Source organism: Saccopteryx leptura, chromosome 1, assembly GCF_036850995.1.
Source record: "Saccopteryx leptura isolate mSacLep1 chromosome 1, mSacLep1_pri_phased_curated, whole genome shotgun sequence".
In the NCBI taxonomy this organism is placed as follows: Eukaryota; Metazoa; Chordata; class Mammalia; order Chiroptera; family Emballonuridae; genus Saccopteryx; species Saccopteryx leptura.
Window position 1 is genome coordinate 174,345,989 of NC_089503.1, and position 263,321 is coordinate 174,609,309.

The 263,321-nt window shown below is 40.7% G+C and overlaps 1 protein-coding gene and 1 non-coding gene across 10 annotated transcripts; one reads left to right on the forward strand and one right to left on the reverse strand.

Moving 5' to 3' along the window:
- Positions 1-9,501: 9,501 nt before the first annotated feature.
- On the forward strand, positions 9,502-218,286 carry DISP1 (dispatched RND transporter family member 1). 9 transcript variants are annotated; one of them, XM_066380673.1, is made up of 10 exons: positions 9,502-9,719; positions 150,333-150,480; positions 155,318-155,409; positions 166,271-166,799; positions 195,771-195,800; positions 202,907-203,030; positions 204,066-204,193; positions 204,534-204,631; positions 207,048-207,145; positions 214,664-218,286. In XM_066380673.1, exons 4-10 carry the CDS (start codon positions 166,288-166,290, stop codon positions 218,270-218,272), a joined length of 4,599 nt encoding a protein of 1,532 aa, XP_066236770.1. In that variant the 5' UTR covers positions 9,502-9,719; positions 150,333-150,480; positions 155,318-155,409; positions 166,271-166,287; the 3' UTR covers positions 218,273-218,286. The 9 variants fall into 9 exon arrangements, with proteins under 9 accessions (XP_066236770.1, XP_066236778.1, XP_066236811.1 ...); XM_066380681.1 differs by lacking the exon at positions 155,318-155,409; XM_066380714.1 differs by lacking the exon at positions 155,318-155,409 and having other exon boundaries at positions 166,271-166,434.
- Positions 68,193-68,299, reverse strand: LOC136390210 (U6 spliceosomal RNA). The gene has a single exon (XR_010748642.1). It is a non-coding gene; the product is annotated as a U6 spliceosomal RNA (small nuclear RNA).
- Positions 218,287-263,321: the final 45,035 nt, after the last annotated feature.

Genomic DNA, 263,321 nt, shown 5'->3' on the forward strand with positions numbered 1-263,321 from the left:
GGCCTTAAACAAAACACTAGAGCACCTGGATATGATAGACATCTACAGGACATTTCATCCCAAAGTGACTGAGTATACTTTTTTCTCCAGTGTACATGGATCATTCTCAAGAATTGACCATATGTTGGGTCACAAAAACAACATCAGCAAATTCAGAAAAATCGAAGTTGTACCAAGCATATTTTCTGATCATAAAGCCTTGAAACTAGAATTCAACTGCAAAAAAGAGGAAAAAAATCCCACAAAAATGTTGAAACTAAACAACATACTTTTAAAAAATGAATGGGTCAAAGAAGAAATAAGTGCAGAGATCAAAAGATATATACAGACTAATTAAAATGACAATATGACATATCAGAATCTATGGGATGCAGCAAAAGCAGTGATAAGAGGGAAGTTCATATCACTTCAGGCATATATGAACAAACAAGAGAGAGCCCAAGTGAACCACTTAACTTCACACCTTAAGGAACTAGAAAAAGAAGAACAAAGACAACCCAAAACCAGCCGAAGAAAGGCGATAATAAAAATCAGAGCAGAAATAAATAAAATAGAAAACAGAAAAACTATAGAAAAAATTAATAGAACAAGGAGCTGGTTCTTTGAAAAGATCAACAAAATTGACAAACCCTTGGCAAGACTTACCAAGGAAAAAAGGAAGGAACTCATATAAACAAAATCCAAAATTAAAGAGGAGAAATCACCACAGACACCGTAGATATACAAAGAATTATTGTAGAATACTATGAAAAACTTTATGCCACTAAATTCAACAACCTAGAAGAAATGGATAAATTCCTAGAACAATACAACCTTCCTAGACTGAGTCAAGAAGAAGCAGAAAGCCTAAACAGACCTATTAGTAGAGAAGAAATAGAAAAAACCATTAAAAACCTCCCCAAAAATAAAAGTCCAGGCCCTGACGGCTTTACCAGCGAATTTTATCAAACATTCAAAGAAGACTTGGTTCCTATTCTACTGAAAGTCTTCCAAAAAATTGAAGAAGAAGCAATACTTCCAAACACATTTTTTGAGGCCAATATAACCCTCATACCAAAACCAGGCAAGGATGGCACAAAAAAATAAAACTACAGACTAATATCTCTAATGAATACAGATGCTAAAATACTAAACAAAATACTGGCAAATCGAATACAACAACATATTAAAAAAATAATACATCATGATCAAGTGGGATTCATCCTAGAATCTCAAGGATGGTTCTACATACGTAAAATGGTTAACGTAATACACCATATCAGCAAAACAAAGAACAAAAACCACATGATCTTATCAATAGATGCAGAAAAGGCTTTCGATAAAATACAACACAATTTTATGTTTAAGACTCTCAACAAAATGGGTATAGAAGGAAAATATCTCAACATGATAAAGGCCATATATGATAAACCATCCGCTAACATCATATTAAATGGCACTAAACGGAAGGCTTTCCCCCTTAAATCAGGAACAAGACAGGGTTTTCCACTCTCTCCACTCTTATTTAATGTGGTACTAGAGGTTCTAGCCAGAGCAATCAGACAAGACAAAGAAATAAAAGGCATCCATATCGGAAAAGAAGAAGTAAAGGTATCACTTTTTGCAGATGATATGATCCTATACATCGAAAACCCCAAAGAATCCACAAAAAGACTACTAGAAACAATAAGCCAATACAGTAAGGTTGCAGGATACAAAATTAACATACAGAAGTCAATAGCCTTTCTATATGCCAACAATGAAACAATTGAGAATGAACTCAAAAGAATAATCCCCTTCACGATTGCAACAAAAAAAATTAAAATACTTAATAAACATATAAAGAATGTAAAGAACTTAGATAATGAAAACTATAAACCATTGTTAAGGGAAATCGAAAAAAGATATAATGAGATGGAAGAATATACCTTGTTCTTGGTTAGGAAGAATAAATATAATCAAGATGGCCATATTACCGAAAGCAATATACAAATTTAATGCAATTCCCATCAAAATTCCAATGACATTTTTTAAAGAAATAGAGCAAAAAATCATCAGATTTATATGGAACTATAAAAAACCCCAAATAGCCAAAGCAATCCTAAAGAAAAAGAATGAAGCTGGGGGCATTACAATACCTGACTTCAAACTATAATATAGGGCCACAACAATCAAAACAGCATGGTATTGGCAGAAAAATAGACACTCAGACCAATGGAACAGAATAGAAAGTCCAGAAATAAAACCACATATATATAGTCAAATAATTTTTGATAAAGGGGCCAACAACACGCAATGGAGAAAAGAAAGCCTCTTCAATAAATGGTGCTGGGAAAACTGGAAAGCTACATGCAAAAGAATGAAACTGGACTACAGTTTGTCTCCCGTACTAAAATTAACTCAAAATGGATCAAAGATCTAAACATAAGACCTGAAACAATAAAGTACATAGAAGAAGACATAGGTACTCAACTCATGGACCCGGGTTTTAAAGAGCATTTTATGAATTTGACTTCAAAGGCAAGAGAAGTGAAGGCAAAAATTAACGAATGGGACTACATCAGACTAAGAAGTTTTTGCTCAGCAAGAGAAACTGATATAAAAATAAACAGAAAGCCAACCAAATGGGAAATGTTAGTTTCAAACAACAGCTCAGATAAGGGCCTAATATCCAAAATATACAAAGAACTCATAAAACTCAACAACAAACAAACAAACAAACAATCCAATAAAAAAATGGGAAGAGGACATGAACAGACACTTCTCCCAGGAAGAAATACAAATGGCCAACAGATATATGAAAAGATGCTCATCTTCTTTAGTTATTAGAGAAATGCAAATCAAAACTGCAATGAGATACCACCTCACACCTGTTAGATTAACTATTATTAACAAGACAGGTAATAGCAAATGTTGGAGAGGCTGTGGAGCAAAAGGAACCCTCATTCACTGTTGGTGGGAATGTAAAGTAGTACAACCATTATGGAGGAAAGTATGGTGGTTCCTCAAAAAACTGCAAATAGAACTACCTTATGACCCAGCAATCCCTCTACTGGGTATATACCCCCAAAACTCAGAAATATTGATTCGTAAAGACACATGCAGCCCCATGTTCATTGCAGCATTGTTCACAGTGGCCAGGACATGGAAACAACCAAAAAGCCCGTCAATAGATGACTGGATAAAGAAGATGTGGCACATAGACATTATGGAATACTACTCAGCCATAAGAAATGATGACATCGGATCATTTACAGCAAAATGGTGGGATCTTGATAACATGATACGAAGTGAAATAAGTAAATCAGAAAAAACCAGGAACTGCATTATTCCATACGTAGGTGGGACATAAAAGTGAAACTAAGAGACATTGATAAGAGTGTGGTGGTTACGGGGGGAGGGGGAGAGGGAGAGGAAAAGGGGAAGGGGGAGGGGCACGAAGAAAACTAGATAGAAGGTGACAGAGGACAATCTGACTTTGGGTGATGGGTATGCAACATAATTGAATGACAAGATAACCTGGACTTGTTATCTTTGAATATATGTATCCTGATTTATTGATGTCGCCCCATTAAAAAAATAAAATTATTTTAAAAAAAAAGACTAATAAGGACAGTATGGTGTCTTAGATATTACTGATCTCTCTTCCATGTAGTGAGAGGAGCTTCAGGAGGAACCGGAAGGAGGAGGGTTTACAAACAGCATTTGCAAGCTCCTTTGTGGTAAGGTGAGAAAGCAAGACGTGAGGGGGGGAGGGCATTGACCTGAGATGCTGAGAACCCAGGTTCAAAACCCCAAAGTCACTGGTTTGAGCATGGAATCATAAACATGACCTCATGGTCGCTGGCTTGAGCCCAAAGGTCATTGGCTTGAGCAAGGGGTCATTGGCTCCGCTGGAGCCCCTTGGTCAAGGCGCATATGAAAATACAATCAACGAACAACTAAGATGCTGCAACAAAAAATTGATGCTTCTCATCTCTCTCCCTTCCTGTCTGTCTGTCCCTGTTTTTCCCTCTCTCTCTCTCACTAAATCTATATATAGAACATGACTTAAAAAAAAAGAAAACTAAGAAAAATACTTCAACAGTAACTACAGTGAAGAGACTTGTCTCATTTGATAGCACTTGCTTAATCTGTTTGGATTGGAAATTTGCTGTATGAAAATTAGATCAGTTTCTCTAATTTAGTTTTACATACTTTCCATTTAGTTCTTAATAATACTCATCACAGATCTTTGATTTTCTGTTTTTTATTATAAAGTGTTAAGAAAATATACAAAAATGGATAGATTTTTATACAGTATATTGACAGTCCAATGTTCAATTCATACTTTTGTGGGAGAAAAGATATCTAAGGAATCTTTCCTTTAGGAATATTTAAATAATCTTGTTTGTGTGTAATAGGGTTGCCAGATTTTGCAAATCAAAGTACAGAATGCTGAGTTAAATTTGAATTTTAGATAAATAATCAATACTTTTTTGTTATGAGTATGTCCCATGCAATATCTGGGACATACTTATACTAAAATATAATCTGAGATTCAAATTTAACTGGACATTCTGCATTTTATCTGGAATCTCTGTGTGCAGGCTATTTTTCTGGACAGTGAGTATTTGTAATGTGGAGAAGGTGCATCTCCGGACAAAAATACAGACAAATCAGAAATAATTATCTCATCTATTCTGTCATGTCTACTCAAGGAAGTTATAACCAATCGGTACTGTATTGTTTGATTTTAAAAGTATTCAAGAGACTGCTATAAATATAGGAAGTCACTTCTTACTAACTAATCAGGGTTTTTTGTAGAAAAATCATATTCCTCTTTAAGGCATACATGCATTGTTTTTACAGGGAAAGTTTTGCCTCAATCTTCCCAGACGGTAGCTCATTTTCTTCTTAGGAAATAAGTTTGTATTATTGAGACTCAAAGCTAAAAATTCATTCTCTCACTTACCTAGTGGTGAGATTTTTTTCAAGTTAGGAGTAGAGCTGTGTGTCTATTTCAGTTACCAAACCATGGTATGAAATTTTTATTGAAAGATCTTGGTTTACTAGTTATGTTGGAATTTAGCAGGCAAAGCTTTCTTTGATAGGAGTGTTTCTGCTTAGTTTTGATTTTGTTGAGAACCCTGCAAAATGAGGCTTTTGAATCAATCAGAGATGTGGAATGCCCAATGTTCTTGCAGAAAGACAAACAAAGATCGGAGTTTAAAATTATTAACTTGCATACAAGTCCTTGGGAACACACGCAGCCAAACTTCCAGTTAATGGGTATCGTGCCAAGTTTGTGTGCTGCATTTCTCGTTTACATATGGAATTTCCATTGGGGTAGGTCTTAAAGAGGTCTGAAGTAGAAATATCTGATTGTAATACAATGTGTCCCTGTGGAAGTCATGTTTCATTTGGATTCCACAGGAGAAAAGAGGTGAATGAGGCCCTATTTTAGTTCTATTTATAAATATGTTTATTTCAAGAGGATTTGAATTCCTGTTGACAACAGTTTTATAGGATGTTCAAACCTATAAAATTAGACTAAAATTAAACTTAGGGGAGGGGGGAAATGGGAAGTTAGTGTTTAAAGGGTACAGAGTTTCAGTTTGGGAAGACGAGAAAACTCTTGAGAGAGAGGTGGTGATAATGGTTACACAACTTTATGAATACATTTAATACCACTGAAGGGGGCACTTAAAAGTGGCTAAAATGGTCAATTTTTTGTTTTTTATATTTGACTACAATAAAATATAATAAACCAAAATATCAAAAGTCATGTTTTTATTAGAAACATTTCTTTTAGGAAGGAAACACCACTCTAAATGTATTAAGAGTCATCTTCTACTTTAGTCTAAGGGGAACAGTTGAATCACGGAAGACTGAGAGCATCATATAAGATAACTCTACAGTAGAGTTGGGAATTAATAATTCTCAACTAGTTCACCTTAATTATCTCTCTCTCTCTCTCTTTTGTATTTTTTTTGAAGTGAGAAGTGGGGAGTCAGAGAGACAGACTCCCATATGCGCCTGACCAGGTTCCACCCAGCATGCCCACTGGAAGTGATGCTCTGCCCATCTGGAGCGTTGCTCTGTTACAACTGGAGCCATTCTAGTGCCTGAGGTGGAGGCCAGGGAGCCATCCTCAGCACCTGGGCCAACTTTGCTCCAATGGAGCCTTGGCTGTGGGAGGGAAAGAAAGAGATAGAGAGAAAGGAGGGGGGGAGTGGAGAAGCATATGGGTGCTTCTCCTGTGTGCCCTGGCTGGTAATCGAACCTGGGACTTCCACATGCCAGGCCGACACTCTACCACTAAGCCAACCAGCCAGGGCTAATTATCTCTTAATTCACAATATTTAATTAATATAATTTCCAGCAAACTGTTAATATTCCAGGGATTATGCTGTTATGACCGCCTCCAACTATAGACTAGTAATAGTTTATTTTGCCACAAGTCATTAAATTTTAGCACATGCAAAGGGAAGAAAGATAATGTTAGATATAACTGCTGATCATGTTGATGTTTATGTTGGTGAAAAGAATATATAAGGATACATATTGAAAAGAATAAATAAGCATAAATTGAAAGAAATAAATAAGGATAGGCTTGGCTGGGTAGCTCAGTCGGTTAGAGCATTGTTGCTATATGCTAAAGTGTGAGTTCAATCCCCAGTGAGGGCACATAAAAGAATCAACCAATAAATGCATAAATAAGTGAGACAAAAAAATCAATGTTTCTCCATCTCTCCCTTCCTCTCTTTCTACATCAATTAAAAAAATAAGGATAAGAAAACACCCATTTATGAATGAAAGAGGATATAAAAAGTGTAAATAAACTGTTTAAAGAACTAACCTTATTGCCTCTGTTAATTAACCCATCTAGCTGTGTGAGCCAGCTGGTGTGTACTGGACAAAAAATGTAGGAAATTTTCCCTTAAAATGTTCCCTCCTGGTTCAGAGTAACATGCCTATTACCTGTGATCACTCATAGGCATCTCCTGAATAGTTGTCATGGTCCTGTAGTCAAGCTGATGCCCTTATACAGATATGGGTAAACTCCAAAGGGTGGGGGTAGGTAGAAAACGGATGAGTAGTACACTTTTAAGTGCTTCACAGCAGCTGCCTCGGGGTATTGCATTCTCATCACCAGACTATCAGGTGACTGAATAGACTGGGAGAGAGGGGATTTTGAACTAGTCCTGTCTCTGGGACTGTTGAACTGTTTGACCTGAGGAAAACCACTATGTTTAGTTGGACTTTAGTTCCCTCTTCTGTATAATGAAGAATTGACTATACATGGTTTCCAAAGTCTCCCTCCAGACTTAGTACATGTTGATTGTACCATTTGCTCCACCCATAAAATTCCATAGTAACTGACAGTTTTTCTGAAGGGACTAGGTCTGGTGAGAGAAGGTGGCTCGTGCATTCTGGTGAGAGGAGATTTATGCTATAAAGTGAGCCAGCAATATTTCCTATGTCTTGTGAATTGTTGGCTTGGTGTTTCATTGCTAGGAATCTAAACCTACTGAAGACAACCCAAGTAAAATGGGAAATTTACTGGAAAGACACAGAATTTTCATAGAATTTAAGGATAGGAAGTTTAGTTGGTCCTCACAGGGTACTGGGAATCAAAAACTGGGAAAATGTGAGCTAAGATAACCACCTCTCAGTTAATTGTCTTCTCTTTTCCCTTCTTTCTCTCCTCCTAATTCCTTCTTTCTTCTTCCTCCTCTTCCCTTGGGTTCCTTCCCCCTTTTTTCCATTAGCTTTGAACATCTTTCTCATGGCTAACCCAATCTGAGGTTTACATGGGATTTCTATATCAACATGAAAAAGGGACAAGTTGAAGCTCTGTATGTGAACTCCAAAATCTATGCAGGAGAGACCTCTTAACCTGTTTGGATAGTGTCAATGTCTACTCCAGTAGGCTGTGACAATGAATATGAATCATTTGGCTCAGTGCCCATTTAGCAGGGACTCTGGGAGCAGATTATCTTAAACAAGGTTGTGATGTAAGTATGGTGTACTCCTTAAGATTATTGTGTTGTCAAAAATCAGAAGCCTTCCTTGGCTAGTCAAACAAAAAATGTGTTTTGGAAATACACAGGGATATCACCTGCAATCAAAGGCAACAGGACAGGTCCTGGATCCTTGGAAAATAGTGTCAGTACTTCTTAGAGCACTGCCATTTATATGATTTAGCTAATAGATATCTTCTCTTGATGTTTCCCTATGCCATATTTAAAATTCCTAGGGTTGGGTGGGGGGAGTCTAAGTAGCCAAGTTCAAGATGTGTCTGTTTCTGGATGACTGTTATACAGGGAACATGACAGTGTGACCAAATTGTCCAGTTTTCTCAGTTTAAGCATCAAAAATCCAGTTCCTGAGGTTCCCTTCAATCCTGGGCAAACCAGGATGGTTGGTCATCATAGAACATGATTACTTGTGCATATATGGTCTGTAAGGGATTTCCCTGTGTATTGGGGCCATTCCTAGAAAAAGTAATGAAGTTTCTGTCTCCTTGGCCCATTTCATGGTTCTCTGTGACTTCAGCTGGCATCTCAGTTGATTGGGGTGGTTTTCCCAATGGAACAACTTGAGGGCTATGAGCTTTGGCGACCCTACTTTTATAGTGTTGTAGTAGTCATCTGTTGCTTTTACATGTGGGTATAGCAGTTTGAAAATGCACCCTCAAAGGTAAAATGTTCTATCCATGATCTTTCAAGTTCTTATTTTTCCTTGATGACTACTAGGTCAGCCATCCAAGTCAACCCCATAATTCATATTTTGCATATTTCCCTAGAGAATCCCCACCTTCCTGTTGCATGGCATCTACAGTCCAGATTCCTTAGTCTAATGCACAACAGTCTTCATGAGCTGGCCCTGCCTCCTCTCCCTGTGCTTGCTCTTGCCTCTATAACCTCAGATGTTGCTAAATTAACTGGGTGCCCTCCAGCGCCCTGAGCAAGCTAAGCTCTTGCTCTCTGACAGCATGCCCTTCCCCTTCTTGTCTGACCTTTCACTCTTACTCATCATTTTCGTTTCGACTGAAGAGCATTATCACTTGAGAGTCTTTCTCGGCCCAATTCCCTACACTCCACCATTCCCAAGAGCACTGCGTAGTTCCTTTAATGCTTGATGTTTTCATTGCCCTTGTCTGTTCACTCATGGGTTTGTCACTGTAGACTGTTTGAATTATTCTATGCCTCAGTTCACTGCTCTGAGGGGTTTTCGTCTGTTTTGGTTTGTTAAAGGAGTGCTAGCATGGTAGGTGATGAAGCAGTATCACTTCACTTGTACTGCGTAGGGTTGTGATTAGCTTCTATCTTCACATCAACTTTCAACTAGATCGTGAGGGTGGAAGTCAGGGTATGAATCACCGTGCTCTTCCACGGCGTGAGCAGACAAGACGCCTGGTCAAGCGATTGCATGATCCCCTGGAAAGAGAAGAGAGACTTCAGTGTTCCGCAGGCAGGGAGCTGGCAGGGCGGGACTTCCGGTTCTAGTCACTAAAGCCTTCCGGCGTGAGGCGGAAGCCCGGCTCTGGTCCAGATCCGAGCCGGAGCGCTCGAGGCACTTGTGTCCTCAGTGGATGCTCATCCGCCCCGCTGCTGCGCCCGGCACCGCTGGACGGGGAGACCGGGTAGGGACGGGAGAGTCGGGATCCTCCGCACCGGTGGAAGGAGAATCGGGACCCCCGATTTCAGGGAGGGGACCATGATCGCGGACTGCGGAGAGCCCTAAGGGCAGAGGTAAGGAGCTAGGGAGGGAGGCACCGGGGACCCTAAGGCTGAAGAGGCTGGGGGACGGGGAGTTGCGGGCAACACTGGGTAGGGATTCATCTCGGAGGAGAGTCGTCCCGTGTGGCGGAGTGTCCTGGGACTTGGCTGATTGGGAGGGTAGCACGTGATGGCAAAGGTTGGCTTACAAGGGAAGGTTCCAGAGGAGGGGTCAGTCCTCTGAGGGTCGTTGATGAGAAGGACATCTTGACCTAACGGATCAGAAAGATGATCAGCTACCTATTGGATGCTGATCTCCTATTGCTTCCTTTTCAGTTAGTGCTGGCAGTGCATGCGTGTGTTGTGTGTGTGTGTGTGTGTGTGTGTGTGTGTGTGTGCGCGCGCGCGCTTGCGCTTGCGCTTGTGCTTCTGCTTCTGCTTCTCCATGTGGATTTCAGGAAAATATTTTACATTCCTCAGGAACCTGAACTCTTCCTCACTCAGGTTCCAACTTATGCTGCATGTATATATTTATTAAACAGATCTAGTTCTTTAAAGTTGTTTCATACAAGCAAGCCAACCAAAATTTTCCCTTTGGAGTCTTCTCTACCCTGCAGAGTTCGGGCTTATTTCCTTTGTCGTGGAATGAATTTTCAAGTGCATTAGGATTTATGGTGATAATTACATGGAAAGCCAGCTATCAACGTTTGCGTTTACGATTCATTGTTTTCCTGTCTAACTTTCAAACACAAAATATTAGACGTTATCCTGTTGGGTTTGGTTTTTGAGTTTAACCAGTAAGAGCAATTTAGATTAGGGTACAGTCAATTACTAAATTACAAGAGCTTTTCTTTTCTTTTTTAAGTGAGAGAAAGAGACAGACAGAGACAGACAGGAAGGGAGAAAGAAGAGAAGCATCAACCCGGTACTTGCGGCACCCTAGTTGTTCATTGATTGCTTTCTCATACCTGCCTTGATGGGGGGAAGAGGGGCCCTCCAGCGAGCCAGTGACCCCTTGCTCAAGCCACTGATTGCGCTCAAGCTAGCAACCTTGGGGCTTCAAGCTAGTAACCTTTGGGTTCAAGCCAGCGACCATTAGATCATGTTAATGATCCCACGCTGAAGCCAGCAACCCTGCGCTCAAGCTGGTGAGCCTGTGCTCAAGCCAGCTACCTCCATGCTTCAAACCTGGGTCCTCTGCACCACCACCTGGTCAGGCTAAATTACTAGGAACTTATGGTTACTTTTTATTTCTGCTACAAGGAAATAAATGTATTTGCCATTGGCAATATTTTGAAAAAAATATTGAAACCCAAGATTTGTTTTGATATACACATGAACATATTTAGTTTTCCTTAATGGCCAATGTATAATATATCAGTGGTCCCCAACCCCCGGGCCATGGACCGGTACTGGTCCGCAGAGAAAGAATAAATAACTTACATTATTTCCATTTTATTTATATTTAAGTCTGAACGATGCTTGTCTTGGTCACGTGATACATTTATCCGTCCCACCCTAAAGACCAGTCCGTGAAAATATTTTCTGACATTAAACCAGTCCATGGCCCAAAAAAGGTTGGGGACCACTGTAATATATGGGCTTGTTTTTAATCATTAGTGGAGCTAATTATAAATAGTTATTGTATAGTCTACTTGTGTTGATGCAGTGGATGAAGCATCAACCTGGAATGGTGAGGTTACCTGTTCAAAACCCTGGGCTTGCTGGGTCAAGGCACATATGAGAAGCAATGACCAGGAGTTGATATTTCTCAATCCTCCACAGCCCCCCTCTCCCTTCGCTCTAAAAATCAATAAAAAAATTAATAAGAAATAGTTACTGTATACATTGTATTTATGTTTTATTGGATGCAATTAATATGTACTTCCTAATCAGCATCATATAGTGTCTCACTTCAGTGTGATAAAGAAAAACTCTCCAGCCCTGGCCGGTTGGCTCAGTGGTAGAGCGTCGGCCTGGCGTGCAGAAGTCCCGGGTTCTATTCCCGTCCAGGGCACACAGGAGAGGCGCCCATCTGCTTCTCCACCCCTCCCCCTCTCCTTCCTCTCTGTCTCTTCCCCTCCAGCAGCCGAGGCTCCACTGGAGCAAAAGATGGCCAGGGCGCTGGGGATGGCTCCTTGGCCTCTGCCCCAGGCGCTAGAGTGGCTCTGGTCATGACAGAGCGAAGCCCTGGATGGGCAGGGCATCACTCCCTGGTGGGCGTGCCGGGTAGATCCCGGTCGGGCTCATGCGGGAGTCTGACTGCCTCCCCGTTTCCAGCTTCAGAAAAATACAAAAAAAAAAAAAAAAAGAAAAACTCTCCTAGCTTTAATTAAATGGTAAGTGAATAGTTTGTTGGCCACAAACTGAGCAAAGCAGCTAGGGGAACCATAACATTGTCATTGGTGGAGGGTGATATCTGATGATTCTTTTGCTTGTTTTCGGTGTTTCATGTTTCAAGTGTTAAATTTCATTATTTTTAAAAATTACTCTATTGGTACAAGTAATTTTTAGATCTGATTTGGTGCCCTGACTTTGCACTGATTCACATAAACTAAAACATTTTATATTTACTGGTGTCTTGGTGTCTTGCTAGCTTATAAATTCTTCTTTTCCCAGCTTTTTGATGTACAACTGACAAATGAGAATTGTATATATTTAACGCATAGAATGTGATGGTTTGATATACATATGAATTGTGAAATGATCACCACAATCAAGCTAATTAACAGATCACAACCTCACATTGCTACCATTTTATTTATCTTTGTGTGGTGAAAATACTTAAGATCTACTTTCTTCCAAATTTCAAATGTACAATATTATTAACTATAGCTTATAAACTCTTGAAAAAAGATCTGTGTTTGAGTTTGAGATTTATAATTTCCTTATGTTTAGTAGCATGGCTGATATTTATCAGTGGAAAGCAGTGTCTAAACAAACAATGCCTTAACATGTAAATGAGTATATTGAATAGTGTTCAAATTAGGAAATGAAAAGATGACATTGGTTTTTATAGTTATTGAATTAACTGCTATGTAGATATCTATATATTTCATTTCTATAATTTAATCTTAAGTCTTTCAATGAGAAAATATTGTTTTTCTGATAAGGTTTGTTCTGAGTTTTCCATATGTTGGTTTAAAAAAAAGGTAATCTTCCTCCTCTCCCTTGGTATTTGGGAGATAAAGCTCTATATATGAAGGTCTTTGGTCTAGTTCTTGGTAGAGGACCCGTTTCTCTTTGAAACACGAGAACCCTGCCTTTTGTGGCAAGTTTCTAGTTATATGTCTGAATGGTATGTTTGAAATTTGAGTGCCTTGTGTTCTGGATAATCTCTGGGATTTTTATTCTTTGTTCTATCTGTGGCATAAATTTCTTAGCTTTAAATTCTATGTGTTATTCCATAGGATTTAGATGTATTTTATAGTTTAACCAATTGTGGCAAATTTTTTTATTACGGTGCAGCAAATTACTAGTCATTCTTATAGATGCATTTCTGCTACAGCGAAAGATCTATATGTACATTGAAAGAACTATGAAAACAGTGATAACCAAAACTCTCTTCATATGTGCATACTTATACACTGTGTTTTCCTTACTTATCAGTTTGTAATATATGATGTAATTTGAACTTTTTTTTTTGGTTCTATAATGTCTTGTGATCAATTTTATAATATACAATTCATTCTCAGTTAGCTGCATACCCTGTTAGAAAGTTATTTCCTGTCATTTGTTATGAAAGGGAAATTTCTTAATAGCTGAGGAACACAGCTTTTGGATAGGGAGATACCAGGTGGAGTGTTGATCTCCTGCTGACTTGCAAGCATGGCCCTCAACAAGATGGGCTGAGACTCAGTGGACATTTCTTTTATTATTATTATTATTATTATTAATTATTATTATTATTATTAAAGAGAGAGGCAAAGAGACAAACTCCTGCAGGCATCTGGACCTGGATCCACCCCAACAAGCCCCCTACAGGACAATGCTCTGCCCTTCTGGGACCGTTGCTCTGTTACTCAGCAATCGAGCTATTTTAGCACCTAAGGTGAGGCCACGGAGCCATCCTCAGTGCCCAGGGCCAACTTGCTCTGAACCAATGACTCATGGCAGCAGGAGGAGAAAGAGAGAAAAAGATAGAGAGAGAAGGAAAGGGGGAGAGGTGGAGAAGTAGATAGTTGCTCCTCCTATGTACCCTGGTTGGGAATTGAACCCAGGACTTCTACATGCTGGGCGACGCTCTACTGCTGAGCCAACCAGCCAGGGCCTGGATCCCTTCTTTTAGTATCACTTTGTCCTGTTTCTTCTGCTAAGTTAGACCTTTCTCAAATAGTGACTAAGATGACCTTGGCCTCATAGGAATTAAGGGTGTCAGAGCAGCCCAAATAACTGTGGTCTTATTAGTACAGCCTTGTCCAACCTGCTGAGTCTAGCCCCATAACTCTTGGCTGATTATCCAGCCTCCAGGCAGGTGGTTATGGCTGTGAGCCACTTGTTTACATTATTGTTGTTTGAAAATTGTTTTAAAACTAAATTGTAATTGGTTGGATTATATAAATGAACTTGACTTAGGATTGTGTAGAGTAAGGCATCCCATGAAATCATATATGAACTTTTCTATGAAAATGCTATGATATACCTCATAGTTACAAATACTTTAGAAAAGACAATGATTGCCCTTAGTCTTTGTTACTAGGTTTTTAATATTTTAAGGAAAAGAAAAGCTACTGGATAAAAGACTTGGCAGAGGGGAGAGAAGCTAACCAGTTCCAGTGACATATTAGGGAATCATGGTCAGAGCTGTCTGCAGTGTTTGGAAGGAGTTTCTTAGCTCTTAGGTTTTTTAGAATTTTGAATGCTTGGTGATAAGGAAAATCAGAAAGACTTTTAGTTGGTATTATTATTGTTTTTTAAATACCAGACAGATGGCAGATGGTACAGTCCCTTATTGTCTGCAGGGTGCAGGGAGAGAAATCCCTTCCCCTCCATGAGAATGATATGGTGGAGGCTCTTAAAATTCATATGGTCATTAGGATCATGTAGAGAGGTTTGAGCCCAGGGTTGCAATGTGAATTTAAAAAATAACAAATATTGAGGTTTATTTTAGCACTTATCTCAGGTATGGAGATTGATGAAAACATCGCAAATATGAGAAGACCCAGCACTTTATATGAATGAACTTGTCTTAACTTAAGTGGAGGAGGGGCAGGCCCTAGAAATGATATATAGTCTACTTCCAGACTTTCCCATAAGAACTAATGACCAAGCAGGTAAGAAATATTGTGTCAACTCCTGAAATATTAAACCTAACTGTATTTCATAGAAATTGAGTAGAGTTGCAAAAATAAAAATAGTACAAGTCACCAGCCATATATTCTTTCTTTAGATTCACCTATTTTTAAGATTTTGCCCTATTTGCTTTGTTACTACAGACCACGCACACTCGTATGAAATACATTCTCATGATGAATTGCTAACTTTTTTTCTAAATAAACAGTTATTTATTGGCTCCAATTCGCTGAGTGCTCACTAGAAAGTACCTTGGGAGAGAATCTGATTCGACTCCAGAATTTTCATAGGAACTCCTGTTAGTCTGGTCCTGTCTTTGTACAACTGATTTTTAAACCGAAACACAGGACTTGACACTCCTGTGTTTCAGCAGTTCAGTATTTCAGCCTCTAGAGACATTTTGGTCTCAATTGTCTACTTGCTTATTTGCTATGCCTTTTGGCTTTGTCTTCTGCATTTGTAATACCTCCTAAAGTTTGTGTTGAGTAGGGGCTGGCTTTGGATTGATCATAGCTAAGTAGCTAATGCTCCTGTTAGGGCGTAAAGGCACATTGTCTACAGACTCTTTTATACAAAGATTTCTGCAGAAAAGTATGACAAGTGATAGTTCTCTGGACTTGGTGTTCTTATTACATGGGAGACCCAAGAATTACATATAGGCCTTTCCAAAGCTTATAGTGAGTTTTCTGTTCCTTGACACTCTTTTAGATCATGTCTCTGAAGAGTAGGAAAAAATTAATGGAATTAGGTTCTAATATACCTGCCTCTCTCCTAGCCCTCAAAATGAAATGTTACCACTTAAATCTAGAATATTTGAACACTTGGTTTATAGAAAACATCTGGGACCTGCCATTTCTTATGTTTATGATTTTGCTTTGGAGTTTGGTCTTTGAACTATAAAAAGGCTTAATAAAAAAGACCTGTAGAGAGAAATGATAATTTTTAAAGGTTTATTTTATTGTTTTTAAAGGGGGGGGGGAGAGAGAGACAAGAACATCATCGATCTGTTCCTATATGTGCCCTGAGTGGGGATTGAACCAGCAACCTCTGTACTTCAGGAGGATGCTCTAACCAACCAGCCTGTCTGGCCAGGGTTGAAATGATAATTAATGTTCTTGGAAACTAGGCTTGCCAATGGCCTTGGTCCATTATTATTATTATATAGATGTATAACTATACATAGATTATATATAAATAGATATAGATTGTATGTAGAAATTATTTCCATTTTTAGCCAGTGTCAAACCTTTAAACCCCAATCCATTAATTTTTATTTAGACACATTTTCAAAACTTTGGTTCAAATCTTAGTTCTTTATGTCCATATATATATTTTTTTAGTTTATAAAAGTACATCTGTTTACTAATTTTGCTAATTATGTTACAATGTCCAACTCTTTATCTCCCTGTGGTATAATCTGGTTTAGAGGCAGAAGATTTAAAATAACAAAAGCTTTTGTGTTGAGCAGCCTCTTTTTTTTTTAAAATTATTAATTTTAATGGGGTGACATTGATAAATCAGGGTACATATGTTCAGAGAAAACATCTCCAGGTTATTTTGACATTTGATTATGTTGCATTCCCATCACCCAAAGTCAAATTGTCTTCCATTACCTTCTATCTGCTTTTCTTTGTACCCCTTCCCTCCTCTCTCTTATCCCCCTCCACCCCATAACCACCACCCTCTGGTCCATGTCTCTGAGTCTCATTTTTATGTCCCACCTATGTATGGAATCATATAGTCCTTAGTTCTTTCTGATTTACTTATTTCACTCAGTATAATGTTATCAAGTTCCATCCATGTTGTTGTAAATGATCCGATGTCATCATTTCTTATGGCTGAGTAGTATTCCATAGTATAAATGTACCAAAGCTTTTTAATCCACTCGTCCACTGACAGACAGTTGGGCTGTTTCCAGATCTTCAATATTGTGAACAGTGCTGCCATAAACATGGGGGTGCATTTCTTCTTTTGAAACAGTGCTATGGTGTTCTTGGGGTATTTTCCTAAAAGTGGGATAGCTGGGTCAAAAGGCAGTTCGATTTTTAATTTTTTGAGGAATCTCCATATTGTTTTCCATAGTGGCTGCACCAGTCTGCATTCCCACCAGCAGTGCAGGAGGGTTCCCTTTTCTCCAAATCCTTACCAGCACTTATTCTGTGATGTTTTGTTGATGAGTGCCATTCTGACTGGTGTGAGGTGATATCTATCTCATTGTGGTTTTAATTTGCATTTCTCTAATGATTAGTGATGTTGAGCATTTTTACATATGCCTATTGGCCATCTGTATGTCCTCTTTGGAGAAGTGTCTATTCATTTCTTTTGCCCATTTTTTGATTGGATTGTTTGTCTTCCTGGTGTTGATTTTTACAAGTTCTTTATAAATTTTGGTTATTAACCCCTTATCAGACGTATTGTTGAATATGTTCTCCCATTGTGTAGTTTGTTTTTTTATTCTGTTCTTATTGTCTTTAGCTGTACAAAAGCTTTTTAGTTTGGTATAGTCCCATTTGTTTATCCTGTCTTTTATTTTACTTGACTGTGGAGATAAACCGGCAAATATATTGCTGTGATAGATGTCAGAGAGCTTACTACCTATGTTTTCTTCTAAGATGCTTATGGTTTCACGGCTTACATTTAAGTCTTTTATCCATTTTGAGTTTATTTTTGTGAATAGTGTAAGTTGGTGGTCTAGTTTCATTTTTTTGCAGGTAGATGTCCAATTTTCCCAACACCATTTGTTAAAGAGGCTGTCTTTACTCCATTGTATGCTCTTACCTCCTTTGTCAAATATCAGTTGTCCATAAAAGTGTGAGTTTATTTCTGGGTTCTCTGTTCTGTTCCATTGATCTAAATGCCTGTTTTTATGCCAGTACCAGGCTGTTTTGAGTACCATGGCCTTGTAATATAACTTTTTTTTTTTTTAACTACATGGGTTTATTTATACAGGCATTTTTTTTCAATATATACAGTAAATATATTTTCCCTTATGATTTTCTTTTTTTTTAAAATAAATTTTTATTAATGTTAATGGGATGACATTAATAAATCAGGGTACATATATTCAAAGAAAACATGTCTAGGTTATGTTGTCATTAAATTATGTTGCATACCCCTCACCCAGAGTCAGATTGTCCTCCATCACCCTCTATCTAGTTTTCTCTGTGCCCCTCCCCCTCCCCCTAACTCTCTCCCTCCTTCCATCCTGCGTCCTCCCTCCCCCCACCTCTGGTAACCACCACACTTTTGTCCATGTCTCTTAGTCTCGTTTTTATGTTCCACCAATGTATGGAATCATGTAGTTCTTGTTTTTTTTCTGATTTATTTATTTCACTCCGTATAATGTTATCAAGATCCCACCATTTTGCTGTAAATGATCTGATGTCATCATTTCTTATGGCTGAGTAGTATTCCATAGTGTATATGTGCCACATCTTCTTTATCCAGTCTTCTATTGAAGGGCTTTTTGGTTGTTTCCATGTCTTGGCCACTGTGAACAGTGCTGCAATGAACATGGGGCTACATGTGTCTTTACATATCAATGTTTCTGAGGTTTTGGGGTATATACCCAGGAGAGGGATTGCTGGGTCATAAGGTAGTTCTATTTGCAGTTTTTTGAGGAACCACCATACTTTCCTCCATAATGGTTGTACTACTTTACAGTCCCACCAACAGTGGATGAGAGTTCCCTTTTCTCCACAGCCTCTCCAACATTTGCTATTATCCATCTTGTTGATAATAGCTAATCTAACAAGGGTGAGGTGGTATCTCATTGTAGTTTTGATTTGCATTTCTCTAATAACTAATGAAGCTGAGCATCTTTTCATATATCTGTTGGCCATTTGTATTTCTTCCTGGGAGAAGTGTCTGTTCATGTCCTCTTCCCATTTTTTTATTGGATTGTTTGTTTTTTGTTGAGTTTTATGAGTTCTTTGTAAATTTTGGATATTAGGCCCTTATCTGAGCTGTTGTTTGAAAATAACATTTCCCATTTAGTTGGCTGTCTGTTTATTTTGATATCAGTTTCTCTTGCTGAGCTAAACCTTTTTATTCTGATGTAGTCCCATTCATTTATCTTTGCCTTCACTTCTCTCGCCATTGGAGTCAAGTTCATAAAATGTTCTTTAAAACCCAGGTCCATGAGTTTAGTACCTATGTCTTCTTCTATGTACTTAATTGTTTCAGGTCTTATGTTTAGGTCTTTGATCCATTTTGAATTAATTTTAGTACACGGGGACAAGCTGTAGTCGAGTTTCATTCTTTTGCATGTGGCTTTCCAGTTTTCCCAACACCATTTGTTGAAGAGGCTTTCTTTTCTCCATTGTGTGTTGTTGGCCCCTTTATCAAAGATTATTTGACCATATATATGTGGTTTTATTTCTGGGCTTTCTATTCTGTTCCATTGGTCTGAGTGTCTATTTTTCTGCCAATACCATGCTGTTTTGATTATCGTGGCCCTATAATATAGTTTAAAGTCAGGTATTGTAATGCCCCCAGCTTCATTCTTTTTCCTTAGGATTGCTTTGGCTATTCGGGGTTTTTTATAGTTCCATATAAATCTGATGATTTTTTGTTCCATTTCTTTAAAAAATGTCATAGGAATTTTGATGGGAATTGCATTAAATTATATATTGCTTTGGGTAATATGGCCATTTTAATTATAATTATTCTTCCTATCCAAGAACAAGGAATATTTTTCCATCTCATTGTGTCTTTTTCTATTTCTCTTAACAATGCCTTGTAGTTTTTGTTATATAGGGCCTTTACATTCTTTGTTATGTTTATTCCTAGGTATTTTATTTTTTTTGTTGCAATCGTGAAGGGGATTATTTTTTTGAGTTCGTTTTCTAATAATTCATTGTTGGCATATAGAAAGGCTATGGACTTTTGTATGTTAATTTTGTATCCTGCGACCTTACTGTATTGGTTTATTGTTTCTAGTAATCTTTTTGTGGAGTCCTTCGGATTTTCGATGTATAGGAACATATCATCTGCAAAAAGTGATACCTTTACTTCTTCTTTTCCGATATGGATGCCTTTTATTTCTTTGTTTTGTCTGATTGCTCTGGCCAGAACTTCTAGCACCACGTTAAATAAGAGTGGAGAGAGTGGACAACCCTGTCTTGTTCCTGATTTAAAGTGGAAAGTTCTCAGTTTTATGCCATTTAATATGATGTTGACTGATGGTTTATCATATATGGCCTTTATCATGTTGAGATATTTTCCTTCTATACCCATTTTGTTGAGAGTCTTAAACATAAAATTGTGTTGTATTTTATCAAAAGCCTTTTCTGCATCTATTGATAAGATCATGTGGTTTTTGTTCTTTGTTTTGTTGATATGGTGTATGACATTAACCGTTTTACATATGTTGAACCATCCTTGAGATTCTGGGATGAATCCCACTTGATCATGATGTATTATTTTTTTAATATGTTGTTGTATTCGATTTGCCAGTATTTTGTTTAGTATTTTAGCATCTGTATTCATTAGAGATATTGGTCTGTAGTTTTCTTTCTTTGTGCCATCCTTGCCAGGTTTCGGTATGAGGGTTATGTTGGCTTCATAAAATGTGTTTGGAAGTATTGCTTCTTCAATTTTTTGGAAGACTTTGAGTAGAATAGGAACCAAGTCTTCTTTGAATGTTTGATAGAATTCACTAGTATAACCATCTGGGCCTGGACTTTTATTTTTGGGGAGGTTTTTAATGGTTTTTTCTATTTCCTCCCTGCTGATTGGTCTGTTTAGGCTTTCTGCTTTTTCATGACTCAGTCTAGGAAGGTTGTATTGTTCTAGGAATTAATCCATTTCTTCTAGATTGTTGTATTTGGTGGCATATAGTTTTTCATAGCATTCTACAATAATTCTTTGTATATCTATGATGTCTGTGGTGATTTCTTCTCTCTCATTTTGGATTTTATTTATTTGAGTCCTGTGCCTTTTTTCCTTGGTGAGTCTTGCCAAGGGTTTGTCAATTTTGTTGATCTTTTTAAAGAACCAGCTCCTTGTTTTATTGATTTTTTCTATAGTTTTTCTCTTTTCTATTTCATTTATTTCTGCTCTGATTTTTATTATCTCCTTTCTTCGGCTGGTTTTGGGTTGTCTTTGTTCTTCTTTTTCTAGTTCCTTAAGGTGTGAAGTTAAGTGGTTAACTTGGGCTCTCTCTTGTTTGTTCATATAGGCCTGAAGTGATATGAACTTTCCTCTTATTACTGCTTTTGCTGCATCCCAGAGATTCTGATATGTCGTATTGTCATTTTCATTTGTCTGTATATATCTTTTGATCTCTGCGCTTATTTCTTCTTTGATCCATTCATTTTTTAGAAGTATGTTGTTTAGTTTCCACATTTTTATGGGTTTTTCCCCCTCTTTTTTGCAGTTGAATTCCAGTTTCAAGGCTTTATGATCAGAGAATATGCTTGGTACAATTTCAATTTTTCTAAATTTGCTGATATTGTCTTTGTGGCCCAACATATGGTCAATTCTTGAGAATGTTCCATGTACACTAGAGAAAAATGTATACTGTGTCACTTTGGGATGAAGTGTCCTGTAGATGTCTATCATATACAGGTGTTCTAGTATTTCGTTTAAGGCCAATATATCTTTATTGATTCTCTGTTTGGATGACCGATCTAGAGCCGTCAGTGGTGTATTGAGGTCTCCAAGTATGATTGTATTTTTGTCAGTTTTTGTTTTAAGGTCAATAGTAGCTGTCTTATATATTTTGGTGCTCCTTGGTTTGGTGCATATATATTAAGGATTGTTATGTCTTCTTGATTTAGTGTCCCCTTAATCATTATGAAATGACCATTTTTGTCTTTGAGTACTTTTTCTGTCTTGTAGTCAGCATTATTAGATATGAGTATTGCTACACCTGCTTTTTTTTGGGTGTTGTTTGCTTGGAGTATTGTTTTCCAGCCTTTCACTCTGAATTTGTTTTTATCCTTGTTGCTTAGATGTGTTTCTTGTAGGCAGCATACAGTTGGATTTTCTTTTTTAATCCATTCGGCTACTCTGTGTCTTTTTATTGGTAAGTTTAATCCATTTACATTTAGTGCAATTATTGACACTTGTGGGTTCCCTATTGCCATTTTATAAATTGCTTTCTGTTAGTTTTGTATCTTGTTTGATTCTTCTCTTTTGTTTTTCTATCATTTGTTTTTGTTTGTTTGTATTCCATACTTCTTTCCTCTGTTGCTAGCTTTTTTAAGTCAAGTGTTTTTGTGGTGGTTTTTTCAAGGGTGGTTACCATTAAGTAATGAAAAGGGTACCTACCATATTCATTGTAGTACCTATCTTATGAGTATTTCTGCGCTTCATCGTCCTTTGCTACTGTTAATCTCCATCCTCTCCCCCCCTTTTTTTCTTTTGTTGTCACAGTATAAATTTGGTTTTATTGTGTTCTTGGTGGAGCTGTTACTTGTGGTTTTGTTTTGTTTTGTTCTTTGAATCTGGTTGGAAAACCCCCTTTAGTATTTCCTGGAGTGGGGGCTTTCTGATGATAAATTCTCTCATCTTTTCTGTATTTGTGAATGTTTTTATATCTCCTTTGTAATTGAAGGATAGCTTTGATGGGTATAATATTCGTGGCTGAAAGTTCCTCTCTTTCAGGGCTTTAAATATTGGGGTCCACTCTCTTCTAGCTTGTAGAGTTTCTGCTGAGAAATCTGATGATAATCTAATAGGCCTTCCTTTATATGCTGTACTCTTCTTTTCCCTGGCTGCCTTGAGAATTTTTTCTTTGTCATTGGTTTGTGTCATCTTCATTATGATGTGCCTTGGCGTGGGTTTGTTTGGGTTATGAAAACTTGGTGTTCTGTTTGCTTCTTGAATTTGAGGCTTTAGTTCTTTCCACAGGCTTGGGAAGTTCTCGTTTTTTATTTGTTTGAGTATATTCTCCATTCCATTTTCTTTCTCTCCTCCCTCTGATATACCTATTATTCTTATGTTATTCTTTCTGATGGAGTCAGACAATTCCTGTAGGGCTTTCTCGTTTTTTATTATTTTTGAGTCTCTTTCTTCTTCTCTCTGTTGTGCCTCAAGTTGCTTGTCTTCTTTTTCACTAATCCTATCTTCTATCTGGGCTGTTCTATTAGCTAAGCTTGTTACCTCGTTTTTCAGCTCGTGAATTGAGTTTTTCATTTCTGTTTGATTTGTTTTTATAGTTTCAATTTCCTTGGTAATATATTCTTTGTGATCGTTGAGTTGTTTTCTGAGCTCCCTAAATTGCCTTTCTGTGTTTTCTTGTATATCTCTTGAGTATTTTTAGGATTTCTATTTTAAATTCTCTGTCATTGAGTTCCAAGGTTTCCAATATGATAAATCTTTTCTCCATAGGTTTTTCCACATCTATTTGTGTTACCTCTCTATCTTTTGTATCCATAATATTCGATTTCCTTTTTCTTATTGGCATCTGAGGGTGGTCTTGTTGATAGCACTAATTAGAATTAATAAAGAATAAAAAGTAAAAAAAAAAAAAGAAAAAAAAAAGGAAAAAAGAAAAACACCCCACAAAAGAAAACAGTAATAATTTATTATTTCCCCCTTTTTTCTTTCTTCTTTTCCCCACCTCTCCTCTCCTTAGGGAAATATCGTGATGACCTGTGAATTATATTATGGTAAATGGAACAAAAACTGCCTATAACAGAGGGCCTGATTTGGGGTGAAGAGTTTAAGGGACAAAAAAGGGAGTAGGGACCTACTAAATGCAAAAAAAAGGAGAAAATCTTAGACAAGTATAAAATAATTTGCTTGTAAGTGATGGTCGACTAAGAGATATAATGAGAGTGATATGAGGGAAACAGAAAAAGAGAGAAAAAAATAATAATTAGAGAAGAAGAAAAATAAAAATAATAAGTAAAAATCTGTTGTATTAAGTGGAGCAAAGACTAAATACAATGGAGACCTTGGGTTGGGAGGAATGCTAATGAGTTAAAAAGCAAAGTAAAATGTACCCAAAATGTCACAAAAACAAACAAACAAAAGAAAATAAAAAACAATAGCAAAATAAATAAATAAATAAATAAAACCAAAAAAAACTTGAGTCCCAATTAAATAATTTGTTTGTGGTTGAGGATTGAATGGGAGGAAAGGTAAAAGGAGAAAAGAAGAAATGAATAGAAAGGAAAAAATATGAAAAAGAGTAAAATGAAGGAAGAAAAGAAGGAAAAGAAAAAAAAAACAAAAGGGGAGAGATTGAGAGTTAAGGGTTTTGGAGTGTAACCCTAAAGGAGAGTAAGGATGAAGAAAAGAAATAAAATGTAACACTCATGGGTAGAGTAGTTCAAGAAAAGGGAAGCATAAGATGGGCAGAGAATGAAAGGACCGAGGTGGAGGGAATAGAAGTAATAATAATAAAGGCAATAAAATAGAAGAAACAAACAACAACAAAGAAAAAATAGTGGAACAAGTTATAAAGTCTGTGGATTTTTCTTGATTTTGAGAGGTTAACTTCTTCCTTTTTCTTTTCTCTCCCTCTTCCTTGTCGGTGACTCTGTACCCCAGGCTCTGCCCCTGTGTCACGCTTGGGTAGGGATTTGCAGTTGATGGGATTCTATGGCAATGTCATATAATTGGCTTTAGTCTCGTTGGTAGTCAAGGCTTGTTGGCGTTTGCAGGGTCCAACAATGAGAGAGTTTGCTTTCCCAGAGTCTCTCTCCTAGTCTCCCCTTCCTAAATTGGCAGCCTGGTGATCCAGCTATAAGGCTGCCATTGCTTCTGCCTGGGGAGTAAGAGGCTCAAAGAGCTGGGAAATCCCCACTCTATCCCCACTCAGCGCAAGGCTCTGGCAGTCAGAGCCTCCAGCGTAATCAGGCAGGGCTGGGAGTCAATTGTTGTCAATGTGACTGTTCAGCGCCTAGCATTCAGTTGGACCACTCAACCCAAGCTTTCCACACTTTGTAGCCTGTTTTGGCTGGGAAGAAGAGGCACTAGTCGCTGCTTGCTGTATAGATCTTAACATCTGCCAAGTCCCTCTTGTTAGCGTATATCCCTGAATATGAAGGCTCTGTCAATCAGAAGTTGCCCCCACCCCTTTAGCGAGAGGCACTAAAAAATATCACGCCTCTTGTCTTGGATCACTGAACTGAGAGAGATGTTATCAATTAGAGCCCCGTGGGTGCACAGATTTTGTGGGTTAAGCTAATTTCAGTGATTGGATCTGCAGCTGTGCTCCAGAAAGTATTTCAAGCTGCCCGTGCCCCTCCCCCAACGCTTGATTGTTAGCTTGAATGGCTGGGTGAGGTGCCCCGCCCACGGAGAGAATCTCCGGAGTAGGGAAGATAGCTTTGGCGTCCTTCCCACTTGCCTTGCTGCTGGTGGCTGGGGTGCACTGGGCACGGGGGAGAATGGGGCACTCTGGGTGTGCAGGCGAGTGGGGTGCTCTGGGCGTGTGGGCGAGTGGGATGTTCAGGGCATGCGAGCGAATGGGGTGCTTTGGGCATGCCGGTGGCTGGGGACTCTCACTCGCAATGCGCGGGGCCGCTGGGGACGCTCGCGGTGCAAGGGAGCTCGCTCTGCTACCGGACCGCGGCACGGGGCGCGGTTTCTCATGGCATGCCGGGGGCTGCTCGCAGCGCTCAGGCTGCTTCTCCCCGAGTGTGGGCAGACATTTGCACGTGTGGGTTGACTCACCACAGGCGTACTCCCTCCTCGGCTTGAATGAACGTCCGTGTGGTAGTTAGCTTCTTCCACACCCTCAGCTCCAACCTGTCTCTCAGATTCAAGTGATAACAGTCCTTTCGCTTTCAGTATGTGTGGAACTCCGGAATGCTCCGAGGATAACTTTTTCTGTTTCTAGTTGATAAATTTGTTGAGATTTTGGGGAGATCTGTCGGACGCGCTACTCACGGCGCCATTTCCGTGATGTCACTCTTGTAATATAACTTGATATCAGGAAGTGTGATACCTCCCATTTTATTCTTCCTTTTCAAGATTGCTGAGGCTATTCATGTTCTTTTTTGGTTCCATAAATGTTTTTGGAATATTTTTTCTATATATTTGAAGTATGTCATTGGTATTTTAATTGGTATTGCATTGAATTTATAGATTGCTTTGGGTAATATAGACATTTTAATGATGTTTATTCTTCCTAACCATGGGCACAGTATATGCTTCCACTTGTTTGAATCTTCCTTGATTTCTTTTATCAGTGTTTTATAATTTTCCAAGTACAAGTCTTTAATCTCCTTGGTTAAATTTACTCCTAGGTACTTTATTTTTTTGGTTGCAATAGTGAAGGGATTGTTTTCTTAACGTCTCTTTCTGACAGTTCATTATTGATGTATAAAAATGCCTCTGATATCTGAGTATTAATTTTATATCCTGCCACCTTGCTGAATTCATTTATCAAGTCCAGTAGTTTTCTGACTGAGACTATAGGGTTTTCTATGTACAATATCATATCATCTGCAAATAATGATAGTTTTACTTCTTCTTTTCCAATTTGGATGCCTTTTATTTCTTCTTGTCTGATTGCTGTGGCTAGGACCTCCAGAACTATGTTGAATAAGAGTGGTGAAAGGGGGCACCCCTGCCTTGTTCCTGATCTTAAGGGTATTGCTTTTAATTTTTGCCCATTGAGTATGATGTTGGCTGTGGGTTTCTCATAGATGGCCTTTATCATGTTGAGGTATGTTCCCTGTATTCCCACTTTGCTGAGAGTTTTGATCATGAATGGGTGCTGGACTTTATCAAATGCTTTTTCTGCATCTATTGAAATTATCATGTGGTTTTTCTTCTTTCTTTTGTTTATGTGATGAATCACATTGATTGATTTGCAAATATTGTACCAGCCTTGCCTCCCAAGAATAAATCCTACTTGATCATGGTGTATGATTTTTTCCATATATTGCTGGATCCGGTTTGCTAATATTTTGTTGAGGATTTTTGCATCTAAGTTTATCAGGGATATTGGCCTATAATTTTCTTTTTTTGTGTTGTCTTTGCCTGGTTTTGGAATCAGAATTATGCTCGCCTCATAAAAGGAGTTTGGAAGTCTTCCTTCCTCTTGAATTTTTTGAAATAGCTTGAGAAGGATAGGAGTTAGTTCTTCTTTGAATATTTGGTAGAATTCACTTGAGAAGCCATCAGGCCCAGGACTTTTCTTTGTTGGGAGTTTGATAACTGTTTCGATCTCATTTGTTGTAATTGGTCTGTTTAGGTTTTCTGATTCTTCCAGATTAATTTTTGGAAGATTATATATTTCAAGGAATTTGTCCATTTCATCTAGGTTGTCTAATTTTTTGGCATACAGTTCTTCATAGCATTTTCTTACAATATTTTGTATTTCTGTTGTGTCAGTTGTTATTTCTCCACTCTCTTTTCTAATTTTATTTATTTGAGTCTTCTCTCTTTTTTTCTTGGTGAGTCTGGTTAAAGGTTCATCGATCTTGTTTACCTTTTCAGAGTACCAGCTCCTGGTTTCATTGATCCTCTGTATTGTTTCTTTAGCCTCTATGTCATTTATTTCTGCTCTGATCTTTATTATTTCCTTCCTTCTACTACCTCTGGGCTTTCCTTGCTGTACTTTTTCTAGTACTTTTAGATGCAGGGTCAAGTTGTTTATTTGAGCTTTTTCTAGTTTCTTAAGGTATGCCTGTAATGCTATGAACTTCCCTCTCAGGACTGCTTTTGCCGTGTCCCATAAATTTTGAGTTGATGTATCATTTGTTTCTAGGAATTTTTTTTTATTTTTTCTTTGATCTTATTGTTAACCCATTCGTTATTTAATAACATGCTATTTAGTTTCCAAGTGTTTGAGTATTTTTCAGTTTTTCTGTTGTGGTTGATTTCTAGTTTCATGCCATTGTGATCAGAGAAAATGCTTGATGTGATTTCAATCTTCTTAAATTTGTTGAGCCCGCTTTTGTGCCCTAACATGTGGTCTATCCTAGAGAATGTACCATGAGCACTTCAAAAGAATGTATATTCTGCTGCTTTAGGGTGAAAGGTTCTGGAGATATCTATTAAATCAAGTTGATCTAGTGTGTCCTTTAAGTCTGCTGTTTCTTTGTTAATTTTCTTTCTTGAGGATCTATCTAGTGATGTTAGTGGGGTATTGAAATCCCCTTCTATTATAAGTATTGCTGTAGATCTCGCCCTTTATATCCATCAAAGTCTGCTTTATATATTTAGGTGCTCCTGTATTTGGTGCATAGATATTTATAATGGTTATATCTTCCTGTTGGATTGCTCCCTTTATCATTATGTAGTTACCTTCTTTATCTCTTACTATATAGCAGGGGTCCTCAAACTTTTTACACAGGGGGCCAGTTCACTGTCCCTCAGACCATTGGAGGGCTTCCACATACACTGCTCCTCTCACTGACCACCAGTGAAAGAGGTGCCCCTTCCTGAAGTGTGGTGGGGGCCAGATAAATGGCCTCAGGGGACTGCATGTGGCCCGCGGGCCGTAGTTTGGGGGTTCCTGCTATATAGTCTTTGTTTTAAAGTCCATTTTGTCTGATATAAGTATTGCTACCCCAGCTTTTTTTTCATTTCCATGAAATATTTTATTCAATCCTTTTACCTTCAGTCTATGTGCATCTTTCGTTTTAAGGTATGTCTCTTGTAGACAGCATATGTATGGGTCCTGTTTTCTTTTCCACGCAGCTACCCTATGTCTTTTGATCAGATCATGTAGTCCATTTACATTTAAGGTTATTATCGATATGTAGTTGTTTATTACCATTTTAATCTTTAAAGCTGTATTCCTCTTTTGCTATATTCTTTTTCTTCTTTGATCTGTTTATAACAGGCCCTTAGCATTTCTTGCAACATTGGTTTGGTTGTAATGAATTCCTTGAGTTTTTTTTTTTTTGTCTAGGAAGCTATTTATTTCTCCTTCAATTTTAAACAATAGCCTTGCTGGATAAAGTAGTGTTGGTTGTAGGCTCTTGTTCTGCATTACTTTGAATATTTCTTGCCATTTTCTTCTGGACTCAAGTGTTTCTGTTAAGAAGTCAGGTGTTATTTTTATGGGGGCTCCTTTGTAGGTGATAGCCTTTTTTTTCTCTAGCAGCTTTTAATATTTTCTCTTTATTACTTAACTTTGGTATTTTAATTATGATGTGTCTTGGTGTAGATTTCTTTGGGTTTCTCTTTAATGGAGTTCTCTGTGCTCTTGAACTTGTGAGAGTTTTTCCTGCATTAATTTAGGGAAGTTTTCAGCTATGATATAATTAAACAAAGTCTCTATCCCTTGTTTTTTCTCTTCTTCTTCAGGAACCCCTATGATGCACTGTTATTTCTCTTCTTGTTGTCACAGAGCTCTCTTAGAGTTTCCTCAGACTTTTTGAGTCTCTCTTTTTTTTTCTGCTCTGCTTCTGTGCCTTCGTTTATCTTGTCCTCTAACTCACTGATTCGATCCTCAGCTTCATCCATCCTGCTTTTAATTCCTTCCATTGTGGTCTTTATTTCAGATATTGTATTTGCCATTTCTGACTGATTCTTTTTTATTATTTCAATGTCCTTTTTTATATATGCTATGTCTTTATTTAGGTGTTCATAATAACCATCTATTGTTGTTCTAAGATCTTTCAGCATCCTAACAATCGTTATTTTAAACTCTGCATCCGGTAATTTGGGTATATCTGACTCATTCAGGTCCTTTTTCTGGGGATTTCTCTGTCTTCCCATTTTGTCTGTGTATAAGGAGGCTTTGGCCACTGGAATCCAATGGGTGTGGCCTTTGTGTTCCCTAGGTGTGGTCTATCTGCAGGCCCACCACTCCCTCTGCCACTGCTACCTAGGGCATTGGGGTATGGGCGTTGCCTGTGCCAGCCCACTGGGCTGTCACTGCGGTTTCCGCCTCTCCTCCACAGGAGGAATTATGATCACATGCCTGGGTCTACAAGCCTTGCCGACTTTGGTCTTTGCCTTGCCCCTGCGTGTGGGGTTATGTGCTGCACCCAGGGGCCGCAACCCTCGGCACCACAGACAGGGGTGAGCACCTTTGCTCAGCTGCCAGTGTCCACCTGTTTCCGGGCTTTCACCCCGCCCCTGCGGGAGGAACTGGCTCCTGCGTTGGTCCGTAAGCCTTGGTTCCGCAGGCTTGGGGAGGCTGCCCGCCCATGTGTCCTTGCTTAGCGGTGGGGCTCCCGCCCTTCCCCCACAGGTGGGGTTGCAGGTGGCCTGCAGCTGGGCCTGACCACTTTCACACATCCCCTCTGCCCCTGCCAGGCGAGACTGAGCTCAGACCTGGGCCTCAGTCATGGCCAGTCGGCTTCTGCCCTTGCCAAGGAAACCACACTTCTGTGTCTCCCCCCACTGCCCGCCCTCTGGTGAGCCCTCAGCCATGTGGGTGGGGGTGCTGCAGCTCAGACCCTAACACTCAATACTGTAGTCCCAAAAGCTCCATTCTTCTAAGTGGCTCTGCTCTGAGTGCTGCAGGAGAGCTTGTTTGGCTGGTGTCCTGCTTCCCTTTGCTGGTATTGCTGTTTCCAGGGGAAATATTCACTTCAGAATTGGTTAGTGACTCAGCCCAGGGTTAGCATGGCTGTCCCTCAAAATTTTTCTCCCTGTGCCTCCTAGATTACACTCTCTTCCTGCTGCTCCAGTCCTCTCCTCTCTCCTGTCTTGGGAGCCCCGGGTGGGTGGTTGTGAGAGGTTTTCTGTGCGGTCCTTTTAAGAAGAATACTGGGTCTGAGAAATCTGTCTCTTTCTCACGAACAGTATCCTGACTTGTTTTGCAGCTAAATACTGTCCATACGCCTCTTCTAGGCTCTGGGGCTACAGGCTGGGGCTTTGTTCCTGGGACTCAGGACCCTCCCCTCTCTGCTAAACTCACTTCCCACCACGCAAGTCTCTCCTGGCTGCCATTCGCTCCGGGGAGCTGGGCAGCCCTCTTCGTGTTTCCGCTTTTCCTACCAGTCTCAGTGTGGCTTCTTTGGTGTTCCTTGGTTAAAGAGTCCTCTTAGTTTAGTCCAAAGTTGGTTTTTCCAGATGATGGTTCTTAAAATTAAGTTGTAATCTACTTTGGTTCTGGGAGATGGAAGTTGGTATGTCTGCCTACTCCATCGCCATCTTTCCCAACCCTATATTCATTTTTTTTTTTTTTTTTTTGGTATTTTTCTGAAGTTGGAACAGGGAGGCAGTCAGACAGACTCCGGCATGCACCTGACCGGGATCCACCCAGCATGCCCACCAGGGGGCGATGCTCTGCCCATCTGGGGCATTGCTCTGTTGCAACCAGGGCCATTCTAGCGCCTGAGGGCAGAGGCCATGGAGCCATCCCCAGCGCTCAGACCAACTTTGCTCCAATGGAGCCTTGGCTGCGGGAGGGGAAGAGGGAGACAGAGAGGAAGGAGAGGGGGAGGGGTGGAGAAGCAGATGGGCACTTCTCCTGTGTGCCCTAGCTGGGAATTGAACCCGGGACTCCTGCACGCCAGACTGACGCTCTACCACTGAGCCAACCGGCCAGGGCCGACCTATGTTCATATTTTTTTTTATTGTATTTTTCTGAAGCTGGAAACGGGGAGAGACAGTCAGACAGACTCCTGCATGCGCTCAACCGGGATCCACCCGGCACGCCCACCAGGGGCAACGCTCTGCCCACCAGGGGGCGATGCTCTGCCCCTCCAGGGCGTTGCTCTGCCGCGACCAGAGCCACTCTAGTGCCTGGGGCAGAGGCCAAGGAGCCATCCCCAGCGCCTGGGCCATCTTTGCTCCAATGGAGCCTTGGCTGCGGGAGGGGAAGAGAGAGACAGAGAGGAAGGAGGGGTGGTGGAGAAGCAAATGGGCGCTTCTCCTATGTGCCCTGGCCGGGATATGTTCATATTTTTAAAGTTAATATTGTTTATAGCTAAGTCTAGCTTAGAAAAAAAATCTATTATTTGGTGAGATTAATTCTATATTTATTATGTAGTGAATGGGAAATTAGACATGCAATAATTGGGTTTTCAATCAGCTAGCAACGTACTCGTAGAAAGAGCCCTAAATCGAGTGTCAAGAAACCTGGTTCTAGAAATAGTTTTGCTGCTAATGGGCTTTGATTGGATGAGGTGTTGACCTCTCAGTCTCAGCAACTTCCTATGGAAAGGGGGCTGGATTCCATCAGTGTTCTTATTTCTCTATTTCCCCATTGTTTTTGGCAACAGCCCTTCTCTCAGCAGCTGCTTCATAGTTCCAATCTGTGGGAAGTCCTTTTCCTAGACCGAGAATGGCTAAATTATGGCCCCCAGGACCCTATTCCACTCTGATAGTCTACAGCTGTGCTATCTAGTGCAGTAGGTGCAATTCCTGTGTGGCTCTTTTAATTAAAATGAAATAAAAAAATTCAGTTCTTCAGTCACATCAAGCCACATTTCAGATGCTTCAGTGCCACACATGGTAGTGACTACCACATCAAGACAGTGAAGCTAGCAAACATTTCTGCCCTCTTGGAATGTTCTATTGGACACTGTTCTTTTGGATGCTCTTCTAGAACCTGCTCTGTATAAAGCAGGGGACAGATCTCAATAACATAATTCATGTGGAAAATGGAATCACTCAGGATGGAATATTTGTGTCTGGTGCTTAGTTACCTCACTCGGTAACACTGTTCATCACTGCCAGGTCCCTTCTCAGGAGGGACAAGTAATTGCAGAGACAGATACAATGTGCAGAAGGACTTAGAGCTCTCAAAGACTTGGTGTTCACAGTCATTTCTTGTATATTTTATACAACAGAGGAAAGGAGATATGGAAACTGAATCTACATTGTGAGATCTAGTATTTATCTGTATAATGCCTTCAGATAGCCAGTTCAAGTTGTGTTCAAACCCTTGAAATACATTACATTTGTTTTAAAAATGGCCAGGATTGTTGTCTGTATTAGGGAAATTTGGCCAGAAAGGTGTGATTTGTTTAAACCAGTGGTTCTTAGCCTGTTAGCTCCAACACTATTTTTATAACAATATTTTATTATTCCTCCTGTACAATCCTGAAATGAATTCATAGATATACTGAAACTTATAAACCTGATTGCAAAAAAATGAACATAAAATTTTCAGTACAATATAAAGGAGAAATAAAAACCAAGTCATTTATAATAATTTTTAAATAAGTGTGTGATCTGCACATAACAAATGGTCAACTTCTTGTACCTGTGTTTAGAATGACTGTCGGTGAGACACCTACAAATGCAGACTTAAGCAGGTAAGTTGTATATACACTGAATTATATTGCTTTTTTCTGGTGATTTTCTAAAATGGTGAATGACTTTGTAAAATTCTGAGAAAAGTTAGGTACCATCTTGCGTTGGGAAAATTTGGTGATTGTCTTGAGCATCATGTTAAGCATTCTGAGATAAAGGCCATCCTCAGTAGAAAAGAGTGTTATGATTGATTAGCCATGTCTGCCATAGGCGGAAGGGGGCGTGGCTACACATTTTATCTCTGAGATAGTTCAGTGGGTCTTCATGACCAACACCCCCATCCCAGAGCAGTTACGAAGTTTGTGGTTGTACAGTGATGGGTGTGTTTTTGTAGTTAGCATTTAGTGTTTGAGAACCAGGGTTTCTAAACAACCCACAGAGTTGTGGAAAGTCCCATACAATGGGGACATATCCTATGAGCAGCTTGGTGTCCTTCATTTAGAAACACTCTCTAGCTTGGAGAAGAGTCCAATTATGGAACCTGTTCTGAACAGAATGCTCACTGGTCTTAAACAGATACCAAATATCTGTTTGTCAGGGATATTATTATAGGTATCTGGGCATTGAGTGGGAGATTATACCATGTGACCTAGAGGGGCTTTTCCAGCTCTGTGATTTCATGAGTATAAGTCAGGGGTCAGCAGACTACAACCCACAGTCCAAATTCGGCCTGTTTTAGTAAATACAGTTTTATTAGAACACAGCTACATTAATTCCTTTATATATCGTTATTGGCTGCTGGGGCTACAGTGTCAGAGTTGGGTAGTTGCTGTGAAGACCTCACATCCTGCAAAGCCTAGACACTACTGGCCCTTTACAGAAAGTGTTTACAGGTACCTGGTATCAGTAGTACTTTTTGAATGGAAGCAGAGTGTGAGCTGATGTTCCTAAATATATGATTCTTATGTCCTTAGTTTTCTGTGTATACAACGATTCTAAAATCTTTTCTATGTCAGTGTAGCGCTGAAGACTAACCAGTTGATAGATCATTGATAAAACTTAGAGCTGGAGAGTTCTCAGATTGATTCTTCAGATGTCACTAAGTAAAGTAGTACAAAGGTGTAAAGTCTATATTGATTTTGTGTGTCTGGTTCCTCATTCTTTAAAATTGGGCTGATAGCATAACACTCCCATAGTGATATCATACTAACTGGTAGTTATGAAATACTTTGAAAGTCATGAATAAAAAATGTTGAATCTCAGAATCTTCTGAAATCTAAAAGTGAGATGATGGCATTGCTAATTTGTTGGCATTGTCTAATAAACACTAACTTACAAAATAACCTTCTGAGCACTTATTTAAAATACTTTAATACTTTAGAGAGGTTACAAGAAACAGACATCTGTTAATCCTTAAAAAAGAAAATACCAGTTTGAACCTCTCAGTGTGTTAGAGTATCAGTGTTCTCCAGAGAAAAAGAACCATTGTCATTTGTGTGTGTGTTTAAAAAGAGATCTATTTTAAGAACTTGGCTCATGAAATTGTGGAGATTGGCTAGCCCAAAATTTGTAGGGCAGGTCAGCACGCTTGGAAGGTCAGGTAGGAGTTTATGCTGCAGTCTGGAGGCGGAATTCCTTCTTAGGGAAACACAGGTTTTTGTTTTCACGGTCTACAGTTCATTTTAAGTGAGTCCCACATACGCAATTGAAGATAACCTCCTTTACTAAAGTCAACTTATTGTATTTATTAACCACATCTACAAAGTACCTTGACTGCAACACTGAGGTCAATGTTTGATTTAAAAAACTGGGTGCTGTAACCTAGCCAAGTTGACCCATAAAACTATCAAAGTTAGTATTTAAAACACATTTGGTATATTAACTAACCATGTATATAAAATATTGCATAGACAGTAGTAAATAAGAGAGTGTCTATATTTGCTGTCTTTAAGGGATTACTTATGTTTTCATTCGTGTGTAAAAGAATGAAAAAATGGATAATTTAATTAACCTTGTCAGCCTTTAAAACTTAAAAGCTATTATCTTTTTTGTGTTTTTTTTTAATATGTTGTATGTGTGTGTTTAAACTCAAGATGCCTTACATAGTTTAAAAATTATCGTTTTATTTTTATAAGTTAATGCTCTCTTGCTGACCTTTTTGCATAAAAATTTCTAGAGCTGGGGGATTAGTTTTAATCTTATTTACTCTAATTTTCATCATTTATGATTGAGAAACTGGTCCCAGAAAGGTGGAGTGAATTGCTCAGGTGATAACAGCAAGTAGATGAACCAGGATTAGAAACAAACTCCATTGCATCCAATTGAAAGGATGCACTTACTGCAGCGCTACTTCCAGTTAATTTTATTACTCCTGCTTTGTATGTGTATGTGTGTGGTTTTTGTTTCCCTTGGGAATATAACTGTAAAGACGGGATTGGAAAGGGGAGTGGAAGGTACAAGGTTGTGAAGTAACTTTCCTTTTTGAGGAAAACAAAATATTTCGACAAATGCCAACTCCAAAGTAGTTCAAGACATTTTTTGTGCTAATTGTATCTTAAGATATGACAGCATTTAAGGATGTAGACTCAGGTAATCAAATGACAAACTGTTTTAGTGTATGTGCTCAAGATGACTAGATATGAGGCAAAGAGCATCTTCTTTAACTTTCTAGTGTGATTATTTCTGAACCAGACCTGGAAACCATTTTACTTGGGTTCCAAAGGTTGATAGAATTTGCATTTGCCTCAGTGACTTGGTGTGTTTAGTTATCAGTTTAAAAGACCTCTGTGATGCTTAAAGAGCTTATTAGAGTCTTTCTGGAACACTTAGGTGGAAGAGAACCCCTCTGCACAATTTTGTAAGCTAGGTTGTAAATGGAAACTGAGAAATTTGTATATGTCTACATTTGCAAGAAAAAGGAGTTAAGAAAAGTTTGTAAGAGTCCGTTAAGGAAAAGAAATAAGTTTGAATGCTTTTTTTTAAGTAAACTCTAACTGCTTTTTTTTAAAAGATGCAATTAAATAGACATTAATATTTGAGTGATAATGATTTTCTATAGTTTGAGTATAAGGTAGAGCAGCTTCATATTTTTAGACCTCAGTGTTTCAAATTATAGAACATCTATTCCACAATCCTATAGTTTATAAATATTGGTGATCTGTAGTAGCATTTGATTTTAATTGAAGATATAATGGCAATTATTACCTCCCAAAAGCCAGAGTAAGAGTATTGGGAGTCAGTCATTAGTGTTTGTCCTGTAGTCCTTGGTACTCACTCTCCTGCTGTCTCTTCCTTTCCCTGCTAGTCTTTCCTCCACTGGATAAGATGCTGTCTCATCTCACAAGTGCCTCATGCATTCAAATACCCATTTCTCTTTCTTCTGTTATTAAACCTTTTCCCCCAAAATGAAATCTTTATTTCTCTCATAACTGGTAGCAAATCCATAATTATTCGATTAAGTCAATTCGATTAAGGTGTGGAATGACTGATAGACCTTGGGATTCTAAGATATATTATAGAAGTTATGTATGTTGTAAAGTGAAACTTGTAAAACTATACAGAAAACTTGTTGACCTAAAGAATTAGTAGAATTAGTAAGTGGCTTAATATACAGTGTGTCTGTAAAGTCATGGTGTACTTTTGACCAGTCACAGGAAAGCAACAAAAGATGATAGAAATGTGAAATCTGCACCAAATAAAAGGAAAACCCTCCCAGTTTCTGTAGGATGATGTGGCAGCATGTGCACATGTGCAGATGATGACGTAACACCGTGGATACAGCGGAGCAGCCCACGGCCATGCCAGTCGAGATGTGGACAGTACAGAGGAAAGTTCAGTGTGTTCTGTGGCTCACTAAATTCAAATCCGTCACCAAAGTGCAACGTGAATATCGGCACGTTTATAACGAAGCGCCACCACATAGGAATAACATTACTCAGTGGGATAAGCCGGCAGTTTGGTGGAGAAACCCCATTCTGGTAGGCCATCAGTCAGTGATGAGTCTGTAGAGGCTATACGGGATAGCTACCTAAGGAGCCCTAAAAAATCTCTGCGTGAGCCCACATCACACTGCACTGAATAGGTATGAAACTGGGAGAGTTTTCCTTTTATTTGGTGCAAATTTCACATTTCTATCGTCTTTTGTTGCTTTCCTGTGACCAGTCAAAAGTGCACCATGACTTGACGGACACATTGTATATAGATTGCTTGTTTACCTTGTTACTTTACACTTTCTTTTTTAGATTTTTTAAAAATTTATTGATTTTAGAGAAAGGGAGAGAAGGCAGGGGAGGAGCAGGAAGCATCAACTCATAGTAGTTGCTTCTCATATGTATCTTGACCAGGCAAGCCCAGGGTTTCAAACTGGCAACCTCAGTGTTCCAGGTAGTTGCTTTATCCACTGTGCCACCACAGGTCAGCCCCCCCCCCCTTTTTTTGTACTTCTAATTTCTAAGAGAACATGTTCCTTCCCTAGAGGATTTGAGAAGAGGAGAAAATAATGGGAAAGAAGGGACAGGACCTTTTTCTAGTTGACAGCAAATAGGCATGGCTACTTCTTGACCTCTCCTCCAGGTCCCTCCTCTATAATTTCACTACACGTTTTTATCTGTCTGTTTGTGTTTGTTTGCATACTCGTCTTATGAAATATAGCCCACCTCTTAGTTACAGGTTCCTATCTCCTGACTTGCTGTTAGCTACATACTCCTAATTGAGGTTGTCAAGTTATGTATTCTTCCATGAAGTCTAATATTTTACTGTTTCTCAGAACAGTAATAAATTCTATTGACAGGATGAATATTTTTCCATCAAGGAGTAAAAGTCACCACTAAATGTTTCTAAAAAATATCTCTAATAATACTGCTTTATTTATTGATCATATACTATGTGCCAGGCACTGCACTGGGCATTTTATATATATTATGTTCAGGCCTCGTGGCAACTCTTATATAAAGTATATATTTATATTTCCCTTTTATAGATGAGGAAACTAAAGCTTGCAGTGATTAAAAAATTTATCTAACTTTATGCTGCTTGTAAATGGTGGAGCTAATTCTAGAGCCTGTTTGCTCTTGATTATACACTGTTTTCCACTCTATTTCAGAAGCACCTTGCATGTTTTGGTATTTACACCTAAATTACTATTTTAGAGAGTGTGAACAGCATGGTGATTCTACTTTTTTGGAGGGAGATATATCTGCATACTCCTAGAGGTGTTCTGTGATCCACTTGTTCCACTTTAAACTTTTATGAAATGCAATCAGTTTATTACTGAATGTCTTTTTCCAGGTACCATATTTAATGGGGCAACTAAGGCAGCAGATGCTTATGATGTTTGCTGCACGGATAAAAAAAGTAACAAAGGGAGGTGGCAGTGGATGTAGGGACCCTTCACATAAAACTTCATTTCTTTTAGAATGTGAAGCGGAACTTTTCTCATATTACAGCTGCAGGGCAGGGCTAGGATCCAAGCTTTGATTAAAAGCACCCACACCCCTTTTTTCCTTCACTTGACAACCACGAGTTCTTTCCAGCTGAATAGGATAATGGAGAAGAATGATGAATGAATTTCCATCTGCCGAAAATATTTTTAAAGACAGTTTCATTCTTTTACACCTGGATAAAAGAGGCCGCTTTGAAATGAAGAGTAGATTATCAGCTACCAAATAGGTATAGTTACTAGATTCCCTGCTCTAGAAGCCCGTGTAGGTGATGCTGGTGGAGGCAGCTGCCATTCACAGCTCGGTCTGAAATACTTTCTCCCCGGGGAGGGGCTTGGGGCTGTAAGAATTCAAGCATTCTTAGAGTCTTTCCTTTTCATCTTCAACTTGTCAGTTTTAGATTGGGGTGTTACTTTCCCTGAGACTTCTTAGGTTATTGGGCTGTCAAGGTCAAATGCAAACCAAACTTTTAGCATGATCTGCAGTAGATCCTTCTATGAATTGGACCATGAGAGAACTAAGCTGTTTGGAGTAGCCTGCCCTCCTCCTCAGCTGCTTGGGCTGTGCGGGATGGGGTGTGGGGGTCACACTGAATTCCTGTGCTTCCAGAATAGTTCATGGCTCTTGATGCTATTTGACTTTATTATGGTTTTATTATGACTGCCTCTTAAGATCACTTCAGCAGCAGGATATTATAGAAAAATGTTGTTGGCCCCTTAATACTGTAACCTAGTTATTAGTTACTAGAAAGCCCGGTGGTCATACGAAATGACCGCTGTTCTAGATATTATAAATTGTAATTAAAATGATTTGTGCAAAGGTGTCTGCTAATTCAAACTGAATTACCCAGGGCAGGCGGCAAGGACGCCCCTTTGCTTACTGCCCCACGGGGTTTCCTCCTTCTACTTGCTTAATTGCTTAAAGTAGAGTGCAATGAAGGAAACCACTGGCGGTACATTTCTTAAGAGCCACCGCTAGCTCAATAAATAAAGGTGATTTAAATAATAAAATGTTAATTCACATGTCAAAGATCTCTTTGTACACAACATTTCTTGTGTAGATCTTTCCATCATTTTTAAGCTCTCCTTGCAGAGGACCATCAATTATTTTTAATTTTATGTCCGTTCTTTCACGAACTCTTGAACAGGCAACATAAAGTTGACCGTGTCCAAATGCGGGCTCAGGTAAAAAAAATGCCAACAGGCTTAAGCGTTTGGCCCTGAGATTTATTGATGGTCATAGCAAAGGCAAGTTTTACAGGAAATTGTCTACGTCTCAATTGAAATGGCAACCCTGTTTGAGATGGAGCCAAATCAATTCTTGGAATGACATGTATTTCACCTTTAGAGGAGCCAGTCAAAACTTAGCTATTATGACATTATTTTTCAATTGGAGAACCTCTAGTCTTGTACCATTGCAAAGACTCCTTCTGGTGTTAAGATTTCTTAACAGCATAATTGCTCCAATCTTTAACCTGAATTTGTGAGGTGGCATGCCAGAAGGCGGGACTATTTGAATGCCGTGGCAGCTTCACCCCATTGGCTAGTACAGTTACGCAAGCAACCAATAAGCTATCGGCGACAAACAGACACTTAAGCCGCATATAATAAAGATTAGAACTCTGGCTCAAGTGTTCAGATTAGTAGTCACCTCTATGCTTTAATACTTTTTATTTATTGATTTTAATTTTAATTTTTTGATTTTAGAGAGATGGGAGGGAAAGAGAGAGAGAGAGAAACATTATATGTTACTCCACTTATTTATGTGTTCATTGGTGGATTCTTGTATGTGCCTGACTAGGGATTAAATCCACAGCCCTGGTGTATCAAGATGACACCCTAACCAGCATGAGCTACTCACCCAGAGCATTTTAAATGAATTTTAATTTGTGTTAGTTTGGTATCAGACCCAGGTTATTGTATTTGCTGAATATTGGTGGGCATTAGGATTATCTACACCCATCAGTGAGTAACTAAAATATAATTTATTTAACTGCTGCTTAAGATGCTATTTGACACTTGTGCTACTGTGGTGTTATACAACACTCTTAGAAAGAGGATAATAATTACATGGCTGGCTAACACTTATTAACGATTTACCATGTGCCAATTATTGCGCTAAGTGCTGTACATCTGTTATATCTAATTTAATCCTCGCTGTAATCCTATGAAGGGTCATTATGCCAACTTCACAGATATAGAAACTAAGGTATATGGAGGCTAAAAGGCTTGTCCAAATGAACAATAATTGGAGTTGGGATTTGAATCCAAGCAATCTGACTTCAGGGCCAGAGCCCTCAACTACTCTGCTATACATCAAACTGCTGCCTTCTGTATTATACATAATACAGCTCTGTTTAAGATTTCCACTCATAAAATTCCCCCGTGTCATTTCCTATTAGAGTCTGTGTATACACGCAGGATTTTCCATTTCTATTCTAATAAAACTTTCATCTTTAGGTTTAGCACTTGCCAATTGGTTTCTTGCAAAACCTTTTCAGCTTTTAGCATTTTTATTCCAGGTAAGAGGATTGTGCCCATTTGCTGACACTTTGGCATCCTGGCTGGGGGTCATCAGATCTTTTACTGGTAGAAATGAACATTAAAAGCATTCTTTATTTTGGATTATATTCTAATTTGGGGAAGCAGAGTTGTCATTTGAACTTTATTTTAAACACATATGGAAATTAATTTCTATTTTATAAACTATGCAGGTGGGAAATTCTGGAATCAGCCTCTAAAATATCCACTCAGAATTTAAAATTGGCCATGGAGAATTAAAAAGAGGGCTGAAGGTAGGGGTAATCCATATGTGGGTTGTTCAATTAAAAGTTTTTCACCTCTTTTCTCCCTAGAGTTTACCTTATAACACTGTTATTGGCAAATAGCTGACTTTCTAAACTTCAACTGAACACTCTAAGTTTGGGAGCACAGTTTCTAAATCAGTGGTTCTCAACCTTTCTAATGCCGTGACCCCGCAATACAGTTCCTCATGTGTGGTGACCCCAAACCAAAAAATAATTTTGGTGGCTACTTCATAACTGTAATTTTGCTACAGTTATGATTTGGAATGTAAATACCTGATATGCAGTATGTATTCTCATTGCTACAAATCAAGCATAATTTAAACATAGTGATTAATCACAAAAACAATATTTAATTATATATTGAGAAATATTTATTACTAATGGACCTCCTTACCTAGTGTATTGGGGCTACCATTCTGTAAATAGCTGCTTAACTAATGGATCTGTTTTTTCCAGATTAGTGGCAAGTTTTCTATATAGAACAGTGTGAACTATGTCATAGTTTCTGCACAGCATGGTATCTTTCAGGGCTCTTTCACACTATAAAGCAGCGGTTTCTGTGGTGGAATCCACATCTCATTTACTTCAATGGGAGACCTGTGGATTCCGCAGAAGAGAGATCCCCTGTACAGCAGAAATGCAGTTCCGACACATTTCTTCCTCTCCTATTCAAGTCAATGGGAGGCCGCAGCAGATTCTGCTCAAATATAGAGCATGTTGCTTAATTTTTTCCACGCTAGAACTTTTCCTAGAGCAGAAAAATTCCAAAGGTGGCATCTGCCACCCCCAATAGACTTCTATAGGAGGCAGATCTTTTACACTGCAGAATCTGCACAGCAGATTCCTCAGTGTGAGGTCTCTTTCAGTCTATTGGGGGTGGCGGATTCCACCTTTGGAATTTTTCTGCTCTAGGAAAAGTTCTAGCGTGGAAAAAATTAAGCAACATGCTCTATATTTGAGCAGAATCTGCTGCGGCCTCCCATTGACTTGAATAGGAGAGGAAGAAATGTGTCGGAAACTGTCATTTCTCCGCCTCTTATTGAAATCAAAAGGAGGCTGCGGTGGATTGTGTGGTAACCCGAGATTCTCGGGAGCTCTCTTCCACAAAATCCTCCGCACTCCCAATGAAATCAATAGGAGGCGGATTCAATGCCGGAAACCGCTAATTTCAGCAGTTTCCTCATTCAGAATATGGGAAAATAGTGGGAGATATGGGAGATAATTATACATTGGGGAACAGTGTAAACTACATCTTATAGTGGTCTCTTATAGTATAAAACCGATGTAGTTCACACTGTGTAAATGTATGGTGCTTTGTGTAAGTGTAAGCTGCTTTGTGTACTGTGTAATGATCACACACAAAGCACCTTACACTTACACAGTATTGTGTGTATGGTGAGTGTACTGTTTTTACATTATTAACCTTTTTTATACCAGCAGGCTGTCTCGCAGGCTCTCTTGGCTCTCCGCCTCTTAGGCTTCTGTCCTCCGGCGCTTGCTGCACCCGCCCACTGATGACGTCAGCAAGCGCCGGACACACGTAATGCGCTGCTATGGACGAGCAGCCGTGCTGCTATGGACTGTGGAGCATCCCCCCCTTCCCCCCCCCTTAGGCCCCGGACCGATGATGCAATCACGTCTGCGCATGACCACAGGCATTCAGTTTGGAACGCATATCCATAACGGCGTGCGTTCAAGCTGAATAGCGCTGCTGCAGATGGTAGCGCAGCTTCTCAGTGGCTAAAGCCATCGGAAATATGTATTTTCTGATGGCTTTAGGCGACCCCTGTGTTTTGGTCATTCGACCCCCTCCGGGGTCGCGACCCAAGGGTTGAGAACTGCCGTTCTAAATCTATGAAATAATCTTCCCGCAGCAAGATTTTATTTTATTCGTACTTTGGGATTGCATCTTGTTCCTAATTTTGACAAGTTTGAACTAACTGAAGTGAATTACACATCTTTGAGGTGACTTAATTAATAGTCTTTTTATTCTGTAAAGTTTGAAGGTGGAGGGATAGGCAGCTATCTGATAAAGCAGCAAGCAGGGTTTCTTTATGTTATTTGAGTTTTAACCTTTGCATTTTGCCATGGAAGGTTGTTTATTAAGGACTAAAAAATCTTTTCAATTATATAAATGAAACAGCTAGAAGTAATAAGGAGAAAGAAGAAAAACCCCTGTGTACAAAGTATGTAAGGAAAATAGAATGTCCACGTGATAAGGAAAATATACAAGGTATGAAGGGTGTGTTTTTGTTAGGGCAAAAAGAAAATGATTTATCCTAAAGTAGACTGACTGGCTATTCCAGTATGGGAAAGAGGAACAGAGTAGGACAAAAACTGTGTGTGTGTGTGTATTATATACATAAAAGTTTGTAGATTTGAAGAAAAGGGATTTTAAGCATGGTCAAGCTGCTAAGATTGAATAGATCTATTTATAAGTTAGGGAGAAAAAGATGAGCCTTTTTCTAAGTGAGAAGTAGGGAGTCAGAGAGACAGACTCCCGCATGCACCCCAGCTGGATCCACCTGACAAAGCCCCCTACTAGATAATGCTCTGCCCATCTGGGGCTGTTGCTTCCTTGCTCAGCAACTGAGCTATTTTAGCACCTGAGGTGAGGCCATGGAGCCATCCTCAGCACCCTATGCCAACTTGCTCCAACTGAGCCATGGCTGCGGGAGGGGAAGAGAGAAAGAGAGAGAGAAGCAAGAGAGGGAGGGGTAAAGAAATAGGGATAAAGAGAGAAGCAAGAGAGGGAGGGGTAAAGAAATAGACCGGGAATCAAACCCAGGACGTCCATATGCCGGGCTGACACTCGACCACTGAGCCAATCAGACAGGGCCAAGATGAGCCTTAATACCAAAAGTATACGAATGCAAAACTAAAATGACAAGGATTGGTCTATGCTTATTAAGAAATTGTAAAAGGTTTTTCTTTATTGTTTAAGTCATCTGGCTGGGGAACCAACATTTTGTGTTGTATCAGAATGATTTACTGGACTTGATGTTATCTTTGTCACATCTTTGATTACTTAAGAAAACCAAATCTCGCGTCGGCCTAGCGTGCGGAGGACCCGGGTTCGATTCCCAGCCAGGGCACACAGGAGAAGCGCCCATTTGCTTCTCCACGCCTCCGCCACACTTTCCTCTCTGTCTCTCTCTTCCCCTTCCGCAGCCAGGGCTCCATTGGAGGAAGGATGGCCCGGGCGCTGGGGATGGCTCTGTGGCCTCTGCCTCAGGCGCTAGAGTGGCTCTGGTCGCAACATGGCGATGCCCAGGATGGGCAGAGCATCGCCCCCTGGTGGGCAGAGCGTCGCCCCTGGTGGGCGTGCCGGGTGGATCCCGGTCAGGCGCGTGCGGGAGTCTGTCTGACTGTCTCTCCCTGTTTCCAGCTTCAGAAAAATGGAAAAAAAAAAAAAAGAAAAAAAAAAAAGAAAACCAAATCTCAATACTAAAAGAGCTAAGGGTTTGTTCACAACTATGGTCACTTTGGTTAAATAGATACTGATTATTTTATAGTGAACTGTGATCCTGTTTAATCAAGTATTCAAACCTTGTGACATTTTTTGTAAACATTCCCTACTTAAATTCTAAATAAAGTCTTTTTTACTTAACTAACTTTGAGATTTCCTAGAGCGTTCCTGAAAAATCTCAAAGGATTTTGTGAAGGAGAGATGTTAAATGAATTAGGTTTATTTGATGTATTAAGTTGTGTGGGAAACATGTCAAACAAGGACTGATGATAAACCTTCTTTAGGTTATATTTGTTTGGATATATGTTATAGAAACATATAGACCAGGGGTTCCCAAACTACGGCCCCGCGGGCCACATGCGGCCCCCTGAGGCCATTTATCCGGCCCTTGCAGCACTTCCGGAAGGGGCACCTCTTTCATTGGTGGTCAGTGAGAGGAGTTCCCATTGAAATACTGGTCAGTTTGTTGATTTAAATTTACTTGTTCTTTATTTTAAATATTGTATTTGTTCCCGTTTTGTTTTTTACTTTAAAATAAGATATGTGCAGTGTGCATAGGGATTTGTTCATAGTTTTTTTTTATAGTCCAGCCCTCCAACGGTCTGAGGGACAGTGAACTGGCCCCCTGTGTAAAAAGTTTGGGGACCCCTGATATAGACAGTTGAAAGTTCATAGAAATTTGTCAGTACCCTTGGCATTCAGCATCATGTTATCAGTCACATGACAGTTATTATGTTAAAATATTGTATGTAACTGAAATAAATTTTCTTGTCAATTACATTATAACGACCCCATCAGATCTTTGATGGGTTGGTCATTTAAAAATCTTTTGTCGAGTGACGTCATGGAAATGGCGCCGTGAGCTGCGCGTCCGACAGCTCTCCCCTAAATCACAACAAATTTATCAACTAGAAACAGAAAAATCTATCCTCGGAGCATTCCGGAATTCCACACAAACTGATAGCAAAAGGACTGTTATCACTTGAATCTGAGAGACGAGGGTGTGGAGGAAGCTACCGCAGGGACGTTCATTCAAGCCGCGAGGAAGTGAGCCTGTGGTGAGTTAGCCCACACTCGGGAGCCGCGAGCCGCCGCGAGCCGCGGGGCGCGCGCCCGGTCCGGTTGCAGAGTGAGCACCGCTTACGTTCCCAGTGGCCCGCGCACTACGAGTGAGAGTCGCCAGCCACCGGTGCCCGGAGCACCCCATTCGCGCGTGTGCCCTGGGCATTCCACGCGTCCAGAGCGCCCTACTGGCCCGCACACCCAGGGGGCCCCATTATCCTGCACCTGGTGCGATCCAGCCGCCAGCGGCAGGGCGAGCGGGAGAGGCTTGGGAGATTCTTTCCGTGGGCGGGGCACCTCACCCAGCCATTCAAGCTAACAATCAAGCGTTGGGGGAGGGGCGCGCGCAGGCAGCCTAAAATACCTTCGGGAGCACAGCTGCGACCCAATCACTGAAATTAGCTTAACCCATGAAATCTGCGCACCCTCGGTTCCAATTGATAAGATCTCTCTCAGTTCAGCGATCCAAGACAAGAGGCGTGATATTTTTTAGTGCCTCTCGCTAAAGGGGCGGGGGCAACTTCTGATTGATAGAGCCTCCATATTCAGGGATAAACGCTAACAAGAAGGACTTGGCAGATAATAAGATCTATACTACACTAGTCGCAAGCAGAGACTAGTGCCTCTTCTTCCCAGCAAAAACAGGCTACAAAGTGTGGAAAGCCTGGGTTGAGAGGTCCAACTGAATGATAGGCGCTGAACAGTCACCTTGACAACAATTGACTCCCACCCCCACCTGATTACACTGGAGGCCCTGACTGCCAGAGCCTTTCCCAAAGCTTTGCACTGAGTGGGGATAGAGTGGGGATTTCCCAGCTCTTTGAGCCTCTTACTCCCCAGGCAGAAGCAGTTGCAGCCTTATAGCTGGATCACCAGGCTGCTAATTCAGAAAGGGGGGTCTAGGAGAGAGAATCCAGGAAAGCAAACTCTCTCATCATTGGACCCTGCAAACGCCAACAAGCCTTGACTACCAGCAAGACTAAAGCCAATTATATGACATTGCCATAGAATCCCATCAACTGCAAATCCCTACCTAAGTGTGACACAGGGGCAGAGCCTGGGGTACAGAGTCACCGACCAGGAAGAGGGAGAGAAAAGAAAAAGGAAGAAGTTAACCTCTCAAAATCAAGAAAAATCCACAGACTTTACAACTTGTTCCACTAATTCTTTTTTTGTTGTTGTTGTTTGTTTCTTCTATCTTATTGCCTTTATTTCCTCCACCTCGGTCCTTCTATTCTCTGCCCATCTTATGCTTCCCTTTTCTTGAACTACACTACCCATAAGTGTTACATTTTATTTCTCTTCTTCATCCTCACCCTCCTTTAAGGTTATACTCCAAAACACTTAACTCTCACTCTCTCCTCTTTTGTTTTTTTTTTTTTGTATTGCTTTATTTTGTTTTTTTTCTCTTCCTATTTTATTTCTTCCTTCGTTTTTCTCTTTTTCTAATTTTTTCCTTTCTATTCGTTTTTTCTTTTCTCATTTTACTTTCCTCCCATTTAATCCTCAATCACAAACAAATTAGTTAATTTGGGACTCAAGGCATTTTTTGGCTTTATTTTTCTTTTTTGATTTTGTTTTTATTTTTTTTCTTGTTTATTTATTTTTGTGACATTTTGGGTCCTCCCAACCCAAGGTCTCCATTGTATTTAGTCTTCGCTCCACTTAATACAACAGATTTTTACTTATTATTTTTATTTTTTTTCTTCTTTATTATTCTTTTTTGGTCCTTTTTTCTGGTTCCCTCTTATCCCTCTCATTATATCTCTTAGTTGACCATCACTTACAAGCAAATCATCTTATGCTTGTCTAAGATTTTCTTCCTTTATTTTTTTATTTTTATTTTTTGCATTTAGTAGGTCCCTACTCCCTTTTTTTGCCCCTTGAACTATTCACCCCAAATCAGGCCCTCCATTATAGGCACGATATTTCCCTGAGGAGGGGAGAGGAGGGAAAGAGAAGAAAGAAAAAAGGGGGAAATAATAAATTATTACTGTTTTTTTTTTGTGGGGTGTTTTACCTTTTTTTTTTTTTTTTTTTACTTTTTACTCTTTATTAATTCTAATTAGTGCTATCAACAAGACCACCCTCAGATGCCGATAAGAGAGAGGAAATCGAATATTATGGATACAAAAGAAAGAGAGGTAACACAAATAGATGTGGAAAAATCTATGGAGAAAAGATTTAACATATTGGAAGCCTTGGAGCTAAATGACAGAGAATTTAAAATAGAAATCTTAAAAATCCTCAGAGATATACAAGAAAACACAGAAAGGCAATATAGGGAGATCAGAAAACAACTCAATGAACACAAAGAATATATTACCAAGGAAATTGAAACTATAAAAACAAATCAAACAGAAATGAAAAACTCAATTCACGAGCTGAAAAACGAGGTAACAAGCTTAGCTAACAGAACAGCCCAGATTGAAGATAGGATTAGTGAAATAGAAGACAAACAACTTGAGGCACAACAGAGAGAAGAAGAAAGAGACTCAAAAATAATAAAAAACGAGAAAGCCCTACAGGAATTGTCTGACTCCATCAGAAAGAATAACATAAGAATAATAGGTATATCAGAGGGAGAAGAAAAAGAAAATGGAATGGAGAATATACTCAAACAAATAATAGACGAGAATTTCCCAAGCCTGTGGAAAGAACTAAAGCCTCAAATTCAAGAAGCAAACAGAACACCGAGTTTTCTTAACCCCAACAAACCCACTCCAAGGCACATCATAATAAAGATGACACAAACCAATGACAAAGAAAAAATTCTCAAGGCAGCTAGGGAAAAGAAGAGTACAACATATAAAGGAAGGCCTATTAGATTATCATCAGATTTCTCAGCAGAAACTCTACAAGCTAGAAGAGAGTGGACCCCAATATTTAAAGCCCTGAAAGAGAGGAACTTTCAGCCAAGAATACTATACCCATCAAAGCTATCCTTCAAGTATGAAGGAGATATAAAAACATTCACAAATACAGAAAAAATGAGAGAATTTATCAACAGAAAGCCCCCACTCCAGGAAATATTAAAGGGGGTTTTCCAACCAGATTCAAAGAACAAAAGAAAACAACACCACAAGTAACAGCTCCACCAAGAACACAATAAAACCAAACTTAAACTGTGACAACAAAGGAAAAAAAAGGGGGGAGAGGATGGAGATTAACAGTAGCAAAGGACGATGAAGTGCAGAAATACTTATAAGATAGGGTACTACAATGAATATGGTAGGTACCCTTTTCATTACTTAATGGTAACCACCCTTGAAAAAACCACCACAAAAACACTTGACTTAAAAAAGGTAGCAACAGAGGAAAGAAGTATGGAACACAAACAAACAAAAACAAATGATAGAAAAACAAAAGAGAAGAATCAAACTAGATACAAAACTAACAGAAAGCAATTTATAAAATGGCAGTAGGGAACCCACAAGTGTCAATAATTACACTAAATGTAAATGGATTAAACTTACCAATAAAAAGACACAGAGTAGCAGAATGGATTAAAAAAGAAAATCCAACTATATGCTGCCTACAAGAAACACATCTAAGCAACAAGGATAAAAACAAATTCAAAGTGAAAGGCTGGAAAACAATACTCCAAGCAAACAACACCCAAAAAAAAGCAGGTGTAGCAATACTCATATCTAATAATGCTGACTACAAGACAGAAAAAGTACTCAGAGACAAAAATGGTCATTTCATAATGATTAAGGGGAAGTTGAATCAAGAAGACATAACAATCCTTAATATATATGCACCAAACCAAGGAGCACCAAAATATATAAGACAGCTACTTATTGACCTTAAAACAAAAACTAACAAAAATACAATCATACTTGGAGACCTCAATACACCGCTGACGGCTCTAGATTGGTCATCCAAACAGAGAATCAACAAAGACATAGTGGCCTTAAACGAAATACTAGAACACCTGGATATGATAGACATCTACAGGACACTTCATCCCAAAGCGACACAGTATACATTTTTCTCTAGTGTACATGGAACATTCTCAAGAATTGACCATATGTTGGGCCACAAAGACAATATCAGCAAATTTAGAAAAATTGAAATTGTACCAAGCATATTTTCTGATCATAAAGCCTTGAAACTAGAATTCAACTGCAAAAAAGAGGGGGAAAACCCCACAAAAATGTGGAAACTAAACAACATACTTCTAAAAAATGAATGGGTCAAAGAAGAAATAAGCGCAGATCAAAAGATATATACAGACAAATGAAAATGACAATACGACATATCAGAATCTCTGGGATGCAGCAAAAGCAGTAATAAGAGGAAAGTTCATATCACTTCAGGCCTATATGAACAAACAAGAGAGAGCCGAAGTAAACCACTTAACTTCACACCTTAAGGAACTAGAAAAAGAAGAACAAAGACAACCCAAAACCAGCCGAAGAAAGGAGATAATAAAAATCAGAGCAGAAATAAATGAAATAGAGAACAGAAAAACTATAGAAAAAAATCAATAAAACAAGGAGCTGGTTCTTTGAAAAGATCAACAAAATTGACAAACCCTTGGCAAGACTCACCAAGGAAAAAAGGCACAGGACTCAAATAAACAAAATCCAAAATGAAAGAGGAGAGATCACCACAGACATCATAGATATACAAAGAATTATTGTAGAATACTATGAAAAATTATATGCCACCAAATACAACAATCTAGAAGAAATGGATAAATTCCTAGAACAATACAACCTTCCTAGACTGAGTCATGAAGAAGCAGAAAGCCTAAACAGACCAATCAGCAGGGAGGAAATAGAAAAAACTATTAAAAACCTCCCCAAAAATAAAAGTCCAGGCCCAGACGGTTATACTAGTGAATTCTATCAAACATTCAAAGAAGACTTGGTTCCTATTCTATTCAAAATCTTTCAAAAAATTGGAGAAGAAGCAATACTTCCAAACACATTTTATGAGGCCAACATAACCCTCATACCAAAACCTGGCAAGGATGGCACAAAGAAAGAAAACTACAGACCAATATCTCTAATGAATACAGATGCTAAAATACTAAACAAAATACTGGCAAACCGAATACAACAACATATTAAAAAAATAATACATCATGATCAAGTGGGATTCATCCCAGAATCTCAAGGATGGTTCAACATACGCAAAACGGTTAACGTAATACACCATATCAACAAAACAAAGAACAAAAACCACATGATCTTATCAATAGATGCAGAAAAGGCTTTTGATAAAATACAACACAATTTTATGTTTAAGACTCTCAACAAAATGGGTATAGAAGGAAAATATCTCAACATGATAAAGGCCATATATGATAAACCATCAGCCAACATCCTATTAAACGGCATAAAACTGAGGACTTTCTACCTTAAATCAGGAACAAGACAGGGTTGTCCACTCTCTCCACTCTTATTTAACGTGGTGCTAGAAGTTCTGGCCAGAGCAATCAGACAAGACAAAGAAATAAAAGGCATCCATATCGGAAAAGAAGAAGTAAAGGTATCACTTTTTGCTGATGATATGATCCTATACATCGAAAACCCGAAGGACTCCACAAAAAGATTATTAGAAACAATAAACCAATACAGTAAGGTCGCAGGATACAAAATTAACATACAAAAGTCCATAGCCTTTCTATATGCCAACAATGAAATACTAGAAAACGAATTCAAAAAAATAATCCCCTTCACGATTGCAACAAAAAAAATAAAATACCTAGGAATAAACATAACAAAGAATGTAAAGGACCTATATAATGAAAATTACAAAGCATTGTTAAGAGAAATCGAAAAAGATACAATGAGATGGAAAAATATTCCTTGTTCTTGGATAGGAAGAATAAATATAATCAAAATGGCCATATTACCCAAAGCAATATACAAATTTAATGCAATTCCCATCAAAATCCCTATGAGATTTTTTAAAGAAATGGAACAAAAAATCATCAGATTTATATGGAACTATAAAAAACCTCGAGTAGCCAAAACAATCCTAAGGAAAAAGAATGAAGCTGGGGGCATTACAATACCTGACTTTAAACTATATTATAGGGCCACGATAATCAAAACAGCATGGTATTGGCAGAAAAATAGACACTCAGACCAATGGAACAGAATAGAAAGTCCAGAAATAAAACCACATATATATGGTCAAATAATCTTTGATAAAGGGGCCAACAACACACAATGGAGAAAAGAAAGCCTCTTCAACAAATGGTGTTGGGAAAACTGGAAAGCCACATGCAAAAGAATGAAACTCGACTACAGCCTGTCCCCGTGTACTAAAATTAATTCAAAATGGATCAAAGACCTAAATATAAGACCTGAAACAATAAAGTACATAGAAGAAGACATAGGTACTAAAATCATGGACCTGGGTTTTAAAGAACATTTTATGAACTTGACTCCAATGGCAAGAGAAGTGAAGGCAAAGATAAATGAATGGGACTACATCAGAATAAAAAGTTTCTGCTCAGCAAGAGAAACTGATATCAAAATAAACAGACAGCCAACTAAATGGGAAATGATATTTTCAAACAACAGCTCAGATAAGGGCCTAATATCCAAAATTTACAAAGAACTCATAAAACTCAACAACAAACAAACAAACAATCCAATAAAAAAATGGGAAGAGGACATGAACAGACACTTCTCCCAGGAAGAGATACAAATGGCCAACAGATATATGAAAAGATGCTCAGCTTCATTAGTTATTAGAGAAATGCAAATCAAAACTACAATGAGATACCACCTCACTCCTGTTAGATTAGCTATTGTCAACAAGACGGGTAATAGCAAATGTTGGAGAGGCTGTGGAGCAAAAGGAACCCTCATTCACTGTTGGTGGGAATGTAAAGTAGTACAACCATTATGGAGGAAAGTATGGTGGTTCCTCAAAAAACTGCAAATAGAACTACCTTATGACCCAGCAATCCCTCTACTGGGTATATACCCCAAAACCTCAGAAACATTGATACGTGAAGACACATGTAGCCCCATGTTCATTGCAGCACTGTTCACAGTGGCCAAGACATGGAAACAACCAAAAAGCCCTTCAATAGAAGACTGGATAAAGAAGATGTGGCACATATACACTATGGAATACTACTCAGCCATAAGAAATGATGACATCAGATCATTTACAGCAAAATGGTGGGATCTTGATAACATTATAAGGAGTGAAATAAGTAAATCAGAAAAAAACAAGAACTACATGGTTCCATACATTGGTGGAACATAAAAATGAGACTAAGAGACATGGACAAGAGTGTGGTGGTTACCAAGGGTGGGGGAGGGAGGACATGGGAGGGAGGGAGGGAGAGAGTTAGGGGGAGGGGGAGGGGCACAGAGAACTAGATAGAGGGTGGCTGAGGACAGTCTGACTTTGGGCGAGGGGTATGCAACATAATTTAATGACAAAATAACCTAGACATGTTTTCTTTGAATATATGTACCCTGATTTATTAATGTCATCCCATTACCATTAATAAAAATTTATTATAAAAAAAAAAAAATCTTTTGTCATCTACAGAGTTGTTTTTACTCCTAATTCTTCTCTGAAAGTCACCCACAGGCAAGAATGCCCAATGAAGCCATCCCTGGAATAACCATCATCACTGAGACCATGCAGTGGACTGAGTAATTTTCTAAACTAATGAAGTTGATGGATTCCAACAAATGCTCCCCCAAGATCAAACAGAACAAGAATTATACAAACCGATGAGGATGTTTATAATTTTTAATGACTTTTTGGTTGAAACACGGCTGGTTCTTTAATGTTTTGTTTTTCTCTTTTCTCTTAAACTATCTGTAATTTATAGCAGTTTAGTAAAGTGCACCTTTGTGAACAAAGACGAAACAATTTTCTCTCTACTTGACTCCTCCAGAATTCAGAAACTCTGAGTATCTTTATTTTCATAACATTATAGTTATTTGCTTATGTCCAATAAGAATCGGTTTTCCTTGTAACAGGACATAATCAAAACCATTGGTTCTATTACCAAGGATTTGACTGGGATGTCCTATTTGAGAATGATGTATAAAATCAGATATGACTAGTTTTAAGGAACTAAGGTGGTCTTTATTGAGCTAACGCTTATAAAAAACTCTCTTGGAAAAAATAAGCCTGCCTGGTACTTGGCTTACAGTGTTCCTGAATAAGGAAGGTCATTTCCTGGGATACCCAGGCACCTTAAAATATTTTGGGAACCATAAAAGAGAGGAATTCAGCCAAATCTCTAGGTGCCAAAGGCAAAATCTGGTGTCAAGTTTCTGGCTTGGCTTCCTAGTCTCAGGAGGCTTTTAAAACTCTTAATTTGAGATTTTTTATCAAAAGTCCCAGTAAAGCAAACTTAAGAAGACTCTCTATGGTCAGTTCCTGTTCTTGCTGAACTTAGGTAAATAATCAGACCAAATTTAACAAGGTTAGACTAATTTTGCAAACAAATTAGTCTTCCCCTCCTTATCGTTGATAGAAATGGGGGTGCTATAAAAAGAAAAATCATGTTGCAGTAGGAAACTATAGTGCATGCACCCCTGTGGATCTTAAGTTCTCGTCCTGTCTGTGGTATTGAAGGCTTTGTTACCTACCTGTAAATTGGACTGAGTCCTGATTTCTTCTGGTTTCCTCCTACATCTAACAACCCTCTGAATGAACATTCCAGTTTTTCTCCCACTCCTTTGACTTGGAATCATTGAGAACTAAAAGCCCTGAATCACTGCAAGCTAAGGCAGGATACCTTTATTTACACTTTAGAGCAGGGGTCTCAAACTCGCGGCCCGCGGGCCACATGTGGCCCGCTGAACAATTTTGTGCGGTCCGCAGACTAATCCACGAAGTTCAAAATATTTTGGATAAAATTAAGTAAGACTAGGGGCCTACTTGTATTTTTCATTTCTCTAGCATCCTAGCTAGATATTAGCTTAGTTAACAGCAGTTGTGATGCGAACTACAGTTTCTGGTCGTTTTGTGACACTGAGTAAACTGCATGTACGATTGTGCTTGTTGTACTGATTTTTTTTTTGTTTTCAACTGCAGTGAGAAAAGTGTTGCATAACAGTTGCCTTTTGTAGACCTAGTGCGGCCCGCCAAAGGGCTGTGATCTTGCTCTGCGGCCCACATGCTGAGTTGAGTTTGAGACCCCTGCTTTAGAGAAATCACCACAGCAGATCGTATATGGGTACCCATCATGCCTGTTGCGTGGGCCACTCAGAAAGCTCGCCAGACCACCTGGTGGCCGCAGCAGACATTCAGACTGCAAACCAGGGAAATCTGTCGCATTGCTGCTGCCCTTCCCACTCCACCATCTAGAGATGCTTGGAGCTCAGCACCTGGAAATCTTAACTGACTGTTCTCTGGACTCAGAAACTGAGCTTATAGTTTGTTCTAACCACTGACCTTGTTGTTTGTTTGTTTCTTTAGAAATGCCCCTTGTTAACTGCCTGATTGCACACACCATACAGAGACCTAGCTTAGGTGGGCGTCTGCTCCCACTTGTCCCACCACCTCCTGAAATGAGACACAACTGCTGAAATGGACTGACCCAGTCCAGCACTGAGACTGGTTCGGTGGGTTTTGGGACAGGCTAGCAGCTCAGTTTCTGGACTGTGAAATTTCTTGGGGAATTTTCAGATGGGGGAATGACAAGGGTCAGGACATGCTACCTCCAAAGAACAGCACCTTGAATATTTTAAGCTGAAGGAATTTCAGAAATGGCAGGTGCAGGAAGGACCTTTTGACCTTCCCCTGAAGCAGGTTGAAGACGCTCCTGTGAGGAGTGCCTTCCCTGTGTCTAGGGAGAGGAGCCTCTTTGTCTCCAAAGGTGGAGGACGGAACCCACAGGCCTTGCTGAGTGTCCCCAGTTTCCTACTCTCGGCTCGTAATCCTTTTCTCTGATCCTATTTTCTTATGATTCTTTACTTTCATCAACCTAAATACACTCAGGTTTAACCATGTCTTTGGTCTTCATTTCCTTGGGAAGTCTCCTGTATCCCATAAAATTTATATTCAATAAATTTGTATGCTTTTCTCTTGTTAATCTGGCATTTGTTATAGAGGTCCTGCTGAGAACTTGGAAGGGTAGAAGGAAAAGATATTTTTCCTCCCCAAGAAGAAGCATCAAATAACTCCCCTCCAAAACTTGAAAACTCCCTTACTGGAGACTGCCCTCTGGAGGAAGAAGACATCTGCATCAGCTCTTCTAATGGGATATTAAGTGTTGTGTTATCATGTGTTTTATTAGGAGATAAACAGAGGCCAAGGGCCACTTGATCTGAGCATGGATTGCCATGGGTAAAGCTCAGGTAGAACCAAATACTCCTTACGGCAAGGCTGAAATTACCTTGAACATGTCCACACTCATTTCTATTGGAATTTTGCAAAGTTTGTGCCGAGGACTTCTTCAAGGGCTGTAATCCTCAGAGATGATAAACAGACTTTATCAGTTCCCTTTACATTTTAGGCTCAACAATAGTTTTTCCTTTTTTATTTAAAAAAAACCTGATTTGCGGAGTTTTCCTTATGTTTGTTTTAATTCATTCATAAGTGCAACATTATGCATTACCAAAAACAGTCTGTGACCTATTTTTTACTTATTCTTCTTATTTAGAGTAAACATTAGGCATCTAGAAGTGGAGAATTACTTTGAGGCAGTGTTTCCTGTATCCTTTCTTTTTTTATTTTATTTTTTTTATAAATAAATTTTTCATTTTAATGGGGTGACATCAATAAATCAGGGTACATACATTCAAAGAAAACATTTCCAGGTTATCTTGTCATTTAGTTCTGTTGCATATCCATCACCCGAAGAGAGATCGTCCTCCGCCACCCTCCATCCAGTTCTCTCTGTACCCCTCCCCCTCCCCCTCTCCCTCCTTCCCTCCCCCCACCCCCCGTAACCACCACACTCCTGTCCATGCCTCTTAGTCTCGCTTTTATGTCCCACCAATGTATGGAATCCTGCAGTTCCTGTTTTTTTCTGATTCGCTTATTTCACCCCCGCACAATGCTACCAAGACTCCACCATTCCGCTGTAAGTGATCCGATGTCAGCATTTCTCCTAGCTGAATAGTATACCATGGCGTATATGTGCCCCATCTTCTTCATCCAGTCCTCTATTTTTTTTTTTTTTACAGTGATTAAAAGCCTTTAAGCAAACTCTTGGCCAATACAGCAAGAATCCATAAAAGGGTAGTGTCCTTAACATGTTCACCAAGTCCAAGTTGGCCCCATCACCATGCCAAATCCCTGAAAAATGCAACCCAACCACAGTTCAGTCTGTTAGGAGCTGTCACAGGGAGCAGGAGTCCAGGAAAGTTCCCCACAGGAAAAGTCCACATGGTACTGGAATTGTTGTCACCATTCTATACTTTGCAGCTCATGTCAAAGTCCCAATGACTGCTGCTTCTAGCTGGTAATGATTCAGGTAGACTGGAAAAAGCCATTTGCAGCATGCGTGGATATGGAGCTTCTGTTCTCCTCTGCCTGGAGAGTTGAGACCAGTGCTTTTCCCTGGAGCTCTGTGACTGTGGCATGGTAAAGAGAACCTTGGGATACACTAAGCTGGGTGGCAAAGGTAAATTCATAATACAAGTTGGCAAAAGGAGGAAAGAGAGCTCTAAATTAGGAGTAGATCCCAGCCTGAAATATGAGTGGGGCATTGAGGTAGGAGGGATAAAGGAAACACTATATATTAAGCAAAGCAGCAGAAAATAGGACTATCAACACCCACAACAGAGATCTTTGAGGGAAGAATAAAAAACCTGACTATTCAGGCAAAACATAGTTAAGTGGCCCTTGTGCAAATGAGATCAGTTTACCTGCTTCTTGGAAGAAATACCTTAGGCTCGTCCACAGTGTCGTAGATGGGGCCGACGGCCCTGGGCACCTTCAGCCTTCAGTGGCAAACCCCAGCTTTCTGGGCAAGGTTAGGTCATAGGTGGCTGGAGCAGGGCTGGAAGAGACTGAACCCTCCCTTAGAGGAGGGAGGGGGAAGCCCACCTTCCAGTGTCCCTGTTTCCTCACATCAGAGGCGTGTAAGCCTGGCAGGCTTTAGCTCAATGACCTTCCTTTCCCACTATTGAAGCAGGACCCAGATGGTATCCTATGAGACCCCTTTGGGGCGTTGGAGCCTTTAAGGGTGTATCCTAAAAGCTGGTAGTTCCCCGGATCTCTATTGGGCTTTTTCTGCCTCTAGGTATCTTAAAAGCCATTCTCAGAAGATCTCGCTGAGGGGTTTGAGGATCCCCATCCGCCTATATAAATCTTTTCCATATATCTGGAGCTATTTGGAAAAAGACAAAACAGTGTTATTAGCTAGATCTAATAAAGAAGGTAGTAGTTTGCAGGCGAAAAAGATTTGGTCTCTCCTGTTCATCAGCATTCAAAATAAATGTAAATTTTTTTTTAAGTAAAAAGCATGCTATGGTAGACCCATCGGAGTCATTGGCCTGGTGTGCAGGATTCCCGGGTTCGATTCCTGGCCAGAGCACACAGGAGAAGCGCCCATCTACCTCTCCACCCCTCCCCCTCTCCCTCCTCTTCGTCTCTCTCCTCCCGCCTGCAGCCAAGGCTCCACCGGAGCACTAAGGATGGCCCCATGGCCTCTGCCTCAGTCGCTAGAATGGCTCCAGTTGTAACAGAGCAACACCTCAGATGGGCAGAGCATTCCCCCTGGTAGGCATGCCAGGTGGATCCCAGTCAGGCGCATGCAGGAGTCTGTCTGACTGCCTCCCCATCTCCATCCTCAGAAAAATACAAAAAATAAATAAATAAAAGAAAAAATACTACAAAAAAAAGGGGGGGGGGCATTCCCTTGTGCTAAAGCTCCAGGGAGCATGGAGTGAGCTTGAGTATGTCCTATGAAACATGGAGCTCTATGTTGACATATAAGTCTTTGAAGAAGGAGGAACTGCTGAAATAGTTTATCAGCATTTGTCCCTAAGACAGCAGTCTTTATAGTGGAAACACCATACGTAAATATTTGCTGTCTGTCTATAGATTAAGGGGGGAATATGGCAAATGCTGAAAAGCCATGATCTTTGTGCCCCTCCCCTCCCCCAACCCCCTCTCTCTCCTACCACCACCCTGTAACCCCAACACTGTTGGTCATGTCTCTGAGTCTCATCTTTATGTCCCACCTATGTATGGAATCATATAGTTCTTAGTTTTCTCTGATTTACTTCTTTCAGTCAGTATAATGTTATCAAGGCCCATCCATGTTGTTGTAAAAGATCCTATGTCATCATTTCTTATGGCTGAGTAGTATTCCATAGTATATATATACCAAAGCTTTTTAATCCACTCGTCCTCTGATGGACACTTGGGCTGTTTCCAGATCTTTGCTATTGTGAACAATGCTGCCATAAACATGGGGGTGCATTTCTTCTTTTGAAACAGTGCTATGGTGTTCTTGGGGTATATTCCTAACAGTGGCATAGCTGGGTCAAAAGGCAGTTCGATTTTTAATTTCTTGAGGAATCTCCTCCATACTGTTTTCCACAGTGGCTGCACCAGTCTGCATTCCCACCAGTAGTGCAGGAGGGTTCCCTTTTCTCCACATCCTCGCCAGCACTTATTCTGTGTTGTTTTATTGATGAGCGCCATTCTGACTGGTGTGAGGTGATATCTCATTGTGGTTTTAATTTGCATTTCTCTAATCATTAGTGATGTTGAACATTTTTTCATATGCCTGTTGGCCATCTGTGTGTCCTCTTTGGAGAAGTATCTATTCATTTCTTTTGCCCATTTTTGGATTGGATTGTTTGTCTTCCTGGTATTAAGTTTTACAAGTTCTTTATAAATTTTAGTTATTAACCCCTTATCAGACGCTATGTCAAATATATTTTCCCATTGTGTAGTTTGTCTTTTTATTCTGTTCTTATTGTGTTTAGCAGTGCAGAAGCTTTTTAGTTTGATAAAGTCCCATTTGTTTATCCTGTCTTTTATTTCACTTGCCTGTGGAGACAAATCAGCAAATATATTGCTGTGAGAGATGTCAGAGAGCTTACTGCCTATGTTTTCTTCTAAGATGCTTATGGTTTCATGGCTTACATTCAAGTCTTTTATCCATTTTGAGTTTATTTTTGTGAGTGGTGTAAGTTGGTGGTCTAGTTTCATTTTTTTGCAGGTAGCTGTCCAGTTTTCCCAACACCATTTGTTGAAGAGGCTGTCTTTACTCCATTGTATTGTCTTACCTCCTTTGTCAAATATCAGTTGTCCATAGAGCTGTGGGTTTATTTCTGGGTTCTCTGTTCTGTTCCATTGATCTATGTGCCTGTTCTTATGCCAGTACCATGCTGTTTTGAGTATAATGGCCTTATAATATAACTTGATATCTGGAAGTGTGTTACCTCCCACTTTTTTTCTTCCTTTTCAAGATTGCTGAGGCTATTCGTGTTCTCTTTTGGTTCCATATAAATTTTTGGAATATGTGTTCTATGTCTTTGAAGTAAGTCATTGGTATTTTAATTGGTATTGCATTGAATTTATAAATTGCTTTGGGTAATATAGACATTTTAATGATGTTTATTCTTCCTAACCATGAGCACGGTATATGCCTCCACTTGTTCCTATCTTCCCTGATTTCTTTTATCAATGTTTTATAATTTTCCGAGTACAAGTCTCTAATCTCCTTGGTTAGATTTATTCCTAGGTACTTTATTTTTTTGGTTGCAATGGTAAAGGGGATTGATTCCTTGATTTCTCTTTCTGACAGTTCATTATTAGTGTATAAAAATGCCTCTGATTTCTGAGTATTGATTTTATATACTGCCACTTTGCTGAATTCATTTATCAGGTCCAGTAGTTTTTTGACTGAGACTTTAGGGTTTTCTATATACAATATCATATCATCTGCAAATAATGATAGTTTTACTTCTTCTTTTCCAATTTGGATGCCTTTTATTTTTTCTTCTTGTCTGATTGCTGTGGCTAGGACTTACAGAACTATGTTGAATAAGAGTGGTGAAAGGAGGCACCCCTGCCTTGTTCCTGATCTTAAGGGGATTGCTTTTAATTTTTGCCCATTGAGTATGATGTTGGCTGTGGGTTTCTCATAGATGGCCTTTATCATGTTGAGGTATGTTCCCTGTATTCCCACTTTGCTGAGAGTTTTGATCATGAATGGGTGCTGGACTTTATCAAATGCTTTTTCTGCATCTATTGAAATTATCATGTGGTTTTTCTCCTTTCTTTTGTTTATGTGATGAATCACATTGATTGATTTGCAAATATTGTACCAGCCTTGCCTCCCAAGAATAAATCCTACTTGATCATGGTGTATGATTTTTTCCATATATTGCTGGATCCGGTTTGCTAATATTTTGTTGAGGATTTTTGCGTCTAAGTTTATCAGGGATATTGGCCTATAATTTTCTTTTTTTGTGTTGTCTTTGCCTGGTTTTAGAATCAGAATTATGCTCGCCTCATAAAAGGAGTTTGGAAGTCTTCCATCCTCTTGAATTTTTTGAAATAGCTTGAGAAGGATAGGAGTTAGTTCTTCTTTGAATATTTGGTAGAATTCACTTGTGAAGCCATCAGGCCAGGACTTTTCTTTTTTGGGAGTTTTTTGATAGCTGTTTCAATCTCATTTGTTGTAATTGGTCTGTTTAGGTTTTCTGATTCTTCCAGATTGATTTTTGGAAGATTATATGATTCAAGGAATTTGTCCATTTCATCTAGGTTGTCTAATTTTTTGGCATACAGTTCTTCATAGTATTTTCTTACAATATTTTGTATTTCTGTTGTGTCAGTTGTTATTTCTCCACTCTCGTTTCTAATTTTATTTATTTGAGTCCTCTCTCTTTTTTTCTTGGTGAGTCTCGTTAAAGGTTCCTCGATCTTGTTTACCTTTTCAAAGAACCAGCTCCTGGTTTCATTGATCCTCTGTATTGTTTCTTTAGCCTCTATGTCATTTATTTCTGCTCTGATCTTTATTATTTCCTTCCTTCTACTAGCTCTGGGCTTTACTTGCTGTTCTTTTTCTAGTTCTTTTAGATGCAGGGTTAAGTTGTTTGTTTGAGCTTTTTCTAGCTTCTTGAGGTATGCCTGTAATGCTATAAACTTCCCTCTTAGGACTGCTTTTGCTGTGTCCCATAAATTTTGAGTTGATGTATGCTCATTATTGTTTGTTTCTAGGAATTTTTAAATTTCTTCTTTGATCTCAATGTTAACCCATTCATTGTTTAATAACGTGCTATTTAGTTTCCAAGTGTTTGAATGTTTTTCAATTTTTCTATTGTGGTTGATTTCTAGTTTAATGCCATTGTGATCAGAGAAAGTGCTCGATATGATTTCAATCTTCTTAAATTTGTTGAGCCCGCTTTTGTGCCCTAACATGTGGTCTATTCTAGAGAATGTACCATGAGCGCTTGAAAAGAATGTATATTCTGCTGTTTTAGGGTGAAAGGTTCTGAAGATATCTATTAAATCGAGTTGATCTAATATGTTCTTTAAGTCTGCTGTTTCTTTGTTAATTTTCTTTCTTGAGGATCTATCTAATGACGTTAATGGGGTATTGAAATCCCCTACTATTATAGTATTGCTGTTGATCTTGCCCTTTAAGTTCATCAAAGTCTGCTTTATATATTTAGCTGCTCCTATATTAGGTGCGTAGATATTTATAATGGTTATATCTTCCTTTTGGATTGCTCCCTTTATCATTATGTAGTGACCTTCTTTATCTCTAACTATGGTCTTTGTTTTAAAGTCCATTTTGTCTGATATAAGTATTGCTACCCCAGCTTTTTTTTCATTTCCATTTGCATGAAATATTTTTTTCCATCCTTTTATCTTCAGTCTGTGTGCATCTTTTGATTTAAGGTGTGTCTCTTGTAGACAGCATATGTATGGGTCCTGTTTTCTTATCCATGTAGCTACCCTGTGTCTCTTGATTGGATCATTTAATCCATTAAGATTTAAGGTTATTACTGATATGTAATTGTTTATTGCCATTTTTTTTCTTTAAAACTGTATTTCTCTTTTGCTATATTCTTTTTTTCCTTTGATCTGTTTATAACAGGTCCCTTAGCATTTCTTGCAGCCTTGGTTTGGTTGCAGTGAAATCCTTGAGTTTTTGTCTGTAAAGCTTTTTATTTCTCCTTCAATTTTAAATGATAGCCTTGCTGGATAAAGTAGTCTTGGTTGTAGGTTCTTGTTCTGCATTACTTTGAATATTTCTTGCCATTCCCTTCTGGCCTCAAGTGTTTCTGCTGAGAAGTCAGGAGTCATCCTTATGGGGACTCCTTTGTAGGTGATAGTCTTTTTTTCTCTAGCAGCTTTTAATATTTTCTCTTTATCATTTAGCTTTGGTATTTTAATTATGATGTGTCTTGGTGTTGGTTTCTTTGGGTTTCTCCTTAATGGAGTTCTCTGTGCTTTCTGAACAAGTGAAATGTTTTCCTGCCTTAATTGGGGGAAGTTTTCTGCTATAATATGTTTGAACAAAGTCTCTATCCCTTGTTCTTTCTCTTCTTCTTCAGGAACCCCTATGATGTGGATGTTATTTCTCTTCATGTTGTCACAGAGCTCTCTTAGAGTTTCCTCAGACTTTTTGAGTCTCTTTTCTTTTTTCTTCTCTACTTCCGTGCCTTTATTTATTGTGTCCTCTAACTCACTGATTCGATTCTCTGCTTCATCCATCCTGCTTTTAATTCCTTCCATTGTATTCTTTATTTCAGATATTGTATTTGTCATTTCTGACTGATTCTTTTTTATTATTTCAATGTCCTTTTTTATATTTGTTATCTCTTTAGGTTTTCGTAATGGCCATCTATGGTTGTTCTAATATCTTTGAGCATCCTGACAATCGTTATTTTAAACTCTGCATCTGGTAATTTGGTTATATCTGATTCACTTAGGTCCTTTTGTGGGGATTTCTCTTGGTTTATTTGTGTTGTATTTCTCTGCCTCCACATTTTCTCTTCACGGGAGTGGCTGTGATCACGTGCTCAGGTGCAGAAGGGTTGGTGGCCTTGGCCTTTGCCCCGCCCCCGTGTGTGACATTATGCTTGGTCCTGAGGGCACTGGCGAGCACCTTTGCTCAGCTGCGGGTCTCCGCCTGTTTCTGAGCTTTCGCCCTGCCCTTGCAGGAGGATCCCGCTCAAGAAACCGCTGCTAGCCTTGGCTCTACCGCCGGGCAAGGCTGCGTGCCCATGCTCAGCTCCATAGTGGAACTCCACCCCTTCTGGGCTTTAGGATCCACCCCCGCGGGAGGAGCCGGCTACCAAGTCAGACTGCAAGCCTGGGTTGCTCGAGGCAGGGCAGGGCTGTGCTCCTCTGCTCTTGCTCCAGGGCTGGTCTCCACCCTTTCCGGGGTTCCCGCCCTTCTCCCAGAGGCTGGATTACAGGCTGCTGGCAGCTGAGCTTGACCGCTTTTGCACACCCCCTTCTCCCCAGCCGGGCAAGATTGAGCTCACACCTGAGCCCAGTGGTGGCCAGCCAGCCTCTGCCCCTGCCAGCAGAACCGCGCTTTTGTCTCCCGTTGCTGCCCGCTCTCTAGTGCGCCCTCAGCCGCGTGGGTGGGGGCATTGCAGCTCGGACCCTAAGACTCACTACTGTAGACCCGAAAGCTCCCTCCTTCTATGCGACTGTGCTCTGAATGCCACGGGGGAGCTTGTTTGGCTGCTCTCCTGCTTCCCTTTTCTGGTATTGCTGTTTCCGGGGAAAATATTCACTTCAGCTTTGGGGAGTGACTCGTCCCAGGGGTTAGGGTGGCTATCTCCCAAAATGTTTCTCCCTATGCCTCCTAGATTGCACTCTCTTCCTGTTACTGTGGTCCTCTCCTCTCTCCCCCCGTCCCCAGGAGCCCCAGGTGATTGTTTTTGAGAGAGATGTTCTGCACGGTCCCTTTAAGAAGGATCCTGGGTCTGAGAAATAAGACTCTCTCACAAACAGTATCCTGACTTGTTTCTAGCTAAATACTGTCCTTATGCCTCTTCTGGGCTCTGGGGCTGCAGGCTGGGGCTTTGTTCCTGGGGCTCAGGACCCTTTCCCCTCTGCTAAACTCACTTCCCGCCACGTGAGTCTCTCCCTGCTGCCCTTCGCTCGGAGGAGCTGGGCAGCCCTCTCCGCGTTTCCGCTTTTCCTACCAGTCTCTGTGTGGCTTCTTCAGTGTTCCTTGGTTGAAGAGTCCTCTTAGTTTAGTCCAAAGTTGGTTTTTCCAGATGATAGTTCATAAAATTAGTTTGTAATCCACTTTGGTTCTGGGAAGTAGATGCTGGTACATCCGCCTACTCCAGCGCCATCTTGTCTCTTCTATATCCTTTCTTTCATATGATCTTGTCATATGATTCCCTTCGCTCATTAGAGATACACTGTTAAAAATAACATTTTAATTGAAAAGGCGCTTAACTCATATATTTTGTAATGCGTTAAGGTTAATATTTTATCAAGCTATTGTTTCTGTAGCAGGCCATCTTAATTTAGTGGGCTTTGGCAGTGGTTTTCAGTTCGCTCTAATAAAGAGGATGAGTATCTGATGAAACAGTTGCTGACTTTGTGAGTGGCGATGTTGAGTAATGACTAAGTACATTCATTTGCACAGCCAATATAAACTGCAGACAGATTTCCCCTGCCTTCTCCTGAAGTGGGCCATGTGATTGGGTGTTTATCACTGACTCGAATATTTCAAGTCTCACCAACCACACAACTTGACCATGAAATCAAGCAGCTGTTTCAAAGGACTCTTTGCAAGTAGATTTTATTTTTCATTTCTGGGGTCACTGCCATGAAAAGAAGATTGTGCAATTTGTGTATGCATATTGGAACTCGCCCCCCCCCCTTGGCCTTCTTTAAAGAACATTCAGTGCAAAGATCTCTATAGGACTTTGGGTCAGTTGCCCCTGAATTGCCCGTCTGGCTGGCACAGTTGGCTTTGTGCTAAGGCTAATAGGCCATTACATTTAAAAAAATCAAATAGTGTGCATGTTATTTGCAACTGTCTTTTGGAGATGACAGTAAATCAGCATCTCTGAGATTGTAACTCTACTTTATTTAGAGCTGCTTACTCCTTTTGTTTTAGGGTTTAATGGGGCAGGAGAGTAGGCCCTAAAGAATGGTATCTGAGTTTGGGAAGAACCTACAAAGTCGCAAGGTTGGCACTATAACTGATGGGTCTTTTGGATCAAGATACCTGCGTGGTTTTCAACATATGGTTTCTGTTAAAATTGTTCTTGGACCTTTTCTTTTGCAAGATGTGTGTACATATTAGTTGTACAGAACCTTTAATAGGCTGACCTTTGGTTGTGCTAATGTGAAATGCTTCTCTGATGATTCTTCTCTTAAAAACTGGGTTGTTTCAACATTGAGAATTCCAGCGTTATTATCTGGCAAGAGCTACTCCATTTTAACTAAGTTTAGCTTTTGTGTGCCAAATGTGTGCACATGTGGAACTGTGGGTTTAAGTTAGGCAATGGTATTTTAAAAGTGGGGAGATTATTTCAGAGGCAATAAATTTATTTTTGGATAATAATTTATCTTAAATTAATTTAACAAATATATGCTAAATGTCCATGATGGATGTAGAACTGTGTTTGGTGCTGGAGAGAACTTGCAAACACCTGTAAGTTTTTATCCCTTATCCTTAAAGATCTTCCATCCTAGAATCACTGATGCAATGTTGTAGTGGTTCAGATGAAAGAGATATTATCACAGGACCGAGGACAGAACACTGTGGACATCACAATCTGGGGTGACGCTTGAAGAAAGGAGGCAAAGGTGTAGAGGAGGAAATGTCCAGTAGGGGGAGCCTGAGTGAAGGAGGGGAAGTTGCAGGCTGTGTTTGAGGCACCAGCTGGTAGGGGAAGATCAGATTGGGGCTGGGATTTGTAGGACATTGAGTGCTATCCTGAGGAGCCTCCACACTTTGTGAAACAGGGAGATCCATTCACTTATTAACCAACTGAGATGAATGGTGTGCCAGGGGCCAACTAGGTGGAGGGGTATAGTGGGTGAGACTCAGGCCCTGGAGACCCCACGCTGAGATCCCCATCAACTACTTGATGGCTTAGTGAACCTGTGCAAATTCTCCACTAATGGGTCCAGCGGTCCCCAAACTTTTTACACAGGGGGCCAGTTCACTGTCCCTCAGACTGTTGGAGGGCCACCACATACAGTGTTCCTCTCACTGACCACCAATGAAAGAGGTGCCCCTTCCGGAAGTGTGTGTGTGTGGGGGCAGATAAATGGCCTCAGGGGGCCGTATGCAGCCCTCAGGCTGTAGTTTGGGGATGCCTGGACTCTAGACTGATCAGTGATGATACATTTGTCTAATCACCAAATTCACTGGGGAACAAAATTTTTGTTGCATTCACAAAAACACTTGTTCTTACCTAATTCGAGTGTGCTGATCTCAAATCTGACATTAGTTTTTCTCTGTAAGCCACAGTTTATTTGCAATTCAAGATTTTAGGTTTTCATCTTATTGTAAAATTTTCAACATTTAGTTTAACATAATGAAGTAGAATGACTTTTTGGGCATCATCTTTGTGAAAATATAATTTATATAATGCAGTAAATACACTAATATACTAAAAGATATGATTGCATCAGAATTTTCTACAATTTCAAAATAGAACATATTAAAACACTTATTTTAATCATAAAATTTGCGCAAAACTTATTTAAGTTCTATTCAGGCAAACATTTGCGTTTGTAGCTCTTGCATTTGTGAACTTGTTGAGGAAAATCTCGTTTGATGCTCCAGCAGTAGTCTGCTCATCACTAACAGCTCCAAGATTTTTGGGATACTTATCAAGGTGACTGTTCAGGAAGTGAATCTTAACGCTCATGTTACATCCAATGTTGCGGAAAGCCAACAGCATCCTTTGAACCAGAAGTTCATAGTTTTCTGATCTTTGTTGCTATGGAAGTTCTTTGTAACTGCCACAAGAGACTGCCATGCTGCTTTCTCCTCCTTATTCATCTTTCTGGCAAATTATTCATCACATGTGAGGGTTCAAATTTGAGGTCCATCAAATACACCTGCTTTTATCTTCTTGAAAGACAAGGCAGGAAAAGCAGAAATAATATGCTGAAAGCATTCACTTTCTCTATTCAAAGCCTGAACAAACTGCTTCATTAAGCCAACTTTGATGTGAAGTGGGGGAAAAAATGATCCTGTCTCAATTAACTACAGGTTCATTCACAATATTTTGCATCCCAACTTCCAGAGCTTTACGTTTTGGCCACTCCTTCTGTGTCTAGTGTTTCTCCTGAGCTCAGCTGTCCCACAAACACAGAAAGCAAGGATACTTCGTGAAAACTCTCTGTTGTCCTAGCAGGAAATTTACCATTTTAAGAACCACACAAATGATCCAGTTATGCTCTTCATACTTCAGAAAGTTGAGGACAATTATTTTTTTATTTTTTTTTTTATGGAACGCTTCACGAATTTGTGTGTCATCCTTGCGCAGGGGCCATGCTAATCTTCTCTGTATCGTTCCAATTTTAGTATATGTGCTGCCGAAGCGAGCACTCGAGGACAATTTTTATGTCATTATAATCTTTTTGCAGATGAGTTAAATAACCAATTGGAACCACTGCATAAACATTACCGTTGTGTAGGAGAACACATTTCAGACTCTGTTTAGAGCTGTCAAGAAATAGCCACTATTCTGTTGGACTGTAAGTGATAACACTTAGCTGGCTGAGAAGACTACTGATATCATGACAGTAAACAAAGTGTTTGTCTTTGGAAAAAAAGTCCACAAAAATTTGTTCATGCTTCCTGAAATGGGGTACTTAGGCTGACCAGTGAAGTACATTCTTTTCTTGAAGCCTGAAGGCTAATAACTCAGCTGCTTTCTTTGATAGGCCCAAATCTCTTACTAAGTTATTCAATTCGGGTTGGCTAAACTGCGGAGGGGTTAATGACTGCTTGGCATCAGAAGAAGAACCTTCAGATTCTACAACCATTTCCTCATGCATCTTATCAAAATATACTTGATCACCATGTTCACTTTCTTCATCCTTAGAAGAAATAAAACCATTGAAAACTGGAACCGGGAGTGTCTCAGAGTGTGGGATAGGTCGTATGCTGAAAGAATATTAGGATATGCAATCATGTGCATTTTTTCTTGCCGATGCCCTTTGTATGGATCAGCAGAAATAAGTCACTGCTGCGGTCCTTAGGTTCACGCCAAACCATGGGAATACCTAAAGGCATTCCTTTGCGTTTTCCTTTTGTGCAGTCACAAAGCATTTCCTCACAATTATGACACACAGTATGAGGAGCCCAATTCTTGTCTTGATTGCCAAGAGGAACTTGAAAATAGGCAATATATGCACGTGTCACAAAATGATGAAATATTGCGCCTTTGACGTTGAAGTGTGTAACAGCCACATATATAACAGAAGGTGTCAGGACTATTCTTACATTTACGCCTACTTGAAGAAGCCATGATTCAATCTTAAAACAAAACGAGGGTGTTTTTATCAGATAATAATTTTTTACATTTAAAAACAACTACAATTATGTAAAAGTGATTTTGTAAAACATTAATTGCCTTGTGGTTATGTTCAATCCAAGAGTCATTGCTCTTTAACTCCAATTTAAAAAACCAATGCATGCCATTAATTGTAACAAAAAGAAATTAAAATTGCATAAAAACTAGAGCATGCACCAAAAATCGAATTTCAGATTTGGAATCAGTGATGCAGAAATATACAGAAACAGTTCTAAAACCTCATGCAGCAGAAAATGAAAAAAAAAATTGTTCCCCAGTGTTATTGATTTTTTATCAAATTTTCTAATATTTAAGTTCTTAATAAGAACTCTCATTTTTGGCCTGACCTGTGGTGGCGCAGTGGATAAAGCGTCGACCTGGAAATGCTGAGGTCGCTGGTTCGAGACCCTGGGCTTGCTTGGTCAAGGCACATAGGGGAGTTGATGCTTCCAGCTCCTCCCCCCTGTCTCTCTCTCTCTGTCTCTCTCTCCCTCTCTCTCTCCTCTCTAAAATGAATAAATAAAAAAAAACAAAAAAACTTTCATTTTTGGTTACTGATCAGAAACTAGATAGAAACTATTATTAACAAAATTTTAGTATTTTCCTTAGCAGTATTTTAGTTGAGAATCTTTTTTTTTTTTTTTTACAGAGACAGAGTGAGAGAGAGAGGGACAGATAGGGACAGACAGACAGGAACAGAGAGAGGTGAGAAGCATCAATCATTAGTTTTTCGGTGTGACACCTTAGTTGTTCATTGATTGCTTTCTCATATGTGCCTTGACCACGGGGCTCCAGCAGACCTTTAACCCCTTGCTGGAGCCAGTGACCTTGGGTCCAAGCTGGTGAGCTTTGCTCAAACCAGATGAGCCTGCGCTCAAGCTGGCGACCTCGGGGTCTCAAACCTGGGCCCTCTGCATCCCAGTCCAATGCCTATCCACTGCGCCACCGCCTGGTCAGGCCAGTTGAGAATCTTTTAAGTGAAGGATTGTTTTAGCCAGTTTTTGATTTCTTTTGGATACCGTTGAGTTAATTCTAAGTTAAATTGAAAATGGAATAAAAATGAGATAGATTTAACACTTTAAGTTTAAATTTAAATAAGTTAAAAATAAAACCCAAAAGGACTCCAAAGAAATGTCAGTTAACCAGAACAGTCTTGTACCCGTCCTGTGGCTGGGGGCATGGTGTGGGGGCATTAGAGTTCTGTGTATGACAATGCTTCCCACACCACACAGAGTGGGGAATGATTTTCACAAAGACAAGATGAATGATATTTATTTGTCTGGTCACAACTGTTGTTTCCTTGATCAGAAAATGGAGTTTGGACCCTGGCTGGTTGGCTCAGCAGTAGAGCATCAGCCCTTTGTGTGGAAATCCCAGGTTTGATTCCTGGCCATGGCACCCTTCCCCCTCTCCTTTTTCTCTATCTCTCTCTTCCCCTCCGGCAGCCAAGGCTCCATTGGAGCAAAATTGGCCCAGGCGCTGAGGATGGCTCCATGGCCTCCACCTCAGGTGCTAGAATAGCTCTGCTTGCAACGAGCAACCCCCCAGATGGGCTGAGCATCACCCCTAGCAGGCTTGCCAGGTGGATCCTGGTCCTGTGCATTTAGGACTCTGTCTCTTTGCCTCCCCACCTGCTTCTCACTTCAGAAAATACAAAAAGAAAAAAGAAAAGAAAATGGAGTTTGGAAAGCATGGTAGATACACAGAATTCACTTCCAGGGCCTGTTACAGATGGAGAGTGGGACAGATCCCTGATTCTGAGAGTAGACTTTGAATGGAGTGCTAAGGACAGTTGGTAACTCACAAGGACTGCCTCACAGGAACTCACATCAAGGTGGCGGAAGGGTTGATATTAAGTGGGTCCTGCAAGACTTCCTACTTTTAAAAATATATATATTTTATTGATTGATTTCAGAGAGAGAGAAGGGAGAGAGAAAGCTACAGAAACATTGATCTGTTCCTGTATGTGCCCTGATCGAAGATCGAACCAGCAACCTCTATGTGTTGGGATGATGTTCTAACCAATGGAGCCATCCAACCAGAGCCAGACTGCCTATGTTTTTGTTCAAGGATACTTCATGGGCTCTGTCTGATCTTGGCTTGATGTAATTTGCCATTTGGATATCCCTTGTCTACCCTCGAGTACCCTGCTGATTTCTTACCGTAAACTGCCGTTGGGTCTCTGACACTGTTGGGCAGTTTAGTTACATATTCAAACTGTTTGGTGAGACTTGTAATGGAGAGTGGGAAATGAGCTTGGCCTGAGGAAAAGGGACTAGGAAAGGCTCAGGGAGGCTGCTGTGCCTTGTTCTTTAGAATTTATGTCCCTTTCGTTGCTGACCACTTTCCCCATGTGACCACTGCTTTGCCATGACTGTGTGAAACTTCAATGTGATGTATGGGTTATGAAGCGTGCATTTCAGATGTTAGGAACTGAACTCTAAATTCACTTGACAGAAACCAGACTCATTTTTCTTCAGGGACCCTTGGTGCAGGAGAATCGGAGCCAGAAATTCTGGGCTGGAATCTTGGCTCCTCCCTTATTATTTGTGTCACTTTGAGCAAGAATGTTCTTAATCTGTTTTCTTTTCTAGTACAGGGAGGGATAGTTCTTCCTATTGTTGGTTCGTACAGTGAGACTTAAATAAGATGCTAAGAGAGCATTTTACAATATTCTAAAGAACTATTTAAATGTCAAGCATAACATCTTTGGAGGCAGGCCACATGTCACAATTACCCACATGCTAAGGAAGGCTCAGTTTTAAAGTCGTAAGTTGTGTGAGGGCAGAACCTTGTTTGCTGCCCCAACGTCATAGAACTGTGCTTATCTCATTTTCTTCATTTCTGAGTTTAAGAGCTGTTAATCTTTTTTTTTTTTTTTTTAAGATGAGAGGAGGGGAGGTAGTGAGACAGACTCCCGCATACACCCTGACGGGGATCCACCCAGCAACCCCATCAGGGGTGAATGCTCAAGTACTGAGGCTGATGTGCTCCAGTGGAACTATTCTCAGCGCCCCAGGGCCACGCTTGTACCAATTGAGCCACTGGCTGTGGGGGGGAAGAGGGAGAGAAGGGCAGGGGGAGAAGCAGATGGTTGCTTCTCCTGTGTGCTCTGACTGGGAATTGAACCCAGGATGTCTATATGCTGGCCCGATGTCTATCTACTGAGCCACCCACCAGGGCCAATCTTTTTTTTTTTTTTTTTGTCTATTCATCTGCTTTTCTCAGAAGTTTGATCATCCCTTCCCCACCTCAATAAATGGCATAGCAAAGCATAGCACGCTGTTCTGTGGCTGGACAGATATGTTAACTCTGGGGGCTAATCCCTGGAAGGAAAGAGGCAAGAGATTTAGCAGCGGGGTTCTCTTTGAGTTCTCTGTCAGCCTCAAATAAAAGGTAACAAGATAGCAGATGGGGATCTGGAGGACACAATGCTGAAAAGAAAGATGTTTGGGCAAAGGCTAGACAGACTCTCAGGAATTCAGGCTTAGAAACTGATGGAGAACCCAGCAGAGGAGTCTGGTGTGGGTCCAGGGAAAGCTAATGGAGCATATGAGGCCTTACCTCTGAGACATTCCATCCCAGCCCAGTAAGGTGCCCAAGCTGCCACACCTAGCATAGCATCCAGGCTGCACGCTTTCAAAATGCTATCCTGTTGATATTTCTTATGTATGTAAATCAGCATTCGTATACTGAGAGATGGTAGTTAAGACTTAAGATATTTTAAGACAATGTCTCTATGATTCTTTTTAGTAAGAGAAATATATCCTTCAAGTTAATTTTAAAAGTGAAGTGTTTGACTCTTGGTGCTGTTACACATGAGCTATGCAATATTGTGCAAGTTACTCAACCTCTTTTGACTATTCACTTTTTTATTAACTGCAAAATAAAATAGTACCTTGCAGAGTTGCTGGGATGAAAAATATATGTGTAAAGTACCTAGTGTAGGGCCTGGCACACAGTAAGGATCTAGTTAATGATGGGTATTAGTTTTTGATCTAGGCTTAATGTGTAACTGCTTGTATATCATTGACAATAAGTTATTTTTTAATTTTATTTTTTGTGATAGAGACAGAGCGAGAGACAGCGAGAGGGACAGATAGGGACAAACAGACAGGAAGAGAGAGAGATGAGAAGCATCAATTCTTCATCGTAGCTCCTTAGTTGTTCATTGATTGCTTTCTCATATGTACCTTGATGAAGAAGGGAGGCCTCCAGCTGAGCCAGTGACCCCTTGTTCAAGCCAGCGACCTTGGGTTCAAGCCAGTGATCTTGGGCTTCAAGCCAATGACCTTTGGGCTCAAGCCGGTGACCATGGGATCATGTCTATGATTCCATGCTCAGGCCAGTGACCCTGCGCTCAAGCCGGCTGAGCCTGTGCTCAAGCTGGCAACCTTGGGGTTTTGAACCTGGATCTTTTGGGTCCTAGTCCGACACTCTATCCATTGTGCCACCACCTGGTCAGGTGACAATAAGTTCTAGTGATATAATACGATCATTCCAAATATTGTCACTTTTTACCCCCCAAATATTGTCATTCTTGTGTATTTCAATATTTGTATATTAAAATTATGTTTTTTCATAGATTCCCGAGAGAGCAGATACCATATTCTGTTGTGCTATATGCAGTAACTCAAAAGGCATTTATCAGTTTGTCAGAAACAGCTTCATTGACAAAAAGATAATTTGAAATTTTGAATGGTTCACTTATTTTTTAAATTTATTTGGGTTATATTTGTATTCTTTTTTTTTTTTTTTTTACAGAGACAGAGAGAGAGATAGAGTCAGAGAGCGGGATAGATAGGGACAGACAGACAGGAATGGAGAGATGAGAAGCATCAATTATTAGTTTTTCGTTGCACATTGTGACACCTTAGTTGTTCATTGATTGCTTTCTCATATGTGCCTTGACCGTGGGCCTTCAGCAGACCGAGTAACCCCTTGCTCGAGCCAGTAACCTTGGGTCCAAGCTGGTGAGCTTTTTTGGTCAAACCAGATGAGCCCGCGCTCAAGCTGGTGACCTCGGGGTCTCGAACCTGGGTTCTCGGCATCCCAGTCTGACGCTCTATCCACTGTGCTACCACCTGGTCAGGCATATTTGTATTCTTGACACAAAAATTAATCATCTTCTCAAACTACACTGGAGTCAATTTTAGACTGTAGAATATACCAATTATATCATATTTACTCTGTACTGGAGTCGTCACCCTCCCCTCCCCCACACCTTCCCATCCCCCTCCCAATCCTCTCCCTCCATCTTTGATAATACAGACAAAAATGCTAACTATGCTCCAGGAGCTGTTTCTTCTCTTTTTTGAGAAATACAACTCCTAGTCCCACCCCAAGTGTTAGCTAACCCATGACCATCCAGCCACAGTGTATTTCCCAGCTACACGCACCTAAACAGAGCCCTGTGACTAAGTTTAGGACCCTGCAGTGGAAAAGGAAGAGATGTGGACAACTCTCTGGGTCATCTTTTTAAGACTAAGTAAGTCATTTGCCCTGATGACCTTGTTTTCTTTTTCTCTTTGACTGGACAATGACAAGAATTAAAGCAGCAGTCTTGGTTCCAGAGATGGACACTCAGTGATGAAGGTGACAGACCAACTAGAACTCTGGGCTCCCTGGACTAGAGCTGTAGATTCCCATTCTAAATTCCTCACTGACCTTTGAACTGTTATGTGAGAGAAAAATAAACTGCTATTTTATTTAAGCCCTTGTACATTTGTATTTCTTTGTTTATGCTGTTACAGTTTGTTGCATTCTACCTAGTGGCCTAAACAAAACACTACTCTAAAGTTGCGGGTTGCCTACTGAATGGGAGAAAATATTTGCAAATCATATACCTGATAAGGGGTTAATAACACAAATACAGTGATACCTCGGTTCTCGAACGCCTTGACTTTCGACCAAATCGGTATTTGACCAGGAAATTCGAGAAAATTTTGTCTTGGAATCCGAACAAATATTTGGAACTCGAACGTCCGAGATTAGCCGAGTTGAGCCGAATGGCGTTCATTCGGCCGAGCGCGCCTTGCCTGCGTCATCAGTGTGAGTCACGCTTTGTCACGCTTTGTGGAGAGAGAGAATCACGTTTTTGTGGAGAGAGTCACGCTTTGTGGTGAGAGTCACGCTTTGTGGTGAGAGTCACGCTTTGTGGTGAGACTCACGCTTTGTGGAGAGACTCACGCTTTGTGCATGCTTTGTACACTGAATTTAACCCTTAGACATGGGTCCAAAGAAAGCCAGAAGTGGTAATGCAGACAAAGGTAAGCGGAAAGCTGTGAGAACAACGATTGAGCTGAAAAAAGAAATCATTGCCAAATATGAACAGGGCACACGTGTTTCAGATCTGTCTGCTGAGTATGGCATGCCAAGATCTACTATCTCAACTTTCCTTAAGAATAAAGCTGTTATAAAGGCAGCCAATGTTGCCAAAGGTGTTACATTGTTAACAAAGCAAAGGCCTCAGATAATGGAGGAAATGGAGAAGCTGCTTCTTATTTTCATTAAAGAAAAAGAGTTAGCAGGTGACAGCATCAATGAAGTCGTTATTTGTGAGAAAGCACCAGTAAATAGGCATATTTTTGGGGCTTGGAACAAATTAATCCAGTTTCCATTATTTCCTATGGGTTTCATTGTTTCGGTTCTCGAACAATTTGGTTCTCGACCGTTCTCCCAGAACGAATTATGTTCGAGAACCGAGGTATCACTGTATATAAATTATGCATATAAGTCAATAGCAAAAAACAAACGGATTATAAAAGAGCCAGAGAAGCTTAATAGACATTTTTCCAAAGAAGACACACAGATGGCCCAAAGGTTTGGGAGGCTTAATGTCATGAATCACCAGGTAAATGTAAATCAAAACCAAATGATACATCACTTTACACCTGTTAAAATAGTTGTTATTCAAAAGACAGGAAATAACAAATGTTGGCGAGAATGTGGAGAAAAGGGAACACTTGTGCATTGTTGGTAGAAACGTAACTTGGTGCAGCTGCTATGAAAAACAGTCTGGCGGTTCCTCTAAAAATTAAAAATAGAACTACCTAGTGATCTAGTAGGAAAAGTTTCCCAAACTTCTAGACTTCACCATTTTTTGCCAGATTATGCCATCAGAAAAAATTAGTTGCATGTATTTACCTTTAAATTGATTTTTTTAAATTGTGGCAAGAGACACACATAACCATCTTAACCATTTTTAAAGAGCACACAGTTCAGTATTGTTAAGTTCATTCACACTGGGTACAACCAATCTCCAGAACTTTTTCATCCTGCCAGACTGAAATTCGACCCATTAGCCCATTAAACAATAACCCAAGTTCTCCTTCATCCAGCCACTGGCAATTACCATTTTCTTTTTCTATTAATTGGACTGCTCTAGAAACCTCATATAAATGGAATTACACAATTTTTGCCATTTTGTGGCTGGCTCATTTCACTTAGCATAATGTCTTCAAGGATTATCCATGTTGTATGTAGCATGTGTCAGAATTGCCTTTCTTTTTTAAGGTTGAATACTATTCCATTATATGTGCATACCATATTTTGTTTATCCATTCATCCACTGATGGACACTTAGGATGCAACCACCTTTTGGCTGTCATGAATAATGCTGCTAGGAACATAAGTGTCAATAAAATGATTCATCAGAAGTTCGTATCACCAGAATTATTCAATGATGCACATGAAAAGTTGGAAAAATACAACACGTCAAGCAAAATAAATGTTATCACTGGTTTTCTAATAAAGCATGCTACTTTCCATTCAGCAAAATAATAGAAAACAACCAAAAGCCCATTTTTTAATTTGAATTGTCACTAAGTACTATTTCTTTCACAATTACACTTAAAAGTCTGTCAGGTCAATTAAACCATAACTAATTTTGATATCTACAATATATATATAGTAGATATCAAAAAAAAATATATATATATATGTCAAGAATCTATTGTGTAGGAATTTCCAGAAATATTTTTCTTTAACAAATACTCTTGTAGTTTTATGGGAAAGCTTAAAATAATGCCTAATTTGCTTTTTGTAAATGATCCTAACAATATTATTGACTAGGACACCTTTTTAAGCTCCATATTTCAAAGAGAAAACATAACATACCTGTTTTTGACAAGCACTTAATCACGTAATCAATGAAAGCTACTTAAAGGTTTAAACTATCAAGAATGGGGATCTATTATTAAGTGTGGTACCATATTAAGAGAAAGCTTTTTCTATTTATTTATTTAATTAATTTAAAAAATTTACTGTGTTTACATAGATTCTAGTGTCTCCTCAAATACATCCTCCCCTCCCCCGTGTTCCCCAGTACATTCCCCTTGTCCCCCTCCCTGCAACACCCTCCCCCCTTTCCTCCAGGATTTGCTTTTCTGCTCTCATCCCATCCTATCACCCTATCATCCCCTTTCCCTCTGTCCCCTTTTCTTCTGGATCCTTTGATCCCGCCTCTGTCTCTATTCCCCTCCTCAGTTCATATTGTTCGTCGGATTCCTCATATGATATTTTTCTTTCTCTGCTTGGCTTATGTCACTTAACATAATAGTTTCCAGGTCCATTCATGTTGTCTTAAAAAGTAATATTTCCTTCTTTTTCATGGCCCCATAGTATTCCATTGTGTATATGTACCACTGCTTTTTAATCCACTTGTCCACTAACGGACACTTGGGCTGTTTCCAGATCTTGACTATTGTAAACAATGCTGCCATATACATGGGGGTGCATTTCTCCTTTTGAATCATTGATGTGGTGTTCTTGGGATATATTCCTAAAAGTGGGATAGCTGGGTCAAAAGGCAGTTCGATTTTTAATTTTTTGAGGAATCTCCATACTGTTTTCCACAGTGGCTACACCAGTCTGCATTCCCACCAGCAGTGCAGGAGGGTTCCCTTTTCTCCACATCCTGACCAGCACTTATTCTGTGTTGTTTTGTTAATGAGCTCCATTCTGATTGGTGTGAGGTGGTATCTCATTGAGGTTTTAATTTGCATTTCTCTAGTGATTAGTGATGTTGAGCATTTTTTCATATGCCTATTGACCATCTGTATGTCCTCTTTGGAGAAGTGTCTATTCATTTCTTTTGCCAATTGTTTGATTGGATTGTTTATCTTCCTGGTGTTGATTTTTACAAGTTCTTTATAAATTTTGGTTATTAACCCCTTACCAGACGTATTGTCGAATATGTCCTCCCATTGTGTGGTTTGCCTTTTTATTTTGTTCATATTGTCTTTAGCTGTGCAAAAGCTTTTTAGTTTGATCGAGTCCTATTTGTTTATCCTGTCCTTTATTTCACTTGCATATGGAGATAAATCAGCAAATATATTGCTGCGAGTGATGTTGGAAAGCTTATTGCTTATGTTTTCCTCTAGGATGCTTATGGTTTTATGAGTTACATTTAAGTCTTTTATCCATTTTGAGTTTATTTTTGTGAATCGTGTAAGTTGGTGGTCTAGTTTCATTTTTTTGCAGGTAGCTGTCCAATGTTCCCAACACCATTTGTTAAAGAGACTGTCTTTACTCCATTGTATGCTATTATCACGCTTGTCAAAAATCAATTGTTCATAAAGGTACGGGTTTATTTCTGGGTTCTCTGTTCTTTTCCATTGATCTGTATGCCTGTTCTTATGCCAGTACCAAGCTGTTTTGTGTACAATGGCCTTGTAGCATAACTTGATATCAGGAAGTGTGAAACCAAACACTTTATTCTTGTTTTTCAAGATTGTTGAGGCTATTAGTGTTCTTTTTTAGTCCCATATGAATTTTTGTAATATTTGTTCTATATCTTTGAGGTATGTCCTTGGTATTTTCATAGAAATTGCATTGACTTTATAAATTGAAAGCTTTTCTATTTAGGCAAAGGTACTCATGAAGTGAACCTAATACATATACACAAAGTATATGTCAGAGCACTTTCTTCATCTTCTAGTTAATGAGGTGTTATTATGTGTTCAGTTCTAAAACCTTAGATTACATGTCAGTTTCCACACCAAGTGGTACTACTGTGTTGCATTAGCTACGCTGCCTTACAGTCTGCTCCTTGTCAGAGAACTGCTCCATGATGCCTTGCGGGCTTGGTCCTCCATCACAGAATAATCTCTTCCTGTAAGAGGGTTCGAGATTATTTACTCTGTTGCCACTGGAGAAATATGGCATGTCCATATGTGCTATATGGGAAGACATCTGAGAGTCATCGTTTCATACACAGGCAAATTGCAAGACAATTTGCAGGGTTAGACTGGGAAGGTGAGTAAGAAAAAGGACTTCTCATTTTCATTTAATATCCCAAAGGAATTTTTCAAAAAAGATTTTATTTACTGATTTTTTGAGAGAGAGAGAGAGAGAGAGAGAGAGAAAAGGGGGGAGGGTGGGAAGCATCAACTCATAGTAGTTGCTTCTTGTATGTGCCTTGACTGGATAACCCTGGGGTTTCTAAACTGAGACCTCAGCATTCCAAGTTCATGTGCTATCTACTGTGCCACCACAGGCCAGGCAGGCCCAAATACATTTTTAAAGTAATAAAACTACTGTGTATGGAACTGTAATGATGGATGTATGATATTATGCATTTATCAAAATTCATAGAATTATACAAAGAAAGTATGAAAACTACGAACTTAAGTCAACAATAATATATCAACATGGGTTCACCAATTGTAACAAATGTATACACTAATGCAAGATATTAATAATAAGGGAGACTGGGGAGTTTAATAGGAGAATTCTCTGTACTTTCCACTCAGTTTTTCTGTAAACCTAAAATTGCCTTAAAAATAAGTCTATTACATGAAAAAGAAAAGAAGCCTGTAATGATTTATTTTCAAGTGACAAGTATAATATGTATCTCGTAATATAGAAAAACAAAATTTTAAGCTATTAAGAACTCAAAATGTTCTAATCACACAGTTAATTCAGATTTGGGAGTTGAAACCAATATATGCCATGTCATTTCAGGACTTTCATTTCAGTATCAGATATTCTGCCATTTAAAGTAGGTTAGCACCTGGAATATAAAAATGCACAGTAGATAGGTATTAAGAGGTGATTATAGGTGGGTTTTGCCTTACACTACTTTGTACACATGAGATACCCCACTAGAAGGAGCTATACTCTACATTGGTGTTTTTCTGCTGCTGGTCCATGGACCAGTCTGCCAAAAATTTTGTGAGTCTGCAAAAGAGTTAAGTACTCTGACGCTGTATGGAGATTATAAACCCAAGGACCTTAGTCAAATGTGCTTATGTTCAGGGTGGTTTGTACCTTAGTGGTTTCTGAAATAATTTTTCTATTTTCACTGGTCCCCAAGTGTAAAAAGGTTGAAACCACTGCTCCCCAACATTGTTGCTCACCATTTATTTTTTATTTTTGTATTTTTTTGTATTTTTCTGAAGCTGGAAACAGGGAGAGACAGTCAGACAGACTCCCGCATGCGCCTGATCGGGATCCACCTGGCACGCCCACCAGGGGCGACGCTCTGCCCCTCTGGGGCGTCGCTCTGCCACGACCAGAGCCACTCTAGTGCCTGGGGCAGAGGCCAAGGAGCCACCCCCAGCGCCCGGGCCATCTTTGCTCCAATGAAGCCTTGGCTGTGGGAGGGGAAGAGAGAGACAGAGAGGAAGGAGGGGGGGTGGAGAAGCAAATGGGCGCTTCTCCTATGTGCCCTGGCCGGGAATTGAACCTGGGTCCCCCGCATGCCAGGCCGACGCTCTACCACTGAGCCAACCGGCCAGGGCCGATCTCACCATTTTGTTATGCTGTCCCTCAGGTGCCTTCTTAGATGTTTATTCCCCAACCACACTCACCCATGAAATTTTTATTTATTTATTTATTTATTTATTTTAGAGAGGAGAGAGAGAGAAAGAGAAAGGGGGAAGGAGCACGAAGCATCAACTCCCATATGTGCCTTGACCAGACAAGTGCAGGGTTTTGAACCAGCGACCTCAGCATTCCAGGTCGATGCTTTATCCACTGAGCTACCACAGGTTAGGCTCACCCATGAAATTTTAACACCACCAATATACTCACTATTCCTTTGTATTAGGAATGTCACCCCCTATGTAGAGATCATTTCCTTATCTCTGTCGTGGGGATAATACCCCTAGCTGACAAGGATGTTAGAATAAAAAAGAATAACTCTCATAATGTGCTTCTTAGGATAGTGTCCAAAACCTTGTAAGCAATTAGTAAGTGGTACCAAGATAACTGTTGATGACAATAGGATTTTTCTTCTCTAATAATCATATGACGATAGAAGAAATGAACAGAAACTGTTCTGTTTCTTTTAAAAAGTGAGATATTTCTCTTTATAAAAGTCAAAAACACCTATTATCACTTGGCATATTGTTCTTTCTGGGAGCTGACTAAATAACATATATATATATACATATTTCATATATGTTATTATATTATACAGTGTGTCCGTAAAGTCATAGTGCACTTTTGACCTGTCACAGGAAAGCAACAAAAGACAATAGAAATGTGAAATCTGCACCAAATAAAAGGAAAACTCAGTTTCATACCTATTCAGTGCAGTTCCATGTGGGCTCACGCACAGATTTTTTAGGACTCCTTATGTAGCTATCCCGTATAGCCCCTACAGACTCGTCACTGACTGATGGCCTACCAGAATGGGGTTTCTCCACCAAACTGCCGGTTTCCTTCAACTGCTTATCCCACCGACTAATGTTATTCCTATGTGGTGGCGCTTCGTTATAAACGCGCCAATATTCACATTGCACTTTGGTCACAGATTCGAATTTAGCAAGCCACAGAATGCACTGAACTTTCCTCTGTACCGTCCACATCTTGACTGGCATGGCCGTGGGCTGCTCTGCTGTATATACGGTGTTACGTCATCATCTGCGCATGCGCACATGCTGCCACATCATCCTACAAAACTGGGAGGGTTTTCCTTTTATTTGGTGCAGATTTCACATTTCTATCGTCTTTTGTTGCTTTCCATGACTTTATGGACACACTGTATTAATGATATATATATATATATATATATATATATATATATATATATTATTCCTATTTTGCCACAAAATCTATTTGAATGAAGTAAATGAATGAATGAATCAAACAAAGAAATAAACCACTGAAATGACCTCACCCATTACTGATAACATCTCTAAACTACTGAAATATATATTGACCTCATATATGGTTGCTACCTATAGGAGGTGAGGAGTGAGAGAGGAGTTATATTATATCTTCTCTTTGAAATGGGGAGTTTGGAAAAAGTCTCAGTCAATGAAATTATAAGGATGTTTTATAAAAAGAAATTAGGCATTGTTTCAGGGAGAGGATTGTTTTAGTAATTATTGTCTGCTCTTTCAAGGATTATAGACTGGAAGCATTTACAAATTTCTGTACAAAAGTTTTCTTTTAAATACAATTTGACCATTCATTTGTATTGATTGAAGTTTTGTGGGCATGGTATATACTTGTAAGCTAGAGATTGTAAGTGGCCAAGTTAGAAAGGAGATACCTATGTCATAATACGAAGATTAGAAAGATTCAGCCTACCCACAACAGAAATTTGAGGTTGTAAGAGCAACTGTAGCCTTTGAGAAAGGAGGCAAATCGCATGCTGTTAGTTATGTTCATTTTTCTCAGAGCAAGTTATTTGAGAACACAAAACAGTATTAGTTTCTTTCAAGATTAGTGTCCAAAGCCAGGTGATTGTTTCCAACATTCTTCAATTAGCTACTGAGTTCTGAGACAAGGGGGAAGAACAATGTGATTAGATATGCTTGTCCATCTGTATCACCAGCCGTCAGCTTTTATTTGCAGTATGTTTAGAAGGGTTCTTAATAAAAGGATTACATTGCCCTGGTGTGTAGAGGTTGCCGATTTGATCCCCAGTCAGGGCACATACAGGAACAGCTTGATGTTCCTGTCTCTCTCTCTCTCTCTCTAAAATCAATCAATTAAAAAGAAGAAGAAGAAGAAAAGGAACCATCTGTTGTATTATTTATAAAGAGCTACAGCCAAAGAATTAAATACACACAGAATTAAATGTAAATATTGTCTTTTCAGGTGTTACTGTTTTAGAGAAAGTGTAACTACTTTTCTTTTTTTACCTTTCTGCTTTTACTCTTTCCCCAAATAACTAGTACTTTTACAAATACAGTGTCTGGCAAAACTTGCTTTATGTTAAAGATTAAAAATAGCCACCAATAGTGACCATATTCTAGACATATTAGTATTTTTCAAAGGATGTTCTGTGAGACTCAAGTTTTGGAAGAGATTTGCTGGAATATGGTTTTTTAATTTATGGTAATTATAAATTAAAGAATAATTGTATAAATACCGCCCCTTCCAAAATACACAGACTCATGTGTCAAATACACATGCTCTGAGGAGGTACAGTAAACATTTATATATTAATGACACTAAGAAGTCCTGTAGTAATAAAAACTGGTCTAGCTTTGTGTGTTTAGCTCAACATTCTCCATTATTTGAACTTAGAACCCTTGTCCCTTGTTAATACCAGTTGATTGTCTGATGCCCTTTGTACTCACAGACTACTCTCTGGAAAATAATGCCATGTAGTTCAACAGTGTAAACAGTGTAGTATTTTGATGAGGTTTCAAAATAATGGCCCATCAAAAGCAATCATTAATATTTTCAGAGTTAAATTTATTACTATTATTATTTTTATTCAGTGAGAGGAAGGGAGGCAGAGACTCCTACATGCACACTGACTGGGATCCACATGTGATGCTCTGCCCATCTGAGGCATTGCTCCATTGCTTAGTGACCAAGCTCTTAATGCCTGAGGTGGAGACCAGGGAGCCATCCTCAGTGCCCGGGGCCAACTCACTCCAATTGAGCCATGGCTGCAGGAGATGAAGAGAGAGAGAGGTGAGAGAGAAGAGAGAGAGAGAGAGAGAGAGAGAGAGGGAGAGGGAGAGAGAGAAGCGAAAGAGAGACAAGCGAAAGGGGGAGAAGTGGAGAAGCAGATGGTCACTTCTCCTTTATGCTCTGACTGGGAATCCAACCCAGGACAGCCACACACCAATCTGATGCTCTACAACTGAGCCAACCGGCGAGGACCTATTTTCAGAGTTAATAAATGGATTTTAAGGAATAGCATTTAGAAATTGTTAGAAACTGAAGGTACAATGACCCTTTCTTAAATTTATTATATACTATAATACTTTGCATTTATAGACATAGACATATTACTTAAAAATACATTTAATCTCTCTACTTGGTATATAATGAAATAATGATGAACTTCATTAATCCCAACTAATCGATGAAATTATGCAAATCCAAGATAACATTCAAAAGCCAGAATGGTTTTTAAAGAAATGCAGTTTTATCTCTGAAAATACTTCATTTAAAATTACACTAACAGAATAGTTCTAAGTGGAAGATTCTGGGTAGAAATTCTTTAAAGACTATATAACAGTGACTTGTAATTAGTTCAAGTACAAACAAATAGATACTTCTGAACTACTTGAGATTATTTGAAAACATTTCTTTAAAAAGTTTTAGCTTTTTATCACATGAATCTTATTTATATGATTTGCTTTCTAAGCCATTTCTGTATAGATTCATCTATTGCAAATTATTAATATGGCATGCCTCATAAAACCTTATTTAGAGAGCTCTGTCCTAATTGAGACTAGAATTAGACAAAAGCATAGGACAAATCTTCTCTACTGATGAAGATGAAAAAAGAAATCTCTTTTTAGCAGTGATAAAAATAACAAACAAGAACCAAAGACTTGACTGTTCCAGTTAAAAGGAGTGATTAATACTTGATAAACCAGGCCCTGGCCAGGTGGCTTTGTGGATAGAGCATTGTCCTAGAATGTTGAGGTTGTGGGTTCCATCCCAGGTCAGGGTACATACAAGAAGCAACCAATGAATGTACAACTAAATGAAACAACTAGGTGGAACAACAATTTGATGCCTCTCTCTCTCTCATCCCTTCCCTCTCTCTTCCTTTCTCCCTTTCTCTCTCTCTCTCAAATCAATGGAAAAATTAAAAACAAAACAAAAATATTAAAAAATAATGATAAATCAAGGAAAAGCATATGCTTGGTGAGTTCTGTAAGAGTCCAGATTGAAGGCCAAGATCACAATAGCAATAAAAATATGAGAAAAATGAAACAATGCTGGAGGAGATAGATGAGATTATTAGTGGTGGTTGTAGTAACCAAGATGGAGAGACATGGGCATGGTCTGAAAGCAGGTGCTACTCCACAGAAGAGGCAACACCAAAAGCAGAGAAGTAGTGTTACTGTCATGGTTGCCACTGAAGATACTGGTCTATTACACCTTGAGGTGTCGTGTTGGGTCTAGGAAAGACACCCCGGGAATTGAAGTTGTCCTTAAAGTGCTACCTTTTTACATGCTATGCATTCATCTCAGAATCTATCCCAGATAGCCCATTTTCTATTCTTTGTTTTTGTATCTTTAAAATAGCATGTACAACCTGACCTGTGGTGGCACAGTGGGATAAAGCATCGACCTGTAATACTTGAGGTCACCCGTTTGAATCCCTGGGCTTGCCTGGTCAAGGTACATATGGGGAGTTGATGATTCTTGCCCCTCCCCCCTTCTCTCTCTCTGTCTCTCCTCTCTAAAAATTGAATAAATTCTTAAAAAATTAATTAATTTAAAAAATTAAAAAAAAATAGCATGTACACATTTATTTCCTAAAATCTTGTCGTATCAGTGATTCTTCCCTGGCCTGGTATGTGGATACTTCCTTTGATACTTTATATTCTTTTGTGGCAGAAGAAAATACAGAAAAGCATAGGAGTATCACTCATTTTATAGGAGTGGAGAAATCAAGGTGAAGGTTAAGTGGCTTATACCAGGAATGAAGGGAAGGAGACTTTCAAGTGTCTTTTAGAAACTGGGAGCTTGGTATTTTTATAGGGAAAAAAATATGATGGCTAATTGAGCAGGGTTTCTGAATGACTTTTTTTAATGCTTGATTCTACACTTAAGTATATTAAATCTTTCAAGTAGTATCTATATCAGTACTGACTAATCTACCTTTTCTTATATAATGGATAGCTGATCCAGCCTTTCCTTTTAAGAAAATCCTTGATGTATTAGGTCGTTAAAACAAATTCTAACATTTGGTGTTCATTAGTGTTGTAACCGAAACAAAAACATTTTAATGGTTGATCCCAGAATATTTTGAAGTTAGTGTAACTTTGCTGGAAAGGTATTTAAGCTGCGGTATCAATTGCAAATAGGCCCTGAGCCAATTTTCAAAGCTGTTTCTCAGTAAGACGTTGAGTTTTTCAGAATGCAAAAAAGTACATTATGTGGCACTGTGACATTAGGCAAAGAAACAGAATGAAACAATTAAGATGGGTTTTGTATTGATAATTGTATTTCTAAGTGAGTAGTTTAAGATATTAGGAAACACAGTTGAGAATAACTCCCCCGCGTGTACAATAGTTGCTTTATTTTAATCATAGACGATGAAAGAGGGGTTTTGAATATAAAGAAGGATGGGAATATCTGGATGACAAAAATTCAAACTCAGTATTTAGGGTTTGTAGCTAATTGACTGGATGAAAAATGGGATGCTTTGGCTTTTTGACAGGACATTCCAAGAAAGCTGCTAACTATCGTTTATCTATTAAGGTCAAATAATGATTTTCTGCAATTTAGCGATTAAGAAGGCAAAATCACTAAGATCCCTGCTGCTTGTTTTTTGGCTGGGCCAAAGAATTTAGCAGAGTTTTGTTTTGTTTTTTTCAAAGAAGACTTGACTGGTAAATTCAAAAAGCAAGGCACAGTTAGGTATTACTCATGTTATATATGTGCATTCAAAATTGATTCTGCACTTCATTTGTCATCCTAAAGCAAAAAATATGAAAAGAAACGAATGACAGTAATTAGATTGATAGTAAATATGATCTAATGGTTCATATGTGTGTTTGACATTTAACCTTAAACACAGTTGTTTGCAAAAACAATAAAGATTAAAAAATAAATCTCAGGGTAAGTATGTTTTGTTCAGAGTTGTTTTAATTTGTATACTTTTTCAGTGCAAGATAGGAGACCTAAAAATTACATAAGTATTCTATTTTCAATACGTGTTCTTACAATACAAACATTTGCGGTGTTACTCACATTAACACAACAAACAATTTTTTTTTTTTGACAGAGACAGAGAGAGAGAATCAGAGAGGGGCAGACAGACAGGAAGGGAGAGAGATGAGAAGCATCAATTCTTCACTGTTGCACCTAAGTTGTTCACTGATTGCTTTCTCATATTGCCTTGATCATGGAGGGGGGGAGAGGGAGGGGGGCACTACAGCAGAGCAAGTGGCTTCTTGCTCAAGCCAGTGACCTTGGGCTTCAAGCTAGTAACCATAGGGTTATGTCTATGACCCCACGCTCAAGCCAGTGACCCCGCGCTCAAGCCAGCAACCTTGGGTTTTGAACCTGGGTCCTCCATGTCCCAGTCCGACACTATCCACTTTGCCACCCCCTGATCAGGCACAACAAACAATTCTTAATAGCCTTTTATGTTATTCTGGTTATTTGAACAATATGTTTAGGTTATTTTGAATGATTTTTATTACAACCATGAGTTGATTTATTTTGTGTATGTATTTGTGTGTTTTGGCTTTATCTGGATCTTAACTAGATAGTTTAATGACAATTCTAGCACAAGATTACTTTGAAGTCTTACTCTTTATTTTTTTACCCCTCTGTGACATACAACTTTAGGGGTAGAAACAGGTTTTAGACATAGTGTTTGGAAATGTATGAATCACTTGACATGCTTTAATATTCAGAATAATTTATGGTCAAATTGAATTTTCAGCAACTATTCAATGTCTTTGATTGAATATCTACTATTTTTACTTAAGTAAAATTAAATTTGTCAGGTTTAATTCATAGGATTATTTGAAGATATATTTTAAGTGTTGGTTACCTACCAGTTTAATTTTTAATTTGGGGAAAGTTCAATTAAAAGTAAAATTTTAATTTTTAGTCTATGATCTTGTTTTCTGTTTGTTTTGGTTTCTTATTTTGTTCTAGATCCACACTGTAGCATGTTGCTCATAGAATAAACTGTCATTAACTCCAAGTAGGTTCAAGTAATTTTTAAAATCCTCCTAGTAATACCTCTGTCATTTGCTGTTGTTTCTTGGCCCTGTCATTTTGGACGTGTGTTGTCTTCTGATTTTTGCTGACCGTGCTACCCAGGCATGAATGAGAGCTGTGAGTGTTCATCAGGAAGCAGAAAGGTAGGAGGCGGGGCGGGGGGTAGATTCATTCAGAAAGCATTTTCAATGATGTAAACTGCTATATGATGACTAATAGTATCAAAACATTTTTACGATGATGAAGTATAAGTAACAAGTATATCAATAGGAGAGCTTAAGGGCTAAGTGTCAGTTTCTGACACTGTTCAAAGAGCTGGAAGTCTGTAAAGCTATAGGAGGACATCAACTCTAATTTATTTTCTAATTATGCTAAATATCTGTTTCATGGGTAATAGCTGATCTCTAGACTAGAAAACTTTTTAGAATAGATGCTATGTGTACATGGTATAATAACAGAGTATTAGCTTCCACCCTTGCCCTTCAGCCCCAGTACCTCTCCTGGGAGGCAACAGTGGACACTTTTAAATATCATTCCAGCTACAGCCCTGGCCAGATAGTTTGGTTGGTTAGAGCATTGTCCTGATACACAGAGGTTGATGGTTTGATCCCTGGTCAGGGCACATACAGGAGTAGATCAATGTTTCTGTACTCTCTCTCTCTCTCTCAAATCAATAAATAAACTACAGGCATATATGTTATATATGCTTATATTTTATTTTATAGTATATTATTCAAATTAAGTTGTTGCAATTCTTGAATTTTGTGAATATACTACAATAAATTATTTTTTTTCAAATCTTGTTTAAAAAATTAAAAAATAATTCTGAAGGATGTTGAAGCAGGATGACTCTTATAAGGGAGACCAGGATATGCATCCACCCTTAGCACTGCCAAACAGAATTTCCAGAAGGCCAAATACCTTTACATTGAATTGTGCGGGGGGCTAGGGAAGTGTTGGAAACATTGTGTGACCTCTGTAGCCAGTGCTGAATGAACATTTTTGCATCTCTCAATTTTATTTTCTTATAAAATTAACTTTATTGAGAGGTAATTTGTGTATAATAAAATGTTTCCACTTAAAGTATATAATTTTAGGTGTTTGAAAAATCTATACAGCCAGGTAACCACCAGCACAGTCAAAATTCAGAACATTTCTGTGACCTTAAAGTTCCCTGTGCTTGGCTGGACACACCTTAGTCTCCCCTCCCCCTCCCAGCCCCAGGCCACCGCTCATCAGCTTCTGCCATTATATATTAGTTTTACCTGATCTTGAATTTAACACAAATGTTATCACACAGTATGTCCTCTATTTTGTCTGGCTTTTATTGCTCAACATAATGTTTCTGAGACTCATCCAAGTTGTATGTATGAATAGTTTGCTCCTTTTTATTGTTGAGTTGTATTCCATTGTGTGGATAGACCACAACACATTTATTTATTTTCTATTGATGTACATTTAGGTTGCTTCTAATTTTTTTTAAATTTTGGTTATTATGAATAAAGCACCTAAGAACATTTATGTATGTCTTTTTGTTGTAATATTTCTTCATATTTCTTGGGTTAATATTTAGGAGTGGAAATGCAGGATCGTAGAGTAAGGTTATGTTTAACTTTATGAGAAACTGTTCAGCAGTTCTCAGAATTGTGCTGTTTCACATTCCCACCAATATGTGAAAGTTCCCATTGCTCTAAGATAAACACACACATGATATCATTAGTCTTTTTAGTTTTAGCCATTGATGTGTAGTGGTATCTCATTTGGTTTGAATTTGTGTCTTTTCATGTTCTTATTGTCCATAAATGTAGCTTATTTTGTGAATGTCTATTCAAATCTTTTGCCCATTTTTAAATTGGGTTGTCTTATGATTGAATTTTAAGAGTTCTTTGTGTGTCTGGATACAAGTCCTTTGGTGGATATATGTATTGTGAATGTTTTTTCCAGTCTAATGCTTGCCTTTTCATGTTCTTTTCTTTTTCCATTGATTTTAGAGAGGGCAAGAAAGAGAAAAGGAAGAGAGATGGGGGAAAATGGGGGGAGAGAGAGAGAGCATGCAAAGTATCAACTTGTTGTTTCACTTAGTTCCATTTAGTTGTGCACTCATTGGTTGCTTCTTGTAGGTACTCCGACCAGAGGGTCAAACTCACGACCTCTGGTGCACCAGGTCAATGTTTTATCCACTCAGCCATCCAGCTAGGGCCTCCTTTTCATTTTCTCAGTGGTGTTGTTAGAGGGCATACATTTTTATTTTGATGTTTAGTTTATCAATTATTCTTACATTGTTTGTGCTTTTTGTACCTGTCTAAGAAATCTTTGCTCAGCCTAAGGTTTTAAAGATTTCCTTTTAGATTTGCTTTCAGAAATTTTATAGGTTTTACCTTTTACTGTTATGTCTGTAATCTATTTTAACTTTTGTGTATATGAACTATGGTGTGTGTGTGTGTGTGTGTGTGTGTGTGTGTGTGTGTGTGTGGTCAGTAGAAACCCACTGAAAATGTTTGTACATAGAGACAACTTTAGTGACAGGGTCAAGGTTGCAACCCAAGAGCAAAAGACAGTGAGAGTTGAGAATGATCCGAACTAGGACAGCAATCACGCATACGGAGAGAGCAGAGAAGAGGGTAGCTTGGATGGCATTTTAGAGACAGAATAAATTGGATGGGGAGTGAGCATGAATTGCATGAGGATTAAAGATGAGGCTAAGGCTGATGGTTCCAACAGTGTGGTCTGGGCCCGGGACTGAAATACAGGACAATGAAAATATTGACAGTGAACAGAGACGAGTTCTCTTTTCACACTATTGACTTATGTGATAGTAGGACATTTAGTTCTTGTCCCTATGCACACATGTTGGGGCACAGCCAGATTCTTAGTAAAAACATTTTTTTAATTAACCCATTGTAACCAGTTTTCTTTGTTTTTATATATAGTCTCCATTATGGTATTTTTTTATAGTTTAACAATATTAGAGTTTTGTAATGAAGCTACAATATATCTGCTTCTATGAAAGAATGATCTTCTTAAAAAAAAGATGCCACCAAAATGGTTTTCACCATATTTCTCTTCTGTTCCCATCACAGCGTAACCACTAATGAGGATTTTCTTTCATTTTCTGCCTAGCTATGCAGACATCTTATATCATACTTTTCATGTAAGGAAGATTGTATTATCCTTATTTATTTTGATGCTCAAATGATCTCATGCACGGCCAGTGAAAATTGGCTACTTCAGGCTGAGCCCTGTGTCCTTTTGACATGTGCCAGTGGTTGTTTGAGCACTTTCTCAAATTCTGTCACAGCAGGATAGTCTAAGCTCATCCTGTGCTTTTCCTGCCAAGCCCTGTGATCAGTCCTTTCTCCCAACGAGCTCTGTGTCTCTTTATTGGAGAAGGGTGTTTAGAAACAAAGACCTAGATGCTAGGTGTGTTCGTTGCTGCCCAGGCCTCATTGCTTTTAGGTCCTGTCAGCAGACAGAGCTGGGAAATTATATATAAATGTGTGTGTGTGTGTATATACACACATACATATCAATTCTCTCTATATAGAAAGATACATGTCTATATCCTTACTCATAGATATATAAAGATATATCAGAAATACAGATATGTATGCTATGTATAGATATACATGTGCATATATGTATATTTGTATGTGTGTACATATATATGTATGCATGTACACATATGTATATATGTATGTATGGTAGCTATAGATATATATCTATACTTATACATCATACATATTTATATTTACTTCTGTATCTACCTATATAAATAACTATTGGCCCTGGCCAGTAGCTCACTGGATAGAGCATTGGCCAGGCATATAATAGCTTGGTATTCGAGCATCGGCCCCAGATGGGGTTGCCGGGTAGATCCTGTTTGGGGTTCATGCGGGAGTCTGCCTCACTATCATTCCTTCTCTCACCTAATAAGTAAGTAAGTAAATAAATAAATATAATAAGTTTAGACCTGTACCTCCAATTGTAATCCAATATTGTAAAGATTTCTTTTTTTCCTAAGCTCTTCTCTTTCCATGTAAGGAAACCTGCCTCCCATTAACCTCAGTGTATTACTTATTTGCTCAATTACCTTGTATATAACAAACCTTCTGGCTCCAATTGACCATATTGCTGTTCCAGGACACACTGACACCCCTCTCCCCTGCAGCCTCTGCCCAGCCCAGAGGAAAGCAAAAAGGATGGAAAAGAAGGGAGAGGGAGGAAGGTCCAGCTAATGAATTTAGGCCGAATTATTCCATTGGGTGAAAAAAAATGAAGGGAGGAAGGTGCCATAATGAATTTTAAACTTGAGAATAGTCAATTTTGTCAGTATTACTTTAAAAAATTGTTTCTAGCTTTTATGTCACAAGCTAAGTTCATAAAAATATTTTTTGTATTGCTTATTATGTCTTTGTCTTATTTTTGACATTTTTAATTTTTAGTTCCTCTGAGATTCATTTGCCGTTATTTTAGCAGCTAATTATATTTTGTTTTTCCAAGTGGATTACCAGTTATTTCAACATTAACATTGACTAATCCATCTTTTCACTGCTGATTTAAAACGCTGTCTCCATTGGATCTTGTTTTATGTTGTTCTGTTTCCATATTCTTATGTTCCTTTCACCCGTTTGTCTCTTTCATTGTCTGCCTGATGGGGACCGTGTAATATTAGCTCATAGGATGATTGTGAGCATGAAATGAGAAATGCACATAAAATTATTAGTGCTAGCCATCTACTGTATTCAATGCATGCTATTAACCGTGGTTAAATTAGTCAAAAAGGAATCAAGTTTTAAAACAGTAGAGAGTAAATTGAAAAAAAAAAAAGGTAAAAAATCTAGTAAGAAGTACTGGCATCTCTTTTTTTTTCCATAAAAATGTAGAGCTCCTAATGTTTGTACTATGCTGATAGAATGGCAAGAACTGATATTCCTTATTTATATAGATAAGTTATATTAAGTAATGCAACCAAGATTAGATGAAGTTCAGTTATTTAGAATATTAGGTGTTCTAGATTACAGCCTCTTTAGTAGTAGAGATTATGCCTTATTTCATTGAACAAGTGTTTATTGAGCACCTTAATGTCCTGGGCTCTGAGCATGGACAAGACACAACGTCTACCTGGAACACTTGGGCAGCTCACTCTAATGGGGTGACAGCAAATAAAGAAAGAAATATAAATAATACAAAAAGTGCTTCTCACCAATGTGTTTAGTTATCTTCTATTGATATGGAAATATTTATATCCGAACCGTACATCATCCACTGAGACATTTTCCTAAACATGTGGATGGGATGATGAGAATATTTAAATAGTGTTTTTATGCTAGCTGTCTATGAACTGTCCTTCAAATTGCTCACTCGTCCCCCTATCCTCTACCCTCAAATCCTTATACAATACCAATCACAAAGAAGACAAAAGGCCACATTTTTGGAATGCTCCTTTTGTATATTTTCTGCTTTTAAAGTGTGTTCCATGTTTAATTGTGACTAGGGAATGCATATGTACTGCACATTAAGAAAATGATGGTAGTTTTAGTACCTTGTACTAATAGTGTTTTCTCTGAATGCTTCCTTCTAGTTCTGTGATTAAACTCGTAATTAATTTGTATTTTTATGAGATCAAATAAATGCATTTAAAAATTCAAGCATCTGCTCTAGATATGTTCCGCACCTGGGATGAGATAACTTGGACCATTCACATATTAAAGAGAAACACATTGTCAGGGGGCACCTCGGCTTTGAAGCACATGCTCTAGTTTTGCTTGGTAACCATGTGAAAAATACCAATTACTGAAACTCTGAGAAGAATGAAGTTATTTGTAAACCTAGTATTCATACCAAAAGGGCACACTAAATCAAAACCACACTGGGATGCAGTGGACCAGATATGTATAACATAAACCTTTCAAGATCAATGTAGCCCCCCCCCCCATATCCGTGATTTGGGAAGGCAGCTTTAACAAAACAGAATTGTGAAAAGTCACTAAAGGGAGACAGCTGGCAGCCAGTCTGACAAACACGTGTCATGCCACGAGGCCATGCCCCTTGGTGAGGAGTCAGCATCCGCATCAGCGGACTGTTATGGGCCGTATTTCTAGTACACTTTTGCTACAAATTCAAAGCATCTGAAGTCTTTTGACATGTGAAACTGTGGAATTTCTAGAAATGAAAAACATACGTAAAAGTACCGTTTCAGTTGGAATGAAAAGCACGACACAAGGTTATATGGCAGTTAAGCTGGAAAAAGAAAAAATCACGACCATTTCAGCTCTCGATGAGAATAATTTAGATACTGGTGCAGGGCCTGTAGAGGAAGATAGTGTGTCACTTTTATTAGTAGAAAACTCTTCAGGAGAAGTACAAATCTGAGGTCCAGAGATGCCGCTCAGAGTCAGAGAGACAGGGCTGAGAGCTCCCTCTAAAGACTCAGATGCTGGCTTTGGGATCAAACAGCAGGTCTTGTTTTAAATCCCAGCTTGGTCACTTACTAGTCTATTGAACAGTAGACATAGTCTTTCTGTGCCTCAGTTTCTTGAGCTGTGAGATGTATAAGATGGGTTTTATACACTTAAGAGGCACAAGCTTTAACTAAGTACTTGAAAAGTGCTTAGCATATCATGAGCACATAGGCAACACTTAGTAACTGCCGGCAGTGAAGGTCAATGTGAGCCCACATTTGTCCTCGTGCATTTTCCCTCTGCCTTTCTAGACTCCTCTGCTTACTCTGATTGTTCCCTTTTCTCTTTGGTTTTCTAATCTTCCCACTTCTATTTTTATTCCACTATCTCCTTTGTTCACTCTTTTCTCTCTCCTTTAACATTCTGTTTTCTCCCACTTTCCTGCACGTTTTTATTATCTTTTAAAAGTCTCAATTCCTATTATTTTGTTTGGAAGGCCCAGTGGTCATACTATCTTCTTCCCTTCATAGGCCTGTATCTCTGCCTCAGGGCCTCTCAACCTGGGATCTTTGAATGCCCTTCAGAGGCCTAAATAACCCCCGAAATTATACACAAAATTTTATGACGATGTAGTGTTTTCAAGGGAAATGTTCCATAGTTCTTTATCCAGTTTCAGAGACGTTCACACATTCTCCAATGTTAAGAGCCATGGTTCAATGGGATGTAACTCCGCCTCACAGATGACTTGTTGGGCCTCTTCGCCAGTTGCCTCATTGGTATTAGGGGACCTTTCTATACATGGGAACATGCTCACCACTCCACTGTTTATACCCAGAGAGCACATGGGATCTGTACCATTCCTATAAGGGAATTTATTTCCTAGGTAACTCATGAACTGTTGCATCATTGTGTTGTGCTTTAATATTTGCATACAATGGCTTTGTCTTTTCAAAGTTTTAGTGGTTTTGGAGAAAACAACATTATGCATTCCATAAACTTATTTCCCCCACTTCGAATCATCATGACAAATGACTAAGCTCAATTTAAAACAAAGTAGATAGTTCTCATTTTAATTTCTTTTCCATTTCTGTATGATACACCCAAGCCAACTTGGAATCAAAGCATTCAATATTTTAGAGACGAATTGGCTAGTGAAAAAAAAAAACAATGTATTTGGAATGAGTTATGAATTCGTTAGAAAGAAATTCCAGATTGACAGCATTTTGGGTTTCTTCTAAGCCTTTGAAGGCCAGCATGTCAACGATAACAAAACACTAATGTAGACTTCTGGTGTATTTTTTTCTACTTGGCCAAAGAGCCAAAGTTATTTTCTTAACTAAAATCGTCATTCACATGAGTCATCATGACAGCCTGAAAAATTTAAAACTCCTCTAGGAAAAGATACCCAAGCAACACATTCTTCACTCATCTTATCATGTGTAAAACTCTAGAGAAGAAAAATATTCCTTTGAAAAGAGCATTTCTTTCATCTCTACACTGATCATTCTGACCTCAAAAATAAAACGCCCACCACGTGATGATGTGGCTAGAAGTCAGCAGTCTGCAACTGGGAAGAGGGTCCTCACCAGAACCTGACCACTCTGGCACCCTCATCTCAGACTTCAGCCTCCAAACTGTGAGAAATAAATTTCTGTTTAAAAATCTATAAAAATAAATAAATTAATTAAAAAAAAAATAAAACACCCATTCCAGACCTGGATTCTACTGGGAGTAATCAAACCAAATTAGCAAACACAAAGCCCTCCTCTCTCACCATACAAACACACACACACTTGAAATATATATATATATTGGTAATTAATCCTGGCTTACTTAGTGTGTGGAGCTTAGCCAACACAGTGCCAGATACATATTTGTCAAAAATAAACAGCCTGGCTGGATAGCTCTGTTGGTTGGAGCATCGTCCTGATATGCAAAGGCTGTGGGTTCGATCCCCGGTCAGGGCACATACAGGAACAGGTCAATGTTTCTATTTCTCTCCCTTCTTCTCTCTCTTAGAAAGTCAACAAATAAATGAAAAAAACCCTCAGTGCCTAGCACAGAAAACATGGCACTTAAGGTCCTTGCCCTTGAGAAAAACGTATAAGTATACACACATATTAAATATACATACACATGTATATAATACATATACATATACATATATATTGTGTATGTTCATATACAAATAGTGGTAAGTACAGTAAAGAAATGAATAGGGCCTGAGGAAGAGTAAATTTTGCTTTAGCATGCCACCTACAACTATTTGGTGGAAAACAGAGCCCTTTTTTTTAATTTTTTTTTTATAAATTTTTATTAATGTTAATGGGATGACATTAATAATTCAGGGTACATATATTCAAAGAAAACATGTCTAGGTTATCTCGTCATTAAATTATGTTGCATACCCCTCGCCCAGAGTCAGATTGTCCTCCGTCACCCTCTATCTAGTTTTCTCTGTGCCCCTCCCCCTCCTCCTAACTCCCTCCCTCCCTCCTGCGTCCTCCCTCCCCCCACCCCTGGTAACCACCACACTCTTGTCCATGTCTCTTAGTCTCGTTTTTATGTTAAAACAGAGCCCTTTATGCAGTCTTGATTAATGTATTTTCTGTGTGTTAAATATGAAGCCGGCGGCAGCCCATGATCTGTGGCTGTTCCGAAAAGAAGAAGCTCTAGCCATCCAAAAGTTTTGTACCTTGAAATGTACCATGCGCCTGGAAATGAGAACCTGCAGATGAATGTGCAGGAGGTGCTAGTCGTGTTTCCCTGACCCAACGAGGCAGAATCCTAGAAGCTGATGCCCCAGAGTGCCTGTCTTAGAGATGGCTCGGGACACTGACCATGGGATACATTTTGGACATGGCCCATCTTGGATGACCCTTTTACTTTCCAGGTGATAGAATGGAGGGCTTCAGTGCCCTCGGTTAGCTGACTAGAGCAGCAGCCTGTGGTCGAGCCTAAATATCTGAGTCTGTGTTTTGCTATTTTATTTTATTGTATTCGGTTAATACTATGCTTACCCAGAAGACTGCTTTGAAACCTTAGTGTTAAGGAGATAAATGATGCTACATAGCTGCTTCCGATTATCCAGGTCTGGGTGAATAGGAGGGGCTTCTCTAGAGCACATGCAACTCTGTTTGTGTCCTGGGAAACTGAGGCAGTTAGGCCTAAAATACTTCCAAACTTGTCTAGGAAGCTTTTAGGCTCCCTTGGAGAACCCTCAGGGCCACCAGTGGGTGTAGCTTTTCAAAGAAGGGGTTCTCCACCCCCCCCTCCCTTTCCCTTAGCTGGAGCTACCAAAAGATTCAAAGCAAAACAAAGAACTAGAAAACAGCAAAAAATTTCTTGCTTCTGTGTCATAGAATCTTCCTGGGTGTTTCGGTACCAATCTGGAGGATTTCCTGGGGAAGGACAAGGAACCTGCTCAGGGCCTTTTCCCCTGGGCTCCCCTATTCTTTTCTCTTTCCATCATTTCTGCTCTGCCCTCTCTGTGTGGAGAGGAAAGTAGGGAAAAGAAATAGAACACAAGTTCCACACCGTGGGAATTACAGAAGACCTGCTAGCTACAACAGATTTAAGCAATTAGTTAATAGTCAAAAGCCCTGAAAGTTATGTTCTTAAATCTTCTAATCCAATGGGAAACTACATTATCCTCACTAAGAAGAATATATGGTAAATGCAAGTAACCAACACATTGAACTATTTAGAAAGCAACATATTTTAGCTTAATCATGAGTCTTAACCTTTGCAAGATTAGCACATGGAAATCGTTACTGTGAACCAGCAGATAGATCTGTGTCACCACACTTCCTAAGTCAAGGACTAAGTCTTCATCGTCCCCAGGCATTCTCATTTTCACCTTTAATCTCATTTGGTTGCTAAATCCTTTCCATGCTTAATGAAACACGTTTAAAGAGAAGACTACTTTAATCTTGCAGTGTGAAATGTTTCCTCCCTTTTATTTCAAAACATATTTTTCCTCCCTGCCTCTTGAAGATACTTTGACTGTTTCAAATTTTGTGTACTGTGAAGAGTACCAAAATATTGAAGCTCTTAAAGGTATGTGATTTGAAGGCTCCCTACCTAATGCGACTGGAATTTTTCTCCAATTATAGGAGAGGCAAACCATCACTCTCCAGTTTCAAAATAAAAGAACAACCAAACAAAAAACCCCCACCAACCCAGAATGCAGCTGCTTGCAAGAGAAGGTCTAAACTAACAGGACATTTAATGTTTTGAAAAATATGTCCTGGGGGAAGAATGACTTTTCTGTTCAAGAAGATATTAAATTATTTAGCTTGGCAGCTCCAAGATGTGAATATTTTGAGCCCCATTTTTTATTGAGTTCAAATGGAAAAATCCGAAAACTTGACACTGACGTGTAGCCCTTTATTAGATCTCATATATAAACCTTTGGTTGCAACTGCGTACACGTTGTTGTGCTCTGCCTAGGCATGGGCTACTTTCAGCGGATCAATGTTTCATTTTCAAAAGTCTTAGCAGATAGAGCCACAGCCCCAAATCCCTTCACTGAGATTCTTTCCGGCCTAGATGAAACTAATAGTTCCAGGCTGTGCGCTGTCATTCATTACTAATCCAGGTATGGCTGCTTACTGTTTTTAATTTTCTTTCTTGGAACTTAAAGGCTGTGTTTGCCTTTTTTCCCATGAGAAGCCAGTCATAATGGGCCTGAAATTCCAGCAACTAGAGATAGTGGGTCTTTTCATACCGACATAACTAGGCTTTGTTGCAAGGCCAGTAAAGATACAAGCTTGGTGATAGACATGGTACAGTGGGGGACAGGCATCTAATAGGGTATTAAGGAAAAATAAGGATGTAGTTGGGGTTTGCCCCGAGTTTAAAGTTGGTGTCATGGACAGCAGTTGTTTCATACCACAAGATCTTCATTGATGCCACTTGGCCAATTTGGGTCAGGATGTTGGAGTAGATGGACAATATGTTTTGATGTTGATTATAATTCTTGTTATAAAAATAATACAACAAGACTGGGATGTCCGCAAGGGTAGGAATCTGTTCTTCTCATCTTTGTCTGTTGCCTGAGAAGTAAGAGAATCTATACTGTTGACTGAAAGAGTGCATTTATCAATGCATGAACTAGAATGTTTTGTTTGTTTATAACTTCTCATACTTACAGAATTTCAAACTTAAAGAAGATTTACACAGTTAGTCCAAGGAAGTTCCACATATGTGTACTGTTTACTGAGATTTACCAATGGCTTACTAGGTTTTTAATTTTTTATATCAGCATAATGGTTTTCTGAATCATTGGAGGGTAAGTATCCCACTTAGTGCCCAGTTACCCCTAAACACTTCAGTAGGATTTCCTAAGGAGAGCATTCTCTTATAATAAAATATAGTACACTTATCAAAATCTGGAAACTTAACCTTGATATAATACTATTTTCTAGTTGATATACAAGTTTGTCCATTGTTTCAATAATATCTTTTGTAGCTATTTTTGTCTGTCCAATCCAGGATCACACATTCCCATGAATTTTTATGTCAAATTAGCCTCATTTAATCTGGAATAGTTCTTTGGTTCTCTTTATCTTTTTTGATTTTAACATATTTTGAAGAGTAGAGGCCAATTATTTTGTAGAAGAGCCCTCAATTTGAGTTTGCCCTATTGTTAGATTGTCTAGTTATTAGTTTGTTGTGATTAGATTGAGGTTTTGTAGTTTTAGAAAGAAAGCCATAGAAGGGAGGCTGTGTCCTTCTCAGTAGCTCATATCAGTAGGCACGTGGTATTATTTTGTACAGATAGCACTGTTTTTGCACTTGGTTAACTTATATCCACCAGGTTTCTCCTCTGTAAAATTACTATTTTTCTTTTGCAATTAATATGTAATTGGTGGGGTGATACTTTGAAACTGTAAATATCTTGTTTTCTCATCAAACTTTTACTCTAGCCCTGGCTGGTGATGCAGTGGATAGAGCATCATCCCGGAGTCCTGAGGGTGCCGGCTCCATCCTGGAGTCACTAGCTCGATCCTGCAGGAGTCAATTCTGCAGGAGTCGGCTTGACCCCAAGGTCACCAGTTTGAGCCCTGTCAGGGCACATATGAGAAGCAATCAATGGCACAACTAAATAGCACACTGAGTTGATGCTTCTCTCTCTCTCTCTCTTGCTCCCCCCCTCCCTCCTCCTCCTTCTCTTTCTCTCTCTCTTCCTCTCTAAAAAAAACAACTTTCACTCCATAGTTATAGCATCCATCATTCCATTCTTTGATTAGTTGGCATCATGCCCTAAGGAATAGCTTCCTTTTTTATTAACTTTATTTTTAATTTATTAGTTTGAACACAAAGATTCTTGTTTTGTTCAAGGAGTTATATTCCATTCTATCACTAATTATTTTGATTCTTGAATTATTTTAGATTTGTCCTGTGGAATCCTCTATAAACTGCTCCTCTGTCCTTTTGGTATGTTTTCATCATTCTTTGAGGATTTCTTTCTGGTGTAACAAGATGTTTTAGGTCCTTCCTTGTCCCAGCTCTGGACTCAGCCCTTTTCAAAAGTGCCCTGCTTCCTTTCAGTGGGGATGGTATTTTAAAGCCAAGATCTGGGTTTTTGTAGCTCATTGTTGCTACTGTGTTATTGGTTCTAGACTCTCTCAGGTCTCAGATCTCTCCAACTGAGCTAGGAAGTGTGTGTGTGTGTGTGTGTGTGTGTGTGTGTGTGTGTGTGTGTGTGTGTGTGTATCTAGGTCAATGTCTATATCTATGTCTAAATTAAAGTTCTGTATCTAAATTAAGAATTTATAGTAATTATTCCACTTTGAATCCAGCACCCCAGGACTCATTCCAGTCTTTCTCCATGTTTATAACTTCTGTCATGGCCTGACCTGTGGTGGTGCAGTGGATAAAGCCTCGACCTGGAATGCTGAGGTCCCCAGTTCAAATCCCTGGGCTTGCCTGGTCAAGGCACATACAAGAAGCAACTACAATGAGCTGATGCTTCCCCCCTTTCTCTCTTTCTCTCTCCTTTCTCTAAAATCAATAAATAAAATCTTAAAAAATAAATTTAAAAAATAACACCCGTCTCCAACAGTGAAAAACTTGGCTTTATGATACTGTTTTACTTCCCTCGTATCTTGTCCAAGCCTTGGCATTCAGTGATCAATACTAATGTTTTAAGGATTTAGAAGAATGAGTAAATAAAAACAGTCACAGTGTTATCTCTGTAAATATCCTTGCGGCTGTATCCAATACTTAGCCTGAGTTAGATGTTGAATAAAACTTTGTTGAACAAATGGCTCTCTTCCCTCCAATATCTTCATTTTTTACTCTCAAACTAGATGAAACATGACTCCATAGGAGTACTCTTGTTTTTCTCTTTTACCACTGAAAGCATGACTCCAGATAAATTATTCAATGAACAGGAAGTCTTTTTTGCAATACTAAGAAGTTATAAATAAAAACAATCACAATGTAAGAAAAATAGTTCCTTTGTTTCATTTAAAAAAAAAAACACCCTTGGATATGGGCAGCTCGTTAGAAAGGTTTCAGTGTTTCTAATTACAAAAATTGTAGCTCGCAGAGTTTCTCTGGGACATCTTTCACATTTGTCAGCTCTGGCGATGTGAAATATGTTCCTCAACTGAATTCTTTCCCTATACCCCTGCTGTCAAGGCAAAAAAGAATTTCCACTTCACTGCTGCTTATTATTAAGCTGCTATAAACAAGGATGCTTGAAGATAACTTAAGAGCCAGTAACTAGAAATTTCTGATAACCTTAAGACTTGTTGCCAAATTATATTATTAACTTTGTGAGTAATCTGGGTGAAAACAGTAGGGGTTCATTCACCTATACCCTCAAAGGTTATTGATTTACAATGCAGGACAGCCATTAATGAATGATGTTCCTTCTAGAAGTGGATTTTTTTCCTTAAACCTCAGGAAATGCGGTCTATTTTTCTCTCTGATGTAATTAAAACTAACAGCTTCTTGCTCATAAACTCTTAGTTCATCTCTAGAAACTTGCTTAAAAAATTACTCAATTCTTTTCTATTTTTGCTTTTTCTTTTACCAAAAGTATGTTAAATATAGCACATGCATTGTGACTTTCTAATATAGAATTCAAAGAAACAAGGTCTGTGACTAAACATAAAACAAAGCCTTAAGTTCAGTAAGACTTTTCCACAAAATTGGCTTGGGAGTTAATTTTTTTAAAGATGTTTTCCTTTAACATACCTTCTTTAATTTTTTATGGAAGCGTTTTTTTTTTTAAATTTCCCCCCATACTTATAAGGAGAGTTCCTGGGCTCTGCATCTTTCAAAGCACACGGAAAAATCAAGACATTTAAAGCATTTTAGTCTTGAAAGCCTTTCCTGTTTAAAGAAAACACTAAGCTTCACTTTAGATAAATCATCTTCTTTTCCATGATTAAATTTTTGAAAGCAAAATTCTGTGGCTTCATATCTTTTAAGTAGAGACATATAAAGCTAAAATCCCAAAATTGTCACTTAAATATACTTTGGGAGTGGTGATGTTGTCATAGCAGATTTCCTGCTGCCTGTTTTGTTTATTGTTCTAGCATCAGCCTAGTATTACTGATTTCACAGACAGACACCCACACGCGTGCATGCGCTCATAGTGAACTAGTAGAGGCAAATATACTACTAGCCACATTTCTAAATATGTCTCTGGTACTGTTAGCCAAAGTTGTATTTTGGTTTCTGTTTGAATTTTCACTGGAGGACCCCTGTTGGGTTTTTAGGGTAATGCGCTATCTTCTTTGAGGAGTACAGACATCTCAGGAGCATAACCCACAGGAGATGTAGTTATCCTTCATATATATATACTTATATATGCATGCATGTTTATATATAGTTGAAGGAGCATGGGGGAATAACTAGACTGTTAGCATTAATTATCTCATGGAATGGGATTTAGAAGAACTATTAACTCTTTCTTTTTCTAAGTTTTACTTTTTAATTGTTTTTATTGGGGTGACACTGATTAACATAATTATAGAAGTTTCAGGTGCTCAATTCTACACACATCTCTGTACACTGTATTGTGTGTTCACCCCCCCAAGTCAAGTCTCTGTTCGTCATGTTTACTCTCTCAGACCCTCCTCCACCTCGCCTGCCCCACCCCACCCTGGGCAACCAACTTTCTTCATTTATCATTATATTGTTTAATTTGTTATAGGAAGTATCTATCACTTTTGTTATTAAAGAGATGGAATAAATAGAAATTCAGATCTGTGGCTTTGTGTATTTATGGTTCTTTTTAAAGGAACCTAAAATAATGAAGTCAGTTAATAGAATTTTTCATAGAAGACAAATACAGATTATCTGGCTACCGAGTGGCTCAATTCTAGTCATTTCTAATACCTTCCAATTCCTCAGTTATAATATCCATACAGAAAGGAATATCTTAAAGGTAATTTTTAGATGTACTTTCCTTAGGATCAAATGTTTCAAATGCTCATCATCTTGCTTCACATAGTGTTAAGCATTTTTCATCTAATTTTATTTCAGAAATCTTTTGTATTTAGCAAGAAATGGATTAAACTGGTATATTCCCCAATGAAAGATGAATATTGTTTCCATGTGAAACCAAGGCTAATAAATTCTCCTAATGCCTTTGATTTAATTAAGACTCCAACCTTCCTTTTGCCAAGAAATGAACTGCTTGGTGTAATTAGTTTTCTTTTTAAAAAGGACCAAAATTAATTCTTTGCGTATTTGTGTGTGTCAGCGCCCTTGTAGTTTTCCAACAGCAGGGGCGCCTCAGGCCCTAAGGCAGGGGTCCCCAAACTTTTTACACAGGGAGCCAGTTCACTGTCCCTCAGACCGTTGGAGGGCCGGACTATAAAAAAAAACTATGAACAAATCCCCATGCACACTGCACATATCTTATTTTAAAGTAAAAAACCAAAACGGGAACAAATACAATATTTAAAATAAAGAACAAGTAAATTTAAATCAACAAACTGACCAGTATTTCAATGGCAACTATGCTCCTCTCACTGACCACCAATGAAAGAGGTGCCCCTTCCGGAAGTGCTGCGAGGGCCGGATAAATGGCCTCAGGGGGCCGCATGTGGCCCGCGGCCCAGGCTGTAGTTTGGGGACCCCTGCCCTAAGGGGTTTGTTTGAAGTCTCCCGCGGGCCGTAGTTTGGGGACCCCTGCCCTAAGGGGTTGTTTGTTTGAAGTCTCAGGTACTAATAAAAGAAAAATAGTTTTGAATGTAAATATTTACCGGGAGCCTCTTAATCATAGGTTTCATGTAGCACTAACAAAGTAGCTCCTCACATAAAATACAAAAATGAGTCCATTTAAAATGTAAGAAAAATGCCAGTTACAATCTGAGTGAAAAGGTATTATATATTTAAAATTCCCAGAATAGCATCAGACATAGAACAAATCTGGTTTTGTTTTTTTGTTTTTTTTTTGTTTTTGTTTTTGTTTTGAGCATGCAATATTTTTGCTTTATTCAGAATGGGAAGATTTCTAGCAGTCCCCACATAAATGTTACTTTCTATTTTATTGGTCAAAACTGGGACACAAGTCCATGCCTAAAGCAATTTTTAAATTGAATTTATTGGGGGTGAGATTGGGTGAAAAAGGTGAAGAGATTAAACTAAACAAAACAAATGAACAAACAAAAAACTCATAGACACAGATAACATGGTGATTACCAGAGGCAAAGGGGGTTGGGAGGTAGAGGAGGAAAAGGGGGGTGATAATGGTGCTAGAAGGAGACTAGAATAAATCTTTAATAAAATTTTAACTGCTATTCTTCTCTGATTTAGATATTCATTTTGTTTTATAAACATTGATTGTTTGCTCTGTGTATATGGAGAGAGGGATGTGGTTGATCTGTCATGATGGGGACAAAGGAAATAAGATTCAGCTCTGGAGTATGTATGTGATATATCTTTAATTTTTAATAAGTAAATTAGACCCTGGATGGTTGGCTCAGTCATAGATTGTCAGCCCAGTGTGTGGATGTCCTGGGTTTGATTCCTGGTCAGGGCACACAGGAGAAGTGACCATCTACCTCTCCCCCGCTTCTCCTCCCTCAACCATGGCTCCATGGGTTCAAGCACATCATCCCTGGTGCTGAGGATGTCTCCCTGGAGCCTTCGCCTCAGGTGCTAAAAATAGCTCGGATGCGAGCATGGCCCCAGATGGACAGAACATCATCCCATAGGGGGATTGCTGGGGGATCTTGGTCAGGGCGCATGTGGGAGTCTGTCTCTGTATCTCCCCTACTCTCACTTAAAAAAAATAAAATAAAATAAATTAAAAATGAAACGAGTACCAACACTTTGGTGAACAATTTTGCATTTTCTATGCACAGATAACTTCTTTCCAGCAATTTCACTTTCTAGTTAAATACACTGGTAAGATTCCTACACATGAGCAGGAGACATGTACAAATAAGTTAATCACGGCACTGTCTATAATTGTAACATAACCATCGAAAGGTTCCTTAAAAAGGAATAGGTAAATAATAAATTTTAATGTCTTCATGATGTGGAATAAAATTTAGAAGTTCAAAAGAATGACATAGAGCTGTCTGTGAATGTAAATCTAAATAGCATTGAGCAAAACGGCAACTTGCAGAATGATAGATATGAGTGCGTTTATATAAAGTTCAAAAACATGCATAACAGTACTACGTGTATTTCTTATGGACACATGTAGTAATATATAAGACATGCATGGGAATGGAAACCCCCATTTCAGGATACTGGTTACCTCTTCGGAGGGGAGAAAGGAAATAGGGTCTAGAACAGTGGCCCTCAACCTTTTTTGGGCCACGGACTGGTTTAATGTCAGAAAATACATATTTTCACGGACTGGCCTTTAGGGTGGGACGGATAAATGCACAAAATAAAATTATGCGACTGGCATAAAAACTGTGGTATTTTTAAATATAATTGTTGAACTTACGATATTTATTTGGGCTAAGTTAAAGGAGGAACAAACATGTCTTCATTATTCAGGCTGTATTTAAATTTGTTATTCTGACAACGTTTCATATCTGACATCAATATGTAATATGATAGGTTCAGGCTCGCTACCAATCATGAACCTACGACAATAAAAATAAACATGAATCCACTGTGTACTCGTATGCAACTTTATTAGAAGCGTCCTCTTAACATTGCACCAACAACATAACATAAGTAACATCCTCTCTGCCTCCAAACACTTTCCAGTCGCTATGGTAACGTTTAAACATGCCTTAGATACAACACAAAAAACAAAATAAATATAAAGTGCATGAAAAATACAACTCACCATTGTTATGAATATTGTAAGTTAAGGGTTATTATAATGTTAATATAGAATGAGAGATAGGAGCCTCTCTCTCAACAACCATAACGCTAAATCAGTGGGAGCCCTGAGCTTGTTTCTCTGCAACGAGATGGTCTCATCTAGGGGTAATGGGAGACAATGACACCCGAAGTGTGTTGCTTATGTCCAGTCTATTCCGTAATTTTGTTTTGGTTGCTGTCACTGCAGAAAAACCCGCTTCACACAAATAGGATGTTGGAAATGGCAACAAGGTTTTTAGTGCTTTTGTGGCGATCTCGGGGTATTCTGCCATGACCTTTAATCCAGAACACCGGCAGAGTTGTAGTCTCGAACATACTATTTTTAAGGCCGCCGTCAATTACAATCTCTAGTAGTTGATCCTCTTCTTGCATAGACACGCTGGATTCACCCGATTTGTTGGCAAATGGATCGTGGATCCATTCCTTGGCAATTCGTGGTTTTTTTATGGTTGGGAAGTAGCATTCAAACTCTTTTAAAAGCAAATACAGGTGATCGTGCACCAGCTGGGACAATGAAGGCTTGGGCTCAGTCTCTTCCAAAATTCCCACGAATGTTTGAAACATGTCAATATACCCCTGTTCACACGTCATCCCCACAAATCCAGTTTGGCTTTAAATGCGGCTACTTTATCTGCCAACTTGAAGACAGTTGTCATTTTCCCCTGAAGTGACCAATTGAGTTCATTGAGGAGGTTAAATATGTCGCACAAGTAAGCGAGTTTTGCGACCCATTCCTTGTCACTGAAATGTGCTGCTAGTGGAGACTTTTTTTCTGAGAGAAATCTCTGCAGCAGCTCTCGTAATTCAAACACTCTGGCCAGGGACCTCCTTCGGGATAACCATCTTATTTCTGTGTATAAGAGAAGGTATCTATGCTCCTCGTTCATTTCCTCACAAAGCTGCTCGAACAGACGCGAGTGAAGGGCGTGTGCTTTGATGTGGTTAATAACTTGAACGACATCATTCAATATGCTGTTAAGCTGTTAAATTCCGGTGGTATATTTTGGCTAGCCAGCATTTCCCTGTGAATGACACAATGTGTAGACTCGCATTCAGGTGCAACCTCCTTAATCCGAGTAGTTAAACCAGACATCCTTCCGGTCATGGCAGCAGCTCCATCTGTGCATATGCCGACACAAAAAGACCATTTCAGTTTTTCTGATATATAGTCAACCAGTGATTTAAATAGTTCTGCAGCTGTGGTTTTGGTTGGCAATGATAGTGCACATAACATATCCTCATGCACATCCTCTTGATAAAGATAACGCACATAAACAAGTAGCATTGCCTTGTTGTCAATATCTGTAGATTCGTCAACCTGGAGAGCCTACCACGGTGATTTATTAATCCTTTCCAACAATTGTGATTCAATGTCCTCTGCTATTTCCTCAATGCGCCGTGTGACGGTGGTAGCCAAAAGAGGCATCTGTGCTATCTTTTTAGCCGCAGCCTCTCCCAGAAGTTCACGACAAATGTCTTTAGTGGCTGGAAGGATCAATTCTTCACCAATGGTGAATGGCTTCTTAGCTTTAGCAATATGATTAGCCACCAAGTATCATGCTCTCAGTGCACTCGCATTTATTGATGTAGTGGCCACCAGTAATTGTCTCTGTCCTTCTTGTTCGTGCTTTTTTCTATTGAAATATTCAGAAGGCTTGTCTTTTAAAGTAGGGTGCTTGGTCTCCAAGTGGCGAAGCAGTTTTGAAGGCCTCATTGCCTTATTACTTAGCCGGTCGCCACATGTTACGCAGAGCGGCCTTCGTGCTCGAGAATCACCAGTTGCGATAAATCCATACTTCAAGTAGGACTCCTGGTATTGTCTGTTAAATGAAGCCTTCTTTTCTTTGAGGTTGTAGGTTCTTCTTCTGTCTCCTCACTGGCCCTTTTTCACTTCGCAAAAAAACTTTTGATGGAATTTTGTTTTTCACTCATTTTGCTAGTTTATGGGTTTAATTTTAGCAGCAATGTATCACGTGACCAAGACAAGCGTCAAGAGCAGGGGTCCCCAAACTATGGCCCGCGGGCTGCATGCGGCCCCCTGAGGCCATTTATCCGGCCCCCGCCGCACTTCCAGAAGGGGCACCTCTTTCATTGGTGGTCAGCGAGAGGAGCATAGTTCCCATTGAAATACTGGTCAGTTTGTTGATTTAAATTTACTTGTTCTTTATTTTAAATATTGTATTTGTTCCCATTTTGTTTTTTTACTTTAAAATAAGATATGTGCAGTGTGCATAGGGATTTGTTCATAGTTTTTTTTATAGTCTGGCCCTCCAATGGTCTGAGGGACAGTGAACTGGCCCCCTGTGAAAAAAGTTTGGGGACCCCTGGTCAAGAGTGAGTCTTAGATGGATGTAACAAAGAGAATCTGGTCATTTTTAAAAAATAAAACATCATTCAGACTTAAATATAAATAAAACGGAAATAATGTAAATTATTTATTCTTTCTCTGCGGACCAGTACTGGTCCATGGCCCGGGAGTTGGGGACCACTGGTCTAGAATGTTCCAATTGACTTGTGGAGTCCAGGGGACTCCACTTGACTGGTAATATATTATTTTTTAAAAAGGCAAGTAAGGCAAAATGTAAAGGTTTTTATAAAGCTGAAAAGCAAGTCCACGGATACTCATTATATGCCTCTTTTTTCTCTTATGTTTGCAATATTTCACATGCACACAAATTATGACAGGTACATGGAGATGTTGTAAAATCATTAAGGAGAGAAAGAATGTAGCTTCCAGAATCAGAGAGGCATGGCGTGTCCTCTCTCTGCTTCTTGCCTCTGTGGCCTTGAGCAAGTTACTTTACCTCTCTGAGCTTGTGACCTCATCTCTAAAATAGGGTAATGAGCTTGACCAGGTAGTGGCACAGTGGATAGAGTGTTGGACTGGGATGCGGGAGGACCCAAGTTCGAACCCCAAGGTTGGCATCTTGAGCTTGGGCTCATCTGATTTGAGCAAGGCTCACCAGCTTGAGCCAAAGTTGCTGGCTTGAGCAAGGGGTCACTCGGTCTGCTGTAGCTCCCTGGTCAAGGCACATATGAGAAAGCAATCAATGAACAACTAAGGTGCCACAACGAAGAATTGATGCTTCTCATCTCTCTCCCTTCCTGTCTATCTGTCCCTATCTGTCCCTCTCTTTGTCTCTGTCACAAATAAATAAATAAAATAAAATAGGGTAATGATGTTCCCATTCCCATTTATTGTGAGGAACAAAAAGCATGCCTAAAGTGCCTTTTATAGTTCTTGAGACTCAGAAGTGCCAGCACGGGATAAAATATGAGCAACAGACATTGTCCCTGTTCTTACATAACTTCAGAGTCTAGTGAGGGAGATAAACAATCACTCACCCAAACAAATGTAAATCACACCTGTAATCAGTCTTGGAATACAAGTGCAAGGCATTATGACACGTCCCTCTAATGGTGGCGGGGGTGTATTATGGACTGCATATTTGTGTTCCCCAAATTCACCTGTTGAAACCCTAATCCTCAGTGAAATTTAATTAACTTGACCCACGACCAGCTGAATAATGAGTGCTGAGGGAACACCAGAGACAGGGCGCCGAGAGGTATTTTGAGGTTTATTAGGTAACACTCCTGATGACAGGAGCGGCTGGCTGCCATAGCTGACAGTTTGCTATTAGATTGAAGTGTTCATGTATACAGAAATGTTTATTGAGCACCTACTATGTGTTGTTTTAAAATCATGTTGGAAAAGTCAGCAAAGCACCCAAACGTATCTTCAGACAAAGCTCCAGTGTCTGTATGAAGAGATTTAGCTTGCTCTGGTGGATAATATCTGCATTTCTTCCTTAAGGAGGATTAACTTAGTATAGGAGACAACTGAGCGTCATTGTGGCTGGCTGGGGGCCAGCTCTTTGAAGTCCTTACTCAAGAGAAAAACCCGGCCAATTCCAAAGGTATAGGAAGCTGGAGTGTACTTTGATGTCAGAACCGCTTTGGGCAACCATTTTATGTTGCGTCGCCTTTGAAGCAGGGTTACTCAAGGCAATCTTTGCTTACATAGGGCCAACCGTTTGACCTAGGGAGCCTAGAAAGAAAGAAAAAAACAACCCTTTGCCAAAAGGGACTTAAAAATAGCTACAAGTAATTTGAAAGATCACATTTTAGGAGAGTTTCCAGAGACATCAGTTGGAGTTAATCTGGTTTACCTAAAGGCAGGGGATTAGTTGTTCAAAATGATTCCTTATGGGAATTTGTAGGTTGATGGAAGGTATTGCTCTGAATTCTTAGAGCACAGGCATGTTTAACTGCAGACATTTCTGGGAAGGACCAGTTTATTGCTAAATGCACAACTATCCATAAACACAAAGTGTGTGGTTGAGGTATTTTTAAAAGCCAGCTATAAACGATTGGGGGTGGAGGTGGGGGTGGGGGTGGGGGGATAGTCACAGAAGCCAAAGAATCAGTTTCAGAGATAGCACGTTATCAGGTTTCTTCTGTGATGTCAGGTTAATGGGAAACTGGATGCTTAAAGCTGGTGTGTGTTACCCTCATACACCTTACATTGTTGCTTGTTAAGACAGGCACATTTTTGAAATATTTGTGTGAATACCTGAATTCCAAGCCCATATTTTCCTGGCTGCTTGTCATCCTCTGGATTGACTGTTCTGATCATAGCCAGAACATCTGGGCATTTCTCCGGCCGCTGACATTAAAAGAAGCTTGTCGAGGTGTCTTCTGCTCCCGTGACTCTTAAATTCACAGTTCAAAATACTTGTTGGTTTCAAGCATAATAGTTTCCTGAACTAGATAATTATTTATAAATATCATATTGTTGTTTTAAAATTTAATTCTTTTAATTTTTAAAATCTATTTATTCCCTTATATAAACTGAAAAACAAACAAAATGTGTCCCATTTCACACCCCCTGCCTGTGGCAACCACAAATCTGTTCTCTGTGTTAATTTGCTTGATTTATTTATTTATTTTAGAGTACCATACAAGAGAGATCATATGGTATTTGTCTCTCTCTGTCCAACTTCATTTAGTGCAGTGGTTGGCAAACTCATTAGTCAACAGAGCCAAATATCAAGAGTACAACGATTGAAATTTTGAGAGCTGAATTTTTTCAACTTAAACTATATAGGTAGATACATTCCTTATCGAGGTAGCGCCCGCACGTGGTATTTTGTGGAAGAGCCACACTCAAGGGGCCAAAGAGCTGCATGTGGCTCACGAGCTACGGTTTGCCAACCAGGGATTTAGTGTAATGTTTTAATGGTCCATCCATGTTGTCACAAATAGTAAGATTTTATTATTTTTTATGGCTGAATAATACTCCATTTTATGAATATGTGTGTGTGTACATACATACCTCGATTTTTTTATCCATTCACCCATCAATGGACATTTAGGTTGTTTCCATTTCTGACTCTTGTAAATAATGCTGCATCGAACATGGGGATGCCTATTTCTTTTTTAGTTAGTATTTTCATTTTCTTGGATAAATACCCAGAAGTGCATTTGCTGGACCATATGGTAATTCAATTATTAGTTTTTGTGTGTGTGTGTGTTTTTTACAGAGACAGAGAGAGAGTCAGAGAGAGGGATAGATAGGGACAGACAGACAGTAATGGAGAGAGATGAGAAGCATCAATCATCAGTTTTTCGTTGCGACACCTTAGTTGTTTATTGATTGCTTTCTCATATGTGCCTTGACCATGGGGCTACAGCAGACTGAGTAACCCCTTGCTCGAGCCAGCGACCTTTGGTCCAAACTGGTGAGCTTTGCTCAAACCAGATGAACTCGCACTCAAGCTGGCAACCTCAGGGTCTCGAACCTGGGTCCTCCGCATCCCACTCCGACACTGTGCCACCGCCTGGTCAGGCCAATTATTAGTTTTTCAAGCAACCTCTATAATGTTTTTCATAGTGGCTGCATCAATTTACATTCCCATTAGCAGTACAAAAGAATTCCCCTTTCTCCACATCCTTGTTAATACTTAATATCTCTTTGATAATAGCCATTTTAACAGGTGTGAGGTGACACCTGTGATTTTTTTTTTTACATTTCCTTGATAATTAGTGATGTTGAGCATATTTTCATAGGTTGGCCATCTGTAGTTATTCTTCAGATTATTTATTTTTTTGCTGTTGAGTTGAATGAATTCTTTATATACTTTGGATATTAGCCCCTTATCAGATATATGATTTACAAATAATAGGTTGTTTTTTTCATTTTGTTGATGGTTTTCTTTGCTTTATTATTAATAAATATCACATTAGGTTTTGTTTTTTGTTATTTTTATATTCAAAATAATGGTATCTTTAAGAATAGAAGGAGAGTTTTTGTTCTAATGTAGCAGGTTGGAATGGGATTAGAATTCATAATAACAGAGAACTGATGCTGCTGACCTATCACCATCTGATTGTTTCAGTCACTAATGTGAGTCACTAATCATAGGTTCACACTGGGACTCTCCTGGGTCCTTGGCTGCAAATCTCTGAAGTAATGACCATGAAACTTTAAGCAGTTCACCGTTTTGGGTGGATTTGCAAAGTGGATGTTAGGAGCAAGCTGACATTTCATCCCAGTTGCTTCATTTAAGATAATTTCTAGGAGATGGTTTAGCTTTATATAGATCTACCCAAAATAGTCCTAACATGGACCTCTTTGAATTTCCGCCATTCACTTCTAAGTGACAGGTGTGCAATGGAGAGAAAGGCTCTCTAGTCATTTTTTTATTTTAGATATACTAGCCACTTATATATAATAAGCATCCCACATGAAACATAGGCTGGTTACTACCTGGACATGAATGAGACGGAGCAGATCCCCACATACATTTATACACGTTTATATTGAACAAACTAAAATGTGAGACTTTGGAGCTACTACACGTGTTGGACAAGCTAATCTTAACAAGTAAAGACTTTAAAAAGTAAAAATTTTAGTGGTATTTTTATTGAATGAAAAGAGTTAAAAGTTCTAGAGTGTCGGCCTGGCGTGCAGGAGTCCTGGATTTGATTCCTGGCCAGGTCACACAGGAAAAGCACCCATCTGCTTCTCCACCCCCCCTCCTTCCTCTCTCTCTCTTCCCCTCCTGCAGCCAAGGCTCCATTGGAGCAAGGTTGGCCCAGGTGCTGAGGATGGCTCCATGGCCTCTGCCTCAGGCGCTAGAATGGCTCTGGTTGCAACAGAGCAACGCCCCAGATGGGCAGAGCATCGCCCCCCTGGTGGGCATGCTGGGTGGATCCCGGTTGAGCGCATGCGGTAGTCTGTCTGACTGCCTCCCGGTTTCCAGCTTCAGAAAAATACAAAAAAAAAAAAGTTCTACTTTTGGTTAATTTTATTTTTTTGGAGCAAGAGAATGCTACAGGTGAGTCGGTATAAAAAATGATAAAATAAGAATGTTCAACATAATAAGAGTCTGTTTTAAATTTTGGGTTTCTCAGTGTTTTTGTTTTTCTTTTATCAGAATGCATTCTGATAACAAAATAAATTCTGCTGCACAAGAGAGGTAACAGACAAACCAGAAAGTGTTTGAATAATTCTTATTTATTTCCACAAACTGGGAGAGGATAACTAAATCTTCCTAAACATCAACAGTGTGAATTTTTATTAGAACTAGGACAACTTCGAGGTTTCTTTTGTTATTGTTATTTTTGTGACAGCTTTAACTAGTGTTCAGTTTCCTGTGTTTGTTTTTTTTCCTGTTTGAAAAACCTTTACGAGATTTCTTATTTAGAAATTTAGACTTGTTTTTAACTCAAAACATTTAAGATCAGTACTTTTTTCTGAGATGCTAATTCATTAAAAATATATTTCATACTTTGAGTAGTGTAGGTTGTGTATTTCTGATTATAGTATAGTTTGGGAAAGTGTGGTGGCATCTACTCCCCAGTCAAGAATTTATTTTCCCAGTCAAGAATTTTTAAGTTAGGAATGAGGGAAGAAAATACCCTTAAAGTCAAAGTCAGCTAGTATTAAACAAATTGATGTTTAATCTCTTGAAAGCCAGGGTTTTGTTTGGTATCTAGTTACCTCATATGTCTTATCTTTGAACTGATTGATGATCGGGAATGTTTTCCCCAAATAGATGCTTTTCTGCAGTTCCTAAAGGAACTCATTCTAGAGACTTTCTGATTAAAGGTGAAGGAATGCCAACGACAGCACTTGGGATCTCATCGCATTTGTGATTCTGTTTTGCATCCAAATGTAAGCTTTTTGTTGGTTTATCATTTCTCCCATGTGACTACTTTTCTCCTAGTCACAGCCATATATTATTACAACTATGTGAAATATCTATGCTTTGGGGAGAAAGCGACCAGAAAGGGAGAAAAAGGAAAATACCTGGTATGTTAAAGACATGGGTTAATGGGTGAAGATAATGTTTAAAAAATTTCCTGATGTTGCTTTGTCCGGATAGCTCAGTTGGTTAGAGCATTGTCCTGAAATGCGAAGGTTGCTGGTTTGATCCCTCCCTGGTCAGGGCACATACAAAAATAAGTCAGTGTTTCTGTCTGTCTGTCCCTCTCTCACCGCTCCCCTTCCCTCTCTCTAAAATAAATAAATAAAACTTTTGAAAAACTTCTTGGTGTTACTGTTACTACTTTAGCAATAACGAACAGTCAAAACAAAACAATTTTCATTTTTGACAACCTTGAAAGAAACTTTTTTGAGGCCTTTTTCATTTTGCTGGTACAGAGCAGGAACCTTCAGAGGAAAGTAATGAAAAGTTGTGTTATCTTTGTTGAAGTCATTCTGAGATCATCCTAGCTGAAAGCGGTTGCTTTTTCAGTACTTTAACTGGTAGAAAAATCAGTGGGGTTGGGGAAGGGAGGTAAACATACCAATAGAAGTGTTTCCATGTGGGATTTGCTTCCTTTTCCAGATCCCAAATGATGGAGAAACAGGGAAAACAGGGAAAGTACTTTAACTTGCCTGCATTCAAGTTTAGCAATCAAGGCAGAGATCGCTGATTTGCAGCAATCCATGGATAGCAAGCCCAGAGCCAGAGCAGGAAACATTGACATGGAGTCGCTGGTTCAGATGGATTATTGCTGGAAACCTGGATGGGAGCATGTGGGAGAGACTGCTTCACAATCTGTCTTGCCTGGGGCTATTGCCATATGTTAGGGTGTATTCCCTAGCCCTGTCTACTGCTAATAGTGATTTATTCTTGCAAAAAAAAAAAAAAAAAAGCATTAATAAATTTATTCACATAGTATACTTTGTATGGTTCCAAGGAGTGGTGTTTCAAGAAATAACAAGTTTTGACAGCAGAATGAATTCTTAAATTGGGGATTTGGACATGGATTCTGTGTAATGCTATTAATCTTGCTAGGAGATCTAAATGTTACATTACTTGAATACTACCTAATAATGTTCACTCATGGTTTGCAGTTTTTGATATTTGCTGCAGATTACAATTATTTGTACCTACCATATTTATCTATTTATATTTTTCTTAAGTGAGTAGCGGGGAGGCAGATCCCGCATGCGCCCAACTGGGATCCACCCAGCATGCCCACTGGGGGGCAATGCTCTGCCCATCTGGGGTGTTGCTGTTACAACTGGAGCCATTCTAGCGCCTGAGGAGGAGGCCTTGGAGCCATCCTTCAGAGCCTGGGGCAACTTTGCTTCAATGGAGCCTTGACTGTGGGAGGGGAAGAGAGACAGAGCAACAGAAAGAAAGGAGAGGGGGAAGGGTAGAGAAGCAGATGGGCGCTTGTGTGCCCTGGCCAGGAATCAAACCTGGGACCTTCATATGCCAGGCCAATGCTCTACCACTGAGCCACCTGGTCAGGGCCTGTACCTACTTTTTTAAAAATAAAGATTTTACTTATTGGTTTTTAGAGAGAAGATATATATAGAGAGAAAGGCAGGGAGTGGAGCAGGAAACATCAACTCATAGTAGTTGCTTCTTGTGAGTGCCTTGACGTAGCAAGCCCAGGATTTTTGAATCAGTGAGGGCCCTCTTCCTGTTGGAAGAATTCTCCTTGTATACTCATATGGCAGAAGGGGCTAGGGATCTCTCTGGTGCTTATATATAAGGGCACTAATCCCATTCATGAGAGCTCCACCCACATGATTTAGCCCCTCCTTTTAACGTCATCAGATTGGACATTAGTATCTAACACAAATTTTGGGGAGACAAACATTAAGATCATAGTAATTTCTTAGGACAAAAAAAAATTACTCAAAAGATGAAATAATGTTATGATAAATTGGACTTCAAAATAATAATACATTTTTTCTCTTCAAAAGATACTATTTAAAAGCAAGACACCAAATAGGACAAAATATTTGTAACAATGTCTGACAAAGGACTGTTAAAGAACTTTTACTACACAATGATAAGATAAACAATTTTTAAAAATATGGGCAAAGACATTTCCATTATTTAAAGCCTATAATGTGATACCACTTACAACTGCCAGAATGACTAAAAATTATACTGCTCACAAAAATTAGGGGATATTTAAAAATGAATATGAAGCAATAAAATATCCCCAAATTTTTTTGAGCAGTATAAAAAACAGAATGACAAGTGTTGGCAAGAAAGCAGAACAAGTGGATTATTACTAATGAAAGTGTAAAATCGTGTCAAGTTTCCTAGTAAACATCCATTTATTGAATACTTTACAATCCAACAATTCTATTCCTATATATACTGCTCACAAAAATTAAGGGATCACAGGGTAAGTGCAGATAGATAGATACTCCAGTATTTTCAGCCCTTTGTATAGTGCATTTTCACCAATGAAATAAAAGCTGGATTTGCATCTCATCTGCATAACCAACTTTCTTTGATTTGTTGTTGGCTTTTCTGATGTTCTTGTTTTTTTTTGGCTTTTTTTTATAATAATTTTATTTTTTTAATGGGGTGACATCAATAAATCAGGATACATATATTCAAAGATAACAAGTCCAGGTTATCTTGTCGTTCAATTATGTTGCATACCCATCACCCAAAGTCAGATTGTCCTCTGTCACCTTCTATCTTGTTTTCTTTGTGCCCCTCCCCCTCCCCCTTTCCCTCTCCCATTCCCCCCTCCCCCCCATAACCACCACACTCTTTTATCAATGTCTCTTAGTTTCACTTTTATGTCCCACCTACGTATGGAATAATGCAGTTCCTGGTTTTTTCTGATTTACTTATTTTGCTTCGTATCATGTTATCAAGATCCCACCATTTTGCTGTAAATGTTCCGATGTCATCATTTCTTATGGCTGAGTAGTATTCCATAGTGTATATGTGCCACATCTTCTTTATCCAGTCATCTATTGACGGGATTTTTGGTTGTTTCCATGTCCTGGCCACTGTGAACAATGCTGCAATAAACATGGGGCTGCATGTGTCTTTACATATCAATGTTTCTGAGTTTTTGGGGTATATACCCAGTAGAGGGATTGCTGGGTCATAAGGTAGTTCTATTTTCAGTTTTTTGAGGAACCACCATACTTTCTTCCATAATGGTTGTACTACTTTACATTCCCACCAACAGTGTATGAGGTTCCTTTTTCTCCACAGCTTCTCCAACATTTGTTATTACCTGTCTTGCTAATAATAGCTAATCTAACAGGTGTGAGGTGGTATCTCATTGCCGTTTTGATTTGCATTTCTCTAATAGCTAAAGAAGATGAGCATCTTTTCATATATCTGTTGGCCATTTGTATTTCTTCCTGGGAGAAGTGTCTGTTCATATCCTCTTCCCATTTTTTTATTGGATTGTTTGTTTGTTTGTTGTTGAGTTTTATGAGTTCTTTGTATATTTTGGATATTAGGCCCTTATCTGAGCTGTTGTTTGAAAATATCATTTCCCATTTAGTTGGCTTTCTGTTTATTTTGTTATCAGTTTCTCTTGCTGAGCAAAAACTTCTTAGTCTGATGTAGTCCCATTCATTAATTTTTGCCTTCACTTCTCTTGCCTTTGGAGTCAAATTCATAAAATGCTCTTTAAAACCCAGGTCCATGAGTTGAGTACCTATGTCTTCTTCTATGTACTTAATTGTTTCAGGTCTTATGTTTAGATCTTTGATCCATTTTGAGTTAATTTTTGTACAGGGGGAGAGACTGTAGTCCAGTTTCATTCTTTTGCATGTGGCTTTCCAGTTTTCCCAGCACCATTTATTGAAGAGGCTTTCTTTTCTCCATTGTGTGTTGTTGGCCCCTTTATCAAAAATTATTTGACTATATATATGTGGTTTTATTTCTGGACTTTCTATTCTGTTCCATTGGTCTGAGTGTCTATTTTTCTGCCAATACCATGCTGTTTTGATTGTCGTGGCCCTATAATATAGTTTGAAGTCAGGTATTGTAATGCCCCCAGCTTCATTCTTTTTCTTTAGGATTGCTTTGGCTATTCGGGGTTTTTTATAGTTCCATATAAATCTGATGATTTTTTTCTCTATTTCTTTAAAAAATGTCATTGGAATTTTGATGGGAATTGCATTAAATTTGTATATTGCTTTGGGTAATATAGCCATCTTGATTATATTTATTCCTCCTAGCCAAGAACAAGGTATATTCTTCCATCTCATTATATCTTTTTTGATTTCCCTTAACAATGGTTTATAGTTTTCATTATATAAGTCCTTTACATTCTTTGTTATGTTTATTCCTAAGTATTTTGTTTTTTTTGTTGCAATCGTGAAGGGGATTATTCTTTTGAGTTCGTTCTCAATTGTTTCATTGTCTTTGATTTGTTGTTGGCTTTTCTGGTGTTCTTGTTTAATGAAAAAAAAATCAAATGCTTTTTTTATCACTTCATATTTATTTTGAAATATCCCCTAATTTTTGTGAGCAGTATATACAATGGAAACAACCTAAATATCCATCTGTAAGAGAATGGATAAACAAATTGTGGTGTAGTCATTCAATGTAGTATTTACTCAGCAATAAAAATGAGTGAAAGACTGATACACCCAATAAAAATGAGAAAGACTGATACAACTGTGGATGAATCTCACAGACATGTTGATTAATAGAGACTCAGCACAAAAGAATACATGTTATATGGTTCCATTTACAAAGTTCTGGAACAGACAAAAGTAATCTGTAAATATGATAGAAATTAGATCAGCAGTTATGTGGAGTGGAGTACAGTAGGGAGATTGTCTACAAGGGGTACAAGAAAACCTTATATGGTGGTGGAAAGAGTCTCTATCTTGACTGGGATGCATCCACCCATTAGTCAAAACTCATTGAACTGTAAGGTTGAAATCTGTACATTTTATTGTGTGTAAATTACACTTTGATAAAGTTTAAAAATAAAAACATGATGAAAATTTAAAACTAATTAAAATGTTGTTAGTATCTAGTTTTGTATATTTTTTTAAAAAAGCATTTGCCAGTTAAATTTATGGGGAGTTGTTCTATATTTCTAGGGTGGTTTATTAAATTTTCTAGGAGGCAATTCAGTGAACCTGTCATGAATAATTTAATTTTGCACTTAATAGTCTGGTTAAATCCAGAAATAATGAGGTAGGCCTCATTCCCTCAGGGAAACATTTCTTAAAATCTACAGCTTTCACTTTCACTTGAGTGTTTTATATTTTTAAAATAAGTACCAGTTTTATTATATTTACATTTCTGTATTTTCAGAGGCTCAATTACTTGGTGTCTTAATTAACTTACACGTGACTTAAAAAACACGACTGTGTTCATTTTGGATTTACTTTCAAAAAAACATTCCATATCTAATCTGAATCGTAAGAATGTATCTTCTTCCATGCAAGTCTTAAATCTTCACAGTGAGTAGTGCATTTTTCCTCTCATTTTTTTCCTTCTGGTTTGTGTCTTGATGTCTCGCAGATGAATTGTTGCCTTCTGATTTTCACTAGCCATGTTCTTTGAGAAAAACCATAAGCTTTCTTTAAATCTTATTTGCAAATTCTGGTCACTTTCTCAGCGATTATCACTTAGAGTATATGGAAGAAATTTAACTGCAGGGATATAAACATTATTTTGAGTGGGAAAAGTCTGCAATAGCTGATGTCTTATACAAAGTTTAAGCCGGTATCAGAATGTCTTTAACAGAGGTGGGCAGGAGAATTTTTTTTTTTAAAGATGAGGTCATGTAGCAGGCCATGGGGGAAGGGAACACAATTATTGAAGTATCAACTTTGTTTTTTGTGGCCTAGAGTATTCTTGAAAGAGCAAAAGTGATTCTGTTGAAAAACAAATAGAAACTCTTAGCTAATTTGTTCCTCTTTGAAACACTTCTTGCTGAATTTTTAGTTTAATAATAATAAGAATATTCTTTTTTCAATTAAAGAAATACCTAATGGTTTAAAATATTTTTAAATGTGGTGGGATTGTTTCCATTTTTTAATAGATAATGTGGTTAGGGCCTTTAATGCTTGGTTCTGTTACATGAGTTTTCATTCTCTTGTCTCTCCTGTATAGCTGAGCTGAGCTTTTTAACTAAGAGGAATTAAATGATCTAGTTAATATTTGGGCCCTGATCTGGTTTATCTAAGCATACGACTAACATTGAGTAAAACTTTTGTGATGTTTAATCTTTAATGTTTTTGGAGAAAATACTTAAATATCTTTTTAGAAAACAAATTGTAGATCCCAGCTGGTTAGCTCAATCAGTAGAGCATCATCCCAAAACACCAAGGTTGCGAGTTTGATCCCCAGTCAGGGCACACATGGGAAGTGACCAATGAGTACACAACTAAATGGAACAACAAATGAATGCTTCTCTCTCCCTCCCTCCCTCCCTCCCTCCCTCCCTCCCTCCCTCCCTCCCTTCCTTTTTCTTTCTTCCTTCCTTTCTTCTTTCCTTCCTCCCTCCCTCTCACTCTTTCTCTCTCTCTTTTCCCCTTCCTCTCTAGATCTCTCTGAGATCAATCAATTTAAAAAAAAGAAAAGAAATTGTAAATACATTTACAAGTTGCTTCCATTTGAAATAACATTTATATGAATACAGTCCTTTGCTTTTTTGAGTTGATTCCTACAACAAGGCCATGAGAAAACCAAAGTTCACAAAAATTGTGTTTAATCTAGTCTTTCCATAGCATGTCAGTGTGCTATGTTCCTAAAATTTGCAATCTGTTGGTTTTCTGGGTGGGGGGGCAAATCAAGAAAATAAGAGTCTGAGATTCTAATGCTCTCAAAATGTTTGAAGCAGTTTTAAAAGTTATTTGCTTAGAGTATCTGTCTGCGAAAGTTAGAACATGCCTTCTGAGTGAATGAATTATCATTTGAGATTTCCAAGGTGGTGAATGGTTAAAAGTTATGAAATAATATGGGATTGAATCCCAACTTTTATGTGGATCAAGTATTCAAAATGAAATCTTTATTGTAATTATGTCCTCATTGCAATGCATGATGGTCATATTTTACATTGTCTATTTAAAGGAATAAGATAATTTAACTGGAGCAAGAGGAAATTTAATGTTGAGCAAGTACTATATAGAGCTGTCTGTTGCCTTAATACAGTTTTACAAAAAATAATTGTTCGTTTTTAGCACCCCAAAAGGTTTCTGACTTGCAGAGTTCAAATAATTTTACTAAAAAGTTAAATCAAAGTTATATTTGTATATGCTATATAATTAGGTAAAATAGTAAGAATAATTAAAGCAAGTAATATTCAGGTAGTTCAGTTCTTATAATCCTAACAGGAAATGTGTGTAACATTTCCTCATTAACTGTTAGAATTGGGATTGGTAGCCTGACCTGTGGTGGCGCAGTGAATAAAGCGTTGACCTGGAAATGCTGAGGTCGCCGGTTCGAAACCCTGGGCTTGCCTGGTCAAGGCACATATGGGAGTTGATGCTTCCAGCTCCTCCCCCCTTCTCTTTCTCTGTCTCTCTCTCCTCTGTCTCTCTCCTCTCTAAAAATGAATAAATAAAATTAAAAAAAAAAAAAAGAATTGGGATTGGTGGTACAGTGGTTACGAGCCTGGGCTCTTGACTGAGCAGGTACCTAGGTTTAAATGTAATTTTGGCAGTTTTCTCATGGTGTAACTTGGGACAACTTTTGTAAGCCTTTGTTTTCCAGTTGATACAATAACAATAATCATTGCATTTGCCTCTTTGTGTAAGAATGAACACTAAATGAAGTGATACATGTGAAGCATTATCTACGTCATACATGCACAAGCACATAATACAGTTAGTTTGGATCGTCAAGTATCAGTCAGCAGATGAGAGCCAGGAGAGAGAAAAGCCAATTAATTGGTGGTGGCTTTTGCTTCCCCACACTTCAGTTGTTGGTTTTCAGTGCTTCTGTTTTCTTTCTTCTATGGGACTTCCTACTAAGCAACCAAGTTATCAGAATATAGAAACGTGAGGTCCCTCAACAAATGTGCTCTCTTGATAATATACAATATATATAATTGGATAGTCTGAAACACTGAAACTTGGCTCTAGTTATGCTTTAAATTAAAGCAGCAACAACCAAAATAACCCAGAACATTAAAAAAAAACTATAGTTTTCTAGAGCAGTTTTAAGTTTACAGCGAAAGTGAAAGGAAGGTACAGAGATTTCCCATATACCCTGGGACACCGCACATGCACAGCCTTCCTTCCCCACCACCAACTTTCAGTACAGTCGATGAGCCTACACTTACCATCATCACCACCCCAGCTCCGTAGGTTATGTTACGGTTCACTCTCCTGTTACATGTGCCGCGGTTTGGACAAATGTAGAATGACCTGTATCCACCATTCCAGCATCATACAGAGTGTTTTCACTGCCCTGACATCCTCTGTGCTCCACCTGTGTATCCTCCCTACCCCCTGGGCTCCTTCTGTGCAACCACAGGGCTTTTTACTGTCTCCATAGTGTCACCTTTTCATATTGGCTTCTTTCACTTAGTAATATGTATTTAAAGTTCCTTCACATCTTTTCATGATAGCTTATTTCTTTGCAGTGCCAAATAATATTACATTGTCTGCGTGTTCTAAAGTTTATTTATCCATCTATCTACTACAAGACATCTTGGTTCTTTCCAGAACATACTTTTGAGGCAGAATAATAACTCACCTGAAAAAATAAAATAGGTCAATATGAAAGTACTGAACTATGATCTCAGTTGATTACAGTATGATCCCAATTAAGTTCACTGTGATCTCACCATAAATAAACTATGACCTCAACTAATATTACATGAACAGAGTGATGAATGAGAGCTAAAATTTGGTGCTTTGTCTGGAAATCTGGTCAGTAGTTCAAGGGAGATATAGGAGCAAAGGGGATTTATATTTGATTCTGTCTAATTGTTATTTTTAAATGGGGAAAAGAAGAGCATATTTGTAAACTGACGGGAATGATCCATTTGGCAGAACTGGTGGGATTTTGTGAGAAGAATTGTTTGACAGTGTTCTTCAGTAGGTGAGATGGAATGGTCTCTAAGTGACGAGTGTAGTGGTTAGCCTTACAAGTGAGGACAGTTTATTTCTAGAAACAAGCTCGATAGCAGAAAACGAATCTGTGTACAGACACTGGTATATAATAAGTAGCTGTGATGGGGACTAGTTGTGGAAATTCTTGTTCTGATTGCTTGTGTATTTTCCATGAAATAGACACCCAGGTCATTAGCCCAGCATGAGGATGGAGAAGGATTTGTCAGAAGTTGAAGAGTTAGAAAAAGGTATGGAATAGTCATTTAAAAGAAAAAAGAGAAAATACTAACAGTCACTAGAGACAAAAGTAGGTCTCCAACCAAGAATGAAAATTAAAACTGGCAGCAGACTTACCACATGCCACAAGACTGTGGAATAATATCTTCAAAGTACTGAGGGAAATAGTTGAAGAGTAAGAGTGGAAAGAAGACGTTTTGGAACCTGCAGAACTGAGGATGTATGCTAGTATAGATTCTTGCAGAAAGAACTACAAAAGCATGTGCTTCCCCTAGAAGACAATTGAACCCAGATACAAAGTGTGAGATGTAAGAATCAAGATAATCAAAGAAATGGATAAATATTTTGCTATATTAAATAAGCATTCACTGTAAAAAGTAAATATTGAAATGTAAAGTTATATATTTAAATATATCTACTAATATAATAATGGGAAGAATTTGAAATACGTGCTTTAAGACAATACATTGCTTAAGTCATTGTGTTCTTCCCCTTAAGATGGTGAGAAAACCAATTGTTTAAGTGCCTTTGTGAATACTGTGACTTTATACTAAACTGGAAGATAGCAGAGATTTACTTTTCTATTTGTTTGCCGAAGGAGAAAATTTAGAAAGTCACAGAGGTAGAAATAAGTGAGTCATGGCTGCGAGAACTCGGGAAGCAAGTTACAGAAACAAAGGAAGGGCCCTTGGGCTTAGAAGAAAGGCAAAGGGAACACACCTGGGGGTAAGAGTGGGGAAAAGGCATTGGCATGCTTGGGGAATGGGGAGCATGCCCTGGGTCTCTTGCCTTATGGGTTTTTAAAATGAAGAATTTTAGGGGAGGCCTTAGGGGAGGATCTCAACAGAATATCCATTAGCTTTCCAGGTGTGTCCTTTCAAGGTCATGGTCTCTACCTGGAAAGACTGCTGTACCAGGCTGTTTTTCCAAGGGTTTTATTGACTTCCATTCCAAAATCGATCTTAATTTCTTAAAGCTTTCTGGTGACATCCAGAGTCTAGGCATGTCTACTTTTTTTATTTTTTATTTTTTTGCATTTTTCTGAAGTGAGAAGCAGGGAGGCAGAGAGACCAGACTCTCTCATGTACCTGACTGAGATCTACCTGGCAAGCCCACTAGGAGGCAATGCTCTGCCCATCTGGCGTGTTGCTCCATTGCAACCAGAACCATTCTAGCACCTGAGGCAGAGGCCATGGAGCAATCCTCAGTGCCCAGGCCAACTTTGCTCCAATGAAGCCTTGGCTGTGGGACTTCCACACAATACCAAGACCTAGGCATGTCTCTCTTAAACATGACATTCCTGTCAATGTCTTGATACCAGAGACATTTGACATTACCTTCCATATATACTAAACATTATTACTTTAAATCTTTGACTTATCAGATCCCAAAGACATTCCCAGGCTCTGAGATGTTTGCTCAGAAGCTAAGGAGGAGATCTCCTGTGTGTTAATGTCTTGTGTTTGGACGGTCCTTCAGTGAATGAACAAACACTGAATACTTTTTTATTACCCTTGTCTACTTCAGTGTTTGAATTTAGATCTAATAAAACCTAGTGTATAAGCTGTATACAAGTACAATTCAGACCCCTTTTATAGAAAAGAAAGAAAATTAGTCTGCTTATTCCTTTCCCTAATCAGGCAGGATGAGGCTACTAGGTGTTGACAACAGCTGAAAAACATTCTCATGTCTTTTATATAAAGATTTAGACATCTTTAGAAATCACTTGGAACATAGAAGGTATTTGATTACTTGCCATTGTGAGGTTTTTAATCTATTTTATTCTTTTAAAACTAAAAAGTAATCTCCAAGACTTAAGTCTGAGTTATTTGTTGCATAGAAAATGTATTGGTGTGAGCTTCCTAAACCTCTGCTCTTAAGTGCTAATCCGCCTTCGATCTATTACGTCATAAGTCATTACTAAGCCATTTGCTCTGAACTGTACCATAGATGCTAATTATATACTAACAGATTTGTAGACTTTTGCAATATCATTTAGCACATTACTATTATTGATATTCAAAAGAGGCCAAAAGTTTATTTCTGAAATCTTTTCTCTAATGTACTTTATACTAAATTTAGAAAGGATAATTTATCTTTAGGTTATTCAGGGACTTGTGTTCTGCCTAATAAAATGATTTCCAATCATTTGATTATGCTATTGGAATATTTTACCTTTCTAAGCTATATTTTACTATGTTACTAGAAAAACATAAAATACAGTCATGCTGCAAGTTATGTGTGCTGGTAAATGCAAGTCATATAATTTATTTTGAGACTGATTTTATTGGCTTTTTAGATGAATATTTTATTATTAATATATCTTAAAATAAAAAAGGAATTAAGAAGTTACCATAAACCGTTTTTAGGAACAAGTTGGTGCATAAAAATGCAAAAATAAGATGGATTATGACATATTAAGTGTTCTGTTGGGTTAACATTTTATTTTACAAGTAGTTAAATAATTGAAGAAATATTTCTTCCCTTCAGTGTTGATACTAAATCAAGCTAGTCTGAGATACATATTCGTAATGCTCAGAATGGAAAGTATACACCTGTGGTAGAAGACTATGTCATGGTAAATATGTTTATACAGCTGTGTGCTAATGTTAGTTATTACGGAGTACATTTACGGAATCATGTAATGAGCCTCATTTTCAAACAACCATTAACTTTGGCTTAGAAATGGCTAATTAAAGAATAACTTCATTTTTCAAATGCAGACTGTATAAACAATATATAGCATCAGCCCAGCTATCTGCAAACTCCAAATGCATAAATTTGATCATAAGTATATGTTGGCTAATTTCAGAGGAAATGTGAGACTTCTTGTGAGATTATTTCTTATTTATAATTTATGCTTTCACTGCATATAATGCCTACTCTTAGGAGCAGGTTTAGTTTCCATTAAAATTTATTGCACTTACATGGACTCTTCTGTCATGCTTTAATAAAATTATAAAATTACTTAATTGGGTCTGTGTGAAAGCTTCCTTTATCATTAATAATTCCATTTATTCCATGGGGTTATTAGTTTTGGATAACTTGTATGACTTCATTCAGACTTGTACTAGAATATGAGTAAATATTATTTAAAAATTAACTAAGCATGAGAAAAAGCACATTTTTACAAAGTACTTATAGGACTTTTGAGGATTTAAAAAATATTTGATTCAAAGGTGTAAAATGTTATCACTAAACATAGATTGCTGTGGTGTTTATCTGTAAATATATTTTATTTGAAAAATTTCTCAGTTAATGAGTGGTTTCATCTCTTTCTTTAAACTTTTGAGCACCTATTGTATATTCCGTTAAACCCCTGAAATACCAAGGTAGGAGGGTTATTTCCTGTCCTCAAATATTTTTGTTTTCTTCTATGTGGAGAGAATATCAAGCATCAACCTGAATTGCTAGCAATTACTTTTTTTTTTTTTTTTTTTTTGTATTTTTCTGAAGCTGGAAACAGGGAGAGACAGTCAGACAGACTCCCGCATGCGCCCGACCGGGATCCACCAGGGGCGACACTCTGCCCACCGGGGGGCGATGCTCTGCCCCTCTGGGGTGTCGCTCTGTTGCGACCAGAGCCACTCCAGCGCCTGGGGCAGAGGCCAAGGAGCCATCCCCAGTGCCCGGGCCATCTTTGCTCCAATGGAGCCTTGGCTGCGGGAGGGGAAGAGAGAGACAGAGAGGAAGGAGGGGGTGGGGGTGGAGAAGCAAATGGGCGCTTCTCCTATGTGCCCTGGCCGGGAATCGCACCTGGGTCCCCCTCACGCCAGGCCGACGCTCTACCGCTGAGCCAACCGGCCAGGGCTGCTAGCAATTACTTTTTAAAAACCAGCTGCATGATAGAAAGATAATGCAAATCTATTCTACATATACATTGTGGTATCTTTATTATACCCTTAACTCTTTTTAGAACTCTCTATAATGGACAGTAAGTTTTATATGTGGCCTGGGAAAGAGACAATAGCGATTCTCTACATCTCCATTTCTCCTCCTGGAAAAACCAGTTCCACATGCTTGGGGGGGGGGGGTCAGTCATTGTTTTTGCTTGTTGAATCTCATTTCTAAGATGAATACAGAGTCATGGGGTGTTTGGAGTTGATTTGAGGTTAATTATGGAAGGTTTTGACCTCAGTCTTTTTCATAGCATTAACACGATGACTAACATATTACAAGTACTTCACAAATATTTATTGAATTAATGGATGAATACATAACGATTAATAAAATAGTGGCCATTTGTTGGCAGATAGGAAGGAGTGCCTTTTAGCAGTGAGAGAGAACTGAAGTGGTAAGAACTGTGAACAGATTTGCTTGTTTGGCCAAGAGATGAGGTCCAAATAAATGAGGAATCTAGCAAAGTGGCTTATGTATTAAACTGAGGAGTTTTAGCTTTAGTATGAGAGCCCTAAATTGTTACTAACTTTCTGGTCTCAGGAGGCTTAATTCAATGAGCTTTGTAGGATATAGGAAAAGGGAAAAGAAGCTAGAACAGTGGTCCTCAAAGTGTGGTTCCCCAAACTAGCAGTTTGTACATCATCTGGAAGCTTATTAGAAATGCAAATACCAGGGCTCTACCCCAGAACTACTGAATCAAGAATCTCCTGCTGAGGAATGGGGAGGACCCAGCCACCTGTTTAAAGGGGTCTTCCACGGATTCTGATATCAGCAGGCTCACTAGACAATACGTGGAAGATAAGGGGTTCTTTAAAAGAGATGCCCACTAAAGTCATGTTAAACTGTAAATGAATGACTGAAAGGTTTGATAATTTTAGGACAGCTGTGCAGAAATTATTAATCATTGAATGTACAGAAATAGAGTTGTTTGTACTTTGGTGGAGTAACTTCAGGCTCTTTGCTTTGTAGATGGTAAACACCCTGGCTATATAGCTCAGTTTGGTTAGAATAGTGATTTTCAACTGCTGGTCCACCAACCCATGCTGGTCTTCCAGAAATTTTGTGCCAGTCTGCAAATGAGTTAACCACCCTGATATTGTATGAAGATTATAGAGTCTATTGAAAATCACGGGATTAGAGCATCGTCCCAATATGCTGAGGTTGCAGGTTCGATCTCTCATCAGGGCAAATCCAATAATCAACCAATGATAGCATGAATGAGTAGAACAACAAATTGATAGTTCTGTCTCTGTCTCTTTCCCTCCCTTTCTCTCTAAAAAATTTTTAAAAAGAAATTGACCAGGAGAAAACGACTTTACTTAAAGAAATGACATGAAACCTATAATGGATATCTCATTTGCAACATAGATGCCAAAGATGGTGAAATGATAACTTCAAAGTGGTGAGAAAAAATAGTGCATACATAGAATTTTATAGCTTTGCTCGACTATTATTCCAGGATGAGAGCAAAATTATGAAAATTTCAAATATATAAAATAAGAGTGCTTATTACCATTTACATAACCTTCACAAAATAAATACTAAAAAAAAAAAAAAATGCACTCTACAAGAACAAACATTGTCCTAGAGGGAAATTGTAGGAGAAATTGGAAATTAATACTGAAATGGATTAAATATGTCAGAGAAGTATAGGAGTCAGTCACTTCTTGTCTTTGAGAATGTGTGAATATGGTATGTGAGACAATAGCATTAGTTTAATTACTCCAAGTACAAAAGTACAAGTTCTAAGACACTGCAAATATCCTACACAGTGTTGAAGCTAGTTGTTTGGTGATCAAAAGAGAATGATCTCTGAGCCAGAGTAGTCTAAGAAGAGAAAAGTTAATTTAGCTGTACCTTGAAGAAATAGGTTGATTCAGCTTTGCCAATCTCATAGGAGCAGTGTGAGCAAATTACATGTATGTGATAAAGTTCAAGACGCATTTTGAAGGTAGTTTGGCCAGACTTGAGGTTTTACAGAAGCGAGTGAATGTGGAGGTTGTTTTGAACCTTTTGGAACTCTGTAGGCATGGGGTATCTCTGTATTGAGAGAAATGGGATAGTATCCTTTTTTAGAAGGCTGTTTTTGTTGGCAAACTCTTGTCATTTGTCTTCTATAAATGAGCAATATACATTTCTTTAAAGAGTAATTGATTTAGGGATTCTTTTTCTTTTTTTTTTTTCTTTTCTTTTTGTAAAATTCTTTGTTCTTGGTTGTGTTTTCTTTTTTTCCTGATGATTATTTACATAATTTGAAAGGTTTCATCTCCTTGTGTTATTTTAACTAATGGTGAAAATCTATTTTTCACTTTGTCTCTTAGTTGATCTTTGAATAAAAGCTGATTAGGTATTAGTATAAAGTAAGGGCAGTGGTGGGATTCAGCGGTTCACACTGGTTTGGCAGAACCAATACCTAATTTTTGAGTTTGGCAAAACAGTTGTTAAAATGGCACTTGTAATCAGGATTTTCTCTAAGGTGGGCATCTGGGCAGCCACGCAATGTAGAGGTCACAAATTTACATTCTTCACTCCTTTTTAATGTTCATCTGTGCAACAGCGTACTCTAATTGCCTGTAGTAATGTTCATTTCGTCCATATATGAAAACAATTGCAAATGAGGACACTAATCAAGAGCAATATGGAAATATCTTAAATAACAGTTTTATTTTTTTCAGGTATTATTTAATATTTTTTCATTAATAGTTTAAAACTTTCTTATAATCTAGTTTTGTGTACCTCTTTTATTCTTATTTAAGTATTAAATACATGAAATCACAAATTACCTTTTGGTAGATTGTTTTTTTATACTTAAAATGGTCATTGGGGCAGAGAACCAGTTAAATTATTTGAATTCCACCACTGAGTAAGGGTATCATAGTATCGACAACATATTCTCTAAACCCAAGTTTCCACTTTGAATTTCTAGGAGACAAAGGTATCCTTGCAACAAAGGGACTGGGAGAACTTGGGTTTACTTTGCTTCAAGGGGGAAAAAAATACTGTGTAGGGCAAGGGTGAAGGAACTTGTAAAAGGAGGAGTGCCAGTATCTGGTGTCTTTTTATCTCTTTTACAGATAGATTATTCCAGTGAGAGCTTAGGGTAGTGGGTGCCCACACCTAAGAGTAGCAAGCAATGGATTCATAGGCTAGAGGAAGCCGATTTATCTCTGGGATTTCCAACAGTCCCTTGTTTCTCATAAGTCCTTACTAATGTGCTTTAACCAAGTTCCTGTGTCCAGAACTATAACGGATGCTGTGGGGTTATAATAAAAAACTAAGTTGGAACCCCAGGAACTACCTTGTCCAAGAGTGCTTAATCATACTTTTGCAATACTCTAGGTATGCGTGGTGTTGCAACAGTCTCCATTTCTTTTTCTCCCAATAAGTTGTTTTAGAAACCAAGATGACTACTCTGTTAGATTACCGCATAAACCACCTAAATTTTCTTCTTTCTTACCTATTTTGGTGTGATTTTGTCCTCTCCCTTTTGTTTCCTCTTCACCCTGCCCAGACTTCTTTAGTTTCTATTTTGCTTCTTTTCTTCCCCCTTATTTGATCTGTATGCCTTACATGTATCAAAATGATATTATGGCTGTTTTCCCTTTCCCATATTCCTTTTAACATCTGCCTATCACTTCCTTTTTCTCATTCTCTTCTCTTTTATCCCTGTTTGCCTTCGTTTCCTCTACGTTGAACTCTTTTTTTTTTTTCCTACAAGGGATTTCTTAAAGTTAATTATAGGGGGGGGTTGATTCATGATTCATCAAATTGTTCCTTTTAACTTGGATGTATTCTCTGGGCTTCTTGGACAGCAGAAACATAAAAGCCAATCACACTATATTCATAAGCTCTGGTAAACTTTTGTTGAACTTACTTGATTATTTTAGGTTTCACTAAAGAATGTGAGCTAGAAAAATAGCAGAGTGATAGGCACGTGCTTTCATGTCTGGGCGCTGACATATGAGGTAGTGGGAACAGGAACGGAGCAGAGCCGCCATATGCAGCAATGTGACCTTGAGATGCGGAACAATTTGCAGGACTCAACCTGAGCGACTGTATTTTTACAGCAGGAATGTTAAAAAAAAAAGTACTTAAAAAAACTTTTAACTGTACTTTAAAGTTTTGGAACAAAGTAAAAAATAGTGATAGGAACTTAGTACATGAAAAAGATTTATTTTGATGTTGTGAAAGTATCGCCTTCATCCTGTTTTTTGGTTATTGGTAGTCACTTGTATTCTATCTCTATTTTTTTTTATTGATTTCAGAGAGAGAGACAGAAACACCGATTTGTTTCTGTATGTACCCTGACTGGGGATCAAACCAGCAACCTCTGCATATCAGAACAATGCTCTAACCAGTTGAGCCATCTGGCCAGGGCTATGTGTATTCTCTTAAATGGTTTACCTATGAAATCTTTAGAAAGGAAATATAAAATGAAGACTGAATCATTTTATAAAATATTAAAGAATTAAGCAAATAAGTTAATGGACTAAGTTTATTTTTGTGGGTAAAATAGTTTTCACAGATCAAAATATTAGCTTATGTGTGTAAATAGAGTGGGGATGTTACTGTTAGATGCATATTATTGAAAATATAAACTTCCAAGTTACTTTATTTGAAAGGAAATGGGTTCATAACATATTAAATCACTCAATTTATATTCTTTTGTTTAGCAAGATGTTCCCCTTAAAAGCTTCCTTTTTCTCTTTTAATATTTAGCTTTTAGTCTTAAAAATAATAGTCACAAGATATTAGCATTTGAACCTCCAGCAAAAGAATAGATCAAAAATAAAATAGGAACCTCTTAGTGGCATTTATCTTTAGGATAAAAATTTGAGATTTAAATAACCTTTTTTTCTGTATAATTGGAATATTCCAGAGCTAAGTGGGTTAGATTGCTCCCAAATTTTTTCTTGAAAGTGGGAATAGTCCATTTCTTTAAAAACATTTTTTAAAAATTGGTTGGTTCTACTTGTATAAATAATGCTATTCTATGTTTCTTTTCCCTGAGCTAGTATAGGCTTACCCCGATGCCAGCAAGCCGAAGGAATCATTAAAATCTTTGGCTGTTATAAAATTCCTTGCTCCTCTATTTGGTTAGTCTTGATCAAAGGGACTAAGATTTAAAATTTTTAAAAGGTACCTTTAAAAAATAAAAACTCTTTTAGGGGAGACTTGTGCAACTCCACCGTTGAATTTTCCGAGTATAGCACCAGAATCCAGAATCCCGCCTATCACCAGATACAAATTTAATTGCCTTTCAAAATATAGTATACCAATGGGATATTAGTTTTATGCTTTGAAGTTAGGAATCAGAAAAAAAAAACTTTCTTGTGACCTGGTGAGGTCTGCACATTATTATTAATTTGGATTCAAGGGTTTTTTGTGTGTGTGTATGTGTTTTTTTACCAGCTCAAGGGGCTGTGCCCTCAGGGACATGTTATCATGGACACCAGGATCTTATGTTTTTTTTCTACCTTCTCTCCTACCCTGCCTTGTTTTCACTTGCCCTCTTGAGAAAGGTATAGAGTTATTTGTCACTACAAATAAGATGATAAATACTGTCCCCATCTTTGTAGATAGGCTGAGAGATCTCGTGTAATTTAGTCTTTGACAGTGGCAAAGATTTATGTAAGTAGGTTAAGAACATAGTAGCAAAGTACCATCTTTTTTCTCCCAGCTTTGGAAAACCCAAGCTCAGCTGTAGCTGTTCCGGACACTGTCATTGGGTACCAGTTGTCCATGTGTCAGTATCAACAGTAACCACTGTGGCAAATAGAATCACAGGTTAGAAAAAGCAGTTATTACCAAAAGGTATGCTTCTTTAATCTGTGTCAAAGGTACATTTTTGGCTTTATGCAAAATCAGGGATTATTTTAGAGGCTTGTGACAGTTCTGCTTTTTTCTATATACGAGTTCAGAGCTTGATCCCTGATGATGGGTTTGACTTCCTGCAAAGCCAGCAGGGTGTGGATGCATGTTATTGCTAAGGCATTCCACTCGCTCAGCAGGGGAAGGAATGAACACTGCATTGCTTAATATCCCATAGGGATGGCAAAGGGGAGTGCATCATGTTCCTTTGCTGTGACTGAAGTTTGTGCCATCTGTGTACTATGCAAGGGAATGTGACTTGAGGATATTAAGTAGAGTACATAGGAATTCCAGGTCATTGACTGAGATGCCCAGGAAAGCAAAGACTTTTGGGTGACTAAACAAAGCAGATGCTTTAACTTAGGAACAGAACAAAGTAGTTTCCTTTCTCCAATTCTGTTTTTTCATCTCTTATTCTCCTGTAGTATCAGGCACTTTCCGGGGCAGACCTTGGCAGCGTCTAAATACTGGATATTACTAATAGCATTGTGATACACATCTCTTTTTGGTTTCCTTTGAAGACAGAGGTTGTCTTGGTGATATCCTGTTGTTAATGTAACTTGGAATATTGAGTCTGTGACCTGCTTAATAAATAATTGTGTAAGCTTATTTTGTTGTCCTGGCTTTGGATTCAAAGTTACCAAATGCCCATCTTTTGCCAAAGCTGTGCTTGAACCATTGCTTGTTAGGCATTAGTCATGGTAATCTTCATTATACAATTTTTTTGTTATATAGGAATAGAAATGTTTAAATTCAGTTTAAATATTTCTCCCTATATTTTTGCGATCTTAAGTCATTTGAGTTCCTGGGAACAGGTTAACAAAGTAGGTTGTGGATTTTCCTTCTCTAAAGACGTTAAAAGCTAAGGATACCTCTAAAGGCTGGGGCAGGTTTTCTCTAGCCCCTGGTATAGCATTCTGAGTCTTTTGGGAATGCCAAAATCTAGTAGCATACATGTAGTACATGCATGGTGGCTTGGTATGGGTCTCGGGACAGCTGCCTTGTCATATCAGTTCCCAGCCTTGGAGCTGAAGTGTCTACCAGTCCATAGCCAGGAGGTCCGTCCTGGCTGCCAGCCCAGAAAGGTCTACCATTCAGAGATGGTAATAACCAACTAGAACTTGCTTAGGCTTTCAGCATCGGGGTTTGAGGTAAATGTGCCGAAGGTGCCTTGTAGTTGGGAGGCGTGATTATGGAGCATTGCAGTCATTGTGATGATTTTTGTGACCATGTATTTGAAGTGGCATTTGCTGAGCTTTGTGACATGCTGTCTTTAAAGATGTTAAGATAGCCTTTACCTTCCATGCCCTAATCTTAGTTTCTAATATACCCCATTTATAAGTATATTCTCTCAGCCACACCTATGGCTTCAGTCTAGGTTGGGATATTTTTAAAATATTTTTGAGAAGCCTAAGTCAAGTAGTCTTACTTAGCCTAAGTCAAGTTAGGTCTTACAGTCTTAAATTCTGATATAAATATCCTTATTCCTTTCCCATTTGTTATTTCATTATTTATCTCTTAACAGCCATCTCACAGAATTTTATTTCATATAAACAACTTTCTGAAGTCAGACATAGCATGAATTTCATACCTTTGAACTGCTTGAACTTCTGAATAATAAGTATGTTTTCAATGTATGAAATAACTCCCGCCACATTTGAACTATATACTACCTAACCCTAATAATGCCATCTGTCTTAGAGTTTGGGTAATTTAAGGTTCTTTCCTTGCCAAAAATAATATGACCACATATTTAAAAAAGTATAAACAAATAAAATCAGATTAGAATATTCATTTACTTTCTTCCATATAACTTCATTTACTATCAAAGAATGTGATGTATCCCAGTATTATTTTATCTAAACCTTTAGTGATGGTGACATGTGTTTGTATGCAAGTGACACATGTATTTTCCTGTGAAGACTGACTTTTGGGAAATTAACTTGCAGTTACTTTTATTTCATGACATAAAGAAAGGGCAACTTTCTCCATAAATATTGGAAGTCTGACTTACAGAAAGTTTCAGTTTATTGGCCATAATCCCTCTGAACATAGGCATGCCACATTTATCTAGATTTGTTTAAGGTTTGGTAACAATGCAACTGAAGGTGTTAAAATAATGCTTTAATTAGGTTAGAGCTAAGGCACAATGTTCTACATGTTAGGAGTGGAGCTCATGCCGGGAGTTATCTGTTGTAAAAGTAAAACATCTTGTTTTGAAATCCTAGATTGCAAACCAAAAATATTTTGGAAACTCTCCAGAGCCCATGGGTGTATTATGTTTTGCTTTTAAATCTTCATGCCTCACAAGATCATATTCTTAGATGATCTACAATCTGGTTTTGTTATGGCTAAAATGATCCAACTTGTTTTTGATATAAAACTATCAAATCTGAGCCTCCTCTCTACACTAAAACCTAACACATTCTTTATATAATACTTTGTGTGGGAGAAAGGCTCTCATGTAGCAAGCTGTTGACGTTGCTCATGTCAAGACAGAATGTTCACTGGAATTCCAGTGTGAGACCTATATCATAAACTAACCTGCTTGAGTTATTTGTGCATTTGAAGAAGTTTCCTTTCAATAGTAATTTTCAGTTCAGTTAAAGAGGACTCAAGTTTTGGTCTACTTTTTGTATTGCCTAGTGAGATTTATTTTTTTTGTTAAAACAAACAAAAAAAAGACTACCTCTTGTCTGAAAATTACTAATCTCTGTGTTTTTTCCTTTAGTATATACCCCTGCTTTTGATCTTCATTAAAATTTTTGGTGTGTATAGATTAATAATAAGTAAAGTTCATTCTGGATGACTGAAATGCTTTCTGGATTATGGTTGACCCTTGAAAAACACGGATTGGAATGGTGCGGGTCCACTTATATGTGGATTTTTAAAAATAAATATATACAGTACTAGATATGTATTTTCTCTTAAGGGTGTTTAAAAATTGTTTTTTGCTTATTGATCTTAGAGAGAAAGGAAGGGGGCGGAGAGAAACATCAGTTTGCTGTTCGTTGGTTGCTTCCTGTGCCCTGAGCAGGCTGAACCTCAGCCTGGCGCACTGGGACGGAGCTCCGGCCAACTGAGCCACAGTTTTCCTTCTTATGATTTTTAAAAATAACATTTTATTTTCTCTAGCTTACTTTATTATAAGAACACAGTTATGTAATACATCTAACAGACAAAATATATGCTAATCCACACTGTTTTCAGTATTCTGATCAGCTGTAGCCTATTAGTAGTTAACTTTTGGGGGAATTAAAAGTTATGTGTGGATTTTCAATGGCACAGAAGTTGGCACCCTTAACCCCTGCATTGCTTAAGGCTCAACTATGTTGATAGTTTTTAATCAAAATCAAGCACAGGATGGCAATAAATAAAAGTGAAGTTTCCCAAATTCACCTATTTCCAAGATACTTTATTGCAGAAATCATAATTGCTATAATAAAATCAATTGGCAATTAAGAAGAAAGTCTATTAAATTTAATGGCTCACTGTAGGGAAACCTCTTTTGTTTTCATTGTTTAAAAACATTTCTGCTAACGCCAAGGACAATGCTACCTTCGAAAAAAAACAAAAAGAAATTTTAAAAACTGCCCAAGAGTAGCTCACTTATTAGCTTCTGGAGTGACCTCTACTGGTTTGGAGAAAAGTGAGAAAAGGCGATAGCTGACATCTCTTATGACTTAGCAGCAGTCTAATATTCAGAATTTAAAAGCAGAGAATAGTGTAGCTTTGCAGTCATACTTAAAATATATTGAATTTTGGCTGCTGTTTCTTTCCCACAACCATGCAGCAGTCCTTGGAGCCCATATAAATCAGCAGGAAAATAGGATTTTATATACTGAATTTTATTTGGATCACATTCCAATGCTACATTTATTCTGTTTAACAAAGGACATATGCAATTATAACGAATTATAAAACAGCATTTTTTAAAGTTGATATTTGTCAAGTACCTGCCAGGTTCTAGATCTTCCTGAGGGGGTATAAAAATGATAATAATAGAGCTTGTGTGGTCAAGTGTAGATTAAGAGAGTAAGATAGGTATACAGATGCCCAGGATGAAAAATTAATACGTGCTAGGGGCCGTAAGGCAGATTTCAGGGTCATTTGACTTAGAATCAGATGAAAGAATTTTTGGCTTGGGGAAGGTTTCACAGAAGATACGTTACTTGTCATATGTTGTAAAGAGTAGATGGAATTGTGGCTGTTGGAAACGTGAACAGAGGCCATTGCAGGTAGAAGGAATAGCATAAGTGTGGAGGGGTGTATACACACACTTATTGGAGAAAAGCATGTTGTTTGGCAAAGGCACTGAGCAGGAGGAAGGGGAAGGCCCAGACACCAGAAGTTTTTGCATGCCAACTCAGGTGTTGAAACTTCCTTTGGTAAGGTATTGGAGCACAGCTTGATGATGTGATGTTATGTTGATGTGTCTGGAATCTCTATGTTGCTTAGATTGGAAATGTCGGAGACCATAGATTAGGTCCCACCATTAGGCTGTTGCAGTGATCTTAGGGAAGGTAGCACTTAGAACATGGGAGAAGGAATGGAAATGAGAGGATGGGAACATGTGACAATGGCTGGTCTGGAAAGCAGATGAACCAGGGTCGGTGGGGGAATAAAGGTCAAAAATGACTGTCATTCTAGATCGTGTGTCCAGTAAATAAATGTTTAAGTGAAGACTTGGGGCTTAAGTGACAAAGAGTAAATAAAAAGAAGAAAATCAAGAATTTATTTGAAACCCTGGCTGGGTAGCTCAGTTGGCTGGACCATCGTCCTGATGCACCAGGGTTGTGGGTTTGATCCCCGGCCAGGGTACATATGGGAATCAACTGGTGGGCACATGAATGAGTGGAACAGCAAGTTGATGGTTCTCTCTCTCTTTCCCTCCCTTTCTCTCTAAAGTCAATAGAAAATTTAAAAATAATAATAAAGATCCTTGTTATAAAAAAAAAGGAGTTACATGAGGATGATAGGATTATTTCTATTTTAGATTACTGAGTCTGAGCTGCTGGCGGGACATATATATTGAAATGTCCTTAGAGAGCTGAAGGGTCCAAAGATTTGCCCTCTGCAGCTGCCTGTTTGGGATATTGATTTAAGCTGTTTATTGAGATGACTCGGAGCCTTCCACCCTTCCCCCTTTTTCTGCTTAAGAGATTCAGACAGAGAAACCTGCTTCAGGAAGGCGATCTTAGGATGGATGCTGCCTCAGCCTCATTTGAATTAAGCATGGTAAACAAGAGGGTATCAGGCAGGGACCTGTTGGCTGAATACCTCCTGTGTCCCATTGTTTCTGAGTCACCTAGCAAGAATTTACCTGCCATGATGTTTCCCTCTTTGTTAACTACCTATAAATTGCCATTCTCACTCCTTAGATCTAACACCCCATCATGCCACCCATTGTGCCTCACTGTCTTCAGAATTTTTGGAATTTTCATGCCTATGTGGAGTCCCTGTACACATGGATTAGTACTTTCATTCTCTCTCTGTTCATTTGATTATTAGCCTAGCCAGAAATTAGAAGGCGGGAGGAAAAGTATTAATTATTTTTAATCCTCGCTGAGCAAATGTTGCAGAAATGGGACTTAGAAGAAAGTTGAATGTGATGACATAGGGAGGAAACATGGTAGGAAAGGACAAGGGACAACAGCCTTGGATATTAGTGCCTGAGATTTAGAAGAGGATAATTTAGAGGATCTGCCAGGAAAACAGGATAGAGGTTAAGAGGCAGAGAATTTTTCAACTTATGGAAACAGCAAGGAGAAAAGAGTACTATATGCCAGTGATGTTGGGAAATGAAGAGATGTGAAGAACGTGAGTATTGAGAAAGGACCATTGAGTTGCGTTTTGAAGGACAGTTTTATTGGTGGGTAAGATTGTAAGAGAACGGAGAGGAGATAAGGCTTGAGTATTGGGTGATGGAAGGAAAGGGAAAGGTAGACCAGTAGCCTGAGCACTAGTGGGCCATGGGAAGGATCCCTTTTTTAGGTTGGGGAAATGAAACTTTTTTTGTGTCAGTAAAGAAGGAGCTGGCAAAGGGGAAAAGGTGAATATGGACTTGGGGAGGGAGAATGGGATGGAGCAAGGAGACCTAATCTCGAAGGCGCTTCCCAATCAGACTTGTTGCAGAAATGGAAATACCCTCTACTCCCTGTCCACGCCTGCAGCCGGTGAGCTGTTGAGCACGTGCAAGGCAGCTGGTGCAGCTGGAGGCTCAACATTCCATTTTAATTTAAATGGCACTCATTACATGGCTAGTGGCTGTCTTTTTGGGTAACACAGACCTGTGTAAGTATACAGTTAATTTAGGAAGGAGGGTTGGAGATTGTGAGAGATAAGGGCTGAGTTCCAGGAAAAGTTTTAGGGAGAGATGCTAATATTGGAAAGAACACATGGTCCCATAGTTTCATTATTTTCCAAAAAATAGGTGGCATTATTTGTGGAGAAGGGTAAGGTAAGGAGCATGAGAAAGATTTTCAGGAGCCACTGTGGGGATTTCTGGTGAGAATCTATGACAGACGACCTGAATCTCAGCAGCCTTCAGAACCCTCAGAAGTGAGGCCACGCATTTGGTTCAACTCTTCACTTTCCTGTCTGGTGACTTTTTTCAGTAGCATTCCCAAACGTGGAGGGAGAGAAAGAAGAAGAGGAGCAGGAGAGCATGTTGAGGGGAAATCTTTGGAAGGTGGGAGCCATGGAAGGCTAGAAAAGTGAATAAATGCTGAGCACAGTTTCTGCATGAATTAAGTACAAACTAAGTGAGATTGAAAGGCTGTGGTAAGGGCTGGAAGTCACTATAGGGGAAGAGCAGATTCTATAGATGTCAGACTGTGGAAAATAAGCAAGATCATTTGTAAGAATTGTAGATTTTGGCCCTGGCTGGGTAGTTCAGTTGGTTAGAGCATCATCCTGATACGCCAAGGTTGGGGGTTCAATCCCTAGTCAGGACACATACAAGAATCAACCATTGAATGCATAAGTAAGTGGGACAACACATGGATGGTTTTTGCTCTTTCTCTTCTCTTTCTAAAACCAATCAATAAAATTTTTAATAGATTTTGAAGGTAATGTTTTCAACACGAAATGCAATTTAAAAAGAAGCATGGGAGATGACGTCAGAGTAATGGCGGGGTAGGAAGCGATACCGATAATCTCCCCCAAAACTCAACAAGATCTTCAACCAGAAACAGAAAAACCTATACTTGGAGCTTCCAGATGCTTCGCAATACACCCAAAGGTATGATTGAGTGAAAAATTGGCTAAATATATAACCAAACCCCGAAGGAAATAGGGAGTAAGAAATGCTCCGCCTTCCTCACTAACCTAAACAGGGCGGCTTTCTCTGGTAACTGTGAATATAGAAACTGAGGCGGGCAAAGGGGGTGAATACAAACAGCCGAACCAGGCTGTGGCACGGAGATCCAAGCCGAGGAAAATCTGATCCTGTGGCAACCCGGGCAATACAAGCTAACACTCGCGCCAAACCCAAACAAAGAAAGACAAGCGGCGCGGCCATTTTACCCGGTCTCCTGGTTGGTGCGCAGTTAGTGGGCGAGAGATTTCTTCCTAGGCCCCGGGAGTCAGTGCCCGTGTTGCCCCACGGAGAGGCAGGGTCAGAGGCCTTTCTGTGGGCCGAGGGCAGAGTCTCTGGGCAGCCCCAGCGCCCTGGGAAAGCCACGCACGGGAGGGAGTGAGAACTGGTTCCAATGGTGGAGATTTTCCTTGCCGAGGGTGTTTCACTCAGAGGGAAAGCGGCCAGCCTCATATCCTGGTTTGCGCGCGCAGATAGGGAGTGAGCGATTCCTCCGAGTGCCTCGGCAGTGCACGCCCGTGTCGTCGCACAGAGGAGCAGAGTCAGGGGCCTTTGTGTGGGCCAAAGCGGAATCTCGGGCCGCCCCAGCGCCTTGCAAAAGCCGCGCACGGGGACGGAGCGAGACTCAATTCCAACGCTGCAACTTTTCCCTGCGGTCGGGGGTTTCACTCAGAGCGTGAGACTGCTGGCCGGATATCCTGGTCTGCGCGCGCAGCCAGTGAGTGAGAGTTTTCTCCAAGCGCCCCAGAAGTGGGCACCCGCTTGTGTTACCGGACAGAGTGGCAGAGCCAGAGGTCTGTGAGTGGGTGGAAAGCCCGCCTGATTATGCTAGCAGCTCTGACTGACTGAGCCTTACCCAGAGCCCTGTGCTGAGTGGAAATAGAGTGGGGAGTTGCCAGCTCTTTGAGCCTCTTACTATCCAGGCAGAGGCAGCAGCAACCCCATAGCTGGATTATCAGGCTACTAATTGAGGAAGGAAAGACTAGGAGAAAGGCTCCAGGAACACGGACTCTCTCACTGTCGGAGCCTATAAATGCTAATAGCCTCGACTGCCAACGAGACTAAAGCACAATACATGACATTGCCATAGAGACTTATCAACTGCAAACCTCCACCTGAGCGTGGCAAAGGGGCAAAACCCGGGGTACAGAGTCACCGAACAGGAAGAGGGAGAGAAAAGAAAAAGCAAGAAGATAACCTCTCAAAATCAAGAATAATCTGCAGACTTTATAACCTATCCCATTTTATTATATTTGTTCGTTTGTTTCTCTTATCTTCATTCTTGATACTTTTTTTTTTTTCCTCCTCCAATTTGGCCGATTAACTCTCTACCGGTCTTACTCTCTCCTCTCCTTGAACTACACTACCCATAAGTGTTACATCTCCCATTATCTTTTCTCTTCTCTTCCTTTCTCTCTATGAGGGTTGCACTCCAAAACCCTTAACTCTCTCTCTCTCTCTCTCCTTTCTTTTTTCTTCTTTTAGTGGTTCCCTCTTTTTTTTTTTCTCTCTCTCTCTTTCTTTTCTCCCTCTATATTAGTTTCTTCCTTTTTCCTTTACATCTCCTCTCATTCAAACCTCAATAACAAACAAATTATCTTATCTGGGACTCAAACTTATGTTTGTGGCATTTTGGGGGGTTTTTACTTCACCTTTTTAACTCACTAGCAGTGCTCCCATCCCTGGCTCTCCATATTATCTAGTTCTTGTTCCACTAAATACAATAGTAATTTTTTAATTTGTCCCCCCATTTTTCCGTTTTCCTCTTAATCCTCTCATCATAACTCTTAGACAACCAACACCTAAAAGCAAATCATTTTATTCTTGACCCAAATTTTTTCCTTATTTGCTTTTTGTGGGTCCATATGCTCTTTTTTTTCTTTTTTCTTTCTTTTTTTTTTTTTTTTTTGCCCCTTTATTACTTTTCCCCAATTCAGGCCCTCCATCACAGGCATTGTTTGTTATAATTCACAGTCCACCACAAAATTTTCTCAAGAAAGAGGGGAGAGGAGAGGAGAGGAAAAAAGGAGGGGGGGAATAATTTCCTTTTTTTTTTTTTTTTTTTAAATTTTTATTTTATTTTATTTTTCTTTATTTCATTATTAATTTTTTTTTTAAAAAAACAACTCTTTTCGATTTTTTTAATTATTTTTTTAAACTTTTTATTCTTTATTAAATCTCATTAATACTATCAACAAAACCACCCTCAGATGCCATTAAGGAAGAGAAAATCGAATATCATGGATACAAAAGAAAGAGAGGTAACACAGCTAGATGAGGAAAAATCTATGGAGAAAAAATTTAATATATTGGAAACCTTGGAGCTAAATGACAGAGAATTCAAGATAGAAATCCTAAAAATCCTCCGAGATATACAAGAAAACACAGAAAGGCAATTTAGGGAGCTCAGAAAACAACTCAATGAACACAAAGAATATATGTCCAAGGAAATTGAAACTATACAAACAAATCAAACAGAGATGAAAAACTCAATTCACGAGCTGAAAAACGAAGTAACAAGCTTAGCTAATAGAACAGGTCAGATAGAAGAGAGGATTAGTGAAATAGAAGACAAGCAACTTGAGGCACAACAGAGAGAAGAAGAAAGAGACTCAAAAATTAAAAAAAATGAGATAGCCCTACAAGAATTATCTGACTCCATCAAAAAGAATAACATAAGAATAATAGGTATATCAGAGGGAGAAGAGAGAGAAAATGGAATGGAGAACATACTCAAACAAATAATAGATGAGAACTTCCCAAGCCTGTGGAAAGAACTAAAGCCTCAAGTTCAAGAAGCAAACAGAACTCCAAGTTTTCTTAACCCCAACAAACCTACTCCAAGGCATATCATAATGAAATTGACACAAACCAACAGCAAAGAAAAAATTCTCAAGGCAGCCAGGGAAAAGAAGAATACAACATATAAAGGAAGGCCCATTAGATTATCATCAGATTTCTCAGCAGAAACTCTACAAGCTAGAAGAGAGTGGACCCCAATATTTAAAGTCCTGAAAGAGAGGAACTTTCAGCCACGAATACTATACCCATCAAAGCTATCCTTCAAATATGAAGGAGAAATAAAAACATTCACAGATACAGAAAAGATGAGGGAATTTATCATCAGAAAACCCCCACTCCAGGAATTACTAAAGGGGGTTCTCCAATCAGATACAAAGAACAAAAAAAAACAGAGCCACAAGTAAAAGCTCCAAGAAGAACACAATAAAACCAAATTTAAATTGTGACAACAACAAAAAGAAAGGGGGGGAGAAGATGGAGATTAACAGTAGCAAAGGACGATGGAGTGCAAAAGTACTCACAAAATAGTTCGCTACAATGAACAGGGTAGGGACCCTTTTCATTACTCAAAGGTAACCACCATTGAAAAAACCACCACAGAAGCACATGAGATAAAAAAGATAGCAACAGAGGAAAGATGTATGGAATACAACCAAATAAAAACAAAAGATAGAAAAACAAAAGAGAAGGATCAAACAAGACACAAAACTAACAGAAAGCAAGATATAAAATGGCAATAGGGAACTCACAAGTATCAATAATTACACTAAATGTAAACGGATTAAACTCACCAATAAAAAGGCACAGAGTAGCAGAATGGATTAAAAAAGAAAATCCAACTGTATGCTGCCTACAGGAAACTCATCTAAGTAACAAGGATAAAAACAAATTCAAAGTGAAAGGCTGGAAAACAATACTCCAAGCAAATAACATCCAAAAAAAAGCAGGTGTAGCAATACTCATATCGGATAATGCTGACTACAAGACAGGAAAAGTACTCAGAGACAAAAATGGCCATTTCATAATGGCTAAGGGGACACTGAATCAAGAAGACATAACAATTCTTAATATATATGCACCAAACCAAGGAGCACCAAAATATATAAGACAGCTACTTATTGATCTTAAAAAGAAGCATGAATTGTCTGTCGGGAGAGAGGAATTTACAAGACTGATGGAGATATTTCCAAAGGGATGGAAAGGAATCCCAGCATCCCATAATTATTTTGTTTTTGCTCCAGTTTGCTTACCATATAGTCGGTCTCCTCTCCAAACTCGTTAACTCAATGTTGAATATATCATCTTTTCTTAGTCCAAATTGGAATTGTAAAAATGGCATTTATTTTATCTGTTTGCAGAGATAGCCAAATTAATAAAAACTGAATTCCGAGTCAGGAGGGACCTGTGAGATCATCTCATCTAATGCAACAGTTTTGTAACTAAATGGCTATAACCTCTGGATTAAGGGACTAGTTCAAGGTTACAGCACTCGTAAGTGGCATGAGAGTGGGCTTCAGGGGTCCATGGATTCTCGAGCAGCATCATGTTCTGGGCCAAAGTCTTTACTGCATACCCAACAATTTGTATTCCAGAAACAATGACGTCCCACATAGAAGAACATCACCTGCAAAGCTTGCCTATGATTACTTTCTCTAAACTTGTACTTTCAAAGGGCTAAACTACTGACTTGACCATACTGAGAGGATCATCTTGCCGAGTTTTAAGGGACTCTCCTGTCTTTCTTAGACCACAGTTTACTCATTCATAACTGTTTTGACACTTGATACACAACACATAAAGATTAATAGGTGGGACTTCTAAATGTTAATACATATAGCAAAACCTCAAGTTACATTTTGGACTAAATTCAGATGTGAAAGAGTTTGTTAATCAGCAGGTGGGTTTTTTGTTTTATTTCATTTCAGATTTTGAAAAGTACCAAGTGTTGTATCTCTCCTGCTAGGTCTTGTCACTCTTTTTCGCTCCCTTATTTTCTTTCTAATAACAAAGAAAGAGATACCACCTGACCTGTGGTGGCACAGTGGATTAAAGTATAGATCTGGCACGCTGAGGTTGCCTGTTCAAAACCCTGGGCTTGCCGGTCAAGGCACATATTGGAGTTGATGCTTTCTGCTCCTCCCTTGCTCTTCTCTCTCTCTCTTTTTCTCCTCTCTAAAATGAATAAAAGAAAGAAAGAAAAAAGAAAGGAAGGAAGGGGGGGGAGGGACCTAAATAATGTGATCTAAGAAAAAAGGGGATATTGTTTTTGGAGAACATTAGAACTTTGATAAAGTCACTGGCATCTTCCTTTTCACTCTAAATATTATATTGAGAAATACACTGAAGTGATTGGAAATAATCCTATTATTTATAAAATAATAATGTGTTTCATGTGACAATACCTAAAGTGCACTTTAAATTGTCTATTTTTACACAAACCCAACAGTTTTAAATAATTTGATGAAATGTACAAACCAGTAACCTATCCGAAAAGGTCAATTAGAATTTGCAGAGTTTCTGAGTTGGAGAATTTAGGTCTTTGGTTTCTGGGATACCTGCACTCACTTAGGGGGTTTCTCAAAGTCATTTGTGGGATCAACAGCTCCAGAACCTTGGTGTGTGTGGCTTCCTGGCAAGGACAAACACAATGAAATGAGATTAGCTGCTTTAATAAACCAAACCAAAGTGGTATTCAAATCACCAAAGAATGTTAAATACCTTTGCTTTCATTTTAATTCTCTAATTTCTTTTCGGGACTATTTTAGGTATTATAGCATTTGGCATTCAGACGGCATGACATCAGCATACCCTAGGATTTTAGGGGCTGAATCTTTTCATATATTTACTTGACTAAATGCATCTCCTTTCCCCTCCCTCTCTCTTTCTGTTGTTTATTCTCTAAGATCATCTCTTTTCTACCCTCTATGAGCTCATACATTGTCTTTTTAATACATGGGTTCTCAAAGTGTGGGTCTCCAACCAGTGGCACAGGAACCACCTGGGGACTTCCGGGAAAGCGTGTTCCTCAGGTCCCACCCCGGGCCCTCGGCATCAGAATTTCTGGGGACAACACCCACTTGTCTGCCTTCTAGTGGGTCTCCTAGGAGATTCTGATGCACACTCAAGTTTGAGAACTATCGGTCCAATAGCTAGAAATTTACACCTTCATTTTTTTATTGAGACAGATATGTCCCACATACTATAAAATTCACCATTTTAAAGTGAACAATTCAGTGGAGTTTTTGTGTATTCACAACCATAAAGCAGTCATTCCCCGTCTTCTCTTCCCACCTCCCACCCCTAGTCCCTGGCAACTACTCATACCTTTTGTCTCTGTGGATTTGAATATTCTGGATATTTTGTATAAATAGAATCATACAATATGTGACCCTTTGTGTCTGCCTTTCACTTAGCGTACCATTGTCAAGGTCATCCATGTTGTGGAACATATTGGTGGTTCGTTTTTTCATGGCTGAATCGTATACCATTGTATGGGTAGGCACATTTGGTTTATTCATTCTTCTATTGATGGACATTTGAGTTGTTTCCTTGGCTGTTTTGAATAATGCTGCCATAAACATCTGTGTATACAGTATTTTATGAACATATGTTTTCAATTCTCTTGGGTGTATCCAGTTGATTCTCTTTATTTGTGGTAGTTATGTTTCATAAAGCCTGAGTTGGTAAGGACTGAGTCGTTGCTTCACAGGGAAATACAGGATTAGGTTACTTTGAGTTTCTGGTTACATTTTTGACAACCAGTCAATACATGACCTTGTGTTGTGTGTGGCTCTGTGTAACACATGCCTTTCTCCATAAGGCATATCACAGCCTTCTTATGCTTAGGAAGACTAGAAAGCACCACACATCACACTTTGGGGTCATTTTAAACAGTGAAATTACCAACAAAAAGCACATAATGTGGGGGGAAAGTGTCAGTAAATAAGATGGAGAAAAGAGCACTTATTTACAGTCTAAGAGCCGAAACAGGAAGACAGAGTCACCTGTTCATCCTCACCTGGGCACGTACGCGTGGGAGGATTCAAAGTGCACCACTCTGTGCACGGGCACGTCTGATGACTGCGAAAGCACCGAGAGGATTATTTTGGGGTTATGAGTACATTTGAGCAAATTTGCAACTATAGAATGCACAAGTAATGAAGATCAGCTGTACCTAGGAGTGAAATTGCTGTGTCACACGGTAACTGTATGTTTCACTTTTTGAGGAATTACTAGATGTTTTCTGTACATGCCCACCAATGGTGTAGGAGTGTTCCAATCTCTCCACATACTTGCCAAAACGTGTTCTTTTCTTTCCTTTTCTCTTCCGGTTTAGCTATCATAGTGGATGTGAAGTGGTATCTCATTGTGGCTTTTTTTTTTTTTTGCTTAAAAATTTTTTTTTATTGATTGATTTTAGAGAGAGAGGGAAACATTGATTTGTTGTTGCACTTACTTCTGCATTCATTGGTTGATTCTTGTATGTGCCCTGACTAGGGATCGAACCTGCAACCTTGGTGTATAAGAACGGTGCTCCAACCAACTGAGCTACCCAGCCAGGGCCTCACTGTGGTTTCAACTTGCATTTCCTTAATGATTAATGCTGTTGAGCATCTTTTCATGAGCATATTAGCCATTTATATATTTTCTTTAGCAAAATATTTATTTCAAAACTTTGATTTATTTTACTAGATTGAACTATTGGTCTTTTTACTATTGAATTGTAACTTCATATATACATATTATGGATGCTAGCTATCTTCTTAGATATATGATTTGCAAATATTTTCCCATTCTGTGAGTTGTCTTTTCACTTTCTTAATGTTCTTTGATGTACATGAGCTTTTTATTTTAACGAAGTTCAATTTTATCTACTTTTTTTTCTTTGATTGTTTGTGCTTTTGGTATTATTTTCTTTAATTCTAAAAGTGCTATCTTTATACGATTAATCAGTACAGCCTGTTAAAGAGTTGTTTACATGTTTTTATTAAAGAAGTCACAAAGAGTTAGATTTCTTGGTTTCAGTAAATTATCGCTTAATTGCCAACTGATGTCATATGTAAATTTAGAGCATTTGTTTGCAGGTATTTACAAGGTTTTTTATGTTGTGGTTGTGGCAGCATGCAGGCCACACATTTGTGACACATCAAGTGTCACATTCGTTTAGCAAACTGCTGTTTTTGTTTGGGAAAACTGAAGAGAAGCACTTATAACTTTTAAACAATACTTTCCTCATTAATAAAGAAGATTCTCCCTCTTTGGGAAACTAGGCATTTTCTGCCCTAAAAAGGGGGGGAGGTTCTCAAAAGCCATTTGTGAAAGTACACAAGAATCCCCGGAACTTGGAAATAAACACAGATTGGTGTTTATTTGTGTTAGGTTAAATGCAGTAGTAGCCCCTCATGTCAGAAAACCGAATTTGTGACACTTAAGTTAGTCTAAGAAAGCAAATAATATCAGCTAACATGGCTTTAATCTACTAAGTAACTTTAAATCCAAAAGATCAAAGGAACTTATAACTAAAAACAGTCTTTGGTGCAATTTCTCTGTAGAAGCAGGAAGAGGCTAGAAATTACATGTCACCTTCATATCCTGGCTTGCTGACCTTGTGCTCAGATCATAGTCCCTCTGTGTGCCAGCTGTTACCATTATTAAGACCTTGCCCCTAGGGGTTAAGTACGAGAAAAACTCCTGCCCTATCGCAGAGCAAACACTGCAAGTCCCAGCCCCTAACATGCCTAACTCAAAGCAATCTGCATGTTCTTGTCATTCAGTCTGTCTTGCCGCTCTGGGGAGCCACTCCTGCCGACTGCTGGTTGCCTTCTGTTGTTGGGCTGTGTTCTGCAGCCTGTTAGGACTTTTGCTGTTGGGATTGTTTGCTGACCCAGCTGAGCCAGGGAGTTTTCTTCTTTCAACATTAAGGTAATACCTTTGCTCGTGCTTCTGTCTGGATATGCGAATTTGTTATTTGGGGAGAATTTTGTTCTGTGCTGCTAGATAAATTTAAAATTCCACCTCATAACTTTTTTTATTTTTAGTGTAAGCTTGGAACGGCTTCTCTATGCATTAAAACCTGATGTTTATTTGACTGGTAGTGTAGTATAAGAAGGTAAGGCAAGCTGTTTCTTAGGACGGTTTATTAAAATAGGCTTTCTTTATGAAGTTGGAAGGAAACCTCAGATTTAAAGCAGTTTGCATTTTTTCCTGCTTTGAGGTTTTTCTTTAACCACTATCTAAATCAGAGAATTTTACAAATGTGTGTTTCTTTTATTGCCAATTGGCAGCAAACGAGATGCAGAATTGTAGGGAACACTTGAATCACTTTTGTGAATCAAATATTGTAAGAAAGTAGTAAAATATCAAATTTCATGAAGATAACAACTGGGGAACTAAGCTTCCAAAGCAAATTTTATTCTTATTAGTGTTCATTTTGAATACTCCCCTTGGTATCCAACTTCTAGTTGTATTTGGGTTGATTAAATGTCTCAGGATAGACTGTGTGCATTTCATTGTAACAATGGTAACTACAGTATAATTGCATTTCCTACTTAAAGTAGAAGTCAGACTATACTTGCCATGTTTACTTTTGCTTAAAATGAGAGTGGATGATTTATCTGTGACTGGTAGAAAATTTCAAACTAGTTTAACTGGTGAAATATTTGTGTATCTGACAGTAATATGTACATTTTCAAAAACTAGACAAACATTTCATAAAACTGAGGTATTTCATGCAAATTGTTGCTTGACCATAATGACTTTCTTCAGTGAAAATGCAAGAAACAGAGAACATGTCACAAAATTTGCTAAAATTGTATTTGACAGATATTCCTATTGAAAGAAAAAGAATGAAATACATTTTGTTGTGTTTTTTTTTTCCCACAAGAGGGGTATTGTAGATGATAGTATTTATGATTTTAAAAACTGCCAGTTCCCTTTGATGGCTAGGAAGCTACCAAACTATCTAAATAAGCTCTAAACTTGTATTTCACTTATAGACAGTGGGTTCACTATTTCCCATGGTTTTAGTGTCTGCTGACACATTTCTGCTTTTTAAAATACTCAAGCAGTCTTTTTATTTATTTTAAAATTTTGCATTTCTAAAAAACTATCTTAGACTGCTTTTATTGCCAAAATCTTGAATAGTAGATTATTTTATTGGATGGTACTTCATTTGTAACTTTCTGATTCAGTATAGAAAAATAAGGCAGAGTATTATTTAGTTTCCCTTGCTTCATATAGCTTACATTATTAGACATGAATTACAAAGCTGTGAGCAGGAGCTATTTACGACTGATTATGAAAACAATGTGTAATATTTAAGAATCTGAAATGATTGCCTTATAAAGCAGTTTAGAAAATACATGTGACTGGGTGGAAAAGGTGAAGGGATTAAGCAAGGGAAAGAAAGATCCTAGACACAGACAACAGTGTGGTGATTAAGGGAGGGAAAGGGGGTGGGGGGAGGAAGAAGAGGTGAATGGGGGGATAAATGGCGATGGAAGAAGACTTGGCTTTGGGCGGTGCAGTGTGCAGATGCTGTGTTACATAACAGGACACCTGAAAGCTACGTAATGTTATTAACCAATGTCACTCCAATAAAGTCAACTGGAGAGAAAAAAAGATTCAGCCAATATTTTAATCTAATCCCTATCAGCTTTATAATTTATACAGAGCCAATCAATCAACCCTTTTGGCAACTGTGGGGGATTCTGCTTTTCAGTGTTTTCTGTGTACCAGTTCCTCACCTTTCATTCTAACTGCTTTGCTCTCTGGGGCTGGGTCAGAACACTCTCATTGTACAACTCTTCTCTTATAACAGTATGGGTGATGGAGAGTCTTGGCCCATGGACTATATGAACAGTTCCTATTTCTTTTTAATTGTACTTTCTGATCATATTTTTACCCAGGAAATAGATAAATGAACTGCTTAGCCTGTCAGCCTTTTGGAAAAACAGAAAACAAAGCAAGTGTAGTAAGTTAGAAAAGCGAGACTTGGAAAAGATGGCGTCTTTGTTCTATCTTAACTCCTATTCTTTTATCATTTTAACCTCTATTAAACAGGTCCGCTTATTATAGACACACATATTACATTGCAAGAAAATTATTCACAGGGAACACTGTAGGTGCTTATTATATACTTACTAAATAAGGACGTTCACCTAGTGAACAGAAAAATGTGATCTAGTTACCTTTGCGAGCGAAACAGGAATTCCACACAAATCGTAAATACAATTTCCATTCATCTAATCTGTACAAAAAAGCAAATAGCAGGAATCCCAAGCATTTATCATGCTAATTTAAGAAATAGAATAAGATTTCTGAAGGGTTCTTAACTACCAGGCTCATACTAAGTTAGTTTACTGACTCAATGCAAGTAAGAAAAAGAGTCAAAATTTGATGTGTTCCTAAGCTTAAAATCTCAGAGTCCTCTAAAGTAAGAGGATGTTTCTAATTGTGTTGCATACAGAAACTTTGAGAGCCATTTCCCAAGTGGCTCAGTAGACTGAAGGATACCCTTGAGATGCTATCTGGTGGGTCCTGCAGGGAAGACCCTATCTGGGAAGCTGCCCTGGGAAATCTGACTTGCTCTTTCTCAGACTTCCCCAAACAGCAGGGAGTGGAGCCTGGTGGTATCAGATACTTAACATTTGTGGGAAAAGCTGACATAATACCAAATGTAGCATTAAAAAAAATTCCCTCCCATTTAAGTCAAATGACTTTCAAGTCCTTTATGGTGAATGATCTCAATTTTTGACTTTATGGAAGACAAACATTTTCTCATAGTCTTTTGCCTCTCAGGATGTGGAAAGAGAATTTTCTTAACTTGATTGACCTAAGTGATGTTCTTTTTTGTTTTTGTTTTTCCTTTGAGCTGCTAAGTGTTGAGATTTTGAAATGTGTGAAGTATTAAATATGCATGGTGACTTTAGGCATACTTGTGATCTGTTCACCACCATTAGTTAAGCTTAGTAATATGATCCTGTTTCTGAGGAGGAGCAGTGGTGATACCCATAAGGTTGCTCTCTTGTAAACTTGCCTCGTTTGCGATTTGAGTTGCGCCAAAATAGTTTGAGATGAAATACGATGGGCCTGACGATAGACCTATCACATCTTGAAGGGCCTGTTTATTACCAAAGCAGCTTGTAATTCTTCTTTGGCAGGAATGGGAGGCGGGATAGCAGGTCTGGTGTCTGGAGACTGTCTGATCCCAGAGTTGGAACATTTAAGATGCTTGAAATGCAATCCAACATCTTTTTCTTTTATGTCTTGCTGTGTGTGTGTGTGTGTGTGTGTGTGTGTGTGTGTGTGTGTGTGTGTGTGTGCGCGCGCGCGCGCATGCATGCACAAAATTTTAGGAAACATGCTTTTCTAATAGAGGGCCTTAGGACTTCGTATTTTTGGAAATTGGCAGGGGTAGAGGATATAATTTTTCTTTAGGGTTAAATAAACTCATTAGGCAAATTGGCTATATCCTAAACTTTATTCAAATGATTGATATGTAATTGAGGCTATGTGACAGCTTGTTTATAGTTCTACAACATTGTTCCACATGGATTCTGCACTGTTGTCTCTCAAATTTAAGTCTTATTAAGGGTTTCTCTTTGCTGCACCATTGTCCCCACTGTTATAACTTCAAAAGTACTGGAGATGAAACCTCTTCATTATAATCAGAAAAACAAAAACAAAAAGTGAAGATAATCCAAATACTACAAAGCATATCAAACATGAAACAATACCAGGTTCAATTTTTCAAAATACACAGCAATAGTCTTCATTTCAAACAATAATTTTTAGAAGGTGAATATTTTGAGTGGCAGTTGTTTGCTCTAATGAATTGATCAGCATTCATTTTGCAAACTATAAATCATTGGTTCTCAACTCTAGCTGCACATCATCTGGGGAGCATTTTTTTAAAAATGGTAATGCTCACACCCATTACAATATGAATTAAATTATTATCCCAGGGGCAAGGCTGTGTGTCTGTAATTATTTATTTATTTATTACTGGCATGATTATAATGTGGAAAGAACTGAGACTGCTGTGATAGACTTGTAACTTTGTGAATATTTATTATGTTGACTGCGTTTCCTTCTAGATTTGCAGCAGATTGTAAATTAATGTCTTGGCTGGTTCTTGGGTTCATTAACAACTCATCAGAGGGCTTTCTAGAATTATTTTGAATGACTATTGATAGACATTTTTTATTGTAATAAACTCCTCTAGTTTTATTTTGTATATTCTTTTAAAAATGTTTTTTATTGATTGATTTCAGAGAGAAGGTGAGAGAGAGATAGAAACATCAATCTGTTTTCATATGTGCCCTGTCTAGGGCTCGAACTGGCAACCTTTATTTATCAGGACGATGCTCTAACCAACCCAGCTACCTGACCAGGGTTGTATATTCTTAATTATACAAATGAACATGAGTCTCCAGACTTAGGATTCAGTAGAAATTAGTTCAGCTTAATAGGATGCCTAGAACAGAATAGTGTAAGTAGAATTTAAGTTCATCTGAAATAGAAACTCAAAGAAATAAGAAGCCTCCCCAACCCCTTCTCTCTCTCCATCAAGAACGCTGATGTTTATGGGTGTAGGTCTTATAAGTGTATGGAGAAGTGGTGAAGAATATCATTATCTGTGGAATGATAAAGGAAGATAGTGATAGTGTTTATGCTAAAAAGAGGTGTTCTTATCTCAGACTGTAAAAGATAAGCTTTATTTATATATTTTTTTATTTATATTTTTCTCCCCACATAGACCTGTTACCAGAAGCACATTGGACAGAAAATCAATGAGAAATGAGATTCATATTTCCACAGCCCTGAAATGCCTATTGCACAGGCCCACAGGTATAACAGTCTCTGCTTTGATGACCTAAGGCATGGTTGGCAGGAAGAATGCTTCCTAAAATCAGGGTCTTCAGATTTGCTATGGCCCATACCTTCCTAAGGTTATTTAACATTTTTTTTTAATTTTTAATTTTCTTCCTCCTTCTCCAAGTGAGAGGAGAGGATATGATAGAGAGACAGACTCCTGCATGCACCCCAACCAGAGTCCACCCAGCAACCTCTGCCTGGGGCTGATGCTTTGCTTATCTGGGGCCATGCTCACAACTGAGCTATTTTTAGTGCCCGAGGTGAAGGCTTCACAGAGCCATCCTCAGCACCCAGGCTGATGTGCTTGAACCAATCGAGCCATGGCTGTGGGAAAGGAAGGAGAGGAGGAGTGGGGAAGCAGATGGTCACTCCTGTGTGCCCTGACCCAGACTCAAACCCAGGACAACCACAGCCCGGGCCGACGCTCTACCACTGAGCCACTGGCCAGGGCCAACTTTTGTTTTTGATGTTGTTGCAGATCTGGGTGGGGACACTTTATCTGTCAATTTTGATTTTTTTATGTCTCATTAAGTTCCTTCTAAATATTATGAACATTTTTTTGTAATAATGAAACATGAAACATTTACAGTTTATCTTTATTGATGCCTTTATCAATATGTATCTTATATTAAATGAGGTTATATAAAAGCATTAGGTATATTTCTATTTTCAAAGATGTTATAAGTTTAACCTACCTTCTTGATAATTAAATTTAATAGGAAAACAGTAAGTTTTCATTGTAAAAGAATAGTAATTGTTATTTTCTAAAATATTTTTTGCTTTTTCATGGTGTGATAGAAAGCATACTAATACCTAGAAGGTTCTTATGAAATGTATAACCGCGTCTTTGGGAAAATGGCTTCTAATGCATTGTGATTTATGCTTAAAAGCATTAGTAACCATAATACCTTATTTTTGTGTAGTTCTTTGTAACATATAAAATGTTTATAGGTGATTAAGTAAAGATATTTATGTGTTCTTATTGAAGGAGAGTTTAATGTAGAAAGTTCATGAACTCGAAGAAAAATAAGAAAACTTAATGTGTCTCAGAAGAGGAGAAGATATTTATTTACCATCGTTCTTTTCAGTTCCTCAAAAGTGCCTAATTCTTTGATTAAAGATACAGATTTGTTGTTGGGTCACAATTACATCATTTCGGAATAGTCTAAATGCTACAGGACTGTGAAGGCCCATCCATTGCCTTGCTTTTCTGATCTGCATAATGTGACAATTGGGTGGATGACACCTCTTCTTAATTCAGTGAAATGTCTCTCTCTTAAATGCTGGATTGCATCTTTTAAAACTATAATGGGAAATCTTGAATTCAGAGGCTATTTTTCACATGGATCTTTAGAGTGAATTTTATATCAGTAGCCTCTCATAGTCCAATAAAAACTAGTTGAACTTGGCAATGCCATGGAAGCATCTTGAGGTCGTGGAACAGCCTCACTTTTCGAGACATAACTGGTCTGAGATAGAAATGCAATCGTGTGATTTGGATAAATTATACTTTAATATTTTGGACCCTTGGTTTACTCTATAGTGGTTTCACAATATCTTCATAGAGGTATTATAAATAAAGTGTTTCTCAGAGTGAGATATTTAAAAAAGCATTTTTAGTAGTTCTTGGACGGCGAAAATATTCCTCGAGACAAAACCTGGTTGATGTCCTTTTAGCAGGTGTCTTTAATAGCCCCATGACAGAAAATGCCTAAAATACAATTCTTTGTCAGTTTCCCTGATGCACATAGAGAAGCTATTTATTCTCTGGCTATGGCACTAAGTGTTAATAAGTCAGCTTAGTACCAGTGATCAGAAATGAGATAATCATTTTAGGCTAAGCATCAAGCAGTTTAAGAGGAACTGTTTTATATTAAAATGGGTTTGGTAAATAGCGGGCATCATACTCCCCAGACTGCATGTGAACAAAAAACTTCAGGTATCTTTATAGCCCCATCTTCTACCATGTACAACCACCTGAGAGAAAAAAATCATCTCATCCAGTTAACTGGGCCAGCTGCTTCCATCTATGTATGTATTACACTAAAATGATTTAAGATTTCATTGGTTGTTTTCCTATGCACACAACAGTTTGAGTCATAAAATAAGTCAGGATTGAACCTGGTTATCATTTAGAACCTCTGTTGTTAAAATCTGTTACTTTTCTCTGTTGTAATCTGAAAATGGGCCTCTTTTCTCCATCACGTGTTGTCCTCCCGCCCCCTTTGTTTCATCCATTCTGCTTTAATTGTGTGTCATTCTGCCATGACTTAGGCCTGATTTCCTTGTTGCCTTGCTGCCTAGTTTGTGGTTGAGCCTTGTGTTCCAGGGACCAGCAGCGTGGCCATGCTGTTGGCAGCTTGTCACCCCCTCTCTAGGTGGATTATATGAGAATCTGCATTTTAACAATGCCCCAAGTGGTCCTTAATGTTTGAGAAGTACTGGGTTAGTGTGTTCTGTCTTATCTGGTGAAATTGTACTATTGGGAGCATTGCTCTATGAAAAAGCTGACTGGCTACAACCCCTTTTTGGGGGTCCAGTCTTGCCATTTATTAAGTCGGGTGCTATGAACCTGATGAAGCAAAGGGTTACTGCAGAATACATCATCTGAGCTTATAAATGTGGTTTAGCAGAAAGCTCTCCAAACCTTGGCATCAGACTTTCTAGCCTTACCATTTCAGACTGTGTCTCAGGTGTTTTGTTGCAAAATGGAACGGTAATGCCTGCCACACCTGTTTTTCTGAGAGCCATTAGGAGGATCAACTCTAGAGAGCTCACGCATGTAAAAGTGTTCGGAAATACCAAAGAGGTGTACCATTGTGACTGTTGATGGGGATGAAGTTCCTTCGGGCTAGATGAGCCCTGTGTTGTTAAGGACAGTGATGGCTTTGCTACATGGTTACTGTAGTAATTGGAACAGGTCTGTGTAGCCTCTTCAACATTGCATTTAGATTTTAACTTGACAGTTTTCTGGCCACACCAGTTCTGACTTGCAATTTCAAGTAGTCACAATGAGGTTTTCATAACACTCTTTGTTAGATGTTGAGTTACCTAAACAGTTTGCATCCTTTGGGAAAATTGTGTGTCACTAGCATATTTTGGTATGGAATATGTTGACAAAATTTCCATAATTCAAACAGACCCTACTAGGATTATATGACAGCATTTTCAGTGAGATACTACTTTTTATCTTCAAAGCTTGGGAATTTCCTTATATCTTAGAGTTGCTAAGTTTCCTGAGTCCCAAACGAGAGCTGGCTGGATGTACTGTATTTTTTGCTCCATAAGACACACTTGACCATGAGACACACCTACGGTTTTAAGGAGAAAAATAAGAAAAAAATATTCTGAACCAAATGGTGTGTGAAAATATTTAATAAAACACTGTATTTTTCGCTCCATAAGATGCACGGGAATTTCCCCCTCCACTTTTTTTTGGGGGGGGGGAGTGTGGCTTATGGAGAGAAAAATATGATAATTGTTTGACCCTTCTTTTTTTTTTTTTTTTTTTTTTTTTTTTGGTTTTTTTTTTTTTTTTTAATAATAAATTTTTATTAATGGTAATGGGATGACATTAATAAATCAGGGTACATATATTCAAAGAAAACATGTCTAGGTTATTTTGTCATTAAATTATGTTGCAAACCCCTCGCCCAAAGTCAGACTGTCCTCCGCTACCCTCTATCTAGTTCTCTGTGCCCCTCCCCCTCCCCCTAACTCTCTCCCTCCCTCCCTCCCATGTCCTCCCTCCCCCCACCCTTGGTAACCACCACACTCTTGTCCATGTCTCTTAGTCTCATTTTTATGTTCCACCAATGTATGGAACCATGTAGTTCTTGTTTTTTTCTGATTTACTTATTTCACTCCTTATAATGTTATCAAGATCCCACCATTTTGCTGTAAATGATCTGATGTCATCATTTCTTATGGCTGAGTAGTATTCCATAGTGTATATGTGCCACATCTTCTTTATCTAGTCTTCTATTGAAGGGCTTTTTGGTTGTTTCCATGTCTTGGCCACTGTGAACAGTGCTGCAATGAACATGGGGCTACATGTGTCTTCACGTATCAATGTTTCTGAGGTTTTGGGGTATATACCCAGTAGAGGGATTGCTGGGTCATAAGGTAGTTCTATTTGCAGTTTTTTGAGGAACCACCATACTTTCCTCCATAATGGTTGTACTACTTTACATTCCCACCAACAGTGAATGAGGGTTCCTTTTTCTCCACAGCCTCTCCAACATTTGCTATTACCCGTCTTGTTGATAATAGCTAATCTAACAGGAGTGAGGTGGTATCTCATTGTAGTTTTGATTTGCATTTCTCTAATAACTAATGAAGCTGAGCATCTTTTCATATATCTGTTGGCCATTTGTATCTCTTCCTGGGAGAAGTGTCTGTTCATGTCCTCTTCCCATTTTTTTATTGGATTGTTTGTTTGTTTGTTGTTGAGTTTTATGAGTTCTTTGTAAATTTTGGAAATTAGGCCCTTATCTGAGCTGTTGTTTGAAAATATCATTTCCCATTTAGTTGGCTGTCTGTTTATTTTGATATCAGTTTCTCTTGCTGAGCAGAAACTTTTTATTCTGATGTAGTCCCATTCATTTATCTTTGCCTTCACTTCTCTTGCCATTGGAGTCAAGTTCATAAAATGTTCTTTAAAACCCAGGTCCATGAGTTTAGTACCTATGTCTTCTTCTATGTACTTTATTGTTTCAGGTCTTATATTTAGGTCTTTGATCCATTTTGAATTAATTTTAGTACACAGGGACAGGCTGTAGTCGAGTTTCATTCTTTTGCATGTGGCTTTCCAGTTTTCCCAACACCATTTGTTGAAGACGCTTTCTTTTCTTCATTGTGTGTTGTTGGCCCCTTTATCAAAGATTATTTGACCATATATATGTGGTTTTATTTCTGGGCTTTCTATTCTGTTCCATTGGTCTGAGTGTCTATTTTTCTGCCAATACCATGCTGTTTTGATTATCGTGGCCCTATAATATAGTTTAAAGTCAGGTATTGTAATGCCCCCAGCTTCATTCTTTTTCCTTAGGATTGTTTTTGCTATTCGGGGTTTTTTATAGTTCCATATAAATCTGATGATTTTTTGTTCCATTTCTTTAAAAAATCTCATAGGGATTTTGATGGGAATTGCATTAAATTTGTATATTGCTTTGGGTAATATGGCCATTTTGATTATTGACCCTTCTAATCACATGAACTCTGATGACTTTTCTCTGTACAATTCAATGTGATTGAAATGTGTCATGTTTCTTCTCTGTGGTGTCTGCTTAATGCTTACGGAATGGAACTGGTCATGGGTATTTTGGTTTATGGATAGATAGCTTTGGTCCAACAAATTATAATTATGTTTCCAAAAATTTGGAAGCTATAAGATATATTTTTGCATATATATTTATTTTTCTGAATAGTTTGTATTTATCTTTTCTTTCTCCTTAGCCCCTTTTTCATTTCCTGCTTTCTCCAACTATATGATATATTGTGTAGGGTGTTATTGTAAGAGAGTGGATATATCGCAGAAGATAAACAATTTAAAATGCAGCCAGTGAATAGGTGTGTCTAGTTATCCTTTAAGCTAAAAAATAAGTTTGTTTCTGTTTTTATATATTAATACTAATTACCTTTTGATCATTTTCAGTTACTGTGTTAGAAACTTTATATGGTGTTTTATTAAAATCCTGTGTAGAAGATACATTTATAGTAAAAGTTGCAAGTGATACAGACAGTAAATTCAAAAGCCTTCTCCACCCTTCCAAATGGTCCAGTCCAACTCTCCCGCAGGAAACAATGTTCTTAGGTCCTTCTAGACATTCTCTGTGACTGTACTAACCATATATGTGTATCTCCCTGGCATTTTTCACAAAATGGTTTATACACAAAGATGTGCTTTGGACTCCTTGCCATAGCAGTAACCCTGATCCAACCAATTATTTTTTTGTTGTACAGACTACCCAATGTAAGGATATGATGGAACTTAGTTCTCCTGTTGAGAATTTAGATTGTTTCTGGTTTTCACTGGTACAAACAGTGATGCAGTAGACAACTTTATCCGTGCATTTATCTTTACACATTGTCAAAGTATGCCCAAAGGATAAATGCCTAGTAGAACTGTTGATAATTCTCCCACTATAGATACATAGCCCTTTATAGTTTTCAGAACATGTTTACACTCTAACAGTAATCCTAGGAGGTGGACATTGATCATTATCCTGATTTATACATGTGAAGAACTGAAACTCAAAGGAAAAAAAAAGACTTGAATTTTATAATATAATCAAAAGATGGGCCATGGCCAAAGTACTGCGTGAGCTCTCAGGACATGAAAACGCTAGTACAAAAGGTGAGGCAGAGAGAGCAAGATGAGTGGCTCTGAATGTATCGTTATTGGCATATTATATTCATGAACAACAGGAAATACACTAAAGTACCTGGCGGAGGGCCCCATCACACCTCCGCCAGCATCTCAAGAATAGCTTTCTCTGCCAGCCCCTGCGTATTATGGCCCTGGGGAAACAGCGATTTCGACATAGCTCTCTTTTGAAGTTGTTCATTATATTTGATCCAAAACTGAACTTAAACTTCCACCATAAACACTGCGATCACTGCATTGATAATCACATGGCATTACATTTACTACAATAGTTCCTTTTTAGGATGTTGACTTTTCCTCTAGCTCATCTCCTTTCCTGTTCTAGCCTTAGGCTCGGATCTCATTTTTCCCCCCTACTTATACCAGTTTTGAAGAGGTAAGATCTTTCTTTGGGTCAACTCCTGACTTCAGACTGAAACTTCTTTCTTCTCCTGGTCACATGAATTCTGTACACAAATATACCCACTGAATTTATGAATCCATAGATATTTCTTAGAACAATTATTCTTTCTGGCTTTGTTTTTTATTATTTTTTCTTACTTAGAGAATTATAAGTAAGAAATATTATGAATAACTTATTTATAAAATCGATTTGATTTTTCTCATTTTTATGATTAAAGACACAATTTAGAAAGCTCATGTGACTTACTTCAACTACAAGCCAAAGTCAGAGTTCAAATTATTCTTTACTATCCACTAGTTCCTTCTCCATTGCAAGAAGTCTCCAAGTTACGAAACAGGTTTTGTTCCAGAAATTCATTTGTAAGTCAGCCATTTGGCATTTGAACCAAATTTTACCACAGTGGGGGGAAAATGTTATAAATGGTGATTAAATCCCTTGGCTGGCCTGCAAAAATCTATTTAACTCTTATGTAACTACAAAATGATGCATTTGTAATAAAAAGGAAGAGGGAATGGTAGATATAATTCTGGTTACAAAGAAAAATTATTTTTTCCTGAGAAAAAGCATATTCAGTTAAAAGACAGGGAAACAAATGAAATGGACAAGAGTCCAGAGGGTGTTTCAGGGCACCTGGAAGGGTGTTAGGTTGATTACACTCTGTTGTAAGCCCAGTTTCACTTTAAAACTTTGAGGATTTTGTTGTTAGATACTTCTCACTAGCATAATTCACCCTACAGCTGTGGTTAATAAAGTCAATAGGATAGATTGATTAAATTATTAAAACAAACAAAAAAGGACTCTCTGAGTTATTAACCAACCTGGCTGATAGAACCAAACCATCAAACCAGAAAAAGTCTTCCTTCTCTCTCCTGATGGAGAAGTGAAAGGTTATTGCTTTTCCCATTTGTTCCTGCAGATCCCATCACCTGGGGTAGCTTGGCTTAGGTCAGGAGAGAGGGCTTAGGAGTGAGCCATGGGTGAGGTGAGAGAAGTCACGTGCCTTCAGTAACTCATTGGAGAGTTTGGACAATGAGGGTTCCTGCATCCGGGAAAAGGCTGCATTCACCTCATCTAGCCTTTGCTTCTTACATTATCGAGACTGCAAACATCCTAAATTTCAGTTAACTTTTAAAGAAGTCTAGTGCCTTTTAAGACGGCTTTTATGTCTGTTTTATTGTTTTTTCAGAGCATTTGAATACAGCTTTTTTTCTTTTGTTGACAACAAAAGGGAGGAAATATTCTTTAGTAAATGAAAGCTTAAGTGAGCAGATCTGCTGAGATGGCGCATTAAGAAAGTGATGGAAGAAAAGAGTTTGTGTCTCCTGGGTCAGATAAGGGTTCTTATCTGCTCCCCACCCTGACTTCCTACTAGTTGTCTAATATAATACATTTACCTACCATTGCTTTGCTTTGGGTATGTTATTTGCATGTTTTATAAAACATAAATATATATATATATATATATATATATATATATATATATTATTTTTTTTTTGTATTTTTCTGAAGTTAGAAACGGGGAGGCAGTCAGACAGACTCCCGCATGTGCCCGACCGGGATCCACCTGGCATGCCCACCTGGGGGTGATGCTCTGCCCATCTGGGGCATTGCTCTGTTGCAACCAGAGCCATTCTAGCGCCTGAGGCAGAGGCCATAGAGCCATCCTCAGCGCCCAGGCCAACTTTGCTCCAATGGAGCCTTGGCTGCGGGAGGGGAAGAGAGAGACAGAAAGGAAGGAGAGAGGGAGGAGTGGAGAAGCAGATGGGCGCTTCTCCTGTGTGCCCTGGCCGGGAATCGAACCCGGGACTCCTGCATGCCAGGCTGACGCTCTACCACTGAGCCAACCGGCCAAGACCTATAAAACTATATATTTATAGTATATATTTATACCCAGAAGTGAGTCAGTGAAGGAGAGAGCAACTGTATTCATTACAATTCAAAATCCTTCTCAGTAGTCATTATCAAAGGCAGCAGGAACTGGCAGACCTTCGAAAGTGGTAACACCCGCTTGATTTGATACAGGTTTTGATATTTACCAATGCTTTGTCTTTTCACTAAAACAATTTGTAAAATTTCATTTGATATTTATATAACAGAATGTGTGTGTGTGTTTGAGGAACTTTATCTAAAAGATAAATTAAAAAATGCTACATTTTATTCCAATGGTACTCATTCATCCCAAGTGTAATGAGTATCTTCCCTGTGTGAGGATTCAAGTGGAAACTTCTGCATCATTCTGGCATGTTCTGCTCAGAAGTGCCCTGTGTTACGTAGTTTTTATATCTGGTGGAAACATGCGTGTGCTCAGGCTGGAAAGAATGATGTCTTTGGTACCTGTGCATCTGCTGGAAGTGGGGGAGGCTGGAGAGAGGTGTCTCCGGAAGCTGTTTTGTCTTAGAAGAATGCCATGTGAAAAGGGTTAGGGAGCCCAATGGTGCATTTCTTTTTTTCCTTGTTGACTTCCAAGTAAGGTTAAGTAGATCAATAATGGCACCGGATGACCCATTTATTTAACTGCAGATTTCCAGATTTTGTGTGTATGTTGGTCAGAGGATGGTGAGTGGGTGAGGGAAGAGGGAGGAGGTTGTCTGTTTTTGCTTTTGTTTGTTGAGTGGGCAGAAACATCCTACTGGTGATTTGAGCATTAATTTTTATTATTATTATTATTTTATTCACATTGAAGGCCTAGGCCCTTTGGTGAAGGAAAAAATTAAGAACAAAAATCTCATTTGAAGCAAATTCCATCAATGCTATTATTGTTCTCACCGGCAAGCAACACATACTCTCTGCACTTGACTTGGAGGGGGGTAGGGGGCGGCGAACACACAACACAGCAAAGAGAAGATGTGTTGTAGAATCGGGCACCTGAAACCTGTACAATTATATTAACCAAAGTCACCCCAATTAATTTAATTTAAAAAACAGTAAGTTACTGGCAACTTATATAAAATGTTTGTTCATTTTTTTAGCATTATATTGATTGGTTTAGGGCAGTGGTCGGCTAATGCATTAGTCAATAGAGCCAAATATCAACAGTACGATTGAAATTTCTTTTGAGAGCCAAATTTTTTAAACTGTATAGGTAGGTACATTCTTTATTGAGGTAGTGCCTGCACGTGCTATTTTGTGGAAGAGCCGCGCTCAAGGGGCCAAAGAGCCACATGTGGCTCACTAGCCACAGTTTGCTGGCCAGGGGTAGGGGATAAAACTTTTGTGTCTGATATCTTGGTTGCCACAATTCTTTGCGTAGCTGATTAGGTTTTTTTTTTTTTTTTTTTTTTCTCTTCTTTTGTTTGTTCTTATTCTGGGACCTGAGTGACATTGAGGAATATCATATTTTCTTGACATTTTTCTAAGACAGAAGACATTCTTAAGATTATTCACATTATTTCCACTTACACAGATTATTGCCCTCAGCATGGCCTTTCATACTGCCCATTATTCATATGTTGAGCACCCCAAGCTTGATCTTGTTGAAAGGTTGAAAGATGGTATTGGTATTCTCTCTCTCTTCTTCATCCTCCCCACATACCCGGCAATGTTCCAATTCTTTTTTCTTTTTTTTTTAATTTATTGATTGAGACAGCAAGAGAGAGAGACAGAGAGAAACATTAATTTGTTGTTTCACTTATTTATGCATTCATTGATTGATTCTATTATGTGCCCTGACCGGGGATCAAATCCACAACCTTGGCATATTGGGATGATACTCTAAACAGATGAGCTGTGTAGCCAGGTCCATGTTCTGATTCATAACTGACACCTGCGTCTCCGGGACAGAGAGAGAAGAAAGGCATTGGGATTGGGCATGGGGTCGTCAGTGAGGGTAGGAGAGGGCTCCGGGTACAAGCTGTAGCTGGAGGAAAGATAGGAAGGCTGAGGTGTTGGCTGGCTCTGATGCACCAGCCAGCCTCGGGAGTTGGCTCACAGCTCCTGCAAGAACCTTGTTTTCAAAGAGCTGTTTTTAAGTATCTTTCCTGCTGTTTTCCTGGATTTGCCTGCCTGACCATAACTGGATGCGTTTATGCCACTGTCTTCCTTAGGACCAAGAGACTAGAGCATGGCTCTGAGCAATGGGAACAACGATTTTGTCGTTCTGAGTAATGGCAGTATTGCAGCCAGTGCCACCAACCCCGGTCCCCTCCCCGCCAGCAACGGAGACTTCACAGCACAACAGCTCACACCCAAAGAGGCGCAAACAGCAAAAGTGAGTCCCAATGGCTGCCTGCAAGCGAACGGCACGGCTAAGTCACCCTTCCTGCCTCTAGACAACCAAAGAACGACTCAGATGCTACCCCCGTGCTGCCAGCCTTGTCCATACCATCATCCGCTACCTAGCCATAGCAGTCACCCAGAGTGCCACCCCGAGGCTGGCTCTGCACCCCCTTCAGCCCTGGCCATGTGCTGCATGCAGCCCCACTCAGAGTATTCCACGTCGCTGTGTCCGCACCATGCACCCATGTATCAGGCCACATGCTGCCTTCAGCCCTCTCCATCCTTCTGTCTGCACCCCCCGTGGCCTGACCATTTCCAGCACCAGCCCGTGCAGCAGCAGCACATCGCCAGCATCAGGTGAGTGGTCCCAAACTTCTGCTAGCTGCTCGCATGCCGAATCCCCCTGCTTGTATTGATGTCCCCAGAAGGAGAGGAGAACGTGGCAGAGAAAGAAAGCCAATGAAAGTGCATGTTTTGAGGACTGTGCAAAGCCTACTAAAATGCAAATGAAATAATATTATATCTGTTTTATCCAAAGACTTAATCAATTCAATCCTCCCTCCCTTTTCCCTGTCTGCTAGGCTAGCAGTCCCTGCGAGGACTTGCTATAAAGTTCAGCAAAATGTTTTATTAGTAGTAATTTCTGTTATTAAACATGATGAGGCTGCCTAAACAGGAGTCTTTTTATTTTCTGTTATTAATAGCAATCAACCTTTGTGGGGGGAAAAAAAGTACAAACGGATGTTTCCTTACAGCTATACTCACGGTTTCTTCTGTTCATGGGGTGTGAGTGACTGTGTCATACAGAGCAGTGGTCCCCAACCCCCAGGCCGCAGACCAGCACTGGTCCGTGGGCCATTTGGTATCAGTCCACAGAGAAAGAATAAATAACTTACATTATTTTCGTTTTATTTATATTTAAGTCTGAATGATGTTTTATTTTTAAAAAATGACCAGATTCCCTCTGTTACATCTGTCTAAGACTCACTCTTGACGCTTGTCTCAGTCACATGATACATTTATCCATCCCACCCTAAAGTCCGGTCCATGAAAATATTTTCTGACATTAAACTGGTCCATGGCCCCAAAAATGTTGGGGACCACTGATATAGAGATCAGACAACAGCAACAATTCCTTTCATAGCAGACGTAAACATGTGGCATAGGACTTCAAAACATATTTTTTGTCAAGTATTTGCAGATTATCTACACTAACTTCAAAAGAAAGGAAGAGAACGATGGGGAAAGGGGCAGGAGGTTGGGGGAAGTCTTCTGCTGTGTGTTTCTCCATTTTCTGAACACATTTCCATGTCTGATGTGAGAGTCTCTCAGTTACAGAACTGTGGGAAGAGCAGGCACCAAAGTCATTTCTTAGGTTTGACTTGACAGCCTGGTGTCACATGACCAGTTTTAGACTCAACTTAAAATTAACTGTGTAAGTAGCCAATTTTGAAATTATATGGTCATAATATTGATGTTTATGAGTCATAAATTATATGGTTGCAGAGTGTGAGCTGAAGATAGATCAACATTTTGAAGCTGATCTCGCCTTCAAAAAACTTCATGAAATATTAAAATTATGGGCAAGTGGTTAGTTCTTCCAGCACGGTAGGCGTGTCAGTATTTTCAAGACTTTGGCTTAGCATTTCTCCAAGAACTGAATTTAAAGCAATGAGTGTCTTGTGTACCTACAACTTTAAACAGAATAGCATTAAAAAAACAGCTGATAAAATGCATATTTGTCCACCACAAAAATTTGTAGAAGAACCTAGAATATTATGTCAGAAATTTTTCACATTTAATATTTTAATCTTGAATTTGAGCCCTCTGGTTAACTATTTGTGATGAGCATAGAATCTTTCAAAGATGGCTGCAAAGGGATGCTTTGTACCCAGTCGTGGGCATTCCCTATTTTACTGTGAAGTATGTGCTTCCAGAATCACTTTCCAATTTTCTATTTGTATTGATTTATATAATCAACATACCTACTTTATTGTGAAGTGTGTGCTTCTAGAATCACTTTCCAATTTTTTATGTATATTGATTTATATAATCAACAATCTACTGAAATATGTGTATAGCCCAGGAGATGTCATTCTAAATAAGCAGAGACATATTTTTGCCTTTAGAGAGCTATAAGCTAGTAGGAAGGGAGACAGAAAAGTAAACAGACAGCTACAGTATTGTGATAAGTGCTACCAAGAAGAGCCACACCAGGCTGAAGATGAAGGGAAGTGACAGGTGGAGAGGGGGTTACCTAGCAGAGAGCGGGAACAGGTTGTGCAAAGATACACAAAGCAGTGTGAGCCCGGTCCAGCGCCAGTCAGCATGGCCTGACCCTAGAGAAGACGGGAGCAGTGAAGAGGAGAAGTATGCTTGGACCTGACCCTGAAGGGCATCATCAGTCACATTAAGGAGATCGCTAAACTTTATCCTGGAACCAGTGGGGAGGCATTATGGATTTTTGCGTATGCATGGTTTTTTTTATTATAGAAAAATATATAACAAAATTTATCATTTAACTATTTTTAAGTGTACAGTTCAGCAGCATTAAGTACGTTCACACTGACGGGCAATTATCCCCACCATCGGTCTCCAGAACATTCTTCATCTTCCCAAACTGAAACTCTGTACCCACTAAACAACAACTCCCCATTTACCCCAACCCCAGCCCCTGCCACCACCAGTGTACCATATCACCATGAATTTCACCATGAATTTAGCTACTCTAGGTGCCTCATATAAGTGGAATCATGCAGTATTTGCCCTTTTGTGAATGGCTGATTTCACTTGGCAAGGTTCATTCGAGGTTTATTCAAGTCATAGAACATGTCAGAATTCCCTCCCTTTTTAAGGCTGAATGAGACCCCGTTGTACGTGTGTGTATATACCACACTGTGTCAATGCATTCATTAGTCTGTGGACAGTTGGGTTTCCTCCCCTTGTGGCTATTGTGAATGATGCCACTGTGAACATGGGTATACCAGTACCTGTTTGAGTTCCTGCTTTCACTTCTTTCAGGTGTCTACCCAGAACTACAATGGTGGCATCATATGGTAATTTTATGGATTACCTTTTTGGGGAACCACCAAACTGTTTCCATTACTGCTGTATGGTTTTATATTCCCACCAACAGTGCACATCCTTGCTAACACTTGTTGGTTAGCGTGTCTTTTTTTTTTTTTAAATAACAGTGATATTAATGGCTGTGACATTACAGATTTTTAAGCAAAAAAGAAAGCATGTCAGAGTCGCATTTTAGAGAGGCCCATAATCTGCATTGTGGAGAGTAGACTGGACCGAATCAGGACTACTGGGAGAGAGGAAGCCCTTTAGAAAGCTTGTTGCAGTAACTCAGGTGTGAAATGATGGCAACGTGAACCAGGATGTGGCAATAATTTCATGCCAGAGAGAGTTACAAGGTGGAATCTACTAGCTCTGGTGAACAATTAGCTATTGGAGGTGGGGGGAGAAGAGTCACAACTGATTGTTTCCTGGCTGAGCTGCTGGGTAGGTACATGGTCATGGCAATCACTAAAATGGGGAAGATGGGAGACGAGCTCTAAGCTGGCCGGGCCACAGTGTTGAGCTCCTTTGTGGGCACTAGCAGTGAAGTAGTTGTACCCTATGAGCTTTCTTGAAAGAATGAGGATGCTGGGTAGCACATGACAATGCCATTAGGATAACAATAATGTTGGAGGTTATTTTAGAATGAAAACTGAGGCACTGAGACTCAGCCTTGCGTGTACTGACTTGCAAAATTGTGCTACAGGCAAGCGCAGGGCTAGGAACTGTTTCTCTTTCTCAAACCAGTAAGATCCATAGCAGCACACATGGACGTGGGTATAGCTGCTGGGGCCAGAGCAGTTTGGGATAGCCCACGTAGATGTCATTGCTAAGGAATTCTGAAAATGAGGGTGTCATAGGACGCCTCCCTGCCTTTTGTTAGTTCCTCTACCCAACACTTCTCGGAAAGTTAATTAGAACAAAGGGACTAGAAGCTGATCTCTACCAGGAACTTTAGCTAAGTTTCCTTTTCGTTTCTTTTTGTGATTTACCACATGTTGCTTTTTTATCGACAATCCCAATAAGGAAGTATTATTCAATTAACGTTTAAGAGACACTCCTGACTTGGTAAAGGTATACAGTGTGCATGTTGCCTTAGGAGCCCTTGAAGGTGGACGGCCTTCAAGCACAGCTGTGTATAGATTCTAAGTGCTTTCAACTGCTTTGCTTTGTGCCTCTACCACAAGTGAACCTAGATGGTTGGTATTTTGTTTGTTTGTTTTTTTAAGTTTTTGTTTGCAAAGCACTTAAACCGTAGAGACTGATTTAAAGAGTCTAATAGAAAGTGTAATTTTATCCCAGCTCATTTGCCTCTCGTGTGCATGTTCCCATCTCCTTTTCCCGCCTCTGTGATACAGTCGTTCGCTTTCATCTCTACCTGAATCTTCTGTAAGGACCCTGTCTGAAAGAGGCATGTTGGCAATAACCTCTGTGTTTTGCATTTTAAAATTTCTAGTGATCTTCTGGGTTGATAGGAATGAAGATCACATTTAATATACCCTGTTTCAATTGCACTTGTCACCGAATAATAAGTAGTTTAAATAGATTTTGTTTTAAGGCCACTGGCTTTCTCATTTGTAGCATCCCATCCTCAGACCCATGACCAGCCATTCATCAACATGACTGATTAGGACACTAAGGAATTCAAACTAGCTGAAAGCAGTGTTTCCCCACCATGAGACAGGGACCCCGCCCACAAGTCCTAAATCAAGCTGATCACGAGACTCACCTGGAAGGTTAAAAAAAATAAGTATAAGAAATTTCTTTTGCAATAGAAACAGGAGCACAGAGATGAGAAGGATTCCTGTAGATGAATGAAGGAGGTCACGGACAGGCTGACCGAGAAGAGAGGACTTGAATAACCCTTGAGGATGACCAAGACGTGGTAAAGGACAGGAGGAAGCAGAACTTGGAAGGTGGGGAGAAGTTGTAAGGTTTAAGGAAAGGAAAGAGAACTGGACAGCCAGAGCAAAGGCATCATTTGGACGGTCACAAGAGATGATAGCTTTCCCCGCCCTCCATCCTGAGCCCAGCCGAGCTGTCAGGAAGGCTGGAAGGGGTCAGCCCTGCTCTTTATCCTGCAGAGATCTGGACAATGTCTCTCAGGAGCCAGTCACGTTCCATGTGTGCTGGTTGAAGCAAACTACTCATTTGGGATCTCCTTATTGCCACAGTAAATGCAAAGGGTAATGGTTTATGACGATTAATAAGGAGTTCTGCATCCAAAAATAGCATACAAAATTTCTAATCCAAACTATGCTTACTTTTTAATTTGGTGTTGCAAAGAAATGTGCTTGATTGTACCAGAGAACTTCATAAATGACACTTGGCAATGCCACAGACTCATTATCATGGTAGGGAACTTGTGATAGTTTTGGGCACCTGCCAGATGCATTTTTATTTCCCTGAAGGTGATTTTGTAGACAGATGGTCAGTGTGAAAGTTCCCTGTGGCACCCTGGAGGAATTACAGCTATACAGAGTGAAGAAGGCTTGGCACGGAGTGTCCGTGCAACCCCAGCATTAGCTCAGCCCTTTAAAGGTTAAGTCAACATTGCCCCCGCCTCCCCATACATTGTGACTGTATAATTTTTTTGTAATGTATGTTTCCTTTCTCCTTTGGTTCTTTTATTAATTTTCCAATTTCTGACTCACTTTCCTCAGGGGTTTCCTCCCCCATTCCCCCATTTTCCTTAGGACATTACTTTCTGGGAAGGGAACTCTTTAGAAATAAGGATTCTTGTCTTATGTTAAAAGATACAGAAACTACCACTTGATTTCTTGTTCTTTTGTATATGTTGTATCCTAATATCTAGGGGTAAAGTGATAGCTTTGAGCCTCATTTTCCAAAACATCATACTGTTGCTACACTTGGTCTTCATGGTCCACTGTTCCCCAGATCCTGAGCCCTGGTGTTTGTGTTATTGTAGTTAGCTAGAAAATTTGAACCAAAGATCACTTTGAACACTTCATTAGTAGTATAGCATAAACCTAGGCACTGATATAGATCCCAGGGTTCCCAATTTGCCCAAATCACCAGACTTAACCCAAATGGCTTTTCTGAGATGTTAGAGCAATGAAGGGAGAAATTCAAGGTTAGTTACTCATTTAGCAAGTATTTAATGAGTACTTACTACATGTTAAGTGCTAGGGACAGAGTTATAAACTGCAATCTTGGTCACCAACTTCAAAGATGTGGCAATAATGTGAAGAAGTAAGAGCCAGCATGGGCCTTCCATAGGTAGATTATTTTTTGATCAACAAATATTGACTGATTAGCAACTGTTCCCTGGAGTATAGAAGTTAAAAATCAATGCTTTTGCAGGGGCACAGATGGGTTATCTACTAATACAAGAAGAGAGCCAGACATTTCCCTCTTTTCCTTTTTTATTTTTATTTTTTAGCAGAGACGGGGGGGGGGGGGCGGATAGACAGGAATGGAGAGAGATGAGAAGCATCAGTCATCAGTTTCTCGTTGTGGCACTTTAGTTGTTCATTGATTGCTTTCTCATATGTGCCTTGACTATGGGGCTACAACAGATCAAGTAACCTCTTGCTCAAGCCAGCGACCTTGGGTCCAAGCTGGTGAGCTTTGCTCAAACCAGATGAGCCCGTGCTCAAGCTGGTGACCTCGGGGTCTTGAACCTGGGTCCTCCACATTTCAGTCCGACGCTCTATCCACTGCACCACCGCCTGGTCAGGCCCTCTTTTCCTTTCTTAGCACTGAAAGGTTACTAAGAGCTAAACAATCACCTGTCTTTATTTATTGATATAAATTGTAACCTGTCCAGGACTGTGCAACAGGTGTCTTTTGCAAGAAGAAATGGTCCAACTGCATTCTTCAGACTTGTGCTGTCCCACAGTGTCCAACAAAATTAAAAATTTAGTTCCTTATTCAAACTAGGCACATTTTAAGTGCTCGATAGCCACGCAGGACTGGTGGCCTCCATGATGGACAGCACAGATATAGGACACTTCCATCATTCCAGGAAGTTTTGCTGGACAGAGCTGTCTTTATTGGCTGTTATAACAACCTCCATGGCAAATGGAACACAGATGATATGCAGTAACAGCAGTATTTGACAGTGAACACCATTTTTTATCAACATAACTGTAGTTAATTGGGGTCTGATTGCTTGTGTTTTGTGTAACATATAACAAAGAAACTTGAAGCCCTACATTATAAAGAACTGTAGAAGGTAGGCAAGAACCTTCAACAAGAGGCCACAGCAAATCGCACAAAACCACGGCCACATCACTATCTATATCAATCTGAAGGCAAAGTATCTGCTGATTTAATTTGTAGTTGCCTGGGCTTTTTGGGAGCAAACCTGAAACAGCAATGCAAAAATAACGAGTTTCTCAAAGGCAGACAAGAACAGCTAGCCTCCAGGAGCAGTTGCGGGTGTGCTAGGACACCCTCACCTTTCTTAATCCTGTCTTCACGACACCAGCTCCTGAGAGCCTGGTTTCGGAGGACTTACCTTGCCTTGGAACCTGGGCTCGGCCCTTTGCTTGCTTTGTAGTCTGGGGTAGATGTTCCAGTTCTCTCAGCCTTGGTTTCTGTGTCTGTAAAAATGGGAGTAACAGTGGCTGTTTTGCACACGGCACAGTGCCCAGAACACACCAACTGTCTCTTTTCTCTTCTTTGTCCCTTTCATTTTTCTCTTTTTTGTTGTTGTTGCTGTTCTTTGCTGCCATTGCTCATTCTGGTGTTTTGGAAGCCAAGCTCTTCCCAACTCCTGATTTAAGTAAGTACGGCTTTCCATTCCTAATTACCAAGTGCACAGTTCACCCCATCAGCCTCCAGGAAAGAACAAGTGGAAAAGGTCCCCAAGTTGCCTCCCGGAAGAGGAAACAGGGCCTGCTGGGAATAAATGGGCTTCTCCAGCCTCCACGACTCACAGCTTTTCTGCTTTCTACTAATTATATAATCTTATTATGATAGTTAATTTTAGAGGTCTGGTAAGATTAAATCTTGATTTCACTAAAACTAAGGTTTATTTTTACTTTCCTTAAAGTACTCCAAATTAACCTTTTTAAAACAGGATAATGTTTGTAAAATTTAAAATGTTCCAAGCTTGCTTGCCAAAGTAATTGAGTTTGGCAGGGAGATGGAGCGAAGGCCTATTTTATTAGTAGGACTTCTTTGACTTTTTTATGTTCTAAATGAACAGATTTTTTTGAGTGTGCTATGCCCCATAGAATGCACTGCACAGCCTGTAATACATTTCAGAATATGAGCCTTGGTCATCTTTTATTTTAACAATAAATGTTGAGAATCAATGCCCTTTTTATTTTATAAAATTAATTCACCTAATGTTTTGCAATGAAGTAATATGTTCTTTACCTCCTATTTCCATATTATTGCTAGTGTTTTGCAAGGACTAGAGTCTAGCGAAGAATAAAAATGAAATGGTTCAGATTTTCTCTTTTTTCATGTTGGTTAAAAATAAAGTTCAAAAAAGTAAAATATTTGGCAAACAATGAAACTTAAGAGATATTGTTCTGGGTCAGCTTCGTCTCTAATTCCAGGAAAAAAGCAATTATTTACTGTATCATCTTTCCAAACTTAAGTGGATTGTTAAGTGTAATTTAAAAGAATTTATGTGAACATTTCTAGGAGAATTTTGATTGATGTACTATTTTGTGTTCTTTTCAGCAAAATTGATTCTACAAAATTATATCTTTTTTTTTTTAAATATACAAACCAGATAATCAACTAATTGCTTGGTATTTTGGAGTTTGAACTACAGCCTGTCTACTGGGGCACATTTTTTTTTTTTTTTCATTTTTCTGAAGCTGGAAACAGGGATAGACAGTCAGACAGACTCCCGCATGCGCCCGACCGGGATCCACCCGGCACGCCCACCAGGGGGCGATGCTCTGCCCACCAGGGGGCGATGTTCTGCCCATCCTGGGCGTCGCCATGTTGCGACCAGAGCCACTCTAGCGCCTGAGGAAGCGGCCACAGAGCCATCCCCAGCGCCCGGGCCATCTTTGCTCCAATGGAGCCTTGGCTGCAGGAGGGGAAGAGAGAGACAGAGAGGAAAGCGTGGCGGAGGGGTGGAGAAGCAAATGGGCGCTTCTCCTGTGTGCCCTGGCCGGGAATCGAACCCGGGTCCTCCGCACGCTAGGCCGACGCTCTACCGCTTGGGGCACATTTGAAATGCATTTATTTGTTGAATGAATGATTACCAAAAAAACAAAAACCCTTCAGGATTTTTTGGTGTGTGTTGGGGGGAGGGCGATTCACAAAGCTTAAAATTTTTAGAAAACCTCATGAAGTTAGACTGGTCACTACCATGAAGCAGCTTATAGTCTAGTCAGAGAGGAATGATGGCAACAAAAGTAACCACACTCTCTGAGGACCAAAGTCAGAGTTTAGAAGGTTATGTGAATCCCAGAGGGAGACGGAGTCATAGGAGAGCTTAGAGAAGATGTCATGGGAGATGGGAGGTTCTTTCAAAAAACAAAGGGAGTCCAACTGCCTGAAGTATGGGGACAGGAGGCTTGGGGAACATGAGAGTGGGAACAAGTGGGAGGCAGCCTGGCAAGCAGCGTCTTTTGGAGAAGGAACCAGAGGAGGTCTCACAGGGCATTGCGCCCATTGGGTTCATGTCATTTGACCTTTGAAGATCAATCTGCTACAGTTAGTCAAAGAAGACTGCTCCCCTAGAAACAGTGGGTTCCAAATTTGTGTTTTCATTCATTCATTTATTAAGAATCTAATTAAGTATCTAAGTACTTTATATGCAAGAATTATACAGTTCTCTAACATCTTCAATTCTTGGATCCTTCTCTAGGCTTGTTGAACCACTTTTACTTGTGTCCATCTTCAGGGTGGTCTAGCAAGGTGTCGGGCATTTAGTGACCACTCGAAAATTAATTGTTGAACGACCAGGAGAAATAATTGAGCATCAGCCATGTCCTCCTTCTGCAGAGCTTGATTTTCTGATGTTCTAATTTAATAATGAAAATCAGGCACCACTGGTCCTATGTAGTGAGAGATTTGCCAAACAGCAGGGGAAGGTTCCAAGGGCTTTGTTTCCTCCGACAGCTGTTTTATTCTTGTTGTTGGAGTTTATTTTGGAGATATCCCATCCTGTCCTTTAAGTATCCCCCCCCCCCTCTTGCCAAATACATGTTTCTGAATTTTTAAAAAATTATAGCCTTCCTCACGAAGAAGGAAGAAAAGCTAGAGGCGCAGTTCACTATCACAGTTCCTAAGCTGTTTTTTCTATCCGATTCTGGGGTTCCTTTGAGCAATCCTGGGCTAGTCAGCCCCAAAGAACCAAATAACCACCGTTCTGTTTGCTCAGTTCTGGCCACCTCCAGGATATTTTCCAATCTAGGATAAGTGGCTTTATAAGCAATCAGCAAATTATAGAACTGGCAGATGAAACAGATTCCTGAGTAAGAGTCTGGGCTTATCTTGGTTCACATGTACTTTGTGAATTTAGAAGGTAGAGTCAAATGAGAGGCACCAAGACCAGATGTGATGCCTTCTACTGCGTGAGTCTGCTGAGTTGTTAAATCAGTTTGTTTTCTCCACTGGAGTGGTATGGGACTCTGTTGGTTACCAAAGCGTTTGAGATTGAAGTGTGATGGTTTCTACAAGAATGCGAGCAATTTACTGTTCCTCAGCACTGTTTTGTGCTAGAAGGAAGTAGCACGGGTGGACAGTTAGCACTTTCATTCCTTCAGATCCTATTTCTGCGCCTGTGGTCACTTGGGCTCTGCCCACCACCCCCTTCCTAACACACTGCTCCCTTTATGTCACTGTCCTCCCTGCTCGGAATCTCCTATGTCCCATGGCTTCTCCAAACTCCTGGACCTGGCACTGAAAGTCCTTTAAGGCAGTGGTCCCCAACCCCCAGGCCGTGGACCGGTACCGGTCCACAGAGAAAGAATAAATAACTTACATTATTTCCATTTTATTTATATTTAAGTCTGAACGATGTTTTATTTTTTTTAAATGACCAGATTCCCTCTGTTACATCCATCTAAGCCTCACTCTTGACGCTTGTCTTGTAAGTTCAACAATTATATTTAAAAATACCACAGTTTTTACGCCCATCGCATAATTTTATTTTGTGCATTTATCTGTCCCACCCTAAAGGCCAGTCTGTGAAAATATTTTCTGACATTAAACCAGTCCGTGGCCCAAAAAAGGTTGGGGACCACTGCTTTAAGGGATGGTGTGTGTCTTGGGGAAGGAAGGGTGTTCAGGAGAAGGGATCTTCTAGCCCTGGGTAGGAACAAGGTCAAGATCACAGTGACTAACATTGCGGTAACACATTTCTTTCCTATGCATTTTGGAAGTTTAAACAAATCTGATCAGTGACTGTGTCTTCACTTCCACTTACATTTAATGGACAGTAGGACTGAGTTAATTTTTTTGGTCGCGGCCAACACTAAATATTCTGGGTCTTTGTTTTTCCGGGATGAGCGTGGGACTTCGTTTCTTAGCTGCCAACCATTGACTGGTCTACCATGTTGGCCACCAGAAACTGAAATTACTTCATTGTAAAACTGTTCCAAGGAGAGATTTAATTAAATGTATTATCTGGTTGTCATAATGTCCCCTTTAATGCAGAGTTAAACGTTACATTAAGCTTTAAGTTATATGCATTTTTTTTTCTTTTTACTTCCTTAACCTGACCTCCTTCTCCCAAAGCTTAAAATTCTAGTGCTTGGTATTTTGGCTTGAGAATTTTAGATTTCACTCCAGCCTTCCATGCTCTCAAGTTAGTTAAGTTTAATGAGATTTTTCTGGCTTTTTTGGGATCTCTTATTAGTGGTTATTCGTCTTATTAAGAGGAGTATAATCCCTCCTCTCATTTAGCACGTTTTGTACAGGGCTCACTCACAGCAACAGCCTGGCACCAGAAGGCTCGAGTTTAAGGGCAAGTACTCTATAGCTGAGCCTGCCTCTCAAATGTCACACGGGGCTGCCTGCTCTCCAGCCTCCAACCAGACCAGCCGGGTGAATTTCATGGGCTGAGGAAGAACGCTTGGAGGAAGAACGCTTTGTTTTAATCCAAGCTACTTTTCAGCCATTTCAAACTATTTTTAATTAACCAGTTGTCCTTTTCAGGAGTCTAATTGCTTTAAACTGTTTCTTTAAAGAAAAAGGTACTCTTAGCCGCCTATTTGGGGGTGTGCATGCACAGGACCAGAGCCATGTGGTGTTTTGACCTTTGGTGCTGCCCCTCCTTTCTCCCCCTTGTAAGTTGCAGAGACGAAATATGTTTGAAAATGAATTTCCCATGACCTGATTCCTTCACCTCACTGACCAGCAGAATGGCTAGCTGCCCTTTAACTAGCAGTCTTGGAACACTATCACTTTAAGAAGAAATAACTAATAGTAGAGGGGAAGTGCTGCCCCTCCCCCACTCTTGCCTGTTTTGAATAACACAATTCCTTTCTTGTTTACTGAAATAACTGGGGGGGGGGGGGACGGGGGGACGGGACACAGCATCTTTTTTTTTTTTTTTTAAGTGCCTGCTTCTTAGGACCAGGCTCTACTAACAACTAACAAGAGAAAAAGTAATTTTTTAAAAAACTTAAATTGGAGCTCAAGTCTTATTTGTTCCAGCTTTATGGGGTTTTGAGTCTAAGTGGGACAGACAGCGACTTACATACATTATATGCAAAACATTTTTCTTTCGAAGTCGGGTATTTTTCTTTTGCCCACACATTTGGTTCAGTTGGTGTGAGCTGTATAAATATGTGTGAAATGCACACTTTTATCATTGGGCCCTGTGGTCTTTTATCACATCCTTGCAGTGTTCCTACAGTCTCTAGGGGAGATGTTGCACATTATTTAACAGCTAGATTGGGGGTGAGCTTAAGTAGCTGCTCGGGAGCTACTGACCGCGGGAGCGAGCTATCAGTACATGGATGTGAAGGACAGCGCTGTGAACGTGTTCCTTGCACGAGCCAAAAATGACGAGGACAGCCTAAGGCAAGTCATCTGTGCTTCTGATGCTGTGATTAGTAATACGCTTGCACAGGGCTTACTCCATACCAAGCACTCAGTAATTGTTTCCTGAACTACTGCAAAAACGTTAAAAAAGAAGTTTTAGCCAAGAAAAGACTAATTCATCTTTTATGTTGGAACAGCACAGAGATGTGCGCCTAAGAGGAAGGGCTTCAAAATCAGACAGAGCAGGACCAGATTCTAGGCTCTCCTGCTTATTATTAACCATTTGATTTAACTTTTTCAAATGATAGTTTCTTCACTCAGTAAATGATGAATTCCTTGGATTACATTAGAGACAGTGTGTAAAATATAGCACTGTCTGTTGTATAGTAAGGACTCAATAAAATCATTAATGCTGTGTTATACCGTATTTCCCCGTGGATAAGACGCTCCCATGTAAAGACCCACCTTAATTTTGGGGCCCGAAATTTGAAAAAAGAATGTGTTATATAAGGTTATTGAACTTGTTTTATTCATCAAAAAATTCATACAATTCCTCATCACTGTCAAAACTTCCATCCATTAGCTGGTCCTCATCTGTGTCTGATGACAAATCACTGTCTTCATATATTGCCTCATCCTCAGTTCCATCTATGGCATTTGAAATGCCACAACCACTGTATAAGAAGCACCCACTTTTTAGACCCCATATTTTTCGAAAAAGGGTGCATCTTATACATAAGGAAATACGGTAAATTGGAGACTTTAATGGCATAATGTCCATTCTCTTCACCAAAGATATAAGTACAAGGCAAACCGAGTTCCATTTCATAATTTTAAAACATTTTTACACTTGGAGACTATTAATATTTTGGAATATTTTAGGATATTTTTAGTAATGATACAACAGCATTAAAATTTTAGGTTATTTTGTTACTTTAAAAAAATCATGTGCTAGCAGAATAGGAAATAATTTACCCTCTCTCAAGTGTTAAAAATTAATTTCAGATCTTCATTTTCTGCCTGTATCTTTCACTATAACGATGTCTCTGTATTCACAAGAGCATGGAGGACATCTTCATGTAAATAAATGTTCTGCCCAAATACCAGAGGAGAGCACGTTGTAATCCTGCAACTAAAGCATGTGCATGCCTGACCAGGAGGTGGCGCAGTGGATAAAGTGTTGGACTGGGACACGGAGGACCCAGGTTTGAAACCCCGAGGTCACTGGCTTGAGTGCAGGCTCGCCAGCTTGAGCATGGGATCATAGACATGACCCCATGGTCGCTGGCTTAAGCCCAAAGGTCGCTGGCTTGAGCAAGGGGTCGCTCTCTCAGTTGCAACCCTCCCCCATCAAGGAACATATAAGAAAGCAATCAATGAACAACTAAGGCAGTGGTTCTCACACTTTTTGAAGTCGGGGCACATTTAAAATTCTACAAATAATTGTAGGCACACTATATACAAATTTCTGAGAAATATAATTAAGTCAAATATTAAAGAAAATATATATAAAGTCCAAGCGTGTTGCCTTTATGGTAATTAAATGAAATAAATATGACAAAATTAAATTTATTCTGACATTAAAAAACATTTTTATGTTATTTTTGAGTTATGCTTTTTAGAATTTGTAAAAAAGGTTAAAAAATGACAAAAAGGTTTTGTTTTTATATATAGATAGATACATTCTTAAGATTTAGTAAATTCGGCAGGTCCCAGCGTGAATGTGTTAAGTTTTTCATTCTTGTGTTTATGAGAAACATGAGCCTGATGTGTCCTAGCAATTTCTTCAATGTTTGGGTATATATTTGAAAGGCAAACTCTCATTTCCTCGTCAATACATTGAAGAATTCCTCTCTTTTTACTCTTAATTGTGTTGAGCACAGAAAACCCCCACCATACATATCATCTTAACTTTACACCAAAGGATAGAAGAAACTTGCCTCCAGTCTTCCCAGGGAACATGGGGGGTAGTGTACACAATCCAGCACCACAGCTTAACAGCCTTTTGCAACCTAATCAGGCAAGTGAGGTGGGGGATTGGGCAGACTGTCAGCTTATAGCCAATTCCCCACACCTCTGTCCCCGAAAAATCTAAACTCCAAAAACTTTGTTGTCTTTTTGTCCCAAACAGGCACATATTTCTCTGGAATACCATAGGGCACACCTGGAAATTTTTGGGGTGCACCAGTGCGTCCTGGCGCACACTTTGAGAACCATTGAACTAAGGAGACTAAGGAGCCCCAACAAAGAATTGATGCTTCTCATCTCTCTCCTTCCTATCTATCTGTCCCTCTCTCTGTTTCTCTGTCTCTGTCACACACAAAAAAGCATGTGCACCTTTGTTAATTACACTTAAGTTAGCATAACCACTTACTGCTGAGTCAGGTAAGATCTTGAACTTTGGAAAAAACTAAAATATAAAGCAGAACAATATGGACTTTTAAATAATCTATTCAAAAATAACATAACGATAGGTAACAGTGCCAAGAGTTGCTTTGCTATTGATCTATGATGTTCTGTTGCTCACCAAAGGCCCTTTTTGGGTAATCTAAGATATCTACCTCATTTGCACAGATATTTCTAAAACTGAAAAGACGAATTAACACTCATCTAAGAGTCACCTGTAATGCCGAATCCAGGCAGGTCCACATTGGATTCAGGCAGACAGTCGAAGAACTGCGGAGCCGGAAAAGCGTTGGACCATTCCGTTTAATAAAGCCTCACAGCAGCAAACAAGCACACAGGCAGGGGAAACTGCCTCTCAGGCAAACAAACAGCAAAATGACCCCTCACAGTGGCGGGTCAACTCCCTCGAGCTCAAGCACCCTTAGCCTTAAATAGGCCATGCACTTGTGCCTCTGCCACGTCCTCACACAATAATCCGGCAAAATGCTTGCAGCTGGTAACCCCGTGAGCAAGTCTAACATAGCTGCTCCACATCACCCATTTAAAGTGTTACCAGTACTTTGTTTTTATCTGTTTTCCTAAGCTTGAGCTAACTTGAATTTTAACCAGCTAAGGTTCTGCTTAAACTTAAGGTGATTCTCTAGGCAAAACTACTTTATCAAGCCTGATTATTGGTTACCTCTGGGGGTAGGATATGATTATTGATTAGAAAGGGGTACAAGTGAGCTTGTGGGCAGCCAGGAAATGTCTTCCATCTTGATCTGCTCAGTGGTTACATGGATATTTACATCTACAAAACTCAACAAGCTGAAAACGTCAATGTTGTGCCTCTTACTCTACAAAGAGTTGGTGAAATAGGAATAGTTTAAAAGAATGACATAAGGCAGTGGTCCCCAACCTTTTTTGGGCCACGGACCAGTTTAATGTCAGAAAATATTTTCACGGACCGGCCTTTAGGGTGGGACGGATAAATGTATCACGTGACCGAGACAAGCGTCAAGAGTGAGTCTTAGACGGATGTAACAGGGAATCTGGTCATTTTTTAAAAATAAAACATCGTTCAGACTTAAATGTAAATAAAACAGAAATAATGTCAGTTATTTATTCTTTCTCTGCGGACCTGTACCAAATGGCCCACGGACCGGTGCTGGTCTGCAGCCCGGGGGGTTGAGGACCACCGACATAAGGGATTAAAGAATCTCTCCCTTTTAATTCTTTCAACCTTCTTGGCCAGTCCATGTGCACTTGGAAGGCAGGGACGATATTTTATTAATTTTTATATTTCTGGTTATGTAGTGGGAGGGGAGTTGGAGGCAGGAGGAAGGCTAAGGGCTGATATACTCCCCTCCTCCTAGGAGAGTTTCTTAATAAACCCAACTCCACTCGGACCTGCCACGGTGATGTTTATATTGATATGTTTATATATGTTTTCCTTGATTTGAAGATAGCTGAGTTGCATTTTTCCCCAGAATTTAAGAAGTAGAAGCATTTTGTGACATGATCACATGTGGGCATGTATCCTAGCTTTTTTGCCTTCCCCTTGTATCCCTGTCAGCCTCTCTTCCTATGTTGGTACTTAAGAAGAGACACTGTGTCTTGACTTCTTCCTGCTCAACAAGCACGGGGTGAACTGGAATGTTCAGGATGGAGACAAGATGAGGAAGGAATGATTTAATGATTCCTTTATTAAATAGGAAATAAATGGCTGTCCTTAGGCAGCCTTCCTTAGGGGAAAGCACATCTTTTCTGTCCCTCTGCCAAAGGTTTTTTTTTTCATAGAAGTAAGCGAAGATTATAAAAAGATTTAAGTTTTCCATATGGAAGAGCCAGGTTTAGGGCCAGGAAGAAAATGGAGAGGTGTTTTTAACATTTATGACAAGACTGAGTCCTGGGATTCTACGTGTGTAAGCCTTTTCCTCCAAAATACCTCAATATAAGTGAGAGTCTGGGAAAACTTACTGTGCTGAGTAACTTAGAATTGAATGTGAGTTTACTTTGTGAGAAACAGTCCACGCACCAGGAAAGCATGGGGGGAGTGTCGGCTGCGATACTACTGCCCTTGAGGGGCATGCAGTTGTTCTATGAGGTTGTTCTGAATAGGCTGAGAGGCTTTTTGAAACTTCCTTTAGGATTTTTGTTCTAGACTGTAATTTTACCATGTGCATGTCTTCAGAGAATGAACGTTCTCATATTTGATGTTGGGGATCCATTTAATAATCTCTTCTGATCTTTCATTAACTGGAATTGTTTTCAAGTAACAGATGCAAGAATAACCCTCTACACCCATTAGTTTTCTAAAGGGAATTAGGATCTCCTACGTAGTCTGTCGTAGGTCTTGCCTATCTAGAAGTCAAAATAACTGAAACAGTGTGATTCTGTGAGAGGAGCTGGAAAACTGGGTTCACTAGGACAGACGAAACAGACCCCAGGAGGTGTGAAACCTTAATGAATGAGTCCCCTTGATGACTCTGTGGGCTCCATTCTCAAAATGCAACCAGACTAACATTCTTATCTTCTGATGAGGCAGGAAATCATAGGCAACCCCATGCAGTAAGTAGGGTGGCAGAAAGTGGGTCTCCATAGTCCCAGTCCTCCCAGTCATCCTTCCCCAGCCTGGCTAGCAAAATAGGCACCAACTAACAGAGAGATATCTGTTCCCACTGTTGTAGTCCCTGAAGGACCAGTCAGTCTCAGAATCCACACTTGTCCCCATTGATAACTAAACTAAAGGGAGGAGCTATGACTGGATGGTGTCCAACCGCAGCCTGTACCAGGATGGTTTGCATCGTTCAGCCAGACCGTGGAAATTAGTGTCTTTTGCTTAGAGACATCTACTTTTCCTATTTTTTTAATGAGGTCTGTTGAAAGCTATAAAACATCACAATTGTGGCAAATACTTTTTTCCCTAGTTTGTGAAATGTTTTTAACATGACTTTGTTGGACATGCATTTTAAATTTCTTTTGTAAATTTCTATGACTTTTACAATTAAAGAGCCATCTTGATCCAGACATCAGGGTTTTTCCCCAGTTTCACTTACTTATGACTTTGAGATGCTTAGTAATCATCTTCTGTGAAGCCCTGTTTTGAGGAGAAAAATAGAGTTCAAAAATTCATTTTCATAAAATACAAGGCATCTAATACTGTGACAGTGATGAGTGGATTGTGGTGCAGCTGGGAGACTGAAAGAAATATATTAGTGTGAGCACAGTTGTGTGTATATAGAATAAGGAATGGTAAAGAGAACAGAACATTATACAGCCACGAACAATCGTGTTTTCAGAAGATTTTAATTACGTGGGAAAACACTTATCCAAATGGATAATACTTTAGACATTAAGTATGATCCTAATTGTGCATATTTAATGTGTATATTTAGGCAAAAAGGGTAAAAGGAAATAAATCAAAAAGAATTATAGAAATTAGATCTATGTAGTGAGACTTAGGGTATTTTTTTATTTTCTTTATAATTTTCAGCATTTTTAAGCTAAAAAATGAATATGTGTTAGAATCAGGAAACAAAACCAACACTAAAACAAAATTGATCTCATTAAGGCTTGACTCCTCCTTTAAACATTAAAGTTCATGTCTTAGAATGGGCAAAATATTAAGCAGAAAGGACTATTGTTTTAAAAATGGGAAACTCAGGAAAGAGGCTTCTGGAAATTGAAAGATAACTCTTTAACTTGAGCCCTCTCTCCTGTTTGCTCTTCTGGTAAAACCCCCAAGGTTGGTGGACGAGATCATTCCTGAGCACTTCTTACCACAAGTCTTTGGTAACCGGGCACCATTTCCTATAGTGTTCCCCCGCCTTTGACACCTGCTGGTACAGATGTGTTCTTGGCATCACAGTGCATCAGTCTGCCTGTTCATCTAGGTAACAGGGAATTCTGCCCCCTCCTCCCACCAAGCACTTTCTCATTAAGCCATTTATCAGTCCATGTGAAACGCCTCGCTCTCTAGCTGTTCACATAAAGAGCCAGCATTATTTCCAAAGCATTTTAAGACACTGGTTCTCACCTCCCTTGCAGGAGGACTACTTTTATCAATTATTCATACGAATGAATTCAACATAGAATTTTAATTAGGAGAACCTGGCTTTTTAGCTTTTACAATGGCAGAGTGTTAAAATTCTGATGTGGTGACTTAAGTGACGTGTAATTCCACAGAAGACAGTAGAATTTCACAGCAGGGAAAGACCTTAGAAATAATTTAATCCAACTCTCTTTATTCTACAGATGAGGATTGAAGTCAGAGAGGTTAAAACCCAAGATGACCACCCATTTAGTATTAGGTCTTCTTGCTTCTCACTGTGGTCTTTTTAATACAGTCTCCCTAGGATAAGTTTTTAAACTCTGTGTTGTATTTGGACATCATTGGCATATATCATTGGTATTGGGTTGCACAGAATCCATGCCCTAATGGAGTGAATATATTGAATTTAAGGTTTTAGCTGAGCTGTCCTAGTACCAGAGTGTCAAGAGGACCCCAGTACAGCTTGGGAACATGTGGTCCCATCCTAGTGAGGTTGTCTTCATTTTTTCTTCAGAAATTTCTCAGTTGTCCTCAGTCTCATTGCTTTAAGCTTAGTTGATTTTTTTTTAATCCTCATACTTTTGGCTGAGAAGGAAACTCATCATTTTATAAAATCTGTGTTCAAGTTTTGCTTTGGTCTTTATTTATTAAAGCTTTAGACAGTTATTTGAGTTCCTTAAATTTAATTTTTAAGCTAAAGGGTGAAATGAGAAAATGTAGGTAAGGAAGAAAAATCAATTCACTGTATTGTTCTGAAAAATGTAACTATTCTCCTGGCTGGTCCAAGGAAGATATCACAACAGCTGCCAGGTATTGGTTACACTGTTGGAATTCATTTTGCTACAGTGGATTTTTATTATTTTTTAATCCCCCCCCCCCAGGATTTTTTTAAATAGCAGGTGTGACTCTTAACCTTCCAAACTGAAACTTGTACAATACTGAGTAATTTTGGAGGGCAAAATAATCTAAAATATGTGGGAAATGAATCTAAGAAAGATGAATAATCTTCCCTTGTAAATTTGAGCTCAAATAATAGCTCTAACTTACACTGAACACAATTTAGACATGTTGCACTAAAAATTGAGGACCAGCAAATGTTGGAGGAGAAGCTAATTGGCAAGTTTATGAATTATGATTGTTTATACTTTTGTAATGTAATACCTTCTATTGATTTTAGAGAGAGAGAGAGGAAGGAAGAGAACTTCAATTTGTTGTTCCACTTATTTATGCATTCATTGGTTGACTCTTGTATGTGCCCTTACTGGGGATCAAACCTGCAACCTTGGTTTATCAGGGTGATGCTCTATCCAACTGAGCCACCCGGCCAGGGTGATTGTTTATACATTTGATCTCTGGCCTAATTGATGAAGGCCTTGTCTTATTAATAAAATAGATACACTTATTTTCAGAATTGTGCAAATTTATCTTCACTGAGGTTATAATTAATATGTAAACTTCTTTATATGATTTGTACAGTTTGTAATGAAAATGCAAACCACTGGATTATTTTACAGGTAAGAGCCATAAAATTTTAAAAGTGGAGAAATGTGTTTCTTTCTTATTTTAATAAAATGAATGAAATATATTTGTTGATTCTACTTTGTTCGTCCAAGTTCAAGGGCTACACTTTGGACTGCTCTGTCCCAATATTACTTCCCTATTCCCCATTCACTTAATGTTTGTATTACAACTTTAAATTCTGGTTATCTTCTTGTATCTCCCTGAGGTCATGTCCTCTTGGCAGATTGTCCCAGGCAGTGGTTGCGGCTCTGACCATGTAGGCTCTCCTCCAAGACCTACTAAACCAGCCCCTGAGGAGGGGCCTGGAAATCCCTGTTTTTAATAAGCTACCCAGGTGATTCCAATGCTGATCAAGTTACCTGGTTTCTCCTGAACTGTGAAGTAAATATTTGGTTGAGCAGAATGTACTATAGGTTCTGTAGTAAGTGTATTTTTTAAGTTCTTTGAAAACTTAGGATCTGTGTATGATATTATTTTTTTTCCTCTAGTTTGGTTTCCCATTCTCCTCAAATTCACAGTAAGAGTTTTCAAATTATATTCAATATATTCCAGCCACGTACACATAAATGAATACATAAGCAATTTCCCTTTTAAAAAAAATCTTTCATTTCTTAATTTTACAACTAATTCATGGACACATTCTCATAAAAAAGTACCCACAAAGATATAAAACTCACTTTTGATTTCTTTTCCTGTGGCTATCGATTTGCTATATTCCCTTCTGAATGTCTAAAATACATTTACATATTTGGTATTTGGTATTTCCCATAAACAGTATGAATTGTTCTGAAACGTCTCATTTTGTCTGGGCATTCTTTTCATATCAGGTCGTGTGTGTGCGTGTTTATGTATTCATTCCATTTAGCATTCCATACATAGTATGGAGAACCAACATTAATTTCAGCATCCTTCTATTAATAGAGGGACCTTTTTCCCTGTTGTAGACCTCAGTGAACATCCTTGCATGTGCCCTCCTGTGAACATGTACCACATGCTCTTGAATAAGTTCTTCCTACTCTCCCTGCCTTTCGATTTTGAGTTTACGAGCAACACCTCCTTGCCTGCACCTGGTTTTCAGGTTGTGGCAAATCAGCATGGGATCCAGTCAGGAAATTTGCATTCTAGATCTCACTCTCTGTCGACTTACTCTGTGATGGATCTTAGATCTTTTTCTCCTTCATTGCATGAAGGTGTAAGATTGGATGACTTTTAGGGTTTTTCACATAAAATTCTAACAATCTCTTATTCAATGAAGCAGTTTGCATTATGCCGTTCATTTATTATATTCAGCCAGTTGCAAATGCCATTGGAGTCTTGTAAATGAATCTTCATTTCACAGTGCTCTGAGTAAGGGGGGCATTATGCTTTATTCTACATTAGTCTTCTGTGTTACCTCTTAAACTGATACTTGAATGCCATTTCTACATCAACTAATAGTAATGGTGGTGGTAGGCAGTAACACTTTTTTTCTTTTAAATAATGTTCAATGGTTTACAGAAACCTGTTATTCATACTAGCTCATTTTAGGTATTACCTATTTCTCACAAATCCTGAGAAGTTTGCATTCTAGACATACTCTACCAGGGGTCCCCAAACTTTTTACACAGAGGGCCAGTTCACTGTCCCTCAGACCGTTGGAGGGCCGCCACATACAGTGCTCCTCTCACTGACCACCAATGAAAGAGGTGGCCTTTCCAGAAGTGCGGTGGGGGGCCGGATAAATGGCCTTAGGGGGCTGCATGTGGCCCTCGGGCCGTAGTTTGGGGACACCTGCAGACCATTCAACTGTTTCAGAGCTCAGATGTCCTCATATCTTTAGATTCAGAAATTTTACTATTTTCCTCAAGAAAGTCTCTACACACTCAACTATTTATTTAATACGTGCTAAATGTCCTTTTTTTTAATCCTAGATTTTTTTTTTAACATTTAAAAAGTGTTTGATATTTATTGGATGATCTTTAAACATTAGTCCTCCACTCCCAACCTTTTCCTCCTGCCTCCTAGGTGATCTTATATTTTGTATAGTCATTGGGACTCTACTCAAATGAACAGTTTTAGACATCGACATGACCAATCCTGGCAGTTGGCATCCCCTTGAGCATTCAGGAAATGCATTGTGCAAGCAGTCTTGGTTCTTGTTATTCTTCAAATCACTTGACAAGACCATAACCATTTAGCTCTGGTGCATGAAAGATGAATTAGAGGCCAGGCTTCACATGTCGACAGGGTTTCTGTTTCATCCTCACGGTAGAACCCAAGTGTGCCAGGGATGATTCATGGAAACACTTCACGGTGAAGAATGGTGGTGTTTTTGTTGGGGATCTTGTGAAGAATGCTCATCAAAGTGTGGGTTCTTTATTTTCAGATACTCTCTTCATAAGGTACCAACCAGCACTGAACAGAAGATATTCCTTGCAGAATACTTATGAAAATGCAACATGGCGCAAGCCAGTGGGATGACTGAGACAAAAATGTGCCGCCTGAGGCACTGTTTGACTTCATCTTGGTTACTGCCATCAAGTGCGAAGTGTATCTCCATCGTAGGACTGTAGTTGTTCAGAACTATACAAAGCTGTTTTTTTCCAGAGCGTTGATTTCTGTAAGTGCTAGGAAGAGCTCTTTGGGATTGGTGAAAGCTGATACTGTTTCTCTGTGAGTTGTGGTATTAATCCTACAGCAATGTCAACAATAGAGTTCTCTAGACAGGTTTCATGTTTTTTAGCATTCCCATTTTCCTCACTCTGCCATCTCCTGCTCTCCTCAGAAAATACTAAAAGAGAAATGGTAAAGGAAACAGACCATTTATAGCTTTTCCATTTTTTTCTGTTTCTTGTTAACTTTTCCCCTCTTATACTACTACCTTTTTTTCTATTACCCTTAAAAAAATTTCCCTTGCCTCTGTTTCTGCCCCAGTACCCCATCCTGATCATCCTGCTCGTCCCTCTCGCCTTCCCTCCTTCCGAGAACGTTCCAGTCTCATGAGCAGTCCCCTTGGCCTGTGCGTGCACACATGCCGCAGCTCACTGGTCACTAGGTAGTGGGGACCAGTGTTCTCACTTGCTGTTACAGTTCTGAAGCGTGAAGTGCCAGGGGCCATTTATTACTAATTATGAATACTCATGTTTTTAAGTGCTTTTTAAATTTTTTTTAGAGCAGAGTTGAGCTTGGCCTTATAACAATGTCACTTCACCCACTTTCATTATAGAAATGCTTTCTTGAGTGGGAGAGAAAAAGTGACACTCCACCTAGTCTTCTGGGACTTGGGCACAACCCAAGCTTATCTACGCCCCAGCCTGTGGGATGTGTCCTGGAACATGCCAATGTCATCTGCCTTGGGGTTTTTTCTCATCAGAAAAAAAGGCTGAAAACCAAACTAAAGCACAGGCAATGGTTCCCAGCTAAGGTTATTATTGTTTGTTTTTTTTGCTGTGTTTTGACCATATGGAATTAAAAGGTAAAAAAGACTCTGGAAAAGCCTTGTTTCTTGCTATAATAGAAGTCAGATGTGTTTGTATATTTTTACTAATTGTTATTTATCAACATAAGTCAGAAGTTAGTGTGAAAACTCATCCTGCAGGTTTTACTAGATAGATAGTACAGTGTGTCCATAAAGTTATGGTGCACTTTTGACCGGTCACAGGAAAGCAACAAAAGATGATAGAAATGTGAAATCTGCACCAAATAAAAGGAAAACCCTCCCAGTTTCTGTAGGATGATGTGGCAGCATGTGCACATGCGCAGATGATGACGGTAACACCGTGTATACAGCGGAGCAGCCCACGGCCATGCCATTTGAGATGTGGATGGTACAGAGGAAAGTTCAGTATGTTCTGTGGCTCGCTAAATTCAAATCCGTGACCAAAGTGCAACATGAATGTCGGCGCGTTTATAACGAAGCGCCACCACATAGGAATAACATTAGTCGGTGGGATAAGCAGTTGAAGGAAACCGGCAGTTTGGTGGAGAAACCCCATTCTAGTAGGCCATCAGTCAGTGACGAGTCTGTAGAGGCTATACGGGATAGCTACCTAAGGAGCCCTAAAAAATCTGTGCGTGAGCCCACATCACACTGCACTGAATAGATATGAAACTGGGAGAGTTTTCCTTTTATTTGGTGCAGATTTCACATTTCTATCGTCTTTTGTTGCTTTCCTTTGACTGGTCAAAGTGCACCATGACTTTACGGACACACTGTATTTTAAAAGTAGCAAATCAGAAAGATTTCACACATGCAAGAAGAAGACTACTTCTGGTGAAGGAAGGTATGGAGTGGATTCTCTACCTGCCTCCTTTCTCAGATATTTTCTGGTAAGATGGTAAATCAGAGAGTTCTTGTCTTACCTGTAGTTGTGGTTTGGGTGTTTCAAACATCTGTTGGTCATGTCCATTAGTGTAAAAACTTCAAAGGGATCTCATGTTTTTCAGGAGGTATCTTTGTGGTAGCCTCAATTTTTCTTTTTCAATTGATGTTGACAATCTCTACTTACAGTCTCAAGTTTAACGTAAAATGAAGTCTTTACTCAAGCAGAAAGAATGTGATGACTCTACAGTTGTTTCTGTCTTTAGGGAGTAAACTAGTTACAGATCCATGAATTTCTCAGTAAAAAAAGTTAGAGGGAGTAAGTAGGAAGAGAATATTTACATCTGTTACAACCCAAAATGTGTATAAGAAAATATCATTTCTCTGCAATGGCTTAGTATGATCAATCCCAGTGGCTCTGAGGATCACTTGATTTATTATTATTTTTAAAATTTATTGAATGATTTTAGAGAGAGAGGAAGGGAGAGAGAGAAAGACAGAGACAGAAACGACCTGTTCTTGCATGGGGATCGAACCGGCAACCTTTGTGTATTGGGACGATGCTCTCTCTAACCAACGGAGCTATCTGGCCAGGGCCTGAGTATCACTTTAGACCTAACGACAGCAAAATGTATTAATGTATGGAAATTCCAGAGGTGGTTTTGAGAATGTAACTTGAAAACTAGGAGTGAAAAATCAAGGTTTTGTGTACTAGTCATTTGCTTCTTTGCTCATTGCCTTACTCCTATTGCTCTGTAAAAATGAATTTTCTCCCACAGATCATTAATAGCTTTATCATTGGTGTTCAGATAGCATATTCTTTAAAAATCAATGGATGGCATGGTAATAAATGCCCAACTCTGTGAAAGTCCTTAAAACCACTAACTTGCACACTGAAAATGGGTTATTATACGGTCTGTGAATTATATCTCAATAAAACTGTCATATTTTTTAAAAAGCAATATGTAATTATATTTCAAAATATTATGGGGTGTGTTATTTTTTGGCAGATTTTCCTAAAAAATTAAATGTCCTTTGTGACTTCTTCTGTAGTGAGCCTTTGTAGTAAAAGCCCCTTTTGTTCACAACTTGGGGGTGTCACTGGTCACTCCTTCCCTCTGAGTCGGGTGGCCCAGCCGACCGCCTGCTGGAGGGTAGAGACTGTGCCCCACCCCCTCCACACGCTTCCACTCCTAGCAACTGACAGGTGTGCATACCAGCTGGGCTTATTTTTGTAACTGTGTCACTTAATTAAATTTATGAAATAATCCATTGATGTATACATTCTAAAAGAAAGAGTTATTTAAAAATATATAAAATTATAGGCTTTGGAAAGACTAGCTAAGGATAAATTGCTATGAACACACTGATACTGGATTAGGCATGAGAGAGACTGTTATAAAAGATTTGGGGGGAAAAATCATCAAAATTGGGATGTGTATTGTAGGCAGTATACTCGGGACACTGGCAGTACCCTAAGTTCTCCCAGCGACTGGAATTCAGAGACCAGGCAGTGTGGTGTGGTTTGTATAAGAAAGATTGGCAGCAGAGAATGCATTTATGTTACAGTTAGATATTTAAGGAATGTGTATGGCACTTTTTTTTAAAGAATGTTTCCCTTGAATAAAGCTTTCTGATTCATTATAAAATTAGTGGTTCATGCAGCATTGAATAAGAGGTCCTCTACTATCGAATTTAGAGACACAAACAAAAGTTTACAAAATGTAGTCAAGTGGTGGAGGACTTTAGAATTGACAGATGAGACTGGGCTGAAGTTACAAAGCATGTGTGTGTGTGTGTGTGTGTGTGTGTGTGTGTGCGCGCGCGCGTGTGTCAGAGAGAGAAACAGAAAACTAAATTTACCTATGTAGATATTTATGTTCCCATATTTTTGCTATCCAGTGACTGCTGGCTTCAACACTGTTGGCCTGAGGAAAGTAACAAAAGATGCTCATTCATTAATCCAACAAATTCTGATCTGACATTCACAAAGGACCATACATTAGCCTAGGTTATAGAGGTGGGAAAACGATCAAGATATGGTCCCTCCTTATGGCTTTACTAACTTTTAGAAATGAATTCTCCTTACAATGCATATATAAAAAGAGTGCACTTTTGGTGTTCTTTCATAATACAGTGAATATTCAGTCCCATACTTGTTCAAGAAAAGATATTGTTTTCCTGTGTGACAGATGAAAGCTTTGTGATTATCCCTATGTTGTTTGTTTTACAGACAGAAACACACAAAACAGAGCAGTAAATTAGGCATCAAGAGATAATAAGCCTCTTTCTACAGCTCTGCTTGCTCTTAAGATCCTGAATGACCAAAAGCAGACTAAGGCCCATCTCAAAAATGGATCTGGGAAGGAGTTGGAATCTATATTTTGTAAGATTCTTTCCACTGTTTAACGATCTCTGAGCTTGTCCCTTCTGGATTTTAATATTATTAATGGACTTTTAAGTCTCTAATGAGGACTTATAAGTAAAACATGAAATTTAGAATGTATGCTTTTTTTATATAGACAGATTAATACAAAGTACATTCTGGGATGTGAGCTCCGTGATGTTTGGGACTCTGTTGGCTATCCCAGGAGTTATATAAAAAAAACCTTTTTTTAAAGAATGAATACGTATATCATGGAATTCTTGGAAGAGTAAGTGCTTTAAGTAGAAAGATTAGAAGACAAATATTTGCATATTGTTTCGATTTGTTTTCTCGAAACTGAGACACACTGGGTGGGAGATTTCAGGGTAGGAGATTGTATACAGGTAGGTAATTTATTTATTCAGCAAATATTTCAGTAACATCTCTCTAGCAGTGTAATGGCACAAACCTTTTGTTCTCATGACCCCTTTACACTCTCAAAACTTACTAGGGATCCAGAGGTTTCTCTTTATATGGGTTGTGTCTGAAATGTACTATGTTGGAATTGAAACTGAAATTCAAAATTTTTAATTTGTTAACTCACTCAAAAATAGTAACAAGCCCTTCACATATTAACCTCAATAACATTGGATGAAAAAGAATATCTTTTCAAAAACAGAAACAAATAAGTGAGATGATTAGCATGTTTCACATTTTTGCAGTTCCCGTTAGTGTGGGGCTTAGACAGCAAGACTCTCATACTGTTTCTACACTCAGCCTATTGCAATATACTGTCTGCTTAGAATATATGACATTGCATAGAAAACCATAAAGTAAAAGTATTAATGTATATAGGAAATCCAGCCTTACACAAGGATGGAATCAGCCCATGGGGAGGGCCTCAGAAGCCCCCCGGGGTCTTCAGCTCGTGCTGTGAAAACACTGTACCTGGGACCAGTGAAACAGGAATGGTGGATTCTGTTTCTTCACCAAATATTTATTAACTCCTTACCATGTGCCAGTCAATTGGGGGGTGGGGGGAGGGTTAATCTGGTTGGAAAAAAAGAGTTTGAAGGTTGAGACTGAGTTGGATGTGGGGTTTTTTTCCAATGACTTATCTACTCTATGGACAGTGATGGGGTACAAAGGACAAGAGGGAACAATGACACAGTGTGGGGAAGAGCTGATTGGCATGCATGTTGATGCTCGTTAAAATGGTTGTGGAGTCAGATCTAAGACATTGATCTAAGAAAGATGGAGGAGCGGTTCTCCCATCTCAGAGAAGGAATAGAATATTTCTAGTGCAAGAAGATATCAGTGTCATTTTTTTTTATAGGTGTTGGAGGATCCTTGATAAGTAAGAAACAGCTTAGACTGGAGACAGGGCTGTGGATTCTTGTAAGAGAGAGGAGTAGTGCATCTGTAGCTGCAGATTTGGAGAGTGTTGCACAGTGTGACTGATCCCATTAGGAGCGTGTGCAGGTGCTACCTGCTGACCAGCCATGCCAGCACTCACCCACCCAGCAGACAAGATGGACAACACTCATTGTTAAATACATGTGTGCTTAAAATCTTGCGTGTCTTTTTTTTTTAACCCTTTCAGGATTCTTCTAAATGGAGACATAAGTAGAACGTTGACTGCATGTATTAAGCCTTTAGTTTTTGGTGCTTTGTTTCTGATGGTTTTTTCCCTTTGCTTTTTTCCAGACCATCGAGACCTTTCAAGTTACCAAAAAGGTAAAGTCACCTGGGTCATCTTATTAAATAACAATCTTAACGTGCATGCCTTTCCCCTTCTGGTATTTTCTCCACATTGTGCTGTAGTTGCCGTCTTCCTCTTTCATATTTTTAAGAAGGAATGATCAATTTTCCCTGAGGAATCCTATATCTCCAAAAGTGGTTTTAATCTCCAGGTGGATTTATAGCCTTGGAATTATCTTTGAGTTTATTCATTTGCATTTGCCGAATGAGTCCGTGTTTCTTTCTGCAGCGGACTGGCTTGTCCATGTCCTCCTTGTTGAGAAGGGAGAGAAAATTCTGCCAACCCCCATGGCTTGAATTCATGGCACTTTTTCCCAATTCAGTTGGCTGTGTTTTTTGCTAAAAATTCTGTTATCATGTATGTGGAAATTTTTAAAATTTACCTTTTCAGTGGAAGAGTAAAATTTTAAGTGGATAAGAGTTTCGGGGGGAGGGGGGGAGAATTATAATGATCTTATCACGTGTCCTTGTTTATTGTGGTTCCAGGTATAGTATTATTATACCTTAAGAAACTCTTAAGTGATCTTTGAAATGTAGTTGCTGCCCTGGCTGGTTGGCTCAGCAGTAGAGCGTCCGCCTGGTCTCGGTACGGTGTGTGGAAGTCCCGGGTTCAATTCCTAGTCAGGGCACACCGGAGAAGCACCCATCTGCTTCTCCACCCTTTCCCTTCTTCTTTCTCTCTGTCTCTCTCTTCCCCTCCTGCAGCCAAGGCTCCATGGGAAAGTTGGCCCAGGTGCAGAGGATGGCTCCATGGCCTCCGCCTCAGGTGCTAGAATGGCTCCAGTGCAACGAAGAAATGCCTCAGATGGGCAGAGCATCACCCCCTGGTGGGCGTGCTGGGTGAATCTCGGTTGGGTGCATGCGGGAGTCTATCTCTCCGCCTCCCCGCTTCTCACTTCAGAAAAATACAAAAAAAAAAATGCACTTGCTAATGCAGCTTAGCTGTGGTAACTCTGAAGCCTGCCTTGGGAGAATTATCTATCCTGTCTTTGGACTAACATTACAACATAAATTTCAATATGAGTAAATTCCCCTTCCCATTTAAAAAATATTTATTATTTTTATAATTTGAATAAAATATACGTGGCATAAAATTTAGTAGTTTAACCATTTTTTTAAGTGTACAGTTCCGTGTCATTAAGTACAGTCACATAATTATGCAGCCCTCACCACCATCCATCTCTAGAACTTTTTTCATCTTGCAAAACTGTAATCTCAGACCCATTAAACAATAACTGTTGACCCTCCCTCTGTCCATCCCCTGGCAACCAGCGCTCTACTTTCCATCTCTATAAATTTGATTCTCTAATACCTCGTGCAAGTGGAATCATCTAGTATTTTGTATGATTTTGTGACATTAGTGCTGATTTTACTCAGCATGATGTCCTCAAGGTTCACCGATGTTGTAGCAGGTGTCAGAATTCCCTTCCTTTTTAAAGCTGAATGATATTCTATACATATACTACCTTGTGTTTTTTTACTTCTACCAAAAAAGAAACAAAGAAAAGGGAGAGATTATGTTAGTAAATATGGCATATTAAGAAATTAATTTGCATTTTTTTAGAAGTAAGAGTTCTTTCTCAAATGACTTTTTTGGAAAAAGAAACTTTTTTTCTTTTTCCAAAAAAAACTTGCATTTTGGAAAAATTTGTACATAGTTTTTCTGTTATTAGATGGCATTTTTTTTAATCCCAATTTCTTTTCAATATTTATCCATATAAATGCAACTTCTTCCAGAAAGCCTTTTCTGGTTCCCATTTTCCAACCTAGGTGTTGAAGGAAGTAATCTCTTTGTTGAAGTCACAAAACATTTTATCCCTCTAAATACAGTCTCCTGTTTCCTGGCTTTGCAGGCGCTTGTGTGCCTGTCTGATTTTCTGTATTAGGCTCTTAGTTCGTGAGGACGAGACCCATGTCTGCCCATTTTGTGTTCTCCAAAGTCCCAGCATCCTTATTCTGCAGATCTAATTGTTGAATGACTTTATTGCTTCAAGAAAGAAAGAGTTTTGTATCTCCTGGTTTCTTTTGTGAAATTTCATAAGTTTCAGTCATTCCTCCCCGTAAATTGATAGTGCCACCGGACTTGCAGATAAAAATCCGTAACTCCTGGTTCATTTGAAAGAAAATTGATCCATTTCAAATAAAGTAGGAGCAATGTTATAACTGGGACACTTGCGATTACTAACATTCTGAAATGCTTGGCTTTTTTTTTTTTTTTTTTTTTGTATTTTTCTGAAGCTGGAAACGGGGAGAGACAGTCAGACAGACTCCCGCATGCGCCCGACCGGGATCCACCCGGCACGCCCACTAGGGGCGACGCTCTGCCCCTCAGGGGCGTCGCTCTGCCGAGACCAGAGCCACTCTAGCGTCTGGGGCAGAGGCCAGGGAGCCATCCCCAGCGCCCGGGCCATCTTTGCTCCAATGGAGCCTCAGCTGCCGGAGGGCAAGAGAGAGACAGAGAGGAAGGAGAGGGGGAGGGGTGGAGAAGCAGATGGGCGCTTCTCCTATGTGCCCTGGCCGGGAATCGAACCCGGGTCCCCCTCACGCCAGGCCAACGCTCTACCGCTGAGCCAACCGGCCAGGGCCCTGAAATGCTTGGCTTTAAAGGACTAGAGGAGTAAGGAAGAGCTGTTGAGGGAAATGGAAAGGGAGGAACCGAAGATGAAGTTTTTAGGAAGAAAGGGGTCGCTAAGGTGGTAAATATTGCTCAGGTCAAGAAAGATGAAAACCAAGACTAGTTAATTGATTCTGGCAGTTTCAGAAGTCAGGACAGCAGAAAGCCGGCCAGAGGGGGTTAAGGATCAGGTTGGGAGAAGAAGGCTTCCTGAAGTCCAGGGCATTTAACACTGTCGCATGGCTGTCTGCTCAGAAGGGAAGGAGAGAAAGAAGAGTGTTTCTAGAAAGGCCTCAAAGGGCAAAGAGAAAAATCTTTGTCAGCTAAGAAACTGTACTATAGAGGGCCTTACTGTAATACAAATAGCCCATTTAAAAGAGGCCCGCATGTGATGTCCCTTGAGCATAAATTCACCCTGTAAGACACTTGGTTTATCTACTTTAACAGTTATTTCTGATCTGGTTTCAATATAAATGCAATGAATTGATGAGTAGGTATCTGACGACTCCCCCATTGGCTGCCCATGACAACGCCCACATGGTAGTAACCGCCTGGACCAGGGGCCAGGCAGGAGCCCCTGGCTCAGGTCCGCGGTTTGCCCATGGACACATCTCGTTCCCTCTACCCCTTTTGTTTCTTCATTCTGTAAAGGGCAGGGAGTCCTTCAGATCTGTGTACTATCTGAGACTTCACCTGTCGGGACAACAACGTGAACTTGTATATAGCAGTGCTCTGGGTGTAGCCACTGGTACCCCAGGAGGGCATTGGGGAAAACAGTCACCTAGCCATTCGTTTGAAAATGACTGCTTGCTGTAGCCCAGGTGTTACAGAGGTGGACTGAATTTACAATTACAGCTGTGTTGTCTGAGGACTTCCAAAATTAGAACAGGCAGATGAAAGATGAGTATGTATGATCTGCAGAACATTTTGCAGTAAAAGGAATGGCCCTTTTGAAAATTCATCTAATGGCTATGTGGTCAACTTTCCAAAGAAAATAATGTTCAAGTACTTTATTCTTTAAACTTTGTTAGAATATATATCTTGAACCCAGGCTCACCTGGAATGGAATTAGCGGTGGGGTTTTATAAGCCATTTTAATTTCCTTTCCATCCCCAATTTTCTTGCTTTACTAGATTTTTTTTTTTTTTTTTTTGTATTTTTCTGAAGCTGGAAACGAGGAGGCAGACAGACTCCTGCATGCGCCCGACTGGGATCCACCCGGCACACCCACTAGGGGGCGATGTTCTGCCCATCCAGGGCATCGCTCTGCTACGACCAGAGCCATTCTAGCACCTGGGGCAGAGGCCATGGAACCATCCCCAGTGCCCGGGCCATCTTTTGCTCCAATTGAGCCTCAGCTGCGGGAGGGGAAGAGAGAGACAGAGAGGAAGGAGAGGGAGAGGGGTGGAGAAGCAGATGGGCGCTTCTCCTGTGTGCCCTGGCCAGGAATCGAACCCGGGACTTCCGCACACCAGGCCGACGCTCTACCACTGAACCAACCGGCCAGGGCCTTATCTTAATATTACAACCATTGTCTGAGTTTCATATTGTGAATGGAACTTCTGTGTCCCACATGGCACCCCTAGCTATACGATTGATGTCTTAGCAGAGATAACGGGAAGAGCAGAAACGCCCTCAGCGATCTTGTGGTATTTGGACCAGTTGGGGCTTTCCCCCATGCTGCTTTTCTGATTTCACTTCTTCAGTGTGAACAGTCTTCTTAGGCAGGGCTAGCCTATGAAGCATCTGTGTGAGGAGGTGGGGATGTACTATAGCGAGGATAAACGTGTGGGGAAGAATTGTGCTGAAATTGCCAACACTGTCAAGTCTCCATATATAGTCAATGCACATAGAACGTATATAGCAGTGCTGTAAAATCAAATCCACATGTTTTCAAAGGGAAGAAAAGCAATGATTGCAGCAGGTTTTTAAGGTGGCCATGCACATGTGTGCATATTTTTCAAGAACGCAAAACAACAAGTCATGATATGGGTACATTAAATCATGGCACGAAAACTAAGCGAATTGGGACCCACTGCCCTCTGTTGAGAGCATGTTTGTAGGTTAAAATTTAAAAAAAGAGTAATTTTGGGTTCATTTGAAAGAAAATCGATCCATTTAAAATAAAGTATAATGAGTAGTTGTATAAGCCTGGGGCCATTTTCATTTCCCAGGGCTGATATTTTAATGGTCTAAAATGTAAAGGACTCTTTTTAAGTCTGAAGCAATGAAGAGAAATTCTCAAGTGTACTGTTGACAAAGGATTTGATTGCTTCAAAACCAGTTGCTTTCATCTTAGTTTGCATTTGGTGGAGGAGGAAATAAAGTCTAAAGAATTATAAGCGTGGGTATGTTCTAGAAATTTGAAAAGCTTCTGACCACTTGGTATTTACATTTGAACAATCACAATCAGTAGATTGTGGTTTATATGTCTTCAATGCATTCAGAATCATTCTCAAAAGGTTATTGCATCTTACCTAGCATAATTTGTCCTTGATGAGTTTTTAAATCCAGAATTTATAGTCTAGCAAATAATATTCAGACTCAAAAGTCCTATGGATCTAGGTGGTTTTGCTAGAGAAATTAACTATTAGTGTAGCTTTGGAATTTAATTTTAAAATGTGAATTTGGGGAAGTATACATTTGTGGCATGCCAACTTATTCCCGAAGTCTTTGTTTCTTTTGTGTTTGAAACAAGAGATGGTACCATAGTGATGAAGAGGCCAGATTGCAGAACCAGACCATCTGGATTCCCAGTTTGAGACTTTTTGTTAATTGAGATGTAATCGAGATAACATTATATTAGTTTTAGGTGCGTAACATAAATGAATTAACGTTGTATGTATTGCAAAAACAATTATTGCAATAAATTTAGCTAACATCTATTGCCACACAAATTCTTTTCTTGTAATGCAAACTTTTAAGATTACTATGTTAGCAACTATACAAGACAAACTATAGTCACCATCCTGTGCATTGCATCCCCATGACTTACTGATTTTATGGCTGGGCTGGCTTTGTGACTTTGAACAAGTAATCTTACCTGTCTGTGCCTCAATTTCATCTCATAAAGTTGTTGGGAGAATCCAATGAACTCCTTGTAAGTGCAAGCTATCATGCTTTATTTTTCTAAGATTACTTTTAAAAGAACAACAATGAAAAATGCCTGTGCAAGTGCTCTCTTGAAGCATAATTATGTCATGTTTTAATTTCCTTACTAAAATTTAATTTGAAGGAAATATCCCTACTAAGCCAGATCTGTGCAGTTGCGAGATTAGAATATAAACATCAACAATCTATTCTTAGAGACATGTAGTAGCTTTTTTCAGAATGGTATTTAGAGCCACCGGCTTTATTTAAACTGCTAACATCTAGCGTCACGTTGAAGAAATCACTCACAAATATATGAGTAAGAAACTGATTTCAAATGAGGCAGAAATAGCCATTACAGCAGCCAAATGAGCTAACATTGATGGGAATTTGAGCGTAATTGTCCACAAGTTAAACGTTTCTTTTTTACTGTAATAAAACTTGGCAAGATAGAGTTTGAATTTCAGAAAATGTTCAATGTAGTCAAGTTCTATTGAGCACTAGGTTCATATCAAGATCTGGAAGTGTCAAGATAGTAAGGCACAGTCCAGGATCTAGCGGAAGGGACACAGAGATGGGTCTTTGAGTCAGAGGTGGTGAACGAGGGTATGGGAAGGGTGTCTAGGGAAAATGGCTTGAGGGTGGGATTTGGTAACAGGGGTTTCCGAGGTGTATGTAGTAAGAGACTAAAGCCAGGCTGTAGTGTTTGGACAGTGAAGGGAAAGGTAGATATGAGTGCTTGTTCATCTAATCAAGAGATAGTTATCGAGCATCTTTTAAAAAAATATTGTTCTAGGCTCTGATACTGCACTAAATAAAGACATACAACAGAAATCTCTGCCTCATGGAATGCACAGTCTAATGGATATGTTCATTATAATTTTAGCTCGAAGGAAAGTTACAGGTTTATGAGACTTTTTGGTTTGGTTCAGTTATTCTTAGGATTTACGCTACATCAGCGTGTTTGTAGGCTCAGTTCTCTTTCCAGCACTTACAGAGTAAAAGTATGGAGACGGGAATAAACCAGACAACCAAACTTCTGGAGGAAATGACCAAGAGTTCAAATCCTCTGTTAGAAACAGGTTCTTTCCACTTAGGAAGTATAGATTTTAGAGTCTCTCTTTCCCAGGCACAGATGTGGCTATAACATGTTATTTGTCAAAAACAGTCAGTATCTGACTGTCAAAAGCCTCTGGTACATGACCATTGCTACTTTATCACAGAAATGAGAGGATAATGATCATGTAATTTCCTACTGCAATTTTTTATTAATAAATGTCTGTGCTGGGTCAGTACAGTATTGCACAAATTGCTCTCTTAGGTAACCAGAACTCTGTTGCATCTAAGAGGCCTTTGTGATTTTTCTCTGCCCCTGCAGTTACGCAGCCCTGATCGCCGACTGGCCCGTGGTGGTCTTGGGCATGTGCACGGTGTTCATCGTGGTTTGTGCCTTGGTTGGAGTATTAGTGCCGGAGCTCCCTGACTTCTCTAACCCACTGCTGGTAAGGGGGACCGAGCCAGGAGAATTTGTTTATTTTCTTGAGACCTAAAACCATCTCCAGACAATTATGTTTCTACAAACTGCAGTGTGCTATTCAGGACCCCATATGTTAAGAAACCATCACAGCCTGACCTGTGGTGGCGCAGTGGATAAAGTGTCGACCTGGAAATGCTGAGGTCGCCAGTTCGAAACCCAGGGCTTGCCTGGTCAAGGCACATATGAGAGTTGATGCTTCCTGCTCCTCCCCCCTTCTCTCTCTCTGTCTCTCTCTCCTCTCTCTCCCTCTCTGTCTCTCTCCTCTCTAAAAATGAATAAATAAAATTAAAAAAATAAAAGAAACCATCACAGGCCATTAGTGAGTATACAATTATCTTTCTGCATTCAGAGCTCTGTATTCTCAGGTTCTTAAAAGTTCAAAAAAATGTGCTCACCATGAGAAATCTGGAAATTTTGCTTCTTGGTCCTTATGTTTAAGCTAAAAAGCAAGACATTAGAGAATCTTCACAGTATTAAATTTTTTCATAAAGTCTTTAAACTGTCTCTTTTTTCCCCTCAAAGAAGTTAGAAGAATTTTAGTATCACTAAGAGATAACAGAGTCTGTTTTTAAGCAAATGTTCCTCTGGAGTGGAATAATAGGGAAATATGAGCAAGGATAATGACATATTCTTTGTAAAACATTGTAATATGTACAATATAATTTACTTTGACCATACTATTTTATAACCTAAAAGTATTTACTAAATGCTTAGGTATAAATTTGAAAGAGAAGCTTCAAATAAGTTTTTTTTTCCTTCTTTCTTAAAACATGTAACCCCCCAAAGGATCAAAATATTTTTTTGTCAGAGTAAATAGGTGATCATTATCATATGAAGTCATCCTGTTTTAATGTCTGTCACATCTGGAGTAGCTGTGAGGCGCATCTGTATTTTCGGTTGAAAGCTGTTCATCACCTTGACATTGCTTTCCCAAACTGCTATAACCACCCTTAGCCTGAAATGAAGTACACTAATGGGAATTTGTAATTTTTTGCCTTAGGGTTTTGAACCAAGAGGGACTACAATAGGTCAGAGATTGGTCACGTGGAATAACATGGTGAAAAATACAGGATACAAAGCAACGTTAGCCAATTATCCCTTTAAATATGCAGATGAGCAAGCCAAAAGGTAATCATTTATTCACTTCCAGACAAAAACATTGCTGAATGAATCCCATTTTTAAACACTGCCTGAGCAAAAAGATTCAATGTCAAATGTGTGGCTCAAAATCTTATTTAAATTGTCATTGTTTAGAAAGATGTTGTTGTATTAGGATGAAAAAAAATGAGGGTTTAGGGGCTTTTATTTTTCATATTTGAGACAATTAATATTGGTTGCTTAGAATAATCCTCTCAACTTAATTTCAAGTGCTAAATAGGCCATGACTTTGAGGATGTACTGTTATGGGCATGCTTATTGGTGTTGAAATGGCTAGTGCTCTATTGAAGATCAACCTATTCTGTTTCAGCCATCGGGATGACAGATGGTCAGATGACCACTATGAAAGAGAAAAAAGAGAAGTTGACTGGAACTTCCACAAAGACAGCTTTTTCTGCGATGTTCCAAGTGAGTGGCATTCGTAGATGATCAAACCCCTCAGCAGGTCCCTAGCCCTCTGGAGATGGAACATGATGAATATCTGGACTGACAGAAGTGTGTGGCCAGCCACACAGCTCCACTGTTTCTGTCTTTACTTAAAGAGATTTCAACCTAATTTACTTGTCATTTTACTTCTCTGGGTCAGTCAACCACTAATCTGAATTTATGTACCCGTAACAAGAATGAATGAGAAAGAAATGACTGAGTTATATTCAGTTTTAAGGAAGATAGGAATCTAATAACATTTTGACCTGGCCCAAAATTTCAAGTCACTTTTTCAAATTCCTCTGACTAGTTAAGTATTTAAGCTCAAGTAACAAGTACATATTTCAGGATTGAACCCTGAAATGATCTACTGTGTGACCAAAAATATATTCACTAAATTGTGATTCATTCAAAAAGCATCTATTGACAGCCTTCTCTGTGCCTGCCTTGTTGTTAGGCATTAGAGATAGATGAACAAATCAAGTCCCAGAAGTCCAAAGTTTGAATGCCGCGGGGCCTAGGCCATGATATGAATGAGTGAAGCTAGCAGGCAGGAAGTGATGGTGGTTGTGGGCAACTACAGAGCGCCTCCAAGAAGAAATAAATTGCTACTTTGCAGCAGAATGTGTCCTTGAAGTAATGAGAGCCCAGATATTGTAAGAACTCTCCTGAGGTCAGGAATCCAGATTTTAATGTTGATAGCAAATCCACTAAAAATCTGCTATAGCCTAGAGTTGGGCTAATCGAGGAAATATATATAAGTATGGAAGTCACTAAGTAGCCCTAGATTAGGACTGAGCAATTGTAGATTATTAGTTTCTGCCAGTGAATGGTAACATTAAAGCTCTTTTGATTTTAGCATTTTGGGTTTTTTTGGTTGTTGTTGCTACTGAAAATCTCTCCAAAATGTGTCTATTCCTGGCTTATCAGATCACTAGAAGACCTGATTGGCTCTCCGATGTTTCTAGATCTCACCAAACCTCTGGGTCTTTAATTTGAACACTATTTCACTATATAGGAAGAGAGAGAGAGAAAGTAGGAGATTAGGAAGAATTTTGTACTGATCCCAGGAAGCAAGACAAGTTTCTTGTTCTGTCTCTTATTGGAAAAGTTCGGCTCTGGTTAGTTCTGTGTTCTGGCTAGTTTATTTCTCTCCAGGTGTTACTATATATTGCTTAACCAGCATTTATCTAGTAACTAATATCTTAACCAGGAAGACCATTAGCAAATTCATGAAATATAGTCTTGTTTATATTTCAGTGATCAACACTAAATATTTGTCTCATTAAGTAGTAGGTTTTGCCCTGATAAAGCCATTTCTGACTCTACTAGTATAAAATGTTCCACAAGGCTTATTTTAATCTGTAAAATCAATCAACCTAAGATAACAGCCATTTGATGAAGACGAGAATTTACTAACGAAACCTTCATAATCGGGAACAAAGTTTATGTAATAAAGCTTTATTCACAAATTTGCAAGTTGATTTTCTTTGTTACCATGATTAGGCATTTTAGATCACATAAAACTATATTATATATTTATATATGTTAATATATATATGAATATATATATATTTATATATATTTTTTTTACTTGGTTCAGCTTTTTTATCGTGGCCAAGGAAGCAGAAACAGTACTTACCGCGCACCTTTTTTTCATGATCTCCTTTAATTCTTACAACTATTTGAGGCAGGTGTTGCTGTCTCCATTTTACCAATGAGGAGTCAAGGCTCAGAGAAGTTGTCGGTTGACACGACCTGGTTACACCCAGTTCTAACCCCAAAGCCCATGTCCTTTCCAGAACCTTATTCATAAATATATTTTACATTAATATGATTTTCAAAATAGTTTTTCTAGTCTTGTATAGCAGAGAGAGCCGTGTACTCAGCCAGAACGTGGAAGGTGTCTGTGATCTAGGCCAGCAATCTGTACTTAGTTGACTGTGTTTAGTGCTTTTAAATTGATCACCTATCATCTTTCCTCTGTAACTAGCTGCCAAAGAGAACATCCTTCTAATCCATTCTCAATACTCCCCAGAGTCAGTCTTTGATTTCATATACCATTATCGTGATATGCTCTGAAATTAAGAGGGAGGCATTCAATTAACTGCCTGCTGAAAGTTCCTATGGACTGTTTTTCCTAATGATAGTCTGGTCCCAAATACATTTGTTATGTCACTCCTATGATTTTTAAGATGTAGGGAATAGACAAAGGCTTTGAGTGAAGACAGTATATATTTTTTTACGACTTCTCCTGGAATTTGTCAAAGGAGAGACTCCCCCGCTGCTAATGAATGGTCCATATGGTTTCCCGATTTGAAGTGCTTCTAAATGCCAAGTCTTATGAAAAACGTGACTCATTTATAACCCTCTGTCTTTCCTTTCTTCCTACCACCAGGTGACCGGTATTCCCGAGTCGTGTTTACGTCAGCTGGAGGGGAGACATTATGGAACTTACCCGCAATTAAGTCAATGTGCAGTGTAGATAACTCAAGGGTACGTAGAGGGAAACTAAAACACGTTTAGCACAAATAAGGTGATGTTTTGCAACTCCTCTTGCAGCTGAGCCGGGTGTCTGACAGATGACAGTGCTTCGGTAGCTTGCCTGCCGAGGAGTACGCGCCAGCAGCCCAGCTCTGCACCGCTTTCTCAGATCGCAGGATCAGAGTGTCTCTGTCTCCCTCCCTTTAACAGACCATCTTCCTTTAATAAAGCACTTGTTTTTCTTTCGCTCTCCTGTTCTTTGTCCAGGACAGTCTCTCATATGCTTTCACAGTGGATTTCCTTTCAGGATAATAGCGGAGGCTTTTTCTATTTTTTCTTCTTTTGTCATATTTTCTTCCCTAATCTGCTTTCATTGTTCACTACGCTTCCCCCGAGGCAACTGTCAGTATCATCTTAATTACCCAGTCAAATGCCTGCCTTCTCAGCAATCAGTGGGTCAACTGGGCCTGTGACCTCAAAGGAAAATTTAGGGCACGAGCTGGGGAAAGGGACATCAAAGGACACAAAGACAGTATCTATGTAAATGGCTGGAGTAATCCAATCCAGTTTGTCCCGGACTCTTAAGTACCTTGCTGCTCGTGAAGATGGAAAGTGGCAGGAGGACAGCACTTCCTATCTTCATCTTCTCTACTTCCTGTCTTCATCTTCTCTGGAGCCCAAGAGACGTCAGCCCAGAACCTGCAAAGGCAGCCCTGGGGCTGGGGGGAGCTGTCAGTTTCCTGAGTTCCCAGGTGGTTTCTCCAGGTAGAGACTGCTGTCTAGTGTCACTAATGGACCTGACCAAGCACAGTAATCTGGCAGAAAAGGAGCTCATTGTATTCCTGGCATACCTCTGAGATGCAAAATCACTGTTTAGTTGAAAATATAATCACATGCAATGCTAAGAGCTAGGCTGACACTCAGTCACCTGTTCTAGCAACAGCCTTTCTTAATGGACTACAGGACAGGAAGGACTGTTTGAGGTCACCCAGACCAGCAGTCTTCATTGTGCAGATGGATATAAGTCCCTTCTGAGAATGAACTGGCTTACCCAGGTTAGTTAGTGATCTCCCTACTTCTTCATTCTGAGAGGCAGTTTACACATTGATACAATTTCCCCCTTGATTGACCCTATCAGGATTTTCTGCAAGTGCCGTTTCTCAGTCCCTTTCCAAATAGACCAGCGATTTTCTCCTGGTGTGCCCCAGGTATTTTTTTTTTTTAAGATTTATTTATCAGTTTTACACAGAGAGGAGGGCGGTGGTGGAGTGAGAAGTATCAATTCATAGTTGCTTCACTTTAGCTGTTCATTGATTGCTTTTCGTATGTGCCTTGACTGGGCAAGCCCAGGGTTTCGAACCAGCAACCTCAGCATTCCAGTTTGATGCTCTATCCACTGTGCCACCCCAGGTCAGGTGCCCTAGGCATTTTTAAGACAAGCAATATCTGACTATTTATATTTAGTTAGCCGCAGTGACCTCTTTTCCCTTAGATTGTCAAATAAAAAAATGACAACAGCCATCTAGTATGAATGAATCAAAATTAGTACATATTTTTGTCAGATCAGCAAAAAAAAAATTTTTCTTGGTGTATCACAGAATGTTAGTAATTAGTGTATGTGTGCCATGAGATGATAAAGGTTGCAAATCACTGAAATAGACCCAAGACACAAACCATCTATAAACAGTCAACAGCTTCTTCCTCAATGGTCAGTTTTTATTTGCTCTATTTTCTTCTCTTTCATGGCAATCAGCTCATTATTTGGAAGCTGTGCACATTCTAGTTCCCTGTCATGAGCTACCAACCTTCTCATGAAGGAAGATAACTGTAGAGCAGTAGATATGCAGAGTATTTGCTACGTGTAAGTAAGACTGTGAGCACCATATTTTATATTGCTCACACTGCGCCTGTGACCTTGGAATTCGTAACACCTGCGTAAGCAGGTTACTGGATAATCAGACCTTGGCTGAGAACAGTTCATTAACTTTCATGCCTCCCAGGTCTCTTTAGCCTTCCTTCACAGTTGATCTTTACACCTTCCCTCCCCTGAAGACTCTGGAGTGACTGAATTCACACAATTGATTGATACCCTATGTTTATTGAGTGTTGCTATCTGTAAGGAAGTGTTCTAAACACCTGAATGAATTATTTCATTACTCACTGAATCACTGTTCAACCGCAAAATGGTGTTATGAATTAAGGACTATTATTTTGCCCGTTTTATAGATGAGGGAATTTCACATGAGTGGGAAGTGGCGAATGTAGAATTCGAACCCAGCCAAGCCTAACTCCAGCCTGCGCCTTTACCCACTGTGCGTATGCTCCCAGAATGCAGAAATAATACCCATTTTTGCTTAGTTTTACTATAGATGCCATTTCCCCACTTAAGTGACCCTCAAAGAGTCCTCATGGCCTACACTAAGTATCTTTTTTTTTTTTTGTATTTTTCTGAAGTTGGAAACGGGGAGGCAGTCAGACTCCCGCATGCGCCCAACCGGGATCCACCCGGCACATCCAGGAGGGGGCAATGCTCTGCCCATCTGGGGCGTCGCTCTGTTGCAACCAGAGCCACTCTAGCGCCCGAAGCAGAGGCCACAGAGCCACCCTCAGTGCCCGGGGCCAACTTTGCTCCAATGGAGCCTTGGCTGCGGAAGGGGAAGAGAGAAACAGAGAGGAAGGAGAGGGGAAGGGGTGGAGAAGCAGATGGGCGCCTCTCCTGTGTGCCCTGGCCGGGAATCGAACCCAGGACTCCTGCACACCAGGCCGATGCTCTACCACTGAGCCAACTGGCCAGGGCACTAAGTATCTTTTTTTATAAAAGATTGTATTTATTGATTTGAGAGAAAGAGAAAGTCAGGGAATGGGGAAGGAGCAGGAAGCATCAACTCATGGTAATTGCTTCCCGTATGTGTCTTGACCCGGTAAGCCTGGGGTTTCGAACGGGCAACCTTAGCATTCCATGTTGATGCTTTATCCACTGTACCACTGCAGGCCCAGCTAATAAGTATTATTTTTAAAGAGTTAGCAGTTTATTCTGTGATGGACTCAAAGACTCAAGCCAGGAAGCAGTACTGTGCCTTTGTAGCTTTCATTAGTGAAAGCAACATACTGTTTCATATAGAACCTCCTACTCAATAGATAGCTTACAAAAAGGCATACACAGAACAGATATGAAAAATAAGCTGAATGCATTGCATGATGGGAAATAATGGGAGGAAAATCATGAAGCTAAGGATGCGATGTAACACACCCTGGAATCCTGTATACTTGCTGGTCGTGATTGGCAAACTTGTCTGTATCCTCCCTGACAGCCAAAACAAAAAGGAATTAAACATCAGTGACAAAAGTCATAAATAGGGTAACCAAGTTGTTTCTTTAGGAGAAGCCCAGCTAACAGGAGAGAACCGTTCTTCACAGGCTGCTTCATTTAAAAAGCCTGATGTTGCCCTGGCCGGTTGGCTCAGCGGTAGAGCGTCGGCCTGGCATGCGGGGGACCCGGGTTCGATTCCCGGCCAGGGCACATAGGAAAAACGCCCATTTGCTTCTCCACCCCCTCCCCCTCCTTCCTCTCTGTCTCTCTCTTCCCCTCCCACAGCCAAGGCTCCATTGGAGCAAGGATGGCCCGGGCGCTGGGGATAGCTCCTTGGCCTCTGCCCCAGGCGCTAGAGTGGCTCTGGTCGTGGCAGAGCGATGCCCCGGAGGGGCAGAGCGTCGCCCCTGGTGGGCGTGCCGGGTAGATCCCGGTCGGGCGCATGCGGGAGTCTGTCTGACTGTCTCTCCCTGTTTCCAGCTTCAGAATTAAAAGAAAAAAAAAAAGATAAAAAGCCTGATGTTGTATAAAAGGGTTTGGAAGAGGACCCTGTTTTCTAGGGTCACTTCTGTGGACAGCTGGAACCCCCGGAAGCTTAGAGGACCCAGAAATACCTTTCCTAATTCTTGTTTTAAGAAAGACTATGGAACTCTTGCCTTTTCTTTTCTCCCTCAGTCCCTTAAACTTTTCATACAAAAGATGCTTCGTCACATGGGGAAGGGGAGTCCAGCAGTTACTAGAACCTGGTATTAGGGGTTAATTTTCTTCCTTTTAGTTTTTTTCTCAGCCTCTTAAAATATCTCCAACTTCTCCAACTTAGCCACTAGTTTTAAAAGTTAAGATATTATTTTAAACTGCTGGTTTCTTCTTTTTCTCTCCTCTTCCCTTACCCTCTATTTTAGGCCAACTCCACCCCTGCGCCTATCTAACTAGGAAGTATACAGAGACATGTTATAACCCCACAAGCAGCACTACTTTCTGAAATGTCCAATTTGTGAGTGCCTAGAATGAAGAATTCTATTGCTCACGAGACTTCCAAGAAATTGCGCTAACTCCATTCTTGTTTTTGTAAACGTCAAAGAATTTGAAATCGTTCCTATGAATTCCTTTTCCCAAAACATGGCAAAAATGTAGTTGCTTCCTGCACGAAGATATACCAATCTCTGAAAGCCCCACAGGGTAACATGTAAGTGTGTATTTTGCTGTCTTGGTCACAAACAGCTGAGTCAGGGCCACTCCCCCCCCCCCCCTCTTAATTCTGTCTGGCTTTCCCTCCTCAGGTTCCCATAGACCCTTCCATACAATATGGTACTTCTCATATTGAATAACTGATTTTCTTGTCTGATTTCCCTGCCGAACTTGTGAATGATTGGAGGGCAAGAACCACAGTGCTTTATTCATCTTGTATAGGTGTCAGTAAATATTTTTTTCTTTTGAACAGATGGATGGATGAGAACACGTGGCCTGACTCCTAAAAGCCTAGACAATTCCTTGTACTCCATTCCTGACTCAGGGCATCAGGGCAGGGGTTCCACATCTGGGTAAAGTGTATACCAGTCACGATATCTGTTCTTCTCTGTCCTTTATTTTATTTCATTTTTTTAAAGATTTTATTTATTGATTTTACAGAGAGAGGAGGGTGGGGAACAAGAAGTAATTGCTTCACTCTAGCTGTTCATTGGTCGCTTTCTGTATGTGCCTTGACCAGGCAAGCCCAGGGTTTTGAACTGGCGACCTCAGTGTTCCAGGTCGACAGTTTATCCACTGCACCACCACAGGCCAGGCTCTGTCCTTATTTCTTAACCTATAAGAGTTCTCGAAACCTGGCTCTCAAAGATTGCCCATTACCCAGCACCACCTTTGAATGTGAGGATTGGTTCTCCAGAGGCTTACTAGCATTTATTTTTGATAGCAGCCATCAAAGTGGTAGTTGGTCTGTATTTATCATGTCCAACTTTTTAATCTTTGGTCAAATGCATATGTGGACAGAAAAAAAAAAGCCGTGTTAGTATTAGTGAAGGTTATTCAAGGGCAGGATTCTGTGTTTTCTTTCCGGGTTTCAGTTGGCAATCCTGTCTCCTTTGTCTTTCCACTGGATTCTTGCATCAACTGCAAATAAGTTCCTTCCAGCTGATCCTGGGTTTCACAATGAATACAATTTGTTTCTTTTCCCATCTGAAAGCTGGCAGGCATTAGGGTTGCTTTATCTCTCTCTCAATTCCCCAGGCTGACTGCAGGGTCTTGCGTGTTATTTCCTTGTGGGGATAAAGCTGGTTATCTGCCGTGAACACCACAGAGGTGCTCTTCGCCAGACGCTTCTGTCTCCCTGACTTCATGTGAATGCTTTAACCTGAACACAGTTAAATGTGAATGATCCTATTTTGTGAAATGTGAAGTAATTATCGCTCTTTAAAGTGAGCTTAAAATTAAGGCTTTGTTAAACTAAACATTAATTTAGTACTCTTGAAAAATAATCCTTTTGGCTCTCTCTCTTTTTTTTTTACCCCTAACAGAGCGTCTTTAAAAGCAACAACCTTTTATTATGGAAACTTCCAAACAGATGCAGAGATAGAATAATAGAAGAATTCCTCAGGTGTAGGTCTCCCAACTTCAACAGTTCCCAATACACGACCAATCTTATTTTACACCGCTTTCCCAGGATTAGTCCCAATAAAGTACAGTTGAATAACAATGGGGGTTAGGGGTGCCAACTGGCTGTGCTGTCAAAAATCCACATATAACTTTGACTCCCCAAGAACTTAATTATGGATCTGATAGCCAGGGCTTAGAGGGATTATAAATCATTTGGTTCGTCAATAAGTCCAAGTTCCAAAGAGGTGATTTGTGCCAACACCTCCTCTACTTTGAGATGGTACTTCAATGCATGATTGATAAACCCCACTTTAATAAAGACCAAGGGTGGTTTTAATCCTACAGAAAAAAAATATATTCACACCTTTCTTGAACTTCAATTTCCTTCCCAGAACAGCCTTTGACAAACAGAGATGAGGGACTATGATAAAAGTGGACCTTTAGCTCTGGTGCTTACTTCTGAAGAGAAGTCTCTGGACAGGCTCAAGAGAAGGGAGATATTTCTAATTCTTCCTCTTAGGGAAGAGGAGCCACTTGTGTAATTTACAGATTTGGAAGGCAATGGAATTGTACAGGCTTCCGTATAAATTAGCAATGCCAGATTTGGCACTGGAACAATTTCTCAATTTTCTAAACAAGACAGCCATCAACAGAAAAACCTTCTCCAGGAATAACGTCACAAATGAAACACTGTCCACATGAAATCCGGGATTGTCACACCTGCTGATATGTGTCAGAGCCCTGTTTACCAAAAGAGAAAGTTCCCAAAAGGCTTTTAGCCATCTTGAATAAACTTTCAAGAATGTGGAAGATGTAATCAAACTCCTACTTATTTATATTATTAGTTGTATATATTTATTGAAAGTCAGATCTATACAGGGGTAGGCAAAAGTAGGTGTATAGTTGTACAAATAAATAACAGTAATGAATAAATAATACAGGAATAAACTCAGTTTTGCATACTCACAACTGTAAACCTGCTTTTGCCCACCCCTTATATATGTATGTTTTAGGAAACAATTTTATTCCGGGGTCTTTCATGTGTCTTTGACATCAGCACTTCTGATATCACCGGTAACTTTTTTTGAGTTGCTGACGGTTTCCTGGGAATAGCATGTTGCTTCCAACTAAGTTGATTAAGCTGTAATACCTTCGTCACTCAAAATTTCACGCTGATAACCAGAAGTCTTAGGCAAAGCCACAAATCCCTCATAAATCAACTGTACGATTATTCTCTTAATGAACCCTGGAGATGTGCAAACAGAAGCCTCACCTATGCATTTTATTGCTTTTTAAGGTGACTTTGAAAAGGCTTGTTTACAAAAGAGGCATTAATTCTGTCTCCTTTTTTAAAACCAAGCTAGTGTTAGTTGAAGTTGTTTTGCGCCTGGATGTCATCCCCAAACAGTATTGTGCTGTTCAGGGATATAGTAGCCCAGCTCCCAGTCCGTCATAGCAGAGCTTTGGGGGACAGTGGGGAGTCTTACGTTGTATTCAGACCGATGGCTGACTCCCCAGGATGGCTGTGTAACTCCTGGGACTCCCTGTCTTTTGAGGCCACCTTCATCCAGACCTCTGAATGACCCGGTTTTAAACGCCAGCCCTCCCATCTGTCTCTGTCTCTGCAGATACGGTCTCACCCTCAGTTCGGCGACCTCTGCCAGCGGACCACAGCCGCCTCCTGCTGCCCGAGCTGGACGCTGGGGAACTACATCGCCATCCTAAACAACCGGTCATCCTGCCAGAAGATCGTGGAACGGGACGTGTCTCACACCCTAAAATTGCTGCGGACCTGTGCCAAGCACTACCAGAATGGCACCCTGGAGCCAGACTGCTGGGACATGGCGGCCCGCAGGAAGGACCAGCTTAAGTGCACCAACGTGCCACGGAAGTGCACCAAGTACAACGCCGTGTACCAGATCCTGCACTACTTGGTGGACAAGGACTTCCTGGCCCCCAAGGAAGCGGACTACCCCGCACCGGCCCTGAAGTACAGCATGCTCTTCTCCCCCACCGAGAAAGGAGAGAGCATGATGAAAATCTACCAGGACAACTTCGAAAACTGGAACTCGTCCGACGGGGTCACCACCATCACGGGGATCGAGTTCGGCATCAAGCACAGCTTGTTTCAGGACTACCTGCTGATGGATACTGTGTATCCCGCCATCGCCATTGTCATCGTGCTGCTGGTCATGTGCGTCTACACCCGGTCCATGTTCATCACCCTGATGACCATGTTCGCCATCATCAGCTCCCTGACCATCTCCTACTTCCTCTACCGCGTTGTCTTCAACTTCGAGTTCTTCCCTTTCATGAACCTCACCGCGCTCATCATACTGGTGGGCATCGGGGCGGACGATGCGTTCGTCCTGTGCGACGTCTGGAACTACACCAAGTGTGACAAGCCGCAGGCGGAGACTGCGGAGACGGTGGGCACCACCCTGCAGCACGCCGCCCTGTCCATGTTTGTCACCAGCTTCACCACAGCAGCCGCCTTCTATGCCAACTACGTGAGCAACATCACGGCCATCCGCTGCTTCGGGGTGTACGCAGGGACCGCCATCCTGGTCAATTACCTGCTGATGGTCACATGGCTCCCGGCCGTGGTCGTGCTGCACGAGCGCTACCTGCTCAACATCTTCACCTGCTTCAGGAAGCCCGCGCAACCCCTGTACGAGAGCAAGGACTGCTGGACCGCGGCGTGCCAGGGCTGCCGCAAGGTCCTGTTTGCCATTTCGGAAGCGTCCCGCATCTTCTTCGAGAAGGTGCTGCCCTGCATCGTCATCAAGTTCCGCTACCTGTGGCTGGTCTGGTTCCTGGCCCTCACCGTGGGCGGGGCCTACATCGTGTGCGTCAACCCCAAGATGAAGCTGCCCTCGCTGGAGCTGTCCGAGTTCCAGGTCTTCCGCGCCTCGCACCCCTTCGAGCGGTATGACGCCGAGTACAAGAAGCTGTTCATGTTCGAGCGTGTGCGCCACGGAGAGGAGCTGCACATGCCCATCACGGTCATCTGGGGCGTGTCCCCGCAAGACAACGGCAACCCCTTGAACCCCAAAAGTAAAGGGAAGCTAACGCTAGACAGCACTTTTAACATTGCCAGCCCGGCTTCTCAGGTATGGATTTTGCACTTCTGTCAAAAGCTGAGAAACCAAACTTTCTTTTACCAGACGGATGACCAGGACTTTACCAGCTGCTTCATTGAGACCTTCAAGCGCTGGATGGAGAACCAAGACTGCGACGAGCCAGCCCTCTACCCATGCTGCAGCCGCTGGAGCTTCCCCTACAAGCAAGAAATTTTTGAGCTGTGCATGAAGAGGGCTATCATGGAGCTGGAAAGGAGTACCGGGTACCATTTGGACAGCAAGACCCCAGGGCCAAGGTTTGATATCAATGATACCATCAGGGCAGTAGTTCTAGAGTTCCAAAGCACCTACCTCTTCACACTGGCTTACGAGAAGATGCACCAGTTTTACAGAGAGGTGGACTCGTGGATTTCCAATGAGCTGAGTTCTGCACCCGAGGGCCTCAGCAATGGCTGGTTCGTCAGCAACCTGGAGTTCTACGACCTCCAGGACAGCCTCTCGGATGGCACCCTCATCGCCATGGGACTTTCCGTGGCTGTTGCCTTTAGCGTGATGCTGCTTACCACCTGGAACATCATCATAAGCCTGTATGCCATCATTTCGATCGCGGGCACTATATTTGTTACCGTTGGTTCTCTCGTCCTGCTGGGCTGGGAGCTAAATGTTCTGGAGTCTGTCACCATTTCGGTGGCGGTAGGCCTGTCTGTGGACTTTGCCGTACATTATGGGGTCGCCTACCGCTTGGCCCCGGATGCTGACCGAGAAGGGAAGGTGGTCTTCTCCCTGAGCCGCATGGGTTCAGCAATTGCCATGGCCGCCCTGACCACCTTCGTGGCTGGCGCCATGATGATGCCCTCCACGGTGCTGGCGTACACCCAGCTGGGCACCTTCATGATGCTCATCATGTGCATCAGCTGGGCTTTCGCCACCTTCTTTTTCCAGTGCATGTGCCGGTGCCTTGGACCACAGGGTTCTTGTGGTCAGATTCCTTTACCTAAGAAACTCCAGTGCAGTGCCTTTTCCCACGCATTATCTCCAAGTCCTGGTGACAAGGGACAAAGCAAAACACACACCCTGAATGCTTATCACGTAGATCCTAGGGGCCAAAAATCTGAACTGGAGCCTGAGTTTTATGAATTAGAGCCTCTGGCATCCCAGACTTGCACTGCCTCTGAGAAGACCACTTACGAAGAGACCCACATCTGCTCAGAATTTCTCAACAGCCAGGCGAGGAGCATGGGGATGCCCAGGCACGCAGCCTACAACAGTGAACTCAGCAAAAGCCCCAGAAGTAACCCGAGCTCCGCCTTGCTGCAGCCCTCTCTTGACCAGCACGCCATGCGCCACTTCTTCTCTATGAACCCCATGTGTAGCTGCCCAAATGCCTACAAGCATTTGAAATATGGCTCGCACTCTTGCCAACAGATGGAAGACTGCTTGTGCCACGAGTGTGCCCATTCTGCGGGCAGCTTCATGCACATCCAAAATGGCATGGCGCCTCTGAAGGCTGCACATGAAGCCCCCAAGGGCTTCATGCATCCCATCCCCCACATCCACCACTGTCCCTGCCTGCAAGGCAGAATGAAACCACCTGGAATGCAAAACTCTCTGTCTCGGAGTTTTTTCCTCCACTCAGTGCAGCCAATCCAGCCCCAGGACAAAACGGGTAAGACCAGTGTGCACAGTCTGCAGTACACGGAAGAGCATCTCCCAAAGGTGGCGGAGCCATCAGCTGTCTGCAGAAGCACGAGATCTTTACAAAAAGTATGTTGTGATGCTGAGAATAACCAATGTCCCTGTAAAAGTAGGGACATTGGGAATGTGGCAGGCAGCGGAGGGGCTGAAAACAGAGACTTGGGTTCCGTGAATCCCACCGACAGAGCAGAAAGGGGAGCTGAGCCAAATTTGTCCCAGACTGATGCCATTGTGAACTCAGAATGTTTAAATCAGAGTGAACCAAAATTTATATTGAACCATGTCATGGGGGAGGCTGGTTATGAGTCCTGCCCCAACAACCCACCCAGTTGTGGCAGGATTGTGAGAGTGAGGTGCAGTTCTGTGGACTGTCAGATGCCAAACTTTGAAGCCAATGTGCCTGCTGTATTAACACACTCGGAACTTTCTGGTGAAAGTTTGTTAATAAAAACACTTTAATAAACTGGTATTAAACTCAGAACCCGTGCCTTGATTGTTTCTTGAAATCAGAATAAAATCCGAAAGTTTAGAAATGGAACCCCAAAATGCAGAAATGAGAAGGTTTCGCTTTGTTAAAAATCGTGCAGTACTTTTGTATTCCATGTGAACACTCAAACACATAGCTAATGAGTGTTGGCTGATTCTTGGGTTTTGTATTTTCAAAAAGTCCAGTTGTTTTACATTTATACCAAGCTTGAAAAACAATGGTTTCTCATAGCAGTGAGTCAGAGATTTAGAGTTTGCGTTACCTAAAAGTTTCAGTTCTCCCTGGTATCCTTATTCTGGTGCATTTGGTTGTCAGTAATTAGGACATTTAGATTGCACAACATACATATGCATTTTAGTAGAGCCACTTCCATTGGGATCCAGAAAATAAATGACATTAAAATTTATATTTTTTTGGTGAGGCCTCATTTAAAAATTAGTTGCCAAGTATTTTAACAGTGCATTCCACTTGTCTACATGAGTAGACTTTACATGATGCCAGGGACACATATATAGCCAAATTAGTGTTTTTCCCCACATGCGCCAAAAATGTACAGTTCTTCAGCTATTACCTTTGTGAACCCAGCAGTCACAGGCATCAATTATGTTAGTGCCACAGGACAAGCATAAAGGAAGAGATGGGATCACCCAAAATAGTGCCACACTTCTTAGAAGGTAATGTTGACAGAGACAGACCCAGGCTATGTGAATCCTAGCCCTTTGAAGCAGTCAGAGTAAGGCAGCTGCTCCCATTCAGCTGTGTTCTCATCTCAAGATGTGCAAGGCTGGCCCTCGCTAGTTGGCTCAGTGGTAGTGTATTGGCCTAGCATGTGGATGTCCCGGGTTTGATTCTCAGGGCACACAGGACAAGTGACCATCTGCTTCTCCTCCCCTCACCATCTCCCTTCTCTCTCTCTCTTCCCCTCCTGCAGCCATGGCTTGTTTGAAGCAACTTGGTCCCAGGCACTGAGGATGGCTCCATGGCCTCCACCTCAGGCATTAAAATAGTTCGGTTTCCGACCAACGATGCAACAGCCCCAGATGGGCAGAGCATTGCTTCAATAGGGGGCTTGCTGGTTGGATCCCGATCGGGCACATGCGAGAGTCTGTCTCTCTGTCTTCCTGCTTCTTAAGAAAAAGAAAAAGATCTGCAAGTCAACTAACAGCTGGAAGTGCTAAGCCTTCAGGCAGCATCTTAAATGACACCATATCTTATGTTAGATCATTCTCCAGCAACTGAACTGTTGGAACATGCTTTCTGGGTACTGCTTTGGAGGATACATCTCTCCTTACATGGTGTCTCCTAATCTGTGCATTCCTGCCCCGTCCAGGGACAGTTCCCTCTGCATGCTGCCTCCAGTTTGGCCCTCTGATGAAAACTGGTGGGAATATTTCTAACTACCATATTCTTTCCAAAAGTTGTATTTGTTATTTTTATTTAGGATTATTTTTCCAGATTAGATCTACCTATTTATTCAGGGCCTGAAAAAAAGCTTTCAAGGGTTGGAAGGAATCCCTTGGTTCAGAATCCAGGCCACCTCCACCAAAGCACACTTCTAAGTAGCTTTCCAGATTTTGCTTGAATACTTCCATGACAAGGAACTCACTACATGATGCCCCTGGTTGAACCCAGATCTGATGTCCTATAGTTATTCTACTGTTTTGGTCTTCATTCTGCTCTGTGAAGTGGAAATGAACATTTCTAATCTTTCTGCTACATGGCATTCAGAAAGATATTTGAAAGCAGTAATCACACCTTCCCACTAACATCCTTCCATTCACTCAACTATTTTTCCCGTGACGGGGTTTTAAGCAATTAAAACACTAATTAGGCAGTTATGGTCTCTGGATAAGGAAGGTTGTGGAACTCCCTACCCACACATGGTACCCAAATCAGACTCGGACACTGTGCAGGAAGGAGGACCAGCCCCAGGGAAACTGGATGGGACCCTGTTAGTTCACTTCAAGATGGAAATACCTTTTGGCTCCAGCATCACAGCTGATTCTCGTGCAGCTTAGAGGAAACTAAACCCACAACATCTCTCTCACCTGTGTCTCTGCTAAGCTGCCTCTCCAAACCCCCTAAATTGGACTCAAACCCCCTAAATTAGATTCTTTTTTTCTTCTGAAATGTGTAGCCATAAAGTTGGCTAGTGACAATTCAGTGACCGAAAAACACTTTTTTCTCCCCCTGGCATGGACACAGATTGATGTTGTGATAGGAGAAGCAAACTTCTTCTTAGAAAGACTTTCATGTGCACTTCATTTAGAACAGAAAAACGTGGGAATGAAGCCATCCTGAACCTTGAATGTCATGGGAACCTTTTCGCATTGATTTTGTCAAGACTTTGGATGTTGAATCAAGTATTAATATTTTTCATGCTGGGATTTCTAAAAAGAATTTGTTGGCTGGGACTAGAAAAAGATTTTTGTAATTCTTCATTAGTGGACAGCAAAAGATCACTATTTCCAGTTCTGTCTCACAAAGAAATTTTACCCGTCTTAGAGAATCGCAAAGCAGATAAAAGGTTAAATTGTAAGAGAAAGGAGCCGTTGCACTGTGAAATATTTGTCACATGGGGGTATTTGCTTACAGAAAGGATTTACAGACTATTCCTACAACAGGACATACCTTTGAGGTTTGGGTCCATGTGACCAAAATTGTTCCTGACTTCCCTGCAAGGTCACTTTTTCAGCCCCTACCTGCCTGAAAAGTGGAATGGGCCAGGAGTGTGACCTTTTTCACAGAGAAGAACTGTATCATTGGAAATAAACCTACACAGCTTCCTCTGTGTAGGTTTATTTCTTGCATGTAATTGCTGTAAAAGGCTCATCCTCCTAAAATAATATTCTTTAAAGTAATGCTAAGCAGCTATTGTATTAAATTTCATTGCAATAATTTCTGTGCCTGGCCCTCATCATTCTAAATTGTGAAACTTTTGTAACGGGTAATATGAAGAGTAGTTTTACAACTGTGGTCTTACGGTCGATTAAGAAATGTTCCCGATTCACGTTGCTTCACATGGAAACCATCTTTCCACCAACAGTTAGGACGGTTTCTGAATGAAATATGAGGAAACAATGACTTTGAAAACAGCTGTGTCTTTTCTGTTTAAAGAGGACGGTCATTTTAGAAGAAAAAACTAAGCCTGTGTTAAAAAAAAAATTCAAAGACTCAATTGGGATTGTTTCTCATTGGAGTCAGACATGTCCATGAAAAAAATTCATAGAAATTAGGAAGTTTTTTTTTTTTTTAAATTCAGAGGGAACTATGATGTTCAAATATCCTTTACACCATAGTGAATCTTCCAAAATGTGTGCTGACATGTAGTTTGTTTCTCTCCAATTGTTATACTAATTCTATGATGTTTATTTTTTTCTTGAAACAGCTACTTTTGTTAATGTTTGATTTTGTTTACTAAGAGGTTTCATATTTGCATTAAATAGAAAAGGAGTTGTTATGCATACCTGTAGTTGACCAGTAGAATACGGTACATTTTGCTCTTTTTTTTTTTTTTAATTTTTTGATTTTAGGGAGAGGAGAGAGAGAAAGGCAGAGGGGAGGGAGGAACAGGAATCTCATATGTGCCTCGACCAGGCAAGCCCAGGGTTTCTAACTGGCGACCTCAGCGTTCCAGGTCGACACTTTATCGCCACAGGGTAGGCTGGTGCCTTTTGCTCTTAACAGTGTTGGAACTCCCCTAATTTTGGATTTTTTTTTCTGGAAAAAATAAGTTAATTTATCTTTTCACTAGCTTTAGAAATCAGTGTGTACACTCAAGAACTACTCATGAAGTAACTAGGACCCACACAGTTTCCATCGACTCCCTGAACCCCTCAGTTAGAGCATGAACTTGACAAACACTGTGCTAACTCAGCAAAGCCTGATGGGTATCTGTGGCCTTAGATGAGACCTTCCCGAGAGCTGGGGTCTGAGAGTGCTGTTCTAAGATTTAGGGAGGTGGTATGGGATAGAGCAATGATGTTCTTTCTGTATTCAGCAGTCATAGTACAAAAAAAAAGGATTCTTCCTAGAATGGACATTCAAGGGTTTCTTTTAGGCAACCTTGAGAATCATATACTTTTAATTTTGAATAAGAAGCTAAGTCAATGGTAGCACGTCTTCCTCTTTGTGGATTTAAGCCAAAATTTGCAACACCAATCAGCACCTCCACTGTCCTTGCCAGACACCTAAATAAAATGCGGTACATTTCTCGACTTTATGCTTATTATTAATGACTCTGCGATATCCTTGAGCCTGTGACTATCACAGTGAAACAAGTGATACTTCATATATTCAAATCAACTGGACTAGCCAAACTTTGATGTTTATAATCATTTTTTTTTACATAACTCTCTGTAATGTAATCTACATCTTCCTTACAAAAAACAATGAAGAAGGGCATAATAGTTTCTTTTTATTGAGTAAGATTCTTAGAAGAAGAGCCGATTTTAATTTGAGACAAAGTGGCAATAAGGAAAATTTGCTCAACCTCTGTCCACTAATTGGACACTTTTGGTCAGTGAACTAGACTTGAGCTTTCCACTCTTTAAAGGAGAAAGGATTTGCTAAGTAAATCAATAACCTAAATGAGATTACAAGGAGCCCATTTGCCTGCCTAAGAAAACAAACCTCTAGAGTCACAAACACTATTTCAGTGTAGTTTTTTGCAACTTAATAGGATCATTACAAGTCTCACTGATAAAAGAAGGTCCAGTAGGAGCATCTCGAGGCAAATCTTTACCAGATGTTTAAATACTAGTTAAGAATAATAAAATAGCATCTATTTTTAAATAGACTTCAATGTGATCTTTGTTGCATGCTCTGCACACCCACCAGAGCCATTACTCTACCTGGAGAAGCTCTCTGGTCTGCAGGTGACTTCTGACTCTGCCTTTTCACAGCTGTCAAGCACTTAGTTCAATGCAGCCTTAAAGGATGGGGTGTGTAGTAAAACCACAGGTTTTAGCATTCCTCCAGCACAATTTCTCTTTGTGCAGAGATCTGAGAAAAGGCTTTGGGAAACAAGCAGATCCCTGACAACATCCTCACTCAGGTTGAGGCTCACCAGTGTATGTTCTTTTCTGTAGTTTGATCTCTTTACCTTCAGTTTCCTGAATAGTATCCCCCTATATACAGAATGGGACAAAAGTTGGTTTATAGCTATATGGAAAATAATACAATAATTAATAATGATACAAAAATGAACTCTGTGTTTTACATACTCACAACCGTAAACCTAGTTTTGCCCATCCTGTACAGATGTTAAAATTGAGGGACTTCACTTGATCATTCAATTGACACGTGCCAAGTTTGGAGTCCAGGTTTTGGGTTTTTTTCCCCTCATATATAAACCTACCATAATTATGTCATTTAAAAAATTATTTATGATTTCTTGCTATTACCTTGATTTAACAGTCTATATGACCACTCTTACAAGTATTCATCAGTTTGTTAACCCTTTATTTACTGTATTTTTTGCTCCATAAGATGCACTTTTTTCCCCCAAAAGTGGAGGGGGAAATGCCCATGCATCTTATGGAGCAAATGTTCATTTTTTTTAGCTGCTGCGGGTTCCCGAACAACTAGAAGAGTATTTGAACATTACAGTCTCTTCTCATTTGTTAATAACAGTGCTAATGGTTATTAATACTGCTACTGAGTTTACATTGTTGAAATATTATTGTGGTATATTTTATTAAATATTTTAACACACCATTTGGTTCAGAATATTTTTTTTCTTATTTTCCTCCTTAAAACCCTAGGTGTGTCTTATGGTCAGGTGCGTCTTATGGAGGGGAAAATACGGTAGTTCTTATTCAAGGTAGATACACATTTTTCCAGTTTTTTACTTGCTTTTTATACCTATGAATACTGCCACATACTATTTGTTTCATATTCATTTTAAGGTTCTTATAATACTCAGGAACTGAAAAGCAAAACCCAAGCTCCACCAGTGGTTTTTACTGAAATGAACTGAACCAAAGATGAAACTTTCAGAAAACAGACACGGCTACCAGCTTCCAGAATATACATCTTATTTTAAAGTCCGCTCACATAGAGTGATTTTAACTTTGCTTTAAACGCTTTTAAAGGAAGAGAATCATTAAATGTCCAAATGGCACAGTTTAGCCTAAGTGCTGTCGCTGAGGTGTGGACAAGACGTCATGGGAAGCAGAGGGAGGGAAGGCAGACGGGACCCTGAGTGTTTACTATTGATCTGTGTAATTAGCCCCAAGTCATCTATTAGCCATTTAATCCCTTCACAATCTTAGGAAGTCAGTGATAGTATCCCTATTTTATAGATGTGCAAATTGAGAATAAAAAAAATCAGGAAACATTCATTAGGTCACAATGCTATGTAGCAACAGAGCTAGTTTTCTACCCAAGTCTGTCTTCAGGCTCCCAGACCCACACATGAACGTCTGGTCTAGGTATTGTGCAGGTGACCAGGGGTGACAGTTTAGCCCATGGTGCCCATGGGAGACCAGTCTTGTGGACTGATGATGTTCTGGGTCTGCTATCTTTGGAGCTAGAGGCAGAATTATTTTTCCTTTGAGCAAAGTTTTGTTAAAGCAAAAATAAAGACTAAGAGGCCAACGATGGATTGAATGTTAAGTGGGATAGTTTCACTGGTAGGAAAGCCGACTTAGCAAGTGAAGCTCTGGAAGATGAGGCTGGAGGAAGAGAAAAGAGGGGGGTCTTCTAAGCCAACAGGGATGACCTGTCACGGTGCCACATTCAGAAAGCAAAGACTGAGAGTACGAACTGTCTGGTGACATCAATTTGCAGCGGGGGTGGCACTGGGCTGGCTGCAGAAGGCTTGCTGGGCCTACCTGGGGTCACGGTGGGATCAGCCTCATCGCATCCAATAGGAGCCAACCTGCATGGCACCCTCTGGTGGGCAGGTCTGCCTAGGGTCAGCTGGCGGGGTGGCCAAGGGGGTTGGTCAGCTTCTTGTTTGGGTTCCCATCAAGTCCAGAGGCTACAGGGCCATGGAAGGAGACAAGGGGCCTGTCTTCTGTGGAAAGCAAAGTGGCTTTCTGTGTGGTCTTAGAGGATGCACGGACAAGGGGTTGCCCATCTTAGGGGGGCCTAAGGCCCTTCTCACCAGCATCCTGCCTGCTGGTATTTCTCCTGGGACCCCTCTTCTTGGCCTTCTCCCAAGCTGAAGGTCCTGTGGTGTCCACCGCCACCCCCTGGGACAAGTCCAGTAGGAAGTGGCTGCCTGGAGCAGGCGGAAGCAGGCTCAGGGCGGGGAGAGAAGGGCCCGCCCGCCCCCACCCCCCCACATCTGCTGCCGGAGCAGGTGGGGGAGTAAACAGGAGGTCGTCCAGTCCTGGAAATTCCTGAGTGAGGTATTTCTTTTTAACTGGGAGGAAGGGATATCCCGACATTGATCAGTGAGATGGTCCCACTCAGCATCTTTCCCAGACCCACAATAGGAAGGGCTGGGCTGACGGCTCTGTCCTGCAAAACGATGGCCAGGACACTCCCAGGCCTGGAGAGAGGACCCGAGTCCAGGCTGGGAGGGTCAAAGCAGAGGGAAATTAAGGTCCTGGGAGCCCTCGCTGAGGGGACACAAATCCAGCCCAGCCCCTCTCTAGTACAACCTGAGGCTGGTCCCTTTGCATATCTGGACTGGGCTGTAGGGGTGAATGGTCCTGCTTTCTTGCCTGTCGGGGGTACCAGGTACACACCCATCACACACTGCACTTGACCCTGGGTGGATATTCTATGGGAGATGGCACAGGCTTCTTGCTCCCTGGCCATTCAGAAGCTATAGCTTGCCCGTGAGGGTGGGAATATAAATGGAGGCAACTGTCCCATGGCACTCAGTCTTCTGACATTGGCCTCTCTTCTGCAGAGACCTGAGGGGACATAGTGGCCACTTGATGACTTGTGGTCCCCATAGGTGAGGATTCAGTGGCACACAGCGAAATCCAATATGGCGAGTTCCTATCTGAGTTCCTCGGTCCCTCACTGTCTTCTTTTTTTTCTTTTTTTCTTTTTTTTATGTATTTTTCTGAAGCTGGAAACGGGGAGAGACAGTCAGACAGACTCCCGCATGCGCCCGACCGGGATCCACCCGGCACGCCCACCAGGGGGCGATGCTCTGCCCATCCTGGGCGTCGCCATGTTGCGACCAGAGCCACTCTAGCGCCTGGGGCAGAGGCCAGGGAGCCATCCCCAGCGCCCGGGCCATCTTTGCTCCAATGGAGCCTTGGCTGTGGGAGGGGAAGAGAGAGACAGAGAGGAAGGGGGGGGGGGGTGGAGAAGCAAATGGGCGCTTCTCCTATGTGCCCTGGCGGGGAATCGAACCTGGGTCCCCCGCACGCCAGGCCAACGCTCTACCGCTGAGCCAACCGGCCAGGGCCAACCTCACTGTCTTCTGTTCCTGTCCAGTAAACTGGTTAGTACCCAGCACTGGGGCCTGAAAATTAACTACCTCGCTTCATGTCTTCGCTGGGATCACAGACCCACCATCCTGCAATCCCTTTTACCCTGTTGTAAGAACCACTTCTCTTTGTTCCTCAACATCTTTGAATTCTGAACTTTTGAGTTTTTCCTAAGAAAGTGCTTAGCAGGTAAACTGAGTCTTGGGCTGGGAAAAGTCCTGACTAGGGCTTTTCCAGGAGGTTGGGGAGCATGTACCCACCATGGGAGATCAAGGGAGTTGAAATATCTTGAAGCCATCAGGAGGCCTGGTTGGCTCCAGCAATTGAGGAGGGTATCTAGGTAAAGTCAGGAATGATAAAGGTCCTCAGAACACACCAGCTGACACCTAGAATTCCAGGACCTCAGAAATGACCACTGCATCTCAAAAGCAGTTGGGACCCAGGTGACGGGAACAGAACTGGCAAAGTCTGCAATCATCCACCCCTGCTCCGGGTCCCTCCTCTGCCCACATTCTCTGAGAGAGAATCACTTTGAGGTGGGGAGATGACTCTTTAATCCCAGCCCCGCCCCCGCCCCCGGGACACTGCCCAGGGCTGCTGATTTGTCTGCCAAGCTCGTCTCAAGTAAATTGTGGGCTTCTCCTTTCTTAGACTGATTTTATTACCTCTGGTGTTTCAGGTTCAAATAACGCAGCTCACCTTTCCTGGAAGCTAGATCTCGGGCTGTTCCCGGGCCAAAGCGCAATTGTTCCCTGATGTTGGGACCGAGCCAGGGGTAGGAGGTGGTGGCAGGCCTCCTCTCTCTGATTGCGGGGAGCGGTGCTGAGGTCAGGGGGCTGAAGCAAAGAAAGGATTCCTGAGGGAGGAGGCGGCCTGTAGGCCTCTTGGGATCCAGACACCCCCTTTACTCCCCCCAAGTCAGGGCCAAAGTTAAGGCCAGCTTGTGATGCCTGGGTCCCCCTCGGCCAGAACAGAAACCATCTGACCTAGCTTCCTTACAGTGGGAAGGTTTTTGTGAGAGGAGCCGGTGTGCCTGGTGGAACCCTAAGACAGGCTCCCAAAGGGGCTGGAGCCAAGAAAACTGCTTCCCTCACCCCAGTCTCATCTCTGTCTCTCTGTGAACTCACTTCCCTGCTCTGTGCATGTGGCCCATCAGGGCTGCTCCAAACAACGCCTTCCCCCTCAGCGTACTCCTCCATCTCCAGCAGATAACCGACCCAGGCTCTCAGAGTCCCAGTGGTCAGTTACAAAGTCAACCTTCTGAATGGCCCAGCCTGCTCTGGCCAGGGGCTGTCCTGTGCAGTCAGCAGCGGGAGGAGTAAAGTCATGTGGAACATTGCTCTGGCTTTTCCCAGGGGCAGGGAAGGCAACCCAAAATGGGTCCCAAGTGACCCAGACCCTTTGAGCTCTAAAACTACACGACGCTCATCTGCAGTTACTTGTCAGTGCACAGGGCTAGGCCTTGACAGGGTGGAGAGAAATTGGGGGAAGGGGGGGTAGGTGGTCCTTGTCTCTCTTGTCAAGCAGCAGAAAGCCTCCCAGTCCTGGGCTCTGGCTCCCTGACCCCCAGCAGGCCCCTATTCCAGTCATGGAAGTTCCGTCCTCACAGCACCAGGTTCTCAGGGTCCCAAGCACTTCCTCCCGGAGGGCAATTAGGTCCGGGATAAGGGAGGGCTCCTCGAATGAGCTGGAGAATCGCCCTGTGCTGTCCCCTCTCCCTAATCCAGCCACAGCAGCTGAGCTCCCCCAGCGCCCTGGCCCATGGCCTGGCCTGGCTGGGGTCTGCGTCCGGCTCGCAGTGGTGGGGCTGGCAGTCTCCCTGGGGTCTCCAGTTCCTAGGAAGGCAGCTGCTCCTGTCCATTCTCCATCCCCAGCCTGCCTGGTCCGTGTCCCAGAGGTCCCAGGAAACTCACAAGGGCAGGAAGGAAGGCAGAAAACTGGGGGTACCTGGGGACAACGGGGAGGAGGAGGAGAGAGAGAAAGAGAGAGAGAGAGAGAGGGAAAGAGAGAGGGAGACATGTGGCAGCCCAGCTGAAGAGACCAGGCCTGGGGTGGGGTATCCCACCTCCTATCCGCAGCGGTGAGGCCACAGTGCCCCAGCGGCATCTCACATCTCAGGGTTGCACCCTCAGAGTGGGGCTCTGCTGTGACAGGCTGGACCAGGCTTGATATGAAAAACAGCTGGAGCCCAAGTGGAGTGGTTCACACTTGCTCAGATTTCACACTGTTGTGATTGAGGATTAGCAGGAAGGAGAGGCAGATCAGATGTTGCGGACCTTAGAGGCCTTTCCTCCCAGAGCCAGCCCTAGCCCTGCCCTTTCCCCCTCCCCTTCTCTCCCCTCCCCCAGGGGCTGGGCCCACCCTTCCTTAGGAAGCTCCAGAAAGCCACATCTGGTGTGGGTTTCAGCCTGCAGGATGAGCCTTCCTGACTTTTATTGGCCTCCAAGCTCCTGGCCCAATGTGGCCCGGGACCCAAGAACCAGCTCAGTGGGCTCTGGATTGTCCCATGGAGAGAATTTGGGTGCTGTCAACAGGCACTTGTGTCCCTCTGAGGTGAGAACATTGGAAGGACCATATATTCAAGCACTTCAAATTTATTTCACTCATTCAGTCATTTCATTCGTTCATGCACGCGCGCAACAATCAAACAGTACCTTGTGCCTTCCCTAGGGGACACAGCAGTGAGTGAGACAGTGGCCTTGCCCTCGGGGTACAGCAAGAAGGGGGTCAGCAATCACAGAAAGCACAAGAGGGTCATGTTCCATGGTTATGTGGGGCAGTCCCAAAAAGTTCCAACATAATATAGTGCCTTGTTGTTTTTAAATGTGGCAATAATTTGAGGTAATTTATCTCATACACATGTCATTTATCTCTTTGTCTATTTTCCAATTACATTTGCTATTTAATACTATATTAGTTTTAGGTGTGGCATGGTGGTTAAACATATAACTTCCAAAGTCCTCCCCCCATAAGTCTGGTATTCACCTGGCACCATATGTAGTTACTGCAATATTATTGACTCTATTCTCTGTGCTGGACTTCACAGCCCTGTGACTGTCTGTAACTGCCAGTTTGCAAAGTGAGGTCTGTGAAATGCAGACTCTCAGGCCCCATTTCCTCCCTACAGAGTCAGAATCTTCCTTTTAACAAGGTCTGATGCACTATAATGGTTGAGAAGTACTGGCCAGGTACACGGATTCTCCATCTTGCCTGGGAAGCTGGAAGATGCACCCACCCATGCCTGGGCCCTCCCTCACAGATTCTTATTTACTTGGTCAGGATGTGGCCTGGGCATCAGGGTGTCCCAGACACTCTAGGGTGAGTCTAACATGGAACCACTGGTCTGGAAGAAGCAGCTTCTGGAGGAAACAACATCCAAGCTCACTGACCCTCGTGACTCATACACTCTCATGCCTTCGTTCAAACAATACCACTGATTCAACCTTCCGAGGGTCTAGAGAGAGCAGGACACTCCAACCCTTTACAACTCCGGTGTACAACACAAGCATGGCCAGGAACAAGTAGATAACAGAAGCAAGTGACAGATTTCATGGCACAATTCACAGAAATGTTAAAGTCCCCAAAACAGTGCATTTGGTTCCGTGCTTTGAGGGGTGTCAGGAGGGAGGTCAGGGTGATTGGATCTTGAAGCAAGGTCACGGGCGTGGAGGGAGGTGGGGCAGCGTGGGCACAGCTGTGGGTTTGAGGTCTGGGGAACTGGGGGCTGGGGAGGAGAATATGTAGCTGCTTCTCCCAGGCTTAAGTGTATGGGGACTGGGAAGTAGAGAGAACCGCCCAGTGGGAAATGTCTGGAAACCTGGCCTGGATTAGTGGGAACATGGGATCCTGGACTGGACTTACGGGCTCGTTACTTTGGGCAGAGTTGGGTCAAGCAGTCTCCTTTCCACCCCCAAGATATTCTGTCTGGCTGGTAAGGAGCAACAGGGAGGGGTTCAGAACAACCCCCTCCTACTAACCATCTCCCCAGTCCCCAACTGCAAGTCCCAGGTGTGGTTCTTAGTGCCGGTGCCGGTGCCAGTGTGGGCTTCAGGTTATGGAAGTGGTCACTCTGCAGCCTGCCTCTCTGCTCCTCACTGCAGTCACCCTGACCTGGGACAGGTGCTCAGAGCATAGCCAACTCCAGCCCAGCCCCTGGTGGCCCCAAGGCACTAGCTAGCCCTGTCTTGGACAGCTGTTGACAAAATTCAAGTGACTAACAGGGTCTGACTACCTTCCTTCCTGTCACTTCCTTGGGTTTCCTTCCTCCCAGGGGACAGGAGAAAAGTTGTATTTTTATACCTCACATCCCGGGAGCCCTTCCTTCCTGGAAGGAAACACTCTCATTCCATTGTAGAAAGTGAAAGTTGAGGTCAGCACTGTGGTTGGGGGGGGGGGGGGAGGGTGGCTGTGAGCTCTGTGCTGTCAGGGAGCAGGGACACACACCCAGACACGTGTTTCGGGGACAGCAGAAGTGAAGGCAGAAGGTGACCCTGAGAGCAGCCCTCTGGCATGTCAGCCTGCCTGTGACTTCCTAGCAGATGGCCAGGTCTCCCAAGTAGAGTCCTTGGCTGAACACTTGGGGGCCCCACTTGGATTTTCTGGGATCCAAGTTCATGACACTGATTGCTGGTCTCTCCTCTGTCCTTCTGGGGAACTGGTTCAGATGGCTGGAAAGATTCCCTTCCATAGTGCAGAAGAACATATCAATTAAGCATTTTGAGGGAGGATACTTGTATAAGTTCAAATTAGATGCTATATTGGGAAATTATAGCAGTTTCTGGGGAAAAAAAGAGCCAGCAGACAGGCTGTTAGCAAGGAAAGTTGTGCTCAAATGAAATATGAATGAAACCGCTTTGGGTCACAGGGCCCGTGGGCAGCCATTTCTCCACACTGTTGTAAATTTTACATCTGGTCTCATGCAGAAAGCATCCAAGGGCTCCTGGAACCTCCTCGCTGACACTGCTCCGGAGTCCTGGGCTTCTCACACGGCAGATAGGGGTGGGGAGTCTGGCCTGACCATTCCCCACCATGGCCAGCCCCCCACACCAGAATGGGGTCAGTACACTGCAGTGACACCCCAGAGAGAGTCACAATGCTTTCCCCTCATCCTCCCTGATGTGCCAGACCATGGAATTGCCTTCCCTGGGAACTTGGGGCTGGGAGAGGCACACACTTGACAGCTGTGGCCCAAGAAGACTCTGTCCAGGCGTCCAGGGCTGGCTTCCAGGGCCTGATAGGAGTTCCTGCAGTTCTGGGATTCTCCAGTGACCAGACCAACACTGGGGGTCAGGAGGAATGGGCTGTGAGCTCCCTTCTCTCTTCTCATCCCTGCCTGAGGCTGAGTAGCAGGCACCTGTCACACTGAGAGTATGAAAGAATCATTGAGTAAGATTTCCACACCCTCCAGGCTCTCTAGGGAAGTCACAGTGGCTCTAGGTTGCTTCCCACACCTGGCCAGCTCTGTCTCCAAGGCAGGATCAAGGCCATTTTATAGCGTGTGCTTGCTGTCTCTTCTCCCCATCAAAGCAACAGTGCTGGGTCTTTAACACCTCGTTCATCACAAGGCAGCTGATCAATTGCCAGCTGACAGTGACCATGGTTGTAGCTACTGTTTGTCTGGTGTCTACCCAGATGTTTGCCTGTGATACACATTGCTTCTAATTATTCACCCAGGCAATAGGAATTCCATCTCCATATAGGATATGGAGGCTCAGAGTGGTTAAGTGACTTCCTTAAAGACAAAGACACTGAGGGTCAGAGCTGGGCTTTGGACCTAGACTTGTCTGTCTGCACAGTCCACCTGGTATCCACTTACTCTGTCCCATGTTAAAGCTGTTAGGTGCTCCTCTTCCTGTCCCCGCCCTCTGTCGCCTCCCCAGTCTCACCCCCATTGCCCATGCTCACCTCGTCTTCTGAAAAAGCACCTGGATAAGGTGAGCGGCCTTGGAGGGGCCATTGGGGGACAAACATGGCCCATTGCCTCTGTCACCAGGCACCTAGCAGGAGGGGAACCTGGGCTCCTCACTGGTGGCCCCCACCAGTCCTCATGGGTGGGGTTGCCACACTAAACAAATAGAAGGTGGACCACCCTTATCCCAGCAAAAATCTGTTGTTTATCTGATATTTAAATTTAGCTGGGAGTCCTGCACTTTACCTGGCCACCTGGCCCAGGCCCCCACCAGACTACTGTTCTTGTGGGGAGGTGAGCCCGAGGGGTAGGCAGGAAAGGACAAAAAAATCTGGCAAGAGAGAAAGGGTAGAGGTGAGGAAGGGTGGGATGAGTCCTGGCTCCCTGTGTCCAACCTGGGCCCAGTTCCTTCATCTGGGGACAGTCCTTCTTTGTCTGTCCCACAGGTAAAGAGGGCTGGGACTCAGACCCCAAGCTGGGCAGGGCTGATGGTGGAAAGGAAATACCTCTTCCTCCTCCTGTGGCCCTGAGAAAGGCCCCTTCTAGAATAGGGGACAGAGAAGGGGTGATGCCAACTCTGCGTGAGCCCAGAGAATTTGTGCCTCCCAAAAAGGGGAACCAGGACTGTGTTTGCCTCACACATCCTGACCAGAGAAGCAATTCTGGGGACAGAGAGGTGCCCAAGTGAAGGAGGGCCGAGCGTGTGCAATGACATCTCATCACTTCTGGACTAGGGACAATGACATCTCATCACTTCTGGACCAGGGACACTGGACCCTGGTGACTTCCCTGCCACCTGAGCCAGGTCATACTACAAGGGGCACAGCAGCTCTGTGGGACCCAGTGCTGTGCCAAGCCAGCCCTGCCCAGAGGGTTTCTGCTTTTTGCACCCAAATCTTCCTAAAGCTCCCACTCGCTCAACTCCTTCAACTGGACACATGGTCTCAGAGTTTCTTTTTATTATTATTATTATTATTTATTTAAAGGAGCAATTACAGGTTTTGCTCTGTGGCTTTTCAACTGGATGTTTCTCTTTTCAAACAAAATTTGAAGGCTTCTGAGCCCAAGGCCCCGCCTGCTGCTGTGTGGCTGTTTGTGGGATTTCTGTAACCAGGCATACCTATTTCCAGATTCATGAAAGGAGGCAGCCCGCCTGTGTAAATGCCATCTTTGTGTGACGTGGCCGGGCGTTACCGTGACACTCACAGAATGGCCCTTGTATGGCCAACAGCCTTCACAGAGCTCACTGGTGCCCATGGTCACTGGCAGAGGCCCCAGGAGTGCCATGAGGCCGGTCAGTGGAGAATAGAAGAGGGTGTGGCATCCAGTAGAAATCAGTGACACCCAGGTTGCTTAGTAAACACCAGGCAGATGGACACAGGAACCCAGACAACAAGATCCACTAGCATCAGAAGAAATTGGCCACTAGAGAGGTAGCAGTGAGGATGTCTGATGGTGAAGGCCAGGTCACTCTCTGGCCATCCCACCAGACAGGGGGTCCCGGAGGGGCTGTCGCTGATACGGGCAGGTAGAAAATGGGGCTCACAGGGCCCCTAGGGAGAGTATCTCAGGCCCATCCTGTTCTAGTTGTCAGGACTGGGATCAGGGTGAGGCGAGCGAGTGCGAAGTCACAGAATGTAAGGAGGCCTCACTCCCAGGGTGGAGTGAACCCTCCTGACACCTTGCCACACTCCTGTGACCCTGCCTCTGGGCAGGGTCTTTGAGTCCACACACAGCACAGGTGGGTGAATTCCTGGCCTCTGGGCTTACGTGGGGTCTCAGCCCTGGTTTTATGCCCCTGTTCAGCTTCGTGGGACTGCTCCACCAGTCTATAGTGGTTACTTGCCCATGTCCCCATCTCAGGGGAGGGCCTAGCCATTCACCTACTTGCTCATAACTGATCCTTACATGACCTCTCCCTTCCACCTCTCCAGAGAGTGGTGTCAGGTCCCTAACTGGTCTCCCTGTCCCCAGTCCTGCCCACTTCGATCCCTCCGCCACACTTGCCAGAGAGGTCTCCCTCTATTCCACATCTCATGCACGTCCGTGACACAGGTCTTCTGTCTGACAACTAAAGGGAAGGATGGGTCTCCATCTTTGGGGTGGGGGGGCACAATTCGTTGTCCAATGTAGCTTTGTTTCCTGAATGAAAAAGGAATAAACAGAGGACACAAGAAAGAACCGAAAACCAGAAAGAAGAGGATGACATCTTGGCTCCACGAAGTTCGGGCACAGCCCCGTGACTTACTTTGACCAATGACCTGTCAGTGGAGGCAATTTCCTGCTTCTAGGTTCCCACTCTGAGACCATCTGTGTGTCTAATATAGGCTTGACTTCTTGATGAAAAACCGGCTTGGACAGTGGGGAATGAGGCCACACCCCCCGACTGGCCTCCTGCCCTGGCCGGTTGGCTTTGGACTCAGGTGTTCCCATCCAGTCCTGGGCACACATCCCTCCTGACTCTGCAGCAAAACCCTGTGGGTGGCTCTCTCCATGCCATTTCCCCTCTGAAAAGACAAATCATTCATGTTCATTGAGCAAATGTCGACTGTGCTACCCGGCACCATCCCGGCTTTGGAGGACACAGCGGTGAACACAACACGCCAGGTTAGGTTCCCACGTTGAGGACCTTACTTTCTGGGGGGACAGAGGACACAGGTAAGTAAAATTATTAGAGCTGAAGACAGTTTGAGGAAGATAAAACTGGGCAGTGGGTGTGTAGGGGTAACAGGAGACTAGACAGGGTGGCCAGGGAAAACCTTCTTTGAGAAGGTGACTTGAGTTCAGACTGGAATCAGGACAAGACGCCAGTCATGGAAGGAGGCTGGGAAGAAAAGCCCAAACCCCAGGACATATTTGGCTCAAGAAACAGAAAGGGGCCCATTGTGTTGCTGGAGAGTCATGAGCAAGTGCCAGGTGGGACGATGATGTCGGGTCAAGGTTGGATGGAGGCAGCAAGGGTGGACGAGGGGCATGTGCACAGTCAGGATTTGACACTAAGTGTCTTTGGGGAGGTCTGACTTACCCACTTTAAAACCTACTTCAGCTATTGGTGGAGACTTGATTGTTGGAAAAGAGATTGTTGACTTTGACCAGGGCGGTGGCAGTGGGACATACGTGCACTTGGGAAACACTTTGGACATAGAACTGATGAGACCTGCAAATGAACTGGACGTAGGATGTGAGACTAAGAGACAGGAAGGATGACTCCTGCATTTGTACCTTGAGAAGGGCTAAACTCCACCAAGGAAATAACTAAAAATTAAAAAAATTGTTTTTCCTTAACAATTTTCCTGAGAGATGCCTCTTTATGAAGTGAGGTGGGGGCACAGGGAGCCTGAGGGTTGGTCCCCTGTATACTCTTGTCTTTCACCTGGAGGAGTGAAGCAGGGCCCAGGGTGAGGTGCAGAGGGGTTACCTACCTGCTTGTCACCATGGCCCAGAGGCTGTGCTTTATTCCACTGGTTTTTGACATGAGCCTTGCTGGCATCTGATCAAGCCTGAGAAGGTCAGGGGTTAATTTTGCCCCGAAGGCAGGCATTGTGCCTGGTATCCATGCAGGAATTTAGGGTATGTTGAAAGCTCTCTGAAGTCCAGCTCTGAGTGGAGGGATGCCTATGACTACAATGGAAATAGGACGTGCCCAGCTCTCCAAGACAAGGGAGAGACAGGTCCAGGGGAGAGTCCCCTGCAGGTTCTGGCAGCAGCTCAGGGCCATTTGGGGCGAGAATTTGGGGGTCCTGTGTCCATCGAGCAAGAAGAGTATTCTATAAGGCAGGTCACATGCTCCAGGTTGGGACATCCCATTGGTCTTATCAGTCCTACCCCGTGGGAAGGACTGTGGCCAGAGGATGCTTACTTAGCCAGGGGCCTAACTCAACTGTCAGGGAAGAACCCCTGTCCTCTAAGGCGATAGGGTCTCTAGGCCTCATTTGTCACAAAGAGAAAGTGGTTGTGATGTGAACAGTGGCTGACATCCCCGCAGAGGGTCTCAGTCAGGGGACAGGACAGAGTCACTTGTTGGGGACCCATGCCACTCATCAAACTCTTCCACTTCAACTTTTACCTCATACCACTTGGCTCAACACCTCCCTGTGTTACCTGCTGCCGTGCTTTGTGACGGGAGCAGGAGCGACATAAGGAAGAGGGGGTTCTTCCTCCCTTCTCTCCTCCCTCGTGTTCCCCTTTCAATCTGTTGACGTGACTGCCTTACGAGTCTTCTTCCTTGCCCGGGCCAGGCAGATCTATTTTTGAGGACCAAGGCTGGGTGAGGACAGCCATGTCAAACCAAAGTCTATCTTCCTGCCCTGGCCTCCTCACTGTCCCAGAGAACGGATCCTGCCTTCCTGCCCTGGGCGCCTGCCCAGGAAACCGAGAGGAGATGTATCCCATCTCTTAAAATGGAACCATTGGCCCTGGCCTCCCTCTTTGGGAATGCTGACATGTAGGATTCATTTATGACTAGAGTGCTAACGAAAACAGTCCCTAAGCCCAACACCAAGTAAAGTCCCTATTCTGTTTCTCCTCAGGTCTTCCCTGCTCTGGCTGGCCCAGGCACGCTGGCTCCTGGGGGAGTTTTCCTGAATGTTCTGTAGACAGATGTCCTCTGGGTCTCTGCCATGCTGTGTGTCTGGCCTTCTCCTCCGCGCAGGCCTCCCCCATGTGAGTCAACACGGCAGCTGGTGTCCACAAGCATTCGTTTGTTCCCTGCTCCACTTTGATCAACGAAGTATTAGCACTTGTTGGATGTGGGCTTTGCCTGTGGCTGGGAGGCTGGGGGGTGGGAGGGGCTCTGAGGAGCCCTGGTGGCCTTCCTGGTGTGGCAGCCCCCACAGAGGAGAGAGATCTAAGGAATTCAGGCTTAGTTGATGCAGGCTGGGTCAACAACTGGTAGACTCAGCGACCTGGAATGTCAGAACCAAAAGGACCCTGGAAATCACCTAATCAAAGTTTCTCAGCTAAGAGGGAAACTGAGAGCAGAGAGTTGCCCATGGCCACACTCCCAGTATTTCCTCCTACGTCAGATCTATTTCTCACTGTCCCTTCTGAAAGGCTCATATGTACTACTTTCTTCTAAAATTTAGGAGTAGGAGAGGAAAAGTGACAAAAACAAAAATAAACATAGGGGACGACACCAAGCTTCTGTGTGGCAAAGGAAACTGTCCACAAAACTGACAGGCAGGTTGCTGAATGAGAGAGAACATGTTTGCAAGTCATATGTCAGACAAAGGGCTCATATCCAAAGGACATGAAGAACTCATACCACTCAATAGCAAAAAACAATTCGGTTGAAAAGTGAGCAGAAGATTTGAAAAGACATTCTTCCAAAAAAGACATACAGATAGCCAATGGGTACATGAAATAATGCTCAACATCACTGATTATAAGAAAAATGCTAATCAAAATCACGATGAGACACCTCCTCCCACCTGAATGTGTGAATGGGTGGCAGTGGCTATTAACAAAGGCTGGGATTAACAAAGGATGCCGAGAAAAGGGAAACCTTGTGCAGTGTCGGTGGGACTGTAAATTGGTCCTCAAAAAATCTTTAAAAAAATTCAAATTAAAAAAAATTTTTTAATTAAAAATACCATACTATGTGGCAGTTCTCCTTCTAGGATTAGATCTAAAGGAGGTGAGATCAGTGTCTTAAAAAATAAAACAACCCTCCACTCCCTTGTTCATTACAGTATTATTTACAAAAGCCAAGATATGAAAACACCTAAGTAGTCCAGCAATGGATGAATGAACAAAGCAAGAGGGGTATATAATAATTGCACTTGGCCCCACACAACCCTGTCTGTTTTTTACTGTGGCAGCAGCTGAATTAGCATTGTTAGTTCCTGCTGAAGCCTGTGTTCATGTCTTGGATGTAGCTACGGGCTTCCTCTCCCAGCGAAGAAGGAAAGGGAAGATACCGTCACTACCATATGAATGTGGAAACTGGGTCACAGCTTGAACTGAAAGCAGAACTAGGGGCAGAACCCAAATATCCAGCCTGTTGACCCACTTCCCAGACCCCCAGGCCAGGCTATCCCGAGACCCAGTCTGGACCCTGAGACCCCTGGGTGGGGACTGTGCTTGAATTCCGGCCTAAAAGTCAGTTTTGTGACTACAACTTTTGAATTGAAAGGGTCTTGTTTTTTCTGTGACACTCACCATTTCAGAGACTCTCGAAACAGCAGCACAAGGAAGAATGCAGACACCATTCTGCCCCTCTGATCTCATTTGCAGGATGGGGACATCAATCTCTGGCCGGTGTCCTTTACAGGAATTCTTGCCTTCAGATATGTGAGATGCTTGTAGTTACTGGTCCTTGGCTGAACTCAGAACATGAATTCATTTGTACCATAACAGTACCTCTACCTTTGTCTGTGCCATAATTTAATAGCTTGTTTAGGCAACTTAATAAAAATCAGACATCACCTTATTGGTATCTTTCCAAAGCATCACCATTGGCTGCAACTGGTGGCTGATTTAGCACTAGCAAGTGGGACTCAGAGAGACTAAGCCTGCTCTTTATGTCTTCTGTCCCTTTCCAGACTAAACTGAGAGTGTGTTTGAGTCATTCATCTTATCTGGTGGCTACACCTTTGACATCTCTTTGATATAATCCCACTGCTCGAACCCAAGTACTAGCCTCAGCCTCCACTCCTGAAATTCCTCCACAGCCTCCCAACTTTGATGTCATTTCCCCTCCACACAGCCAGTGTGAATGCCAACACTAAACATCAGACAGTGGCCTTCCATTGCACACAAAGTGAGGGAGCAAAATTCCTTACCGGAGCCCACCAGGCCCTGCAGGAGGGCGACCGCCCCATGCCAGGCCACACCGGCCCCCTCGCCTCAGTTCCCCAAATACTCCACGCCTGCTCCTTCTTCCATTGCGCCCTTGCTGACTTACCTGCCTGACTCAACGCTCTTCCCGGACACTTCCCAGCAGGGCACACTGTCCCACATTCTCAGGTCTCAGGGCCTGCTGGCCTTTGCCATTGCCAAGTGGACAATGTGGAGCCATCACCTGAGCCCGATGGTGGGCATGGTCTTCTGCTGCTGACAGCCACGGCCGCTGATACCAGTGCTGCGCACACTGGTGCTTTTATACTTGGACTGCCCAGTATTTGGGAAACAGAGTCCGGTGTGATTCAGTGGGGCAGAGACAGAGCCCAGTGAGTGTCAGATAGTCTGTTGACGAAAAACTCACACATCTCCTCCCATACTGGGTCACGGATATTCTTTATCAGTTATTTTTAATTTGTTCTTGTTTGGAAACATGACGTGTAAAGCTAACATTCTTCTTGGACCCCCACCCACCCATTCCACCTTCTTCCCAGAGATGCACATGCGGTCAGATCTTTCTCTATGCACACACACCACTTATAGACATACGCAGTTTCACTTTATACAATTTTTTTATACAAATGGGATACTATTTTTTTGTAATTGGCTTTTTGTTGTTTAAACTACACTGGAGAGATCTTTTCATGTCAGTGAAGTGGAAAACCACCTCGTTCTTTCTTGCTGCTGCATACTGTCTTTAGCTTGGATGGAGCGTGATTTAACCATCTCCTTATCCGTGAAAATATCATTATCGCTACTAGTATCAATTATTATTCCTGGTTTCCAGTTTTTCTATATCCTCCCATTGCAAACATTGTTTCAGGAAACATCCTTAAACATATGACTTTAGGTACACATGTGAATATTTCTCTAAGATGTCAAACCTTCAAGTGAAGTTTCTGGGTCTATGGCAGTGCGGTGCACTAGAACTTTATACAATGATGAAACTATTTCATTCTGCTCTCCAGTATGGTAGCCCCTCACCACCAGATGACTTCAGAGCACTTGAAATGTAGCTAGTGCAACTGAGAGACTGAGATGCTCATTGTGTTTAATTTTAATTAAGTTACTTTTAAATTTAAACAACCACACATAGCCAGCGGCTATTACATATTGGACAGCATGGGTCTAAGCAAACATATATTTTATATTTTAATAAATTAGAGCTAAAATGTATTCCAGATAAGATGACGTCAGAGTAATGGCGGGGTAGGAAGCGATACCGATAAATCTCCCCCAAAACTCAACAAGATCTTCAACCAGAAACAGAAAAACCTATCCTTGGAGCCTCCAGATGTTTCGCAATACACCCAAAGGTATGATTGAGCGAAAAATTGGCTAAATATATAACCAAACCCCGAAGGAAATAGAGAGTAAGAAATGCTCTGCCTTCCTCACTAACCTAATCAGGGCGGCTTTCACTGGAAACTGAGAATATAGAAACTAAGGCGGGCAAAGGGGGTGAATAGATCCAGGCCGCAGCACAAACGGCCGAACCAGGCTGTGGCACGGAGATCCAAGCCGAGAAAAAACTGTTCCTGTGACAACCCGGGCGATAAAAGCTAACACTCGTGCCAAACCCAGACAAAGAAAGACAAGCAGGGCAGCCATTTTACCCGATCTCCTGGTCGGCGCGCGCAGATAGTGGGCGAGAGATTCCTTCCAAAACCCCGGGAGTGTGCACTAGTGTTGTACCGCAGAGGGGCAGAGTCAGGGGCCTTTGTGTGGGCCTAAAGCGGAATCTCAGGCCGCCCCAGCGCCTTGAAAAAGCTGCACACGGGGACGGATGGAGAGCCAATTCCAATGCTGGAACTTTTCCGTGCGGGTGGGGGGGTTTCACTCAGAGGTCGAGACTTCCAGTCTGACATCCTGGTCTGCACGCACAGATAGTGAGCGAGAGATTCTTCCGAGTGCCTCGGCAGTGCCTGCCCGTGTTATCCCACAGAGGGGCAGAGTCAGGGGCCTTTGTGTGGGCCTAATACGGAATCTCAGGCCGCCCCAGCGCCTTGAAAAAGCCGCACACGGGGACGGAGCGAGAGCCAATTCCAACGCTGGAACTTTTCAGTGCGGGCGGGGGGGTTTCACTCAGAGGGCGAGATTTCCGGTCTGACATCCTGGTCTGCGCACGCAGATAGTGAACGAGAGTTTCCTCCAAGCGCCCCAGGAGTGGGTGCCCGCCTGTGTTACTGGACAGAGTGGCAGAGCCAGAGGTCTTTGAGTGGGCGTAAGCCCCGGCTGATTATGCTAGCAGCTCTGATTGACTGAGCATTACCCAGAGCCCTGTGCTGAGTGGGAATAGAGTGGGGAGTGGCCAGCTCTTTGAGCCTCTTACTATGCAGGCAGAGGCAGCAGCAACCCCATAGCTGGATTATCAGGCTACTAATTGAGGAAGGAAAGACTAGGAGAGAGGCTCCAGGAACACGGACTCTCTCACTGTCAGAGCCTATAAATGCTAATGAGCCTCAACTGCCAACGTGATTAAAGCACAATACATGACATCGCCATAGAGACTTATCAACTGCAAACCTCTACCTGAGCGTGCCAAAGGGGCAGAACCCAGGGAACAGAGTCACCGACCAGGAAGAGGGAGAGAAAAGAAAAAGCAAGAAGATAACCTCTCAAAATCAAGAATAATCCGCAGACTTTATAACCTATCCCATTTTATTATATTTGTTCATTTATTTCTCTTATCTTCATCCTTGATTTTTTTTTCTTTTTCCTCCTCCAATTTGGTCGTTTAACTCTCTACCGGTCTTACTCTCTCCTCTCCTTAAACTACACTACCCATAAGTGTTACATCTCCCATTATCTTTTCTTTCCTCTTCCTTTCTCTCTATGAGGGTTGCACTCCAAAACCCTTAACTCTCTCTCTCTCTCTCTCTCTCCTCTTTTTTCTTTTTTCTTCTTTTAGTGGTTCCCTCTTTTTTTTCTCTCTCTCTCTTTCTTTTCTCCCTCTATATTAGTTTGTTCCTTTCTCCTTTACGTCTCCTCTCATTCAAACCTCAATAACGAAAAAATTATCTTATCTGGAACTCAAACTTATGTTTGTGGCATTTTGGGGAGTTTTTACTTCACCTTTTTAACTCACTAGCAGTGCTCCCATCCCTGGCTCTCCATTTTATCAAGCTCTTGTTCCACTAAATACAATAGTAATTTTTTAATTTGTCCCCCCATTTTCCTGTTTCCCTCTTATTCCTCTCATCATAACTCTTAGTCAACCAACACCTAAACGCAAATCATTTTATTCTTGTCCAAATTTTTTCATTATTTGCTTTTTGTGGGTCCATACCCCCCGTTTTTTTTTAATTTTTATTTTATTTTATTTATTTATTATTATTATTTTTGCCCCTTTATTACTTTTCCCCAATTCAGGCCCTTCATTACAGGCATTGTTTGTTCTATTAAATACAATATAATTCAGAATTCACCACAAGATTTTCTCAAGAAAGAGGGGAGAGGAGAGGAGAGGAAAAAAGGAGGGGGGGAATAATTTCCTTTTTATTTTAATTTTTTTTTTAATTTTTTTATTATTTTATTTTTCTTTATTTCATTATTAATTAAAAAAAACAACTTTTTTCGATTTTTTATTTTTTAATTTTTTATTCTTTATTAAATCTCATTAATACTATCAACAAAACCACCCTCAGATGCCATTAAGGAAGAGAAAATCGAATATCATGGATACAAAAGAAAGAGAGGTAACACAGATAGATGAGGAAAAATCTATGGAGAAAAAATTTAATATATTGGAAACCTTGGAGCTAAATGACAGAGATTTCAAGATAGAAATCCTAAAAATCCTCCGAGATATACAAGAAAACACAGAAAGGCAATTTAGGGAGCTCAGAAAACAACTCAATGAACACAAAGAATATATGTCCAAGGAAATTGAAACTATAAAAACAAATCAAACAGAGATGAAAAATTCAATTCACGAGCTGAAAAACGAGGTAACAAGCTTAGCTAATAGAACAGGCCAGATAGAAGAGAGGATTAGTGAAATAGAAGACAAGCAACTTGAGGCACAACAAAGAGAAGAAGAGACTCAAAAATTAAAAAAAATGAGATAGCCCTACAAGAATTATCTGACTCCATCAGAAAGAATAACATAAGAATAATAGGTATATCAGAGGGAGAAGAGAGAGAAAATGGAATGGAGAACATACTCAAACAAATAATAGATGAGAACTTCCCAAGCCTGTGGAAAGAACTAAAGCCTCAAATTCATGAAGCAAACAGAACTCCGAGTTTTCTTAACCCCAACAAACCTACTCCAAGGCACATCATAATGAAATTGGCACAAACCAACTGCAAAGAAAAAATTCTCAAGGCAGCCAGGGAAAAGAAGAATACAACATATAAAGGAAGGCCCATTAGATTATCATCAGATTTCTCAGCAGAAACTCTACAAGCTAGAAGAGAGTAGACCCCAATATTTAAAGTCCTGAAAGAGAGGAACTTTCAGCCACGAATACTATACCCATCACAGCTATTCTTCAAATATGAAGGAGAAATAAAAACATTCACAGATACAGAAAAGATGAGGGAATTTATCAGAAAACCCCCACTCCAGGAATTACTAAAGGGGGTTCTCCAATCAGATACAAAGAACAAAAAAAAAACAGAGCCACAAGTAAAAGCTCCAAGAAGAACACAAAAAAACAAATTTAAACTGTAACAACAACAAAAAGAAAGGGGGGGAGAAGATGGAGATTAACAGTAGCAAAGGACGATGGAGTGCAAAAGTACTCACAAAATAGTGCGCTACAATGAACAGGGTAGGAAACCTTTTCATTACTTAAAGGTAACCACCATTGAAAAAACCACCACAGAAGCACATGAGATAAAAAAGATAGCAACAGAGGAAAGATGTATGGAATACAACCAAATAAAAACAAAAGATAGAAAAATGAAAGAGAAGGATCAAACAAGACACAAAACTAACAGAAAGCAATCTATAAAATGGCAATAGGGAACTCACAAGTGTCAATAATTACACTAAATGTAAACGGATTAAACTCACCAATAAAAAGACACAGAGTAGCAGAATGGATTAAAAAAGAAAATCCAACTGTATGCTGCCTACAGGAAACTCATCTAAGTAACAAGGATAAAAACAAATTCAAAGTGAAAGGCTGGAAAACAATACTCCAAGCAAATAACATCCAAAAAAAAAGCAGGCGTAGCAATACTCATATCTGATAATGCTGACTACAAGACAACAAAAGTACTCAGAGACAAAAATGGCCATTTCATAATGGCTAAGGGGACACTGAATCAAGAAGACATAACAATCCTTAATATATATGCACCAAACCAAGGAGCACGAAAATATATAAGACAGCTACTTATTGACCTTAAAACAAAAACTGACAAAAATACAATCATACTTGGAGACCTCAATACACCGCTGATGGCTCTAGATCGGTCATCCAAACAGAGAATCAACAAAGATATAGTAGCCTTAAACAAAACACTAGAGCACCTGGATATGATAGACATCTACAGGACATTTCATCCCAAAGTAACTGAGTATACATTTTTCTCCAGTGTACATGGATCATTCTCAAGAATTGACCATATGTTGGGCCACAAAAACTACATCAGCAAATTCAGAAAAATTGAAGTTGTACCAAGCATATTTCCTGATCATAAAGCCTTGAAACTAGAATTCAACTGCAAAAAAGAGGAAAAAAATCCCACAAAAATGTGGAAACTAAACAACATACTTTTTAAAAATGAATGGGTCAAAGAAGAAATAAGTGCAGAGATCAAAAGATATATACAGACTAATGAAAATGACAATATGACATATCAGAATCTCTGGGATGCAGCAAAAGCAGTGATAAGAGGAAAGTTCATATCACTTCAGGCATATATGAACAAACAAGAGAGAGCCCAAGTTAACCACTTAACTTCACACCTTAAGGAACTAGAAAAAGAAGAACAAAGACAACCCAAAACCAGTCGAAGAAAGGAGCTAATAAAAATCAGAGCAGAAATAAATGAAATAGAGAACAGTAAAACTATAGAAAAAATTAATAGAACAAAGAGCTGGTTCTTTGAAAAGATCAACAAAATTGACAAACCCTTGGCAAGACTTATCAAGGAAAAAAGAGAAAGAACTCATATAAACAAAATCCAAAATGAAAGAGGAGAAATCACCACGGACACCGTAGATATACAAAGAATTATTGTAGAATACTATGAAAAACTATATGCTACTAAATTCAACAATCTAGAAGAAATGGATAAATTCCTAGAACAATACAACCTTCCTAGACTGAGTCAAGAAGAAGCAGAAAGCCTAAACAGACCTATTAGTAGAGAAGAAATAGAAAAAACCATTAAAAAGCTCCCCAAAAATAAAAGTCCAGGCCCAGATGGCTATACCAGTGAATTTTATCAAACATTCAAAGAAGACTTGGTTCCTGTTCTCCTCAAAGTCTTCCAAAAAATTGAAGAAGAAGCAATACTTCCAAACACATTTTTTGAGGCCAACATAACCCTCATACCAAAACCAGGCAAGGATGGCACAAAAAAAGAAAACTACAGACCAATATCTCTAATGAATACAGATGCTAAAATACTAAACAAAATACTAGCAAATCGAATACAACATATTAAAAAAATAATACATCATGATCAAGTGGGATTCATCCCAGAATCTCAAGGATGGTTCAACATACGTACAACGGTTAACGTAATACACCATATCAACAAAACAAAGAACAAAAACCACATGATCTTATCAATAGATGCAGAAAAGGCTTTCGATAAAATACAACACAATTTTATGTTTAAGACTCTCAACAAAATGGGTATAGAAGGAAAATATCTCAACATGATAAAGGCCATATATGATAAACCATCAGCTAACATCATATTAAATGGCACTAAACTGAAGGCTTTCCCCCTTAAATCAGGAACAAGACAGGGTTGTCCACTCTCTCCACTCTTATTTAATGTGGTACTAGAGGTTCTAGCCAGAGCAATCAGACAAGACAAAGAAATAAAAGGCATCCATATCGGAAAAGAAGAAGTAAAGGTATCACTTTTTGCAGATGATATGATCCTATACATCGAAAACCCCAAAGAATCCACAAAAAGACTACTAGAAACAATAAACCAATACAGTAAGGTCGCATGATACAAAATTAACATACAGAAGTCAATAGCCTTTCAAAATGCAACAATGAAACAACTGAGAACGAACTCAAAAGAATAATCCCCTTCACAATTGCAACAAAAAAAATAAAGTACTTAGGAATAAACATAACAAAGAATGTAAAGGACCTATATAATGAAAACTATAAACCATTGTTAAGAGAAATCGAAAAAGATATAATGAGATGGAAGAATATTCCTTGTTCTTGGTTAGGAAGAATAAATATAATCAAGATGGCCATATTACCCAAAGCAATATACAAATTTAATGCAATTCCCATCAAAATTCCAATGACATTTTTTAAAGAAATAGAGCAAAAAATCATCAGATTTATATGGAACTATAAAAAACCCCGAATAGCCAAAGCAATCCTAAAGAAAAAGAATGAAGCTGGGGGCACTACAATACCTGACTTCAAACTATATTATAGGGTCACGACAATCAAAACAGCATGGTATTGGCAGAAAAGTAGACACTTAGACCAATGGAACAGAATAGAAAGTCCAGAAATAAAACCACATATATATAGTCAAATAATTTTTGATAAAGGGGCCAACAACACACAATGGAGAAAAGAAAGCCTCTTCAATAAATGGTGCTGGGAAAACTGGAAAGCCACATGCAAAAGAATGAAACTGGACTACAGTTTGTCCCCCTGTACTAAAATTAACTCAAAATGGATCAAAGATCTAAACATAAGACCTGAAACAATTAAGTACATAGAAGAAGACATAGGTACTCAACTCATGGACCTGGGTTTTAAAGAGCATTTTATGAATTTGACTCCAATGGCAAGAGAAGTGAAGGCAAAAATTAATGAATGGGACTACATCAGACTAAGAAGTTTTTGCTCAGTAAGAGAAACTGATAACAAAATAAACAGAAAGCCAACTAAATGGGAAATGATATTTTCAAACAACAGCTCAGATAAGGGCCTAATATCCAAAATATACAAAGAACTCATAAAACTCAACAACAAACAAACAAACAATCCAATAAAAAAATGGGAAGAGGACATGAACAGACACTTCTCCCAGGAGGAAGTACAAATGGCCAACAGATATATGAAAAGATGCTCATCTTCTTTAGTTATTAGAGAAATGCAAATCAAAACTGCAATGAGATACCACCTCACACCTGTTAGATTAGCAATTATTAACAAGGCAGGTAATAGCAAATGTTGGAGAAGCTGTGGAGAAAAAGGAACCCTCATACACTGTTGGTGGGAATGTAAAGTAGTACAACCATTATGGAAGAAAGTATGGTGGTTCCTCAAAAAACTGAAAATAGAACTACCTTATGACCCAGCAATCCCTCTACTGGGTATATACCCCCAAAACTCAGAAACATTGATACGTAAAGACACATGCAGCCCCGTGTTCATTGCAGCATTGTTCACAGTGGCCAGGACATGGAACTAACCAAATAGCCCGTCAATAGATGACTGGATAAAGAAGATGTGGCACATAGACCCTATGGAATACTACTCAGCCATAAGAAATGATGACATCGGATCATTTACAGCAAAATGGTGGGATCTTGATAACATTATACGAAGTGAAATAAGTAAATCAAAAAAAAACAGGAACTGTATTATTCCATACGTAGGTGGGACATAAAAGTGAAACTAAGAGACATTGATAAGAGTGTGGTGGTTACGGGGGGAGGGGGGAAAGGGAGAGGGAAAGGGGGAGGGGGAGGGGCACAAAGAAAACTAGATAGAAGGTGACAGAGGACAATCTGACTTTGGGTGATGGGTATGCAACAAATTGAAAGACAAGATAACCTGGACTTGTTATCTTTGAATATATGTATCCTGATTTATTGATGTCGCCCCATTAAAAAAATAAAATTAAAAATAAATAAATAAATAAATAAAATGTATTTCAAAACATCTGTATGAGCATGTGTTCTCACAAATAGTATCTGCGTTCCTAACTCCTCACCAATAATTTTTTATTTTTGCCAGCCAATGAATAATGGTATCTAATTGTTTGGTTACATTTGCTTTGTGTGGGTCAAGCTGACCACATTTCATGTATTCATGGACTTGGTGTTTTCTCCTCCGTAACTTGCCTACTCCTATGCCTTGTTTTCATTTCTCTGGGTTGGCTCTCTCTGTTGATTTCTCACAGTACTTTCTGTCTTCTGGGTGTTTGCACAATCCCATTACACATGTTGTAGAGAGTTCCTCCATCCACTGAGGGGGCTGGTGTGCCCTTCAGTCCCCATCCCTGCGAAGAGCCCAACAGTAGGCAGTCTTGATCTGGAAGCACATCTGGGCAGCCTCAGCATGACTCTTTCGTAGGAGCCAATGCAGCCTGTTCAGCAGAGCCACTGGTGGCCTGTCTTCCTGGGGGCTTCTCTCCCAATTGGGGAAGAGAACCTGTTGAGTGACAGTCACCTTAGACCAGTGGTCCCCAACCCCTGGGCCGTGAACCGGTACCGGTCCATGGGCCATTTGGTACTGGTCCGCAGAGAAAGAATAAATAACTTACATTACTTCCGTTTTATTTATATTTAAGTCTGAACGATGTTTTATTTTTAAAAAATGACCAGATTCCCTCTGTTACATCCATCTAAGACTCACTCTTGACGCTTGTCTCGGTCACGTGATACATTTATCTGTCCCACCCTAAAGGCCGGTCTGTGAAAATATTTTCTGACATTAAACAGGTCCATGGCCCAAAAAAGGTTGGGGACCACCGCCTCACACTCAAGTGAATGAGGACAAGCATTGTAAAGATGAGTGCCATCCAGAAGGGATTGGGTTGTTGTGTTGGCCAATGATTGTGCAGGTCTAGAATGCTTCAGCAGGGATGGTTAGGTGGTGTGTGTGGGCCCAGTGCTCAGGAGAGCCCTGCATGGGTGAGGCTGCATTAGATGGCCTCAAAGAACCTTGTCAGTGCCATCACTGAGCCCACACCCTTCCTTGTTTTGTCCCAGAAGAGCACTGGGTGACTGGTGGGCTAGGATTTGTGTCCAGAGATGAGCAGTGTGACCTTGGGAAGTTATCTGAGTCAGATTTTCCTCATCGGTAACATTGGGATACAAATATATGGATGACCTGACCTTGCAGGGTTGTTGTGTGGCATGTGTGGAATAATGGAAAGACCCTGGCTCACCCCACGGAGCTGTCATGAGCTGTAGGTCTCTCTGTCCTCGGCCTGGCCCACGTGCCAGTAGTTGGGCTGGGTCACCGTGTAGAGTTAAAATGAGCAACAGGCCCACCTTGCACGTGGTTTACTTTCTTTTATCTTTACAAGGGGTTTCCAAGAACTAACATTCCTCTTTTTTTGAGCTCCCCCGAGATGGCTGACTCCCCCATTCACAAGGCTGGGGCACAGGGCAATGTGAGACCCAGGGCGTTACCATTCCCTGCCTTTCCAGGGACATAGTGGTCTTCTATGAAGGTCAAGGGCAACTTTGTGGCTTCGCAGAGGGTCATGAGTGACTAAGCCCAGGCAGTTCTGGAGGACATCTCATTGTTCAATACCACATCCAGATAGTTCTCAAAGCAGGGAGATGCCTGTATTCAGACTTGCAGACAGCCTGGGTTCTCATCCTAGTGCCCAAGGTTGGCGAAAAGATTCCTTTGCTGGGTAAGTCCCGGGTTTCCTGGGGAACAGATTTGATTTAAAGCCAGCTTCTGCCACTTCCCAGACGGAGGACTCAGGCAACTTACTTAACCCCTGTGCCCCTCAATTTCCTCATCTTTGGAGATGTTGACTTCTCCGGCCTCAGACTGTTCTGAGAATCTGATGTGATCATTAACGTGAAAAGGGAGCATCTCGCGAAGTGCCTGGCACTTGAGAGGTTGTTCATCTTTTTCTTTTCATTAATGCAATTACTGTAATTATTATTGGACAACAGCATTTGTTGAGTGGCTGGCATTAAGATGAATAAAACATGTTCTCTGCTGCTCAGAGGCTCATGATATCGTTGGGGAAGAAACACAGGCATTGATCATTTTAATGTGAGCAGAAGGAAAGCAGAGCTTCGTTTTGGCTTCCCAGGGAGCAGGGCAGTTGTGGGGAAAAGCCCACTGCTGGGCTTATGTCATTATGGGCTACTTCTGACCTGGGAAATAAAACAGGAGGACCGACCAGGTTCAGTGCCCATTCTGCTCATCTTCGCATGAAGTCCTCAATATTGCCTTGAGGGGCTTCTGGACTCCCACCCCCTCTCCTGACAGCGCCTCCTCCAGAACTGGCTGGCTGGGTTCTGACCCTCTCTCTGGAGCTGTCTTCAGCCCTGGGCTAAAGCTGAACCTTGAATCAAGTTGCTCTTGGGCTCTTCACCCTAAGCCCGGCCAGCCCTGTGGCTCCCCAGGTCAGCTAAGCCCGGCCAGCCCTGTGGCTCCCCAGGTCAGCTAAGCCCGGCCAGCCCTGTGGCTCCCCAGGTCAGCTAAGCCCGGCCAGCCCTGTGGCTCCCCAGGTCAGTGCCACCTCACCTGCTCCTTGGTTTGGGCAGAAGTAGAGTCCGCTTGTCTGGAGTGGGAGTCCAGCTAGCAATGTCCCCGTCCTGGGGCAGAGTGCTGAACTCACATTGGATGGGATGCACACTCTGGTCCCAGCCATCTTCTTGGGAGCCTATGAGAATGCGGACAGGTTGTGGATAGAAGAGGCCCTCAGCCTTGCTCCTGTCATGCAAACAAAGACTGTTCAGTCCTGCCACGGTAAAATATTCCATTCTGAAAATAAGCAGTGCCCACAGGTAGCCGGCACCATGATCCAGCCCTGTGCCCTCCTCTGGCGTCTTTACCTGTTTGTTGGTGGAGAAGAATTTGTGATGTGGGAGTGAATTTGACTGGGCTGAGAGGAGAGTTCGTGGAGAAGATGGGGTCCCAAAGAGCTGGAGAAGGGGACAATACTAAGTGTTAGAGGAGCACTGAAGACTTTGTATAAGAAACAGAATTTGGCCCTGGCTGGTTGGCTCAGCAGTAGAGTATTGGCCTGGCATGTGGAAGTTCTAGGTTTAATTCCTGGTCAGGGCACACAGGAGAAGCGACTATCTGCTTCTCCATTCCTCTCCTTCACCCCCCACCTCTTCCCCTCCCACAGTCATGGTTCAAATGGTTTGAGCAACTGGGCCCTAGGCACTGAGGATGGCTCCTAAATAGCTTGGTTGCTGAGCAACGGAGCAGCGTCCCCAGATGGGCAGGGCCTATGCAGGAGCCTGTATGTCTGCCTCCTGCCTCTCACTTAATATTAAAAAGAAAAGAAAAGAAATAAATAGAATTTCCATAGATGATGATTTAAAAAAAATCATTTATATCTAGAGAGTCTGACTCAGGTCCAAGCACTGGCTGAAGTCAACACCCATTAATGAGCAGAATTGGAGGAACAAACAGAAAATTGTGACCCTGTTGTCCCTGAATCGGCATCACAAGACTTCTGCACATTACTGAGTCTGTGGATGAGCCAGCTCTGAATATGGCCAGTGTAGAAACTCTCTGCATATCCCCCTGAGATTTACCTTTCTTTGGCTCAGGCATTGGCTGACATTTTATTTTTTTCAACAAATTAGTTATTGTACAACTCTCTATTGAGTTAATAGATAGAAAATTATAAGTAATTGAATTAAAAATACTTTTATTGAGTATAAAAACAAGGAGACTGATTAACATAATTGTCTTGTACTCACTGTTTTCAAGTCATTGGAAGCATGTGTTCCTTTTAATTAACCTCCTGGGTTTTTTTAAAGCCCTAAATCAGGCACTTATCAGTGCTTTGCTCAAGAAAAAAAAGCATGATGGAGTCCCTGCAGGGCAGAGTCCAGATGATATCCGAGCAGGTCCATCCACCAGAGCATGAGTGCTCTGGGTCTCTGTGCATATTAATGCAGATGCCCACAGAGCTCTGTGTGCTCTCTACACGTCTTCACAATCGCAACACTACAATGGTCAGCTTGTGGAGGTACAAAGTGACAAGAAGAAATGAACTGAAGAAAGGTACTCTCGATGACTCTGATGGTCCCATGGTCTGGCTCTCAGTCTCCTATGCCCAGCAACTTTGCCCAGCTTACCAAGTTTGCTGTCCCTTGCAGCAAACTCCCATTAGCCAAACTCACCAAGGCTGATGTATAAACCAGGATGAAACCCTTCATCACTGAGGGGTTCTGTTGAGTTCCCCTGTAGAGAGGCTGCTTGGAGAGGTAAGTGACAATTAGAAGACCGTTTCTAAGCTCAGAAGCAGAACTAGGAGACATGTACTTGAATGTTGACCTGCATCAGGCCAGAGCTGAAAGAGTCTGAAAAAGCTTTGATTATGAATTATGCTTGGCGGGCCCCTAAGTGGTCCTACGAGGCACAAGATGCCCTACAACACAGCAGTGCCTGACCCCAAGCGCCAACAGTGCCGATGATGAGATGCTCTGCTGTAAGCTCTAAAATTCTGAGTCTTGCCAAGCAGGGAATAAGTCATTCTGAATCTGGGATTGTTAAAAAATACTCAATTCCTATAAGTTTCACTCATGGCTCTCCTAACACAGGGAGTCTGTCATTAGACATCCTAGAGATTGTTGTGGGACCTGACAGTGTGTCACCCAAACAGCTGCAGTGAAGGAAGTAACTGGAAGTTCTTCTTAATGTCTAGCCTAAGTCTTTACTGTTGCAGCAGTTCATCCTCCTTTGCTAGGATGTTAACCACTGCAGTGAGAGTGTGAAGATGGTGCCCTTGGGTTTTCGGTCAGTACAAGCCAGATTTTATCTCCAGCATTTTGGTAGAGGGGATGGTTTGTACAGAGATGTCACATTCTTTTCCTTTGTTTACTGTGTCCTTGGACATATAGCTATAAGATGGCATCACAGCAGTCTTCCTCCCTCCCTCCCTCCCTCCCTTCTTCTTTCCCTCCTTCACTCCCTTCTTCCCTCCCTCCCTCCCTTCCATCCTTTCTTCCTTTCTTCCATGTGCTGGCTATAGTACAACGAATAAGACAAAATTCCCAGCGTCACCAAAAGCCATAAGCAAGTCAGGAGCCAGGTAATAAACAAATCGTCATGGTATGGTCCATTTTTATAGTCAGAAGTCCTCTTTCTAAGGAAGTTAGTCTATTTTGCCCTAATGTGAGCTAAAGGAATCTTCTTAGAGAGTCTAGCTCAGAGATCACAGATCATATGCATTTGCTATGGAAAATCATCAAGTATTCAGCCTCTCCATGCATAGGGGCCCCCTGGAAGGGGCTGGCTTCCCCCTGGTTGGGCTGTGGCCCCTGTTCCCACATCTCCCAGCTGCCCACTTGAGAAGCTGGCTTGCTGCTGCTGCCCAAGGGGCATTGGGTGTTCTGTCTTGGGACACAGAGGACAGGGCATTGTGGGGAGGGGAGGGGAGGGGAGGCAGAAGCAAAGCAAAGTGCTATGCCTGGCCAATTCCTCCCAGGCTTGTAAAATTCCAGGGCTGAGTCCCAACTCCCAAAATAGAAGCGGACAGAGAGCAAACTTCCTGGCTTAGGGGAGCCCATGGGTGTGTTGAAAGAAGCCGTGGGTCTGCTGGGCCTGGGAGGGTGTGTGGCTGGGGGAGGGCAGAGCAGAGCCTGAGTGACCAGAGGGGAACCAGGAGCCTGGGGGAAGGACAGTACCTGGTGCCCTCAGGCGCAGAAGCAGCAAGCGCCCATGCCCCATTTCAGTGGTCACTTCTTTCTTTAGAAAGAGATTGTTTGCTTTCTGTGGTCTTGGGAAGACAGCAAATGACAATGCGGCCATGGGCTGTGCAGGGCCTGGGTGACATGTTTGTACCGCGGGGGCGGCATGTTTGTGGACGTGGGCCGGGGTGTGGACGCGTTGTGTCCACCAGAAGCCGGCAAATGAGGAGCGCGTGCCCGGGTGCATGCCTCTGTTCCAAACCCAACAGCTTATTTATTCAATGGTTGTTAAAAGGCTCTTAGTTCATCGGCAGCATGTTAAAAATTCATGGCCCAATAATTAGGCTTTTCATGTATTTATTTTTTTGCTCCAGCTTTTTTGGTTCAGTGAACACTACTCTTGACGTCTTCAGGGTCTCTCATGAAAATATCAGACATAGTTTAATCAAAACAAGCACTGGGTTAAAAAGCAAGACAGTCCTGCAAAACTAATTTGCTTACCACCGTCAGAAAGGAGACAGCATGAACTGAAATCAACTGGGCTGTGACCAATTCGCTCTCTGATTGTGCAAATCACTTGTGTGAGCTTATGACATGCTCTTCCTCCTCCTGTGCCTCAGTTGCCTTCTTTGTCCATCATCCCCATAAATATGGTTGAAGTTGAAGCATCCTGAAAGAGTTGAGCCAAAGCAATCCAACAAACAAAATTTCCACGAGCAGTCCTTACGCTCAGGAGGGGCCTTCTGGTATCTATGTAGAATTCCCTCCAGCACCCTATTAATTTAAACTCAGTTGAAAGACCGGCTCTCAGTAGCTAAGGAGGAGCTGAGAGATTGTTCCTCCCAGGGAATGATGTCTTCCAGGGAATCTTTTGCATTATCTTTAGCTGGTTCCCTTTGTATGTCCAGACATGCTGCTTAGCACACTGCCTTGTGTGGTGTAAGCTCTCCACCACCACATGTGGACTTGAGCTGCCCTGGGCTCCTACTGTGAGGCCATGTGAGGACAGTCTGTTCGGCAGACAGAGGCTACCTTGTTAACATTGACTAAGGGCACGAGGGTCCCACTGGGTGCAGCCAACCAGCTCACAAAGACAACCAAATCAGGCCTAGGACATGGTACCCCCTATGAGATCTCTTCTCCCTCTAGAAACAAAGTCCCTTTGCTCCTTATTGAGCCATCCATTCTCTTACAAAGCTTGCACCTTTAGCCCATGCATTTCTTCAAGGTGGCTCAGAAACATTCAAGGGTATGTGCAGCATGCACAGACGTGCGAGTTAGGTATTATCTTCATCTCAGAGTGAGGGAACCTCAACGGAGAGAGGCAGGCTAGCTAGTTTAAGTCCACCACCTGGCGTGGGCGCTGGCTGGGGTGGTGAACCTGGGCAGACAGCAAAGCTCGAACTCTTTCCACTGTTGCACGCTGCTTTCCATTCTCCCCCATTCTGGATGGGTCCCTCTGCACCTCGGGGCGTCCCGAAGGGAATCCCACCCCCTCCCACTTGGGTTAGGTCTTCCAAACACCACAGCTGACCACAACAGCTCACAGTCTAACTGTCCCGTCGCAGGCTTGGCAGGGCTACACAAACAGAGCCACTTTTGATACCAGTGATGTTAACATATCATGGGTTTATGTAATTATTATTGTTCCTTTGGTCTTGATTTCCTCTTGCCAGACATGATGTCTAAGCAGGAAAGACCAGCCTTCCTGTTTGGAGATCCGTGACTTTCAGAAGCAGTTGGCTCACAGAGTTCCTCTCCATCCCTCTCCCCCACCCCCTTCTTGTGATTTCCAAAGATTCATCTTTCAGTCTTGAGGATGAGTGTGAAATACCACTAATAGCCCCTGTGAAAGGCAGGAAAACCACAGGAGGCCAAGTAAGTGGATGTCATTGCGGCCGAGAGACGGGCTCTGTTCCAGAAAGCTCTCCCCTCCGTTCTGCGGCCCAGGGACATGCGGGATCCTCAGGGAGCCCACGGGCACACGCAGAACCCAAGGGCGGTTGCAGATAGTGTCCTGGCATGCCTGTGGCCTTCCACAAGCACGTGTGCCTCATGCAGCATCTGCTGGTCACAGAGGTGAGCACTGGATTGGGAGTGAACTTGGCCTAAAGCTCACTCCCTGGATTTCAGGGAAGGTCAAGGTCCTTCCTCATCCCCACACCACAGAACCGGAATCCAGTCTATTTCATTTAGCTTCTCACTTACCAAGTAACCACAGCATAAAAGAAGAACCCCATAGAAAGGTGCCTAAGAGACAGAAATAAATATGAGTTCTTGTCCTAAGAAGGTTGCGGACCTGGGCTCAAGGCCCACATAGACACACAGCTGAGCTAGACACAAGGGATAGCACACAGAGAGCATGACAGTGGTACCAAGAAACCTTGAGGCCTGAGAAGAGCAAGCCCAGCTCCAAATGGCTGCCCAGCATCCTTGAGAAGCAGGGTCTCACTATGGTTCAAGGGACCCCTTATTTTATTCTGGGGCTTTGGAGAAGAGGTCCAAGCAGATTCTACTTTTTCCCATGAACACTCCTGGGCCACCCACTCTGCCCTTCCAGGTGCTTCCTGCCTCCCAGGATCCCCGCAGGGGTGGGGTGGGGTGGGGGGAGTTGGGTGAGGCGGGAAGGCAGATCAGGAGACATGTCTTAGGGAGATGAGGTCTTGTCTGTTGCTGCCCCACAGAAGATGAGATGTGCACAGTGATGTGCCCACCAGGCGCTCCCTCCTGCTCTTGAGTGCTTGTTTCTCCCCTTGGAAGCCCCCCAAATACAAATGCTGCAGTGAGCTGGGAGGGGCACAGAGGGAACAGAATCACCCTTTATAGGGTCTTGGGGAGACCTGGGGGCTCCATCCCTCAAAGCCAATCTCTGACCAACGTCTGCATGCTCTGGCCAGCACTGTGTATCACCAGGACCTGCGCCGGGTGAGGCAGAGGAGGGGACGGCAGAGGGAAGGCAGGTGGGCTCAGACAGGCGCCAACCGACCAGGGTGTAGAGGGAGCAGAGGTCTGAGGAATGAGCAAGAGCAGGCCTGAACCATGACTGCAGATGGCCCAGGGAGAGGGAGCTTGAAGCTTCTGTTCCACAGGGGTCTCATCATTCAGGGACTGGTCACAACTGCTTTGGAGCATGGCAGCCAGAGTCCCCCCAAAAGATAGTGGAAACTAACCAGTGGGCCTTTTCCCGCCAGTCATGTCTGCTGTTTTCTCTTGGTCAAGGCAGGCCACAGAGCTAGTGCGGAGTCGGCGGGGGAGGGGAAAGCCATGGTGGCAGTGTGGACAGGGAAGGAACAGCTGTCGGAGGCCGTCTTTGGAGACTGTCTATACACTAGGTCATGTCTCAGGACACGCAGGGTGTGAGCCTTTCCACAGGGACAGCTGAGCCTCAGGCACTGTGAAACTCACTTCTGGGGCTGCAAGAGTTTGGATCTATCACTCCATGGAACGTGAAATACTTCACCCCTGCCCCCGCCACAGGCCACATGGTGTGGGCGATTTTCCCAGAACCAGCGAGGCAGGCGGCCTTGATCTAAGCAACTGCTGGTCCCTCACAAGACCCCCTTCACAAAGAGTGGTCAGTGACCAAGATCTGGGCCATCCTGCATTTTGGATGAAAGAAGAGAACCTTCTGTGGAGCCTCAGAGGTAGAACTCGGTTGAACCAGTGGGTAAAAATTCCAGAAAGCAGACTTCGCATCAACTGTAGAATTGGAGGATGAACTTCTCAAGAATGGACTAACCTGATTTCTAAAAGGGAGCCTCCTGTCCCTAGGAGTATCCAAGAGGAAGCTGGAGCATTGCTGTCAGAAGATTTAGAACAAACCCCTGCAGTTTAGGAGAGGCTGGGTTCTGATTCTCAAAATCCCGTGCACCTCTAATCCTTCATTCTGACTGTCCAGACCCTATGTGGTGACAGTTACCATTTTGCACATCCTGGCAATCTTCATTTTGGGGGCAGTACCTAGTCCCTGTGGAGAAGCCCTACCTGCCTGGGCACAAGTTAGTGACCAACTAGTCTGTTGGGTCCAAGTGGCTTTGAGTAGCTCTATTATGACGGCGAACTTTGCACATCAAGGGATGTACAACTTTGCAGAAGTGTGTATGGAGCCATCGTGTCCTCTCTGTGTGGTCCTGTGGCTGAGATGGGGTGAGAAGGACACGCAGCTCCGAGTTCTCCACGGGTACCTTGACAGCTGCTGCCTCTCATGCTTCCATTTGCCACTGTCCCCAGCCACAAGGACCAGCCCCAGGCCTCCCGGTTCCATAAGGGGCCCACTCCTGGCAGGTGGCCCATGCATCTATCCAAGTTTCCTGTCTAGTTCACACTCCCCCTTTGCTACACAGAGCAGCAGCTAGGCCTGGAGGCCGGTGGTCCCGACCCTGGTCCCCACACTGTGCTGGTCTAGCTGACTCTCTGGCTTCAGCAGTCTCATGTCCCTGCTCTCAGCGGGCTGCCAAGCAGTGACCGTGGCATTGAGCCCCCGGGAGGAAGCAAGGGGGTCTGGCAAAGCACCGTCCCTGGTCACAGAGGCCTTTCTCTGTAAAACAAGGGAAGAAAATTCACCCTCCTCTGTAGCCCAGGACTAGGGAAAAAGGCTACTATGTGATGTGCAGTGTATGTGTGTAGTGTGCCTGTGGTGTGTGTGTATATGTTAGGGTATGCGTGTGAGTTTGTAAGTTGTGGTGTGTGTGTGCTGTGTGTATGTGGTCTGTGTGTTTGTTGTGGTGCGTGTGCGGGTCCTCCTCCAGTTTGGAGGAATCACAGAAGGAACGTAGGCGGAGGGAGGGAGCTGTTGTCTCTGCCAGATGGCTCCATCTGCGAAGACTGTTTTGTGATTTTAGTTTTTGTTTATTTTTCTTTGTTTTTGTTTGTTTGCATGAGTGTGAGACTCACAGAGGCCTTCCTCCCTAAAGCCCAAGTGTCTGTGGCTGTGGTGTTGGTAAGGTTCGTGGAGGCAGGAGAGGCACAGGGGAAGGTGGTCCCCTGGGTGCAGGGATAGACAGGGTGGGGGCAGGCTGGATCTTCGGGGTGCCGTCCCAGCGTGCATGCCCACAGTCAGGTTCTGAGCACTGGGTCACTTCTGATGTTAGCTGGTAGAGATACACTAGATGCCTTTGCGTTGATGACTCGGAAGGCTTCCCACAGTACTGGAGTGCCAGGGAAGGCCCGACCTTGCCTCAGTCGGTTGTTTCTCCTCCCCAAGGAAAGGTTCCTGGGGAGCCTTGGGCGGAGGACGGCCCAGGGCTGTGGTCCTGCAGCGCCACCTGGGGGCGACCAGTAGAATGGCCACTGGAGGATGAGCCAAAGGGACCAGCCAGCCTCCCCATGAGGTGGTCCTCTGAGGAGGGAGGATGCTTTTGGGCATGGACCCATGACCCATCCGAGAGCCAGGCCACTAGCCTTCCCATGTGTTCTGTCTTCAGACCGCTTTGCTTTCACTGTTTCTCTAGCTGGCTCCTCTCCAAGTAGCAGGATGAGCTGATGCCTTCTGTACACAGCTAGGCTCCTTAAATAACAGAAATGTAGTGTCTCACAGTTCTGGAAGCTGGAAGTGCAAGATTGCAGTGCTGGCAGGGGTGGTTCTTTCTGAGGGCCGTGACGGAGAGTCTGTTCCAGGCCACCCTCCCTGGCATGTAGGTGGCTGTCTTCTCCCTGTGTATTTCCCACATGGCGTTCCACCTGTAGGTATGCCTGTCTCCAAATTTTCCATTTTTATAAGGAAACCAGTCATATTGGGTTAGGGCTAACCTTGATGACTTCATTTCACCTTGATTGTCTTTCTGAAGACCTCCAATGAAGACATTCTGAGAAACTGGGCTTTGAGACTTCAGCATAGGAAATTTGTGGGGACAGAATTCAGCCCGTAACCATATGTAGCTCTGGTCTGACAGTCCTGGGCTCTTCCTTCTGCTAAGTGGAATCTGGAACGGAGATTCTGAAAGGGCAGGTGTTTGGAAGTGGATGGAAAAAACAGGTTCAGGGGAAAGTTTTGCTGTTCTGGATGTAAGGGACACTTCTCTTCCATCTCCTTAGGAAAACTTTAGCAAAGATGACCTTATTATCCCTAGATCGGAGTTACCTTTGTATTGGGGATGCAAGGTGAGGCTACCCAGGTTGGTCTAAGGGCCAGATCTAGATTCTACTCAACCTTCAAGGACCAGCTCACAGCCCCCTTCCCTGCACACCTGAGCATGCTTTATTCTAGAAAGACCAGTGCCTTCCAGTCGGCAGATCAGCTATGTTTCCAGCACCACATCCCAAGCTGTTAGGCTTACCTCGCCAGGCGTACATGTGTCCAAAATGGTTGACAACCTGGACACAAAGACGCGCCAAGTTCTCCCTCATTCTCACCCTGTGGTGCTTAACACACTGTACTGCACACAACAGGCGCTCAACGCATGCTTCTGTGAACTGTAGACGGTAGGAGGGTCAGGCCTCCAATGCCTGCGTTGGCTCGGTGTTGCGTGTGTGCACACTCAGGGCTTCCAAATACGTGCTGAGCGCCAGGAGTGTTATGTGGGAAGAAAGACCCACACGTTGTACATCCTCAGTCCGGAAGCAGCTCACCCCAATGTCCTCTTCAAACACCCCCCTTTGCATAAATGTTGGCCACATGCCTAGGAGGTTTGGAAGTTCCTAGAAGAGTTCTGTGTTTAACACTACGCTGTGGCTGCTGCTCCCATTGACCTCGGCCTGCCCCCAGGAAAAGAAGGCAGAAAAGAGGGTGTCCTTGGTTTTCTTTGGGTGCCCAACAGATGTAATTTCCTAAAGGCCTCCGAGACTTCCCACTTAATAAATTCTGTTTGAAGGGGACGACAATGATTTTGGGGACAATGTGTTCCAAGATAGGTTGTAAGGGCTTAGAGAATGATGGAGTCAGTCTCCCAGACCTGCTGACACAGGCTTCCAGCCTGGCCACACTGCGGGGACACGCGGCCCGTCTACACTCTGGGGAGGTAAAAACCCGGAGCCGGAGCAGGACCATGCAGTGAGCGAGGGACATGGAGGGGAAACCGGCATCAGGACATTACAAAGGCATGAGGGACAGTGTGTGTGTGTGAGGGGGAGGGACATGGGGACCCTCTTTAAGGCTGTTCCAGGAAACCAAGTCATGAGAGCCCTTGGTGCCCAGGACAGTGGGCATTAACTAGTAACAGTGATTGCCATTGGCCACTGCATTGGGGCATTGGTGCTTAGAGGACCCTGTGACTGTAAGGTGCCTACATTCAAAGCAGGAGGGGAGCCCACCACAGGCCTGGTGGGAGAGAAAATCGGCCCTTGGCACACTCGCTGCATAAATACTCATGCAGTGTGCCTTACACATTACTTTTTTACCTTACGTATAATGATAATAAAAATAAACAAACATTTACAGCACTTTACAGCTTACAACTTATTTTTGTGTATTAATTAGTTGATCCTGAATATGGGGAGAGGGAGTGCTCCCAGGAACCATCAAGGCACATATAGGAGCTATGAAATGTCCTTTAGATAAGAGTGGGGATTGTCATCACATCTGTTCTGCATATGAGAACACTGAGGCTTGAAGAAGTTGAGACTGCTTGAAGCACAAGAAGTGAAATATCAGAGGTCGGACACGTGGCTCTGGGACCTTGACTCCCATCATTCCTACCCACAGGTCCCGTTTATTGAACACATACTATGTGCCAGGCCTCCCATGAGACCTGCAAAGAAAACAACCAAGACTCAGAGAGTCCAAATAATTATCAGAGCTGGGCTCTGAACTTGAAAGATTCGCCATATTTGAGATTTTTGGTGCACCTGGGGACTGTAATCTGCTGGTCTCTTTACTCCTTACATGGGCGCCATATTCAGTCTTATGCCTGGGATTTCACTGTTTGTGCCTTCTAATGCATGTGTCCAGAAGAACTCTGGCAACTGTCTCCAGAGTCTGCTAAGGTGTCTGCAGGAGCTGAGGACTCTGATGTCCCGGCTCAGGAATTTGTCACCTTCCTATCATGCTGCTGAGTGATAACTGGTTCATTGCTTTTGCGTTTTTCCTCTTTGTCTTTCTGTTTTCGGACTTGTTTTTCATGAGAAGAAATGGCAGTTGGAAACACCCCTGAAGCTTTTTAGTGGGGTTCCTATAATGAGGTTTGCTGAAATTCTGGGTAGAAAATGTTCCCTCTGTCAGCTGATGTGCTGGGTTTTCAACTTTGGTGATGCCAGTGGCCTTTTCCCTCTGAGCCAGCGGGCTCTGCCTCTTCAAAGATGTCAGCCCTGGTCTTGCCAAGTCTCAAGTTCACAGATGTGGTTTTCCCCCGTTAGTGACTTGTGTGAGTGTAAAAATAGGTCAATAATGCCCCCCACAACCTTGTCTCTTTTAAAGAAGAAAGTGTGTGTGTGTGTGTGTGTGTGTGTGCACGCCTGCATGCATTCAATCATCGCATCAGTCAAAAGCAGTCGTAGCCATTTTACCTCACTCTCCCCCCCCAAAAAAAAGATTCACCCAAGACTGACTCAGATTATGGAACATGTCAAGGAATATTTTTTCCATGAACGCTAAGCACAACAAATGAGGAAGGAGTGCTGGAGAGAAAGAATCCCTCAGTGTTCCCGGTAACGGCAGTTACACCATGGCTGACAAATAAAACAGGTGACAGAGTCACCGCCTGTTCCTGTCCACATCTAGGTTCTTATGAGAAGTGAACATTTCTTTCCATTACAGATCTATAAGGCTCAATGTTTCCAGCTGCAACTTTAAACATGATGAAACACACACACACACACACACACTCACACTCACACACACATACTTCTTTGAAAATACAGATGAAGAAAGTTTCCTAAACACACATAAAAGAAGAAATCAGGTCAGCTGTGAATAAATTTGCTGTGTGCTGAAAGGGATGGCTGAGAGGTCTCGATGCAGAAGAGCTTACATGCTTTTCACTGACACGGGGGAGCAGCCAATGCTGTGAAGACTGGGTTCTGTCCTAGTCCTGTCTGGCTTCTCCCCTTCACAAGTATCCTCACGGCCTGTCTGTAAGCACAGCCATGGGTATCTGCACGGGGGGGGTTATGAGTTTGTCTTTTTCTTCCCCTCCTCCCCACGCCTCCTCTCCTCTTTTCATTTGCTCTGGGTGCTCCCTCCCAGTGCCCGA

Coding starts and splice junctions, on each gene's coding strand:
- DISP1 (XM_066380673.1), top strand. CDS start 166,288: ATGGCTCTGAGCAATGGGAACAACGATTTTGTCGTTCTGAGTAATGGC. Junction 204,194..204,533: donor GCAGATGAGCAAGCCAAAAG/GTAATCATTTAT, acceptor ATTCTGTTTCAG/CCATCGGGATGACAGATGGT. Junction 207,146..214,663: donor GCAGTGTAGATAACTCAAGG/GTACGTAGAGGG, acceptor CTGTCTCTGCAG/ATACGGTCTCACCCTCAGTT.